Here is a 288,358-nt window from a genome sequence, read left to right on the forward strand (position 1 = left end):
AGATAATAAAGTGTTCATCCTTAGTAGCACCGTTGCCAAGACTTATCGTTTCGAAGCATCTCGTGATGATCGGGTGTGATAGAATCAACAAGTGCATACAACGGGTGCAAGCCGAGTTTTGCACATGCGGATACTAAGGTGGCCTTGACGAGCCTAGCATGTACGGACATGGTCTCGGAACACGTGATACCGAAAGGTAGAGCATGAATCATATGATTGATATGATGAACACTTTGAGTGTTCGCCATTGAAGTTACATCTCGTCTCGTGATGATCGGGCTTGATGTAGTGGATTTGGTTCGTGTGATCACTAAGACAATGCGAGGGATATTGTTTTGAGTGGGAGTTCACCTAGATTTTTAATTTTGTTAAATCAAAATTTGAACTCAATTTTCATAAACATTAGTCTAAACTATTGCAAATATATGTTGTAGATATGGCGTCCCCAATTAATTTTAACCAGTTCCTAGAGAAAGAAAAGCTTAAGAGCAACGGTAGCAACTTCACCGACTAGTTCCGTCATGTGAGGATCTTCCTCGCTGGCGGAAATCTGCAATATGTGCTTGATGCACCGCTAGGTGACCCTCCTGCAGAAACTGAAACCGATGAAGTAAAGAATATTTACGCGACTCGGAAAACTTGTTACTCTCAAGTTCAGTGCGCCATCCTATGCAGTCTGGAAGGCGATCTTCAAAAACGTTTTGAGCACCACGATCCTCATGAGTTGGTCAATGAGCTGAAAGCTATCTTTGAAACTCATGCGGCAGTGGAATGCTATGAAGCATCGAAACACTTCTTCAGTTGCATGATGGAAGAAGGCAACTCCGTTAGTGAGCACATGCTTGCCATGACCGGGCATGCGAAGAAACTCGGTGATGCGGGAATAGTGATTTCTAACAGTATCAGGGATTAATCGTGTCCTTCAATCATTGCCACCTAGTTACAAGAACTTTGTGATGAACTACAATATGCGAGAACATGAACAAAGAGTTACCTGAAATCTTCGCCATGCTTGAAATCTGCTGAGGTTGAGATAAAGAAAGAGCACCAAGTGTTGATGGTCAACAAGACCACCAGTTTCAAGAAACAGGGCAAGTCTAAAGGCAAATTCAAGAAGGGTGGCAAGAAAGCTGCCATGCCTCCTGTGAAACCTAAGACTGGCCTTAAGCCTGATGCTGAGTGCTATTACTGCAAGTAGAAGGGACACTGGAAGCGTAATTGCTCCAAGTATTTGGCGGATCTGAAGAGCGTCCTTGTCAAGAAGAAGAAAGAAGGTATATCTGATATACATGTTATAGATGTTTATCTTACTGGTTCTCGTACTAGTACACGGGTATTTGATACTTGGTTCGGTTGCTCATATTTGTAACTCGAAACAGGAACTAAAGAATAAACGAAGACTATTGAAGGATGAAGTGACGATGCGCGTTGGAAATGGATCCAAAGTCGATGTGATCGCTATCGGCACACTCCCTCTACATCTACCTTCGGGATTAGTTTTAAACCTCAATAATTGTTATTTTGTACCCGCGTTGAGCATGAACATTATATCTGGATCTTATTTAATGCAAGACGGTTATTCATTCAAGTCTGAGAATAATGGTTGTTCTATTTTTATGAATAATATCTTTTATGGTCGAGCACCTGAAAAGAATGGTTTATTTCGTTAGATCTCGATAGTAGTGATACACATATTCATAACATTGATGCTAAGCGAATTAAATTGAATGATAATCCTACTTATATGTGGCATCGTCGTCTTGGTCATATTGGAGTGAAACGCATGAAGAAACTCCATACCGATGGATTACTTGAATCACTTGACTTTGAGTCACTTGATAAATGCGAAGCATGTCTAATGGGAAAAATGACTAAGACTCCATTCTACGGTATTATGGAGCGAGCTACGGACTTATTGGAAATCATACATACCGATGTGTGCGGACCAATGAGTGTAGCATCGCGTGGTGGTTATCGTTATGTTCTAACCTTCACATATGATGCGAGTAGATATGGGTATATCTATTTCATGAAACATAAATCCGAAACTTTCGAGAAGTTTAAGGAATTCCAAAGTGAAGTAGAAAATCAACGTAACAAGAAGATTAAATTTCTACGATCTGATCGCGGAGGTGAATATCTGAGTTATGAGTTTGGCATGCATTTAAAGAAATGCGGAATACTTTTACAATTGACACCGCCGGGAACACCACAACAAAACGGTGTGTCCGAACGTCGTAATCGAACTCTCTTAGATATGGTTCGTTCTATGATGTCTCTTACTGATTTGCCATTATCATTTTGGAGTTATGCATTAGAGACAGACCGCATTCACTTTAAATAGAGCACCATCAAAATCCGTTGAAACGACACCGTATGAATTATGGTTTAATAAGAAACCTAAGCTGTCGTTCCTTAAAGTTTGGGGTTGCGAAGCCTATGTAAAAAAGTTACAACCGGACAAGCTAGAACCCAAAGCGAGAGAAATGCGTCTTCATAGGATACCCTAAGGAAACTATAGGGTACACTTTCTATCACAGATCCGAAGGCAAAATCTTTGTTGCTAAGAACGGAACCTTTCTTAAGAAAGAATTTCTCACTAAAGAAGTGACTGGAAGAAAAGTAGAACTCGATGAGATTGATGAATCTTCACTCGTTGATCAGAGTAGCGCAGTACCGGAAGTTGTTCCTGTACCGCCTACACCGGCAACGAGAGGAAGCTAATGATAATGATCATGAAACTTCGAACGAGATAGCTCGCGAACCTCGCGGACCGACAAGGGAACGTGCCTCTCCTGATTGGTATGATCCTTGTCTAAATGTCATGATTGTGGACAACAATGATGACGACCCTGCGACGTATGAAGAAGCGATGATGAGCCCGAGATTCCAACAAATGGCAAGAAGCCATGAAATCCGAAATGGGATCCATGTATGATAACAAAGTATGGACTTTGGTAGACTTACTCGATAGCCGCAAGGCTGTCGAGAATAAATGGATCTTCAAGAGAAAAACAGATGCTGATGGTAATATTATTGTCTATAAAGCTCGACTTGTCGCAAAGGGTTTCCGACAAATTCAAGGTGTTGACTACGATGAGACTTACTCACCTGTAGCGAAGCTAAAATCTGTGAGGATTTTGTTAATAATAGCTGCATTTTTCGATTATGAGATTTGGCAGATGGATGTCAAAACAGCGTTCCTTAATGGAGACATTGAGGAAGAGTTGTATATGGTACAACCCAAAGGTTTTGTCGATCCTAAAAATGCTGACAAAGTATGCAAACTTCAGCGTTCAATTTATGGACTGAAGCAAGCATCGAGAAGTTGGAACCGACGCTTTGATAAGGTAATCAAAGACTTCGGATTTATACAGTGTCATGGAGAGGCCTGTATTTACAAGAAAGTGAGTGGGATCTCTGTAGCATTCCTGATATTATATGTAGATGACATATTATTGATTGTGAATGATATAGAACTATTAAGCAGTGTAAAAGGTTATTTGAATAATAGTTTTTCAATGAAAGACCTTGGTAAAGCATTGTAACGGCCCCGGGTAGTACCCCTATTAGATTTGTCTGTTCTTTTCTATTTGTGCATCATCATATGCATCATGCATATCTTTGTTCGCAAAATTATTTTATTAAAACATTATTTTATTGTAAAAATTATTTCCTCTTTATCCCCAAACTAAAACTATATTTTTCTGGTATTATTGTGGTCCTAAAACTATTTTTAAAATGGTTTTAAAATAACCAGAAAATAAAAAAACAGAAACTGTTTAAAAAAAAACAAAGGGAAACAACCTCCCACCGGCCAGGCCCAGAAAGGCCCAGCCGGCACCCCACCTTCCAGCCCACCAAGCCGCAGCCCACCTCTCTCCAAACCCTAAATCCCACCGGCCACCACCTCCCTGGCCTTTTACATCCCCCCCCCCCCCCCCCCGCCGCCAGCCCACCTTTTTCCAAAAACCCCCTTCCCCCTTTTCTTTTCACCGCCTGGTCCTCCCACCAAATCGCTCCTCCTCGTCCTCGCTCGCAGACACGAGCACGAACCGCAACCTGCTCCTCTCCTTCCCCGACGGGCTCGCTCGACCCCGTTGCTCCGTCCGCCGCTTGCCCCCCATCTCCTGCCCGAGCGCCGCCTGCAGGAGCTTCCCCCGCCGCGCGCGGCACCTCCCTGGCTCCTCCTCTCCCCGCGGCCGCGACGCCCTCTTCCCCAACCTTCCCGCGCCGTTCCTCATCGACCGTCGCGCCCATCCCCGGCCTCGCCGGCAACCACCGCACGCTCTGCGGCCTCCTCCCTCCTCGCCGCATCCTGGCTCGGCCCCGCCGTGACCCGCCTCGCCCCGGGCGTCCTCCCTGCTTCCCCATCCGCATCGAGCTTTGGCCATCATGTTCGCCCCGCGCGCGACTGCGCCTCCTCCACAGTAGCCTGTGAGATGCTGCTCCCTGACCAATCCGTCGCCAAGGCCTCAAGGCCGCGTCCATCTCGAGCCTCCCGCGACCTCGATTCTCCTCTCGTGCTCATCCCCGAGCCACCTCGTCGGGTTCCCTGCGCTAGCGCTGCTGCCCCAATTTATTTCGTGCGTGCACGCATCCGCTCATCAGTCATCAGCAGCCATCGTTGTTTCTTTTCCCAACAGCAGCAAGGTGTTTCAATTGGGACGCCACCTTCTCGCTTTGAAATCTGTGTCCATGCAACAAGGACCAACAATTGCTCTACCTTCTTCCAGGCACGTTTTGGAGTTGAACCCGGAGATAAAATGGCGCAAATTCAAGTTCGACACCCGCGAACCGAAGCCGGAACCCCAAGTTCTTCTTCACGGATCCGAAGTCCAGACCCCGGCTTCATCTTCATCCTCTTCAATCCGGCGACCATCTTTGTTTTGGATACCGTGAGACCCCGACCCTAAGCCAATCCTATTTTATAAATGTCATCTAACTTGTTGCATTTATCATATCGCCATGTGTGCATCGCATATCATCTCGTGCATCTTGTGTTTCCGGGGTAAATAGCGATTCACCTAATAATTAAATATGGAATTGTGCGGGATTAATATTATGTCCCGGCTCCATTTAATTTTGCATAGCGCACCCATGCCATGTCTTGCCATGCTAATAATATTTAATATGCGGGGTAGATAAACAACTTGAATCTAATAATTTGTTTGTCCGGGTTCCGATCCCGCTTAATTTGGATAATTGCATTGCACCATCTTTGCCATGTCATGCATATCATCTTGATCATGCTTGGATCTTCTTTATCCGTAGTAGTAAGATTTGCACCCGTTGTGTGTACTAGCATTTGCTTCTTCCCGGATAGGATCACGAAGTGGTGATGTGAGATACGACGAGTTCTTCGACAAGTGCTTCTGCATCTTTTCACAGGCGAGCCCTCTCTCTTCACCTATTATACTCTCTCCCTTGCATTGCTATCCTTATGTTGCGCTTCTTTATCGAGTCACGTGTCCTATTCCATTTGTTTACCATAATAATCCTATATGTATCATTCCTCACCATAGCCGTTGCTTGATGTTTGAGCCTTGCGAGTCGTAGGCGTGTTTAGGATCTGTTGTTTATCTCGATCTGTTATCGGGATATGTTGGGTTTTTGGGAGGTTATCACATGCTATATCAGTTGTTGGAGATACACATGCTTTACTTATTTGTTAACAACTAAAATTGTAAGCAGAGGCATCTGTGAGCCCCTTTGCGAAAGCATCGGAACTTTGACTTGCTAATGTCCCCTAGGACCCGAGTTCTTGTTATCCGTTCCGAGATTGAGCGCTCTACCCATGCGTGGGGACGATTATTGGGACCCCCTCACCCGTTACCTTTTCTCAAGTCGGTTGAAAAGGGGGCCACAACCTTGGTTTTATTTGCCTATGCCATGTATGCCATGCTTTACTTCCTGTTGCCTTCGGGTGTTTACTTCTGTTGCCTTCGGGTGTTTATATTCTGTCTCGTACCCCGCGGAACGTTTAGCGAAGAGTGTGGTTTGCACGCCTAGCCGTTAACGCAAACCCTGAGTCCGCTTCGGAGTACGGCCGGACTTCGTTACGGGTAGCTTAGCCGGGTGGCCCCCCTAGACTTTCTTGTTGAACTGGGAACGGTCTTGTTGTGAGACATCCACCTGTCGTAAGTGGGTCGAGCATGCGTATGGTTACATTTGGGCAACCCCTGCGGGGTGTACATCTTATCGATAAGCCGTGTCCGCGGTTATGGACGACTTGGAATTGTATAGCTCGATCATAGAACAACTTACACCTTTATGTTGATGCTATTAATTTGCTAATAACTTGCGTAGTAATATAGCATTACTACAACCGATACCTAATAAAACTTGTCCACCGTTGAGTGCCTCTTACATTGCCTCTTCGCAATTGTTGAAGGGGATATGTGTATTTGGTCGGGTTATGTTTGTGTAGTATTTATCTGTTACCTTGTGCGCTCTCTTATCTTCTCTGATTAGACGGATGTTGTAGTGTGTCTCTATTGGTTATAGTTTTGCTACCGCTGAACCTACCATATAGCCCCAGGCGATATATATTTATACTCGCTCGGCGAGCATAGCCATTTCTAGTCTCGCTAAGTACGTGCCGGAGTTCGTTCCTTGGTACTTACTCTCGCCTTTTCCCTTTCTCTTTTGCCTCCTCCCTCTTGTCGGCAACCGATGGCCCGACTTTGACAGGTACGAGATGACGACGTTAGCAAGGTTACCCTTCCGGCTTGGCACAGGCGGGGTTATGGACGCCACTGGTTATCTTCAGGACTCTTAGTCCAATTTGTATCTTGTCCGTACTCGGACGTATTCGATCTTCTGTATGATTTGGATCATTGTATGTATCTATTTGTATCCTGGCTCGTTGGAGTCGTTGTTGTAATATATGTTTCTTGTGGACGCTATTGTAATCCTGTTGTAATGTTACCGCTCGTGTTAATTCCTCTGGCATCACGTGTGTGATTCGTCGCGCACGTCGTGTCGGAGGGCGTCTCTGAATCGTTATCGTGCGGATTTCGGCGGGATCGCTGGAATCCTCATGGTACCGGTTCCGGGGCGTCACAAGTTGGTATCAGAGCCTCAGGTTGACGGTACCCCACTAGTCCAGCCTTTGGGATAACCTTGCCAACGGACGTTGTGTCTAGTGTCAAAACCTATTTTCTAAAACTCGTTGGATAGATCTGATTAGTTCCGTTTTTCTCCTTATCTATATTCTTTCTCCTCTTACCTTTGCGAGTTTTGAGTCTTCTCTCTTATCTGTTTCTCCGAGTCTTAGGTTCCGACGTGGGTTGGACGATCTATGTCTTCACCTATTAGGACCAAACTCTGAAGATTTCTGACAGAAGAACATCACCACCGGCTAACTTTTGTCTTCTCCGTTTGCCATCGTATTTGTATCTGTGAATTTTCTCCAATTCTTTGTGCCTTGACCCCGTCGAATCTTCGTTGACTATGCTTGTCAAGGACGTCAATCTGATTCCTGGAGTTGGTTACACCTTTCTCCTATTCATGTGTAGAGTAATACTTCGAGTGCGGGATGGAGTCATGACCATACCGACTACTCTTACTATTCGCCCTTGTTACCTGAATTGGTGGATCAGTGTGACTGTTACTCCTTCCTTTGTTTCTCCGGAGTCATCATCGTCATCGGAACAACGACTTCTTGTTAGTGGTGTCGCCGATCTACGTGGAGCAAGAACTCTTGTTAGTGGTGTCGAGGAGATCGACACGTCGCCCGAAGATCCGATAGTTCCACCTCTTTCTCCCCCGTACCTGGACGTGGGATCTCGGGGCGCGATCCCTTGTTAGTGGTGTCGATTGTAACGGCCCCGGGTAGTACCCCTATTAGATTTGTCTGTTCTTTTCTATTTGTGCATCATCATATGCATCATGCATATCTTTGTTCGCAAAATTATTTTATTAAAACATTATTTTATTGTAAAAATTATTTCCTCTTTATCCCCAAACTAAAACTATATTTTTCTGGTATTATTGTGGTCCTAAAACTATTTTTAAAATGGTTTTAAAATAACCAGAAAATAAAAAAAACAGAAACTGTTAAAAAAAAAACAAAGGGAAACAACCTCCCACTGGCCAGGCCCAGGAAGGCCCAGCCGGCACCCCACCTTCCAGCCCACCAAGCCGCAGCCCACCTCCCTCCAAACCCTAAATCCCACCGGCCACCACCTCCCTGGCCTTTTACATCTCCACCCCCCCCCCCCCACCGCGAGCCCACCTTTTTCCAAAAACCCCCTTCCCCCTTTTCTTTTCACCGCCTGGTCCTCCCACCAAATCGCTCCTCCTCGTCCTCGCTCGCAGACACGAGCACGAACCGCAACCTGCTCCTCTCCTTCCCCGACGGGCTCGCTCGACCCTGTTGCTCCGTCCGCCGCTTGCCCCCCATCTCCTGCCCGAGCGCCGCCTGCAGGAGCTTCCCCTGCCGCGCGCGCCACCTCCCTGGCTCCTCCTCTCCCCGCGGCCGCGACACCCTCTTCCCCAACCTTCCCGCGCCGTTCCTCGTCGACCGTCGCGCCCATCCCCGGCCTCGCCGGCAACCAGCGCACGCTCTGCGGCCTCCTCCCTCCTCGCCGCATCCCGGCTCGGCCCCGCCGTGACCCGCCTCGCCCCGGGCGTCCTCCCTGCTTCCCCATCCGCATCGAGCTTTGGCCATCATGTTCGCCCCGCGCGCGACTGCGCCTCCTCCACAGTAGCCTGGGAGATGCTGCTCCCTGACCAATCCGTCGCCAAGGCCTCAAGGCCGCGTCCATCTCGAGCCTCCCGCGACCTCGGTTCTCCTCTCGTGCTCATCCCCGAGCCACCTCGTCGGGTTCCCTGCGCTAGCGCTGCTGCCCCAATTTATTTCGTGCATGTACGCATCCGCTCATCAGTCATCAGCAGCCATCGTTGTTTCTTTTTCCAACAGCAGCAAGGTGTTTCAATTGGGACGCCACCTTCTCGCTTTGAAATCTGTGTCCATGCAACAAGGACCAACAATTGCTCTACCTTCTTCCAGGCACGTTTTGGAGTTGAACCCGGAGATAAATGGCGCAAATTCAAGTTCGACACCCGCGAACCGAAGCCGGAACCCCAAGTTCTTCTTCACGGATCCGAAGTCCAGACCCCGGCTTCATCTTCATCCTCTTCAATCCGGCGACCATCTTTGTTTTGGATACCGTGAGACCCCGACCCTAAGCCAATCCTATTTTATAAATGTCATCTAACTTGTTGCATTTATCATATCGCCATGTGTGCATCGCATATCATCTCGTGCATCTTGTGTTTCCGGGGTAAATAGCGATTCACCTAATAATTAAATATGGAATTGTGCGGGATTAATATTTGTCCCGGCTCCATTTAATTTTGCATAGCGCACCCATGCCATGTCTTGCCATGCTAATAATATTTAATATGCGGGGTAGATAAACAACTTGAATCTAATAATTTGTTTGTCCGGGTTCCGATCCCGCTTAATTTGGATAATTGCATTGCACCATCTTTGCCATGTCATGCATATCATCTTGATCATGCTGGATCTTCTTTATCCGTAGTAGTAAGATTTGCACCCGTTGTGTGTACCAGCATTTGCTTCTTCCCGGATAGGATCACGAAGTGGTGATGTGAGATACGACGAGTTCTTCGACAAGTGCTTCTGCATCTTTTCACAGGCGAGCCCTCTCTCTTCACCTATTATACTCTCTCCCTCGCATTGCTATCCTTATGTTGCGCTTCTTTATCGAGTCACGTGTCCTATTCCATTTGTTTACCATAATAATCCTATATGTATCATTCCTCACCATAGCCGTTGCTTGATGTTTGAGCCTTGCGAGTCGTAGGCGTGTTTAGGATCTGTTGTTTATCTCGATCTGTTATCGGGATATGTTGGGTTGTTGGGAGGTTATCAGATGCTATATCAGTTGTTGGAGATACACATGCTTTACTTATTTGTTAACAACTAAAATTGTAAGCAGAGGCATCTGTGAGCCCCTTTGCGAAAGCATCGGAACTTTGACTTGCTAATGTCCCCTAGGACCCGAGTTCTTGTTATCTCGTTCCGAGATTGAGCGCTCTACCCATGCGTGGGGACGATTATTGGGACCCCCCTCACCCGTTACCTTTTCTCAAGTCAGTTGAAAAGGGGGCCACAACCTTGGTTTTATTTGCCTATGCCATGTATGCCATGCTTTACTTCCTGTTGCCTTCGGGTGTTTACTTCCTGTTGCCTTCGGGTGTTTATATTCCGTACTGTACCCCGCGGAACGTTTAGCGAAGCGTGTGGTTTGCATGCCTAGCCGTTAACGCAAACCCTGAGTCCGCTTCGGAGTACGGCCGGACTTCGTTACGGGTAGCTTAGCCGGGTGGCCCCCCTAGACTTTCTTGTTGAACTGGGAACGGTCTTGTTGTGAGACATCCACCTGTCGTAAGTGGGTCGAGCATGCGTATGGTTACATTTGGGCAACCCCTGCAGGGTGTACATCTTATCGATAAGCCGTGTCCGCGGTTATGGACGACTTGGAATTGTATAGCTCGATCATAGAACAACTTACACCTTTATGTTGATGCTATTAATTTGCTAATAACTTGCGTAGTAATATAGCATTACTACAACCGATACCTAATAAAACTTGTCCACCGTTGAGTGCCTCTTACATTGCCTCTTCGCAATTGTTGAAGGGGATATGTGTATTTGGCTGGGTTATGTTTGTGTAGTATTTATCTGTTACCTTGTGCGCTCTCTTATCTTCTCTGATTAGACGGATGTTGTAGTGTGTCTCTATTGGTTATAGTTTTGCTGCCGCTGAACCTACCATATAGCCCCAGGCGATATATATTTATACTCGCTCGGCGAGCATAGCCATTTCTAGTCTCGCTAAGTACGTGCCGGAGTTCGTTCCTTGGTACTTACTCTCGCCTTTTCCCTTTCTCTTTTGCCTCCTCCCTCTTGTCGGCAACCGATGGCCCGACTTTGGCAGGTACGAGATGACGACGTTAGCAAGGTTACCCTTCCGGCTTGGCCTGGGCAGGGTTATGGACGCCACTGGTTATCTTCAGGACTCTTAGTCCAATTTGTATCTTGTCCGTACTCGGACGTATTCGATCTTCTGTATGATTTGGATCATTGTATGTATCTATTTGTATCCTGGCTCGTTGGAGTCGTTGTTGTAATATATGTTTCTTGTGGGCGCTATTGTAATCCTGTTGTAATGTTACCGCTCGTGTTAATTCCTCTGGCATCACGTGTGTGATTCGTCGCGCACGTCGTGTCGGAGGGCGTCTCTGAATCGTTATCGTGCGGATTTCGGCGGGATCGCTGGAATCCTCATGGTACCGGTTCCGGGGCGTCACAAGCATCATATATATTAGGCATCAAGATTTATAGAGATAGATCAAGACGTCTAATAGGGATATCACAAAGTACATACCTGGACAAGATTCTAAAGAAGTTTAGAATGGACGAAAGTAAGAAAGGATTCTTACCTATGTTACCAGGCAAGGTCTTGAGTAAGACTCAAGGTCCGGCTACGGCGGAAGAAAGAGAAAGGATGAGTCAGATCCCCTATGCCTCGGCAGTAGGCTCTATCATGTATGCCATGCTATGTACTAGACCGGATATAGCACATGCTGTTAGTTTGACTAGCAGATATCAAAGTGATCCAGGAATGGAACACTGGACAGCGGTCAAGAATATCCTGAAGTACTTGAAAAGAACTAAGGATATGTTTCTTTGTTATGGAGGTGACCAAGAGCTCGTTGTAACCAGTTACACCGATGCAAGTTGGAACACTGATCCTGATGACTCTAAGTCACAATCTGGGTACGTGTTTATATTGAATGGTGCTGCAGTAAGCTGGGCAAGCTCGAAGAAGTGCACGGTGGCGAAGTCTTCAACAGAATCGGAGTACATAGCGGCTTCAGAGGCTTCATCAGAAGCGGTATGGATGAAGAGGTTCATTGTAGAGCTCGGTGTGGTTCCTAGTGCATTGGACCCACTAGTCATCTACTGTGATAACATGGGTGCCATCGCCAATGCACAAGAACCAAGGTCACACAAGAGGCTGAAGCATATCAAGTTGCGTTATCATTCGATTCGCGAGTACATCGAAGATGGAGAAGTAAAGATTTGCAAAGTACACACTGATCTGAATGTAGCGGATCGGTTGACTAAAGCTCTCCCTAGGGCAAAGCATGACCAACACCAGAATGCCATGGGTGTTAGGTACCTTACAATGTAATCTAGATTATTGACTCTAGTGCAAGTGGGAGAGCTGTTGGAGATATGCCCAAGAGGCAATAATAAAAGTGGTTATTATATATCTTTATGTTTATGATAAATGTTTATATACCATGCTATAATTGTATTAACCGAAACATTGATACATGTGTGTTATGTAAACAACAATGAGTCCCTAGTAAGCCTCTTAACTAACTTGTTGATTAATAGATGATTAGTTTCATAATCATGAACATTGGATGTTATTAATAACAAGGTTATATCATTATATGAATGATGTAATGGACACACCCAATTAAGCGTCGCATAAGATCACGTCATTAAGTTATTTGCTATAAGCTTTCGATACATAGTTACCTAGTCCTTTCGACCATGAGATCATGTAAATAACTTATACCGGAAAGGAACTTTGATTACATCAAACGCCACTGCGTAAATGGGTGGTTATAAAGGTGGGATTAAGTATCCGGAAAGTATGAGTTGAGGCATATGGATCAACAGTGGGATTTGTCCATCCCGATGACGGATAGATATACTCTGGGCCCTCTCGGTGGAATGTCGTCTAATGTCTTGCAAGCATATGAATGGTTCATAAGAGACCACATAACACGATACGAGTAAAGAGTACTTGTCAGGAGACGAGGTTGAACAAGGTATAGAGAGATACCGATGATCAAACCTCGGACAAGTAAAATATCGCGTGACAAAGGGAATTGGTATCGTATGTGAATGGTTCATTCGATCACTAAGTCATCGTTGAATATGTGGGAGCCATTATGGATCTCCAGATCCCGCTATTGGTTATTGGTCGGAGAGAGTTCTCAACCATGTCCACATAGTTCGTGAACCGTAGGGTGACACACTTAAGGTTTGATGTTGTAATAGTAGAACTTGAATATGGAATGGAGTTCGAAGTTTTGTTCGAAGTCTCGGATGGGATCCCGGACATCACGAGGAGTTCCGGAATGGTCCGGAGAATAAGATTCATATATAGGAAGTCATTTTATAAGTTTGAAAATGATCCGGTGCATTTATGGAAGGTTCTAGAAGGTTCTAGAAAAGTCCGGAAGAAATCACTTTGGAAGGCAGAGTCCCGGAGGGACTCCACCTCCCATGGCCGGCCAACCCTAGAGTGGTGGAGTCCCAGGTGGACTCCACCTAAGGTGGCCGGCCACCCCCCTCATGGAAGGGTGGGAGTCCCACTTGAGGTGGGAATCCCACCTTGGGTAGGTTTCCCTACACATGGAAGGTTTTGGGTTGGGGTCTTATTCGAAGACTTGTAGTCCAACACTTGGGGGTTCCACCTATATAATGAGGGGCAAGGGGAGGGGGCCGGCCACCACAAGCCCATAGCTTGGCCGCACCCCTAAGTGGCCGGCCACCCCCTCTCCCCAAACCCTAGCCGCCCCACTCCTCCACCTCTCCCACAATGCTTAGCGAAGCTCCGCCGGAGTTCTCCATCGCCACCGCCACCACGCCGTCGTGTTGCCGGATTCAAGGAGGAGCTACTACTTCTGCTGCCCGCTGGAACGGGGAGAAGGACGTCGTCTTCATCAACACCGAACGTGTGACCGAGTACGGAGGTGCTTCCCGATTGTGGCACCGTCAAGATCTTCTATGCGCTTTTGAAAGCGGCAAGTGATCGTCTACCGCAACAACAAGAGCCTCATCTTGTAGGCTTTGGAAATCTTCAAGGGTGAATCTCGTTCATCTCCTCGTTGCTCCCGTCTTCTAGATTGCATCTTGGCTTGGATTGCGTTCTCGCGGTAGGAATTTTTTTTGTTTCTATGCAACGAATCCCTACAAAAACATATGTGGATAACATTGTCAAATTGCATGGAGTACCTCTTACAATCACATCTGATCGTGATAAGATATTTACAAGCCATTTATGGAGGGACTTGATCAAGGCTTTGGGTACTCAGCTGAATTACAGCACAACATACCATCCTCAAACCGATGGGCAAAGTGAACGGGTGAATCAATGTTTGGAACAGTATCTGAGATATGTTGTTGACAATCCAAAGCACTGGAAGAAATGGTTGAGTCTAGCGGAGTTTTGGTATAACTCTAGTTTCCACTCTTCTTTGGGATGCTCTCCCTTCAAAGCATTGTACAAAACTGACCCAAACTTTGGGGGCATGCCGAATCTCACCGTCGCAGAGGATTCAGTGTCTACGGATACTACCCTGGAATATCAAGCTCAGACAGATTTGCTACGTGCTCAACTAGTTAGAGCACAACTCAGGATGAAGCATTATGCTGATCACAACCGGACAGAGCGCCAATTTCAGGTTGGGGAACAAGTGTTGTTGAAACTCCAGCCATACGCTCAACAGTCAGTGGTCAATCGTCCCTATCCTAAGTTGTCCTACAAGTATTTTGGGCCTTATACTGTGATGGAACGGATTGGTGAAGTGGCCTATCGCCTTGCTCTACCAGCGACAACTTAGGTACACCCCGTCTTCCATGTTTCCCAGCTTAAACCATTCACTGTCAACTACACTCCGGTTTTCAGCAATCTTCCATCGTTCCTGAACTGCACACGGCCACACCAACACCAGTTGAGATTGTCCAACGCCGTTTGGTGCGCAAAGGAAATGCTACGGCTCCACGGGTGTTGATCCGTTGGGCACATATGCCAGATAATTGCACAACTTGGGAGGATAACTATGTACTGAAGACCAGGTATCCTGATGCACAAATATGGGAAACAGAGACGACACCAGAGGCGTCTTCTTCAGGGGGGGATACTGTCACACCATCGTCAACGATGGTGGACATGGACAAGTCGCTAGGCTGAGCTGGCGAGCTCTTTGGGCCCAGTACCAGGAGTTAAGAGTTGTGTTTCTCGTGTATGTGTCTTAGCTGGTGTTGCGTGTGTGGTACCCCAGGTTATAAGGGGAGGTGGTTGTATCGAATCAAAGTAAGAAAATAAACGTGTGGAAAGCTAATCTCATCTTCCGTGTCTGGTCTTCTCATCCCCTCTCCTGCTTCGTCATCCCAGGTCCCCTTTCCTGTGTATCTCAACCCACAAATTCGTCTGATGTGTGTCCCGACTACCTCGAGGACATCACAGATTGTTGCGCACTCAACATCTTGTCAAGTGCGGATTTCCCTTCATGATGTCTTTCCAAGTATTTCTTCAAAGAAAGAACTTGCGCCTCGAGCTCTTTTATTTCCTCTACATGGTTAGTAGAAATACAAGTACTAGAGGAAGTAGAAGCTTCATTGTTAGAGCAACAAGGCAAAGCAAGTAATCCAACACAAGGTGTATCAACAGTTTGACTAGATGGATTACTAGGACTAGCACATGGCAATATAGCATTTTGAGTAGATGGATATTTGCCTTAGTAATACTTGTCTCATGAGCTAACTCAGTAATACTTGCCTCATGAGCTAACTTTAGCCCATCATAGGAAATTAGAAGATCATCATGAGAGCCCGAGAGCTTGTTATGACTTTCTTCTAATTTCCTATAATTGCTAGTTAGCAAATCAAGTTGAGCCCGTAGCTCACCATTCTCCTTTAAAATAGATGCTTCACAAGAAGTAGAGTTAGTAGAACAAGCATCATCAATAGATTTTTCTTTTTCAAGCACATAAGATTCCATTTCTTGCTTAAGACCATGAGTTATGCACCTTTCATTTTTCAGCTCTTGTCGTAGGAGATTGAATCTCCGTTTCTCATTTTCAATATGAGATTTCAACTCCTCAATGGACTCATCCCCTTTCAGTGAGGGAGTCCATCAAGAAATCGAATTTGACAAGGGCATCACCACGAAGGGTGCATCTAATATTATAAAGGCCTTTGAGTATAGCATCTTCTCATCTTGTTCATCATCACTCTCATCATTAGAAAATGTGTTGGGATTCTAGGTAGGAGTTACCTTTGGTCCCTTTGCCATAAGGCACATGTGCATCCAGAGGATGAAGATGAAGATGTTTTGGAATCTTCATTCATGATAGTCTCATACCTCATAGATTGTTCCATTTCCTTTACATTGTTAGACAACAAAAAACTAGAGGAAATAGAAGCATTTTGTTCATGGCAAGAAGACAAAGCAAGCATATCATCATGGGATTTATGTAAGGAGTTTATACATGATATGCAAGAACTATCAACACAAGCATGTAGATTATTTTCAGTGCTAGATGTGTTTAAGTCCAAAGATGAAATATTGCAATGAGATAGAGATGAAGAGTCATCACTATTGAGCACAATATCAACATTGCAATTCCATCACCACTCATCATATCATTACCTTGTGTCTTGCAACACGTTGGTGAAGTGGAAGAAGATGATAACTCATCATGGCCGGAGGTGGAAGCAACTTGGAGCTCTTCATGATGTGAAGGGGAAGATAGCTCCTCGGAGACACCACCGACCATATGAGAAGTGGATCCACCAAATATTTCCTTAAGCTTGATCCACATCTCATGAGATGACTTTCGCTTTATATATATCAAGAACCTACGAAAATCTGGTCTCACGGAGAATAAAAGCTCATTAGATACTTGAGCTTCAAGATGTAAGTTTTTCTCATCCTCTAAAGATATATTTTGAGGATCTATCGGAGGAGAAAAACCTCGCTCTATATTTGGACACAAGGTCCAAAGATTACAAAGCAAGCGATTTCTCCACAAAAGATAATCTGTGCCACCAAGGATAATTGTGTCATTGTGCACTATATTACTAGCCGACATCTTTACTCTCAAGGCGATGAAGCCTTAAAAAAGGAGAGACCTTGCTCTAATACCAATTGAAAGGACGAGATGTAGCTTAGAGGGGGGGGGGGTGTAAATAGGCGTTTTAAAACTCTTACGGATTTGGATTGTAAGAATGTAATTAAACTAACGTTTAATTCACAAGCAAAAATCCTAAATATGCTAGGCTCACCTAAATGCAACAACAACAACTAGAGATAAGAAAGATAGGCACAAGATATATGTAGCACAAGTGATAGCAAGATATATGTACTTCAAGCACGATGGCTATCACAAGGAAACTAAGCTCGGGTATATAAATAACCGAGGCACGAGACGAAGACGTATTCCCGTGTTCCCTTCCTTTGCAAGAAGGTACGTCACGTTTGGAGGGGTGGAGGTCCCACGAAGGATTCCCCAACGCCACGAAGGATCACCCTATTCTCCGATCCTATCCCACGAAGGAATAGCCCTTTCCTTATGGCTAGCTTTTCCTCCACTCCGGAGATGGCAAGCTCCACACACTTCACAAGATGCACGAAGGAGAAGCCCGGGCCCCTTCACAATCTTCCACGAAGAGGTCACCGGGACACCAACCAAGCCAACTAGGAGGTCACCCTCCAAGAGTAACAAGCTCACGATCTCTCACTCAAACTAATCGTGGTGGAGAGCTCAACACTATGCAATGATGCAAAGCAAGAACAATAGAGGTGTTCAAATTCTTCACACTCAAATCCCACCAAAGCAACAAATGCTAGGATGAGATTAGAGAGGAAGAACAATGGAGGAAATCAAAAAATGACTCCAAGATCTAGATCCCAAGAGTTCCCCTCACTTAGAGGAGGAATGTATTGGATGAGGTTGTAGATCTAGATCTCCTCTTTCAAATCCCCCTAGAATATGCAAGAATCATAGGAGGGAAGGGAGAGGAAGCAAGCTCAAGAGGTTCAACAATGGTGGTAAAAAATAAGCTCAAGAACCCTAGAAAACTATTGGGGAATAAGCCCCTTTTATAGCCAAACGAATACGACCGTTTGGGGCAGATCTGGGAGTTTTTCATCCATCCTAGTCAACCGGGCCGGAACCGGGCCAGAGACCGGGCCGCCTGGCGGGAGAGCCGGTCAGACCGGGCCAGGGACCGGGCAGCCTTGAGAGACCCCTGGAAACCGTCCGGTTGGCACCGGTGTGGGAGCCGTTCTGTGTCGGACAAGCCGGTGAGACAGCCGACGCCACCGGCCCAAACATGAAAACATGTTTTACAAAAACCATGATAACTTTTGCGTCCGGACTTCGATTTTGATGATCTTGGGCTTTTTGGAATCAGAACAACAAACCCTACAACTTTATGCGTAGAAACATCATTGTCCACCCACAGAGTAAAATCCACAAGATGAATGTTTTTACCTATCTATAAAAGAGACACCGGTAAAACCTCCAAGCTCAAAAACGCAATAGAAGATGCATACGAATTCCGTTTTCGATGAACTTGGGTTTGTTGTAAAGCTAGCAACAAGCTCAAGAACCTCACAGAGAGAAACACCAAGAAGAAAAAATATTTATGGAATGCAAAACATGCAAAGGGTTGAGCTCCCTAAGACGATGTGATCAAGTTACCCAACCGAAAACCCCTCTTGATAGTGCGTATATGTATCCTATAATCCTGTCTCCCAACAACCACTTCGAGACCGGTAAAAGGTAAACCTAACAAGGCCATACCTTTGCCTTGCGCATCCCGCTTGATCTTAATGATAACTCTCCAAGCTCCACTCAAGCCGGAATGTCTCACTTGATCATTGTTGCTTCGTGAAGACTCACAAATGCTCCCCCATACACCATGATGGGAAAGCTCCATTGATGCACATCTTCACATGTCCATTATCAAAAAAATGGACGGCAAGCTTCAAGCATATGATCCTCTTGAGATGCTCAACTTGAACTTGCCCAACTCAACTTTGATGATGATCACCACTTGACGTCATCCTCTTATGGGCTATATGAGATCTCACTTTTGATGCATGCCCATGGAAAGATAACTAACCCACATAGACAACACAAGGGAACATATATGATGGGTTAGTTCATAAAGCATAATTGACACAGCTTATCATACCACATGACTTCTCGTGGCACATTCTTCATGCTTCATGTGTTGACCAAACTTGAATCTATTCTTTACTCTTTGTATTGGTCAACCTTGTATCTTCTCATGCTCTATCATACTATCTTGAGGTGTATATAGAATTCTTCATTTGTTTACATGCTCTAAATATTAGTCAACCATAGCTCAACTTATGAGACTATCATGACACCGACTTAGAGCCAGAACTTGAATTCTTCACTTGGAATCAAGCACTCAAGATCTTGATCATTTATTGCTTATCACATAGGCTAGAGCATGGCTAATATTGAGTTCCACATAAGAACTCCATCTTCATTTCTTCTTCTTGATCATATCACATATATATCTTCAAATCGATGATCTTGATGCCAATACACAAGGTATATCTTTATATTCATGACATCCATACTTGAATCCAACATATGGACTACAAGTAGTACCTATGGAATATTCCTTCATATAAACTCAATGAAAACATTAGTCTATAGGGGTTGTCATTAATTACCAAAACCACACATAGGGACAATATACCCTTACAGCATTCCCCAAAGCGGTCCCAAAGGGATTTGGGGTGCGCTGGACGAAAAAACTTTCCTAGCCACATGCCCCAAAGCTTCTTTTTGTCCGACGTGGCCCGATACGGTGTCCGGCGCTCCGAGCCCGTCCCCGCTGCACAGGGGACGCTCCGGGCATGCTGGACACAACGAAAAGCGAGGCGCAAAGACGCGGCCACGATGCGTCAGCGGCTCGGAAGCCTAAAACCCAGTCGTCTACCTTTAGTCAAGCGATGTTAATGGCGTCCCAAATTTCCCAGGCGACGCGGGGACGCGTCTCATCGTGCATGGCCGTGTGGCAACCGAGGAGAACGTACTCGTCCTCCTCCAACTCTTCCTCATCAGGGCCGGCGCGATCTGTGCCGTCCTCGTCGCACCGCGTTGCGCCCTACACTGTCCCTAAGCGCGAGATGAAGAAGGAGGATCCGGAGTTCTCGAAGCCGCCAGCCAATCCGAGGCACGGCGGCATCGGTAGCCGGCTGCAGCAAAGGCGCGGCGGCGCCGTCCTCATCCCAAAGCCGGTGGTGAAGGAAGAGCAGGACGACGAGGCAGCCGGGAAGGCGGCTCTGCTGGCGGAGTACGAGCGTCAGCAACGTCTCATCGCGAGCAGGGACGACCCCGAGGACTGCCCAGGGCTGCACGCGGAACGCCGCGTCGCTGAACGACTAGGACGCCTGGAGGGGCGACCTCGACGCAGCGATCGCCATGTCCATCCGCGAGACCGGGAGGCCGATCGTGGACCTCACCGAAAACGAGGCTGGGCCAAGCGGCCTGGTGAAGGACGAGCCCAATGAGCGCATCAAGCAGGAGGTCGTCACCGACGATATGTACAACTTCCACCAGTACTACGATGCCTCTGGCCACCGCAAGTACTTATAGATTAGGGTTTAGTTTAAATTTATTTGAATTTCGTTCGAATCTGTGTAATTTATAGCAAGTTTAAATGAATTCGCTCGAGTTTAAATTTTTTTAAATTTTATTTGGGGGACGCGGCCGGGGAGTGACATCCCTCAAACACGACACGAACAAAACACGTCTACATCCCCCAAACACAATACAAATAAAACACGTCCCAGACGCCCAATCCGGCGCTGTTTAGGTGACGTTTTGGGAACGCTTCTAAAGATACTCATAGCTACCTCTGTCATGCTTTATAGGTTTCACGCGTGTCCTAGTACCCGTTTGTTTCTCAGTAGGTGGCAAGATATAGCAGAGTACAAAGAGTATTGGGCGTCTTATGGCAGCAGCTGCAACGGTGGCCGCTTTCTATACCTAGCACGGTTGCACCGCTTTCAGCGGTAGCGAAAGGAAAGGAGAAAATGATTTGGGAGTCACGTACATGGACAAAATGAGTGACGCTGAAGGCATAGCTACAGCAGGCGACGGCGTAACCCCACGCGTCACCCGGGTCGCATACAAGCCGGCCGCGTGCTCACGACGTGAGCCACGCATGCAGATGGCTTTTTTTTTTTTTTGACAGAATTCAGCACTTTATTGATTACTAGCAAAAGTGCCCGTTCGTTGCATCGGGTGAAAAATACTCAAACACTACACGGTATCATCTATGATGACAATTCTGCTTCCTTGTGTCATCATCGACGAAAGTGGTCACATGTTCTTTCAATTCATGACAAACATGATTAGAAAAAACAATGGACCAGGAGTTTAAAAATTAGCTTCTAGAATAACCTTGTCTCTACAATAATTTTGGCTCAAAATCGAATGACCCACCTAATTGAATTCTAGTGTGTTGCCACAATATTTTTTAGATCTTTTATTTAGTTTTTAACCCCAGACAATAGCTACACAGGAAGTCCCGCCTCAGGGGCTGTTCTTTTTTTTTCCCTTGAATAGTTGTTTTTTGTCACCTTGTGATCTGCGGAATTAAAACATATCACGCTTATTATACACTGAAAAGTAGCACAGTAATATGTTTCAAAAACCTAATGAAGCGATTTCTTGTACGAGATTGCTCGATGAAATCACGAAAAAAATCTGCAACAATACATGTCGATTGAACGGTGATGCGAGAGACTCCAAGAATAACAGTGAAGGAATCATGAGCTCCTACTATCCTATAACATACATGCACTCCAAGGAGCTCACACAGACGTGGAAAAGAGGGTTCAAGCTGAACTCAAATATGGAAAGCACTAACCTGGCAGCAGATTGGACTCACCAGGCAGAGCTTTGCGGGGGAGGAGAATCTAAAAATCATCAAGGATAACAGGTGCAGCGGGCATGTCTCATGGAAAATCATCAAGGATGACAGATGAAATATAGAGTACCAGGTCGGATCAGCCCAGCTGCTGGGGCAGTGCAGAGAGGGAGAGGCGAGCCATGGCTAGCATCAAGTTAGCGAATCCGATTACCGCATCCACGCAAAGGCCTCTGCACGGGAAACTTACGGAGAGCGTTGATGCGCGCCATCTGTGGGTCGGCCATGGAGGAAGGGTAAAGCGAGGTGGGTGAGGTTGGATCGGGTAAAGACGCCATGACCTGGAGCCTCGCCGTCGAGGCCGATTCGTACACCTTCCAGTTTGGGGATCGGGCCGCAGGGTTGATTATGTCTTCGGCAAGCTCGCTACGGTGGCAAGGGGCCTCGCTGGCGTTGAGATCCTGGCAGCGGCAACGTGCTCCAGCTCGATTCACGCCATTACGATTAACGAATCAGATGGCTAGGTTCGGTTACAGCTCTGCTAACCCGATTCAGTTCGCGGGGAGCCTCAATTCACAGGTGGTGTTCTCGCCGTTGAGCGAGAGAACTCCGCTTCGCGACGGTGCTCCCGCATCTGCGGCAGTGAGCTCCGATCCGCCATTGCCACTGGGAGCTCCGCGCCGCCAAGGTCCTCACGCCGCCGCGCTGTTCTGCCGTGGCCTCCCGGAAGCTTGAAGGTATTCTGGTCGCCTTCCCTTCCACCATCTCCTCCCTGCTCCATCTACCGAGTAGATCGAGGGGTGGCATCGGCGTCCATCGGGCTGCGGTCTGTTCGCCAGGCGCCAACAGAGACGGGAACAGGGACACGGACACGGATCTGCGCTCCTTCGATGGCCTCGCCTCCACCCTGCTTCTTCTCGTACCTCGTTGACTGGGAGACGGGAGGGCTGGCATCTCCTCGCATAAGCCAGGTTCTTCCGCGCGGTGAATCTTCGATCCCCAAATCCATCACCTAATTCCCGACAATTCCACCATAAATCGCCGACGCAGCCGCTGTCTCGCTCATTCTTTGTACCCCGCTTCTCTCCAGCCCACACCTCCTCCGTTTCAGGCGACGGCTAAACTTGCCGAGGAAAGGTGCGAGGCTATCGAGTCAGCGGTGGTGCAGGGTACCTAGGTTTCCTTGGTCTCCCGGTGAGGAAGGAAAAAAGCTGACGAACCGGTAGGGTGGTATATGTGCGTTATATGTAATTTGGTGGGAGGGCAAAACGGTCCAAAAAAGCGTTGACGAAACTTTTTGGCAGAAACCTTAGCTCCTTTATTATTAGGTATAGAAATAACATCAATACAAAGTTTATCCCTGATAAACTCCGGAACAGATGACCGATAGAAAACGCTACCAACAAGTTCTGCTCTACGAACTAAAGCATGTGCTGAATTATTACACAAACGATTAACATGGTGGAAAGAAACCCATGTTCTAGACGCGGCGAGGGTTTTGATATCCTCGACCACAACTCCCACCAGAGATCGATCCTTCATCTTGCAATTGATCCTCTGAATGATGGAAAGACAGTCCGAAACCAAGATGATCTTGTTCAGGCCTTCATCACGGGCGAGGGAGACTGCACATCTGATGGCTTGTGCTTCTGCAATTTCGGTCGACGTAACCTCATCGAGTACCTGGCTAGAAGCAGCCAGGAAATTACCAATGTGGTCTCTGATCACGACGCCGACCCCCATCCGAGTTGTGGACTTGAACAAAGCAGCATCGACATTAATCACCACCGAACCTTCCTATTGCGGAACCCAAGCGGAGGCTAAGGGAGTATCACGCGTGCGGACTGCCGATGGTTTGATCAAATGTTGCAAGATCATCTCAATATACGATCTTATCTGTAATGCTAGACTGTGAGGTGACTTCCGGGGTTCCCCATTGCGTACTGTGTTCCGATGGTTCCACAGATGTCATGCCGTCACAGCCAAAGTGATCGCCGCGCGGTCGTCCGCCCTGGACATGAAATCAAAAATCCAGACTTTGATGTTGGTGAATTCTTTCCTGCGAAGGTGAACTCTGAAAGTTGCTTTTACCTCACGCCAAACCTGATAGGCATATTGGCAAAACAACATTGCATGCGTTGCAGAACACGCATGCAGGTGGCTGGTGCATATATGAGAGCATCTCCAGCTGTTGGAGGCACCCATGGGATAATTCCGATGAAAATTTATTCAGAATGGACCTATTTTTGATATGGGGAGCAATGATTTTCAAGCCGTCCCGGGGAATTTGCGCGGATCAGAGCGCGGAATCTTCACTGACACGCGAGCCAGAGTGTGGAATTTGCTCCATCCGAAATCTTCGGCAGCAATCGGTAAACCGGGATGGTCTGGGGAGTTCGGACGGATTTAGGTCTAAATCCGAACGAAAACAAGAAGCTGGAGACTTGACTGGACCGTTTTCGTCCGGATGAAAAAAAGAGATCTTAGAGGTATTTCGGGTAGATGGCTGGAGATGCTCCGAGAGACTAGATCTCAGCTGCTATATAAGTAACCCGTCGTGCGGAGAGAAGTTTCAAGTAACCAACCACAGCACAGGCATAGCCATGGCTGCTCTTGACTGGTCTTGCCTAGTCGGGCCTGTAGCGTTCAAGGACTTGAACCGGAAGGACGATGATGAGATGGTGATCGCCCCGCCGGATGAGAGCGCGGAGATTGTTTCCTCCCTGCCGAGCAAAACAACGGGCCCCAACATTGAGCTGCGGCAGTACCAGGGGGTGTGGATGCTGGGCACGGTGGTTCCCGGGCTGATCTCCCTCCAGCGCCGCTTCAGGTCGCGGCCGGGCGATGTGCTCCTCGCGAGCCCTGTCAAGTCCGGCACGACCTGGATCAAGTCGCTCACCTTCGCGACCATGGCGCGGTCCTCCTACCCTCCCTCCGCCGCGGACCACCCGCTCCGTCGCCTCAACCCGCACGAGTGCGTCCCCTACATGGAGGAGGTCTTCCTGCACGGCCACGAAGCCAAGCTGGAGGCGCTGCCGTCGCCGAGACTCATGCACACGCACCTGCACTACTCCCTGCTGCCTCGCTCCCTCGCCAATTGCAAGACCGTATTTGTCTGCAGGTATGTCGTATTTTGTTTTGTCTTTTCTTTTGTCTCGATATTTCTTTACCAAACAGGGATGTCGATCGTGTAGGGAGCCCAAGGATATGGTGGTCTCCCTGTGGCACTTCCTCAACAGAGCTGGGGTGAACTTCTCCTTCTCGGAGCTGTTCGAGCTGATATGCGATGGCAAGAACCCCAACGGCCCATTCTGGGAGCACGTCCTGGGATACTGGAGCGCCAGCAAAGCCAGGCCGGATGGAGTCCTGTTTCTGAGGTACGAGAAGATGCTAGCCGATCCGGTCAGCGCCGTCCGAGAGCTCGCGCGGTTCCTCGGCGTGCCATTCTCGGCGGCCGAGGAGGCGGCGGAGTTGCCCATGGAAATCTGCGAGCTGTGCAGCATCGACACCATGAGAGGTCTCCAAGGAAACAAAACAGGAAGCATTGGGGAGTTCACCTTCGCGCACCAAAGCTATTTCAGGAAAGGGGTCGTGGGGGACTGGGTGAACCATATGACGCCTGAGATGGCCCGCCGCATGGATGCCATTGTCGAGGAAAAGCTCCGGGGATCGGGGCTCACCTTCTCCTCTTGAGGCGTGTAGTAGGCGTAAGTTACTTGTTTTTATGTCTATATTTCGGCCGGGTTTCCTTGTGCGGCCATGATCATATCGTCCCTCGACCTTCTACAAGTGCAGGGACACATCCACACCGGGAGCTGGCACATGACCCACCGTCATGTCCCCTCGATCTGAGCTCTCGGCTCTAGTGCGTGCGCTGCAAGCTCTTGTACGGGTACGAGCCCACAGTGTGTGTGTCCTTTGATGTTTCTATTCTTCATCCCGAGGAACGGAGAGAGTGTGTGTGTTAGCCATAGCACCATGATGTTTGCGGCTATGGCTGACCCATATAATCCGTGTTGTTTGGACTGTAACATGGAACATCCCAAGTTTAATCCCAATCGTAACAGACCCATAATTCTGTCCGGCAACAGCTTCGGACTATAGCTAGCCTAAACTAACATGGACACTAAGTTTACTAACGCAACTACTACTAGCGCGCATAGCTACCTAAGGCTGCTCATAGTGGGGAGTAACATAAGGTGGTGTCATGCATAAGTTACTAGTCTATGTTACTACCTTCATAGTGGAAAGTAACTTAGAGATGGTATCATGCAAAGTCTCATTTATTTGTTAGTAGACTCATTTTATCTTGGGGTGTGTGATGTTATGGTAACATAGCTAGTTACCACATCACTCTTTTTTTTCATTTATTGACATGCCATGTCACCAAAATGCCTTGAAATGTGTGATGTTACTAGTTATGTTACTCCCACTATGAGCAGTCAACTTCCGGCCGGCCCAAAAACAAATACTAAATTATGACTCGAACAAGAAATTTTTTTTTGAAACGAAGTCAAAATCATGTAATGATAATTTTTTTTTCTTGTGCACGTTATCTACCAATGCACAGCTACACATCGTGCATGGTTATATGTACATCATTGCAACCTTTTACGGAAGTGTTTAAACAGTCGAAGAACGCGGCGAGGGATATTTTATTCCAATATGGATGGCAACATAATCTTCAAATATGTCCTCTATCACCTTAGGAGTTTTACAATTTCTCATCATTGATATGTATTTTGCTTTTTAAGTTTGTACTTTAACTTAGTTTGATCGAGTATAATACTTAAAACTTTTTGAGTAATAAAATATAATTCATAAAAGATATTGCATACAAAAAAGAGATTCGATCGATAGAGAAACAAAGAGTCCCCGTCGGCATCGGTTCCTTTACGTGGAAAACCGGAAAGGTTTAGAAAAAAACAAAAAGAACCGGCCGGAAGTCTACGTGACCACGCCTCTGCCTTTATAGGACTGATTCGATCGATCAGGCTCACGGCGCCGCCAGGCAAACTCCAGACCCTAGCTTGCAAGCAGCGCATCCATGGATCCTCTCACCGCCGAGCTCTCGCCGAGCCTCGCCGGGTGGAAGAGAGTATGCGAGGACCAGCTCGCGAGGACTCTCCCGGTGAGTCACTCCAGACATTGTCGATCGATGTGTTCCTCTCTCTGCATGGTTCTCCAGATTCTCTACATGAAATCAGGATTCAGTTCCACTTATCCTTCCGTGATTGTATTGCGAACCACTACGTTTAACGTTTTACACTTGATTTGAAAACAATTTCTTTCTTCACAACTTGACTACGCATGTGCACGCAAGGAAGATGCTTGTAAAATTTTAATTTTATTGACACTTAGAAAACAGAGGTTCATAAAAGGGGTACATGTTGTAATGGCCTGGATAGACAGCTTATTTTAATCCTTTTATATCTCTTAGCTCGTTGTTTTCTACAGTAAATTTTTCTTTTGATCTTTTTGTAAAATTGTTGTGGGGCTTTTCCTCACAGTCTCAAGGTTCAAAAAAATAAAAGGGGTACATGCATGTGAAAGAACTAGTATCTAAGGGTGTGTTTGGTAGGCTGAGTCAACACAGAAAATCTGTCCTCATCCCACTTCTACCATATGAGATAGTGTTTGTTAGGCTGGGTCGTCTCGCCGAGCTAAGCTCATCTCATACAAACAAGGGCTCTCAGCCTGGCCAGGTTGTGAAGCTCAGATCGAGCTTCACAACCCAGCTTGGCTGAGTCCATCCCGCAACTCCTCTCGGGAGGCCCACACGGCACCCCCAGACCCGAGCCCGGCTCCTCATTCCCCCCACGAACTGCTCTCACCCGCGCTCCTCCCCCACGGAAAGCTCCCGCGCCCCTCCTCCCATGGCTGCCGGCCGTCCCCGCGCCTCTCCTTCCCCTGGCCGCCGGCCGCCGGTCGCCGCCGCGCCTCTCATCCCCTGCCCGCCGGCCGCTGCCGCGCATCCCCTCCCGTGGCCGCCGCCCGCCGCCGCCCCTGGATGCCGCCCATCCCCTGGCCGCCCGACGCCGCCCCTCCCCTGGCCTCCCGACGCGGCGACACAGCCCCTCCCTGGCCGCCTCCGACGCCGCCCCTCCGCTCCCTTGGCCGCCGGCCGCAGCCCACCCCTGGATGCCGCTCGCCCCCACCACTGGATGCCGCGCCTCCGCTGGCCGCCCGACGCCGTCCCTCCGCTGGCCTCCCGACGTCGTCCCTCCCCTGTCCGTCAGCCGCCACCGCCCCTGGCCGCCGCCCACCGCCGGTCTCGCCCACGGCCCACCACCTCCGGCGAGCTACGGCCTCAAACGTGCAAATCGAGCTGAAGGACCTGATGGCTTTTTGGTTACTCTCTTTGAGGGCATATTTGCAAAAAAAATGCATCACCTATCTCATCTCATACATGCCGTGCCAAACAACATCTCAGCTCGGCTCATCTCAGCTCATACATGTGTTACCAAACAACATCTCGTCTCATTTTAACTTAGCTGGGATCATCATGTATGAGAAGAGATAGTTATTCTCGATTGCCCCGGGCTACCAAACACACCCTAAGTCGTTGTGATGGCTATGCCACAGTTGGCTTTATTCTATTATTTGTCGCAGTTGATGACATATCCTGTTTTTTTGCTGTGTAACCTCGTTTTCAGTTACAAAACTTTGATGTTTTGTGCTTGTTTCAGATGCAGATCTTTGTTAAAACGCTCTATTGCAAAACCATCACTCTTGATGTTCGGAGTTCAGATACTATCGACAATGTCAAGGTTCAGATTCATGAAAAAGAGGGAATCGCTGTAGAAGAGCAACGCCTCATGTTTGATGGCACGCATCTGGAGGATGGACGCACCTTGGCCGACTACGACATCCAAAAGGAGTCTACCCTTTATCTTGCCCCCCATCTTGATGGAGGGATCGAGATTTCCGTGGAGACCCTCAATGGAAACATGATCAACCTCAAGGTGGATTCATCTGATACCATCCATGATGTCAAGGCAAAAATTCAGGATCAACACCGCCTACTCTTTGGGGGGAAGCAACTTGATGACGAGTGTACTTTGGGTGAGTGTGGCATCCAGTATGGTTCCACTCTAAATCTTGATCGGCGCTACCCAGAAAGGATGGAAATCTCCATCAAGACGCTTCAAAGGCCTTTCTATGTTAAGAGCACAGATACCATCAACAGCCTCAAGTCGACAATTAAAGATGAGTATAGCATTCACCCGGCCCAGCAGAGCCTCTTCTTTAACAGCTGGAAGGAGCTCGAGGGCGGCCGTACTCTGGCCTATTATGACATCCGGAATGGATCCAATCTCGACCTCGTCCTGTGCCTCCGACCTGGGCTGATGCAGATCTTCATCCAGCAACTTACAGGAAAGACTTTTGTGCTTAAGGTTGAGAGCTCCGATACCATTCACGATGTCAAGGAGAAGATTCACCAGGTGGAGGGCATACCTGTAAGACTCCAACGGCTCCTCTTTACTGCGAGGGACAAGCAGGGTAGGCCGACTACACATCAGAAGGACATGCAAGATAGGCTCACTCTTGCGGACTGCAAGATCAAGGATAACTCCACCCTTAAGCTTGTCCTCCGCCTCCTGTCGTGTGTTCAGTGTCCGGGCCACCATCATTAGACCGGTCATATTAATGTGTCTCAACTCTCACGGAATGTATTTGAAGCAACTTGCTGGAATCACTGTTTGTTGGTAGTACTCTACGTATTATAAGGTTTATTTTTCTTCATGCATCGCTCCATTGTTCCCAGTCGTTGATGGTTCGCTTGTTGCTATGAACCCGGAGAGACGAATCATGCAACGCGACATGGCTTTTTTCCTTACATAAGGAGTAGCTTCGGCTCTCTTTGCTCCTTTTTCCCCACTTTTTCTTTCTTTCAATAAAGTTGGAACCCAGATTTCTCGTTGTCTGATTTGTCTTGGCCACCGATGTGGTGGAGGGAGGAATTCTGCAGGGTTCTTGCTTGTTGTGACGGCCCAAATCTTGGTGAAGAAGTCGGTACTTATGCACGTACGGATAGCTGAATACAAATTTCCTGCTGGCATTGGTTCGTTTACATGGAAGCTGAAAAGGACAGATTGAACAAAAACGGAAGTAAATCTCAAGGTTCCGCCTTAGATCATCTCTAGCAGATTCCATAAAAAATGTCAAAATTTTAAAATAATCAAATTATAAGGTTTTGTTCGAAAAACTGGTTTATTACACATCCCGTAAAATTTTACTAACCCGTAATTTACTTAAAGAGCACCATGAACCCACGCCCGAGAACTTTGTATCCGCGGCCTCGAAGGCAATATTGCTAGTAAACCAGACGGGAGGGAAGTGTCAGCTCCCGCTGATGCCCTTCCATCGTGGGACTCGCCGAACTTTTGTGGAATTCCACCAAATATCTAACAATGCCCCAAATTTAAATCCAAGAATGATAGTTGTTTTGTCGATATGAATAATGTCTTTTATGTCCATGCTGATGGATTTTAATAAGCCCGCTGGCTCCGATTGCTAATTGATGCCTTGCCTAAATGCTTATCAATTCATCCTTGCGTATATGCAATACTGGATGCGAAATTGAATTCATAAACCTAACTGGATCTCGAGACTAGTGGCATTTGTTGTGTTTTGTAGCAACGATATTGAGACACCAAATCTTAGGGTTTAGGGTGTTCTGTAGTGTTTGGTTTCAAAGATCTCAATAAATCCCCACAGTGACGACGTAGGTGGAGGAGATGGAGAAATCTTATGGTTTAGGGTGATGTGTGTTACTGTTCTTCCACTAGCCGATGGTGCTAGTGCGACATGGCCTTTTTTTTTGGTTCATCGCGTGTGTGTGTGAAGCACTCCCTGATGGATTTTAATTAGCTCGCTGCCTTGGCCGCTTGCTAATCGATGCATCTAAATGCCTACTCAATTCATCCTTGCTTATATGCAATTCTGGATCCGAAATTGAATCGTTTCTCCCGCATGACGTATGTTTCCATCTATTCCTTCCTTCCTTCGTCCCATAAAATCCTTCCTTATCATCCCGTAACTGATGCGGAAAAGGAAACGTACGTATACTGCTCCTAAACTAGCGAGGACGGCCGTCCGTGTTCCAGTGGGATACGCTCACGAGTCACGATACGCCGCCCGTTTGTTTGTCTTTTAACCTCCCGACCTCCTGACCTGCTGGGCACCTCACGAGTCACGATACGCCGCCGATCCGAAGTCCGACGTCCGCCCACCGCCGCTTCTCCGGTTCCCCACCCTTAGCTAGCTACTGGAAATCGCTTTCGCTTGCTTGCTGTGCCCCACCCTTAGCTAGCTACTGGAAATCTTGCTCAATGGATAAAAGCATAGCTTACAGAACACCGGCCTCGATAGAATCTTGTTCAGTAAACATTAAGCAGGTCAAGAGAAGAAGTATAGAACACCTCATATTGAATTCATAAACCTCAACTGGATTTACTAGCTAATGACCTCATGTTGCTTCCTCCTTTTCGGAATTTTTTGTCAACTTTGCGGTAAGATTATCAAGTTATTATCTAGTACACCTCTTGTATTGGTTGTCAAGCTTTTCTGGCAACACAACCATGTCACCGTACTCCTATACACCTACATAGTAATTCTCATTATCTTAAAATAATCAGTAATTTATATTAGATATATTAATGTTTATTATACATATGCCAACATATTCCTGGATCCGTGTTTTTGGAGAATCACCGTATCGTGGTTATCCGTATCTGAGACGAGGTGGGATCATGTTTTTGTGGGCTGCAGGATATATAGACGAGGTGGGAGGAAGAAAGTACCGCTGGAGGAGAGGAGATGGGGCTGACGTTCACCAAACTGTTTAGCGGCCGGCTCGCCAATAAGGAGATGCAGATCCTGCTGCTGGGTCTCGACGCTGCCGGAAAGACCACAATCCTCTACAAGCTTACGCTTGGCGAGGTCGTCACCACAATCCCCACCCTAGGTGAGCATTTGGACCATGGCGCGATTGTGTGCCATATTGACTTAAATGATTATCATAACTTCTTGGAGAATGTGAAAAATTCATTTTAAGCTTTTTTGGCACTTCATGTATTTTGTTAACCGGTTTAAATTATACACTCTATACTCTTATAAATAGATAAAAAAGTGGCTTATATTTCTCCATTATGCATCTTTGCCGATTGGTTTTTGTTGGTGTATGTTAGAAAAAAATTGCGAATATTTAATATAAAATGTCTAATTTATTACTAGACCCCACCAAGTAAAAAGAATTCCTACTTATTAATATTCAAATTTGGAAAAAGTTGACGGGACGCGTACCGAGAAGTTTCCTGTCTATGGGCCAGATTTTTTATATATAAGTGTCTACCATCGTACCTTACTTTTTTTTTCCTCCGGCGTATGTTTATTGTAGTTATATAACAGATTGAATACTTCCTCTGCAATTTTCGTTTTCCCGGATGATTTATCCAATTTTTCTCAAACTTATTTTCCTCCTAATACAGGGTTCAATGTTGAAACAATGGGGTACAATAACATGAGCTTAACTATGTGGGACGTCAGCGGTCATGCCAAGGTACATAGATAGCACACTCTGAACCTCTTGACATATTTATTTTCAGAACTATATCTTCAATTTACTTCCATTGATATCCCGCAATGCATGATCTAAGTCTATCACACCTTATTTGCTCATTTAGAATCTAATTATATAGGATTGTACTTGTATGTATGTTCTTTCTTTGAATTTCCCAGCCATCTTGCTGTTAAAACTGGGTTCTTAAGTTGTTACGTATTTGGAAAAACAGGTCAGGCCTTTGTGGACACATTACTACGGGAACACGCAGGGTATCATCTTTGTGGTGGACAGCAGCAATAGGGACCGTGTTGCTGATGCTCGGTATGAGCTCCACAGGATGCTGAATGAGGTATATTCTTACAATGGACATATGAACGCAACTATAAATTTATCACTTGGCAGTTAGGGGAATACACCGTGAATGGTCTCATCTGTAATGCCTGTTGGACTTTCTCCTGTGATTTTTTTGCCTGATTTGTCCTAGTGATTTTGGAGTTCACTACTATTCATATGTCCACTGATTGCAGGATCAGTTACGTGATGTTGTGTTGCTTGTGCTCGCTAACAAGAAAGATCTTCCAAATGCTATGGATGCTGCTGACATTACTGATAAGCTTGGGCTACGCTCCCTTCGACACTGGTAGCTATGCGCCTCTTGCTTGCCTTTTCAATATACTGAGATGCGATTGTGATGTTTCCGCTGTCACTTAATTGGTTGATTTTCCCATATATTTCTTATATATTTCTTATTTTTACCGAAGAATGTATATCTGCACTTTGGCTTGGTAATTGGCATAGCTACATCTTGCTTTGTAACACAGCAGATGACGTTAAGCATCTTCCTTTTTCTTTTGCTTGCAGGCACATCCAGAGCACTTGTGCTACAACAGGTGAGGGATTGTATGAAGGTCTGGAATGGATGTCCAACACTATTGCTAGCAAGGTATGCATCAAATTTCCTTTTTGGTTCTCTGCGAGCCTTTTTCTTATGTATGTGTACATCCTCGTTCTGTGAAAACAAAAATTGAGTACCTTGTCGGTTCTCTCATCTTGTTCATTTTAATGTCCTCGCAGGCTATATTTTCACTGAGATTTTGGATGAATGAGCTAGGAGCGTTGGTTAGATCGTTCACCGGGAACCTAGGGGCTTCGTTTCAGGATTTATCCAGACACGGCCGCGACGATACCGCTTAAACTAATCCGCATGTCCAAGCACGGCGTCCGTATAAATTGGTTCACCGGAACATAATTAATGAGCAGACACTAGCTAGTTTGTACACTCTGCTATTTCCTCTTTGTAATACTTTGTTACATATACACATCTAGACATTAACAATTTTTAGGAAAACGCTGCCGAACCCCGGGGGGATCAGCGCTCCGTTCCTCCGCTTCCTCCGTACGACGCGTGTCCCGTGGGACCTATCCTTATCTTCTCCCGCAGCACGCTCTCTTCCCAATCCCCATTTCTCTCCCGTGTACCACGGCCGCCGCTCCCAGCGACCCGTCCGCCCCTTTGTCGTCTGCCAGTGCCGCCCCACCCCCTTCGACGGAGGGCTGCCTGCACAGCCGCTCCACCTCCCCATGGGGCTCCGCTTGAAGCTCCCGATCCACCTCCAGCCTCCCCGCAGTGTGCCATCCCAAGCTGCAGATCCGCCGCGCCACCATAGGCTTCCGCCGCCACGCGGTGAGGCCGAGTTCCGGCTATAGGCGGGGCGTAGCAGCAAGGGTCGCGGACCATGACCATCTGCTCCTCCTCCGCTGCCCCGCCGCTCCTCCTTTGCCGCTTCGTGCTGCCCCGCGCCTACAACGGCATGGCGACAAGCAGCGCCTCCGCGCGCACCACCACGCAGCCGGACATGCTTGGCAAGATACGCCGCCGCGCCCCAGCCATCTTCGGTGAGATCGCGACTCACCGCCACCACAAGCTTGCTCCACCGACGCCGCCACGAGCTCCCTCCATGCTGTTTGCTCCTCTTGGGCATCATCACCTCCACCGGCCACTCTCTATGGTCATCTGTGCGCCCTTTTTTCTTTCTTTTTCTTGTAGTGCTACTATCTACGGGTTGACGTAGGGCAAAAGGCGTTGCTACAAACTGTGGTCTCCGTTGCTACAAATGGGTTCTATGTTTGCTACCATGGGATAATGTGTTTTGGGGTTTTTTTGTGTCTGGTGGGCGATTTGCTACATAGCTATTTTTTTTTTTTGCTATAATCATTCTGTGGTTTTGCGATAATAATATAATTTTTTTGCTACAATAATCTTGTGCCTCCACTAAAATCTAATGCTACAGTTTGCTACAATAGCAAAAAAATGGTTGCTACAATATTTATATATTTTTGCTACTATAGCATATATTTTTTTGCTATCCATTCTCCGACGAGCTTTTCCGGCGAGGTCTCCGGCGACGTCCCAGCGATGTCTCCGATGAGGTCTCTTTTGCTACATTGGCATATTATTTTGCTACAATAGTGTACATTTTTGCTACGTGGTCTCCGGCGAGATCTCCGGTTAGTCTCCGGCGAGTTCTGTGTTTTTTTAGGGGTGAACCTTTTTTGCTACAATTGGGCCAGTTTTGCTATAATGGTGCTTTTATGGAAGCAAAAGTGGGAATTTAGGTGAAAATAGAGTTTGCTACAATTGAACCTTTTTTGCTACTTTGCTACATCATGGTAGCAAAAGCGGGGAAGTGAGGAGGTGCTTTGATCAGACGGCCCAAAACGCCTCAAATAGGCCGATCCAACAGCTGGGGACTCGGGGATTGTATTTCTGATCCCCAGGGGACGCTCAGGATGGCCCCAATTTTTAGGTACAAGTTAGTAGATCTTGGACACTTCAGGTCAGAGGAGAATCAGAGGCACCTCTTCCGCCCCTCCCCTGACCTAGCCGCTGCCGCCCCTCCACCCTCCACCCTCCCAGCGCCGCCTCTGCCCCTCCACCCTCCACCACCGTCCCCTCCCATCCCATCTCCTCCCTTCCCACCTTCGTCCCGGGTCGTATCGCGCGAGGAGGCTCCGGGTGACGACCTAACCCAAGAAGAGGCGGCCCATCTTCCTCCTCCTGGCCGCTGCCCCCGTCGGGGTCGGCGGTGGCAGCCGCGTCCGGCTACCAAAGGGGCGGTGGTGGCGCGTCCATGGACTCCTCTTCGCGCGGAGGCGGGGTCTTCCAGGGGCAGCGACGGTTGATGGCGGGTCTGGTGGCGGTGGCCTTCGGCTACTTCACCTAGATCATAGCGGGAGACGCGGTGGTGTGGCGGAACTCGGCGGGGAAAGGGCAGCCGCAGGATCGCTGCTGACCTCCACCGGCCAGGTTGGAGGAGGAAGATGGACCATGGTTCCCAGCCATGGCGGCGGCGTGGGGGCCGACCGTTCCGGCTTTCATGGTGGTGGTCCTAGGGTTCATCTTTCCCGAAGATGAAGACATTTCGGATGTCGATCTTTCTTCATCTAACCGGAGTGATGAGTTTTGGAAGGCTCCGACAGCGAATGGAACGGTGCATCTTTCGCCTGGAGTTCACATGATCGGGTGGTATTCGGTCGCGCGCCCCCATGCTTTTATTCCGACCGTTTGGTTTCGGATGGAGCGGCGTGAAGCTCTGTTCTCTGTTGACATCAAGAGACGTTTGGTCCATGATGAAATCAGAAGAAGAGAATTTCATGAAGACGGGATTGGGGGATTAGCTAAAGAAGGTTCAAGTCTTTGCGATGTTGAGGAACTTGCTTGGTGTTCCGGTATTCGCAGCAGTGGTATGAAAGTGGGGGCGGCAGCACAGGTGAAGTTCAGAGTCATACCTTTCGGGGTGAAAACCAAAGGTCTGACCTTAACTGGTTGTGCCTGACAATGACCTTGTTGGAGGCATTGTTTTGAGAGCAGGGACAATCTTCAGGGTGGAAGCCTAAGATCTTTGATCGGGCAACGACGACGCTGGTGCACTGTTTCCTTCCTGCATGCGTCGCTTTTGGAGAGTCTATATTTTAGGTGTTGTCTAGGGGGTGGTTGTATTACTGTTGCTAGGCCTGGGATACTCTAGCAGGATTTTTTTCTTAGTTTTCTTTTATCTTTTTTTGGTTGTGTGCATCCGTACTGCTATTAGGGTGTTGCGTTGTTGCAGTGGCTGGGTGTAATTGGTATCTTTTGATATTAATATATTCCCATTATCGAAAAAAAATTATTTTGAGAGAAAACTCTCATATAGTTTGTACTCCATATTTTTTTGATAAGGAGTATATATTAATATCAAGAAGATACCAATTACACCAAGCTTGTGCAACAACGCAATAATCTAATAACATTATGGGTGCACACAGCAAAAAAAGAAAAAAAAAAGAATTACATGGAAGAAAAGTCCCGCTACGATATTTCAGCCCTAGCAACAACGATACATCTACCACCAAGATAACACCTGAACTCCAGCCTCTCGAAAAACTTGCATATTGTCTGTACTCCATATGGCAACGGAAATAACAATAACCTTTAGAATCCTTTTTCTTTTCCATTTCTCTTCTCTTTAAAAATACAACCTTCGTATAGAATGCGGATTCAAGTCATGATATTTCAAACTCCGTATAAATTGCGGATCCAGCAACAAGAACTCATCACGATCAGAACCAGCATCAGCAACATTCGATGCTTGGCTACACAACACGCTGGCCAAGTTAATTTTGACCGAATCACGCAAAGGAGTGATGGTTTCCGCAGCTTCCATGTCAAACTCAAGCAGCAGGTTTCGCTAAGATCGGTTCTTGCAGACACCCAGAAAACAGAGGAAATTTGATTTGGCAAAGCTTCTACACAACCTCCAGCAGTCCGACAAGCCCGAGAGAGTTGAGAGGAGTTTTTCAAACCTACTTAACAGACCTCAGTGTCTTGGCAACCTCAGATTTATAACACTCGTTGAACAACAATTTGAAACATCCTCTGGTGGAATGTCCGCGGGCTAAATGACCCGGATCATTGCTCCACGGTTAATGAGATCATCGCCACTTCCACTTGCCACATAGTTTGCCTTCAGGAAACTAAGTTAGAGACGGTCACGTCGGCCGACGACTTCTTCCTAGGCGGTAACAGGCAGAAGATTTTTGCGGAAAGGCCGTCCGTGGGCACTAGGGGGGCATCTTGCTCCTTTGTGATGATACTGTGGTGCGCATCTCCAATGTGCACATCTCCAAGTTCTCGCTCTCGGCCACTGTTTGTGTCATCAACTCGGAGGAGGAGTTCTTGCTTACTACTGTTTACGGCCCATCCACTTCCACGAGGAAGGACGACTTCTTCGATGAGCTCCGTAGCCTCAAACCTGCGGCCGGGGTCAAATGGGTGGCCCTTGGTGACTTCAACCAAATCCATTGGGCTAGAGACAAGAACAAACCCAATGTCAACCGCAGTCGTATTAACCGCTTTCGGGCTGCCTTGCAAGATTGTGAGCTCAAAGAGATACACCTCCAGAACCGAAGATTCACCTGGAGCAACAAGAGGCTAAACCCCACCCTTTGCAAGCTCGATGCGTTCTTCTGCAAGTCAGAATGGGATCTTACCTTTGACACTCACGTCCTCTTCGCCCTCTCGTCCTCCCTTTCGGATCATTGCCCTTTGCTCCTTGCTGATGATAGGGGCCCTTTCCGACATAGATCATTCAAGTTCGAAAACTTTTGGTTAAGGGTGCCCGGGTTTAAGGATGAGGTCGCAAATGCTTGGGCCACTCCCTGCGCTCATGTCGAGCCTTGCCAAATTCTCTTTCACAAGCTTCACCACACCGGCAAGCATTTGGCCTCTTGGTGACGTGGCCTTTTCTCCTCCAACATAGTGTTGCACCATGCGGCCCTACTTATTATCTTGCAGTTGGACATTGCACAGGAGGGTAGAGCCCTCTCTCAGGAAGAAATGGCATTGAGAGCTCATCTCAAGAGGAAGGTTGTGAGCCTCGCGGTTGTTGAGCGAGCTCGCACTAGGAAACGCTCGAGGATCTCCAACTTGCGCGAGGGCGATGCAAATATAAAATTCTTCCATAGAAAGATTAATGGGCGTAAGAGGAAAAACCACATCCACCAGCTAAATCTAAACAATGGGTGGATTACCGACCATGACCACAAAGCTAAGGTCATTTTGACCACTTCAAGGAAGTCATGGGTAAAGGGAAACAACGCCTTACAGACTTCAATTGGGCCAGCCTAAACTTCGATGAACCGGACTTGGATTCGCTTGGGGATAGCTTCACGGAGGATGAGGTCTTGAACGCTATCAACCTCCTACCGGGTGATAAGGCTCCCGGTCCGGACGACTTCACCGGGGCTTTTTACAAGAGTTGTTGGGCCATAATTAGGGACGTTGTGTTGCGAGCCATTAACCTCTTTGGCGACCTTCATGCGTCCAACTTTCATTGGTTGAACTCCGCCAACATCGTGCTCTTGCCTAAGAAGGATGGGGCGGAGGAGGTCTCCGATTTTCGACCAATTAGCCTTATCCATGGGATCACCAAGATCATATCCAAGATGCTCTCCATTAGAGTAGCGTCGTGTATGGACGAGCTTGTCACCAAGGCTCAAAGTGCATTCATCAAGAAAAGGAGTATCCACGACAACTTTCTATATGTCAAGAACCTTGCGACGAGGCTCCATAAGAGGAAAACTCCGGCAATTGGATTGTGGCCTTACTTGTTACCGCTTCTTCGAGGTTCTTCTCAATGGTGTCGCGGGGGATCCAATCAAGCATGGACGTGGCTTGCACCAAGGGGACCCTCTTTCGCCTCTTCTCTTCGCACTCGCCATCGACCTCATCTTCCAAATCCTTGAGATGGCTGCCGAGCACGGGTTGCTACACAAGCTTGCTAGGAGGGGGGCCATTTTGAGGACTCCACTCTATGCGAACGACGCGGCTATTTTCTTGGCGCCTTTCAAGGACGACGTCCATAACTTTGCGACTATCCTTCATCGTTTCGGTGAGGCCACGGGCCTTTGCACAAACTTCCACAAGAGCTCTGTGGTTCCTATTCGGTGTGACGGCGTCAACCTTGAAGATATCCTCCATGGCCTCCCGGTTCTTAAGGCTTCTTTCCCGTTGAAGTACCTCGGCCTTCCGCTTTCGGTTGGAGCTCTCCGAAATGCGGAGTTCCAACTACTTGAGGACAGGACGGCCGGGAAGATCCCCGCTTGGAATGGGAAGTTCATCACTATGGCGGGTCGCAACGCTCTAGTCAAATCCGTCCTTTCTTCGCAATCCATCTATCACCTCACATCCCTCAATGTCCCCGCCGGCTCCATGCACAACATGAAGAAAGTGGAGAGAGCTTTTTTGTGGGCGGGCACATATAAGGTTTCCGGTGGCAAATGCAAAGTCTGGGATATTGTTTGTAGACCCAAACATCTTGGCGGGCTTGGCGTGCTCAATAGAGAGTTCTTTGCTAGAGCTCTCTGGTTGCGATGGCCTTGGCAAGAATGGAAAGAACCGCACAAGATTTGGGTGGGGCTTGGAAACCCTTGCGATGATACATATATGGATCTCTTCTACGCTTCCACAACTATCACTTTGGGTGATGGGGTGAAGACCCCCTTTTGGAAGGCGCCGTGGCTCAATGGCTCTAGGCATATTGACATTGCCCCGCTCATATACACTGGTAGAAAAACGCTCATCTATACCGGTTCCAGAGGGGCATTAGTACCGGTTGAGCAACCGGTATTAATTATCCGGCACTAAAGCCCCCCCCCCTTTCGTACCGGTTGCTTACGAACCGGTATAAAAGGGGCCTCCACGTAGGCCACCAGGAGAGCTCAGGGCCAAGGAGCTTTGGTACCGGTTGGTAATATGAACCGGTACCAAAGGTTCCCACCCGCGGCAGAGAATTTTCCCATATCTCTGCCGCGGCAGAGAATTGGATTTTTAGGGTTTTTGGAGGGGTTTAGGGATATCGGTTTGTTTCATATCGCGTCGATGCACCAGAAACGCGTTTGGGTTTAGGTAGTACATGAAGATCAAGATGATGCATAGCAAGTTGGTGCATATAATATAACACACATGTAATTGCATAAGATCGCAAATTAAGTAGCACTATGCATGAAGATCGATCTTCATGCATAGTGGTACTCTCCAAGGCGTACTCTATATATGTCTATTACATGTAGCATAGTGGTACTCTTCGAGTCAACTATATATGTAACATGTACATCTTCATTCATAGTGGTACTCTGCGAATGGTGGTATGACGTCCCGAAGGAAAAATCCCGCCAATTCCTCGCCTATTGCTATGAAGCGGTCATCGATTGAGAGCTTGTTCCGCTTTCTTGCCAACTATAAAAGAATAAGATACAAATGAATACATGAAACAACTATTACTGAAACTCAGCACAACTTATGATAAGAAAACAAATTTGTGAAGATTGTTTTTGTACCTCTTCATTTCTTTCATTATTCGTTCTCTCGTCGACAATTCTACGGATGTACTCGCAAACGAAGAATCCACAGAGATCGGTCCCTTGTGGTTGTTGTGGGCATTTCTTTACAAGAATATAATTCAATCAAACAATAGTCAAGTATGATAATTAAAAGGTGTGTGGACCTAGGTAGTACTACTTACTTTCGCACGCCATCGCAGCTTCGGTGTCCATTCACGGGACGTATCTTCCTTGATGAAAGTTTGCCATACGCTGCTCGACAAAAGAAAATGCATAAAAGAGTCATCAATTAGTTCAAAGCAGGAAATTAACGAAACAAACCGATAAGAATTAAAATTACCTTCCGAGCATTAAAAAACAAGACACGTATAGTTCCGATTTTTTGCTTAGTGAGTCAAAGACTTCAACTTCTCCAATTTCCATATTGATGACGAGAAGAATAAAGTGAAACCTACGCACGTTTCAATATGTAGTGTCATATATATAAGTCATTAGTTAAAATTTTGACATACGGTGAGCAAAATATAATGTGTTATAAGACAAGTAAGACTCACTCGAAGTTGTAAGGACAAATTATTAGCTTTTTGTCACGTTGTCGCTTCAAAAACCTTAGCAAAGTCTGCGGTGTATCCTTGTTATAGAGGGGATTCTCTATGGTTTTAACATGCATTGTGTGCGGGTCAATGAACCCAATGTCCGTGATTTCGTCCCTTTTGCATTCGAGCATCTTCGATCTGCATAATATAGCGCACAAAAGATTATAATCTGCAGACAATGAACGAGCTGAGCTAAAGACTTCTCAAATTAAATAATAAATCACTTACAGACAATAGCAACTGATGATTGATTTGTCGAGGGCCCGGAGATTGTATAACTGAAAGAGTTCGGCGAAGTCAACGTTCACACAGTACTCCTGGAAGTAGTGCTCTTCCCTAACTCGCACCATGATAGTCTCGATCCCTTCCTTTGAGGCATTAAGGTACCACGAATGCAAGTTACGCATACATGTTGGTACCTTCCTGAGATTCTCGACCAAATCTTTCCCTTGAACAAATTGATATGCTCGTTCGAGAAGGCGTAATCGGTTGCGTCTTGTCGAGAACTTTGAACGGTCTTCCCGTCAAACACCTTGAGAGGGGCGACCGATTGAACGGGTTGTTGTCCGAGCTGGTAGACTTGGTGTATCCCTTTTATCTCCCCGATACCCGATTTAACGGGTTTTGTCGCCTCGATCATCTTGTCATACGACCTTTCAATAGAACGCGCATAGTCAGATGGCGGCGATGGTACAGGGTCATATAGATTGTCAACGGTACGCACAACTTTCACCGGATCTAGTGTCTTCTCGAAAGGTATCTCTGGCACTTTCGGTGCAAAAAATTTCTTCAACTCGGCCTGAACGGCCTCCGCGTTTTTCTCTGGAGTTTTTTCCCAAGGTAACTTCTCAGTAGGCGGCAGTTGTTTCTCCTTTCTAGCTTTCTTCCTAGGCGGCGTACCGTTCCGCTTAACGGACGCTGTCTTACGCGGAGGATCTCGAGATGGTGGACTCACGCGGGGGTCCCTCTCAGGTAGGTGTGGACTTGGATGCTCACCAGGACTGCCACCAGGAGGAGTCGATGGCATTTGCTGCTCATGTGTAGGAGTCGGTGGCCTTTGCAAAAGGATGACGTACTTCTTCGGCCATAGGGCGAAACCGTGCTTGACATCGGCCAGTGTCCTCTCATCTTCACCTCTAGGAATATCAAGCTCCACTGTTTCAAAACCCGGAACAACTTCATCCACCCCGAAACGAACAAAGCCAGGTGGAATGGGCATATGATGGTGCATTGCTCCATCTTCACTTGGGTACACATAGCCGACCGCCACCTTAACGGACGCGGTCCTGAATAACATATGTAGCTCGCAATCTGTCTTCTCCGTGACATAATCCACGGGGTAGCTTCCTCCACACCCGTCAAGATGCGAGGAACCGACACTGCTTCTTCGCTGAGATGGGGCAGCATCGCCATGTGGATCCTGTAGAAACAACGGCTGATCAGGTGCCCTCTGATTTCTCTCAAGAGCCTCCACCCTAGTTAACAATTCCGTTACAATGTCGGTGTCCTTCTTCTTCTTTCGTGAACGGCTTCTATAAGTGTCAGCGCTGTCCGGCCACGCTTCCTTCATGGTGAGACCTGGGCGAGCTCGTACCCGTCCAACGTGTTCGGTGGTTCCCCGCAGCGAGTGTCAGCTCGTCATTCTCTCGATCGGGAATGTACTCTCCCTTCTCGACCTTATTAATTGCATCTACAAGCTTCGGTACAATTGACTCAATTTTTTTCCTTCCATTTTCCCTTCGCAACGATCAACCCTGTCTTTGGGTCCAACCCCGCCCCATGAGCGAACAACTGAACTTGGACCGTTCGGGCCGGTCCCATGTCTCGTGGAGTGATTCCATCATTCATCAGCTTTATTCTCAAATGTTGTCCACTTCGGAATGGCACTCTTGTAGCCACCTGACCCCAAATGATGCGGAAGTTTCTTCTTTGAAGCATTTTCGGTATTTTTCTTCGATCGGGACGTAAAAGTAGACGATTGCTTATACTCCTTAAATGTGGGCCAGTGAGCTTTTATCTTCACTAGATTATCATCGAATACTGGATCTTCATTCTTATATTTGTCCCATAGATTTTTCTTCCAGGTCTGGAATTGTATGGCCATCTTCTTCAATGTCCATTCCTTGACTTTTTTCTTCTGGCCTTCCGTCATGTCTTCCGGTAGGCTGAACTTTGTCAGTAGCGTGTCCCAAAGAAATGTTTTCATCGTCTCGTTGACATAACTAGCACCACTCTCCGCGTTCTTCGGCTTATGCCACTCTTGAATGCTGATCGGTACATGATCCCTAACAAGAACTCCGGATTGACTTGTAAATTTGCGGCAAAACTCTTTGGGATGCTCTGCTTCACCATTAGCCTTGAATGCCATGAGGGCTAACCTGCCCTCGCCCTTTAGCACCCGCGTCGGGCCTCGTTTTGATCTAACAGACTTGCTCGATGATCCAGAAGGCTAAAAGAAAAAATTATTTGTTAATAAGTGCAATACAAATAAATGAATGCATCTAGGGATGAACATATAGACTAATTGATACATAGATATACACCTCGCCGGAGTTTGTGATGGACACTTCGTTGCCTCTTCTAATTTGTTCAGACTCAAGTCCCTCGCCGAAATCATTCAGAAAGTCTTGGAACTCGTTGTCATCTCCATCGTCGGGTTCCGGACCATGGGCACTCTCATAGATCAATTTCTGCACCGCTTCTTCCCCCTCCTCATCTCGGACGAAGGTGTCGTCCTCCATACCTCAATGTCACTGCAAAATTAAGAAAGCAATTAGAAAACAATTCAAATGAAGAAAACAATAACCCTAACCCTAACACTCGGTGCTACTCGTCTCGCTCTTCTCTCTTTTTCTCGACCCTAACCCTAACACTCGGCGCGCTCTTCTCTCTATGTCGCGGTGGCACCGCCACGTACTCGACACCGCTACGGACCCTAACCCTAACACTCGGCGCTCCTCCTCACGCTCTTCTCTCTTTTTCTCGACCCTAACAGTGAGAAACACCTTTTTTCAGTGAAGCAAGAGGTAGTAGCAAACATTTTTAGTCTTCACATTATACGATGAAGAGAATTAGATATATCCAACATAAAAAAGCAGAGCTATATTGACACGAAACGCCTTGTTTTACCTACCATATCAACGTCTCTATCCAGGTTATAATTCAAATGAGAAGTAAGAGTAACTTGCCGGTGCATAACATCTAGGTATAGAAGAGTTGACAGTTATTAGGTGTGTAAAAAAGAAAAACCTGAATGGCGATGTGATTACTGAAGATTGAAGAAAACAAGAAATGACCTTCTGTCCACCAACACCACCGACCGGAGCTCACAATTGTTAAAGCTGTATACAACCAAGCCAAAGATAGCCACATGTTATTGCGATGATGAAATCAACCATGGTGTGAACATTTTAAGGTATGTACTGTTTATACTAGCCTATGGTTCCAAGTTTCGATGGTTACATATTGCAACTATTGTGCTCTCACAGCAACAGAAGTTTGCACTATATGGTGTGTGTTGCGCTCCCGCACGCGGCACGCCTGCTGCTGAGGCCTCGACCGTGACTTTCCACGTACGCACGCGGCGCCAAGACTGACCCGGACAGGTTATGCACCGGCGATGGCGTCGAAGCCTAAGCCCAAACATCGCGCACCCTAAGGGCGTGGGCATGCAGCAGCGTTGGCGCGAGCGTGGCGACGGCGTCTGCGGAGCAGCGTCGGCGGGGCGGCGTCGGCCTACGCATTTCATCGAACACCCTAAGGGCGTGGGCATGCAGCAGCGTTGGCGCGAGCGTGGCGATGGCGTCTGGGCGTCTGCGGAGCAGCGTCGGCGGGGCGGCGTCGGCGGGGCAGCGTCGGCGGGGCGGCGTCTGCGGGGCGGCGTCTGCGGGGCGGCGTCGGAGGGGCGGCGTCGGCAAGGACGTCAGAGAGGCGGCGTCGGTGAGGTCGCGGCGAGGCGCGCGCGTGAGCGGGGGACGGAAAGAAGGGCCGGGCCGGAGGACTTACCTGCGGCGCCGGGGAGCGGGCGGCGGCCGACGGCGAGGCTGCGACGGCGTGGTCTCTGCGAGGCTGCGACGGCGCGCGCGCGGAGAAGGATTTGGGGGAAATTGCCCCGCGCCTAAGTCATAACTAGGGTGAAGACCGGCCTTTCGTACCGGTTGGTGATACCAACCGGTACCAAATGTATTTTTTTTTTGTTTTCTTTTTCTTTTGCTGCTTTCTTTTCTTTTGCTGTTTTCTTTTCTGTTTCTTTTCTTTTTTTCTTTTCTGTTTCTTTTCTTTTTCTATTTTTTATTTTCTATTTCTTATTTACTGTTTCTTTTTCTTTTCTTTTCTTTTTTCCTTTATGTTCATTTTTCTATTTCTTTTTCTATTTCTTATTTACTGTTTCTTTTTCTTTTCTTTTTCTTTTTCTTTTCTGTTTCTGTTTCTTTTCTTTTCTTTTCTATTTCTTATTTTCTATTTCTTTTTCTATTTCTTATTTTCTATTTCTATTTCTTATTTTCTGTTTCTTTTTCTTTTTCTTTTCTGTTTCTTTTATTTTTTCCTTTATGTTCATTTTCGCGTGGGAAAATTTCCCGCCACGACGCCGCGCGTGGGAGAAAAAAGGCGGGAAAGAAAGGGCCGGAATAAATTTTTATTACGATTGAACTCGAATTAAAAGTACATAGCTTAACTGAAAATTAAAGATACAGCCAGATTCTACTGTTGGAGTCATTCAGTCATACTCGTGCCTAGCCCTGTAGTAGTCGCCACTGTAGTCGTCGTAGTCGCCGTCATCATCGTCGCCGGCATCGGGGTCGCGGTACTCGAACGTCGGCGGGTGAGCACGCGTGGGCTGGGACCGAGGGTAGCGCAGCGGGGGCCACGGTAGGCCATGACGCCCTGGAGAGTTCGGCCGCGCCACCACAGCCGACGGCCGGCCTCGTTGAAGTTCGAAGGAGGCGGGCCGCCTTCCTCGTGCCTGGCAAGCGCCCTCTCACGCCGATTGATGAAGAAGCTTTTCCATGTCGGGCTGTAGTCGGGATGCCACTGGGGATTCCTCCGCTGCTCTGGCGTGAGCGAAGTAGTAGTGGTTCGTGATGGCCATCTCGCGCGCCACACCTAGAGGGACTGGAGGGACCGGTACGCCTCCGACGCTTAGCAACCAGCCGGTCGGGACGCGGTAGCCCGGCGGGCAGGGGTAGTTCGAGGGGCAAAGCGCCTTCGCCTCCCGGGGGGTTAGAGATACGATGGAAGCCATGGGAGAGAATGATGAGGTTTGCAGATATGAGTCTAGATATGATATGTAAATGGAGGCCAAGCCTACATATATATAGTGAAAAAATGGCGGGAAGACAGAGGCGGGAACCGGTGGAAAGCGCGGGAAGAAAATAGGCGGGAAACCTTTAGTACCGGCTGGTGGGTGCAACCGGTACTAAAGGTGGTTTTTCTGTCATGTAACAAAGCCGTCGGTGGGATAAGGACGCGTGGGTAACCTTTAGTACCGGCCGGTGAGTGCAACCGGTACTAAAGGTGGTTTTTCCGTCATGTAACAAAGGCTGTCGGTGGGATAAGGACGCGTGGGTAACCTTTAGTACCGGCTGGTGGGTGCAACCGGTACTAAAGTCGTCGGTAGGATAAGGACGCCCTGCTCGATGAGATAAAGCATGTAGCACACGACGCCCTGTCGGAGGAAGAAGAGAATGTAGAAGCGGCGCCGTGCCTATAAAAGGAGCATCGATACGCCATGGCAAGCAGCTCAACAATGTTGGGGAAAGGGTTGGGAAATCTCCCGTGGCGGAACTTGTCGAAGATTCCCTTGGTGCACACGCCCTATGGCATCTTCGGAAGTTCCGCCTCGAAAAAATTTCCCTGCAAGCCCGTGAAAGACTCCATCTCCTCTAACAATGTTGGGGAAAGGGTTGGGAAATCTCCCGTGGCGGAACTTGTCGAAGATGCCCTTGGTGCATGATACGTCTCCGACGTATCGATAATTTCTTATGTTCCATGCCACATTATTGATGATATCTACATGTTTTATGCATACTTTATGTCATATTCGTGCATTTTCTAGAACTAACCTATTGACGAGATGCCGAAGGGCCAGTTCCTGTTTTCTGCTGTTTTTGGTTTCGAAATCCTAGTAACGAAATATTCTCGGAATTGGACGAAATCAACGCCCGGGTTCCTATTTTGCCCGAAGCATCCGGAACACCCAAGAGCCGCCGCAGGGGGGCCAAAGGGCCCCAGTATGATAGGGTGGCGCGGCCCACCCCCGGCCGCGCCCCCTATGGTGTCGTCGCCCCTTCGACCTTCCGACGCCGCCTCTTCGCCTATATAAAGGTCCCGGACCTAAAACCTCGAGACGAAAAAGCCACGGTACGAGAAACCTTCCGCAGCCGCCGCCATCGCGAAGCCAAGATCCGGGGGACAGGAGTCTCCGTTCCGCACGCCGCCGGGACGGGGAAGTGCCCCGGAAGGCGCCTCCATCGACACCACCGCCATCTTCATCAACGCTGCTGTCTCCCATGAGGAGGGAGTAGTTCTCCATCGAGGCTCGGGGCTGTACCGGTAGCTATGTGGTTAATCTCTCTCTTATGTGCTTCAATACAATAATCTCATGAGCTGCCTTACATGATTGAGATTCATATGATGATGCTTGTAATCTAGATGTCATTATGCTAGTCAAGTGGGTTTTACTTATGTGATCTCCGGAGACTCCTTGTCCCACGTGTGTAAAGGTGACAGTGTGTGCACCGTGTGGGTCTCTTAGGCTATATTTCACAGAATACTTATTCACTGTTATGTATAGAGTAGTGAAGTGCTTATTTATATCTCTTTATGATTGCAATGTGTTTTGTATCACAATTTATCTATGTGCTACTCTAGTGATGTTATTAAAGTAGTTTTATTCCTCCTGCACGGTGTAATGGTGACAGTGTGTGCATCCGTGTTAGTACTTGGCGTAGGCTATGATTGTGATCTCTTGTAGATTATGAAGTTAACTATTGCTATGATGGTATTGATGTGATCTATTCCTCCTACATAGTGTGAAGGTGACAAGTGTGCATGCTGTGTTAGTACTTGGTTTAGTCGTGTTGATCTTTCATGCACTCTAAGGTTATTTAAATATGAACATTGAATTGTGGAGCTTGTTAACTCCGGCATTGAGGGTTCGTGTAATCCTACGCAATGTGTTCATCATCCAACAAAGGAGTGTAGAGTATGCATCTATCTATTCTGCTATGTGATCAATGTTGAGAGTGTCCACTAGTGAAAGTGTAATCCCTAGGCCTTGTTCCTAAATATCGTTATCGCTGCTTGTTTACTCGTTTTATCTGCGTTACTACTCGCTACCATATTACCACCATCAACTACACGCCAGACAAGCTATTTTCCGAGCGCCGTTACTACTGCTCATATTCATTCATACCACCTGTATTTCACTATCTCTTCGCCGAACTAGTGCACCTATTAGGTGCGTTGGGGACACAAGAGACTTGTTGCTTTGTGGTTGCATGGTTGCTTGAGAGGGATATCTTTGACCTCTTCCTCCCTGAGATCGATAAACCTTGGGTGATCCACTTAAGGGAAACTTGCTGCTGTTCTACAAACCTCTGCTCTTGGAGGCCAACACTGTCTACAAGAATAGAAGCTCCCGTAGACATCAAGCTATTTTCTCGGCGCCGTTGTCGGGGAGGAAAGGTAAAAGGTACTTACACTCCGGATCTCGGCTACTAAGCTATTTTCGCCGTTGTAAGTACTCGAAGCTATTTCCTTTAGATCCTGCAATTGCATCTTTTTGTTTCTTGTTTACACTAGTTTGGCATAATGAACAACAATGAGCTTCTTATTCTATTTCCTGATTTAAGACATGGATGGTTTGATGCGAAAATTAAAAAACCTATGGAATCTTATTTGCATGCTGGTAGTAATATTAGTATGAACGCTTTGAACACCATTGTTGATAATGATATAGAAAGTTCTAAGCTTGGGGAAGCTGGTTTTCATGATCTTTTTAGTCCCCCAAGCAATGAGGAGAAAATTGTCTTTGATGATACTTTGCCTCCTATTTATGATGATTATAATGATAGTGGTCTTTTGGTGCCACCTACTATGGAGAGTAAATTTTGTTGTGATTATACTATGCCTCCTACACTTGATGAGAATAATAATGATAGCTACTTTGTTGAATTTGCTCCCACTACAACTAATAAAATTGATTATGCTTATGTGGAGAGTAATAATTTTATGCATGAGACTCATGATAAGAATGCTTTATGTGATAGTTATATTGTTGAGTTTGCTCATGATGCTACTGAAAGTTATTATGAGAGAGGAAAATATGGTTGTAGAAATTTTCATGTTACTAAAATGCCTCTCTATGTGCTGAAATTTTTGAAGCTACACTTGTTTTATCTTCCTATGCTTGTTACTTTGCTCTTCATGAACTTGTTTATTTACAAGACTCCTATGCATAGGAAGCATGTTAGACTTAAATTTGTTTTGAATTTGCCTCTTGATGCTCTCTTTTGCTTCAACTACTATTTCTTGCGAGTGCATCATTAAATCTGCTGAGCCCATCTTAATGGCTATAAAGAAAGAACTTCTTGGGAGATAACCCATGTGTTTATTTTTCTACAGTACCTCTATTTTATATTTGTGTCTTGGAAGTTGTTTACTACTGTAGCAATCTCTCCTTATCTTAGTTTTATGTTTGGTTGTGCCAAGTAAAGTCTTTGATAGTAAAGTAAATACTAGATTTGGATTACTGCGCAGAAACAGATTTCTTTGCTGTCACGAATCTGGGTTTAATTCTCTGTAGGTAACTCAGAAAATTAAGCCAATTTACGTGAGTGATCCTCAGATATGTACGCAACTTTCGTTCAATTTGGGCATTTTCATTTGAGCAAGTCTGGTGCCCTAATAAAATCCATCTTTACGGACTGTTCTGTTTTGACAGATTCTGCCTTTTATTTCGCATTGCCTCTTTTGCTATGTTGGATGAATTTCTTTGATCCATTAATGTCCAAGTAGCTTTATGCAATGTCCAGAAGTGTTAAGAATGATTGTGTCACCTCTGAACATGTTAATTTTTATTGTGCACTAACCCTCTAATGAGTTGTTTCGAGTTTGGTGTGGAGGAAGTTTTCAAGGGTCAAGAGAGGAGGATGATATACTATGATCAAGAAGAGTGAAAGCTCTAAGCTTGGGGATGCCCCGCCGGTTCACCCCTGCATATTTCAAGAAGACTCAAGCGTCTAAGCTTGGGGATGCCCAAGGCATCCCCTTCTTCATCGACAAATTATCAGGTTCCTTCTCTTGAAACTATATTTTTATTCGGTCACATCTTATGTACTTTACTTGGAGCGTCTGTGTGCTTTTATTTTTGTTTTGTTATTTTCATTCTCTGAATAAATACATGCTTGTATGGGAGAGAGACACGCTCCGCTGGTTCATATGAACACATGTGTTCTTCGCTTTATCTTTTAGTGTTCATGGCGAAGATTAAAACTGCTTCGTTAATTGTTATATGGTTGGAAACGGAAAATGCTACATGTAGTAATTGGTAGAATGTCTTGAATAATTTGATACTTGGAAATTGTTGTGCTCATGTTTAAGCTCTTGCATCATATACTTTGCACCCATTAATGAAGAAACACCTAGAGCTTGCTAAAATTTGGTTTGCATATTTGGTCTCTCTAAAGTCTAGATAATTTCTAGTATTGAGTTTTGAACAACAAGGAAGACGGTGTAGAGTCTTATAATGTTTACAATATGTCTTTTATGTGAGTTTTGCTGCACCGGTTCATCCTTGTGTTTGTTTCAAATAACCTTGCTAGCCTAAACCTTGTATCGAGAGGGAATACTTCTCATGCATCCAAAATCCTTGAGCCAACTACTATGCCATTTGTGTCCACCATACCTACCTACTACATGGTATTTCTCCGCCATTCCAAAGTAAATTGCTTGAGTGCTACCTTTAAACAATTCAAAATTTATCACCTCTTATTTGTGTCAATGTTTTATAGCTCATGAGGAAGTATGTGGTGTTTTATCTTTCGATCTTGTCATTTACTTCTGACATACTTTCACAATGGACTAGTGGCTTCATCCGCTTATCCAATAATTTTGCAAAAAGAGCTGGCAATGGGGTTCCCAACCCCGATTAATTAACTTGCATTAATAATTCTCTTCACATGTTTTGCTCTGATTCATCAGTAAGCAACTTAATTTTGCAAATAGACACTCCTTCATGGTATGTGATTGTTGGAAGGCACCCGAGGATTCAGTTAGCCATGGCTTGTGTAAGCAAAAGGTTGGGAGGAGTGTCATCCATAAATAAAGAAAAACTAAACTAAAGTACATGTGTAAACAAAAGAGAAGAGGGATGATCTACCTTGCTGGTAGAGATAACGTCCTTCATGGGAGCCGCTCTTGAAAGTCTGGTTGATGAGGCAGTTAGAGTGCCCACTACCATTCGTTGACAACAACAAACACCTCTCAAAATTTTACTTTTATGCTCTCTATATGTTTTCAAAACCAAAAGCTCTAGCACAAATATAGCAATTGATGCTTTCCTCTTTGAAGGACCTTTCTTTTACTTTTATGTTGAGTCAGTTCACCTATTTCTCTCCACCTCAAGAAGCAAACACTTGTGTGAACTGTGCATTGATTCCTACATACTTGCATATTGCACTTGTTATATTACTTTACATTGACAATATCCATGAGATATACATATTATAAGTTGAAAGCAACCGCTGAAACTTAATCTTCTTTTGTGTTGCTTCAATACCTTTTACTTTGAATTATTGCTTTATGAGTTAACTCTTATGCAAGACTTATTGATGCTTGTCTTGAAGTACTATTCATGAAAAGTCTTTGCTTTATGATTCATTTGTTTACTCATGTCATTACCATTGTTTTGATCGCTGCATTCATTACATATGTTTACAATATGATCAAGTTTATGATGGCATGTTACTCCAGAAATTATCTTTGTTATCGTTTACTCGCTTCGGGACGAGCAGGAACTAAGCTTGGGGATGCTGATACGTCTCCGACGTATCGATAATTTCTTATGTTCCATGCCACATTATTGATGATATCTACATGTTTTATGCATACTTTATGTCATATTCGTGCATTTTCTAGAACTAACCTATTGACGAGATGCCGAAGGGCCAGTTGCTGTTTTCTGCTGTTTTTGGTTTCAGAAATCCTAGTAACGAAATATTCTCGGAATTGGACGAAATCAACGCCCAGGTTCCTATTTTGCCCGGAAGCATCCAGAACACCCGAGAGCCGCCAGAGGGGGGCCACAGGGCCCCCAGATGATAGGGTGGCGCGGCCCACCCCCTGGCCGCGCCCCCCTATGGTGTTGTCGCCCCTTCGACCTTCTGACGCCGCCTCTTCGCCTATATAAAGGTCCTAGACCTAAAATCTCGAGACGAAAAAGCCACGGTACGAGAAACCTTCCAGAACCGCCGCCATCGCGAAGCCAAGATCTGGGGGACAGGAGTCTCTGTTCCGGCACGCCGCCGGGACGGGGAAGTGCCCCCGGAAGGCTCCTCCATCGTCACCACCGCCATCTTCATCAACGCTGCTGTCTCCCATGAGGAGGGAGTAGTTCTCCATCGAGGCTCGGGGCTGTACTGGTAGCTATGTGGTTAATCTCTCTCCTATGTGCTTCAATACAATAATCTCATGAGCTGCCTTACATGATTGAGATTCATATGATGATGCTTGTAATCTAGATGTCATTATGCTAGTCAAGTGGGTTTTACTTATGTGATCTCCGGAGACTCCTTGTCCCACGTGTGTAAAGGTGACGAGTGTGTGCACCGTGTGGGTCTCTTAGGCTATATTTCACGAATACTTATTCACCGTTATGAATGGCGTAGTGAAGTGCTTATTTATATCTCTTTATGATTGCAATGTGTTTTGTATCACAATTTATCTATGTGCTACTCTAGTGATGTTATTAAAGCAGTTTTATTCCTCCCGCACGGTGTAATGGTGACAAGTGTGTGCATCCGTGTTAGTACTTGGCGTAGGCTATGATTGTGATCTCTTGTAGATTATGAAGTTAACTATTGCTATGATGGTATTGATGTGATCTATTCCTCCTACATAGTGTGAAGGTGACAAGTGTGCATGCTGTGTTAGTACTTTGTTTAGTCGTGTTGATCTTTCATGCACTCTAAGGTTATTTAAATATGAACATTGAATTGTGGAGCTTGTTAACTCCGGCATTGAGGGTTCGTGTAATCCTACGCAATGTGTTCATCATCCAACAAAAGAGTGTAGAGTATGCATCTATCTATTCTGCTATGTGATCAATGTTGAGAGTGTCCACTAGTGAAAGTGTAATCCCTAGGCCTTGTTCCTAAATAATGTTATCGCTGCTTGTTTACTGTTTTACTGCGTTACTACCGCTACCATATTACCACCATCAACTACACGCCAGCAAGCTATTTTCTGGCGCCGTTACTACTGCTCATATTCATTCATACCACCTGTATTTCACTATCTCTTCGCCGAACTAGTGCACCTATTAGGTGTGTTGGGGACACAAGAGACTTCTTGCTTTGTGGTTGCAGTGGTTGCATGAGAGGGATATCTTTGACCTCTTCCTCCCTGAGATCGATAAACCTTGGGTGATCCACTTAAGGGAAACTTGCTGCTGTTCTACAAACCTCTGCTCTTGGAGGCCCAACACTGTCTACAAGAATAGAAGCTCCCGTAGACATCAGTGCACACGCCCTATGGAATCTTCGGAAGTTCCGCCTCGGAAAAATTTCCCTGCAAGCCCGTGAAAGACTCCATCTCTTCTAACAATGTTGGGGAAAGGGTTGGGAAATCTCCCGTGGCGGAACTTCTCGAATATGCCCTTGGTGCACATGCCCTATATATGGCATATTCGGAAGTTCCGCCTCGGAAAAATTTCCCTGCAAGCCCGTGAAAGCTACTTAACTAGTAAAACAAGCCAACCATCTCCATTGTTAATATCTTACATACAGTAACATCATTACGCAAAAGTGATTTCCATATTGAGATACACAAGTTATGATCCCTATATGTAGCTAGCTAGTCTTCTGAGTTTTCTTCGTCTGTTTCCCTTTCTTCTTACTGCGAGGCAACCATGGACAATCTTCATTGTTTAAGATGATGCTTGGGTCAATTTTTACCTTGAAGGGTGGAATATCGTCAAACTTATTATAATCTTCCGACATGTCCGTCTTGTCCTCTACTCCCACGATGTTTCTTTTCCTGAAAGAACTATGTGCCGCTTTGGCTCATCGTATGATGTGTCCTCTTGCCTTTCTTTTCTTTTTTTCGGTTTGCTAGACATATCCTTCACATAAAAACCCGAGCCACTTCACTGGCTAGGACGAATGGTTCGGTGTCGTACCCTAGATTCTTGAAATCCACTGTAGTCATTCCATACTGCGGGTCTACCTGTACCCCGTCTTTCAGGTTGAACCATTTGCACCGGAACAAAGGGACCTTGAAATTAGGTCCATAGTCAAGTTCCCATATCTCCTCTATGTACCCATAATATGTGACCTTGTTCCCATTGCCATCTTCTGCATCAAAGCGGACACCACTGTTTTGGTTGGTGCTCTTTTTGTCTTGGGCGAAAGTGTAAAATGTGTTCCCATTAATCTCGTACCCTTGAAAAGTCGATATAGTAGAAGATGGTTGCTTGGCCAACAAGTACATCTGCTCGTCATCGGTGACATTCATGAGACGTGTTTGCAACCAACCGCCGAAAGTCTTCATGTGTTCTCCATCAATCCAATCTTCACGTTGCTCCGGGTATTTAGAGCGTAAGATATCCTTGTGTTCCTCTTTGTACGGAGCCACCAAGATGGAATTATGTAGAACTGTGTAGTGTGCTTGAGTGAAAGAATGTCCGTCCATACACGTTGCTGATTTCTTTCCTAGCGTGCCTTTTCCACGCAGTCTCCCCTCATAGCGCGATTCAGGAACACCGATCGGCTTAAGGTCAGGAATAAAGTCAACACAAAACTCAATGACCTCCTCTGTTCCATAGCCCTTGGATATGCTTCCTTCTGGCCTAGCACGGTTATGAACGTACTTCTTTAAGACTCCCATGAATCTCTCAAAGGGGAACATGTTGTGTAGAAATACAGGACCGAGAACGCCAATCTCTTCGACCGGGTGAACTAGGAGATGTGTCATAATATTGAAGAAGGATGGTGGGAACACCAACTCGAAGCCGACTAGACATTGGACCACATCCTTCGTAAATTTTGTAGAGTAAGTGGATTGATCACATTTTGAGAAATTGCATTGAGGAACGCACATAGCTTCACAATGGGTACTCGAACATTTTCCGGCAGAAGCCCCCTCAATGCAACCGGAAGTAATTGTGTCATAATCACGTGGTAGTCATGAGACTTTAGGTTTTGAAACTTTTTCTCCGACATGTTTATTATTCCCTTTATATTCGACGAGAAGCCAGAAGGGACCTTGATGCTACTCAGGACTTCAAAAAGATCTCCTTCTCCTCTTTGGTAAGAGCGTAGCTGGCAGGACCTTGATACTTCTCCGGATTCAGGTTGTTTCCTTCGTGGATACTTTGCTGGTCTCGCCGTGCATCCGGTGTATCTTTTGTCTTCCCATACACGCCCAAGAAGTTTAGCAGGTTCACGCAAAGATTTTTCGTCACGTGCATCACGTTGATTGCAGAGTGAACCTCTAAGAATTTCCAGTAGGGTAGCTCCCAAAATATCGACTTCTTCTTCCACATGGGTACGTGTCCGTCAACATCATGCGGAACAGATTGTCCGCCGGGACCCTTTCCAAAGATCACTTTTAAATCCTTGACCATATCATATATAACTTCCCCGATAGGGGCGGGTAGGCTTCGTTCGGTTATCCGCCTCACCTCCGAAATGCTTTCCTCTCTTTCTTACGTGATGGTGTTTTGGAAGAAATCGAGGATGCCCCGGTACACATTCTTGTTTCCCAAATAATTACCGTCGAGTCTCACCTAAACAGGTGTGTGCATGCATTGTATCCCTTGTTTGACTGCCCTGAAATGTTACCAAGAGCAGGCCAATCATTGATGGTTACAAATAACAATGCTCATAGGTTAAATTCCTTTTGTTCGTGCTCATCCCACACAGGTACACCTTCGTCATGCCACAACTCTAAAAGTTCTTCAACCAATGGCCTCAGGTACACATCAATGTCGTTGCCGGGTTGCTTCGGGCCCTGGATGAGCACTGGCATCATAATGAACTTCCGCTTCATGCACAACCAAGGAGGAAGGTTATAGATACATAGAGTCACTGGCCGAGTGATATGACCGGAGCTCTGCTCCCGAAAGGATTAAAGCCATCCGTACTTAGACCAAATCTTAAGTTCCTTGCGTCATCCGAAAATGACTTGAACTCTCTGTCGATTTTTCTCCACCGCGACCCGTCGGCGGGGTGTCTCGACATCACATCTTTCTTACGGTCCTCTTTGTGCCATCGCAACAACTTGGCATGCTCTTTGTTCTGGAACAAACGTTTCAACCGTGGTATTATAGGAGCATACCACATCACCTTCGCAGGAACCCTCTTCCCGGGGGTGGACTCGCCCTCAACATCGCCGAGGGTCATCTCGCCTCGATCTTATACCTCAATGCACTACATACCGGGCATGCATTCAAATTCTCGTACTCCCCGCGGTAGAGGATGCGATCATTGATGCATGCATGTATCTTCTGCACCTCTAATCCTAGAGGGCAGACAACCTTCTTTGCTTCGTACGTGCTAGAGGGCAACACGTTCTCCCCGGAAGCATCTTCTTTATTATTTTCAGCAACTTTTCAAATCCCTTGTCGAAGTACCATTCTCTCGCCTTCCACTGCAGCAATTCCAGCGTGGTACCCAGCTTTTTCTCGACCATTTTCGCAATTTGGGTACAACAGTTTGTTGTGATCCTCTAACATTTTCTCCAACTTCAACCTCTCCTTTTCATTTCCGCGAGTTCATCTTCGCATCAAGAATGGCCCGACCCAAATCGTCATCCGGGTCATCAAAAATCGGCTCATCGAAAATGGGCTCTTCTTCAGCTTCGTCTTCCCCATTCTACTACCACCGTCTTCGGTGAATAAGGGATAGTTGTCACTATCCTCTTCTTCTTCGTTGTCTTCCAATATAACCCCTCTTTCTCCGTGCTTGGTCCAACAATTATAGCTGGGCATGAAACCGTTCTCCAGCAGGTGGACGTGAAGGGTCTTTGAGGTAGAGTAATCCTTCATATTCTTACAGGAACTACATGGACAATACATGAAACCATTCGACCACCTGTTTTCCTCAGTCACGTTGAGAAAATAATGCATGCCATTAATGAACTCGGGATGGCACCGGTCACCGTACATCCATTGTCGACTCATCTGCATTTTATATGTATATCAAAAATCATTAAATACACAACATCATGGATATATGAGTGACCAACTTAATTAATATTCAAGTTCATCACATAAAACTAATTGTTTTTTATAAAAAAGAAGAGGGGCTCACCGAGGTGGTACCGTGCCGGCTAGGGGACGAAGCCGGCGATCGGCAGCGGTAAGGACGGGGATGATACTAATTAAAACCTACAAAACATACCATAATTTCAGCTCAAATTGCATATAAAAAAATAAAATCACTAACTTAGGCATTTCATCAAACACCTTGCTTGCACTACAAAAATAGTACGAGTTAAAACTACCAAAGAACTGAGCTAAATTAGAAACGCCGGAAGGAAGGATGATATTGCTAACCCTGGATAGATGTATGCCGTTAATCTTGTTAAAATGGTGGAGAAAAATGAAAATTATTGGAGTGTGAGAGGTGCAAAAATTTTGGAAATGTGAGAGATGAGAAGGAAATGAGATATGCAGGGAGCTCGGGCGCTGCCGCGCGCTGATATAGGGCATGGACCCTTTAGTACCGGTTCCTTACACGAACCGGTACTAAAGGTGCAGCCTTGGCCCCACCACCGCCTGGAAACTGGGCAGAAACCCTTTAATACCGGTTCGTGCGAACCGGTATTAAAGGTCCATAACGAACCTGTATAAATGTCCCACCCCTGGAACCGGTATTAATAACGCCTTTCGTACCGGTTCGTAAGGGAACCGGTACTAAAGGCTTAGATGGATGAGAGGTTTTCTACTAGTGATACAACATCTCCACGAGGAAGAATTGGAATGTCAAGAAGGCTGGATGGATCTCTAAAATCAAGATGGACATGGTGTTTTCCTTTGATCATATCCGCCAATACATTTTACTTTGGAGCAAGCTTGCGGAGGCCACCGTTCGCGACGACATTGAGGATGAGATCACTTGGAACCTCACCAAAACCGGCATCTACTCCTCTAGCTCCGCCTACAAGGCGCAATTCTTTGGGGCTATCCTCGCCCCAATCGCTTCTTCGATTTGGAAGTTTTGGGCACCACCTAAGATCAAGTTCTTCATGTGGCTTGCACTACAAAATAGGCTTTGGACAAATGATCGCTTGGAGAAAATAGGGTGGCCAAATGGGCGACATTGTAAGCTTTGCAACCGGACCTTCGAGACCGTGGACCATCTCCTTGTCAATTACCGCTTCACCATCCTCCTTGGGGGCTTCTTAAGGATTGGCTTGGCTTGCAACAACTCAACCTCCTTCCATGGCCTTCTACTACTCTCCATTCTTGGTGGTCTTTGATGACGAAGCGAAGAGACTTAGCTTCTCTTGCATTCCTCGTCTCTTGGGAGATTTGGAACGAAAGAAACGGCCGGGTTTTCAACAACAAGCATGCTCCGCCTTCGGTGATCCTACAAAAGATCAAGGGAGAGGCGAAACTTTGGATCCTTGCGGGTGACAAATGTATGGAAAACTTAATGCCGCGAGAGTAGTCTTTGTTTTCTTGGGTCTTGGGTTGTAACCGGCTTTGTTGTAAAACTTCTCCTTCTTAATTAATGGAATAGGGCAAAGCTTTTGCCTTCTTATAAAAAAAGTCTGCTCTTGATTACCCGATTGGCGTACGGAGAAAACCTGTTTACTTACTATATGTATTAGTTCGAGCGCTTCCACATAGTATAGTCAAGCAAAAGAAACATACATTGGGGACCTACAGGAGACAGACAAAAGATCCTACTGCACTGAGTTCCGCAGACTAGTCTATGTTGTCAACAATGGCAAAAGATTGGTCGATGTTGTCGACGATGGCGAAAGATGGCAGAAGATGATAAAACCAGCCACCACATCAGATGTTTCGAGCACTTCAGCCCTCAATTCACCGAAGATGGCCTGAGATCGCGGATCTCAGACTGGCATTGCGCTTTCACTTCCTACATCCGGGTAATTTGTGATAGGTAATCAACATCCGGTTTCAAAGAAACATTATCAGGAGTATGCATTTTTTTTTTGAAATCTAGGTAACGCCCTCATGCGTGGTATTTGAAAGGTTTTCCTAGTTATATCACGAATGTTTTCTCACTATTGGAAATTCTAGCTTTCTTTTGTTTAACCGGCTCTGCATGTTGCTTTTTATTACTTTATTTAAGATGCAGTGTTATTTAAGATGCCGTTTTCTTCCAAACCATGAAGTAACAATGCCGATAAGACATATGCTACATGGGACCCGCAAATCCTGACTGACCAAGGTGGAGCACTGGAGCTTACGGTGGAGTGTGAACTATCCCCATTTTTCTAGTAGCTTAGACACTCAGCAGTCAGCAAACAACAAAAGGCGAGCGCGGGAATCACTACGGGAAAACACGGCAAAGCCCCTTCGGAACACGGGAAAGCTCTTGCCGTGGGGGAACACGGCAAAGTCCACACGGCGAAAAACAACACGGTAAAGGATCTTTGCCGTGTGCCTTTCTGCGCGGAACACGGCAAAGCCTTTGCCGTGTGCCTTCCACCCAGGAGCACGGCAAAAATATAGTTGACGAAATCTCGACTTAACAGACGGCGCCACGTCAGATGGTTATTTCCGTGTGCATCCAAACAGAGAACACGGCAAATATTCAAACATTCGCCGTGTACCTACTATCAAGGACCACGGCAAAAGCTTTTCTTTGTCGTGTGCCACAACGTGAGACGAGCACGGCGAAGAAACGGCACAACCCACCCCTTTCCCTTTCTTTGCCGTGTGCCACCGACGAGGGAACACGGCAAAGGCCCTCCCTCTTTGTCGTGTGCCACCAAACTAGGGAGCACGGCAAAGGTCGTTTGGCCTGACCAAATGGTTGCCCCGGATGCACAGGCTCCTACCACGTGTGCTGCACACGGTAAAGATCTTTGCCGTGTGCATGCACACGGCAAAGTGCACACCCAATTTTTTGTTTTTTGATTGTTTCCTTTTAATCCCTGCATAGAAAGCAATAAATATACATATAACAGTTTAAAACTCACAAATATCATCATATATCACCATATATCCCCATATCATCATAGCCGGTGTCACCATATCATCATAACCACATAAATAACAACAAAATAGATCATCAAATGTCCATAGAAGTCACATAGTTCATCAAATGTCCATACAAGTCACATAGAAGTCACATAGTTCATCAAATGTCCATACAAGTTACATAGTCCATCAAATCCATCAAATGTTCAAAGAAGTCATATAGTCCATAGTGGTTACATATCCATAGTGCAAAGTACATAAACACCATATAGATAAGGCAAAGCTAGCCACATGTCCACCGCAAACACATGAAAACCTTGATGATCAAGTGCTCTACATGTTGGCCACGCCGGTGATGATCAAGAGGCATCATGTTGCACATCCTACAAGTTTCAAATCAAGAGGGCATTGTGAGATTGGCACATCATATATTTTTTACAAGTTGCAATTTTGACAAGTTTGGACAATAAAGTGAGATTGACAAGTCATATATGTTTGAGAAGTTGCAATTTTGATGAGTTTGAAGACTAGAGCGAGTGAGGCTAAACTTAGAAGCGTGTGAGTCACCAATTTAGGAGAACTAACCTGGAACAACGCACGTTGGTTCCCAATGTTCGTGCTTTGCTGAGCTGACGTACGAGGCGTCGGCGTGATTTCCAATTCACCTTGGGCCGCATGGTTGGAGCCGCCAACCGAACTCTGTGACTACAACAACAAATGGTGAGCATTATTTAACAATAGACGCAAAGACAGCAAAATGACATAAAACTAGATTTAGATGTGCGCCTTGGCGCATGACCCCGTAAACTTTACGGCGATTTACATTTTGTATAGCAACAATAAAAAATAAGGTGAGAAATGATAATTTATTTCTTAGAGTTTAAATAACAAAATCAATAGTGCGATATTAGATAGAATACACAAACCATGAACAGAGTGGCAAATGCTTATATACAATTAGAGAAATAGGAAAGCATATTATGGCAACACATCTACATAAGGTGCTTAAGCCAATGACATGGTATAAAACGCGGCATCCGTCAGTGATAGACAAAGCTCGCTAATTGGTTCAAACTTATTGTAACCTGCAAATATACGTGGAATGAAATAGAGAAATCATTCAACAACTCAAGTCTTTCAAAATACCAATGTACATCTACAGAAAAAATTGTATTATTAAGAGAGAAATGAATACAGCTGCCTAAAACGTAAGAGACTCCCATACATGTAAAACAATTTAATTGTCCATGCTACAATACTTTAAATGTCCATGCAGTTGAATTTTGGTTAGGTCCCGAGAACTAAAGGATGTTGGCCAGATTGAACCATCTTTTCATCAAGAATTTAAACATAAACAAACAAAAAATGCATGGAGAATCTCTCCAAGCAGAGAAAAGGTTCACGGTTATACTGCTAACTTAATATATAACCAACGGCACATAAAAAGGAGAAAAGGAAGCAACACATATATCGACTTGTACTGCTAACTTAATATATTTTAATTCAAACTATTCTAGCAATTTGAAGAACTAATAATAATTTGTCTATCAATATAAAATTCACAATAACAAAATCTCAGGTATAGGAAAAGAAGAGATGCAATCTGCTGCTCAGGGAATGGGGAAAGCATGCAGATTATGACAAAAGAGTGAAGCATCTGTAAGTGGTGGAGGATCATTTGTGCTAGAAAAAACGCAGCAAATACAATAAAATCGTCTTGGTAGTAGGTCTGAATTCAGACTTTCAGAGGTCCCAAGCTTAAATATTATGTCCTTGGTTAATACATGCACCTACGACAATACTTTTCCTAGTAAGCAATGAATGAACTGTGAATACATCAAGGGAAAACATCAGAAATATATAGATAAATAGAGAGAGAAGAGAACATCCAGTACCTGTGTTTTATCAAAAAGCCAGTGGGCATTGAACTTGTCTCTCTAGCCTAGGTCGCATTTCATCGAATAAAGGAACTGAATTTTTCTGCGAGGGAAATTACCTTCAACATCCATAATAATATAATTTAGTTCTTTTAGGAATAAGCTCCTCGTAATTATTTCATCAAAATAGAATGCACAACTTAACAGAACAGAATCATCTCTCTTTCTAATGCCAGTCAGTAATCTCACCTTTGAATATTAAAGTGGTACATCTGTTCTACATGTACTCAAAACACAAACTGTACACTAAGATGGATTTTCACATGCATAACGGAATTGATTGCACGTATAAGCTTGTTTACCTACCACATATCACTGATACATCTTCGCTGACAAAATATACAACAATTCCTTTTTTTCCTAGCTGGGCGATCAAAATCTGGATCTATACAGTATTATTCATGATCTAAATTGTGTCACTGCTCAGATACACCAACCACACTTTATTCATCTCCTTCTTAAATTCTCACATGAACATGGCAATACCTACTGCCACAATGTGATGTCTGTAAAACTGGAATTTTCTGTTCATGTGCCTAAAATATTAGAAGAGCGGGAACATACGACCATGGACACCGAATAAAGCCAAACCAAGATGAAATTAGTTGGATTTTTAGAGAAAACAGAGAGGGGAGAATCTGGTATACCTAGAATTGCATCATTTGTGCATTTACCTACGTGGTTGCAGTAGAAAAGTTCAGTGCAAACTACCACCAATTATAAAGTTCACCAAGAAAACATTAATAAGAGAAATGGAACAACAGTTTGAGCAATCTTCTTTGCACAGATTAAAAAAAAAAACTTGAACGCATGTCACTCATTTAGACATAGGATTTACATACATGTGTATCCTCCACTATATGACATGCACAAACTATCACAAAGCCTATAGCTCTAAGCATGTAAGTACAAAGGCATATGCACTGTGGCACGGTAAATACACAATAGCATACATATATACCATTAGGAAGACATAGTCAAACCAGAAACATAGAAGTTCAGTCAAGGAAATGAAGACCCAAAAGTCAACCTGCAATTATTCAACTGCTTCGTGTCTCAGATAAAACAGGCAACACCCTCTGATACTCTGTTAAAATTTACATGACGTCTATCATACTTATTTTATAGTACTATTTCTTGTAGTCCTAGTTCTTCTTAAGTAGTGGCGCAAAAACTTAGTTGTACAGGACTAATTAAGTCCGAAACATACATATAGTTAATAACCTTAATTACGTGGGCTTGTTCGGCAATCAGAAGGACATGTATAGAAGAAGATTGATGCTATGATCAGACAAACCTCAGTTAGTGACACCGGCTGCAGATACAACCTGAAACTCGAGTTGAAAAAACTGAAATTGTATGCTTGTTTCCGTTGCAGCCTGTAAATATGGGAGTACAATAAGGTAAGCAAGAAGCACTAGAACAAAAACAAATACAAATAACTCAAACAGATACCGATGTATAAGTTATATATAACCTGATAGGTTATGGTAGTTGTTGCATGAATGGAAGGGCATCCCTGGAGTGGTAATTTTGACTCCGGAACAGGAGATCAACAAATGAAAGGTTAAAAAATTACATGGGTCATTGGACCGATGTGCACACTATCCCATCCAGTGCATTACCCTTTGACTCAACTTATTCTGTATATGCAAGATACCATCTTAAAAGGACGATAGAGTTTGATACATTGCTTATTTTAGTTACTCATCTGACTGGTATTTCTAACGCTGACTTGGAATTGTTTCAGTTCTCTTCAAAAGAGCTTAATCAATTTAGCAAAGTGCCCACACAAAATCTAACTATAGTTAGCTTCAAGTCTTTGGTATGTATCAAGTTGTGTAGGTCAAGGTTGCCACTGAAATCCTCTAAATCTTACATGTATAATTAAACCAAATGGAGCTTCCAGTTAGTTTATAAGATTAAACCAAATGAAGCTCCTCAGCTATGAAAAATGAAGTAATTCAGGGAACTGAAGTTGAACCACCAATATGTGTTGAAGGATCAGAGAAAAAATAAATTGTATACATTTTACAAATAGTACTTAACAATTTACGTGACTGGAACTGGAAGTGTGATATGAACTGTGTCGAGACTCGAGAGAGGTCAGATGACCAAACAATGTAGGTATAGAGAACAGCCAAACCAATGGATATACTCCCTCCATTCTGAAATACTCTACATTTTAGCCTCAAAATTTGTTCTAAAAACTATGCTAGCAGCTAGTATACTCGGATATATTTATCACAAGAATGAGCTTGCAAGGTTATTCATCCATTCGGCATAAAGCTGCACTAAATATATATTTGTACAGCTTGTGCATTGGATTTTCTAGTTGGCATAAATAAAAGTTCAGAATCTTACTTCATGTGTTCATGATTCAACTTATGTCATTGTATAGCCAAGCTTTTCTTCCCGTACTACTCATCTACCTATGAGCATATAACCTAGCATTTATTTTCTTTTAAAATCTCCTTCCTGAATAAGTACAGGGTGGCCAAAATCTGAGAAACTCGTGATTTTCTCTTAACTATAAATTTGAGATGCAAGACATCCATGACACCCAATAGGGCCAACTGAATCTTCCCTGTTTGTGATAAAACTGAACTGAATATTGTGTGTAAGCTGTATGGGCATAAAAAAATTAAAAACTGAGAAAATAGTGAAACAATCCTTGGATACCCAAGGAAAATAGAAAATGGGCAGATAATTTTCCTTCCCATTCAAAGTCTGCTCCCTTTTCTCTCACCCACACATTAGACATTACACAAACAAGCATGTTAACACTTCTATTCAAAGAACATTTACCTAGTTTGCTTCAGGGTTCCGAACTCCAGTTCTTGTGATGATGGTCTAAACTATGATGTGCGCCTGTGATGGTCGCCCTCTTGTATGCCTCTTGGTGTTCGCCTCCAACTCGCTTTCTTCTGCCTCCCACTGCCGATGGATGGCTGTGGAATCCTCCTTCCTCTCTGGAAATCACCACTAACCGATCTGTAAAACATTGTTCTAAATATCTATGGAAACGGATGATAAGCAAGCATACCGGATACATAGAAGAATTACCAGTTGATGAGGAGGGGCAAATGAACACATCACAGGCTGTACATCAAGTGCTCTTCAAATAAACAAAACATGTGCATTCTGTTTGTAACACGGCAATCAGTCGATACAAAGTAGTCATCTTAAAGAACATCCTATGGGCAAGTAGATCTGAAAACAGGAGAGTTGCTACCAAGGAGTTAACAGAGAGTTAACAAAGAGTAATCATAATTCATGGAGACCACAAGCTGTATAAAATCTCAAGAGCTAGTTTCTCTTGTCTGTCTTGGGAGCAAACACACATCCTTATAGCTTCATGTAAGCAAGCGGTAGTTATCGGTAGGTAAAAAAATGATTAGTCTACAGAAGTAGTAATTCTCTGCTTGTGTAGCTTTTACAGTAGGTGCTCAGTTCATGTAGCACTGTTTATAAATGTTGTATCTAAAAGAGCAGGAGAAGCCTATCCTCGCCAAAACTCAGTTTGAATGATTTAGACCAGATTTTGCCTATAGAGTGTAGCAGGAAATAGTAGTAGGCAATTATTGGTTGACAAGAGAAATTGTGAAACTAAAGTGATCTATACAATAAGAGGAAAGAAGCACCCAAAGATCAATCTAAAATATTATCAAATATCTAAATAGATTTAAATACCTCTGAACATACACTTGACCATATGAATCATCGTTCATATAACCTAAAGCGCCTTCAAGCTTTCCTCCGATTGCTCTCCGGATGGGAGGTCGGAAACAGTGTAATCATTTGATCTAAAAAATGCCGAACAATTCAAAAATCAGTAACCATGTAAGCATAATGAAAGTTAATGCCGACTAAACACAAACCAGCTCAAAAATTACAGGTCCCAATAAAATTAAACATCAAACAGTAAATTTATCATTTTCATTTTGCAGCTTTCAAACCGAAGAGACTAAAATATGCGGCAATACATGGAAATATAACCAAAGAGACACATTTTGTGCTTCAGTTTGAAAAATAAAACACATGTCTCACCTTTGTCCTTGAAAACTGAGAAGGCGGGAATTTCCATCTCTCCAGCAAAACTAAAATACTCATCTCATCTTACCTCATTCTTATTAGTACAGAACATTGAAACCAGAAGCAAAAAAAGAAATCAGATATAGCTAAAAATTCTTGAGCCTAAAATGAATGAGTATTTGCCAGTTTAAGATCTGAAAACAGGAGAGTTGCTACCAAGGAGTTAACAGAGAGTTAACAAAGAGTAATCATATTTCATGGAGACCACAAGCTGTATAAAATCTCAAGAGCTAGTTTCTCGTGTTTTTCTTGGGAGCAAACTAACATCGTTATAGCTTCATGTAAGCAAGCGGTAGTTATCGGTAGGTAAAAAAATGATTAGTCTACAGAAGTAGTAATTCTCTGCTTGTGTAGCTTTTAAAGTGCAACATTTATTTTTATATGTTATAGTATTTGCAGCAGAACATATCTAGTGGTATTTCTCAAATTTCAGATCATCTGTATATGCTTCAAGGTATTTGTGTTTCAGAGTTTGACACATTTTGAAATGAAGTGGACATCATCAGCCTATGTACACCCAGCTGGACATGATCTTTTGTGTTGTTTCTCCGTCAGTTTTTGAAAGATTCATATGAAAATTGGTTTCTAGTGTGTACAACCTACCACAAAATAATAAGCGGTGGGTGTGCTTTTGTTGGTATGACTTCTCCCCAACACCCAGCTTCTAATTAAGCTCCATATGGTGCAACAGCATGAGCTCGTGACTTCATGTACATTGCCTAGATTGATATCCTTGTGAACTCCTATGTGATCCCACACGTTGGCATGAAAAAATATGCATATAGCATGTAGCATTGTAAAGGTTAGACACCATACCAACAAATTTTAATTCACTTGGATCCAATTTCCTTGAAAGAAAATCATCTATGAAATTCTAACATTGCATTCTAGTCCATAAAGCATAAATGCTTGAGCTGAATCCTCCCATTCCGTCACTAGTGAATGTGTAGAATGTGTAAATGCTTGTGCTTGATAAGTAGCAGCACAATCAAAACATCCAACAGATTTAAGGAGATAGTGTCCGATTCCCCAATCTAACCAGCTACGGACACACACCATGCTGCACTCACACCCTCTCCTCCTCCGTCCACTACAGGCTGGAGAAACAAGAGTGAGAGCAGAGAGAGATAGAGAGGAAGAGAGAGAGAGAGGAGGGAGAGGCAAACCTGGATGAATCTCAACCCGTTGCTGTTGCTGCTGCCGCTTGACGGAGATGGGGCCTGCAGGAGAGTAGAGAAGGAGGCCACCATCGTCCGGTTCAGGGCTGCGCACCATGCCCCTGCTGCGTTAGGGTTAGGGTTAGAGGTTGGGGCAGAGGAGGAGGCCGCAAATGGCTACAGCAAGGCCACCCGCGCGCGCTCCTTCTCCATGGTTGCTCCTCTACCAGATCCTCTCGTCCTCCGTCGGATCCTCCCCTCCGCAGCTGGCTCCTTTCTTGCCCGCCGGCGCCTTCTCCGTTTCTCCATGCGCCGCCAGAAGGAGAGACTATATATAGGGTGGAGGGGCGGCGACCAGCGACGAGGTGGAGGCGGCGTCGCTGCGCTCGGGATCTTCCTGGCCGGCCCGCTCAGAGGAGGCCGCCGTTTTTTGGGGGAGGAGATGAACGAGAGAGAAGAGGATGCGGGAGTTGGTGGCTGCCTCTCTCTCCATGTCCATTTCTTTTGTGGCTGCCTCCGCCGCCGTCGCCGTCGCGGCCGCCATGGGGACGAGGGGGTCGGATGGCTGGTTTTGCTTTTGTGCTGCCCTGGAGCCTGCGGGCGCGGAGGGCGGGCGCGGAGCGGAGGCGGCGGCTGGGAGCGGAGGAGGAAGGGGAGAGGGAGCGACGGGATTGGAGCTCGCAGCCACGCGCGACGGGAGAGTCTGGGCCGAGCGGGCTTCACAGGACCCGTGGATAAAAAGTGGGTCTGCGGGAGGGCCTCGCTGCCCTGGACGAACGGCCGGCCGAGATCGCGCCACGTCAGCTCGATCGGACGGCCGAAAATCCAAACGCCTGACTAATTGCCCAAGGGAAGGTGAAAGGAGGAGGAGGAGGATGAGGACCAGTCCCGCCAGTGGGCATCAAGGATTGCATCTGGACTCTCATAACCTCCATCATCTGCTGCTGTTGGATCAAGGCCCGCTGCTGCTGGCTCACCAAAGTCTCCATGTCCTCACGTCGCCTCCTTTCTTCAGCCACCTCATTCTACGTTGTGCCATTTGTTTTGTCATGATTGTTGCAGCAGAAAATATGAAACAAAGTGTAGATTGGGGAGGATAAAGAACATACCCAAATCTGCTCCATAGCTATGGTCCCAAGCCGTGGGCGTTTCTCTATAGCGGGCTGGGAGCTCGTCTTGCCCCTTCGGAGCTGGGAGAGAGTAGGAATGGTCTCAGGGGGAATGTTGCCATCTCCAATCCATAAGCGCCCATTCCTCTGGCCTTCTCCCGCTAGCACAGCAACCTCAGGGTTAAAGTCGGAAGTGCGAGGGTCGGCGTCGTCCCGTGTACCTCCTTGAACTTCTGCATGAACTTGGTACTCCGCAACTGTGATCCTTTATTCACCCACATCGACTCCGTTGTAGGATGAGGCTCTTTCCTTGTATGCATTGTTTCCTAAAACTCGAAGAAGTTGGGAACCACGCCTGTCTTTTTAGCCTACAAAAGAGATAGGATTTTAATACATGTAGTAGCTAGTTCCATGGACCATCAGGTTAATTATTGCACTAACCTGCAGGCTAGCTCCATGGACCATGCATGCACGTAGCTAGTTGGTAATGCATGATTGATTGATTACTTGGACCATGCATGCACGTATATTTTTTTTGTTTCATTGTAGCTTTCTGTAACATTTTTTAGTACTACGATCTAAGTGTGTATATTGTATTGTTGCCTAAATGATTAGATAAAATTCCTTCTATGACACTGCCTTTTTAGAACACTTAATTTAGTTAAGTACATTAAAAAATAGACAGAACCTCCCCTGTTTATATGCCATTTCTTACACAGTTCATATATATGTCACATAATAGCACCTTATATATGCAGTACAACATATTCAGCTACAGAATAGCACAAAATAAGTAGTTCACATATGTTGGTAGTAGTTCACATAAGCAATGAGTAGTACACAAAAGCGGTTCACACATGCATGATGTCAAATATACATGCTCACCTCTCTTCTCCTCGCGACCTCGAGAGGGAGGCTGCCCCAGACGTGTGAAGCACCGTCCATCATCGCTCGGTAGATCTGTCCCTCTTCGTGCTTCTTCTTGTACTCGTCGCTTGTCCAGCGCTTCACCATGGCCACGTAGCATTTCTTGTTGGAACTCACATACTGAGGAACCACCTGCACAAAACACAAATATTAATGAAACGGGATGTGTTTAACAAGTCAAAAATTCACATTTGTATGGAAATACACAGATTGTTAGCTGCATGTAGGTGTGGGAATGTTGCGCAAGCCTACCTGCATGTACTGCCAAGCATCCAAATGCTTATTTCGAGCTTGCGACTTACTATTGCGAACGTTGCGCTTCTAGGCGTACCAATTGAGAACACAGCTCACACGCGCATCGTAGTGCATGTCCGTGACCATCTTGGTATAAATCTTGAATAACACGGCCATGCATTCTTCGTGCTTCCCCGGCTGCATGGCATAGTACATCTGCAAGCATGCACAAAGATAAAAACGGTGAAAGCTATTATAGTGCTGCTATTGTCAAAGGCATTACTAAATGAGAAGTGAATGGAACTTACCCAGAAAAGACATTGCACATGCTCCTGCATGTCTCTATACTCGGGGCTCGGGTTCTTTGCATACTTGTAGTCCTCCCAGTACCAAGCTACTGTTCTTTCACCTCTAGGGAGCTTCACAATCCCAGGAAAATTTCTTCTCATGATGCAACCAAGAATGCTCGAATAGGTGCGAGGCGGCGTGACATTATTCTTATATGCAAACGTCCTGCACAATAAAAATAAAATAAACATATTAGACTAAAAATGAGTAAAGCAAAACGATATTAGAATGCAAGCACAATTGATACGTCCTAGCTCCAACGGGTTGGGGCTCAAGATGGCTGTGAGCCTAAGGTAGGTCGGGGAGCCCGCTGACCCCACGCTGCCTACGAGTGATAGCCGGGGCATTCAACAACTCCTCTTCAGACTCAACGTACTCCTCTGGCTCTAGCCACTGCCTCCCATCATCATCATCATCATAGGTCATAGCCTCGTCCTCAGAGCTGCTCTCCACCTCCTCCTCCTGAGAGGCCCTAGTCTCCGCATGCCGCTCCTCATCTGAGTGACAAATAAAACTAGGGTGAACAAGCTCCTGCAATTCATCATCTCCACCATCCTCCACGTCTACCTCCACCTCCTCCTCGGCTAAGGGGCGACTAGCTGGACGCCTCGTCCTCCTCCTCCTCCTCCTACGTGGAGGGTCGGCTGGGGGAGAACTAGCTGGGGGAGGACTGTCTTGAGGAGGACTGTCTCGAGGAGGACTGTCTCGCTGTCTCGAAGTGGATCCTGAAGCACCCCCAACAACCTTCTTGACGGATGTCACAATATTCACCAATTTCTTGACTCTCTTCTTGGCGGTCTTTGCCGCCCCCTTTCCTTTTCCGCCTCCTCCTCGTGGCATCTTTCAATCACCCGCATTGACAAAAAAATTTAGTTTCATTAGTACACATGATACAAAAGTGATATAAATAGATGAATATTAATAAGGACATCAACGAGTAAATCAAGAATATTATAATGCAACAAATTGTGTACAAAAACCATCCACAAGTCGATAATGCAAAATTATAGGGTAGCCTTACAATCACACGGAGTTCTCACAAATAGGCTAGTTTTACAATAATTATTACATAGAGTTGCTACAAAATTTAGTACCCATTGTCCGGCTCATCGCGAACAATTGTGGGAGCAGTTGTGTCATCATCGCTATCATCGTTGCCCCACCAATCATCCACGTAACCTGGCGGTGGTCCCACGGGATCATCGGCGTCAAGGCCTGCACGAAAGCGCTCAAGCAATGTCAAGTCTTGTTGGTTCTCGACATCCACAACTTCATCTTGCGCCGTGTCTTCATACATGCCCGTAGCTTCGTGTTCTTCCTCCATGTCCTCATTTGAAGGCAAGTCGATAGTAAATTTCCCTGGTAGCCCTTCTTCCTGATAGAAGTCACCGTCGTATGTAGAGGGGTCTAGGCGACGGTAATCTTCACTGTTTGGCAAAGGAGGCCTTTTTTGCAACGGTACCGTGATCACAACATCCCAATTCAGTAGACCTTTTCTTGGGTTCTTGCACGCGTATGGGAGATAGAATACTTGGAAAGCCTGGGTAGCCAATATATATACTGTATACTGTATATTGTAGTTTCCCCATATGTTAGGGGGCTTTCTGCATATTTGCGCCTGTACATGTACTATATATTGTGGCCTTTGGCCCCCTGGTAATACAACAAGCATATTGTACTAACATGGTATCAGAGCCAAAATTGATCCTCTAGTCCCGGCCGACGTTGCTTGTTCTTCCAATCTCCCGTCCGTCGTCCGTCTTCCTCGTATTGGATTCCCGATCGCTCTCCGATTCCCTGTCTTTGATCTGTGCCGCCTGCTCCTCCTGATCCGCTCGTCTCCGTGCTGGCCCCGCTCTTGGCTGCTCTCCGCCCCGATCAGCCCGCGCGTGGCCGTGGCCGATTCCGCTCGGGAGGCCGATTCTCTCTGCTCCAGGATCGCCTCCGTCCGCACGCACACGCGTGGATCCGCCCGCTCCCTGGCTGGTTGATTCTCATGCGTGGATCCGCCCGCTCCCTGGCTGCTCCCTGGCTGGCTGATTCTCACGCGTGGATCCGCCCGCTCCTTGGCTGCTCCCTGGCTGGCTGATTCTGCTCTCTGGCTTGATCTATAAAAAAAAAGCAATAAAAAAAAATTACTGTCGTCGGCTGTTGTTACCCGATGTCTTCTTCCGCTGATCCCGCCTTATCTTTGGGCCTACCTTTGGTACTTGGTATTTGTCCGCTGCCTCCGTGCATGACTGCTAGCTATTCTTCGTCGCCGTTTGCGGCCTCTTCACGCGGCTCTGTCCGCGCTTCACCGACTCCGTCTACGTCGGCTCGCCGCTCTATACCGACTTTCGCGGCCTCTTCCCGCGGCTCTGGCCGTGCTTCGCCGATTTTGTCTCCCTCGGCCTGCCGCTCTACATCGACTTTTGTGGCCTCTTCACGCGGCTCTTCCCGCGCTTCGCCGACTTCGTCTATGTCGGCCTGCCGCTCTACATCGACTTTTGCGGCCTCTTCACGCGGCTCTTCCCGCGCTTCGCCGACTTCCTCTATGTCGGCCTGCCGCTCTACATCGACTTTCGCGGCCTCTTCACGCGGCTCTGCCCGCACTTCGCCGACTTCGTCTATGTCGGCCTGCCGCTCTACATCGACTTTCGCGGCCCCTTCACGTGGTTATGACCGCGCTTTGCCGACTCTTTCTTCATCAACGTGTTGCTCTCCGTCGCCCCCTTTGGTGGCCTCTGTGCGTGTGGGTGATAGCTCCTCGTCGGCACCTGATTGTACGTCGACCTCTCCAGTCGCGCCCCTCTCTGCGCATGAGATAGCGCAGCTTCACCGCCTGCTTGATGCTTGGGATTCCAGCTTACGTCAGCAGCCTCGCGGTCCGGGTCTCCGCCCTCGTCCTCATTGCACCTATCGTGGCAAGGTTGGCCACACTTCCTCCACCTCGCCGGACGCGGGATCCCGGCTTACGTCGGCAGTTCCAGGATCGTCGGCAGGGCTGGCTCTTCGGGATCTTCTGCAGTTGCACTCTCTGATCAGGACATTCTCAGGGGTCTTCGTGGTCTGCTCGCTACTACAGACTCTTCCTCGCCGGGCGCTGCTGGTTCTGTGACTGGCTCTTCTGGCACTGCGCGACCACCACTTTCTACATAGTCAGGTACGTCCCCATGGTATCTGGATTCTGGAGCTTCCTTTCATATGACCTCTGAGTCTTCTATTCTGTCTGCTCTTCGGTCTCTTATTTCTCCTGTCCGTGTTGTCACGGCTGATGGTACCTCTATTCCTGTTTCTAGTAGAGGCACCCTTTCTACTCCCTCTTTCTCTGTCCCCGATGTTTCTCATGTTCCTCGCCTTCGGATGAACCTTTTCTCCGCTAGCCAGCTCACCGATTCTGGTTGTCGTGTCATTCTTGACGCTGAGTCTTGTGCGGTTCAGGATCGTCGCACACAGGCCCTGGTTGGAGCTGGCCCTCGTAGCCGTAAGTCTCCGGGGCTTTGGGAGTTAGACTGGCTTCGTATTCCTTCCGCTGCCACTCCATCTGCTAATTTTCCTCCGGTTGTCGCCTCTGTCACCGGCTCTTTTCAGCAGTGGCATCATCGTCTTGGTCACCTTTGTGACTCTCGCCTATCGTCTTTGGTTCATCGTGGCCTTCTGGGGTCTGTCTCTGGAGATGGGTCGTTACACTGTCAGGGCTGTAGGTTAGGCAAACAGATTCAGCTTCCTTATCCTATTAGTGTGTCTGTCTCTCGCCGACCGTTCGATTTAGTCCATTCGGATGTTTGGGGTCCGGCTCCCTTCGCTTCGAAAGGGGGCCATCGATACTATATCTTATCCATTGATGATTTTTCACGGTACACCTGGGTGTTTTTCATGCACTCTCGCAGTGAGGTGCTCTCTATTTATCAGCGTTTTGCGGCCATGGTCCGCACTCAGTATTCCTCACCCATTCGCGTGTTGCGTGCTGATTCTGCTGGTGAGTATATCTCCCAGCACCTTCGTGGTGTCCTTGCTGAGGAGGGTACCCTCGCTCAGTTTTCTTGTCCCGGCGCGCATGCTCAAAATGGTGTCGCCGAGCGTAAGCATCGTCATCTTCTTGAGACCACCCGTGCTATGATGATTGCTTCTTCTCTTCCGCCACATTTCTGGGCTGAGGCTATTGCTACGTCGGCCGACCTCATTAACATTCAGCCTTCCGCTGCTCTACAGGGTGGCATTCCTCTTGAGCGTCTCTCTGGTACTTCTCCAGACTACTCGACTCTCCGTTCATTTGGTTGCGTCTGCTATGTCCTTCTGTCTCCTCGCGAACGCACCAAACTGACCGCTCAGTCTGTTGAGTGTGTTTTTCTCGGATACAGTGATGAGCATAAGGGCTATCGCTGTTGGGACCCCGTTGGTCGTCGGATGCGCATCTCTCGTGACGTCACGTTTGATGAGACGCGTCCCTTCTATCCTCGCCCCACCTCGGGTACTTACCCGGTGGATGATATTTCTTTTCTTCTTTTTCCGGATGCACCCCCTGTTGTCCCTCCTCCCCTCCCTCCTACTCCTGATGCGCCCCCATCGGCGCCATCCTCTCGTTCATCTAGTCTACCTAGTACTCCTCGTTCTCCGGCTTCGGCTCCTTCCGATGCTGTCCCTTCTTCCTCTTCTGATGACTTGTCTTCTGCAGATGAGCCTCCCCCTTCACGGCCTGTTCGTCAGCGTCGTGCTCCAGTTCGTTACTCTCCTAGTCAGTATGGTCTCTCTGTCGTTTCCGAGCCGACTTCTTATCGGGATGCCGAGCGTCATCCCGAATGGCAGCTTGCCATGGCGGAGGAGATCGCTGCGCTTGAGCGCACCGGCACTTGGGATCTTGTTTCTCCTCCTTCTGGTGTTCGTCCTATCACGTGTAAGTGGGTCTATAAAATTAAGACTCGCTCTGATGGATCTCTTGAGCGCTATAAAGCGCGTCTTGTGGCTCGTGGCTTTCAGCAAGAGCACGGTCGTGACTATGATGAGACTTTCGCCCCTGTGGCTCATATGACTATTGTGCGTACCCTTCTTGCTGTTGCTTCTGTTCGCCGCTGGTCTGTCTCCCAGCTTGATGTTCAGAATGCTTTTCTTAATGGCGAGTTGAGTGAGGAGGTTTACATGCATCCTCCTCCTGGGTATTCTGTTCCCGATGGGATGGTTTGTCGTCTTCGACGTTCTCTCTATGGTCTCAAACAGGCCCCTCATGCCTGGTTTGAGCGCTTTGCCTCTGTGGTGACTGCTGCTGGTTTCTCTCCTAGTCTTCATGATCCAGCACTTTTCGTTCACACTTCTCCTCGTGGACGCACCCTTCTCCTTCTCTATGTTGATGATATGATCATTACTCGGTGATGATCCCGAGTATATTGCCTTTGTAAAGGCTCGTCTTCGTGATCGGTTTCTCATGATCGATCTTGGTCCTCTTCGCTATTTTCTTGGGATTGAGGTTTCCTCCACTTCTGATGGCTTTTCTATCTCTCAGGAGAAGTACATTCAGGATCTTCTTGCTCGTGCTGCTCTTGGGGATGAGCGCACGGTTGATACTCCTATAAAGCTTAATGTTAAGATTCGTCCTACTGATGGTGATCCTCTTCCTGATCCCACACGTTATCGTCATCTTGTTGGGAGTCTTGTTTATCTTGCTGTCACTCGTCCTGATATTTCTTACCCTGTTCATATTCTGAGTCAGTTTGTCTCAGCTCCTACCACTGTTCACTACAGTCATCTCCTCCGTGTTCTTCGTTACCTTCGTGGCACGATCACTCGTCGCCTTTTCTTTCCTCGTTCTAGCTCTCTCCAGCTCCGAGTGCTACTCGGATGCTACGTGGGCGAGTGATCCTACGGATCGTCGTTCACTTTCTGCTTACTGTGTGTTTCTTGGTGGTTCGCTTGTTGCTTGGAAGACGAAGAAACAGGTAGCGGTTTCTCGTTCGAGTGTTGAGGCTGAGCAGCGGGCTATGGCTTTGTTGATTGCTGAGGTGACCTGGTTACGGTGGTTGCTTGCAGATTTTGGGGTCTCAGTTACGACACCCACTCCACTTTTGTCTGACAGTACAAGTGCTATCAGTATTGCACGTGATCCGGTCAAGCATGAGCTGACCAAGCATATTGGTGTTGATGCTTTTTATACACGTGCTCAGGTGCAGGATGAGGTTGTTGCGGTTCATTATGTGCCTTCAGATTTACAGTTGGCGGATTTCTTTACAAAGGCACAAACTCGAGCGCAGCATGACTTTTTACTCTCCAAACTCAGTGTTGTGGATCCACCATGAGTTTGAGGGGGGGTGTTAGAGTATATATCTGTATATTGTAGTTTCCCCATATGTTAGGGTGCTTTCTGCATATTTGCGCCTGTACATGTGATACGTCTCCAACGTATCGATAATTTCTTATGTTCCATGCCACATTATTGATGATATCTACATGTTTTATGCACACTTTATGTCCTATTCGTGCATTTTCTGGAACTAACCTATTAACAAGATGCCGAAGAGCCAGTTGCTATTTTCTGCTGTTTTTGGTTTCGTAAATCCTAGTAACGAAATATTCTCGGAATTGGACGAAATCAAGACCCAGTGGTCCTATTTTGCCACGAAGCTTCCGTAAGACCGAAGAGGAGTCGAAGTGGGGCCACGAGGGGCCGCCACTATAGGGCGGCGCGGCCCAGCCCTTGGCCGCGCCGACCCGTAGTGTGGGGCCCCCGTGTGGCCCCCCACGTTGCCCTTCCGCCTACTTAAAGCCTCCGTCGCGAAACCCCCGATGCGAAGAACCACGATACGGAAAACCTTCCGCAGACGCCGCCGCCGCCAATCCCATCTCGGGGGATTCTCGGAGATCTCCTCCGGCACCCCGCCGGAGAGGGGATTCATCTCCCGGAGGACTCTACACCGCCATGGTCGCCTCCGGAGTGATGAGTGAGTAGTTCCCCCCTGGACTATGGGTCCATAGCAGTAGCTAGATGGTTGTCTTCTCCTCATTGTGCTTCATTGTTGGATCTTGTGAGCTGCCTAACATGATCAAGATCATCTATCCGTAATACTCTATGTTGTGTTTGTCGGGATCCGATGGATAGAGAATACCATGTTATGTTAATTATCAAGTTATTACATATGTGTTGTTTATGATCTTGCATGCTCTCCGTTATTAGTAGAGGCTCTGGCCAAGTTTTTGCTCTTAACTCCAAGAGGGAGTATTTATGCTCGATAGTGGGTTCATGCCTCGCATTGACACCTGGGACAAAGGATGAAAGTTCTAAGGTTGTGTTGTGTTGTTGCCACTAGGGATAAAACATTGATGTTATGTCCGAGGATGTAGTTATTGATTACATTACGCACCATACTTAATGCAATTGTCTCGTTGCTTTGCAACTTAATACCGGAAGGGGTTCGGATGATAACCCGAAGGTGGACTTTTTAGGCATAGATGCAGTTGGATGGCGGTCTATGTACTTTGTCGTAATGCCCAATTAAATCTCACTATACTTATCATGACATGTATGTGCATTGTTATGCTCTCTCTATTTGTCAATTGCCCGACCGTAATTTGTTCACCCAACATGCTTTTATCTTATGGGAGAGACACCTCTAGTGAACTGTGGACCCCGGTCCATTCTTTAATACTGAAATACAAATCTGCTGCAATACTTGTTTCTACTGTTTTCTCTGCAAACAATCATCTTCCACACAATACGGTTAATCCTTTGTTACAGCAAGCCGGTGAGATTGACAACCTCACTGTTTCGTTGGGGCAAAGTACTTGGATTGTGTTGTGCAGGTTCCACGTTGGCGCCGGAATCCCTGGTGTTGCGCCGCACTACATCCCGCCGCCATCAACCTTCAACGTGCTTCTTGTCTCCTCCTGGTTCGATAAACCTTGGTTTCTTTCTGAGGGAAAACTTGCTGCTGTGCGCATCATACCTTCCTCTTGGGGTTCCCAACGAACGTGTGAGTTACACGCCATCAAGCTCTTTTTCTGGCGCCGTTGCCGGGGAGATCAAGACACGCTGGAAGGGGAGTCTCCACTTCCCAATCTCTTTACTTTGTTTTTGTCTTGCTTTATTTTATTTACTACTTTGTTTGCTGCATTATATCAAAACACAAAAAAATTAGTTGCTAGTTTTACTTTATTTACTGTCTTGTTTGCTATATCGAAAACACAAAAATATTAGTTTACTTGCATTTACTTTATCTAGTTTGCTTTATTTACTACTGCTAAAATGGCCACCCCTGAAAATACTAAGTTGTGTGACTTCACTAGCACAAATAATAATGATTTCCTATGCACACCTATTGCTCCACCCGCTACTACAGACGGAATTCTTTGAAATTAAACCTCGCTTTACTTAATCTTGTTATGCGAGAGCAATTTTCCGGTGTTAGTTCCGATGATGCTGCTGCCCATCTCAATAATTTTGTTGAATTGTGTGAAATGCAAAAGTATAAAGATGTAGATGGTGACATTATAAAATTAAAATTGTTTCCTTTCTCATTAAGAGGAAGAGCTAAAGATTGGTTGCTATCTCTCGCCTAAGAATAGTATTGATTCCTGGACTAAATGCAAGGATGCTTTTATTGGTAGATATTATCCCCCTGCTAAAATTATATCTTTGAGGAGTAGCATAATGAATTTTAAACAATTGGATAATGAACATGTTGCTCAAGCTTGGGAAAGAATGAAATCTTTGGTTAAAAATTGCCCAACCCATGGACTCGACTACTTGGATGATCATCCAAACCTTCTATGCAGGACTAAATTTTTCTTCGCGGAATTTATTGGATTCAGCTGCTGGAGGTACCTTTATGTCCATCACTCTTGGTGAAGCAACAAAGCTCCTTGATAATATGATGGTTAATTACTCTGAATGGCACACGGAAAGAGCTCCACAAGGTAAGAAGGTAAATTCCGTTGAAGAATCCTCTTCCTTGAATGATAAGGTTGATGCTATTATGTCTATGCTTGCGAATGATAGGACTAATGTTGATCCTAATAATATTCCATTAGCTTCATTGGTTGCCCAAGAAGAACATGTTGATGTGAACTTCATTAAAAATAATAATTTCAACAACAATGCTTATCTAACAATTCTAGTAATAACTATAGGCCATATCCTTATAATAATGGTAACGGTTATGCTAATTCTTATGGGAATTCTTACAACAATAATAGGAATACACCCCCTGGACTTGAAGCTATGCTTAAAGAATTTATTAGTACACAAACTGCCTTTAACAAATCTGTTGAGGAAAAGCTCAATAAAATTGATATTCTTGCTTCTAAGGTTGATAGTCTTGCCTCCGATGTTGATCTTTTGAAATCGAAAGTTATGCCTAATAGGGATATTGAAAATAAAATTGTTACTACAGCAAATGCCATCCAAGTTAGAATTAATGAGAATATAAGATTAATGGCTGAACTGCGTGCTAGGTGTCATAGAGAAGAAAATGAAAAACTAGCTAAAGAGAAAAATGTAGCTAAAGTTTGGACTATTACCACCACTAGCAATGCTAATGATTCACATGTTGCTGCACCTCCTACTATTAATGGTAAAATAATTGGTGTTGGCAATGTTTCTACTCCTAGTGCAAAGCGCGCAAAATTACCTCGAAACCGCTAAAACTGCCGAAACTCGTTCGTGATAAAACTGCTGAAATTTTTTCCAACCTTGGGGATGATAATCCCATTGCTTTAGATTGTAATGATTTAGATTTTGATGATTGCCACATCTCTGAAGTTATAAAGTTCTTACAAAAACTTGCTAAGAGTCCCAATGCTAGCACTGTAAACTTGGCTTTCACAAAACATATTACAAATGGTCTCATAAAGCTAGAGAAGAGAAACTAAAACTTGAAACTTCTATTCCTAGAAAGCTAGAGGATGGTTGGGAGCCCATCATTAAAATGAGGGTCAAAGATTTTGATTGTAATGCTTTATGTGATCTTGGTGCAAGTATTTCCGTTATGCCTAAGAAAGTCTATGATATGCTTGACTTGCCACCATTGAAAAACTCGTTATCCGGATGTTAATCTCGCTGATAATGCTAAAAAGAAACCTTTGGGGAGAGTTGATAATGTGCATATTATGGTTAACAATAACCTTGTCCCCGTTGATTTTGTTGTCTTGGATATTGAATGCAATGCATCTTGCCCCATTATATTGGGAAGACCTTTTCTTCGAACCGTTGGTGCTACTATTGATATGAAGGAAGGTAATATTAAATATCAATTTCCTCTCAAGAAAGGTATGGAACACTTCCCTAGAAAGAGAATGAAGTTACCTTATGATTCTATTATTAGAACAAATTATGATGTTGATGCTTCGTCTCTTGATGTTACTTGATTTACGCTGAAAGGCGTTAAAGAAAAGCGCTTATGGGAGACAACCCATGTTTTTACTACAGTATTTTTGTTTTATATTTGAGTCTTGGAAGTTGTTTACTACTGTAGCAACCTCTCCTTATCTTAGTTTTATGTTTTGTTGTGCCAAGTAAAGTCTTTTATAGTAAAGTAAGTACTAGATTTGGATTACTGCGCAGTTCCAGATTTCTTTGCTGTCACGAATCTGGGTCTACCTCCCTGTAGGTAGCTCAGAAAATTAAGCCAATTTACGTGCATGATCCTCAGATATGTACGCAACTTTCATTCAATTTGGGCATTTTCATTTGAGCAAGTCTGGTGCCCTAATAAAATCCATCTTTACGGACTGTTCTGTTTTGACAGATTCTGCCTTTTATTTCGCATTGCCTCTTTTGCTATGTTGGATGAATTTCTTTGATCCATTAATGTCCAGTAGCTTTATGCAATGTCCAGACGTGTTAAGAATGATTGTGTCACCTCTGAACATGTTAATTTTTATTGTGCACTAACCCTCTAATGAGTTGTTTCGAGTTTGGTGTGGAGTGAGTTTTCAAGGATCAAGAGAGGAGTATGATACAATATGATCAAGGAGAGTGAGAGCTCTAAGCCTGGCGATGCCCCGGTGGTTCACCCCTGCATATTGTAAGAAGACTCAAGCGTCTAAGCTTGGGGATGCCCAAGGCATCCCCTTCTTCATCGACAACATTATCAGGTTCCTCCCCTGAAACTATATTTTTATTCCGTCACATCTTATGCACTTTGCTTGGAGCGTCGGTTTGTTTTTGTTTTTGTTTTATTTGAATAAAATGGATCCTAGCATTCACTTTGTGGGAGAGAGACACGCTCCGCTGTAGCATATGGACAAGTATGTCCTTAGGCTCTACTCATAGTATTCATGGCGAAGTTTCTTCTTCGTTAATTTGTTATATGGTTGGAATTGGAAAATACTACATGTAGTAACTCTAAAATGTCTTGGATAATTTGATACTTGGCAATTGTTGTGCTCATTTTGAAGCTCTTGCATCATATACTTTGCACCCATTAATGAAGAAACACTTAGAGCTTGCTAATTTGGTTTGCATATTTGGTTTCTCTAGAGTCTAGATAATATCTAGTATTGAGTTTTGAACAACAAGGAAGACGGTGTAGAGTCTTATAATGTTTACAATATGTCTTTTATGTGAGTTTTGCTGCACCGTTCATCCTTGTGTTTGTTTCAAATAACCTTGCTAGCCTAAACCTTGTATCGAGAGGGAATACTTCTCATGCATCCAAAATCCTTGAGCCAACCACTATGCCATTTGTGTCCACCATACCTACCTACTACATGGTATTTCTCCGCCATTCCAAAGTAAATTGCTTGAGTGCTACCTTTAAAATTCCATCATTCACCTTTACAATATATAGCTCATGGGCCAAATAGCTTAAAAACTATTGTGGTATTGAATATGTACTTATGCACTTTATCTCTTATTAAGTTGCTTGTTGTGCGATAACCATGCTTCTGGGGACGCCATCAACTATTCTTTGTTGAATATCATGTGAGTTGCTATGCATGTCCGTCTTTTCTGAAGTTGTTATCACCAGAATTTGACCGAGTCAGAGGTGGGCCGCGATCAAGATGGACGTGAAGAAATATATATAGAAGGAATACGTGGATCGGCCTTTTATACCAAGTTGGGCTTAATTGCCCATGTATCTGTAACATATTAGATCGCATCTTAGTTTAGAGATAGAATCTTACTCGTGCACGGTTTAGTGCACGCCCACATTAGAAAGTCCGCTGGACTATAAATATGTACCTAGGGTTTATGGAATAGACAACAACCAACGTTCAACCACAAACAAATCTCGGTGCATCGCCAACCCCTTCGTCTCGAGGGTTTCTACCGGTAAGCATCATGCTGCCTAGATCGCATCTCGCGATCTAGGCAGACTAGCTTCGCCTACGTTGTTCATGCGTTGCTCGTACTGAAGCCTTTTTGATGGCGAGCAACGTAGTTATCTTAGACATGTTAGGGTTAGCATTGTTCTTCATGTTACATGCTTTCGTAGTGCAACCCTTGCATGTCTAGCCGCCCTTACGCCTATCTTAGGCGTAGAGGCGTTACACCGCTTGATCGTAGTTTAGTAGATCTGATCCGTTACGATTGCTCCTTGTTCTACAAGGATTAGTTTGATATCTGCAATAGTTAGGCCTTACGAAGGGGGAGGATCCAGCGGCACGTAGGGTGTCGTTCGTTGGCCCTAAGCAGGATGTTCCGAGGATCAACCTCGTGTTGGTTTTTAGGCCTTGCTTAGGATCGGCTTACGATCACCGTGCGTGGCCACGAGGCCCAACCTGGAGTAGGACGATCCGATTATGCGGTGAAAACCCCACATCGTCGTAGATCTCATTAGCTTTACCATGATCAAGCAGGACCACCATATATTCGGACACCTCGTCTGAATCATGGGTGGATCGGCTCTTTGAGCCGATTCACGGGATAACCTGAGAGCCGATCGAGGCTCGTATTTAACGTTTACGTGTGTGCCCTGCAGGAAACTAAGCGAGGCATCATCCACACCTTCCTGACCAGGTATAGGTCAGGTGGCACGCCCTGTGATAAACATCGGTGCGTGCGACCGGGGAGGCTTTGCGGGCCGTCGCTCGAGAGGACTAGGGCCAGCCGCAGCCCTTAGTTGTTCCCGGCTCTACGGTGTTGCCCGTCTCTGCCCGCCAGTGGGTTTCTGACGTCAACACATTCTGGCACGCCCGGTGGGACAGTCGACGACATCCACGACATCGCCATCTACATCCAAGATGGCGGAAGACACTCCGGTCACATACGCGGATTTGCCTGATGAGCTCAAGAAGAAGCATGACGAGATCAAGGCAACCCTCGAAGCCGAACTCATCGGCTCCTTCCACCGAACCCGCTCCCATGGCGTCAGGTGGAAGGGTTTCACACCTGAAGGCGCGCTCGATGGAGTGGACTTGTCCGCCCCGTCAGAAGAACGCACCAGGTCGCTGCGGCAGGAGATCAACTACATGGTGGCTCATTCGCTGCACCGCCACTCGAGAGCCCGGTGAACACCTTGGAGCGTGTCGCTCTGCGCGTCGTTCGAGGAAATCATGAGTCACCGGTACTCCCCGTCGGGACCGGCTCAGGGACTTTCAAAGGAGAGATGCCGCTCCAGCCCCAGCCGTTCGCATGGGTTGCACCGGAACTGCCGAACTCATCGGCATACGTCGTCTACAAGATTGGTGGTGATCCTAGTGACTACCAATTCCTTCCTGAGCCACCTAAGGAGGTCCCGCACGGATACGCGTGCGCATACGTGCCAGACAGCAACGCCTTGGCACTCTCTAACCAGGCTGCAATAACAGCGGCCTCTGGAACGGCAGGAGGAACGTCAGGAGCCGATCCTGAGAAGCAGTCGTGGCTGGCTAAGTACGCCGCCCCGACAAACCTCCAAAGCCCAGCTCCTGCAGTTGGCTTAGAACCAGAAAAACAAGCATGGCTGGTTAAGTATGCCACCCCGGCGAATCTTCAGGGTTCGACACCTTCAGCCATCTCGGCGGATCAGATTTGTACAATTCTGAAAGATCAGTTCGGCATGATGCCGAAAAGGAAGAGCGTTCGGCTACACCAAGCCGTACCCCAACAGCTACGAACTGATCCCGCTGCCACCTAAATATCGGCTCCCGGACTTCACAAAGTTCAGTGGATCAGACGGGTCCAGCTCCATCGAGCATGTGAGCCGATATTTGGCACAGCTGGGCACGATCTCAGCGTCAGATGAGTTGCGCGTGAGGTTCTTCTCGCAGTCCCTCACAGGATCGGCTTTCGGGTGGTACACATCGCTACCACCGAACTCCATCCGGACACGGAAGCGGTTGGAAGAGCAGTTCCATGAGCAGTACCATTCGAAGCTTCCGAGTCTAGCATTGCCGATCTAGCACAACTACGTCGAAGCGCGGAGAAGCTGTGACGGAATACATCCAGCGCTTCGGGAATCTTAGGAACCGATGCTTTTCGGTTCGTATAAATGAGAAGGAAGCGAGTCGAGTTGGCGATAGCCAGGCCTTGCAACACAGCTCAAGGACACGGCCTCCCAAGCGGATTATCCCTCGCTGGCGCACATGGTTCAGAAACTTTCAGCATATGAACAGCGCCACCCGGACCTGTACCAAGACAAGTTCAAGCGTGCAGTGGCCCTGGTCGATGCAGAGGAAGACGAAGTTCTTGCGGGAGACCAAGAAGTAGCAGTGGCTGAGTGGACTCGGGGAGGAACCCCGTGTCCCGCAAGTGGAGTAAAGCCACCAGGCCCGCCCAGGGGATTTGATTTTGACGTGACCAAGACTGAGCAAATCTTCGACCTCCTACTCAAGGAAAAGCAGTTGAAGATACCTGAAGGTCTCAAGTTCCCCACGGCGCAAGAGCTGAATGGAAAGCCATACTGCAAATGGCATAACTCGCTCTCCCATGCCACCAACGACTTGCGGGGTGTGGCGTCGGCACATCCAAGCGGCGATAGAGAACGGGCGTCTAATTTTCAACCAGTACGCCATGAAGGTCGACACACACCCCTTCCCCGCCGTAAACATGGTGGAGTATGCTTGCCATGCAGGGTGCCGGCCGGGTTTCCTGTGCAATATCAACATGGTAGACTTGGACACCACGCTGGCAAGGATGGAGATGAGGGCAGCTGCTCTCATAGCAAAGATACAGAGGAAGCCGCTCCATGCGATCGGCTCCGCCAAGACGGAAAGCGCTACGTCACAGAGGGAGAAGTGAAGAACATAAGATATCAGCGACCTCTCTCTGATCACCTCCTCAACAAGTATGTGGGTCAGTACGACCAACGCCGGCGGTCCAGCGATGATGATGAAAGAGTTCGTCTGGCCAGAGAAGCCAGAAGACATCGTCGGCAGAATCGCGATGAGGAGGAGCACGAGCGTTGTGCCAAGGGAAAGGCAAGGGAGCAAGGCGACGAGGACAGATTACTTGGAATTGTCCATTCTTCGAGCACTGCTTGGGATTCAGGAATGAGCCGATTGCCAACAATCGGCAATTGCCCAGAATGCAACCGGAAGAAGAAGGAGGCAGCCAACGTGTCCGTGTTCGAGCGCTTGGGACCTCTCCCGCCACAGAGCAAACGAGCTGAGTCCCCTCGGTTAGAAGATCTCGAAGATTCAGAAGACGAGGGAGAAGAAGAAGAAGACAGGTACCACCGGCCAAGGTGGTGCCCTGACGGACTCAGCCGTTCCCAGAAACGCAGGGTTCAACGATTGCGCGGCTGGAAGAAGCCGAGAGGTTATACTTGCATACATTGAGGAAGGCAAGGCCTGATCTGGCTGCAAAGGTTCGGCGAACCCTGGATGAAGAGGGTCGTCCACGGAAAATGGAGTGGCGCCCCAAGCAAGGAAAGCCGATGATGAAGCATCGGCTGGCACAAACATGGTGCTCGTTCTTCCGGCAGAGCTTAGCGCTCCACGATCACACGATGCATTCAAGGTGGGCGACGGCAAGCGTGCCAACATGATGAAGTCAGAGATTGGGCTGGTCTTATCTACCGGCCTGAGCGAGTAACAAGAACACGTCAATGAGCAAACATGGCGAGGCTGATCCTTGTGATCGGCCCCAAAAAATTTATGAAGGGACATCACAAAACCTTCGCCGAGCAAACAACGTGGAGGCCGATTCCAGCAATCGGCCAAAATTATCCTCACCCACCGTTCCGCTTGGGTTCAACATGTTATCCCACAGAGCCGATACCATCAATCCTCTTGATAGAATCGGCTCGGGGGGGCACCCAGGTGGATAAAATACGAGGATATGCAACTAGAAGCGTCTCATCCTTTGGTGATGAGTAGTGGAATATGGGGGCCGATGCACTAGTCGGCCGTAAAAAAAAATCTGAAAATTCAAAAGTTTTCGAGCACAGCCGATGCAGCAGACATCGACTTAAGGATATGGAAGCCGATGCGTGGCCATCGACTCAAGAGGAATAACTGTTACGATCAGAGGGTCAATGGAGCACTAATGGAAGAGCTCCTCAATAGAGTAGTCTAAAGGTTTGAATCCTCTCTTCAAGAACAATGTCAGGAGCAGCCTGGACGTGCGGATCAGGTCAAGGATGGATCGCATCAGATCCACCAAAGGAGAGGAGCCGATCTGGCCGGCAAGAACTGAAGAAACTCGGGGGGCAGCTCACCTTGAAGGTTCTCTGCTTGGGGCCACGTCATGAGTTAAGGCTAATGTCGGCACATGTGTCTGGTTCGCCTTCACTAAGGCTCGGGGGGCAGCTCGCCCTAAAGGTCATTGCTCTAGGGAGCCGATTTAGGTGGAATCGGCTAGCCCTGCGACACAACTGGTCTAGAGAGCGGTGTTCTGTTACAGAGTCATCAGTTTGAGCATCCAAGACGGCTCCAGGGCTCTTTTAAAGTCGCTTGCTCAAAGATCAAGTCGCTAGCTTGCCAGGATCGGCTGTGTCATCGTCATCGGCAGAAGCCAGCTAGCTTGGAGGGATGTCTGAATTGGCCCGTCTCGCAGATTATCATAGAACTGATGCGGTACCATCAGTCACTCAGCATGGATTAGGCCAACATTCGACAAACTCAACATGAAAGAAATCGGCGAAATCAAGCTAAAGGAATCCTTCATTAATATGCGGATTTCTTACAATGGGGAGCCGATTGCTCAAGGAGGGAAGAACAAAAGAAGGGTCTATTGACCAATCTACTACTGCTAGGCCTACACTATTAGATCCTAATCTACGGGCCATCACTGCCCTCATCGTCATCCTCAGAACTCTCATCGGCAGCTTGCTGCCGATGGGCTCCTCGTCGCTACTCCCGTAGCCCTCCACGGGGGCTTCATCCCCGTCTTCGTCGTCGCTGCTGTCGTCGTCCCACCACATGCGGAGGCGCTTCGCTGGCGGGTAGCCCTCGAGGGAGTCGTCGTCGTCGTCGTCTTCTTCTCCCTCTTCTTCAGAGGTGGGGCAGCCGTCCCAGGAGAACTGAGTCGTCCTCACTTTTGGGCTCCGGTTCCCCATCGGCGAGGAGGCGAAGATCTTCATCCCCGCTGGTCAAGGACTTGTCGTCCTCGGACCAAATGGAGGAGGCATGGCTCTCCTCGTCCCGGTCTTCCGGGGCACGAATTTCGGCGGCGTCTCGCGGGAGGAGTCGGACCCGTAGGAAAACTCGGAGGAAGAGGAAGAAGACATGGCGGCACGGAGGGTTTTTGGTGCTAATGCGAGGAGGACGAATGAGACGCAAGTTGTTTAGAACGGTTAAATAAAGGGGATATGGGAGAGATTCAATGCCACGGCGGTTTCCGAGGAGGTGTTGCCCAACGGGGAAATTTTACGGCCACGTGGAGAAGTGGAAGGGGCAAGGCATCGTGATGGGGATTCTGCGGCAGCTACGCTCTGCCACGACATGACCCGACGAGAGAAGCATAATGATTTTGGAAATGTCATTTCCAAAACCAGGGGGAGCATGTGTTATCACCGAGAATTTGACCGAGTCGGAGGTGGGCCGCGATCAAGATGGACGTGAAGAAATATATATAGAAGGAATACGTGGATCGGCCTTTTATACCAAGTTGGGCTTAATTGCCCGTGTATACGTAACATATTAGATCGCATCTTAGTTTAGAGATAGAATCTTACTCGTGCACGGTTTAGTGCACGCCCACATTAGAAAGTCCGATGGACTATAAATATGTACCTAGGGTTTATGGAATAGACAACAACCAACGTTCAACCACAAACAAATCTCGGTGCATCGCCAACCCCTTCGTCTCGAGGGTTTCTACCGGTAAGCATCATGCTGCCTAGATCGCATCTCGCGATCTAGGCAGCACAAGCCTGCCTACGTTGTTCATGCGTTGCTCGTACTGAAGCCTTTTTGATGGCGAGCAACGTAGTTATCTTAGACATGTTAGGGTTAGCATTGTTCTTCATGTTACATGCTTTCGTAGTGCAACCCTTGCATGTCTAGCCGCCCTTACGCCTATCTTAGGCGTAGGGGCGGCACCCGCTTGATCGTAGTTTAGTAGATCTGATCCGTTACGATTGCTCCTTGTTCTACAAGGATTAGTTTGATATCTGCAATAGTTAGGCCTTACGAAGGGGGGGAGGATCCAGCGGCACGTAGGGTGTCGTTCGTTGGCCCTAAGCGAGGATGTTCCGAGGATCAACCTCGTGTTGGTTTTTAGGCCTTGCTTAGGATCGGCTTACGATCACCGTGCGTGGCCGCGAGGCCTAACCTGGAGTAGGACGATCCGATTATGCGGTGAAAACCCCACATCGTCGTAGATCTCATTAGCTTTACCATGATCAAGCGGGACCACCATATATTCGGACACCTCGTCTGAATCATGGGTGGATCGGCTCTTTGAGCCGATTCACAGGATAACCTGAGAGCCGATCGAGGCTCGTATTTAACGTTTACGTGTGTGCCCTGCAGGAAACTAAGCGAGGCATCATCCGCACCTTCCTGACCAGGTATAGGTCAGGTGGCACGCCCTTGTGATAAACATCGGTGCGTGCGACCAGGAGGCTTTGCGGGCCGTCGCTCAGAGGGACTAGGGCCAGCCGCAGCCCTTAGTTGTTCCCGGCTCTACGGTGTTGCCCGTCTCTGCCCGCCAGTGGGTTTCTGACGTCAACAGAAGTAAGAGAGATCTACCACCTTAATGGTTGGAGCATGCATATTGTTAGAGAAGAACATTGGGCCGCTAACTAAAGCCATGATTCATGGTGGAAGTTTCAGTTTTGGACATATATCCTCAATCTCATATGAGAATAATAATTGTTGCCACATGCTTATGCATTAAAGAGGAGTCCATTATCTGTTGTCCATGTTGTCCCGGTATGGATGTCTAAGTTGAGAATAATCAAACGCGAGAAATCCAAAATGCGAGCTTTCTCCTTAGACCTTTGTACAGGCGGCATGGAGGTACCCCATTGTGACACTTGGTTAAAACATGTGTATTGCGATGATCCGGTAGTCCAAGCTAATTAGGACAAGGTGCGGGCACTATTAGTATACTATGCATGAGGCTTGCAACTTGTAAGATATAATTTACATAACTCATATGCTTTATTACTACCGTTGACAAAATTGTTTCATGTTTTCAAAATAAAAGCTCTAGCACAAATATAGCAATCGATGCTTTCCTCTTTGAAGGACCATTCTTTTTTACCTTTATGTTGAGTCAGTTCACCTATCTCTCTCCACCTCAAGAAGCAAACACTTGTGTGAACTGTGCATTGATTCCTACATACTTGCATATTGTACTTGTTATATTACTCTATGTTGACAATTATCCATGAGATATACATGTTACAAGTTGAAAGCAACCGCTGAAACTTAATCTTCCTTTGTGTTGCTTCAATACCTTTACTTTGATTTATTGCTTTATGAGTTAACTCTTATGCAAGACTTATTGATGCTTGTCTTGAAGTACTATTCATGAAAAGTCTTTGCTTTATGATTCACTTGTTTACTCATGTCATTACCATTGTTTTGATCGCTGCATTCATTACATATGTTTACAAATAGCATGATCAAGGTTATGATGGCATGTCACTTCAGAAATTATCTTTGTTATCGTTTTACACCGCTCGGGACGAGCAGAACTAATCTTGGGGATGCTGATACGTCTCCAACGTATCGATAATTTCTTATGTTCCATGCCACATTATTGATGATATCTACATGTTTTATGCACACTTTATGTCATATTCGTGCATTTTCTGGAACTAACCTATTAACAAGATGCCGAAGAGCCAATTCTTGTTTTCTAGCTGTTTTTGGTTTAAGAAATCCTAGTAACGAAATATTCTCGGAATTGGACGAAATCAAGACCCAGGGTCCTATTTTGCCACGAAGCTTCCAGAAGACCGAAGAGGAGTCGAAGTGGGGCCACGAGGGGCCGCCACTATAGGGCGGCGCGGCCCAGCCCTTGGCCGCGCCGACCTGTAGTGTGGGGCCCCGTGTGGCCCCCACGTTGCCCTTCCGCCTACTTAAAGCCTCCGTCGCGAAACCCCGATGCGAAGAACCACGATACGGAAAACCTTCCGGAGACGCTGCCGCCGCCAATCCCATCTCGGGGGATTCCGGAGATCTCCTCCGGCACCCTGCCGGAGAGGGGATTCATCTCCTGGGAGGACTCTACACCGCCATGGTCGCCTCCGGAGTGATGAGTGAGTAGTTCACCCCTGGACTATGGGTCCATAGCAGTAGCTAGATGGTTGTCTTCTCCTCATTGTGCTTCATTGTTGGATCTTGTGAGCTGCCTAACATGATCAAGATCATCTATCCGTAATACTCTATGTTGTGTTTGTCGGGATCCGATGGATAGAGAATACCATGTTATGTTAATTATCAAGTTATTACTTATGTGTTGTTTATGATCTTGCATGCTCTCCGTTATTAGTAGAGGCTCGGCCAAGTTTTTGCTCTTAACTCCAAGAGGGAGTATTTATGCTCGATAGTGGGTTCATGCTGCATTGACACTGGGACAAGTGATGGAAAGTTCTAAGGTTGTGTTGTGCTATTGCCACTAGGGATAAAACATTGATGCTATGTCCGAGGATGTAGTTATTGATTACATTACGCACCATACTTAATGCAATTGTCATGTTGCTTTGCAACTTAATACTCGGAAGGGGTTCGGATGATAACCTGAAGGTGGACTTTTTAGGCATAGATGCAGTTGGATGGCGGTCTATGTACTTTGTCGTAATGCCCAATTAAATCTCACTATACTTATCATGACATGTATGTGCATTGTTATGCTCTCTCTATTTGTCAATTGCCCGACTGTAATTTGTTCACCCAACATGATTTTATCTTATGGGAGAGACACCTCTAGTGAACTGTGGACCCCGGTCCATTCTTTAATACTGAAATACAAATCTGCTGCAATACTTGTTTTTACTGTTTTCTCTGCAAACAATCATCTTCCACACAATACGGTTAATCCTTTGTTACAGCAAGCCGGTGAGATTGACAACCTCACTGTTTCGTTGGGGCAAAGTACTTGGATTGTGTTGTGCAGGTTCCACGTTGGCGCCGGAATCCCTGGTGTTGCGCCGCACTACATCCCACCGCCATCAACCTTCAACGTGCTTCTTGGCTCCTCCTGGTTCGATAAACCTTGGTTTCTTTCTGAGGGAAAACTTGCTGCTGTGCGCATCATACCTTCCTCTTGGGGTTCCCAACGAACGTGTGAGTTACACGCCATCAACATGTACTATATATTGTGGCCTTTGGCCCCCTGGTAATACAACAAGCATATTGTACTAACATATACATCATCTCCAGCATATACCGAGCTTCAGTCAACTTCAACCAACCCAATCTCAGGTTTCCGTTTCACCCGACGTGGGTCAAACCAATGACATTTGAATACAACAGGATTTAGCCCTTTGCCAAAACCGTAACTCAGCTCGTATATACCCTCGACTCTTCCATAGTAATGGAGTCCATCCGAGCCTTCACATAAGACCCCGCTATTTATTGTCTTCCGGTTGGGACGGCTTTGTGTGTACTCGTGGGTATGGAAGCGATACCCATTCACGTCATAAACATTGTATGACGCCGTGGAATACTCAAAGCCATTGGCAATTTTTCGCAGCTCGGGATTCATCTCTCTATCCCTTTTTGCCTACAAGTTACAATGCCAAGTTTAGTACGAAAAGTGTTCGATGGGTGTCGATACTAGAATCAAAGTTAGATAGAATAGTACCAAAGACGAGAACCAGCTAATGAAACCGAATCCACCACCCTTTTTAAAGAGCTCGTCCTTTTCTTTGTAGTTAGGACCCCTGCTTCGTACCTTCCAGTATTTTTCATTGAATTGTCTATGGCAATGAAAAGGAGAAGAGTTAGCCACAAACTAATAACGAGTAAATGTTTGCAACCACTAAATATTTAACACTTACTCGATGTACAGCTTCACTTCGTCCATGCTTTTCAGAACATATGTGTGGATCTCTTCCCACTCTTGATTTTTGATACACTTTTTCTGTGTGCCACTTGATTTGCCACCCAGACCGATGAAGATGCTAAGTTGTGCAACATCTTTAGGGTCGGCAGCATTGTAACGAAGCACTGGATTGTGTCGAGTAGCAATGTTTTCATCATAGTACTTTGTCGTGAAGTTTGACACTTCCACCTTAAGAACAGCCTCGGCAATGGATGCCTCGATCTTGCATTTGTTGCCACACATTTCACGAAGCTTCTTCGTTTCTCTCTTAGGCCCATACTGCCAACGGGTTTGCACAGTGCCCCTGCAACGCCTCCCACGGGAGATGCAGGATCATATGCTGCATCGGATTAAAAAACCCTAGCGGAAGGAGCATATCTAGCTTGCAAAGCAACTCCGGTGCCTAGTCATGCAGCTTCTCAACCACTTTACGGTCTAGCTCCTTAGCACAGAGCTGGCGGAAGAAAAAGCTCAACTCTGACAACACTAGCCAAGTCTCCTCGTCGACAAAGCCTCGAATCATCACCTGCATTATCTGCTCTAGCCATACGTGATAGTCGTGACTCTTGAGCCCTCCTACTCGCAACGTGTCAATGTTTGCACCCCTCGCCCAGTTAGCTACGTGCCCATCAGGAAAACACAATCAGTTCACGATCCACCTGAATATGTCTCTCCGATCGGACCGTGAAGGGCAGAATCGGGCCTGTGGCTTAGACCACTTGGGGACTTTGACTCCAGGAGGCTTCATGTCGTATTCTGGCCTATCGCACCACTGTTGTTGATCGACTCGTGCCTTAATGTTATCTTTCGTCTTCTCAGTGTCCATGATGGTGCTCCAAAGGGCCTCAGTGATATTCTTTTCAGTGTGCATTACATCAATGTTATGCGGGAGCTCGAGCTGATGAAAATAAGGGAGTTTCCATAAGCATGGAATGTGAGTCCACTGGTGTGTCTCTCCATATCATTCGAAACCATTCCCATTGGCATTAGGGCGGAGAGCTTCTAACTCAGCCTTGATTTCGGCGTCGTTCCTCAACCGTGGTCGTGGAGTAGTGATAGCAACGCCTTTCTTGAACCTCTTTTTGTCATTCCGAAATCTATGATTCGGGTCAAGGAACTTTCGATGTTCATCAAAGCAGGAATACTTGCCTCCCTTTGTCAGCCAGAAGACATTCACTGCGTGCCTACACACAGGGCAAGGCCACATCCCATGTGTACACTAGCCGCAGAACAAAGCACGTGCTGGTAGGTCATGCAGAGATGTGTGGTACCAGACATACATATCAAAGTGCTTTTTTGTTACGGCGTCATATGTGCGCACCCCGCGCCCCTCCCATCCAACAAGCAAGTAATCCACCAACGGTTCAGGTACACGCTCATGTTCTTACCCGGGTATTTTGGCCCTGGGATTATGAGCGACACAAACATGTTCTGCGATCTCATGACAACGCTAGGGGGCAGGTTCAGGGGAATAACAAACACGGGCCAACAACTATATGTCGCAGCAGACATGCCATATGGATTGAGCCCATCCGTGGATATCGCAATTGCCACACTCCTTGGGTCGCCTGCTTTCTTCGGATGCAAAGCTGCGAACTTCTGCCATGCTGCACCATCCGATGGATGTATCATCTTCTCCTTACGATATCTATGCCCCAATGAGGGCCAGCGCATCTGTTGGGTAGATTCCTCCATCATGAGAAGCCGTTGGATCCTCGGGAGAAATGGAAGGTACCGGAGGATCTTTTGGGCAACCCCTGTCTGCCTCCTCTGACCATTACCGGAGTCCACCTCGAAATATCTAGAGGATTTGCATTTGATGCAATACTTTCCTTCATCATGTTCTTTCATGAATAGCATGCATCCCTTTACAACAATGTATCTGCTCATATGGCATCTTAAGTGCATTGAGGATTTTGTTAGACTCATACATGTTCTTCGTTAGGAGGTGCCCTTGCGGCTCAATGCTGCCAATGATAGTCAAAAAATCATCAAACCCATCTCTACTCAAGTTCCTGTCGCTCTTGAAGACCATTAGGCGAGCGATTGCATCCAGCTGGGTAACCTCCGTAAGTGAATGAAGAGGTTTTTGCGCGGCAAACAAAGTCTCGTAGAACTTCTTTGTGCTTGGCTCCGGCACCTCATTTGTGTCCGCCTCTGATGACCCACAAGTATAGGGGGTGTATCGTAGTACTTTCGATAAATAAGAGTGTCGAACCCAACGAGGAGCAGAAGGTGTTGACAAGCAGTTTCGATGAAGGATTCACTGTAAATGCTCACAGACAAGTATTCAGGGGGTTTTAATATAGCAGATGAATAAAGTACAAGTAAGTAAAATGGAGAGTAATAATTGCAGCGAGTGGCCCAATCCTTTTTAGCACAAAGGACAAGCCGGTTTGTTTACTTATAATGACCAAACGTTCTTGAGGACACACGCGAATTTAGTCTAGTGCTTTCGCTTCATATAGTTGATTAATCTTCATTGTTTTGATAAGTGTTGTGTGGGTGAACCTATGCTAATGCACCGCCCTTCCTAGGACTAATACATACTTGTGATTATACCCCTTGCAAGCATACGCAAATACAAGAAAGTAATTAAGATAAATCTAACCACAACCTTAAACTCTGAGATCCTGCTATCCCTCCTGCATCGATATACCAACGGGGATTCAGGTTGCTGTCACTCCGGCAACCCCACAATTAGCAAACGAATACAAGATGTATTACCCTAGGCCCATAAAGGTGAAGTATCATGTAGTCGACCTTCACATGACACCACTAGAAGAATAACACCACAACTTAAATATCAAACCATTGAATATTACTCAACATAGTTCACTACTAACATTTAGACTTCACCCATGTCCTCAAGAACTAAATGAACTACTCACGAGACATCATATGGAACATGATCAGAGGTGATATGATGATGAATAACAATATGAACATAAACCTTGGTTCAATGGTTTCACTCAATAGCGTCAATAACAAGGAGTAATAAATACCGGGAGAGTTTCCCCTACCAAACAATCAAGATTCAACCCTACATGTTACAGTGGTGAAGAGGTGCAGCGATGGAGATGACGGTGACAGTGGTGGAGATGATGGTGATGATGATCCCAGTGAAGTCCAGCTCGATGGCGGTGACGATGGCGTCGATTTCCCCCTCCGGGAGGGAATTTCCCCGGCGGATTTCAGCCTGCCGGAGAGCTCTTTTCTCTCTGGTGTTTTTCGCCCCGCAGAGGCGGCTGTGTCTCCTCGCGATTATTCCCCTGAGCTTAGGTTTTCGGGGAGAAGAAGTACGCGAAACCGAGGCGGCCGAAGGGGGCTGTGGGCCCCCTCCCCACAAGGCGGCGCGGCCAGGCCAGGGCCCGCGCCGGCCTATGGGGGGCCATGGCGGCCCTCCTCGGCTCCTCCTTTTGGCTAGCTCAATCTTCTGGAAAAATAAGATCTTCGGTGTAATTTCCGTCAATTGTTGATCTCCAGAAATATTGCATTCTGACGGTGCTTTTTCCAGCAGAATCCCGACTCCGGTGGATGATCCTCCAATAATCATGAAACATGCAAAATAGATGAAATAACATAAGTATCACCTCTAAATATGAAATATATCAATGAATAACAGTAAATTATGATATAAAATAGTGATGCAAAATGGACGTATCAACTCCCCCCAAGCTTAGACTTCGCTTGTCCCCAAGCGAAACTGAAATATATCAGTGAAGAGTCGATAATTAAAATACGGACAAGAAGCATCATATTAATTCACACAAGACATTCTAGTGAACAACTTCCTCATATAATTCAACTTGAAACAAGTAGAAGGAAATCACAAATAAAGGTGCATAGGAAATCATAATTGGTGATGGCAAACTTCGTTCTTGGTCAAAGAACATTTAACAGATTGTACTTATTTATCGAGCAGCACTCGTATATTAAAGCTTATAGCAAAACTTGCATACTCAATCATAATAATCTCCTCATAATCATTGATAACCTTCAAAGCTATATTCATTCGGATAAAACTTGTACTAAACAAGGAAGAATAAAAGGCATGATTAAGTAGATCACAGTATAAATGGTTTGATCACAACAACTCAATTGCTTGCTTAAGATAGAGGGAAATAGGTTTACTGACTCAACATAAAGTAAAAGATAGGCCCTTCGCCAGAGGGAAGCAGGGATTAAATCATGTGCTAGAGCTTTTTAAGTTTTGAAATCATATAGAGAGCATAAAAGTAAAGTTTGAGAGGTGTTTGTTGTTGTCAACGAATGGTAGTGGGTACTCTAACCCCCTTGCCAAACAGACTTCCAAAGAGCGGCTCCCATGAAGGATGTTATCTCTACCAGAAAGGTAGATCATCCCTCTTCTCTTTTGTTTACACATGTACTTTAGTTTATTTAAGGATGACACTCCTCCCAACCTTTGCTTTCTCAAGCCATGGCTAACCGAATCCTCGGGTGCCTTCCAACATTTCACATACCATGGAGGAGTGTCTATTGCAAAATTAAGTTGCTTACTGATGAATCAGGGCAAAACATGTGAAGAGAGTTATTATTGAAAGTTGATTAATTGGGGCTGGGAACCCCGATGCCAGCTCTTTTTGCAAAATTATTGGATAAGTGGATGAAGCCACTAGTCCATTAGTGAAAGTTTCCCAACAAGATTGAAAGATAAAACACCACATACTTCCTCATGAGCTATAAGACATTGACACAAATAAGGGATGATAACTTTTGAATTGTTTAAAGGTAGCACATGAAGTATTTACTTGAAATGGCAGGGGAATACCACATAGTAGGTAGTTATGGTGGACACTGATGGCATAGGTTTGGTTTAAGGGTTTGGATGCACGAGAAGCATTCCCTCTCAGTACAGGTCTTTAGCTAGCAAGGTTGATTAGGAAGCATAAGAGTTGAGGGAAACAAACAAATATACATGTGATAGAAACAATCATGCATCTTCCTTGTAAGCACAACCAATTTTAACTTCAGAATACTAAGCTAGGAGCTAACAAGAAAGAAAGATAATGAAATAACATATCTACATGTATTTCCTCTTTTCTACTTAAACTCAAAGTGTTGTTGCTATTGACCAATGCTAAGTTTGCCAAAACCAAATAGATTTACTCAATGCTCCCAAAGTGATACCAATACTAACAACAAGATCAATCATATAATAGAGATTGCAAACTAAAATAAGATGTGCAATATGTAAATGATAAAACTTCTCATTAATATTCCATAACGATAACTCACACCAAGGGATACATAGAAAACCAACTAAAGAGAGATACTTCCACACTGCAACCCACCTTATATGATAACTTCCCTATTCATGATATGACACTACTTGATAGTAAAAAGATAAAAGATAGTGATGATGTGATACCGCGGCACTCCCCCAAGCTTGGAACAAACCAAAGGGGTGCCAATACCAACGATGAATTACTCCTTCGGCGGTGGTGAATTCTTCCCATCATCAGACTTCCAAGGAAGGGGCTCTCCATCAACAAACAACATCTTGATCTCCGGAATCCTGAAACTAGCAGCATAACTTATGTGTTTAAACCTGTTTTCATACTCACAATTTTGATTCTGAACATCATAGAGTTGAGCTTGGAGTTTGTTGGTGGTGTCGTGAAGCGAGAGGATATCGTCCCACAGCTTTGCAGTCTCCTTCTTGTGTCCATCAATAATTTCAGACACGATCTTGTGGAAGATGTCCACTTCACGCTCAGCCATCTTCTTGTAGTTGAAGACCTCTTGTTCTAGTTTCTCCATCCTGTCTTCCAAGCTTCCTTCTTCTTTAGGACCCCGGACATCTTCAATCTGCAACTCTCCATCTACGACCAGAAATTCCTTGGGGTTCATCTTCAGCTCGTTCATGTACGGGTTGACGACGTCCTCAAAGAAGCTGTCCTTCGGAGTTCCCGACGAAGACATGGTGTCTCTAGATCAAACAGATCCTGGCAGAAAACAACTCGAAACAAAACACGACGAGAAAACGATATACGGACCTCCAGGGGTCCGGGGGATTATATAGCAGAAATTTTCACGACAGAAGGAAAGTACCAGGTCGAACCAGAGTCGGAGAGGGACACCGAGGGGCCTTCCTCATAGGGCAGCGCGGCCAGGCTGGGGCCCGCGCCGGCCTATGGGGGCACGCCCTCGTGTGTCTCCTCCACTCCGTTTCGATCTCGTAATTTTTCATAATTTCCAAAAGTAGCAAAAACATTGTTTGGAAAGTTAAACGCGGACTTTTTATTACCAGTATTGTTACCTATTCAAAGTCGAACTCTGCAGAACTGTCAATTTGACCTTTGATGAAAGCTTCCGGAGTTACCACTCGAATAACATCAACATCTTCTTTATAAGAATCACCAGAGATATAATGCTTGAGTCTTTGTCCATTCACCTCTTGTGTGGCATCACCTTGCAGAGAACTAATTTTAATTGCCCCTGAACGATACACCTCCACAATGACATATGGTCCTTCCCATTTTGAGAGCAATTTCCCTGCAAAAAATCTGAGACGAGACCGATACAATAGGACTTTATCTCCAACATTAAATTCTCTTTTGATAATTCTTCTATCATGCCATTTCTTAACTTTCTCTTTAAAGAGTTTAGCATTTTCATAAGCTTCACTTCTCCATTCATCTAGAGAACTCAATTGTAGCAATCTCTTCTTACCGGCAAGTTTAGGATCTTTATTTAGTTCTCTTACAACCCAATAAGCTTTGTTCTCTAGTTCTAAAGGTAAATGACAAGCTTTCCCATAAACCATTTTATAAGGTGACATACCCATAGGATTTTTATAAGCGAGTTCTATAAGCCCATAGTGCTTCCTTCAATTTACTAGCCCGAGTTCTTTCTAGATTTATTAACGGTCTTTTGCAAGATAGATTTAATCTCTCTATTTGATAATTCTACTTGCCCACTAGTTTGAGGATGATAAGCGGAAGCAATCCTATGATTAATACCATATTTAGCAAGAGTTTTTCTAAAACCACCATGAATAAAATGAGAACCTCCATCAGTCATAAGATATCTAGGAACTCCAAATCTAGGAAAAATAATATCTAAAAGCATTCTTAAAGAGGTCTCACCATCAGCACTTTTTGTGGGTATGGCTTCCACCCATTTAGTAACATAATCAACAACGACAAGTATATGAGTGTTACCTTCTGAAGAAGGGAAAGGACCCATGAAGTCAAATCCCCAACAATCGAATGGTTCAATAACAAGAGTATAATTCATAGGCATTTCATTGCATCTGGAGATATTACCAACCCTTTGACATTCATCACAAGATAAAATAAACTTTCTTGCATCTTTGAAGAGAGTTGGCCAATAGAAACCTGATTGTAGAACCTTTTGCGCGGTTCTATCTCCGCGTGATGTCCTCCATAAGCACTACCATGACACTTACTCAATATCTCTTGTTGTTCATATTCGGGAACACATCTTCGCAGAATACCATCCACTCCTTCTTTATATAAGTGTGGGTCATCCCAAAAATAATGCCTCAAGTCATAAAAGAATTTCCTCCTTTGCTGAGCTGAAAAGGTTGGAGGCAAGTACTTGGAAACAATAAAGTTAGCATAATCGGCGTACCAAGGACTATCTCGTGAGCTCACCTTTATTACAGCCAATTGTTCATTTGGAAAACTATCATTAACGAGGCACGGGATCATAAGCAATATTTTCCAATCTAGATAAATTATCGACAACAGGATTATCAGCACCTTTCCTATCTATAATATGTAAATCAAATTCTTGCAAAAGAAGCACCCATCTAATAAGCCTTGGCTTAGCATCTTTATTTTCCATAAGGTACCTAATTGCAGCATGATCAGTATGGATTGTAACTTTTGAATCAACAATATAGGATCTAAACTTGTCACAAGCAAAAACTACAGCTAATAAATCTTTTTCAGTTGTAGCATAATTTCTTTGAGCATCATCAAGAGTTTTGCTAGCATAATGAATAACATTCAATTTTTTATCTACTTGCTGTCCAAGAACAGCGCCTACAGCAAAATCACTAGCATCACACATAATTTCAAAAGGTAAATTCCAATCAGGAGGTTCAACTACAGGAGCAGTTGTTAAGGCTTTCTTTAGAGTTTCAAAAGCTTCCTTACAATCATCATCAAAAACAAAAGGTACATCTTTTTGGAGAAGATTAGTAAGAGGCTTTGAAATCTTGGAGAAATCTTTAATAAATCTCCTATAAAACCCGAGCATGACCAAGAACACTACGAATACCTTTAACATCCCTAGGATAGGGCATCTTCTCAATTGCTTCAACTTTAGCTCTATCAACTTCAATACCTCTCTCGGAAATTTTATGTCCCAATACAATTCCTTCATTAACCATAAAGTAGCATTTCTCCCAATTAAGAACAAGGTTAGTTTCTTCACATCTCTGCAAAACTTTATCAAGGTTTCGCAAGCAATTATCAAAAGAATTCCCATAGACAGAAAAATCATCCATGAATACCTCTAAAATATTCTCACAAAAGCCATGAAAATAGCAGACATGCATCTTTGAAAAGTAGCAGGAGCATTACATAAACCAAAAGGCATACGTCTATAAGCATAAGTTCCATAGGGACAAGTGAAAATGGTTTTCTCTTGATCTTTAGTTTTAACAGCAATTTGTGAAAACCTAGAATAACCATCAAGAAAGCAAAAATGAGTATTTTTAGACAACCTTTCTAACATTTGATCAATAAAAGCTAAAGGGTAATGATCTTTCTTAGTAACCTTATTAACTTTTCGATAATCAATGCACATTCTATACCCTACAACTACTCTTTGAGGGATGAGCTCATCATTATCATTAGGCAAAACAGTCATTCCTCCTTTCTTAGGAACACAATGCACATGACTAACCCATCTACTAGCAGCAATAGGATGTATAATACCAGCTTCAAGAAGTTTTAATACCGCATTCCTTACCACATCCTTCATCTTAGGAATTAGACGACGCTGATGTTCAACAACAGGCTTTGCATCATCTTCCATGTTGATAGAATGTTGGCAAATAGAGGGAGAAATCCCCTTCAAGTCATCAAGAGTGTAGCCAATAGCTCCTCGGTGTTTCTTCAATATTTCCAATAACCTTTCTTCCTCAAAATCTGAAAGCTTAGAACTAATAATAACAAGATATATTTTCTTATCATCAATATGAGCATACTTAAGATTATCAGGCAACGATTTTAAATCAAAAACATGATCTTCCTTTGGTGGTGGTGTTGTACCTAAATCTTCAACCGGCAAGTCATGTTTAAGAATAGGTTGATGAAGGAAAATTTCATCAAGCTCATTCCTTTCTTCCCTGAAGACTTCACTCTCACTATCCTCCAAATGTTGCTGCAAAGGATTCTTAGGAGCAAGAGCAATAGACGCACACTGTTCAACTCTAAAATCATTATTAGGCAAATCAGCTTTATAAGGAGTTTTGGCAAATTTAGAGAAATTAAACTCATAAGATTCACCAGCAAATTTAGTCACAATTTTTTCCTTCTTGCAATCTATAACGGCTCCACAAGTATTTAAGAAAGGTCTACCAAAAATAATAGGACAAGACTTACTAGCGAGCGAGAACCAAGTACCAAAAAGTCAGCGGGATATTTAATCTTACCACATAGAACTTCCACATCTCGAACAATACCAATAGGAGAGATAGTTTCTCTATTAGCTAGCCGAATAACCACATCAATATCTTCAAGTTCACAAGAACCAATTTCATGCATGATCTCCATATAAAGCTCATAAGGAATGGCACTAATACTTGCACCAATGTCGCATAAACCATAATAACAATGATCACCAATTCTAACGAGAGCATAGGAACACCGGCTTTCCTAGACTTATTAGGATGCGAAACAATATTAGAAGCATCTTCACGAGAAAATAATATGACCATCTTCTACATTTTCGGTCACAAGATCCTTAACTATTGCAATAGCGAGGTTCAACCTTTATTTGTTCTTCGGGTTCTATAGGTTTCTTTGCACTTTTATTAACCGCACTAGTTATAACGAGAATACTCCTTCATTTTAGCGAGGGAAAGGCGTTTTTTCAGTATAAGCTTCAGGAAGAATATGATCAACAGTTTCAATTACAGCACATTTATTTATAGATGAATCAGTTTTATCTTTGTACGGTTCATGATACTTATCAAAATTCTTCCTAGGCAATTCAAAATGAGGGGCAAATGCTTTATAAAAAATTGCAACAACTTGAGGGTCAAGACCATAAGTAGCACTCATATTACGAAATTTATCAGTATCCATAAAAATTTCAATGCATTTATAATCATAGTTTATACCTGACTCTCTATCTTTGTCGTTCTCCCATCCTGAATCCGATCAAGAAGGTCCCTTTTAAACTCTTCTTTGTTGAGTGTGAATGATCCAGAACAAGTAGTATCCAGCAAGGTTTTATCTTAAAAAGAAAGTCTTGCATAGAAATTATCAATGATGATATTACCAGGAAGCTCATGAATGGGGCATTTGAGCATTAAAGACATCAATCTCCCCCATGCTTGGGCAATACTCTCTCCATCATGAGGCCAGAAATTATATATGCGGTTCCGGTCTTTGTGAATTTCACTTGGAGGATAGAATTTAGAATAAAATAAAGGCACAATATCCTCCCAATCAAGAGAATCCCTATTCTTCAGCAATTTATACCAATGCGGCTGCTTTACCGGACAGCGATATAGAGAATAGTTTCTTCCTAACTTCATCCATAGCAATACCTGCACATTTGAATAACCCGCATAATTCATGTAAAAACAATAAATGATCTCCGGGATGGACAGTTCCATCCTCTTCATAGCGGTTATCCACAACACGTTCAATAATTTTCATAGGTATTTTGTATGGAACCTCTTTCTCACCTGGCGCCTCATCCACTACCTTTGCAGTAGTAGTAGATTTTCCAAATAGGAATTCAAGAGGAGATCTCTCCATAATGAATTATAGCAGCAGGCAGAAATAAAATCAGCACGTACAGAAAAGGTTTCCCTTACCAATTCCACTTACCAATAACGCTTCACTCCCCGGCAACGGCGCCAGAAAATAGTCTTGATGACCCACAAGTATAGGGGGTGTATCGTAGTACTTTCGATAAATAAGAGTGTCGAACCCAACGAGGAGCAGAAGGTGTTGACAAGCGGTTTCGATGAAGGAGTCACCGTAAATGCTCACGAGACAAGTATTCGGGGGTTTTAATATAGCAGATGAATAAAGTACAAGTAAGTAAAATGCGAGAGTAATAATTGCAGCGAGTGGCCCAATCCTTTTTAGCACAAAGGACAAGCCGGTGTATTTACTTATAATGACCAAACGTTCTTGAGGACACACGGGAATTTAGTCTAGTGCTTTCGCTTCATATAGTTGATTAATCTTCATTGTTTTGATAAGTGTTGTGTGGGTGAACCTATGCTAATGCACCGCCCTTCCTAGAACTAATACATACTTGTGATTATACCCCTTGCAAGCATCCGCAAATACAAGAAAGTAATTAAGACAAATCTAACCACAGCCTTAAACTCTGAGATCCTGCTATCCCTCCTGCATCGATATACCAACGGGGGTTCAGGTTGCTGTCACTCCGGCAACCTCACAATTAGCAAACGAATACAAGATGTATTCCCCTAGCCCCATAAAGGTGAAGTATCATGTAGTCGACGTTCACATGACACCACTAGAAGAATAACACCACAACTTAAATATCAAACCATTGAATATTACTCAACGTAGTTCACTACTAACATTTAGACTTCACCCATGTCCTCAAGAACTAAACGAACTACTCACGAGACATCATATGGAACATGATCAGAGGTGATATGATGATGAATAACAATATGAACATAAACCTTGGTTCAATGGTTTCACTCAATAGCGTCAATAACAAGGAGTAATAAATACCGGGAGAGTTTCCCCTACCAAACAATCAAGATTCAACCCTACATGTTACAGTGGTGACGAGGTGCAGCGATGGAGATGACGGTGACAGTGGTGGAGATGATGGTGATGATGATCCCAATGAAGTCCAGATCGATGGCGGTGACGATGGCGTCGATTTCCCCCTCCGGGAGGGAATTTCCCCGGCGGATTTCAGCCTGCCGGAGAGCTCTTTTCTCTCTGGTGTTTTTCGCCCCGCAGAGGCGGCTGTGTCTCCTCGCGATTATTCCCCCGAGCTTAGGTTTTCGGGGAGAAGAAGTACGCGAAAGAGAGGCGGCCGAAGGGGGTTGTGGGCCCCATCCCCACAAGGCGGCGCGGCCAGGCCAGGGCCCGCGCCGGCCTATGGGGGGCCCATGGCGGCCCTCCCCGGCTCCTCCTTTTGGCTAGCTCAATCTTCTGGGAAAATAAGATCTTCGGTGTAATTTCCGTCAATTGTTGATCTCTAGAAATATTGCATTCTGACGGTGCTTTTTCCAGCAGAATCCTGACTCCGGTGGATGATCCTCCAATAATCATGAAACATGCAAAATAGATGAAATAACATAAGTATCACCTCTAAATATGAAATATATCAATGAATAACAGTAAATTATGATATAAAATAGTGATGCAAAATGGACGTATCAGCCTCCTCAGGGGTCTCCGCCTCCTCATGTGTCTCCACCTCCTCGGGTGCGTTTGCATCAAGGAAGTCATCCAGGCAGTTATCAAATCCAGCACGAAAATGTCCCGCTGGCTGACTCTATTGTGAATGTTGTGACTGCGTTCTCGCACGTTTAGGCGGCTTTTCGCCATGGAATTTCCAAACATGGTAGAATGGTGTGAACCCTTCCTTGATCAGGTGTTTACTAACGTCATCCTTATTCTGTCGTTTCTCGTTACGGCATTTCTTGTAGGGGCAGAATATTTTTGCGGGCTTGCTGGGGTCTGCAAACGCATTTTCCACAAACTTCTTGGTCTTGTCTCTCCATTCAACTGTAAAGTCCGACTTTCTGTTTCTGCCCGTGTACATCCAATCGCGATTCTCCATCCTTCATTAGTGCCAAAACATTCATACAATCCTTTCAATCCACATTTCACAAATAATTGCAACCAGTATTAGTTCCATGGTTTGTCACAAGTTTTACGCCACTCATCCTATGGCTGTACTAGGATCCTAATCCCACCCGAGGATGTGCAGATTGGATACGTTCTCCATGCTCTAGCCGTACCAAGACAGAATTTCGGTAGCACCTCCCCGCTGTTCTCCAGATACACGTCTCGGCAAATAGCCGAGAGGTTGTGCATCCGGAGAACAACGGGAAGGCACCGCCGAAATCCTGTCTCGGAACAGACTAGAGCATGGAAAACGTACCCAATCTATACATCCTCCGGCTGTCCAAAAATGATGGACAATCCGGAAAAGTTACGGTAAAAAAAATGCAATTTTATGCATATTTATTCGCGTAGCCCTTCCGAAAGGGAGACACCTAGGTTTCGCGACCAACTTGGTTGTCTAGACATAAAAAAAACCCTAGGCACGAGAGGTGGAAAGGCATTACCCTCTAAGCGTGATCGATCACCGCCGAAGATGCCCTGCGAAGACGGCGCCCTACCCTCAAACTCGAGGCAGATCATGCAAAAATAAGAATTTTTACATGCTCGTTAAGACAACAATAGCAAATTAGATTGAAAGGTTTTATGACCCTCTAAATGGGACCCACATGAAATGATGAACCGCCAGAACCGCCGGCCGGGGTTCACCAGGTTGGGAATACGCGAAACCGAGGTTACCTTTACACATAAAATAACGTGTCCCGGTTCTAAAAATGATTTTTCCAAAAAAATTGGGACGACAGAAAGTGGACGCTTAGTTGAAATCCTGACCGTTTCCAGTGGAATTGGCAAGACACCGCACGGAGCAGCGGGTCTACCCAGAATGCTAACCCGCACGACACGCATGTGATCCGCGGTGTATATGGGTTCCTCTATCAACGTGCAGAGGTCCCGCTGAATTATTGAATGCGCCCACTGTAGCTGCTTCACAAAAATAGCCCGCTTCGGCACTCGGAAAATGGGAAACGGGTTTTTCTTGGCACCGAAAGGGAAACATTGCATGCGGATTTGCTTCCCGTCCCAAGGGACACGCACGTGCCCGATCTGGGCTCATTCCGACAAACTATGCGTGTCCGGAGGGCAATACCTAGCTCTTTTGCCCTAAAAGCCATATAACTCCGGACATGATAGCTCATTTCGTGAAGGGTTTTTAAGAAGAACATCCGTATCCCACATCCGTTTTTTGTTCTCGCTACTAGGTCACATAAAACGACGCCCTGCAACGTCTTGCATATTTTTGACTTTGTTTCGATACGTTTCTGCCCAAAATTGGACCGACACAAAATGACGAACCGCCAGAACCGCCGGTCGGGGTTCACCAGGTTGGGAAAACGCGTAACCGAGGTTACCTCTACACATAAAATAACGTGTCCCGGTCCTAAAAATGATTTTTCCAAAAAATTTGGGGCGACAGAAAGTGGACGCTTAGTTCAAATCCGGACCGTTTCCAGCGGAATCGGCAGGACACCGCACGAAGCCGCATGTCTACCCAGAAAGCTAACCCGCACGGCACGCATGTGATCTGTGGTGTATATGCGTTCCTATATCAACGTGCAGAGGTCCTTCTGGATTATTGAATGCGCCCTCTATAGCTGATTCACATAAATAGCCCGCTTCGGCACTCGGGAAATGGGAAACGGGTTTTTCGTTGCACCGAAAGGGAAACACTGCATACGGCGTTGCTTCCCGTCCCAAGGCACACGCACTTGCCCGATCTGGGCTGGTTCCGACAAACTATTCGTGTCCGGAGGGCAATACCTAGCTCTTTTGCCCTAAAAGCCATATAACTCTGGACATGGTAGCTCATTTCATGGAGGGTTTGGAGGAGAATTGGTTGCCAGTGCTAGAGAGGAGAAGTGCTGGTGGATGTGGAGGAGAAATGCCCGATACATGTGTATATATAGGGAGGGCGAGTGCTGAAATGGCGGGAAAGAAACGGCGGGAAAGAAGAGATAAATGGCGGGGAAGAAGAGGGAAATTGACCTTTGCCGTGTGCTTTTTACAATTACACACAACAAAGCCATCTTTGCCGTGTTCTTTTTGATCTGGCACATGGCAAAGACACCTTTGCCGTGTTCCTTGCTCTTTTGCACACGGTGAAGGGTTCGCGCTAAAATGCTGCCAACATACTACTTCGCCCGGAAAAGTTGTCGGGAGGGGAGGGGTGTGCGCGGGAGAAGGACCTTTGCCGTGTGTCCGTTTAGGACACACGGCAAAGACACGTCGTTATGACGGCGCCGTCTTGAGAACTCCCTCGGGACACGTGGCGCAGCCTTTCCCGTGCCGCAGACCTTTGCCGTGTGTCCTGGCCGAAGTTCTCCGTGTTCAACTCTTTGCTGTGTTCTTTTTCAGACCTTTGCCGTGGTTGTTTGTTTGCCGTGTTCTTTTTTTCAGATGTTGCCGTGTTTTAAATCTTTGCCGTGTTCTTTTTCCGTGGAACACGACAAAGCTAGTAATTGCCGTGTTCCGAGGCGCGGCACACGGCAAAGGTTGGGCAACACGGCAACTACAATTTTTCCCGTAGTGAATGGGAGAGTCGAATCCATGCTTCCACAGCCTTTACATCGACTGAGTATTGGTCAGATGAACGGCACGTATCAGCTTCAAACCTGCAAATCTACGTCTTGGATCGACTGAGTATTGGTCAGGTGAAGGTTCTGGAAGTGATGGTAAATCCAAATTAAAAAAATCGCGTACTATATAATGAGATATAGAAAAGACAGAATAGTCAAGTGAACCCATGTATCTCGGTTCACTTTTTATCATAAGAAACACTTTTATATTGCTTTTATCTTGTTTTCTATTTGCTGCACTATTTTAATCCGAAAATATAAAAATATTTACTTTTCTTATTTGCATCTAAAACAATAAAAATAATCAACATCTATACAGTTTTTACTTAGTTATTTTATCTAGTTTAGTTTTAGTTGTTTTATTTTTACTTGTGTTATTTACTTACGCTAACTTTGTGCTTGATAACCACACGGTGAACTATAGAAGAAGGAAGAAGAAAATACTCTTTGTCCAGTTCTCCGATAGTTCGATATAAACCCTCGAGTCACCTTTGTGGGGAAGATACTCTACTGATATAACACTCTGCACTTGAAGTCCGAATATATTAAAATTGTTTTGGCGTTGCTATTAGCCGTCATCAGTGTATGCCTCAACACATGTTTCCTGGGATGTAATGCGGCAGTTGGTAGGACTGAGAGACTTTGTTATGTGTGTGTTTGTAGAACTATGACTCTACCATTGGTAGCTTAATTAAATTGAAGATGGGCCTCTGCTTAAGCCTTTCGTCTAGAAAAGAAGATAGAAGTACATCAAAAGATAGACACAGTACGTAAGCGGAAGCAGCCATCGTCTCACAGATTTTCTAGTGCGTAGAGGTTAGAAATAAGCTTGTGTTCAAATTGTTCGCCACATTGTGGCACTAAAAAAATACGTATACATACTTAATTAAGTGCAGAAATTTCACTCACATATATACGACATATATACCTGCGATATGATTCCCGAATCAGAGGTATCATATAGTACATATGAAATCATGTATGATACCTTTGCAAAACTGTCGCCACTATGATGCAGCCACCTCTCTAGCACGACCTGCCGTATATGGAACTCAGTGTTGTGGCACACAAAAGAAGAAAAGAATAGGTTGCTATTATCACCAGATGGATAAGCGCCATTAGGGCTCGTTTGGTTCTAGGGATAACTATCCTTTTCCTAGATGTGAGTGCGAAGCCCACGGGGCTATTTGGCACTCCACACAAGGAGTTAGCCTGGGCCTTTCCAGCCTTTCCCCATGATATGTGTCCGCAGTCCCGTAGGTCGGGTAGAAAATCCCTTGATAGCCTCCTTTGATCGAAGGCAACATCGCTATGGGCGACGAGGAAGCGAGTGAGTCCTCCCAGGCTCTGCCATCCTTGAAACTAAACGAAGCACAACAGATGGGAGATCTCCTCTAGGAAAGATGGGATCCCTTATGCCCATCAAAAAATCCCATGGGGTATTTGCTACCCTGGTAAACCGTAGCCGCCCGAGATCCCATCCTCCTCCTGGACGGCCGCTGCCGCCGCTGGCGCCGGCCGTGGCGGCCAAGCCTGGATGTCGACGAAGAAGGGCAGGAAGGCGCGACTGTCGATCCTTCTTCGCGCGGGAGGGTTGATGCCATGGTTGCGCAGGTGGAGACCAGGGTGTGTGGCGGTGGCGCCGTCGAGTGCGGCACCGGCGGCGCACGGCAGCGAGGCGGTGCGGAGGCAGAGGCGGCGCGCGTGGTCCTACGGCGGCTCGATTTCCCATCTTGGGTTGGATGTCGTTCATCGCTGCGTGCATCGTTCGGGCTAATCTCTGGGCTCGCGCTTGCAGGTCGGCCTTCTCCTTCTGCTCGCCGGTAACTGGCCGGTGGTGACGGGACAGCTGGTTCATGTAACATCCCAAAAATTTCAAAACAAACAAAATGAATTTCCCTAGTTCCAAATTTTGGAACCAACAAAAACTTTTATTAAATTAAGTTGATCCATAGAGATCTTGTTTAATTATTGTGCTATTGCCATGAGTGCTTGTTTTAAATTAGTTTTTGAAATAATCTTAAACCCTAAACCTCACATTCCTTTTTACCATCCAAGTTAAAATAAAATAAAAAGAATTCAAATAAGAAAAAGGCATATGTGCCTATGGATATTTATATAAATCTTTACCCTAAGCTTTTCTACTTTGATTAGAGGTTTGGAAAGCCTTCATACACGTTACCTAGCACTTATCAAACCTGATCCAAGTGATTTTCCAAAAGAATTAAAAAGAAACTAAATATGCCATAGAGGCAAATGAGAGTAAAATACAAATTTGTGAATTTAAGAATCTTGACCCTAGGACTTGTTGTGAATGGTTGGATCACTTCCATATACCATTTCAACACTCAACAACATCAATTGGGTCAAGCCTAGTCAAATTTAAAATCAAATTAAACATATGCATAGAAGCATATGTGCCACCTAGCCATTTCCCCAAATCTTGACCTATGCACTTCTACCTTGACCAAATGGTGTGAGACCATCCCCAAACCTAATATAACACTAACTTGACCCTAACCCATGTCCAAGTGAAGCAAGGGGAACATTTTACAAAAAAATAATAAAATTTGAACCTCACCTCTTATGTGTTATGGCTAATTTTGCAAATCTTTGATCAAGACCTTGTAAAATGGATTCAATGGTTTGAAAATGTTTCAAAACTAATAAGAACCACATTAGAGTCAACAAAAGTCAACCCAAATGGAGAGAAATCAAATAGGGAGAAAATCCCATTTTTACTCACATACACATTTAGCCATTTTTGCAAATCTTCAAGCAAGGCCACCATGGCTTGATCTATTGTTTGTAAAACTCTTATATATGATAAACAAACACAATTGCATCAAAGAAACAAGAATCCAATCAAAGGAAATCTCAAATTCAATTCACATGTGATATGGTCATATGTGACATTTATAATCTGGTACTCACCTTGAGCCCCTGTATTTTCACTTTTCACTTCTACACTTGGTCAAATCTTTTCACCTCATCCAAGACAACATCAAGCACTTCAACTTTGCCCAAAACCACCACCCCAAATTTCATCACCAATTTCAAATGGGAAGCAAGCAAAGTTGGAACTTTCTCACATATGTAAGATTATTTGCAAAATGTGATTTTGCATCTCATCTCCATTTTGACCACCACCACCACCAAAATGCTCCCTTTATTATTTGATTACAACCCACCAAAAAGAAATTCAAATTTCAAAAATCTTTTTCTTGCGGGCATTCCGTCGAACACCTTGCCGGCGGGGTAAAAATTTGAGCCCATACCTCATTTCTACCTTGGACTTGGTCCAACCTTGCCCTCTCTGCACCACCGGAGCCTCCCTCTCACCTCACCACACCATCACCACCACTTGCACTGGTCAAGGAGAGATCAAATGAATTAAACATTGCCATGCCGTGGCATGGCATGGCCAATTCGTGCCATCTCCTCACCTGGTCACTTCTGGCCTGCACCGCCATGTCCCTTCTCTTCCTCTCACCTCCCTGGACACGCCCGTGCACCCCCTTGACCAAGACCGAGCCTGCACGCGCCAGAACAGCCACGCCCAGACACGCCCAGGAACGCCCATGCACGCGCCAGTGCGCGCACGGCGAGCGCCCTGGACGCGCCAGGACTGACGTCGCCCCGACGCACCTCGCCACCACTCACCTGCTCCGCTCGCCAGTAGACGCGCCAGGACACCAGGAGACCCGCAGACATCGTCGCTTGACCGCAGGAACGCCGTGGCCATCGTCATCGTCGACGCGACGCGCCACGGGCCTGCAAGCTCCCGTCAAGCTCACCGCCGCTGTAGACCCTCGTCTTCACCGCCATCACGCGCGTCAGCTTCACCAGGACGCCAGCCACCGTACGCACCCATCACTTGCCCCTTGGCGCCCTTGGAACGACGACGCCGTCGACGCTCCTCCTCAGCACCCCACGGCCACCTCCATTGCTATAAAAGGAGCACTCCGCGCCCCAAATTGAGCACGCCAACTTCTTCCCCACCTCCTCACAGCTCTCCCCGACCTCTCAATTCCACCAATTACTCGCCGGAGGCCTCCAATCGCAAGCTCGCCGCCGCCGCCAGTACACGGAGCCCGCCGGAGCAGGAGGCCACCCCGGGACACGACGCTGCTTCCATCGGCTTCACCATCATCGACAACGTACCTGCGCACCACTCCGACGACCGCCGGAGCTCCGACGAGCTCGCCGACCCCCTACCGCCGTCGCAGTGAGTTCCCGTCTCGCCGTCGACGACGACGCTCCCCAACCGTCCGATCCTCGCCTAATCCTACGGCGCAGGCCCGCGCGTACCGCTTCGGTCTTTATGACCCGCTGACGCGTGGGACCTACCGTCAGACGGCCCGCTGCGCTAGACGCAGTACTGGGCCGGCCCAATCTCTTTTTCTCTCTGCAGCCCAGTTATTTCCCGCGCGAAGCCCACGGTTTGAATTCAAAATTGGAAAATAGGAGAAATACCCTAATCTGTTGCAAACTTTGAAATTCAATAGGGACAAATCTACTCGGCCAAATTTTACAAACTTTATATATTTGGAAACCTTAGGATTTTATCTACACAATGCCACTGGATAGAACCCTAGATCTTTTGTAGAATTAAAATGACAAAATAAACAAGGCAGGGACTTTTCTGTCTTATAATAATTCTTAAAAATCAACCATAAATGCTTTTCAGTTAATTCCACCTCCAATAATTCACATTTCACTTATACTAATTGTTTCTACAAAAATATGCCATGCTTACTTTGAATGATCATGGTTTAGTTGATTTAAATGACTTTATGGCTATTTTCTAGTAAAAGATATTGTCCAAAACTATTAAGAAATATCATGAGAGAGTTTCTCTCATTTAAATCTTGTCACCACCAAGTCCAAATGAAGTGGAGACTCTGGTTAGTTAGGTCCCATAGGATTTGTTGGTGATATTAAATCTTTGATATGCTAGAATTAAATGGTATGAGGTGCTCACCTCATTTAAATCATTTTCTCCAAATGATAAGTGTGAAGAGGTTGACTTGGGTCAACCTAGGTCACATATTATGCATAAGAGAAATTAAATCTTAATAAGATAATGAGAGGAAATTACTTCTCTAAGTAATTCAAAGTAACATTAAGGTTAGTATGAGAGGAAATTATTTTTCTTAAATAATAAGAAAAACACATCCACCCACCTAATAGTAATGTGTGATGCTAGTTTAAGTGTGTGAACCATGTTTGTGCTTAGTTTAATTAGATAAGTTTGGTGTGATGATTGTGTACCCCGTATTCGTATTTTAGACGCTAGTACCGAGGAGTACCAGGAGGAGGAGGAGGTCTACTTCCAAGGAGAAGAAGACCACTTTGACCAGCTTTCCCAACCAAGGCAAGATAATACTCTTGCAAAGTGCAAAGCTCACCATGAGCAAGGCATTACCCCATTTACTTTATGCTTATGATCCTATTTCCCAGTTTTACTTTACAAGCTTTATTTACTTTTGTTTTATCAAAGTACTTTTTGATTCATGCTTCACTTGGTTAGTATTGGATTAGTACAAGAGTATCAAACTTAGCCTAGAAGCAAGGCAAATACTTAGCACCCCTCAGACATAGTGGCTAGTGCTAAATACTAAAAATGACTACTCTAGATGGGAACATGTGTTATGAAATGATGATGGTGAAAACCTTGGAATGATGAGTCATTTCCATTGAAAGATTTTGAAGGTGAATATGACATGAATTTGACTTGGTGATTTTGGCTAAAACTGATGATTGAGTTGGATGCGATACCATTCCAATTTTTGAGTACCCCCACAATACCCGATTATGGGTAAGGCTTAGCTGGAAATTTATGTATCTTAGTATGGGTTCCCTCTAAACAAGCGTCATCGGGGTTAGGCTGAAGGCTGCCTCTACAACAAAAGAAACGATGAGAAATGACGTGTAACGAGGTGAATGTCCGGCCCAAGCCCTGTGCAGTTCCCGGGTTAACAGTTGGTTTTCACCGGGAGGCCAAGCTCATGGGGAGAGGTGCCTATACTAGGATATGTAAGTGAAAGGTTATGGTTGATGATCCGCGTACTGAGTTACGATTATTCGGGGTTTTATCCCTGACGGATGTAATCAAATGTTGTGGCACAAGTGTGCAACCTCTGCAGAGTGTAAACCTATTCGAATAGCCGCGTCCGCGGTCATGGACAGTTGGAAAGGCCATACTGTTTCCGTCATCAGAATTTTACATCTTTTGAACTTGAACGGTGACTTGGGTTTTGAATCACAACTGAGTTGTGGGAATGACACTAATGTTCCCACTTGAGTTAGTTAGCACATGAGGAGTTGTTTACAAAAATGTTTATTAAATAAAATTGGCTTTATGCAAATAACCTTAGAGCTTAGAACACTTCAATAGCAAGTTTAGTACTTACATTAGTATTAGATTGCGAGTACTTAAAGTACTCACGGCTTTGTCCCTGGCTATTCAAATGGCCAGACTATGAAGCCGAGCAGCAGTACGAGGATGACGACCAGCAGGACGTCTACCACAACTAGGAGCTTCTAACGTCAAGCGTTGGCCTGTGGACTAGAGAGTCCTTGTATCTTACGCTTCCGCAATGAACTTGTGTTTGTTCGTTGATCAATAGATCAACTATTCGTGTAATATGGATCATGTGATTCCAAGTTGTAAGACATTATGGTTTGTAATGAATGATGACTGTGATACTTAACTATTATGCCTCGCAACAACAATATTCCTGGGATTGCGATGTATGACATAATAGGCATTCGGACTTAAAAATCCGGGTGTTTGACAGTTCAGATGTACAAAGGTTGCGGTCCTAGGATCCCTCTTGTGCGAAGATGAAAATCTTCCCGATGTCTGCAATTCTTGATCTGTCCGGAGCGGGGGGGGGGGGGTTCCGTAAGGCTCCGCCAGCGAATGTAACAACGCATATTTTGCCTGGAGTTTGCTGGATCAGGAGGTATTCGGTCGTACGCACCCATGCTTTTATTCCGGCCGTTTGGTTCTGGAGGGAGTGACGCGAAGCTCTGTTCTGGAGGGAGTGGTGTGCATGAGGGAAGTAGTTGTCGATGCTACAATTGTATAAAGGTTTTGCCACATATGGTCTACGATTTTTCTACTTTAGTATAAAGTGTTTCCTAAAAGATCTCCGATGCGTGTGAAGCCTTTGGCGATGTCCTATGCGGCTCTCCGGCGAGGTCTTTGGTGAATCTCCGGCGACCTTGATACGTCCAAAACGTATCTACTTTCCCGAACACTTTTGCTATTGTTTTGCCTCTAAATTGTGTATTTTGGATACAACTAACACGGACTAACGCTGTTTTCAGCAGAATTGCCCTGGTGTCTTATTTTTGTGCAGAAAATCAACTTTCAGGAAAATCCCCGGAAATAATTGCAATGGGCCTATTTTCACAGAAGACTTACGGAGCCAGAAGACGAGACGGAGGGGAGCCAAGAGGTGCGCACACCATATGGCGGCGCGGTGGGCCCCTCGGCCGCGCCGCCCTATGGTGACGCCGCCTCGGCCAGCCCCCGACGCTCCCCTCTGGACTACTTAAAGCCCTCAACCTAAAAACGCACGGGGGTTCGACCAATCTACCAGAAGACATCCAGAACTCCGTCGCCATCGCGAAACCCAATTTCGGGACCAGAAACTCCGTTCTGGCACCCTGCCCGGACGGGGAATTGGAGGAGATCATCGCCATCATCACCACCGACGCCTCTCCATCGACCATCCATGTTTCCCCCATCCATGTGTGAGTAAATCCCTCGCTGTAGGCTGAAGGGGATGGTAGGGATTGGATGAGATTGTTCATGTAATAGCCATAAGATTGTTAGGGCATGGTGCCTAGTATCCGTTGTTAGTACTTTTATGATATTGTTGCAACTTGTTATGCTTAATGCTTGTCACTAGGGCCCGAGTGCCATGATTTCAGATCTGAACATGTTATTGATTCATGATGATATTCATTGTTTTATGATCTTACCTGCAAGTTATATACACATATTGCTGTCCGGAACCCGAGGCCCCAAAGTGATAGAAATTGGGACAACCGAAGGGGAAGGCTGTGATATGAGGATCACATGTGTTCACGGAGTGTTAATGCTTTGCTCCGGTACTCTATTAAAAGGAGTACCTTAATTACCAGTAGTTTCCCTAGAGGCCCGGCTGCCACTGGCTGGTAGGACAAAAGATGTTGTGCAAGTTTCTCATTGCGAGCATGTACGACTATATACAGAACACATGCCTATGGTTGTTTAGTACTTGGATACTGTTTTATTATTATCTGCAAATGCCTTGTCTTGATTATTACATGAGTTATCTTGTCCATGCAGCGCCCGTTCATCCATCCCTATGCCTACAATATTTTAATCCTTTTGTTTACTATAATCACTACTACTGTCCTTATTACACTGCTGCTTATATTTCACTACTGCTACTGCTATAAAATTGTTGCTACTGATAAACTATTGCGAGCAAGTCTGTTTCCAGGTGCAGCTGAATTGACAACTCCGCTGTTAAGGCTTACAAATATTCTTTGGCGCCCCTTGTGTCGAATCAATAAATTGGGTTTTACTTCCCTCGAAGACTGTTGCGATCCCCTATACTTGTGGGTCATCAAGACTATTTTCTGGCGCCGTTGCCGGGGAGCATAGTTTTATTTGCAAGTTCACCTGGATTGATATTGTTCGCTGCAAATCCTCCATCATGGGTAAACCTCGCGATACTAAAGTCGCCATATTACCATCCACTACAAGAAAAGGTACAACTCTGAGTACCTCTGCTGCTCTTGATTCACCATCTGTGATAAGTCAACTTGTTTCACCACCACAAGCTTCACGTGTTAGTACTTCTGCTGAATCTAAAAATTCCTCTGATAATTTTGATGATGCTTCTACTATGCTTGATGATAATGGTTCATTAGGTCCTTTTCTAGATGCTACAATTGCTAGGTCTAGACAAATTGAAAATACTGAAATTCCTAATGAAAATATTGTTACACTCGTTAATTCACCCGAGTCCGTTGAACACTCTAGTGATGATCCTGATGAAGATTATGTGGAACTTGATGATGATTTTATTGATAAATGTAATGCTACTACTGATGCAAGTAACATTAAAAAGCTTCTTGCACAACGTGCTGTTAGATATAAACTATCTCCTGATCCTAAATTTGCTACATCTCCTATAAACATTAAGGATAAGGATTATGATTTTTCTCTTGATTTATCTCATATATCTATTGTTGAGAAAACACCTTTTTGTGGTACTGAAAAAGAAAATGCTGTAGAGCACATGATTGAGCTTTCTACTTTGAGTAGCTTGTTTTCTGATGATACCAAGAAGCGTACTTATTTTGTTGCTAAAAATTTTCCTTTCTCATTAAAGGATGATGCTAAAACTTGGTATAATAGTTTGCCTCCTGATTCTATTGATAGTCCAAATGGTTTTCTTGATGTTTTCTTTCGAAAATATTTTCCTGCTAGTGCTCAACATATTGCTTTGCAGCAAATTTATAGTTTTGACCAGGAAGATGGAGAGAAATTGCCTAAGGCTTGGGCAAGGTTTTGCTCTCTTCTTAGAGCTCGACCTGGACATGATTTGGAAAAGCATGACTTACTTGATATATTTTATAGTGGACTAACCATTGAGTCTAGGGCATACCTGGATAGTTGTGCTGGTTGTGTTTTCAGGAAAAGAACTCCAGACGAAGCTGAAAATTTATTGGCTAGAATAGGCCAAAATCATGATGATTGGACTACACCTGAACCAACCCCAACACCAATATTGAAGAAGAGGGGTATGATTGAATTAAATGATGAAGATATGAGGGAAGCCAAGAAATATCTTAAAGAGAAAGGTATTAAATCTGAAGATGTGAAGAATTTACCCCCATAGAAGATTTATGTAAGATAACTCCCCTTCATCCACGATTGAGGTACATTCTCTTCAACGCTTTGATAAAGAAGATATTCCTTACTCAAAACCTCCTGATCAATGTTTAGATGAGTTTGATAATTATGTTTTTAAGCAAGATAATTTTAATATGAGAGTAGAGAATCATTTAATGGAAAATTCTCAAGCTATTAGTAAATTGCATGATATCAATGATGTTAAGATGCTTGTTAAACATTTTCATATGGTTCAAACTCAAATTGATCAACTCACTAAAGTGCAAAATGACTTGTTAAAAAATACTTCTAAAGAAAAACATGCTTATGAAGTAACAACTAGAGGTGGTGTTTCCACTCAGGATCCTCTATATCCCGAGGGGCATCCCAAAAGAGTTGAACAAGATTCTCAACGAATTAAAGAAACTAGTGCTCCTTCTAAGAAAAAGAAGAAGAAACATAAAACTGTTGTAGAATCTTCTGAACCTGTTAATGATCCTAATAGTATTTCTATTTCTGATGCTGAAACTGAAAGTGGTAATGAACATGATAAAGATAATGATTAGAATGATGTTTCTGATAAAGAAGAGATTGAAGATGAACTTGAAAGCATGCTAAAAATAAAAAGTACACTAAAGAAGATTTTATTGCTAAGAAACATGGTAATGAAAGAGAACCTTGGGTTCAAAAGCAAATGCCTTTTCCTGTTAAGAAACTAAAATCAAAGGAGGAAGAACACTATAATAAATTTTGTGATTGGATGAAATCTTTGTTTTTGCAAATCCATTTGACTGATGCTATTAAATTGCCTCCTTATTCAAAGTATATGAAAGATATTGTCTCAAACAAAAGGAAAATTCCTAATGAGGAGATTTCCACTATGCTTGCTAATTACTCTTTCAATGGCAAGGTTCCAAAGAAGTTGGGAGACCCAGGTATACCGACTATCCCTTGTTCCATCAAGAATAATTATGTCAGAACTGCTCTATGTGATTTTGGAGCAGGAGTTAGTGTGATGCCTTTTTCTCTTTACAAGAGACTTTATTTAGATAAGTTGATACCAACTGATATATCCTTGCAAATGGCTGATAAATCTACTGCTGTTCCTGTTGGTATATGTGAGGATGTTCCTGTTCAAGTTGCTAATAATTGCTTAATATTAACTGATTTTGTTGTGTTGGAAATGCCTGAAGATGATAATATGTCTATTATTCTTGGAAGACCTTTTCTTAATACTGCAGGGGCTGTTATTGATTGCAATAAAGGAAAAGTCACTTTCAATGTTTATGACAAGGATCATACCGTTTATTTTCCTAAGAAGATTGATAAAGTATATGGAGTTAATACAATTTCTAATTTGAGATCTATCAAAGTGGGAATTATTGATTGTCCTATATATCAACCTAAAGAAGGATATCAAAATATTATGATTGGATCCATATCAATACAATATAAGGTAACATGATTGATTTGAGGTTTATTTCTTCTTATGACATGTAAAATTTATTTGGTGGCAAGACTTGGGAGTGGTGTTTTGGAACATGGGAGCATATGCTCCCTCTATTTTGAAATGCATCTTACACATATTTTGAATTTCAAAAAAATTAAAACCAAAAATTCACATGTAAATCTTCTCGTGCTACACGCTTAGAAAGTTGTTTCATAAAAAATCGACTTATTATGTGACGTGTGTAAAAAAGACAAAACTCAGTGCTAAAAATAATGCTTTTCACAAGATAATTTTTCTCTTTTTTATATAGACCACAAAAAATATTGGTTTTTCGTGAAACTTGACGAACGAACATATATTATGAAGCTGTACATGTAAAATTTTTTGTTAAAATTTTTCGACATTTCAAAATATGATTTTTTGGTAGAGGGTGCATACGCACCCGGGAGCCGAATTGAATTTCCGGCAAGACTTGATCAACCTTGTTAACATGTACATTTTATATGCATAGAAGAGCTAAACAACATTTCTTTCTTTCTCCACTTGTTTACTTTCTGTAGTACTACTTGTTTTGCAAGATGCTTTGGTTGTTTCGAAGTTTGAAAATCTTTTTCTGTCCTGAAATAGTTATTTTAACACCCAGAAATGTGCATTTTTCGAAGTTTTCAAAAATTTACAAAAATTATATCACTGGTCCTATTTTCAAAATGCAACCTGGGAGTGCCTGGGGCTGACCAGTGGGGCACCCCAGGGCTGCACCCCATGTGCCGGCGCGGCCAGCAAGGGGGGCGCGCCACCCTGTGGTGAGGGCCCCACCTGGCCCTCCACTCACTCATCCACCTACCATTCCACTCTCTTTCACGGGAAAACACACCACCATTGTTCAAACCCGAGTTTCTTGTTGTTTTTGCTCGAAATTTTTGATCTCCTTGCTCAGCCCATCTTGGCTGCTGAGATTTGGAGCATTTTGCTCTCCGGTATGTGACTCCTCCGATTATCCAAATAGAATTTTGTATAGTTGAGTATATCTTGAGTAATTTGCTGCTGTAGGTGACATGTTAAGTGAGTTTGCATGCTTGATTCAAGTTGTAAAAATTAGTTTTGATGCATGTTTAGTACTCTATCAAGTTCCTATAGTAGTCTCCCTCATTTACTTTATAATCATTGTTGAAAAATTTCAGAAAAGGAAAATGCATAACCACACCTTTGGAGAAGTGTTTGAGAGGGATGCGACAAGAGCGGCAAGGCCTTCAAGGGCAGCCACTCGAGTTAGGCGATCCTACGATGAGGATGTCATTGCACCTAGCTTTGAAGATGATGAGGACAACGGGATTCCTAATGCTTCATCCTTTCCATGCTTTGACTTTTTGCGTAATGCAGGGCTACTTGATGACTTCTTGTTTCTCATTAATAGTGTGGGCTTATCCACCTATAGGGAAGATGAGAGCGATCAATTTTATAGGCTAACTAAAATCTTTGTTGAAAGTTTTAAATTCAGCAACTCATCTTTCACACCATCAGTTAAATTCAAGGTTTAAAATAGCGTGCTAAATGAAATAGCGTCGGTGTCCTTCAAACGCTATGGACGCTATATCGTGCTAATTGCGAGCTATATTTCAAATAGCATTTTGAAAAAATATCAAATATAGTCTAAAAATAAAGGATTTCGCTAAAAAGTTTGGATATTTAGTCCAAAAAATGACTGAATCATACATACATAGCCACATACAACAAATAGATCTCGAATTTTTCAGAAAGCTAACATCAGTATTCCACAAGGCGACAACATAGTATAAATTATTTATTAAGAATCATCAGCATTAGCGATATTAAGTTCTAATCTAGAAGAGGAACCAACATATTGCAGTTCATCATCACGAAAAAGGGAAAGTAACTTTGCCTGAAAAAATAGCGCGCTAACGCTATGAAGTTTTAGCACGATATATCATGCTATTTCACAAATAGCGCCATAGCGAGTAAAATTACTAAAATTTAACGTAGACCCTTCAAATATGCTATTGCGTGGTATTAACGGAGAAATAGCGCGCTATTTTAAACCTTTAAATTTAAGATTTATGACATGCCTATTACTATGGAGTTGAAGGATTTTTGTGCTGCATTGGATATTACTCCTATAGGTACATCGAAGGAGATCGAGAACCGCCCCAAAGCCTTGACGGAACTCTATCGAGAAGTTACCAACGATGATAGCTGCACCATTCAGCGCGGCAAGATAAGGAACATTCAGCTCCCTGCCATTAGATATTTCACTTACTATCTTGCTACTAGTATTCTTGGTAGAGAGAACACTAGCAACATTTTTAGTTATCATCTTGCTTTTCTGGTTGCTGCACTTACTGGAAGTACACCTTACCATCTTGGTGCTCTTATTGCTCGTCGCCTAGCTAGTAAGGGAACTATTTATGGAGGGATTGTTGCTTCACGTATGGTTGTATATCTAGGTCTTTCTGTTGAGCCTAGTGATGAGAAATTAACTCATGTTAAGCTTGATATTGCTGCTATGAAGAGTCACCAATTTGTCACACAACTGACTCTAATTTAGAAAATATTGTATATAGAATGTTGTTTATTGACGGGGATGAGAGGGAAATCCCTTTGCCGCAGGCCGATTTGTTCAGTGTTCGCAGGAGACCGTGATCGCGTTCCAAGGAGGAGGTGGATAAGCAGCTGAGGATACTTGGTTTTCACCAGCAGCACGACTTCGAGGACGCCGAGCCCTCCGACGGGTACACTATCACATATCCTGGTGCGTCCTCCAGCTTGTACCAAGGACAGGATCCTTCTTCATCATATTACGGAGGTGCCACCTCATGGGCACCGTGGGGCTGATCTCCACTTAGGCCAAAAGCCTAAACTTGGGGGGATGTATGCCGGCATCACTCATTCATTGCATATTACAATTGCCGGTCATTTGTATATACTTGTTTCATTTCTTTTGGTTGTTTCTCTTTCGGTTATTTTTATTTCAGTAGGTTTCTTATTTTAGTTTTTGAAGGTTGTTACTACTTTAGTAACCTTTACCTTTACTTTTTATTTCATTTGTGTGCCGATGGTTGCCTCTAATATGAGGAAGATGATATTTGGGGAAGTGCTGTCTAAAAAACAGATTCTGGACTGATACTGGAAAAATTCCTAAAGCCAGAACGTTATTTCGAGCTGCCAATTTTTGTGCATGTTCCCCAGGTTATTATCTAACTTTAATTAGTTGAGCACTTTTCGAGTTGAACAGCAGAAGATTTTCGAAAAAAATAATTACTGTACTGCTCTCAAGTTTTGGCAGATTTCTGCCACTTTGCTTTTCTGTGATTCTTTTAGTTTTCATTCTCTTGTTTTGCTTTTTTTCTTTTCTAAAACACAAAAAGACCTAAAATATTTATGTTGTTTCTCTTCATCATTTGTTTATTTGGTTTCTTGTCCTTATTTTGCTTTATTTATTGTCGCTGGTTTGCTATGAGAAAATCCAAAAAGATTTTACTTTCGTTCTTGTTTCCAATTCGAAAACACCAAAAATATTTGTTGTTCTTTTTCGGTTTTGTAAAGTTTATTATGGAGTTCAGCGGTCTCCGGTGGTTGGAGCTTGGTTTTCATGTCATATTATTCAAGCTACACAAGTGAAAGGCAATAATGACGATCTACGACAACTCGACTGTGGTGAGAGGCTGGTATGAACTCTATTTGTTTTCATTTTTGTACATATACTCATTCATGTGAGCATGCTTAGTTGGTTCATGTGAGGTATATGTCATTTAATGAAAGTCTAGTAGTTCATGATCTCTCATGCTTAGCTCCAATTTACTAATATGAGTAGCATGTGTTAAATATTTGCTTGCATTGTTTTATTCATAGATAGGTATGACATTGTGGTATCCTCCTCTGAATAATTTATTTGGATTGACTTGGCACATGCTCACGCATGCATATGACTGAAAAACAAAAGTCAATTAAGCCTCGATGATTTACTTTGCTTTAGAGTTCTTGTATCACTTTTCTACCTCTATTAATTCTATTTTGTCGCAAGCATGATTATGCCGGTTATTGCTCTCTTGATTGTCGCTTCCCAGTCTATTGCTAGCCTTCACTTGTACTGAGCGGGAATGCTGCTCGTGCTTCCAAACCCCTGAAAACCAAGTTATTCCAAAGTGTCCACCATAAATACCTATGCATGGCATTTCAAACCATTCCAAGTAAATTTTCATGTGCTACCTTTAAACAACCTTCAAAGTACTTCTCAATTTGTGTCAATGTTTTATAGCTCATGAGGAAGTATGTGGTGTTTTATCTTTCAACCTTTTCATTTACTCCTGACAGACTTTCACCAATGGACTAATGGCACATCCGCTTATCCAATAATTTTGCAAAAAGAGCTGGCAACGGGGTGCCCAGCCCCAATTAATTAACTTTTATTTATAATCCTCTTCACATGTTTTGCCCTGATTTATCAGTAAGCAACTTAATTTGCAAATAGACACTCCTTCATGGTATGAGAATGTTGGGAGGCACCCGAGGATTCGGTTAGCCATGGCTTGTGTAAGCAAAGGTTGGGGGAGTGTCATCCATAATGAAACTAAAATACATGTGTAAACAAAAGAGAAGAGGGATGATCTACCTTGCTGGTAGAGATAACGTCCTTCATGAGAGCCGCTCTTGAAAGTCTGCTTGACAAGGTAGTTAGAGTGTCCACTACCATTCGTTGACAACAACAAACACCTCTCAAAACAATTTTACTTCTGTTTTAAAATGAAAAGCTCTAGCACATGTTAATCCCTGCTTTTCTCTGCGAAGGGTCAATCTTTTACTTTTATGTTGAGTCACCATCCTTTCTTGAGCACCTTCTTGAGAGCATAATTATCATTCTTAGTGTAATATGATTGTCCCAGAATATGGTTATCTTTGATACTTTTATCTTTGATAATCTTTACTTCTAGTCTTTCCATGAATTTCAGAGGTACCTGGGCATTTATGTTTTGCTGTACAAATACGGGCAAGCGAGATACCACTTTATCATATCTTTTTATGAACATTGCAATCCTGCTGATAGATATGATTCATGATGCTTATTATTAGTTTGTTGGTATCTTTTTCATGATTGACATAACTATTAGATGACTTTATGTGCATTTATCTTATTATGAATTTCCTAAGTACTCGTCCATATAATGAGAATATTTACATCATATGAGCAAATATGTTCGTGAAAGTTCTTTTATCGCACTCAGTTGTTAACTGAATTGCTTGAGGACAAGCAATAAGCTAAGCTTGGGGGAGTTGATACGTCCAAAACGTATCTACTTTCCCGAACACTTTTGCTATTGTTTTGCCTCTAATTTGTGTATTTTGGATACAACTAACACGGACTAACGCTGCTTTCAGCAGAATTGCCCTGGTGTCTTATTTTTGTGCAGAAAATCAACTTTCAGGAAAATCCCCGGAAATAATTGCAATGGGCCTATTTTCACAGAAGACTTACGGAGCCAGAAAATCGACGAGACGGAGGGGGGGCACGAGGTGCGCACACCATATGGCGGCGCGGTGGGCCCCTGGGCCGCGCCGCCCTATGGTGACGCCGCCTCGGCCAGCCTCCGACGCTCCCCTCTGGACTACTTAAAACCCTCGACCTAAAAACGCACGGGGATTCGACCAATCTGCCAGAAGACATCCAGAACTCCGCCGCCATCGCGAAACCCAATTTCGGGACCAGAAACTCCGTTCTGGCACCCTGCCGGGCCGGGAATTGGAGGAGATCATCGCCATCATCACCACCGACGCCTCTCCATCGACCATCCATGTTTCCCCCATCCATGTGTGAGTAAATCCCTCGCTGTAGGCTGAAGGGGGTGGTAGGGATTGGATGAGATTTTTGATGTAATAGCCATAAGATTGTTAGGGCATGGTGCCTAGTATCCGTTGTTGGTACTTTTATGATATTGTTGCAACTTGTTATGCTTAATGCTTGTCAGTAGGGCCCGAGTGCCATGATTTCAGATCTGAACATGTCATTGATTCATGATGATATTCATTGTTTTATGATCTTACCTGCAAGTTGTATACACATATTGCTGTCCGGAACCTCCATGTCCAACAGTGTTTTTTCGTTTTGTTTTTGCTCCAACCATTTTTTGCATCAAAGAAGCAACAACGCAACCTTTTTGTTGTGACGAAAGTGGACACATGTCAGCACGGAAATCCTTGAGAGGACCCTCATCACTGTCCATTAAGCAAATAGACACGAATTGTTGTAGCTCTCTAGGGCTCGCATGACTGTTTTTTTAGAACACGGTACAAACGCAGACGCTCACATACACGCGCACCCTACCTCTATGAGCACATCGGAAAGACTGAGCCGGCGGATCGAATCTTGAAATTGACGAAGTCATCACAGGCGCCTCGCTGTAGACGGGAACGTTGCCTTTTACTGAATGAATATTCCGCCTTTATGAGATGCACATATGTCAAACCTGGGGTTTAAACTCTGGTGGGCTAGAAGTACAACCATCCTCCTAATCACCCAATCTCAGGTTGGTTCTCACGGGTTACATGACCGTGTGCGTCGCACGATTGACACGAGACATCCAAGAAAAGCAAGAGAACATGTATATATACTAAGTACGTACGTACATACGTACAGATCGCTGAGTACAAATTTCTTGTTGGCATTGTTTGGTCTACATGGAAGCTGAAAAGGTCCGATTGAACAAAAACGGAAGTAAATCTCAGGCTTCCGCCCTTATAGGATCGAACGATCGGTCGATCAAACACACCCGCCGCGCCGCCAGGCGAACTCATCTATGGATCGTCAACCCGACGAGCTCCCGCCGCAGATCGTCGCCGCGTGGCAGAGCGACTGCAAGGACCGTCGCGCAAGGACTCGCCCCGTAAGTCGCCCCACGTTTTCTTTCTAAGTGCTTCCCTTCTTCTATCTGTACTACTAGCTAGCTAGTTACCTCCTCCGGTGACTGATGATCATATCGATCTGTTCGTATGCACAACTGACCGAAATTAGTCCATTAAACTGATGTTGTGTACAATTATTTTGTTGTATGCTGAGTAGCCGTTGTGGCGATCCTTCGTTTCCCCTGAGTACGTACAATACATTTACGTTCGTGATCTGGTATGTTCATACGGCCATTACATGTAAGAAAGATGAATGCTGAATTTTAATATGTAGTGTGCACAAGTTGCTAGTCATTCTGTTCTTGAAACCCATGCAGCAGCAAGAATTACCCCCTTATAACTTCTTAATTTGTCAAGACTGGTGTGTAAATCTACGATATTGGTTCTTGTATCTGCTGGAGTTGCTGATATATCCTTTTTTTTTCGTTTGCCATGCAAGCTCCTTTTTCATAACAAACTCTTATGTTCGTTGCTCGTTTCAGATGGAGATCTTTGTCAAGACACTCACGGGCAAGACCATCACCCTTGAAGTTGAGAGCTCCGATACCATCAAGACTGTCAAGGCTAAGATTCATGCCAAGAGGAGATTCCCTCTAGACCAGCAAGACCTCACATTTGCTGGCAAGCAGCTCGAGGATGGACGCACCCTGGCTGACTACGATATCCAAAAGGAGAGTACCCTTCATCTTGCACCCCGTTCCGGCATAGAGATGTCAATTTTTGTGGAGACGCTCGATGGCAAAGAGATGCACCTCAGGGTCAATCCATCAGATACCATCCATGCTGTCAAGGCACGGATTCAGGATCGCAATCGCCTTATACTGGACGGGGAGCAACTGGAGGACGACAGTACATTGGCTGATTATAGCATCCAGGAGCATTCCACTCTTAAGCTTCGTCCCGGCCTCCAAGAGAAGATGAAAATTTTCATCAAGGCACTGAATAGTCCTTTCTTTGTATATGGCTCGAATACTATCAACAACGTGAAGGCGATGATCAAAGATTTGTATGGCATTGATCCAGACAAGCAGCGCCTCATGTTTAATGACAAAGAGCTGGAGGGTGGTCGCACTTTTGCCTATTACGACATTCGGAATGGATCCACTCTTGACCTTGTCCTCTGCGAGCGATCTGGATTGATGGAAATCTACATCAAGAGTTGGAGTGGGCAGACCATTGTGCTTAAGGTTGCGAGCTCAGATACCGTCCGCAGTCTCAAGGAGAAGATTGAACAGGCAGAGGGCATTCCAATTGCAGTCCAGCGCGTCATCTTTGCTGGGAAGCAGCTCGATGATGGCAGACTGGCGGACTACAGCGTCAGGAAAGAGTCAACCCTTCATCTTGTTTTCCGCGTTCGGTCTTGAAATGTCCGACAAATCATCACTAGATTGAACATATCAGTATTCGGTACCTACTACTCTTCAGATTATTGAGTTATTTTTCAGTATGCGTAAGTAACTGCTTCTTGCTATGCATCCGCATGGCTCATTGGACGGAGTGGAGCGAGCGTTCTGGACAAAAAATCATTTGAAGAATACACATGTGTTTATTAACTTGTGAGTTTAATCAATATTTATTTTCCAACCATGGTGCGATGAAACTAGTATTCAAACCTGTGCATGATCATATTCATCTGTAGCATTTTCTATGTCCACCATTTCCGCTCCTGGATTGTTCGCTCTCCTTCCCCATGGTGCTCTGGAAGTCATATCAGTTCCAGCAATTGCCATGTCCATTCATGAAAAAAAAAATCATGTTTGTCACTTAACGCAATGGCCAAGTCTCACTAAACCCAAGAGCCCGAAACAAAATCAAATGCAGTGCATATGTGTATAGGTTAGGCATACTTAAATTCTCGCACACTATGCATCCGAATTTCTGCGGAACAAGCGTGATTGTCCAGTACAATATGGACAAAATTTCTGCATAAACAACTATTTGAGTACAAATATATTGCTGAACAATAAAATAAAATGTAACTCATCGATCTCATCATACATAAAGATTCACACACAAAACTACAATGATCCAGGAGCGAAACTGAACTCACACAACCGTTTCTGCTTGTTACAATTAAGTAACAACTAAGCATGCTCTAGAGCGATACAAACCTCCCCTAATGTGCGTAGAAATGAACATACTATTTTATTTTCCTAACATGTTAGAACCTCCAAAAGCTTACAACTTAAGTCTGAGCTCACTAGTAGAAAACATGCCTAATGTCGCGGGTCGTAAGATTATTTTGTCGCGGGCGGCCAGCCTGGACAACGGGGGCGCGACAAAAGGCTCGCCCTTTTGTCCCGGCCCGCTTACCACCCACGACATAAGGTCCACCACGTGGCAGCCGCGGGGCGCGCAGGGGACACCCCCTTTTGTCGCGGGTGGTAATACAGCCCGCGACAAAAGGCCCTCTACGTGGCGCGCGCAGGACGCTCCTCCTTTAGGGTTTGAGGGGTGCAACCACCCCTTCCCACCACCGCCCCCCTTTTATTTCATTTTTTCATTTCAAAATAAAAATTTCATATATTGAAACGCTACTACACAAGCATATATAGATCGAGCAAACAAATATTCGAAGCAAAAGTCTATTCATAGACTCCTTACATATACGTGGAGCTCACGACTACCGGGACTAGAGCCCGTCATCTATTCAAACTATTACACAGGGATCATGACCATTTCCTACATTGACTAAACAAGCCTTTGTCGTCTATAATTTCTCTCATCAGAAGTCCCGCCACTTCCTCCATAATTCCTAGTAGGTGTTCGTGTGGTTGGAGGTTCTCCCGCATGAACTCGACCTATATAGGAAAATGAGATGAATATGACTACATCAATCTTGATAACGAAATATTGATCATAATAAATTAAAGTTGTGAATGTTATTGCTTACGTTGAATCTATTATCGCTCTTCTCAGTGGTTAACATGCGAATGCACTCGCAAACGTAGTATCCAGATAGATTCGTCTCATGTGACTGCTGGGCGCACGGTACAGGAGTAAATGTTAGCTTCTCTGCGAAGTCACCCGTATTGTGCTTCTTGAAAACTCTCCAAACCCTTCCGGGTAAAATAATGATTGAATGAGTGTATAATTAATTGATATCTCACGAAAGATATTACGCGGCAATTAATGATTGAAATTACCTCTGGAGCAAGTTCTGCAAGTCAAGGAACCCTTCCAGTCCTCTACTCAATGAGTCCCTTACTTCAACTATTCCCTTATCAACTTGAATGTCTAGCAGAATTCAGTGAAAACTGCACATGTTTATATATATATATATATATATATATATATATATATATATATATATATATATATATATATATATATATATATATATATATATAGGAAGCTAAAATGGGGCACCATAGTGCCCATGCTCCATACTTGCCCACCATCAGATTTCGTTTAGATACGTGTTGTTCTAGCGGTACTAAAAGCTAATGGGTCTACCCGTTAGTATGTATTGATTAGGAAACATTGGATGGATTGCAAATTAATGAATATGGAAACTGATCGCCGGTTTGTCTATGCCAGATTTTTTTGCTTCCATTCCATGCATGTAGGGTGTAACGCCACGAATTTAAGGCACCATAGTTGTTGCCTCATAGAATGCTTTATTTTAAGGTATGTCATGTACGATGGGCCAACATGCTTTTGTAATTAATTTTGCTAGTTAGTGCCAATTATAAATAAGAGGGTTAATGTTGGGTATGTATCTACGTAGAATTGTTTTTGTATTGTACCTCGTATGTATATAACTAGAAATTCTTGGGCATGTACATACCTAGAAAATGCGTGGTATATACCTGGTATGTACATAACTAGAAAATTCATTGGTATGTATATACCTATACAATCTTGGGTATCGTACCTGGTATGTATATACCTAGAAATATCTGATTATCTACATACAAAGAAATTCTTGGTATCATACAGGTATGCATATACCTACAAATATCTGATGGTGTAGATACCCTATGTACCTGTAAATACCTCAGGTATATACCTAGATACCTGTAAATACCTCAGGTATATACCTGTAAATACCTCACGTACATACCTAAGAAAATCATTGGTACCGTACCTGGTATGTACATACCTAGAAAATACGTTGTATATACCTGGTATGTACATAACTAGAAATTCATGGGTATGTATATACCTATAAAATCTTGGGTATCGTACCTGGTATGTATATACCTAGAAATATCTGATTGTGTACATACCAAAGAAATTCTGGGTATCATACAGGTATGTATATACCTACAAATATCTGATGGTGTAGATACCCTATATACCTGTAAATACCTCAGGTATATACTTTCTTGAAAATGTAACAATATGTATTTAATTTGTTGAGTATGAACCATGTATCTTAATAGTGTACATACCCTGTATAACCTCTATACCTATAAATACCTTACGTATATACGTCCCCAATTTTTTTAATGAGGGCATCTCTAAACAACCCCTATCCCGTGCATCTCCTAATTTTACAGTATTGGGCCAAAACAGTGCCCGAACACACTCCCCATTTCGAGCCGCATTGACATTGCGATGAAGTTAATTTTACGCATCCATTTTTCCTTTCCGTCCCATGGCTGCCGCCGCACCTCAATGTCAATTCCCAGTGACTCCGACCGGAAAAATCAAATCGCCACTGCCACGAGCCTCCTCTCCGCCTCCTCTACCTCCTCCGCAGATGGTGCCGCCCAATTTTGCATGTCGAGTTTGCGCTCTTCCACCACGCGGTGACGGCTCCGCGTCAGCGAGGCAGGGCCCGGAGACGAAGGCCGACTGCACGACGCGCATCTCCGATCAAGTGTGCCGCTGCAGCGCACTCTCCTGCCGCAAACCGCGCTCCGGAGTAGTTCGGCCTCTTGTCGCATGACGACAAGGCAGGGTCGTCCATGGCGGCGATGCAGGCTGTTTCTCTTCCTCTGCACGGGCCTGCGACGCTCCTACCAATCGAGTAGGACTCCGACACCAACGAGGACACGTGGTACGGGAGGTGGGCCACCTCGCCATGGCCCGGTGAACTCCCTCACGACCTCTCTGAGTCCAACACCAACGATGAGGAGTGAAGCTCCACCGACGGTCGCCGCCCCAAATCCCGGTGATGCTAATATAACTCCAGGGCTAGCTTACCTAGTTTTAGGAACTTTAATTCCTATTTTGCAACATCTTGTAATATCAACTTCAGCGAACTGGTTTGAATTTGTAGCGCTAAAATCAACAAATGGTGTTTGCGGTTTTTTGGATGGAGCTCTCTTCAGGCGATTTTGTTTTTCATGCAAAACTAGGCAGTTGCAGTTAACCCCATCCGCGTGATGCGGTTCGGCCAGATGGGGTATCTGCTATAGATGCTCTGAATATGCATGTACGTTTGTAGAGTATGGACTGTGTATCTAGATTGTGTAGATACCATGTACCCGGATTAGGTACGTCTTGATTCCGTACATCTCATGTTTCCCCATAAATACTCGGGTATGTACATACCTACAAAATACGTGGTATATACCTGGTATGTATATACCTAAATATCTAATCACGTACATACCTAAGAAAATCATTGGTGTCATCCTGGGTATGTATATACCTAGAAATATCTTCAAACACAAACTAGAAATAATTTGTGGGTGTGATACCTGGTATGTATATACCTAGAAATATCTAATCATGTGCATACCTAAGAAAATCATGGGTATCGTCCTGGGTATGTATATACTTAGAAATATCTTCAAACGCAGACTAGAAATAATCTTCGGTGCAATGGTGTTTGCGTGAGCTTGGTGGAGATTGTATCAATTTTTGGTGGGTTTTCCGTTAGGTCAAGTATTTTCTTTTTAGTCAATGAAAAAGACAAGCTTTTGCCTTGTTTCAAAACAAAGTTGACGTCTAGTATATACCCATATACTAGAAATAATTTGTGGGTATATACCCTGAATATTTGTTTTCACTGTTTATACCTGCGCTGCTAACCAAGATGGATCACATGCATGTGGTTGGATCCACTGATTCTAGATCTCATGTAAATATGTGAGTAAGTTTGAAGAAAAAACAAGCAAAATTTCCCTGGTTAATTGTCGATCATCTCCTATTACATCACAATATACATGTGACTGATATTAGTATTTGGTACGACAGATTGCAAGTCTCCAACTAGAATCAGAGAGAAAAAGGGATTTAAAAAATAGATGTATCCATGCTCTTCACTCGCATGATGGCGCCCTGGAGCTATCAAAACCTTCGTTGTCAACCACCGCAGAAGTGACGTAGATAAGTGGTAAATATATACTTTATAGCTCCATCACTGCAAAAATCATTGACCTTGTAGAGATCTATCACAAAAGAACCACACAAAAATCAACTTGAGATGAATAAGAATTATGATAACAATCTTGATTAATAAGAATTTTCGTAAAAAGAAAACTTGATTAGAAAGAAGGATCAAACACAAAAGCAAATATGAGTAGACAAATTACCAACTGTGTTGAACTAATCTCACGATCTTATGCGCGCGTGTGAAAAACAGATGCCTTGTTGTAACCAATCAAACTAATCTGAACTGGCAAAAACATCTCTAGGATCTGTACGAGAAGTTTGGTCGATTACAACACAAATTGCAAGCTTCAGTTTCAAAAGAAAAGATGCACGGATCAATTCATGCATACCTCGTTCAGCTTGTAGGGAGAAAACCATCTAGGACGTTGGCCGGCCGGCCGGCCGCGACGTATTGCAATTCCGGCGTATGTCTTCATATGGACCTTATGCATGCATGGTAAATGGAGCCATGGAAGACTGAATAAGAGGAGGTCGGCCTGCTGGTTTGATAAGGAAACAACCATATTTTTGTTCGCGTTGCCATGTATGAAATGGCCTGTGTCCAAAATAATTAGGAAACAAATCAAGTATTGTTTGGTGTTGCCTCAAATGAAATATTATAACGGGTCTGACCCGAATTCTTTGGAAAAAATACCCGAGTTCTTGTGTGTGACTGCTAAGTGATCCAATGGCTACTGATCATGGTGCCCAGACTCCTAGGTGCCCCTATTATTTTATATATATATATATATATATATATATATATATATATATATATAATTGGGGCACCAAATAATTGGGGCACCATGGTGCCCAGGCTCCCAGCTCAACCACCGTTAGATTAATTCAGATGAGATAAAAGGTATCCGGGTACATTTTGTGATGAAACCCGTTAGTGCACCAGCAAACCCGTTTGTAGCTTGAACATACAATTTGCAAATATTTCCATCTTTGATTTGCATGGCAGCTCCACTTGAAAGTTCAAGAATATTTCCATTTCCTGGGTTGCATGCATGCAGCGTCATTGAAAGAATTAGGCACCGATTGATTGGAAAAATCTCTTACCAAAGAAACGCATGCTATTTAATGAATTTTCAATCAGCCCTGATTTCCGTATCCTTAGTTGCCTTTTTCTTGATCATTTTGAACTCATACCTTCCAGCAATTTATAAGGGCCCAATCAGGACAGAAAATCATGCCAAAATGTTGCGTCTCTGTCTAGCAGTGGGCGAGTAAAGGAGACTTAAACCGCCTTCACGTTTTTGGTTTCTATTTGGCTGAGGTATGTCTTGTTGCTGTGATTCTTGGTCCATAATTTTTCTCTATGCATTACTGTGAATTTTGACCGCGATTGTGGCTGTCGCCGTCGCTAGCGACATCAGCACTTCCGGATGCACGGGCGCCGGTTCAGCCATAGCTATCGTGCACATTGTGACATTTGCCGTGGCCATGTTTTCCGGTGCACGGACTCTGGAGTAGACGTGGCTGCCATGCACGGTGAGTTGTTCATCTTCACCGTAGACTACCCAACTATGATGATTTATACTCATACACTCTTACAAAAGGATTCTAATTTTTTTGGAAATACTGACGCCTATGGAAGCCACCACTGTCTAGAAGCTGATTTTTGGGTCAGTTATACCAGGAGCATGATGAAATTTTTATTCCAAGTGAGCAGATTTTTTGCTCATGTTCTTTGATTGCAGGTTCATGTAAATGCAGGTGACAGTTTATGGATTCCTAGGATGTTTCGGAACATGAGTAAATCTTCATCTTCAGGCCTTCGACCTCCGTGAGCATGTGATCCACATCTTAGATTCTAGTAAGTATGGGAAGACTGAGGAAGTTCAGCCTGACAGTAAACACCACTAGATTGTTCCCATGCTGTCTCGAGCTATGCAGGAATGCTTGGCATTGTTCTTCGCCGACTGGACCGAAGATGTGACCGATTGGGATTACGACGAATCTGTGGTACCTACACAATCTTTCGAGTATGACCATGTTCGATCAAATCACAAACTATTTTTCAAATGCTACTTCGAAATTGTATTCGTTTTGATATTCTATCCGGTACATATAAATTTGATGGGTTGAAAGTGGTGTCTACACTTTAGTGCCCATGAAGAATTGGAATGGGACTGCGTGCACACGGAAGCTCAACCCGGTTGGCCTGTCATACCATTATTATACTAGCTCAAATATCTGATTACTCTTATTCTCATATACTCATGTTGCTTAATTATTTATCATTCTCACGGGATTGCATGGATCAGGTTAGGACTGAGGTTCTGATGGACATCCTTACCCTCAAAGAGAATGTTACGTCACCTCCCTCATTTGTTCAAGAACTGATAAGGCAATACACATTTGCAAACACATGAGGCAATGAACGTCTGGAGAAAATTAGCCTGAAGATGATGTCAGCTATAAAATGTCAACAAACTTGTTTTCATTCATGAAAATAAAAAGTCGTTATAATAATTACATTTTTTGCTTCGAATAATGTGCTTGTTTATGATTTGTAAGAATTTCTTTTTGTAATAAGTACATTATGTTTACTTCTGGAATTTCTATTGTTTTTATTAAGGTTCATAAGATATGTAATACTGTATTTATCCATATAGTATCATACATGCATGTGTACTTATCATATGCGCACATATCCTTACTACCAATTTAGAACACTCACCCTTCTCGAAAAATATATTTCTGACACACACTAATACCTCAAGTTATCTACACGAACTCTTGAACTCCTCGGACAATACCGCGATGTCTCGACATGATATTATGTAGCGGATTTTTCTTACATGATAGCCCAAGGTATTATCAAGAAATATTGTACTAAGATAATACCTCAATACCTCGATAACATCACCTTAGGTATGATATGCCCTAAGATACTTATGATTACTGTACATCTAGAACATTACCTCGATATGATACGCCCCAGAGTTACTTAGGACTACCTCGATACCTTGTTAGAATTAATATTTCCAACATACCCTCATACCCAGATAGCTGGAGACATGTACTGGTATTTCTAACATACACTAATACCCGTTGTATCCTCATGATCTATCTCATACTCCTTGGAAACAAACATGATACCTCGATATGTAAAACTACTCTCATATTCCTCGGAGAATACGTCGACCCCTCCAGTTACCGAGAAACAAGTACCTCAAGTATCCTAATGAGCGTATTCCTTAGAATAAAAAAACACCGCACCTTCATACTTTTGCTATTTCCAACATACCCTCACACGTCGATACCTCGAGACATGTACTGGTATTTCCAAGATATGCTCGTACCCCGTTGTATCCTCATGAGCTATCATACTCCTTCGAGAAAACCTTGATACCTCGATACATACAAGTACAATCATATTTCGAACATACCCTCATATATCGATACCTCGTGACCGGTACGTTCATACCTTCATACAACAGGAGTTACAACTCACAATCCTTTAAATATAGAGAATACATCGATACCGACACGTACACTTATATTAATTGGAGAATATCTCGACACCTCCAGGTATCGTGGAACAAGTACCTCAATGTACTATATCTCAATACCTCATACCTTATGAAACTATCATACTCCTTGTAGAAAACCTCGATACCGGATACTTTGAGTTATTTACGGCATACCCTCATACCTAGATACCTCGAGATGGAAATATTCTTGAAGATACCTGATACCTTGAGTTATTCCGGTATACCCTCATACCTTGATACCTCGAGATGGAAATATTCTTGAAGATACCTGATACCTTGAGGTATTTCCAACATACCCTGAGGTACTTCCAAAATACCCTCATACCTGATACCTTATGAAACAAGTACCTCAATGTACTATATCTCAATATATGATACCTTATGAAACTATTATCCTTGTAGAAAAACCTCGATACTTTGATACCTGATACCTTGAGGTATGTCCGCCATACCCTCATACCTCGATACCTCCATATGGGAATCCTCTTGAAGATACCTGATACCCTGATGTATTTCTGGCATACACTCATACCTTGATACCTCGAGATGGAAATATTCTTGAAGATACCTGATACCTTGAGGTATTTCCAACATACCCTGAGGTACTTCCAAAATACCCTCATACCTGATACCTTATGAAACAAGTACCTCAATGTACTATATCTCAATATATGATACCTTATGAAACTATTATACTCCTTGTAGAGAAACCTCGATACTTTGATACCTGATACCTTGAGGTATGTCTGCCATACCCTCATACCTCGATACCTCCAGATGGGAATCCTCTTGAAGATACCTGATACCTTGAAGGAATTTCCGGCATACCCTCATACCTAGATACCTCGAGATGGAAATATTCTTGAAGATACCTGATACCTTGAGTTATTCTGGCATACCCTCATACCTTGATACCTCGATACCTGCACGTACTCTTATATTGAGAATATCTCGACACCTCCAGGAACCGTGACATAAGAGCATATTCACCGGCGGCCCCGATAGCGGCCCCGATAGAATTTTGGGGGTCGTCAGCGAAAATGGGCTCGAGCGGCCACTTCAACACCGTCGGCCGCCGTGCCTGGTGGTATGGCCGCGACGTCGACACAACCCTTCGCCAGTACGGCCTCCGCCAGCGTGTCCGTGGCGAAAGGCAACGGGGCCCGCTGTACTTCTCGTAGGCGGCGTGCATGGCACCGGCGGCGCCGAATCTACAGAGGGCAGCGGAAAGGACCGCGGCGTCCGGAAGCTCGCGCACCAGATCGTCGTCTGCCGTCGCATGCACGCGCTCAGCCGCGCCCGCGCCTCCTTCCGGAGGCGTCGTCATCCTCGATACCTGATACCTTGAGGTAGTATCGACATACCCTCATACCTAGATACCTCGAGACCAGTACCTTTATACCTTCATACAACCTGAGTTATGAGCTCAAAAAAATGTAGGTACTGGTATTTTATTTCCAACATACGATCATACCTGAGACACTCTTTGTAGAATACCTTGATACCTACATGTACTCGATCTCATATTTCTTGGAGAATACTTTTTTCTGCAAGTACTCTGATATACCTACTAATTTTATTTTGAGAATCACGTTTCATAAAAATACCTTTTCATTGCCCGTGACAAACATATTTTCATCAACTACTTAATTATACCTTATCCAAATATATAACTATTCTGCCATTTCTACACGTTGAATACCTGCCTGTCAAATATGCACTATCCTATTCCATACCCATAAGCCCAGAAATCATGGTCGAATGATACTTGCAAAATTATAAACGAAGGGCCACCAAATTCCCCTAATCCCGGCTATTATTTCCTAATTCCTCTTACTAAAAGCCCACTAATGAAGGACGGTGCAATCTTCCAAATGAAGAAACGGTGGCCCGCCATATACCTTAAATCTTGCCCAATAAAACTGCACATACCTTTTTCCGAGTAATAAAACCCCAGTCTTAGCCGGTGCATGCAAGGAAATACATGCATGAAATTATGTTGGAATGAACAAACATGGAAACAAAAAAATTCGTAATTAAAAAAATATTTCTATTATCATGCAGGGTCCAAGCAAATATTACCAAATATACCTACACTAACGGGTCAAACCCGATTTAACAAACCTGATAAAGTTGCAACATCAAGATACCCCATCGGATGGCTAGGATGCATGGTGCCCAGGCTCCTTGGTGCCCCAATTGAGCTTCCTATATATATATATATATATATGTGTGTGTGTGTCATGAATTACACTTAACATCCAGTAATAAAAATTGAATGTGTACAACAGATTAGTAAGACTCTCACCTGTAGTTGTAAGGAAACAATATTGAATCACAAAAATGTTGCTCCATTATAAAACCTAGTAGGTTTCCCTGTTTCTTGGGCTTTATCCCTTACCGTGTCATGATGTACTTTATCAGGGTCAACAAACCCAATATTGGTTATCTTATTTCTTCTGCATTCATCGATCTTCAGTCTGCATAAGAGAGTACATAAGATATAGTGAGTATATGCAATAAACATGAACAACTGAATGAACATGAACTTATATGTAGTTAACAACTTACAAGCAATAGCAGCTCATCAGAGATTTGTCGAGGGAGTCTAAATTGAATAACTGCCAGAGTTCGGAAATCTCAATATGGAGATCCTCCCTTCGGAAGTAATATTCTTCTGGGATATTCGCCACGATGAATTTTGTGTTCTCCTTGCACACATCAAGGTACCACTGATGCAAATTTCGCATATGCGTTGGCAGTTGATGCTGCCGCTCTTTGCTGACCAAGTCGGCCCCGTAGACAAATTTAGGGGCTATATCAGCAATGGGTAGTGCAACATCTTGGGAACCCAGCAATTGCTCCACAGTACAACCCATTTGAGCCGCTAGCGTCGCAGATTCTTCCATATCGATACCACCATGTCCCTGGTACACCGAGGGAACATCTAACACTTTGAGGGGTGGGATCGATTGTTTGGTCTGTTCTCCGAGCTGGGGAACTTTCTTTCTTTTCCTTCTTGTTGTCGCTTGCTTGGCCTGGAGAGGTGCACTTGATTGCTTCCCGGCTACACTTCTAGTTGATGATTTGCTCGTGCTAGCACTATCCTTCTCCTTTCTCTGCTCAATTACCTTCGCAAGTGTGCATGTATAGTCATCCTTCTTCTCGTGTAAGTCATATTGCGATGGTGTGTTCAGAAAATCAAGAGCATATGCTTTTTGCTTGTCTATATATGGTGTTGGGGGCTTGGGTTTCTCCTTATGAAAATGCTCATGCATTTGTTTCTTTACAATGACCTCATTTTACTCTTCAATAAGATCGTACACTACTAGGAAAAGGCCTAGCCGTAAGACTGCCATCAGTGGCGCACCACTGATGGCGTGCGCCACTACTACTTAGCAGTGGCGCACCACAAAACGGTGGGCCACTGTTACAAAAGTAGTAGTGGCGCACCTTGATTCTGGTGCGCCATAAGTAAGTGGTGACAGGAGGCCGGATCCTCCCCCAACCTAGTAGTGGCGCACGTCTCCGGGGTGCGCCACTCGCTACATTCCTTACCTATGGCGCACGTTGCGCAGGTGCGCCACCGCTAGGAGGTGTCCGGAGACCGTTTAGAGATGATAGGCTTAGCAATGGCGCACCGCCGTGGTGCGCCACTCGCTACATAGGTTACCTATGGCGCATGTCATTAGGTGCGCCACTCGCTAGGGGGTGGCCGCAGCCCCTTTTTAGAGATGAGAGGCGTGGCAGTGGCGCACCACTTAGTAGTGCGCCATTGCTATGTCTTAGCTTAATAGGTAAGTAATGGTGAAGCTTTCTTAGCTTAATACCCTACTCAATCTCAACTTTTTACATCATCCAACACTCTAGGTCTCGCCGTATCGGTAACTTTGTTGGTTTTATGCTTTGTGTGTGACCGGTTCCGATCGTCTTGCACACACACGTATGTGCGCATGCGCGAAAAGCGTCTCGATCACGTGCATGTGTGTTGTATGCGAAGCCTCCACATGTGTTGTATATGCAAAGCCTCCGATCCACACATGTGTTGCATGTGTTTGTTTGCAGGGATTTGAAATGCAAAGGTCACCGCGAAATATGAGCCATGGGTACTAGCTTCCCAAGTGGACCAATGCTGCTTCTTCATTACCGACCCGCAAAAGCCCAGCCGTGTTGTCGTGAGGAGAGGCAAAAGGAGCATCATCGGAATGGATGGAGCCGCCAACGAGCTAGACTTTGACCAGTACGGCGATCCGAAGATGGAAGATGACGACGACGATGATGAAGAACCATACACAACAAGAAGAAGCAGGACCACCCTACCTAAAGGCCGTCCATTCAAGAGAAGAAGTCTAGGAGTTCCGGGGCTAAATTATTCAACCGCGAGAAAGAAGGGCAAGAAGATTGTGAAAAGATAATATGTATCATTTTCTTGTATGAATAATGGATGTCATATTGTTAATCTACACATTGTACCGATCAAAATAGACATATAATTTATATTTTTGGATATTTTCTAGATTCTATAGTATTTTAAATATTCTACATAATTATAATTATTTATGCCTTTTATTTTGGTGTATTATGCTATTTATTACTGTCTGGGTTAAATCATTTTAAAAAAAAGTTAAAAAATTGGGGCCGCCGGGGTTCGAACCTGGCTGGCCGGGGAAACCAAACAGGGGACGGATAGCTAGCCATTGCGGTACGGTGCGGATCTTGTCAAGGTACCATCCATTTTGTTTTTGACCCTATCCTAAAGTCGTAGTGGCGCACCCCTAGTGGTGCGCCATTGCTAAGAGTCACTGTGGCGCACCCCGAGCAGTGCGCCATTGCTTAGGGGGGTCGGGGACTTAGCCAAATTAAAACCCCTATTCTCTTCTTCTCCCCATCCCCATTCCCCAATCCTCTCCGACGCCGGCGGCCGCCCTCCCTCGATCTGCCTCGCGACGCTACCCCGTCCGTCTCATCCGCCTCGCGACGCCTGTCCACCGGCGGCCGCCACCCTCGCCCGAGCAACGCCCCTCCTCGACCCCGGCGGCCGGATCCCCTCGACCTCGATCCCCCTCCTCCCACCGGTGGCCTCACCTCCTCGATTTACCGCCGGCGACCGCCTCTCCCACCTCGTCTCGCGACCTTGTCCTCGACCTCGCCGCGGAGGAGCAGCACCTCGTCTCCGCGCCCTCGTCCCCGACCTCGCCACGGAGGAGCAGCACGCCACGCAAGCGTCCTCGACCGCGACCTCGCCACGGAGGAGCAGCAGCGGGAGAAGCACGCCGTGCCGCCCTCGACCGCTGACGCCACCACCGCATCCTTCCAAGGTAGGTTTCTTACTGCTGCTTGCTCCCCCTCCTCTGCTGCTAGGATTTTTTACATGCACCTAGCACCTGCCTTGTGAATCTGTTCTCCTGTGTGTGCACTAGAGCCTCGTTTGGCATGAGCTTTACAATCCACGATAGTAGCACTCGTATGTCTGTATTGCTGTGTGTTATCAGAAGAAAAATCAAAGGTAATGGACATATTGATGCTTATCACCAAACATGATCTAAGCACAAAAAAGAAAAGAACTGCTGCTCCTTAGAGGAGAACCTGTGAAGTGGGTCAATATATTTCAACAGCGTGTTAGGCCTAGATGCTGAGAAGTGGGTTGGCGTGCATGCTAAAACTTAATTTGCGGATATAATTTTCCTTAGAGGAGCAATACTGCTAGCATTACATTAGGATAAGGTGAATATATGACTCTGTTTAAGGTATTTTACATTAATATATCAAGCAGTATTGAGTGATTATTGAACTTGTATTCTACTATAAAAATAGGAGGAAAAGGTGAAACCATTCTTGAATGTGGGCATGTTCATATCTAGTTTTGTGGTTCTGTTCATACAAATAGCACACTTGCTTCATTTGGCTGATCAAAGAAATTCATGGTAAATATGTAGTTGGTGTTGTGTCTGTATTTGGCTGCTATAGTATATATCTTGCAAGGTTTTGTTTTGGAATGAACACCGTAAACTGCAGCATGAGGATTTCATCTGTATTCTAGGTACTATGTGCTTGCTAGGTTGCTTGCTGCTGCTGCTATGTGCTTGCTAGGTTGCTGCTATGTGCTTGCTAGGTTGCTTGCTTGCTGCTGCTGCTATGTGCTTGCTAGGCTGCTGCTCGCTATATATGTGCTTGCTTGCTGCTGTCGCTTCTAGGTTGCTTGCTTGCTTGCTTGTTGCTGCTAGGTTGTTAGGTGTAGGAATACTCTCTGTAATTTTGATTTCACAAAAGGAGTTCATAGGAATGCAGCTAGTTCTTTGTAGTTTAGTTTTACCATTTATTTTGTTGCAGATGTAGCAAGCAAGGAAGGGGGAAAAGATGTTTTAGTTCATAAAAAGAACAAGTTCATTCTCCCGGTTTAGTTCATTCTCTCGTTGCTGCTTGTCATATTCTTGTGCAGGGATCGACGGAGTTGCCCATTATCGCCGAAATGTTGATTCATTTCCGTTTCGGCGAAAATGGGGCACTCATATGTCCATAAATTAGCATAGGTCATGCCCAATTTTTCCGTGAAATCTTGCGCTAACTTTATGCATTTTTTCCTACTTAGTTCGAACATGGCCAACAACGAAGAGGCCGGCGGCAGCGGTAGCAAGCCATTCTGGATGCTAACCGATGAAATGGAGGTGATGGAGTCACAACCTCGCCGCGACGACGGCGAGGATGATGGCACCGATCCGAGTACCGAGCGGACGATGCCGCCGATGCCGACACCACCGATTGTGCCGCCGAGGATGACACCACGGATGGTACCGGCGAGGATGACACCGGCGCACCGAAGAAGCTACGGAGGGAGCGTCGCCCGAATGTGCTCAGCACCGTGAAGCAGTGCATTCACCGAAGTGAACGCCACCGGGCTTCCAACGGCGCCCCCTGATTTAGTCAAAGGTTACGCTGCCCAACTCGGGTGCATCCTCCGGAGCACGGTCTCGATCAACACCGAGAACCTCGGGCATCCCGACCGAGCGAATTTGCGCACCCTCCTCTTCCGTAAGCCGCACGAACGATACGAGTTCCCGGTGGACTGCTCGTAAAAGCGTCTCATGCGGAACAAAGTGCACAATGCCGCCCTCACGAAGATGAGCACCGCCCTCGCTAGTTGGAGGAACCGAGTGAAGACAATGATTAATAATGGTGAGAGTTACGAGAAGATCAAGGAGTCAAATCCCTCGATCACCGAGCAAGACTACGCTGATTTCAAGATCAAGTGCGAGAGCGAGTCAACGTCGGATTCTAGTCGGTGGGGGAAGGACATGCGAAAACTGAACTTAGGCACCCACAAACTTGGTCCTCGGCGGTTTTAGGGTGGCGCAACCGAAATGGGACGCCGCGGATAAGGAGCGTGTGAAGAACGGCCTCGAGCCCCTCTTCCCGCAATACAAAAACAAGCAAACCAGGAACTTTCTCCGGCCCGGTACCGTCTTGACCCGAAAACAAAGGAGCTCACCACCACTCCGGATGTGAAGGAGTTTGAGGCTCTTCTCGGTAAGGAATGCACCCGCTTAATTAGCTCCTTTATGGTTGCATTCTTATTGATGAATCCAAATTTCTAAATGGTTCATGCATGTTCCTCCCGTAGGCTAAGGAGATCGCTGCGGAAAGTGAAAAGGAAGCTAGTAGCGGCGCGGGGTCCACGAGCTCCTCGCAAGTGTGCCCCTTGGGACAACCCTTTAAATAGGGCGTTGAATGCCCACAAGAAGAGGGATCCATTGAGTAAGCCGACGTCGGCTGGTCGTGTGGCCGGCGAAGGATGCTCTATGAAATGGTCAGAATACTATAAGTCGGGGAAAAAGGAGAGAAAGCCCCCCATCGATGAGAAGGAGGTCGCACAGCTCAAGGCACAAGTTGCGCAGATCCCGACATTGGTCGAGGAGCAAGTGCGGCAACAAGTGCAACAAATCGTGGAGACCCAACGAGAGGACGCAACGACGAGCAAGTGGAGGACCAAGTGGGCACGACGCTTAGCTCCCTCATCCCTACCTTGGTTGCCGGTCCGGACGCGTGGTATAAGGGAGGACAAAAGGGGGAACCCCGGTTCCCGGCTCGCGGGCAGCAACTCCCACAACGTGGAGCCATCGGTGAGTCCGCAGGCGGCAACAATGGTGTCTCCGGCGGCGCCAACCTTGGTGGCTCCCGCGGCGCCAACCGTGGTGGCTCCCGCGGCGCCAACCTTGGTGTCTCCCGCGGCGCCATTACTTCAGCTCAATGCACCCGTCGGCCGCGGATAATACGCCGCCCGGCACCGCGCCATCAAGCGGCCACTCCATCAGCTGCACGCCCGTCGCCGGCGGTGCCTCGACCTTAGCCGAGCTGGACGCCATCACGGTAACCAACCCTCGGCCAATGACTTCCATATCCCATCCTTTGACTAGCTAGCCATCCCTAACGCCCTACATGTTTTCCGCGAGCTCCGCCGTCGACGTCCCATGCACTCTCCCGCACTTTGTGAACGGCGAGTTGATCGATGTTGCCAAGGCCAAAATCGTTCAACCGAGCAACCGCCGCCACACGGTAGACCCATGCAACCCGACGTGTATAGGATTCAACCGATTCGGGTGCTTAGCGGCTACGACGACGTGGTACCTCCCTTTCAACCCGATGGTGCCGACGAAGATGATCGGGTCCTTGCCCTCCACCAATGCTTCAATTGGTCCATGGTTTGGCCAAAGAGCCGGATTCGTTTGGGGGCGAGCGACACCACCCCACGGACAGCACCCCAAGCCATGCCGGCGCCAAGCCATGGCAAGACCACCCCAACGGTGCCGCCATCGGCCGATGTGGACATGCAGATGGCACAGGATCCGAACGACGGTCCGGACGAGGACAAGTACGTTCGCCAACCCGGACTCGCAACTTCGATTTTGGGGTGATGGACTACGATCTCGGTAGCCAACCCTCTCAAGCTGCCGCCGAGGGGAAAACCTTTTGCAACAAGCGGCGCCTATTCTCGTTCTCGGGAGACGCCTCCGACCTGCCGACTTCACCGAGACTCAGCCGATAGCCGAGGTGAGAAGTGTTATCAGTCCTAACACACCGAAGAAGGCTTGCGAAGAGGAGAATGCAGTCCCGATAAAAATGAAGCCGAAGGGACGGAAAAGAAAGAAGAAGGATGACAAGTCCGCCAGCCAGCCGGCACCTATCCGTGCTCGGGACGGGCCACCAGTGCCCAAGAATATCGAGGCGAGGGTGCATGTGTCGGGTGAGCGGATGCTAATTCAAAGATTGTACGATGCTGCACCCGGTCCTATGCGATCTCCGGTTGACGGTATTCAGTTTATGGAGGAGCGGCGTCTCGGGGAGAAAGATAATGGATACCCGAGTGTATATTGCCAAGGTGCCCTCGGGCGTTGGCTTTGTCGATAGTGGCTTCGCGGAGAAGATCTTCCTGCGGTATGATGACATCTTTGCCATGCTGAACAGTTATCCGCTGCACTACACCTTCATTCGCCTATACTCGCTCAGGCAAGGCGATGCGGATCATTAGAAACAACATCCCGGACATCGCGATAGCCGACCCCTTCTACATGCGTGCCGTCCACTTGGCCACCGCCGGAGACCGGGCGATCGCGAGTGGATACCTCAAAGACTTCTTTCTAGCGAACCAGAAGAAGTCTAACATCCTCCTGCCTGTATTTCCCGAGTAAGTCACCCCCTCACCGTACCGGTCTTAACTCGTGATTTTTTTAGATTTCAATCGTCATGTTCTTAAACATTATGTGTTCTACGCAGAGACAAAACCTGCACACTCATCTCCATAACCCCGAAGCATTCCGTGGCCACATACCTCGATGCGGACGGTAAGTCAACCACGGACTACACGAATGTCAAGGCCGTACTTGATGATGCTCTCAATGCCTACGTCAAAGCGAAAGGCAACATGCGAGAGGCCAAATGTTAGGTACGGGAAGCATGTGTTCAAGCACCAAACAAAGTTTCCCCGCGTCAAGAAGCCGCCTTCTAGTAACAAGGATGCCTACTACGCCCTCTATCACATGGATAAGTTCATACGGGACCGAGCAGACAGCTTACGCTACCCGAGCATCTCGCAGACTCGGGCCAACAAATTGGCGCGGGTCCCTGACGACGGCATCAAGCAAGACTTCTTCCGCATCCAAGTAGAGTTTTGTGAAATCATCCATCAAGATGTCGTTAGAAGCGCGGGGGAGTTCTGCGCCGGCTATCAGCCGTCAAATAGTGACATAGACGCAATGCTCCAAATGCAGGGTGACGACTACCGCTCATGGATGTGCTTGAAGAAAGGCGGCGGTTTTATCCACGCTCCGCAAAAGTCTTGATGTGCGAGCCTAGTTATGTAGTTGTGAACTAAAGACGAGCTTGTGTTGTAATAAACTTTATCCAAGCACTTTACTTGCATGTCTGTTTAATTACTAGTTCGGCTATGTTTGTGAACTTATATATATGGCTCTGTCGTTTTTCGCACTTGATTTGGTCCTTAATTTTGTTTGCATATGCTGATGATTAGAATGGTTGGTCACTTGTACACTCGGGGGTGGAGCAAGCGAGCCTGGTGTGATGGCACAAATATCCATGTCTTGTGCATCCTACCTGGCCTCGCTTACTCCATCCCTGAATGTTATAATTTGTTTTGACCAACAATGTATGAGGCATATGCTCTTTCTTCGATTTTAGTGCCGATGATTAGAATGTTCGGTCAACTGTACACTCCGGGGTGTCGCTAGTGAGCCTGGTGTGATGGCACAAATATCAATCTCTTGTGCATCCTACCTGGCCTCACTAACGCCATCCCGGGATGTTCATATTTGTTTCGACCAACAATGTATGAGGCCCTTGTCATTCCATTTGCTTTGGTATCTCAAAATGCCGATGATTAGAATGTTTGGTCACCTATACACTTGGGGGAGGGGTCGATGAACCTGGTGCGATGACACAAGTATCAATCTCTTGTGCATCCTTCTTGGTTTCGCTGACCCCTTCCCTAAATGTTAATATTTGTTCCGACCAACAATGTATGAGGCATTCCATTTAATTCATACTAGCGACTTATCTCTTATTTGAGTTTGCTCTTATTCGTTGCAAACATCTATGAGCGTGCACTAATGTTTCTTTGGCTTGTGCATATGTACGCAGATATGACGTGGTATGTCGTGTACAAGGGCAAGGTTCCCGGAATCTACAACGACCGGGAGGAGTGTCGGAGACAGGTTCACCGTTTTAGCGGTAACGACTACAAAGGGTACACCACTAGAGCGGAGGCCGAAGATAGATACGCACGCTATTTGGCGGGAGAGAGGAGGGAGCGGAGGAGGAACCGGATGAAGACCACTATCATCGGGATGGTGCTAGTACCGACTCTAGCTCTCTTCTATGTGATTGTACTTTAGATGATCGATCTTGTGTAATCATTTGCGACTTTGTAACCCCGTAACTTGCATTGTAACCTCGTAACTTCTCTAATGTGAAATCTTGTGAATCATGTGGGGCTAATGTGAAGAACTATGTATGGATGAGCTGTGCTGTTGTGTATATGTGTTATATATCCTGTATTGTGCTATTGTACCATATACAACCTGTATAAATACCTGCCAAGATACAAAAAAATCAAAATTGTAGCAGTGGCGCACTGGTCTCCCATCAGTGGCGCACCGCCACTAAGTAGCGGTGGCGCACCGCCCGGCTCCAGGTGGCGCACCGCCACGTGATCCCCTACGATTCTAGCGGTGGCGCACTGGGCACTTCAGCGGTGGCGCACGTCCACACGCAGCGATGGCGCACGTCCACACGCAGCAGTGGCGCAGCACCTCGCCGAAGCGGTGGCGCACCCCAAAGTCTAGCAAGTGGCGCACCTTGACTAGACAAGTAGTGGCGTACTGCAGCCGACCAACGAGTGGCGCACCAATTTGGAGTAATAGTGGCGCACTGCTGGACATGTCAATGGCGCACCACGCAGTGCGCCACTGTTATCAAGGCTAGTAGTGGCGCACCACTAGTGCGCCACTACTAGGAGTTAGCAGTGGCGTGATAACAGTGGCGCACCACTAGTGCGCCACTGATGGCTATATGTGGTGCGCCACTGAATGCCTTTTTCCTAGTAGTGGTAAGGACGGGGGGGGGGGAGGAACCTTTGGTACTCTTGGGAGGGGTGACAGTCGGCGGACAGGACTCTTGAAACACTTCCGCTTGTTGGGTGCCTGCCGAATCTTAGTGGGCGCATGCGGCCGCGCGGGAGATGGAGATGGACTAGGCATGTGGTGGTCATACTCATGGGGTGATGGTGGCGACATGTGACCACTCGGAGGAGGTGATGGTGGCACGCGATCATTTGGAGGAGGTGATGGTGATCTGCGACGACTTGTAGGGGGTACCCAGCCTGAAAGCTTGATGTTTTTCTTTTCCCAAAGAATGATTTCACCCAGTACGCCTCCGAGTGTATCCCGACCATCACCTCCAGGGATTTCGAGCTGCAATGACTCAAACGACGGTACAATTGAATCCACCCCGACACGAGCATAGCCAGCTGGAATCTCATTGCCACGCCATAGAGCCGGCTCACCTTCAGGTCCTAATGTAGGTAAAACATAGCCGACCGCCACCTTAAGAGATATGTTCCTGAACACCTCATGGAGATCACAAGGTGTTTGCTCCTTGATTCCATCCACGGGGTAGCCAAGACCACCATCTATCATCCGTGTACATTCAGGCGGGGCCTCCGAGTCAGCCACGCTGCTGCTTCGCCGCTGAGATATGCCGGCGGTATTATCTGGCTCGCCCCGTCCTTTAAGTTCGCCAATCTCCCGTTGCTGCTGCTGAATCTCCCGCTGCTTCTGGTCAAGTCGGCGTTGGAACTCGGTCAACCGGTCATTCTGCACCTCCAGCTGGCGTTGTTTTGCTCTCGCTCGGCTTCTATAAGTCTCCGCGTCGCTTGGAAACCCAAGCGACCACAAATAACTAGGGCAGAGGGGTCTTGTTCGTCCTCCCTTTTCAGATAACTAGCGTCAGCAAGTCTTTCTCTCTATCGAGAATAAACTTCCATTTTTCTGATTTAATATCTGCCGTCATTTCAAGCCATTTTTCCCTGGGTATTCTTGACCTTACTGTCACTTTGAACAAGGTCCCCTATCCGCATGTCATACTCACAGCCATGCGCAAGGAACCAATTTCGAGCCCTCAAGTCCTAGTTTTCTCAGATGGGTTCTGGAATGATCCCATTCCGCTGCATCTCAGCCTCTTGTTCATCCCACTTAGGCATGGCTACTTTGTAGCCCCCTCGCCCCGTATGATGGTGATATACCTTTTTGCTTGCATTCTTCTTGTTTCTCTTTGACAATGCCACAACATCCTCTGAGGTCATGTACTTCACAAATGCATCTTAGTTATGCTCCTGCTTCGATAGATAGCCTTCGAATTTTGGAGGCTTGTTCTCCTCCTTATAAGTTCCCCATAACCGGTTCTTCCACGCCCAAAAAAGTTCCCCCATCTTCTGAAGATCCCACTTCTTCACTAGCTCCCTCTGCTTGTCCATCTCAATCTGCGATTCCAATTCTGGCAAGGTGAAATGTGCCATGAGGTTGTCAAAAAGCTTGCCTTTGTACCTATTGGCAACCTCACTTTCGGGCACCTTCTTGCTCTTGTTCCATTCTCTAACAGTGATCGGGATGCGATCCTGCTGTTGGCGTGTTGACACACGTCTGTTGGGAACCCCAAGAGGAAGGTGTGATGCGTACAGCAGCGAGTTTTCCCTCAGTATGAAACCAAGGTTATCGAACCAGTAGGAGTCAAGGAACACATGAAGGTTGTTGGTGATGGAGTGTAGTGCGGCGCAACACCAGGGATTCCGGCGCCAATGTGGAACCTGCACAACACAATCACAATACTTTGCCCCAACTTAACAGTGAGGTTGTCAATCTCAATCGGCTTGCTCGTAAACAAAGGATTAAACGTATGGTGTGGAAAATGATGTTTGTTTGCGAAGAACAAGTAAAGAACGAGTTTGCAGTAGATTGTTTTTCAGATGTAAAAGAATGGACCGGGGTCCACAGTTCACTAGTGGTGTCTCTCCCATAAGATAAATAGCATGTTGGGTGAACAAATTACAGTTGGGCAATTGACAAATAGAGAGGGCATAACAATGCACATACATATCACGATGACTACTATGAGATTTAATCAGGGCATTACGACAAAGTACATAGACCGCTATCCAGCATTCATCTATGCCTAAAAAGTCCACCTTCAGGTTACCATCCGCACCCCTTCCAGTATTAAGTTGCAAACAACAGACAATTGCATTAAGTATGGTGCGTAATGTAATCAACACAAATATCCTTAGACAAAGCATTGATGTTTTATCCCTAGTGGCAACAGCACATCCACAAACTTAGAACTTTCTGATCACTCGTCCCGGATTCAATGGAGGCATGAACCCACTATCGAGCATAAATACTCCCTCTTGGAGTTACAAGTATCAACTTGGCCGGAGCCTCTACTAGCAACGGAGAGCATGCAAGAACATAAACAACATATATATGATAGATTGATAATCAACTTGACATAGTATTCCATATTCATCGGATCCCAACAAACACAACATGTAGCATTACAAATAGATGATCTTGATCATGATAGGCAGCTCACAAGATCTAACATGATAGCACAATGAGGAGAAGACAACCATCTAGCTACTGCTATGGACCCATAGTCCGAGGGGTGAACTACTCACACATCAATCCGGAGGCGATCATGGTGATGAAGAGTCCTCCGGGAGATGATTCCCCTCTTCGGCAGGGTGCCGGAGGCGATCTCCTGAATCCCCCGAGATGGGATTGGCGGCGGCGGCGTCTCTGGAATGTTTTCCGTATCGTGGCTCTCGGTACAGGGGTTTTCGCGACGAAGGCTATAAGTAGGCGGAAGGGCAGCGTTGGAGGGATGACGAGGGGCCCACACCATAGGGTGGCGTGGGCCCCCCTCTGGCCGCGCGGCCCTATGGTGGCGGCGGCTCGTCGCCCCACTTCGTATCCCTTTCGGTCTTCTGGAAGCTTCGTGGAAAAATAAGACCCTGGGCGTTGATTTCGTCCAATTCCGAGAATATTTTCTTTATAGGATTTCTGAAACCAAAAACAGCAGAAAACAACAACCGGCTCTTCGGCATCTCGTCAATAGGTTAGTGCCGGAAAATGTATAATAATGACTAAAAGTGTGTATAAAACATGTGAGTATCATCATAAAAGTAGCATGGAACATAAGAAATTATAGATACATTTGAGACGTATCAGATCCCTAACCATAATTCCGCACTGATTTTTATAATATCATTGCAGCAATTGTGGATTCTAACGGTTGGCCTTTAGGTGATATACATGTAATTGTCAAGTGGTCATTTTTGCCCAACTTCTTTGCCGGGCCTCATTTTTCCAACATATTTTGGGAGGCCTAAGAGAATAAAAATTAATTTAATTTATATACATGTACATATAGAATTCCATTATTGGCTCTAGTGATCGTATACCTCGCCTTCACCGGAGCACTCGGCTTCTCCATCACCGGAGCCGTCGGCTTCTTCATCACCGGAGCCGTGGTCTTCTCCATCAAGGAATCCATCGGCATCTCGGTCGGCTTCTTCTTCACCGGAGCCGTCGGCTTCTCGGTCGCCTTCTAGATCGGCTGCGCGGATTATGTCCTCGACTATGTCTTCCTGTTCGAAGTCTCAATGGAATAATGGATACATTGTTTCTGCAAAATATTAAAACGATAAGTACATGTTCTAACCCTAACCAAACCCTAACCCTAACCAAACTCTAACCAAACCCTAACCCTAACCAAACCGGTTGCGTCGTTGTCGGTGTGTACTCGGTTGCATCCGTGCACGGATGGGGTAGGCTCAAGGAGAGGAAGGCGTGTGGAGCAGGGAGAAGAGGGCGCAGCGTGATCGAAGGAGAGAAGAGGGGAGTTGCGGTGCCGGGTGTTCGCGAGAGGGAGAGAAGAGGGGAGTTGCGACGAAGGTGTTCGCGAGAGAGAGCACGGGACGAGGGCGATTGCGGGTTTTGCGGGGGGGGGGGGTGAGGAGTTGCGGGTCGTGCCTCTAATGATTTTTACAAGATTTTCTATTTTTTTACATAGACCACAAAAAATTTAAACTAACTAAAACTAAATACTAAAACTTTTAACTAACTAAATACTAAAAAAATTAAACTAACTATACTAACTAAAATCCTAACTAAAATACTAAAATTTTAAACTAACTAAATCCTAACTAAAATACTAACTAAAAACCTAACTAAAATACTAACTAAAAACCAAAAACCTAACTAAAAAACCCAAAAACTTTGCTTTTTCATAAACTCACATTTGGTCAGGGTTGCCCCATTCCAAGGTTTTCGAAGAACTTCCTTTCTTGAAACCTTTTTCATGAAACATATTTTTTCAAAGGGCTCCCAACCTATAGTCCAACTTTTCTTGAAAAAGAGTCGACAAGAAGGATAGGGTGTTAAGCACCATACCACTAACCGGTATTTGTTTAGTAGGTATCAACGAGGGCTGCACTGTAAGGGTGGAATAATAAAACACCGAGTGGCAAGACCACTCACATAAATAAATAAACAATGCAATTTATAAAACTGCTACTAATGCAAGAGTAAGGTAATTAGGATGAGATATGCATCAAGAGGTGGCTTGCCTTTGTTGGCTATTTGTCCCTAGACTTCACACGAACCTCTTGCTCTTCCTTCCTCTTCGAAATCCTCACCAAGATCCTCTCCTTCTCTGATAGCGTTCGCATTCTAACGTCGCAAAAAAAGCAAACATTCAACAATAGCCATAGCATCAAACCATACAAGAACACACAATAGCCAACCACTAAATCAGAGACACTAAACACATCAAATAATAGCACCTAGGGCAAGAATGGTTATTTTATTTATAAAAAGCCTATCTCTAGTCACTAGAAAATACCTTAACAAAGCATCTATTTGCTAAAAAGGGTTATGCCTCTCATCAAAGCCTAATCTACACAAGCTCAGGAGTTTAATGACTTTCGGAAACCACCAGTAGGGGTCTGGTGCCAAAGTTCATTATAAAACATTTTAAACAAAACAACTCAATTTCCCTATGACTAAAATAAGCACTAGCATCTATTTAACAAGCCACTCCAGAATAATGCACACAATTTTTTTTGGTAAAATCACAGAGAGTAAGTCTTGAATTTATAAAACTATATACATTGGATTCACTCAATTTGGATTTTTAAAACAAAAAGATAAGATTTTTATAAAACCAGAAATGGCTTAGAGACTAAATAAATGACCTAAATATTTATGTGGCTCACAAAAATGCATGCAGCATATCTACTGGAAGCTATTAACATTTAGAACACACATGCACTGGAATCATACACAAACAAGTTTTCAAATATTTTTAAACATTTAAACAATGCAAAAAACTAGAGCAATCCATTTTTAAAACAAACAAACATCAAATCAAAGAAAACCAGTAAAAAAATATACCAAGAGATAGGTACTGAAATATGTAATCCACCAAAACTGGTTTGGCATTTTTATGAGCTATAAAATAATTATCACAAATTTTATACTGAAAAGGTACCCTGTTTTGGATATAATTTTCCCAGAAATAAACTATAGGTCACAAAAATAATTCCTTTGACCCTAGTGTACCCTATCATGATACCTACCATTTGCACTTGGGTTTGCTACAAAAAGCATTTTTGTTTGCAAATCAAAAATCACAGAACAACTCCCTGGACAAAATTTGTTTTGTCAATAAAACCATATCCAGGAAGCTACTGTACTGGGGACCTATTCCAAAATGGAGGTATTGACTTCTACTAACCAGAAAAATTGAGTTCGCTTAAAAAGGATTCACATGCTTCACACAAATATTTAAATACATAAACAACAACCTTCTAGGGTTTGATTTAATATCACAAATTCACAGTAGTAAAGCATATGCATGCAATTTTATGTGGTCAGGAATTCTATCACGAGCATCCAGGATTTTGAATCATAAATTTTGGACCCTCGAGGAATTTTCAAAATTTCAAAATCTAGAGCAGATCTAACAGGTCATTTATTTCCATGAAAAGAAGAAGAAGGGGACCGGGCCAAATCGGCCAGATCCACATGATTTGCTTGCAGGTCGCCCAGCTACGCGTCCCCACGGGCGGGAGACCGCGGAAATCAAACGGACTGGGCGGAGACGCGCTGCCATGCAACCATGCATGGGCCAGGCTGCATGTAGCCGTGGATCGCTAATCCCACGGCCCGCAGCGCACCCACCGGCGACGACCACAGAACAGCGGCGACGCCGCGATTTAGACGACGACGAGGAATGGGAGCTCACTGTGGGGCCGCGGGTCGACGTGACGAAGGTCACCTCAGTGGAGAGGGACGCGCCGACGCACGCCAGGTTGACGATGCAGGCGACGTTGAGGTCGGGCGCCACAGGCAGAACTGGACAGCGACGGGGATGGAGATGGTTAGATAGAGAGAGGTCGGTGGCTCACCGTGGGTATCGAGGGCGACGTGGAGTGTCGATGGAGCTAGGGCTGGCTTGGAGGGCGACATGCGCGGGGAGAGGCGTTTTCCCGAGTGTTATAAAAGCGACAAGCAAATAACGAAGAACGATAAAGGAAAACGCAGCGGAGACACAAGATTTAACGTGGAAAACCCCTTCCAACACAGCAGGGGAAAAAACCACGGGTGCCAGCCAGCAAAACTTCACTATATCGGGGAGTATTTACAAACGTTGTGGGTTATCTTATAATCTGATAAACCCTAGCCGGCGGCTTACAAGATGTATATATAGGCGGTGCCAACGATCCGTACCGTACCAAGCTCAAGCAGAGCTCAAACTTGGATCGGCCCAACCCTACCAGCGACGGGCCTCACTCCGTTCGTCAGAAGTTTTGCCTCCCTTTAGTATATGAATTTGGATCACAATATAACAAACTCCACCTTGAGACAAATTCCATCTTGTACCATGAACTTCAACAATCTCATGAATAACAAAGAAAAACAATTGCTGGCACCAACAGCCACTTGGGCTAAATAGTTAAACCAACCAAGCTCAAGCAAAGCTCAAACTTGGAAACAGGAACTGGCTTTGTCATCATATCAGCAGGATTATCATGAGTACTTATCTTGCATACCTTCAGTTTACCTTGAGCAACAATGTCGCGCACATAATGGTACTTGATATCAATGTGCTTTGTCCTCTCATGGAACATTTGATCTTTAGTAAGGTATATTGCACTTTGACTGTCAGAAAACAAGTTAATGCAAGAATTATCTCCACAAAGCTCAGCATACAAACCTTTCAACCAAACAGACTCTTTGCAAGCTTCATTAATTGCTATATATGCTGCTTCGGTCGTAGATTGGGTAACAACAGGTTGTAACGTTGCCTTCCAAATCACAGCACATCAACCAACAGTGAACACATAACCTATGAGGGATCTTCTCTTATCCAAATCGGCAGCAAAATCTGAATCCACATAACCTACGAGTCCCTCACCGGTCTTGCCAAACTTCAAGCACGCTTTGGATGTGCTACGAACGTACCTGAAAATCCACTGAACAGCTTTCCAATGTTCTTTACCGGGATTAGCCATGTATCTGATCAACCTTTGATTCAATCACATTTGGCCACCCTTTTTACAACATTATAATTCTTTTCATACCTCTTTATTCATCATTTAGTACCAATAGATGAGTAATTCACCATAAACCACTTTTACATTCCTTGTACATCTTCTTGCAGATTTGGTGCGCAAAGGCAACCAAATACCTTCTCAGAGAACATATTCAAATCTGCACACGATCCAAGAGTTGTTTGAATTCAAATCTCCAACGTGTCACCATCGTAGTAGCCAGGGACCTGCTTGCAGGAAAAGATAAGAAGCCAAGGAGCCGCTTGCAAGATAGAGAGGAGAGACAGCCATGCGACAACCAGGGACGGGCTAGACTATATATCTGCTCTGGATTCATCTCCGAAGGCATCAGAAAAACGTGAGCACGCGACACACCTACCACCTCCTTGGGCGGGAACGAGGACGAGAAGATCGGGATCAAGATCGGGATCGAGATCTGGAGTGGAGGCTCCAAGTTCATCAAGTTCTTCCGCCTCGACGTCCAAGCAGTTCGTCGGTGAATTCGATGTCATTACCTGCGAGTCATCTTCCACCACAACACTAAGGCTTGTGCAACCGTTGGCATCCTTCTTCTACTCCCCTTTGCTTTAATTACTGATCAGACCAAAGCCAGGAAACTTGAGTAGAATCTAGGCCCGTAACCTGTTCGACAGTGTGTTTCTATAAACCTGAGTGTTGTCTTCGCCACATGTTTTGTTCCCTGCTTGATTCCTACCTTATGCTTGTGTGATTGATCTTGTGTTTGCGCGTGTGTAGAGTCAGTGTGTTGCAGTCTTAAACCCTGAGACAACTAAAAAATAGTGTGGAGTTGTTCCCCTTCTATCTCTGAAACCCCCCCCTTGCTGAGTGTGTGTTTGTGTGTTTTGCAGCCGTTTTATATTCAGTTATTAATCATCCAACTTAGTTGTGGCTAGACTGTACAAGATTGATAGAGGTAATAGCTTGATCCCTGAGACGAAAACGACAACCCTATATTTACAGTGATCAGTATCGACTAACCAAACTCATAGCATATGACAAATCAGGGCGAGAACAGACCATGGCATACATCAAGGAACCAACAACACTAGAATATGGAACTTGTGACATGTACTCAATATCTCCATCAGTACTAGGACATTGCAATGCTGACAATTTAAAGTGAGGAGCAATAGGTGTACTAACAGACTTTGCATCATGCATATTAAAACGATGAAGAACTTTCTGAATGTAATTTTGCTGACTAAGAAATAACAACCTAGATTTTCTGTCTCTTGTAATTTCCAAACCTAGTATTTTCTTAGCAGCACCAAGATCCTTCATCTCAAACTCACTACTTAATTGTGACTTTGAAGTAGTGATCTCTTTCTTGCTCTTGGCAACAATCAACATATAACAACAAGTATATTGGTGATCCATTAACAAACTTGATATAAACACAACTATCATACTGAGATCTCTTAAACTTATGTGCAATCATAAACGAATCAAACCTTTTATACCACTGTCTTGGAGACTATTTCAAACCATAAAGGCACCTCTTTAGCTTGCAAACAAGATCCTCCTTACCAGGCACAACAAAACCTTCAGGTTGGTCCATGTATATCTCCTCCTCAAGCTCACCATGCAGAAAAGCAGTCTTTACATCTAGCTGCTCAAGCTCAAGATCATGCATAGCCACAATACCAAAGAATGCACGAATGGAACTATGCTTCACAACCGGAGAGAAAACATCATTGTAATCAATACCTGGAATTTGGCTGAAACCTTTTGCTACTAACCTTGCCTTAAACCTCGGAGGCTCATTAGGAGACAAACCTTCCTTTCTTTTAAATATCCAACTACAGCGGACGTCCTTCTTTTGTTTAGGCAAGGGCACAACATCCCATGTGCCATTCTTGTCAAGCGATTGCATCTCCTCTTGCACAGCAGAAATCCACTTCACGCGGTCAACGGATGCAACGGTCTCAGTATATGTAGCAGGTTCAGTATCATGCTCCACCTGTTCAGCACAACTCAAAACATGATGAACAAGATTACATTCTTCAATTAAACTAGGACGTGGACCTTTGTTAGAGCTCGGTCTATCAGCAATATCATTTTCAGCAACAGATGGTGAGTGCTAAACAACAGTGTTATCATTTTCAGCAATATCATTTTGTTTCTCCTCCACGTGCTCCACCTGCACGCTAATCCTCTGTTGTTCATCATCAAAATTATCAGAAAAATCAACAGCATCAGTAACATCTGTAGATGAACTCTTATAAAACATGACAGCCTCTTTAAAGACTACATTCCTGCTATGCAAAACTTTCTTAGTTTCAGGATTCCATAACTTGTATGCCTTAACTCCTGAACCATAACCAAGAAACACACAATTAACAGCCCTAGGCTCTAGCTTTCCATTATCAACATGAGCATAAGCAGTGCAACCGAAAACTCTCAACAGTGAAATCAGCAGATGAACCAGACCATACCGCCATAGGAGTTTTCTTATCAAGCGGAATGCAAGGTGACCTGTTTATCAAGTAATAAGCGGTGAAGGCTGCTTCAGCCCAAAAACGTCTATGCATACCAGCATTGGACAACATGCAACGAGCCTTGGAGATGATGGTTCCGTTCATCCTCTCCGCCACACCATTCTGCTGAGGAATATATGGGATGGTGTGGTGCCTGACAATACCTTCATCGCTGCAATAATCGTTGAAAACAGTAGAACAAAACTCCATGCCATTGTACGTATGAAGCAATTTAACTTTATTTTCTGTTTGCTTCTCTACCATAACTTCCACTTTCTAAAAGCATCGAACACATCAGATTTATGTTTCAGAAAGAAAGGCCACACTTTTCTAGAGTAATCATCTATGATAGTAAGCATGTAATTTGCACCACCAAGAGAAGTCTTGCGGGAAGGTCCCCACACATCAGCATGCACATAATATAGAATCCCTTTAGTGGTATGAACGGAAGCATTGAATTTAACTCTTTTAAGCTTACCAAAAATGCAGTGCTCACAGAACTCAAACTTACTCAAATTGCATCCATCTAGCAGGTCTCTCCTGTGCAATTCTGCCATGCCATGTTCACTCATATGTCCAAGACGCATATGCCAAAGATTAGTTTTGCCAGGTTCATCAGGAATAACAGCAGCAGCAATACCAGACAAAGTGCTACCTCTATGAACATATAATTTTTCAGAATTCATATCACCAATCATGTGAAGGAGAGAACCTTTTGATACCTTCAGAACTCTGCAAGAACCGGAGTGTTTGTACCCATCAACATCAAGGGTACTGAGAGAGAACATTTCTGGCCATGCCAGGTATGTGTCTCACATCTGTCAGAGTGCGTGTCATGCCATCATGCATCTTGATCTGAATGGAGCCAATGCCCACGATCTCACGTGGGTTGTTATCTCCCATACGCACAACATCTCCACTTTGCACAAACTCATAAGAACCGAACCAGTCTTTGTTACAGCAAATATGAAACGAACATGCAGAATCAAGGATCCACTCATCATTACCAGAAACACAACCAGCAAACACAACTAGGCAATCGCCATCAGAATTATCACTCGAAACAACAGAAGCCTTACCATCACCCTTAGATTTGTTTTTCGGTTGGTAAGTATCGTTTCTTTTCTCTTTGTTCTGCAACTTCCAGCAATCATGAATATTGTGGCTAGTTTTCTTACAATACTTGCATAATTTACCATCTCGCCCCTTGGACTTTGAGCGACCTCTGTCGGTCTTGCTCTTATCTCTGTTGTAGTTGTTGTAGTTGCTGTTTCCGTTCTCGGTCCTGCCTCGGACCTGCAGTGCTTCCGCCTTAGATGACGAACCCTCTGCCTGCACCATAGATTTCATCTTTTCCCTCTGTTGGAGGGCCTCATAAACTTCGGCAAGGGTTAGTTCATCACAGCTGTATAACAAGGTGTCTCGAAAATTTGCAAAATAATTAGGCAATGAGACTAACAGTATAAGAGCGAGATCCTCATCATCATATTTTAACTCCATGGATAGCAAATCAGAAACAATCTCTCTAAAGATCGATAGGTGATTCATCATTGACGCACCTTCTTGCAGCTTGTGCCAGAACAATTTCATCTTCATGTGCATCTTACTGGTTTGATCTTTGGACATGCAGATCGATTCCAGTTGCAACCACAACGCCAGTGCGGATTTCTCAGCCAGCACTTCCTGCAAGATATTGTTTGATAGATGAAGCTGAATTAATGAAAAAGCCTTACGGTCTTTCCTCTTTTTATCGTAGGTCCAGGTCTTGGCATTATTCTTGCCAAATCCATCAAGAGCTTCATCCAGATCAGAAGATTGGGTAAGGATCGCCCTCATCTTCACTTGCCACAGAGAAAATCTCGTGGTATAATCCAGCTACGGTAGATCGAACTTCAAGGAAGACATGTCGCAAAACCCTAGATTGAAACACGGGCTCTGATACCACTTGTTATAAAAGCGACAAGCAAATAACGAAGAACGATAAAGGTAAACGCAGCGGAGACACAAGATTTAACGTGGAAAACCCCTTCCAAAACTTCACTATATCGGGCGCCAAGCCTACCGGCGACAGGCCTCGCTCCGCTCGTCAGAAGTTAGCCTCCCTTTAGTATATGAATTTGGATCACAATATAACACCGAGCGTCGGTGAAATCGCGGGCGCGCGACATCAGAGACGGACGGCTTGGACATGCCAGCAACGAGTCAGAGAGGGCGTTGCAGCAGCGATGCTTGTGACGGAGGTGGGCGATGCAAGGAGGACAAGGAGGACCCGCTCGACCTCCTTTGATGCGCAGTTGGGTTTTCCGGTCGTCGGCGCGATCGGAGGTGAGGTCTGTGTTGATGACGAGACAACCGACACGGACCAACTTGATGATGGACTCCCTCGGTGGGCTCCTGGCGGAGAAAAGGGCGACGGTGAGGAATACAGAGGGAGAGGAAAACACGCAGAGAGATAGAGCGCAGAGAGAAAAGACGGAGGGCGAAGGCCGCGACGTGAACGACAACATGCAGCTCGGCCGGCACAGCTCGGCCTCGTTCTCGGCGGGGAAGAAGACATGGTAGGGGCTCTACTCGTGGTGTTTCTGCTTGGTACAGGGGAACTGGTGGTGTGGTTAGGGGAGAAGAGAGGCTCGGGGCGGCTTTTGATCAGGATGAGCCCTGTGCTATACCTCGACGTGGCGTCCATCGCTAGGCGGTCGAGGGCGGCGGGCGTGTCCGGGGAGAAATGGACAAGGAGAAGAGCGGGTTCTGCGCTGGGTATGCCAGTGAGCTGAGGCGGTATCACTGGCGAGAGGACAAGTGAAGGGGAGGCCAGAGCGCTCAGGTTCGCTCTCGCATGTGCAAGCGCGCAACATGCTCAAGGAAAGGTTCGCTGCAGAGCACGCTCGAGTGCGGTCAATACAGAAAGGGACAAGCGAGGGGAAGACAAAGGGAGGCCTTCGGTTCCCGAGGCAGAGATCATGGCACAACTTGGTGGGTTTTGATGGCCTGGCAAGGACATCGTCCGAGGGTGGCGCCCGCTAGCATGCCGTCGGCACCCTAGTGTTCTTCCAAGTGGAAGGGACAAGCAAACAAAAAGAGAGGGGTGATGGTTTGGGCGTGGCCTAACGTGTTCCTTCTCACCTGCATGGGATGGGTCTAAGGAGAGGAGCTGCAGCGGTCTAAGACGCATCGGTCTCCCTCCTTTTTCCTACAAAAGCTACCAGCCAAAGTGACACTGTAGCTAGGTTGAGAGGAAGGTGCTGCAGGTCGTAAAGGAGAGGGCATGGTGCAGGGAGAATCCATTGGCTTGGCTGGGGGTGATTCAAGGAGAATAGGGTGAGAGGGAGAGGGATATGACGGTGCATTGCTGCCTAGCATATCATGGCCGGCTCTCTCCCTAATTCCATGCATCAGATGGCAAGGCAAAGGTCCAAGTTGTAGTGTAGGTTGACCAAAGTGGATTCCAGGTGAAGGAGGGATCAATAAGATATTTAAATGATGTCAAGAAACAAGTTAAGAATTTGTGATGGAAAAGGAGATTAATTTCATGAATTCATCAAATGATCATTTGGTCCAAGCATGGTTTGGTGAATAAATGGATGATGATGAGCATATCAGAGAGGTGGTAACGATGAGGTGAGGTTGCAAACTATTAGGTGAAGTAGACATGATGACCATCATTTGAAAGTAGGGTCGATCCAACAATTTCTAGCAATGGCATGTGATGATAGATCATAGAGGTATATTTCTTGACCAAACATTGACATTTAAATTTGAATGAAATTTGAGTAGAGACTTTTGAAAATCTTCGAAAACAACAAGAGCAAGATAGGTCTACTTGCATATATAACCATGCATAGTAGGTTTTTCTCACATTTTGAGGACACCCAGAAATGCAAGAAGTGGTGTATGAACCATTACGTGCATCTTTAGGTGTAGAAAAGAGATTGAGCAAACATGACTAAAAATATATACATATATACAAGAGAGAAGAAAATGCTTGATAAAACAAATCAAAGGTATTTCCTAATTTTATTTGAGAAAGTATTTTGAAAAAGTTTAATAAAAACTAGGAACATTTTTGTAGTAAAAAATAGAGAAGAATTTAAATAGGGCTTGGGTCATTTGGAGGGAAACCAAATTTTGAAAATTTGGAGCATTACCAAAGGGCGAGTACTGATTTTCAAAGATGATATTTTGTTTTAGCTTCTTAAGGATAAGGCTCAAAGCGTTGGATCTAGGTACGATGGTAAAAAGAAGGTATGCAGGACATAAGATGGTTAGGTCAAGAATGTTTTCTAACATAGATTTGGATGACCTTGGAGAGGTTGAGTCACAATTGGAGATTAATCATTTGTTGGCCAAAGGATCATCTAACAAGATCATGGCTAGATGATGTGGGGATGTTAAATGATAGATCAATGAGACATAATAGTGGCAAGGGAAATGCCAAGGATATTTGATCACAGATCAAATAGTCCTCTAATTATTTTTGGGGTCTATGGCCCTTATTTGATTTAAAAATAGTAAAAAAAGTTTAATTAAAACCTTTGAAGAGAGGGTTTTGATAAGAGTAGTGTGATCCAAAGTCGAATTAGAATAAAACACGGATCACTCCATTTTACTTTTGGAAATCCAAACTGCATATAAAAGCTTTTATAAAATTTTAAAGTCACACAAAGTAGGGGTATGCCACTTGGCAATTACTTTGTGTCAACAACTATTTTACAAACTCCTAACGTGATACTATGATCTGAGGTGACCATGGCCACTTTAAAATAAAAAGTCTTTGGCAAGATCTTTTGAATTCAAAATTTGAGTCAAAAGACAAAACAAAAGAGGTTTTGTTATTTGACATAAGGTTCAAATATTCTTGAAGAGAGGAAATTAAGGTCATACAAGAGTGGCCATAGCATGAGTGTTTTCTCGAGATAAGAAGATGTGGGTTGAGGTACTTCACTTAACAATATTCAATAAACATCACTCCTAAAACAAAGTCACATACATTTCAACCAAACACATGAAAACACAAGCAAAACTTAAAAGTTTTTTTGTTCCCCATGATTTTTGCACTTTGGACAAATAAACAAGGTTGCAAAAGTTGGGGCATTACATGCCTTCCACCCTTAAAATAATCTCGTCCCGAGATTAGTAGATGTAGGACTAGAGAGGGTTTATAGGTTAACCTAAATTAGACTTCATCCTCCGGTGGACGTGCCGTTGTCGGAAGATCACAACTTTAGCTTCTGAGAGACACGGTAGATTTCCACCGAGGAAAGCTTCGAGAAGAGGTTGACCTCTCTATGCCGGTGTTAGATCTGTAGCTTCCTAACAATCTTCGAGGGGTCCATGACTCTTGGAGGGTTAGAGCATCCAGACGGTGCTTTAGAAAGGTTGAAAGTTTTCAAAGTTAGCTTAAAAATTTAGTGGAAGGAAAAGTCTTCCACCCTTAAGATTGTTCATCGGGGGTTCGGGAAAACTTAGAGATTATGCCATGTTGTCCTCTCGAGCGCTTTTGAAGAGTTCATCGATCTCTCGTCTTGAGTTGAAGAATCTTCAGGGGTGAAGTGCAGGCCATACCTTCAAGAGCTACAGACTGCGTTCACTACTCTATAAGACACGCGGTAAGTTAGCAAGTCGCTGGAACTCCTTGTCGGTATCCTCATAAAGCAACAAGAACGTTTGTCGAAACCTATCTTCAGCCTTCGGGTTGGTGTTAACTAAGGTACACAAAATCTTGAGTCTTGAATTGTCTTAAAAGCTTCACTTGAAGAGGACCAGATGGACCTTGTAGAGTAACTTGGCTTCGGTGCTACAGCTCACTTAGCTCCAAGGTGTAGTTTTAAAAAGATAATCTCAAGGTTAACGAGATTAGCTCTAGGGTTAGACCAAACAGTATGGCTTCATCTCCTCGCAGCGCTGCAGTCAATCTTCAGGGCATTGGCTTCTGCTTCTTTGGCGTCGCCGGGTGTCTTTGGCTGAGTGTCGTACTGAAGTTGGCATTTTGGGGTAACAGGGTTGCATCTACCTGTTACCCAAGTTAGAGTTAGAGTTTCCCGTGAACTCTGTAAACTAACAGTAAGAATTTCTACTAGAATTTTGACCGGATGCGAGGAAAACATCTTAGGGGGGGTTTCCTAGATAGGGCTACCACACAAAAAGTGTTCTTCAGGCCGAAAGGCCAAAACAAGCATCCACACAACAAGCAATCACAAGCACACAAACAAAAAAATTAGGAAACCACAAGCAATCACGAAAACCAAACAAGGTACTTTAAGTACCCAGGGATGCCTAATACGCGGAGGTAGCTCAATCAAAAACAATTGAGTTTTTCCTATCCATCTTATAGGCTTGGGTTGGTTAGAGATGCAGACGTCTTCATCTTGCTGATGTTAACCTCAACATGGATTCTTGTAGCAGTTGGTGGTGACGCAGGTCTGGTGTTGGTTCATCGATGTTGAGGCGAAGGCGAAAGCTGCGTAGATCTTCTGGTCTCAATATCCATGGGATGTGTGGTCTTCAAAGGGGTAACTATTGAGGACTTCCAAGGTCGAAAGTTTCTTGTGACTGGCCTAAAAATTACTAGTCAAGGATGGAGGACTTGATCCTTGACGACTACGAAAGTGCAAGTCCAAAGAGGAACAAGGTCAACTCCTTGACAGACTTTGGTGACAACCAAAGACATGCTCTTATTATCCCTATACGTTTACTACTAAGTCGGCATCCATTCTTCAGTAGCTGCAGTCGGAGATACCTGAGACTTCCTGAAGGGTTGATCCATCTTCGACTTCGAGTCTCCGAGTCTGAGTTGGGGACATCGTCCAACATCTATATTTGGAAGAGGATAAGATAATAGAGTAAGAAGTTTCCAAAGTCTTTAGAAATCAGAGAGCAAGGTAAGAATGTGAAGTTTTTGTAGAGGTAAGAAAGATAGAAGCTAAGCTTCTGGTTACTTAGGAAAATAAGTTTCGTAAATAGTTTTACCAGAGTAGTATTGTCCTATCTAACGTCCATGCTAACTAATGTCTCCTACAGTCAGGATGGCTCTGATACCAGCTCTGTAGGGCCCCATACTAGCTATTCGAAACACCCGTTATGCATCCACATTCACGATCCCATGATCAGTGTGTCGTGAAGGCATAACCGAACTGGTATCAAATACAACATCCATTACAGTACCGAATAAAAAGATTTCAACGGTCACATGACCAAATACTTACATAAGATCCTCAATGGCAGGAGATCAACAACCACACAGTGGAATACTTCAGACGAAAACGTTTGCAAGGCCCAAGTCATGCCATAACTCTACATGCAACTAACTGGGAAGACGTTCCTAGCTCGCATAGACGTCGTCGACTCCTTGTTCATATGTCGGATTCCACCAATTCTGGCCAAGTAAATAGCCAGGGACAAAGCCATGAGTACATTATGAATTGTACTCGCAAACCACCTTAGAGAGAAGTAAAGGATATGCATATTTGGCAGTAGCAAGGAACGGGCGCTATTCTAGGGTTACAAGGAGCGAGAGGTAGTTCCTCTCGAGAGTATGACATCTCTATATCTTTAATGAAAACCTTTTTGTAAACAAGTTTATTTTCAGACTAATAGGTAAGGGCGACCCATTTTCCTTTCCGGCCATCTCAGTATGACCAAAACAACTTTTCCAACTTTCCACCGTACCTCCCAGGTACATCTCCACCAGTCCCACTGGTATCCTTTTTTTCCAAACCCTTTGGAAATCATTTTTATATATCCAAAACTTTCTTTAGTGCCAAGCAGCTTCCATTCCCACGTCAATAACCGCGGACACGGCTATTCGAATAGTTTTACACTCTGTAGAGGTTTTACACTTTCCCCACAAGATCCAATAAATGCGCCGGGATCATCCCCGGTTCACCAAGCGTCGAAACGCGAGGTTCGGATAACCGATCGTAGTTTTTCGTTTTCTCGCCTTAGCCCAAGACATGCCGAATGAGTTGTACGTGCCAAAACCAGAGTCCGGGATGCCGTTTACCCAGGAGTTGCAAATTCCCCGGCACCCGACCCTCCGGAATGCCACCCAACCACTTAGGCATCTTTCATTAGGAGCTCATAAGTTGTACCCCGCGTACCTAAACAGGCAAATGGGTTGCGTCCCTTTTCATGGGAAGAACCCCGGTCGAAGCGTCCATGGTCGGAATGCCACTACGCTTGCAGGACCCAAACTAAGGCGAGACAAACTACTACGCTACGCCCCGTCCCACTTAAGGGTAATGCGGTTGTACTGGTTAGGTCCGGTTCAGGTACTCAGTCACCAAAGGTTTTCGAAAACATTTTACCTCCACTTTCCTCCTGTTATCACCAGATTTTGGCCAAATCAGGAGGTGGGCCGCGATCAGGACGGGCTTGGAAGATTACACGTGGAAGATCTCTGAAGCGGCCTTGCACGGAGAATTTGGGCTAGGTTGCCCGTGTATCTTTAATTATAGTAGATTGTATCTAGATTAAAAGTTAGAGTTTATCTCGTGCACGGTTTAGTGCACGCCCACATTAGAAAGTCCGCTGGACTATAAATATGTACCTAGGGTTTATGGAATAAACAACAACCAACGTTCAACCACAAACAAATCTCGGCGCATCGCCAACTCCTTCGTCTCGAGGGTTTCTACCGGTAAGCATCATGCTGCCTAGATCGCATCTTGCGATCTAGGCAGCACAAGCCTGCCTACGTTGTTCATGTGTTGCTCGTCATCGAAGCCTTTTTGATGGCGAGCAACGTAGTTATCTTAGACATGTTAGGGTTAGCATTGTTCTTCATATTACATGCTTTCGTAGTGCAACCCTTGCATGTCTAGCCGCCCTTACACCTATCTTAGGTGTAGGGGCGGCACCCGCTTGATCATAGTTTAGTAGATCTGATCCGTTACGGTTGCTCCTTGTTCTACAAGGATTAGTTTAATATCTGCAATAGTTAGGCCTTACGAAGGGGGGGAGGATCCAGCGGCGTGTAGGGTGACGTTTGCTAGCCCTAGAAAGGATGTTTCGGGGATCAACCTCGTGTTGGTTTTTAGGCCCTATCTAGGATCGGCTTACGATCACCGTGCGCGAGCGCGAGGCCCAACTCGGAGTAGGATGATCCGATTATGCGGTGAAAACCCTAAATCGTCGTAGATCTCATTAGCTTTACCTTGATCAAGCAGGACCACCATATATTCGGACACCTCGTCCGAATCATGGGTGGATCGGCTCTTTGAGCCGATTCACGGGATAACACTGAGAGCCGATCGAGGCTCGTATTTAATGTTTACGTGTGTGCCCTGCAGGAAACTAAGCGAGGCATCATCCACACCTTCCTGACCAGGTATAGGTCAGGTGGCACGCCCTTGTGATAAACATCGGCGCGTGCGACCAGGAGGCTTTGCGGGCCGTCGCTGCGAGGGACCGGGGCCAGCCGCAGCCCTAGTTGTTCCCGGCTCTACGGTGTTGCCCGTCTCGCCCGCCGGGGGTTTCGACGTCAACAAATTCCGGCACGCCGGTGGGACCGTCAACGACATCCACAACATCGCCATCTACATCCGAGATGGCGGAAGACACTCCGGTCACGTACGAGGATCCGCTCGATGAGCTCAAGAAGAAACATGACGAGATCAAGGCAACCCTTGAAGCCGAACTCATCGGCTCCTTCCACCGAACCCGCTCCCATGGCGTCGGGTGGAAGGGTTTCACACCTGAAGGCGCACTCGATGGAGTGGACCTTTCCGCCCCGTCGGAAGAACGCACCAGGTCGCTGCGGCGGGAAATCAACTACATGGTGGCTCATTCGCTGCACCGCCACTCGAGAGCACTGGTGAACACCTTGGAGCGTGTCGCTCTGCGCGTCGTCAAGGAAATCTTGAGTCACGGTACTCCCCGTCGGGACCGGCTGCGGGGACTTTCAAAGGAGAGATGCCGCTCCAGCCCCGGCCGTTCGCATGGGCAGCACCGGAACTGCCGAACTCATCGGCATACGTCGTCTACAAGATTGGTGGTGATCCTAGTGACTACCAATTCCTACCCGAGGCACCCAAGGAGATCCCGCACGGATACGCGTGCGCATACGTACCGGATTGCAACGCACGGGCACTCTCGAACCAGGCTGCAATAACGGCGGCCTCTGGAACGGCGGGAGGAACGTCGGGAGCCGATCTCGAGAAGCGATCGTGGCTGGCTAAGTACGTCACCCCGACAAACCTCCAAAGCCCAGCTCCTGCAGTTGGCTTAGAACCGGAGAAACAAGCATGGCTGGTTAAGTATGCCACCCCGGCGAATCTTCAGGGTTCGACACCTTCAGCCATCACAGCGGATCAGATTTGTGCAATTCTGAAAGATCAGTTCGGTATGATGCCGAAAAGGAAGGCGTTCGGCTACACCAAGCCGTACCCCAACAGCTACGAACTGATCCCGCTGCCACCCAAATATCGGCTCCCGGACTTCACAAAGTTTAGTGGATCGGATGGGTCCAGCTCCATCGAGCATGTGAGCCGATATTTGGCACAGGTGGGCACGATCTCAGCGTCGGATGAGTTGCGCGTGAGGTTCTTCTCACGGTCCCTCACGAGGATCGGCTTTCGGGTGGTACACGTCGCTACCACCAAACTCCATCCAAACTTGGAAGCGAGTTGGAAGAGCGGTTCCATGAGCAGTATCACTCGGAGGCTTCCGATGTTGGTTTTGCCGATCTAGCGCAAGTACGACGAAGCGCGGGGAGACGAGTGGCAGAATACGTCCGGCGCTTCGGGACCATTAGGAACCGATGCTTTTCGGCTCGTATAAGTGAAAAGAAGCGATCGAGTTGGCGGTGGTGGGTCTCTCATCATCAATCAAGGACGTGGCCTCCCAAGCGGACTACCCTTCGTTAGCGCACATGGTGCGAAGGCTGTCGACATATGAACAACGCCACCCGGATGTTTACCGGGACAAATTCAAGCGGGTGGTGACTGTGGTTGAGGCGGACGAAGATGAAGGTGCCATGGGAGATCGGGAGGTAGCGAGTGGCTGAATGGACTCGAGCGACGGGCCCCGTGACCTGCAAATGGGTGAAGCCACAAGGCCCTCCAAAAGGGTTCGACTTCGACGTGACTAAGACGGAGCAGATTTTTGACCTCTTACTCGCGGAGAAGCATATAAAGGTACCCGAAGGCCACAAGTTCCCCACGGTGCAAGAGTTGAACGGAAGGCCATATCGCAAATGGCATAACACGTTCTCCCACACAACCAACGACTGCAGGGTGTGGCGGCAGCAGATCCAAATGGCGATAGAAAACGGACGGTTGATTTTCAACCAATACGCCATGAAGGTCGACACACACCCCTTTCCCGCCGTGAACATAGTGGAGTATGCTTGCCATGGAGGGTGCCAGCCGGGTTTCCTGTGCAATATCAACATGGTAGATCTTGGACACCACGTTGGCAAGGATGGAGATGAGGGCAGCTGCTCTCATAGCAAAGAAACAGAGGAAGCCGCTCCACGCGATCGGCTCCGCCAAGACGGCAAGCGCTACGTAACGGAGGAGAAGTGAAGAACATAAGATATCGGCGACCTCTCTCCGATCACCTCCTCAACAAGTATGTGAGTCAGTACGACCAACGCCGCCGGTCCAGCGATGATGATGAAAGAGATCGTCTGGCTAGAGAAGCCAGAAGACATCGTCGGCATAATCGCGATGAGGAGGAGCACGAGCATTGTGCCAAAGGAAAGGCAAGGGAGCAAGACGACGAGGACAGGCACTGGGATTGTCCCTTCTTCAGGCACTGCTGGGATTCAGGAATGAGCCGATTGCCAACAATCGGCAATTGCCAAGAATGCAACCGGAAGAAGAAGGAGGCAGCCAATGTGTCCGTGTTCGAGCGCTTAGGACCTCTCCCGCCACGGAGCAAACGAGCTGAGTCCCCTCGGTTGAAAGATCTCGAAGATTCAGAAGACGAGGGGGAGGAAGAAGAAGACAGGTATCACCGGCCAAGGTGGTGCCTCGATGGACTCAGCCGTTCCCGGAAACGCGGGGTTCAACGATTGCGCGGCTCGGAAGAAGGCGAGAGGTTATACTTGCATACATTGAGGAAGGCAAGGCCTGATCCGGCTGCAAAGGTTCAGCGAACCCTGGATGAAGAGGGTCGTCCACGGAAAATGGAGTGGCGCCCCAAGCAAGGAAAGCCGATGATGAAACATCGGCTGGCACAAACATGGTGCTCGTTCTTCCGACGAAGATCAGTGCTCCACGGTTACACGATACATCCAAGGTGGACGACAGCAAGCGCACCAACATGATAAAGTCAGAGATTGGGGCTGGTTCTGTCGACCGGCCTGAACGAGTAGCAAGAGCACGTCAAGGAGCAAACATGGCGAGGCTGATCCTTGTGATCGGCCCCAAAAATTTATGAAGGGAACTTACAAGGCCTTCACCGAGCAAGCAACGTGGAGGCCGATTCCAGCAATCGGCCAAAATTATCCTCACCTTCCATTTTTGCCTGGGTTCGACATGTTATCCAACAGAGCCGATACCATCAATTCTCTTGACAGAATCGGCTCGGGGGGGCACCCAGGTGGATAAAACACGAGGATATGCAGTAGAATTATCTCATCTCATCTTTGGTAATGAGTATTGGAGTATGGGGGCCGATGCACAAGTCGGCCGTAAAAATTCTGAAAATTCGAAAAATTTCGAGCACAGCCGATGCAGCAGACATCGACTTAAGGATATGAAAGCCGATGCATGGCCATCGACTCAAGGGGAATAACTGTTACGATCAGAGGGTCAATGGAGCACGAAGAGCAGCCTGGACGTGCAGATCAGGCCAAGGATGGGTTACATTAAAGGAGCCGATCTATCCGGCAAGAACTGAAGAAGCTCGGGGGGCAGCTCACCTTGAAGACTCTCTGCTTTGAGAAGCCGATTTATGTTCAAATCGGCTGGCTCTGCATAAGAAGCTCCCTCAGACATGATCAAGCCCAGGTCCATACAGCTATTTTGCGTATCCTCGTCTCTGTTCTGCCTTGGCTGAGACTCGGGGGGCAACAGGCCTGGTAGGTGCCCTATTGTTGAGAGCAGATTGGAGTTACCTCGGCTGTCACTGCATCATGATCTTCTCAGGGAAGAACTGGGAAGGAAAAAGCCGTCGTCTGGTACGAGGTTTGGACCGTGTTCGGTGCTGCAAGAAAAGGAAGAGACTGGTTTCTCAAATTAGCCGATGAATAGTCATCGGCTGCGGGACTGCAAAACGCCACGGTCGAGAAAAACAATAATAGCCCGATTCGTCACTATCGGTCTTGGTGTGGCAAGCGGGAGGATGGAAATTGGATTAATGAAAGGAGAAATTGGAAGAACAATTCTCATTAATTCAAAGGAGCAGCTTTACAAGAAGAGCCGATGGCTCTCAAAAGAGGGATCTAGTGCCTAGTGCACTGCTACTGCTAGTCCTACTCTACTAGTCGTCGCTGTCCTCATCGTCGCCGTCGTCGAGGTCGTCGGCGCTGCTCCCGGGAAGCTCCTCGCCGCTGCTGCCCCAGCCGTCGGCTGGAGCCTCCTCCTCCTCCTCGTCATCATCATCGTCCTCGCTATCCGCCCAGCCGCGGAAGCGCTTCGTTGGAGGATACCCAATGGAGGCGGAGGAATCATCTTCCTCCTCCTCATCTTCTTCTTCCTCGTCATCATCGTCGTCCTCGCTGTCCGCCCACATGCGGGAGCGCTTCTTCGGCGGGAGCCTGGCGGAGGGGAGGCCTTGGTCCTCTCCGCTTCTCCTCCCTTCTTCTCCTTGTCGGAGGAGATGGGGTGCGCCCGGAGCGGAGATCGTCCTCTTCTTTGTTCTTCGGCAACGGTTGGAGAGAGGTGCCCGAAGCGGAGGAGGAAGAGGAAGACATGGCTGCGAGGAGAGAAGGTTTTTTGGTTTGGTGAACAGAGCAGAGCAAGGGGATGGAGTGGTGAGCCGTTTGGCACAGATAAATAAAGAGAGTGTGGTGGAGATTTAATGCCATGACGGTTCTCGAGGACGTGATGCCGAAATTGACAATTCATACAGAGAAGCCCAGGAGACGAGGCGTAATGATGGAAGATTCTGCGGCAGTTCTGCTCTGCCACGACATGACCCGACGAAAGAAGAGCATAATGATTTTGGAAATGTCATTTCCAAAACCAGGGGGGCATGTGTTATCACCAGATTTTGGCCAAATCAGGAGGTGGGCCGCGATCAGGACGGGCTTGGAAGATTACACGTGGAAGATCTCTGAAGCGGTCTTGCACGGAGAATTTGGGCTAGGTTGCCCGTGTATCTTTAATTATAGTAGATTGTATCTAGATTAAAAGTTAGAGTTTATCTCGTGCACGGTTTAGTGCACGCCCACATTAGAAAGTCCACTTGGACTATAAATATGTACCTAGGGTTTATGGAATAAACAACAACCAACGTTCAACCACAAACAAATCTCGGCGCATCGCCAACTCCTTCGTCTCGAGGGTTTCTACCGGTAAGCATCATGCTGCCTAGATCGCATCTTGCGATCTAGGCAGCCAAGCCTGCCTACGTTGTTCATGCGTTGCTCGTATCTGAAGCCTTTTTGATGGCGAGCAACGTAGTTATCTTAGACATGTTAGGGTTAGCATTGTTCTTCATATTACATGCTTTCGTAGTGCAACCCTTGCATGTCTAGCCGCCCTACACCTATCTTAGGTGTAGGGGCGGCACCCGCTTGATCATAGTTTAGTAGATCTGATCCGTTACGGTTGCTCCTTGTTCTACAAGGATTAGTTTAATATCTGCAATAGTTAGGCCTTACGAAGGGGGGAGGATCCAGCGGCGTGTAGGGTGACGTTTGCTAGCCCTAGAAAGGATGTTCCGGGGATCAACCTCGTGTTGGTTTTTAGGCCCTATCTAGGATCGGCTTACGATCACCGTGTGCGAGCGCGAGGCCCAACCTGGAGTAGGATGATCCGATTATGCGGTGAAAACCCTAAATCGTCGTAGATCTCATTAGCTTTACCTTGATCAAGCAGGACCACCATATATTCGGACACCTCGTCTGAATCATGGGTGGATCGGCTCTTTGAGCCGATTCACGGGATAACTCGAGAGCCGATCGAGGCTCGTATTTAATGTTTACGTGTGTGCCCCTGCAGAAACTAAGCGAGGCATCATCCACACCTTCCCGACCAGGTATAGGTCAGGTGGCACGCCCTTGTGATAAACATCGGCGCGTGCGACCGGGAGGCTTTGCGGGCCGTCGCTCTGAGGGACTGGGGCCAGCCGCAGCCCTAGTTGTTCCCGGCTCTACGGTGTTGCCCGTCTCTGCCCGCCTGGGGGTTTCTGACGTCAACACCTCCAGCAACCTTCTTCCCAAAAACTTTTCTTTTTCATAAACTCACACTTGGTCAGGGTTGCCCCATTCCAACGTTTTCGAAGAACTTCCTTTCTTGAAACCTTTTTCATAAAACATATTTTTAAAAGGGCTCCCAGCCTATAGTCCAGCTTTACTTGAAAAAGAGTCGACAAGAAGGATAGGGTGTTAAGCACCATACCACTAACAGGTATTTGTTTAGTAGGTATCAACGAGGGCTGCACCTGTAAGGGTGGAAAAATAAAACACCGAGTGGCAAGACCACTCACCTGGCGCCTGCAACACGCCTTCACGCCATAGAGGAGCCGAGGGGGCGAGAGAGATCCCTGCCACCGCCAGTGTCCACCATGCTTTGCCTGGCCGCGCCCTCGGATGACGGTGAGGGAGGATGGGTGAGGAGAGGTGGGACTGTGGGAGTCTGGTGGTGGCGGCGGCTAGGGTTCTCTCCCTGGCAGAGGGAGAGGAGAGCTACTGAAGATCTCCGACATGTATGGTGAGATGTTGATTTGCCATGCGATGCGGCAAGCACGACAAGATGCCAATGGTGGTGTGAAGCTACATCGTGTGGGTTAGGAAAGCTAATGAATAGTGTACACGGGAACTAGCCAAAAAAATCGGTGAAGTTTTAGTTGGCCAGTTAGTGCATGCATGCATTAGCTAGCTAGTTGCATGTGCACGTAGGAGTATTCGCCGGGTCATGAGGTAGTGGGCTGGATGGTTAGATCTTCGTCGAGTTTGTGGTGGGCGCTAGACTGCTAGTGCGTGAGTGTGGCCAATGCCCGTGTGTGCAAGTGAGTCTATTCACAAATATTGTGTCTCCATTGTTTGTTTCTTTATTTTTTGCGGGGAGTGTCTCCATTGTTTTTGTGTGAGTTGAGATGTTGAATAACAATTAATATCAGAGCGAGAAGATCTTAGATACCCATGGCGATGGCGGTGTGATGCCGCTAAATCCGACAATGGAGGTGGCAGTGAGCTCCATGCGTGGCGGAGGTCGACGGTACAAGGCGTAGGTTGCTGGCCGTGTGATGTCGCTAATGGCCGGCTGCGGTGTGATGCCGCAAGAGAAGACAACGATGTGATGCTGCCACGAGGAAACGCCGGTGCGATGCTAATACGAGGAGACACCGACTTTGAAGAAGGGCGGCCCCTTCTTTGAAGCTACATAAGGATCGGAGAATCAAAATTAGAGGACGATAGTTAGCCTCTAATATGGTTATTGTATATGCATTATCTTCTTTTGTATGTAGCCAGGATAATTTTTGCAGCCAACCAACAAGATGTATGTGTGATACATACAAAGGTTAGCCATGCCCAAATCCTTGCGGGAGGGGGTGGGGGTGGGCGGTCCGCCAGAGATGCCACGCCCAAATCCTTAGGGGAGGAGGTGCACGGTTCACTGGAGATGGCATCTCCCAAATCCAAATAGGTGGGGGTGAGGGTGAGCAGTTCACCGGACATGTCTGCGCCCAAATCCTTATGGGAGGGGGTGGGGTCATGTCACCGATGTTGGAGAAGGAGTGGGAGATTTAGAGGGTTGGTCGACCGGTGGGCGGTGCCGCAGTGGTCTAGCAGAGGGGGCGCTTAGGGTAGGCGCGCCGGCCGTAGGTAGCGGGAGCAGGAGGTGTTGAATATGTAAGCAGGTTATCATATGAATTAATCCGAACTAATACTTGACAAATCATGAATACATAAACAACAGATGAACAAATCATGCAGATCAAAAGAATAGATGAACATATAGCATCTAGACAAGATAAACCTATCGCATCTACTCCAAACAGCAGTACTAGAAACTGTAGCAAGATTTAAAACGAGAAGGACATATATATGTACCGTCCAGCGTTGGCCCATGTTGAGGTTGCCGAATAGGTTGTCGATATCTAGGAAGAAGATGTCGTTCGTGAACTCGTCGTTAGACGATGTCGTGTTGCCAGTAGTCGAGTGTAAGAGCTCCCCCAAAACCTGATTGCCCCTCACCCGTAGAGGTCTACGAGAGGCAGGGTTTCGGAGGCCTACTGTCCTGCTGCTCGGTGCACGCCGAAGGACAGGATGAGGAAGACAAAGACGGCGACACAATGTACTGGAAAGAGGCGGTTGCATATGGTGTCTCGTACAGGCTAGGGTTTGCGACCACGTTTACATAGTGCAGTTCGGGAAGGTCTTGGGGCGCAGCCCAGGTCCGTGTCAGCACAACCACGATCCAGAAAAACCGGAACGGAATGGCTGCGTTAACACGTCCATTAATGACTCAGAATTAATCACACGATTAATTTCCTGAACAACAAAAATAAGCTCGGCTCAGCGAGATTCCCGCGGCACGTCGTGACGTGTGTGCGTGACGAGGCGGGCGGCAGAGGAGGAGTGCGCGAGGACTCTCTCTCTCTTCTCACTCACTTACAAGGACTAGCAACTAGCAATGTGGGACTACACTTTACTCCCACCCCTTGCCACTCCCACATGGGTCAAGAGAATTTCAGAATTTGTATTGGGACATGGGCTAAGGCCCAAGGCCAAATTCCAGCAATCCCCCACAAAGTCTCGTTGGCACATTTAAATACCATTTTTCCAGAACATTGTTCTATATACCGGTGTGTGGTGGAAACTGTCAAGTTGAACTTACACTAAAAACTTTATATAATATTAGTTTGCAACTTGAATAGTGGACTATGCATTGAACTAAAAGTTTTCTACGCACTAGCTTCACACAAAGCCTAAACCGATACAGGGCTGCCGCGAGACTTCCTCGCGGTGTGGAGCTTGCACATCATACTCCAGGGCGTTTCATGAGTTTATTAGAGAGCACCCAACTCTCATAGATTGCAACGTTTAACAATCACACTCATATAGGTGTGTTCTTCAGAAAATGCTCTGCAGGAAAGCATCTTGGCTTGAATATGCCACTTAGAACATTTTAAGATAAATATCAACCCGCCATGCAGATTAGGAGAGTATTTCATCTTCACGGAGAGGTAATTAAGGGTAGGGATAGTCTCCTCCCAGCTGACCAACAGCTTGTCTCCCAGCTCTAATTCACGGGATCTCCGATCACATAGAGTGGGTTACCACTGGGGGCAACTGATAGTGTGGTTCTCAAGCCCATCTCCCTCGATGCATTCTCTATTACATTGCGTGATAGACCCTATGTGAAGTGATCGATCTGCTAAGTTTCTAGACGTTTGGATATAATCCAACACAATAACTCTGGAGTTTCTCAATTTTCTAACAGATTTCAATCTCCTCTTCACATTCCTTGATGACTTCATATTATCCTTAGAACTGTTTACTTTGATTATCACAGTTTGATTATCGCAGTTCATCGGGATAGCGGGTATTGGTTTCTCAACCACATATAAGTCCATCAAGAGCTCACGGACCACTCTGCTTCAAGAGCGGTAGTGTCTAGTGTTGTGAGTTCTACTTCTATTGTTGACATCGTTAAGATGGTCTGCTTGCAAGACTTCCAAGAAACAGCGCCGTCACCAAGTGTAAACAAATAACCACTCGTGGCCTTAGTCTCATCAGCATCAGAAATGCAGTTGGAAACACTATAACCCTCAAATACCCTCGGATATCCAGTATAGTGAATACCATAGCTCGCAGTGCCTTTCAAATAGCGCAAAACTATCTCAAGAGCATGCCAATGAACATCTCCATGTCTTGGTACAAATCGAGTCAATTTGCTTACAGCAAAAGAGATGTCAGGCATCCTTGCGCTGGCTAAATACATAAGCGAGCCAATGATTTGAGAATATCTCAGTTGATCTCTAGCAGCTCTTTTGTTCTTTTGAATTAGAACAATATGATCATAAGGCGTTGGATAAGACTGGCAATCGCTACACCGAAGCGACTTAATATTTTTTCCACATAGTGGGACTGAAGCAATGCAATCCCACCATTGTCATCCTTCAGAAGCTTGATGTTTAAGATTACATCATCTACTCCTAAGTCCTTCACCTCAAAGCAGTGAGATAGGAACTATTTGAACTGCTTAATAACAGTAAGGCTGGTTCCAAATATCAATATGTCATCAACATAGAGACAAAGGATAACTCCCTCGCCCCCACCATGGCGATATTGTACACACTTGTCAGCTTCGTTTACAACAAATCCTTAAGTGGTTAAGGTTCTTTGAACTTCGCATGTCACTTCTTAGGTGCTTTCTTAAGACCATACGAAGATTTCAACAACTTACACACCTTTCCTTCCTGACCATCTACTACAAATCCATCGGGCTGCTCCATATAAATTTTCATTGAGCTCTCCATTTAGGAAAGTTGTCTTACCGTCCATTTGATGAACGAGAAGACCATGTGAGGCAGCCAAGGAATGTAGTACTCGAATAGTGGTTAGTCGAGCTACAAGTGAGTATGTATCAAAGAAGTCTTCGCCTTCTTTCTGAGTATAACCCATGGCCACAAGTCGTGCATTGTACTTTTCAATAGTATCATTGAGCCTAAACTTTTCCTTGAACACCCACTTCATCCTAGGTTTTCACCCATAAGGACGATCAGTAACCTTCCAAGTTCCATTAGCAAAGATGGAATCCATCTCGCTACGGACAGCTTCTTTCCAGTAGTCAGCATCGTGAGATGCATAGGCTTCTGAAATAGAAGTAGGAATATCATCCACGAGGTACACAATAAAATCACGACCAAAGGATTTTGCAGTCCTCTATCTCTTGCTCCTTTTGGGAGCTTCATTGTCGTCCTCCACAGGATCATCATAGTGTTCTATCGCAGTGGTAGGTTCAGGAATGGTAACTAACTCCTGACTTTATGAACTAGGCATCTCCTTATTTGATGAGCTAGACGTGTCTTTCATGGGAAAGATGTCCTCAAAGAAAGTCACATCATTCGACTCCATAATTGTACCAACATGCATGTCGGATACCTTAGATTTCAATATCAAAAATATGTAGCCAATGCTATGAAATGCATATCCCAGAAAAACACAATCCACGGTTTTTGGTCCAAGCTTGCGCTTCTTGGGTATTGGCACATTCACTTTCATCAAACAACTCGAAGTAAGTAAGTAGGAGAGTTTCAGCCTTTTCCTTTCCCATTCCTCAAACGGAGTAATGCTTTTGTTCTTTGTGGGAACGTGGTTTACGACATGACACACGGTCATTGTCGCCTCCCGCCACCATACCTTGGATAGACCCGATTTATCTAGCATGGCGTTAACCAAATCAGTTAGAGTATGGTTCTTCCTTCTGGCCACCCCATTAGACTAAGGTGAGCAGGGAGGCATCCTCTCATGTATAATACCGTGCTCCGCACAAAACGAATCGAACTCATTGGAAAAATACTCTCCACCACGATCAGATCTAAGCCGTTTAATCTTTCTATCAAATTGGTTTTCTGCTTCAGCTTTATAGATTTTGAAGTTATTAAAAGCTTCATCTTTCGATTTCAGAAGATACACATAATGGTATCGAGTGGAGTCATCAATTAAAGTCATGAAGTATGTTTTTTCACCTTTTGTCAACTCGCCATTCATTTCACAAAGATCTGAATGTATGAGTTCCAGTGGTGACAAATCTCTTACCTCAGCAGTCTTGTGAGACTTGTGAGGTTGCTTAGCTTGCATACACACTTGACATTTGGAGCTCTTGACAGTAGTAAATTTTGGAATTAAATTCATATTGGTTAGGCGCGTCATGCACCCAAAATTAATATGACAAAGTCGTGAATGCCAAATATTGGACTCACTATCATTGCAAACATGATTAATAATTTGAGTACATAAGTCTGATAAACATAAGCGGAACAAGCCTCCACACTCACAACCTTTTCCAACAAATTGTCCATACTTAGAAATTACAACTTTATTGGACTAAAAAACCAACTTAAAACCATCTCGACATAAAAGTGATCCGCTGACATGAAGGAGGAAGCTTGGCAATAATGCCACCGACCACAAACTTGTCTGGAAAGGTACACTTAAACTTCTCAAGTGCTTTGGCAAGTAACTGTATCTCACGAGCTTGCTTAACAATGGAGCGCTCACCAGTCATCTTGTAGTCATAGTATTGCTCCATGACATAAAACTCAGTTCCAGCATCCGAGACCCCAAATTTGGCCTCGAGTGCATCCCATGCATCCTTAGCATGCTCAAAAGTTATGTACGGGTCAACAATGTTGTCCGCAAGAATACTGGAGAGGGCCGCCTTAAACATGGCATCGAATTTCTTGTAAGCTTCCTCCTGAGCAGGAGAAGATCACCCTCAGGTTTGCCAAGAAGGGCACTATCGCAGTTCAGGTTTTGAAACCAGAGAACTGCCCTCGTGCGCCACCTCTTATAGTGTGAACCATCAAAGAGAGGCGGCCTAGTAGCAGCGATAATGCCACTTGAATTCATTTGCCTATAATCAAGTTTATGAATTGTTGAATATATAAGGAAATTATCATATAAATTAATCCGAACTAATACTTGACAAATTATGACTACATAAATAGCAGATGGCTAATCATGTAGATCAACAGAATAGATGAGCAGATAACATCCAGAGAAGATAAACCTACCGCATCTACTCCAAACAGCAATACTAGAAACTTTAGCAAGATCTGAAACAAGAAGGACATATATATGTACCGTCCAGCGTTGGCAGCAGCAACGGCAGCATCGATGTTGGTGGCAGCAGCAGTATCCTAGTTGTTGTCGTCCATGTTGAAGTTGCCGAAGAGGTTGTCGATGTCCGGGAAGAAGTCGTCGTTCGGGAACTCGTCGTCGGACGACGTCGTATTGCTAGTAGTCGCGCGTAAGCGCTCCCCAAAAATCCGATTGCCCCTCACCCGAACAGGTCTACGAGAGGCAGGATTCCGTAGGCCTACTGTGTCCTGCCGCTCGGTGCACGCCGAAGGACGGGATGAGGAAGACGAAGGCAGCGGCGCAATATACTGGAAAGAGGCAGTCGCATACGGTGTCTCGTAAGGGCTATGGTTCGCGGCCGCGTTTATATAGTGCAATTTGGGAAGGTCGTGGTGCGCAGCCCACATCCGAGTTGGCATAGCCACTATCCAGAAAAAACGGAATGAAACGGCTGCGTTAACGCGTCCATTAATGACTTGTAATTAATCACACGATTAATTTCCCGAACAACAAAAATAAGCTCGTCTTGGCGAGATTCCGGCAACCTGCGTGACGAGGTGTGGCGAGGCGAGGTGAGTGACGGAGGAGGAGGAGGAGTGCGCGAGGGATCTCTCTCTTCTCACTCACTTACAAGAACTAGAACAACCCACCTTATATATACCACTTTAACTATTTCCTAACTAGCAATGTGGAACTAAACTTTCAGAATTTGTATTGGGACATGAGCTAGGACCCAAAGCCAAATTCCAACAGAAGGTTGGGCTGGTTGAAGAGGGCAGTTGAGAGCCGGACTCGCCGGAGTTGGGGAGGAAGAAGTGGAGATGTTGCTGTCGCGGTCGACCGCCAGCTAGTTACGCCCTATTGTTACCGGTTTAGATGGTTCTTGGAAACCGGAAACGTGTCGCTGAAAAACTGAAGGAACCGGCCGGAAGTGAAACTCTACGTGACCACGCCTCCGCCTTTATAGGATCATCAGGTACACGAGACGCCGCCAAGCAAACTCCACAAAGACCTTTAGCTTGCAACGCACGCACCCCGTCGTCCGTCGATCTCCCGCTAACTACCCGGCGCGCCTGGCGTCATCAGCAGAGGACCGGCGCGCAAGGACTTGCCCGGTGAGTCACCCCCAAAATTTCTACGTACCTGCTCAGTCTGATCTTAGGATTAGCCAACTGAAAAATACCAAAATCTTGCATGTTGTATTCCTATCTTGAAGGAGCAAAGACAACTGCTGTATTGGATTCTTGAATTAGACGTCTTAGTCTAGAACGGATTTGCTATTACTATCTCAACTCGTTTATCTTTGTTTCCCGTTCCCTGTAACGAACTTCGTTGTTTCGATCTGTTAAATTTTACTGAAACTGGGTTAGCCCGGTTGAAATCTGTGTAAAATCTACTTTTTTTTTTGAAACATGCGAGAGATGCACGGACATGGTATTTTGGCTCGTAAGTTCAAAAGCAACTATTATAAAAAAATATTTTAAATATATTTCAATATGCTAAAATGTCCGAAAAAATCATGGTGCCCAGACATACTATGCGGCCACTAGGGTAGATATACTACTCTTAAGTAATTAAGTGTTCGATGCTTTCTTCCTCATTCTGTGTATTCTTAAGGAATCGTGTCATAAAACACATTCTGGTTGCTCCTCTTGGTCACTCATGTAGTCCCGTGTAGTGTCAACCTCCCGGAACACCCACATGTTATTCCCGTGGAACTTGTTCATTGGTGGGACTAGCTGCTATGTACGGTGTAGTATATTGCAAAACATTGATTTTTGGTGCTCGTTTGAGATGGAGAATCTTGCTAAGAAACTCAGATCATTTTTCTACAAGCAGCCCGAGGATGGAAGCACCTTGGCTGACAGTACCCTTCGTCTCAGCGGAAGGATGGAGATTTCTGTGGAGGCCCTCAACGGAAACATCATCACCCTCCAGGTGGATCCATCTGATACCATCCATGCCGTCAAGGCAAAGATTCAGGATCATCATTGCCTTATCTTTGGCCGGAAACAACTTGAGGACAGCTCTACTTTGGCTGATTATGGCATCCAGGATGGCTCCACTCTTAAACTTCTTCCGCGCCCCCAAGAAAGGATGGGAATTCACATCAGCCCACTGGGAGATTATTTCTATGTTAAGAGCTCAGATACTATTGACACTCTCAAGGCAAAGATTCAATATGAGTATGCCATTCACCCGGACCAGCAGCACCTCACCTTTAACCAGAACATGCTGGAGGGAGGCCGTACGTTGGCCTACTATGATATTCGGAACGGATCCACTCTCGACTTTGCCCTCCGGCACCGATCGGGACTGATGCAGATCTTCATCAAGAATCTTACAGGAAAGACCTTGGCGCTCATGGTTGAGAGCTCAGATACTGTCTATAGTGTCAAGGAGAAGATTCAGCAGGTTGATGGCATTGACCCTGCAGTCCTGCGCATCATCTATGCCGGGACGCAACTCGAGGATCACCGGACTCTGGCGGACTACAACATCGAGAAAGAGTCCACTCTTCATCTTGCCCTCCGTCTCTTGTCTTGTAGTAAATGTCCAGGAAATTGACAATGCCAAGAGTGCGCGTTAATTTTTTTTTCTTCAAAATGAGGAATGCTCCACCTCTGCATCAATAGATGCACACAGCCATTTGTTAAAAATAGGGAGGGTCTAACCATCATCTAGCTGATTTTGCAATTGGGCATAAGTCAGATTTTGACTATAGTAGTACTCATTTTCTCATTCTTCCTCGCTACATTCCTCGTTCCGATCAGTTTTCACAGGGAAAAAAAACAACCTGTTTATTGTCTATGTCCGGTTTTTTCCCTGATTTTTCCTAGTCGTGACTAACCCCATCTCCCGATCAATTCAGCCTTCTTTCGAGTCTGTTAAAGGAAAACATGGACTAAAAGTAGCCAATATGGGCCACATCTAGTTATTTTTGTGCCTTAAACACGAATAGGGGAACTGGGCCTCCTATTTCTGGTCACGTTCTATCAACTGCCTTCACGTCAGCATTCTCTGTTCTTCCTCCTCACGCAAAGACGGCAGCATCTAGCAGCGAGAGCCACCACACAAGAAATACGAGACAAAGATCAATAGAGAGAGAGGGGCAACCAAGAAATAGATCCATACAAACCTTTGGATTCGTACACTCTCTACACATGAGTGTCACCCCACACCTCTTCTCCAGTTCTCCTTTTCATTACCTATCTCTACATATGTCCTGATCAAGCATGTAGCTTCTCCCATTTGTCTTGATCTGCACAAAAAAATGGTCTACGGTATTAGGTTAAAACTGAAATATATGAGAAACTAAAACTTCAGTACAGGTATTCATACACATGAGAGCAAAATACTAAGAAAATTAGGTTAAACTGACAAAATGATAAACTGAGTGCTTCCAATTAGTTGTATGCGGGTCGGGCTGCTGCCACGAAGCATGCCAATCGTAAGATGGTGGCACGACTTCCTTGGTCTCGGAATACCGCTATCGATCTGTCGTTGCAGCTTGATCCTTAGGTATGGTGGAAATCTGGGTGGCGTGGCATCATCTTCAGCCGCCTAGTCGAGGGATAGACAGAGAAGAGATTTTGCATAATTTGGAAATCATAATGAAGAAAAACAAAAGCAAGAGAGAATGAACAAGACTAAGGAACAATAAACAGAGATAAGGACAGAGAAAAACTGAGAGAATTAAGACACACTGAAGAAATTAAGAACAAATGCTGAGAACATTAGGCTATAACTACTGATAGGAGTGAGCCGAGGTCAAAATCAGCCAACCCATCAGAAAAAAAAACACCGGAAAACCTGGGTGGTGTGGCATCCTCATAATAGCCATGGTCGTCGCCATCTTCTTCGGTGTAGTCGAGGGAGCACATGATGAACATAAAAGTACAAAATGGTAGGACTAAGGATAGAGCAAATAAAACAAAAGCTGAGGAAAAGAAACCGAGAAAATGAGGACATAGAGTAACTAAGAGACAGGAGCTTCTCTGAAAATAGTGGAAATCGCATGGAATAGATCCAAAAGAAGCGTGAATAACTCCTCATTCTCTTAGCTCCATAGCATGTTTCTTCGAAAAGTGCAAAAATATAATTCATTGAACTATTCTCTTTTACGCAACCAAATTTGTTGCATATTGTCTAGGCTCACTCATGTAGTCATGCCAAGAACAACATCTAACACAAATAGTCATGTAAGAATCTGAATATTGAATAGCACTGATAGCCACATGAGTATTTGGAGTTCAGTAGGTTGCACCAAAAGAATTGCAAAGTAGCACAAGAACTATAGCATCAGACACCACCATCAGGGAATCATGCGTGATGCATCTAGCTACCGTGTGGAATTGATAGGCCCTGAATCGTGAACTACAGAGGGTATCTTTTGAGGCATGCCAGCACCCAGAAAGAAGTGAGCTCGGGCCTGCACCTAGCAGGATAGTACCAAGGGCGAGGGGGTCTCAAAAGCAATTCACACTGATATAAAACTGAACACTCACACTTATAATAATGAGAACATAAAAGTACGAAATGATAGGACCGAGGATATAGCAAATAAAACAAAAAAAACTCAGCATGAATAGATGAGGAAAGAGAGTAACTAAGAGTAAGAGAGAAACTGAGATACTAAGAAACATAGAGTAACTGAGAAAAATGCTGAAAAAAAGAGTGGGAGGGAGGGAGAAAATAAAAAAAAAGTCTAAACTGAAGAAATGACTGAGAGAAAAAAAAGAGACTTATCTAACAATGAACACTAACACTTAGCATAGAAGAAATAAGATAAAAAAATAATAATGAGATGACTGAACACTAAAGTTGAGAACAAACAATCATCTAAAACTGAACACTCACACTGACACTCACTCTCTCGTTTTCGGAGAAGGACTGAGCAAAGAGGACTAACAAATATGAGCAAGTTAAGAAAATCAATGAATAAAGAAAAATAATGAAGACCGAAGAAAAAGCTAAACACTAACGATGAACAATGAAGAAAATGAAAAGTGTAAATAAGAGAAAAAAGGACAAAGATAAAAGAAGGATCGAGCATAGATAAGGGCTAAAGATCAAGCAGACTGAGGTGTGAGAACTAAAGAATGAAGAATGATAACTGAGAGAAATTAAGATAAACCGAAGATAAGGAAAGATGAATGATGCGACTAAATAAAAGATAAATCGAATACATTAAGAACAAAGAGACATTAAGATAGAATGAATAAAAATAAAGAGAACACTGAAAAAAATACTGAGAGATAGAGAGGGCAGAACAATCAAGAAAAGAGAAATGAAATGATAATGATAGGACTACTGAAAAAATAAAAAATTATAAGAAACAAAGAGGACTGAACAAAAGATTGAGTAAGAGAAACTGAGAAAATATGAATGATATAAATGAGAGTCTGAACTAAAAATAGGATGAGATTAAATCAGACATGTAACTCTTTTCGACAGCGACTCAAGCATGTTACATTGGTAGTGACAAGGGCATTATGGCATAGACCACGACCAGACACATTATTTTCAGATAATAGGAGAATTAAACGCCCATTTTGTACAACCAAAAATGTAAACGAGCCAAATATTATGCGGAGTTAGAGCTATGTGATGTTGTAAAGGTTATGGTAAATCTGCCAGAGCAACCTCATTGCAGGGTTATGGTAAATCTGCCAGAGCAACCTCATTGCAGCACAGGATATAATGGACAGTCAAAAATAATATATAAAAATAATGCACATGCAAGAGTAAATGGAGACTGATATAATATAAGAGACTTTATGTTCAAACACTTTACCTGCTATGTGATTTTTTGCCGATTGAAAAGCAATATTGCACTGCAGATTGATTCGAGGATATACTCGCAAAGCTTTCCAACAACACTTGTTATCCAAGATGATTTCTTCACACAAGTATGCAGAAACCACAAACCACTGTCGGAAAAAAGGGAAATTTCACTTTTCAATTTGCATAAGAAAAATAAAAATATAACTGACATTGTTATAATATTCTTGCAATATGGTTTCACATACACTGGGTTGCTTCTTTGAGGTCTAACAGATCTTGTAACATATGAAAAACGATTATGATCAGGTAATTCCTCACTCATAAACCCTTACAACTAGAATAATCAGAGAACACTAAAAAAGGTTTGCTGACCAAAAATACTAATTGCTGAAAATGCAAGTTTCGGCTCTTGATTCCAATAAAAAAGAAGGATTAATGACTCTACATACTCTCTGATAATATCACAAATGAGAGTGTGCAAACAAAAGAAGTCCAATTAATCTTCAGGGTAAAATGGGTGAGGTTAAAAATTACAAAAGAATGCAGGTTTCGGCTCTTGATTCCAATACAACAAGAAGAATTGATGTCTCTCATTACTCTCGGATAATATCACAAGTGACAAATGAGTGGAAACAAAAAAAAGTTCAGTTAATCTTGAGGGTGCAATGGGTGAGATTAAAAATTGTATTCGCTGTGAAACAACCTCATGGGAATGAACAATGAAGAAAAAAGATAGGACTAAAGTAATTATAACACTGTTTTCCTATTTGCACATAGGCAGGACACCAATCAAGGACCATCTTCTACATCACTAGGAGAAGATGATGATAATCCATGTTAATGCTAGATAAATAACTACTTCGGATAAAGAATTACACTAAGGACACCATATGTACTAGCAAAACAAATATGCCCCGTTAGGATTTGTAACATTACCCTGGTGAATGAAGCTACAACGCATCATATTGTCTACTGCATATTAAATGTCGCAGTCTGTTGACAAACTTAATGCAGCCTGCTTAATTCCCACAGCTAACAATGGCAAGCTACGGCAAGTGCACTACATCATCTAGCTATGGTAGCCAAGACAGATACCATCCACCAGATCCTCACTAGGCAGTTACTGAATGGATGGATGGATACACAGAATCAGCTTTAGACCAATAAAACCTGCAGTTCTACAGTTACTACACGCTTCAGTAATTCAGTTTGATACGCTGCTGTTACCACTTGCACACAGCTCAGCCAGGACACCAAATCCTGGTCATCGGTTACAGAAGAAAAAGAGGTCACAGTAACATATGCTGGATTTGGAACCTCGCAAATTGGGGAAAAATAGGGGAACCCCACCAAAACGAATCCCTCCGAGAGTGCCCTTTCAGTGTAACATGGCTGCCATCTATGAATTCGAGATTCCTCAAGCTAAAGTGCTAAACAGCGCCAACCAGTATCCAAATCCGCGAGAGTAAGCAGATGATAATACGCCTCACTGAATGACAAGCGGCGCACGGTGAGCATACGAGAAAATAAATCTGACGCGCTTGATAACGAGCGGCGCGGTGACTTACAGATATTGAGGGAGCAGAACAGAAACGAATCAGCCGAGCCATCACGCCGGCGGCAACAACTCCTATCGGCTCCCCTGTCGGCGGCAGCTTCCCAATGGGACAACCTTCCCCTCGACCCTTGGCGTAGCTTGGCTATCGAATGAAGCGAAGACGGGGGAGGTGACACAAGCTATCTCTCCGCCGCGCCAGAAATTCCGGCGGCCACACTCACTCAGCTCCACCTCTGCCATGGGGAGAGCCCCACCACCTCCGCCTCTATCGACCACTTTGGGAAATCAAGAGACAAGGCAGAGAGAAATGAATTCCAAACAAAAATAACGAAAGAACCGCTCAGCTAAACCATATGACAAAAAACCATTTCCACAGAAAAAAACCTTAACAACCCATCGCTGAATACAGAGAGCTCCAAGATTCGCGCCATCCATTAAGAATGAACAGCCCACGATCTGACTTGTGGCCAATTGTGATTTCAGCTAGCTGATACCCAAACGCTAAAAAGTGCACGGTGGCCAGTTTGTTATCCCGAGCCTTCGATTTCTGGTCGTTGAATCTCGGATCGACAACCACAGATATGGCTGCTGTTCCGACCGGTCCCCACCTGAGTTCCCCACACGCCTCGCGCGCGTGCACGGCACGGTGCACACATCCCACGCCTTTCCCCCAGAAATGGCGAAGCCGCCGCCGGCAGAGGAGGAGACTGCGGCGCTGCGGAGGCACCTGAGGAAGCTCGTGGCCACCATCATCGCCGGGTGAGCCGGCGCGGAAGCCTTTGATGAGGCGGCCGCGGCGCTCGCGTCGCTAAGGCAGGCGGAGGCCGGCGGGAGCGGCAAGGGTGCCCGCGGAGAGGAGGCCCGGCCCGCGGAGGATGCGGAGGCGGTGTCGGCGCAGTTCCTCTGCCCGATTTCGTCCAAGATCATGGTGGATCCCCTCGTCGTCGAGTCTGGGCAGTTGAGGACCGGGCGCTTCTGGAGCGAGCGAGTGGCGACTCCCCCGTCCTCGCGCCCGCCGTACGCCCTCCGGCGGCGGCGCCCCCCTCTCCTTCCCTCCCTCCCGCCCGCTGGTCCGCGGTTCCGGGCGCCCTCGCCCCGCACCACTGGTTGCCTCCCCCCCGCGCCCCCGCCATGGCGTCTGACATGTCGCGCTCCCGTCGCTGGTCTGACATGGTGGAGGAGGAGGAGGAGCTGGAGCTGGCCTCGTCGTCGGAGGCTTCCTCCCGTCGGTTCTACTCGGACGTGGTCAAGGACGAGTCGCCCAGCCCCGCGCGCTCGGCTTCGCCGGAGGTCCAACAGCCAGTGGGTGGCTCGGCACCTTTTCGACGTATTGCCTCAGTGGTGTCCATGCCCAACGCGGTGCTGGGTGGTTCTTCACGTGGATATGGCGGACGGTGCGGCCCGCAGCCGAAGCGCCAGCGCCACCGTGGCCCGCTCCTCTCCCTTGTGGTGCCGGAAGGTATGCCTGCCGGATTCGCCGGGCTCTGCTTCAACTTCACAGAGCCTGGGCATGTCGCCGGTTTGTGCGTGGCTAAAAGGCGCTGCCTTCTCTTCAAGAGCGAGGAGCATGTGGCTAGGAACTGCCCGCAGGCATCTTCTCCGGTGGCTGGGTCGGTGGCGTTTGGGGCGCCGCCTCCACCTCCTAAGTTGCTTACCCCATTTACATGTACATCTCTATAATATATGTGTATTCGTCAAGTTTCACGAAAAAATTGATATTTTTTCGTGAAACTTGACGAATACACATATATTATAGAGATGTACATGTAAATTTTTTTTTCAAATTTTTTTACACTTGGAAATATGTTTTTATGGTAGAGGGATCATACGCACCCGGAAGCCGAATTGAGTTTCTGGTAATTAATTAAGTTTATTTTACGTAGATTTAAGTTACTTGCAGAACATAGATAAGTTGTTTCTACGAACATAATTAAGTTGCTTTTCCACGCTATTAACTTTGAGTTCATTTGCTTAGATTGAAAAAGTTGCTTTTGCAAAATAGATAAGTTATTTGTGGCAATGTAGTCAAATTGCTTTCCATGCTATTAACTTTGAGTTCATTTCCGTAGACTGAAGTTGCTTTTGCAGCACAGATAAGTTATTTTTGGGCAACATAGTTAAGTTGCTTGAAATATTCAATTAAGTTTATTACGTAGACTGGTCTATTTTTTGAACATCGATTGGGTAGCTGGGGAGTTGTTTTACTTTTGTAATTTTATTTTTCTTCATTTGAAGTTAATTTATCGGTTTGTAAGTTGTTTTTGTCACCATCGATAAGTTGCTTTTTCAACATTTTAATTAAGTTGAATAGGCAGATTAGTGTAACTTGCACTTTAATTTCGAGGTACACCTCGCGTGGTTGGCCGATACAAAGACAACAAATTGTTTCTTCTGAGATCTTCTAAATTGTATTTGTATCGGTGGTATTATTGGTCCCGCATGTGAGCTAAGTTGTAATTTTGCACAATAAATTAGAGACTCATGCGTTTGCTAAGTTGTATACTCATTATTACTAGTTGAATGCCCGTGCGTTGCTACGGCCCTCTAATTTTTTATTTCTTGTCACACATCTAAAGATAATACATCCCAAAATGTTATTTAGTATACTGAAATATTTTTTCAGTAGGCTCGGGTGACCTCACTTATCATATATTGTAGAAACAAACACTATACATAAAAGTGTCACATTAGATTTACATGAAAATAATTGTAGATACAAGAAAGGTATTAATTGCTTCAATTTTTGTATACTGAGGCATATCACCTCCACTATAATTGTATATGCATCTTGATCTCACTACATGTACATAAAAAATGCTTGTTTCGGTTAACAACAATAGCACCATGAGTGTTGTTCATCTTCTGTGCTATGTCACGGTGGCTGAAGATCGAGGATCAAACTGAATGCTGATTGGTTTTCCCCAGCGCTCGCTCTTCTTGGCATGCATGCATTTCCTGGCGCATAGACAGATCCAACTCAAGACATACATGAGGAAAACCGAAATTCAAATGGATGGTTCAGAGTTGGCTGTTTTATCGATGATGCACCTACAAAACATGGCATAAACGATCAGAAATTAACCCCATGAACCAGCGAGGAACAAGGGATGGAGCATTGAAAACCAAACATGATTCACGAGTGAGCAAAGCCATGTGATTCGAATCTAGAGCTCCTTAGCTTCCCTCCACTGATCTGACCATTAACCGGTGACCAAACCGTCACATGTACCAACGCCAACCATTGTAAAATCACTACTTGTCAACTTAGAGCAAAGTAGCACAATCTCTCAGATACATACCATGTTAACCATGGTGTGTACTTACCAAGTGTCCTTTTCACCTAAGGACGGGAAAAGGATGAAATAAGTGAACCATAAAGAAGAATGCTCGCAACATCAATATCTAGAATAAAAACTGCCACTTTTACAAAGGCAGAACAACATAGTACTTCAAATAGAAAATAAGATAGGTATAGCACATAGCCACCACAATATAACCCGCGCAGACTGTATGTGCCTCCATGTGCAAAAGGAAATATTCGAAAAGAAAGGATCTACAAGACATGAGCATCAAGCTGAAACGTGTAACATAATATACTTGTACTGGATGTTACTAACAGTAAGCTATATTTTAGGCTAGTAGTCCAATAAAAATATCAGTTATGCCAATGGAAAGTATGAATGTGTGCACATAGTACTTATTTCTTATACAGGTTCTATCCATCTTAATTAACTTGAGTTTATGCAAACTTGAAACTAACAGTTGTTGCATTGGTCAATATCAAAACTATATTTAAGGATTATTTGGTATAGTTGCAGATAATTTGTTATAAAAGGTGTAAACTCTTGCACATGAAAATTTTGAGCTTGTACTTAAAATAGTCCAGAACAACCAAGGAATTAACTTTAGTGGACAGACCACAGAAGGAATTGCTTTATTCCATAGTAGATTTTATAGCCTCCGGCACCACGCTCTGCGTACCGCCACACCGTGCGCCTGCTGGCCTGAGCGACCACACACGCCTTGAGCAGCGACAAGAAGGTGCATGTGATCGACACAATGCCCATCAGACACATGGCAAGTTAACAACACAAGAAATGTGAAAATTCAGAGAAATCAGATTTCCTCCATCAGGCACATCTTTGTCGTCACTCAGCCTGGACCTCCGTAATGGCAGCAACATTAGCCGTTGTTTCTTTTCTTAGGACACCCCAGGTTTCTTGCGGAGTAAGTACCAATCAGTCATCAACATAAACAAAGAGCGACATAGTTTAAGTACTCGAGTGTAAATGGGTTTTTACATTTAATGCATCAATCATGCGGAACTTGAACTTTCAGGCTCACCTTCCTCAGATGAATTATGGGCGTGCATCAAATATTTGCTGCAGGTTTCTCCGTACCGGGGATTTCTCTGTTTAGTGGTTTCGTTTGAGTAAGACCAAGAATGGAGAAATTACACCTCAACATCATCCATTCAGATTACGATGTATAATATGAATACAAAATACCACTTGTGTCAATGAATTATCATATTTATTACTATCGGGTAAAAAGAGACTCACAGAGAGATGTTACAAACAAATAAAGCGGATGGAATGAGGAAATATCACCATCGCCTTGGGCAAAAAAAAATCAGACAACATAACATGACAATCAGCCATGTTGAAATCTGATAATAGCAATCATTTACATAAGCAGAATTATTTTCATATATAGGAACTTTAAATCAAAATAAGACAATAGCTTTTCACCCAAAAAAAGTCAGAAATTTCCACACCAACATGCAAGTTCTAAGCGAATTTCTAGTTGCGCAAAATATGGACTGACCTCTTCGGAATTTTTGTTGCCTACTCACACTTAAAGACCATCAAGATTTAACAAATCTTCACGTGTCCCCATCTCAACAAGTTGGCCTCCTTCATTACTGACATAATGAATCCACCACGTGCATAGCTACAAACGTTGCCTGTTCACAAACATAAGTTTGGGGATTGTGCAAATTCGTATATTTTCACTGATGTCATATCCTTTGTTGGTTGTCATTATTACCGCACCCTTCTTTTTTCTTCCCGTGGAGTTTTCATATCAACATGAACAAAAGTCGACAAAAATTTCTGAGTAATCTACCGCTGACTGAAGAAGAAAAAAAGTAGATATAACACCGTAGATATGGTGTTTCTAGTGTCTTTTCATATGCATAAGAGATTTTGAAACGAAAAGACCCAGAGAAGAAAGAGATTCAGTCAGTTAATCACCAGAGACAGATATCCACGCGGTCATAGAACGTAGAACTTGCTGTAGTCGTAGCGGAGCCCGATCTCAATGTCGATCGCCGCATCCTCTGGCGTCCACCTGTAGGCTCCGGCGTGGGAGGTGTTGATGGTGTATTAGTCGTTCCGGTCGTCGTCGAGGCTAGTCTTGAGCACGTGCTTCACCATGGCCCCGGCGCGACGAACGTGTCGAGGCCCACGCCGCCGCCGGCTGCCGGATCGGCGGACACCGGGTAGAAGTCCACGCACTCCCTCATCCCGGTGGTAGACACGACGTGCAGCAGCGTGGGGAGCATGTCGTAGCGCACGAAGTCCTTCGTCCGGTACACTTGTGCGCCAGCCCGTCGTGTTTCCGGTCGTTGGACCCAATGCCGACCTGCCAGGCTGCCACCCCTGTCCGCCGGGTTGATCCACACCGTCGTCGGGCCGCGGAGCCGATGAGCGCAATGCCCGGTGGCGGCACCGGCACGGGGTTCGACTCCGACTTGGCCCGACGGGTCCACACGCCGGCTCGTCCGGGAGCTGCACCGCACGCCGTCCTCCGTGGAGCCGGTGGCATCACGAATCACGATCCTACCGTCGGGAAGCTGCGTCGCCGAGTCGGTCCACACGCCATTATTGATCTCGTACCACCATGGCCAGCGGCAGGTGGAGCAGTGGACGTGGTGGCCGTCGAGAAAGGGAACGAGGAAGATGGAGTTGTGATTTGTTGGAGGCTCTCACCGACAGGAAGGAAGCTATTTTTGTTAAGTATAGATTTGATTGATAGCCTGATTAAGGCTAACTATGGAAGGGAGATGTCAGCCGTAGGATTAGGAGAAAGAAATTGATTACATCCCTAATTTTTGTTTGTCTGGCGATTTATTTGCAACTTACCTTTTATTTGTGGTGGAACATGTGTGACATCGGATATAGATCGACGGTCTGGATGTTTTTAATGACGACCATCAAACGCGTTGAGTGTCAAACGACCAACTCCAATTTAATAGTAAAGACTAATTTGTATACCCCTACTGCAAAGTTGCCTGTCCTACCTGTGAAGTTCCATACCTTTATACCTAAATGTGAGCAATTACTTAGTTTTAAGGAGTGTAGCAATTGTGTCTTCTTTAGTTGCAATCTAGTAGGGGATGACGCCAAATGCAACCCCATTTGGGATGGATGGTAAAGTTGTGCATCATCATTGAAACTTGTCTATCATCGTGTCTAAAGTTGTGTAGCAATTGGTATCTTTTTTTCTTGGCTTAAACGCACACACAAAAACATCATTCCCTTTGTACTTCAGTGTGATATTAGAGATTAGCGGTTCAACCATTTTGAGGTGTGTGAAGTAATCGAGTTGGTGTCCTCACTCCCCAAGACAAATCTCCTAAGTTGCTACCGAGTGTAGGACTATGTTGCTTCACGTATGGGCCAAGTAGCTTACACAATGTCGATTCATAGTATTCTATTGCTAAATTGCTTTTTCATATAGTAATTTTTTGCTTCAAAGGTATACTAAGATGATTTCATGCTACATATAATTGTACTGATATCCTATTTTCCCAATTGAAGTCTTGATATGCAAAGTTTCTGTGTGAGGAGTGGGGTACTGTTTTGGGTGGGTAAAGAATGATGAGACAAAGAATAGTAGTACATGCTACTGGTATATGTTAAGTTTCTTTCCACTTATCTCAATACTGATTAGTTGCTTCCAAGTTTAAAGAAAATTGCTTTCTCTGCACCATACAGTACTTGGTGCTTTCTCTATGTTGCAGCTTATATTACTTTGTTGCTTCATACATACACTAAGTTGCTTTCACATATTGCTTGAACCATGCTTGAAGTTTCTCGATCACATTCGATAGATAGAGATCCATAGTTGCAGTAGGGACAATGTATATTTGAATGGCGATTTCTGATTAGTTGTTTGTTAAAAAAAAATCCATGCAACCGAGTTTGGGTACATATTTTCCACCTAGTTGTATTTACTTGTACCCCTTAGTTCCAACAGGGATGATGTAAGGTTTGTATGGTGATTTCTAGGTTTTTATTTTTCCTCAAATCCATGCATCCAAGTTTGGGTACATGATTTTCCATCTAGTTGTGTTTTATTCTAGCCTAAGTTGCAATAGCGATGATGTAGAATTGTATGGTGATTTGTAATTAGTTATTTTTTATGAAATCCTCACAACCAAGTTTGGGTACATGATTTTCATCTAGTTGTATTTACTGTACCCCTTAATTGTTGCAGGAATGATATTAAGTTGTATGGTGATTTTTGGGTTCTTTTTCCTTAAATCCATGCATTCAAGTTTGGGTACATGATTTTCATCTAGTTGTATTTACTGTACCCCTTAGTTGTTGTAGGAATAATGTTAAGTTGTATGGTGATTTCTAGGTTTTTATTTTTCCTCAAATCCATGCATCTAACTTTGGGTACATGATTTTCCATCTAGTTGTTTTTTTACTCTAGCCTAATTTGCAATAGCGATGATGTAGAATTGTATGGTGATTTATAATTAGTTGTTTTTTATGAAATACCCACAACCAAGTTTGGATACATGATTTTCATCTAGTTGTATTTACTATACCCATTAGAGCATCTCTAACAGAACCCGTCAACCCCGTCGGAACTGAACTTTTCCAGCGGATTTACGGGTTTGGGCCGAAAGCGTAGACCAGAGCCCGAAATGGTGGCCCGGCCCATAAAAGTTTCTCGGGTGCGAGGCTCGCCTCGTATTAAAACAGACCGCGGAGGGGAGTTCGGTTTCCAAACCCTACTCCCCTTCGTCGCTGCCGCTCGCTCCGCCGCCTCGCTCCACCTCCTTCGACAAGCAATCGTCACCTCGTCAGCGCTGCTTCGCCGTTGCTCCACCTCCCCATGGCTAACCACGGTAGCTCCGCTAGGGGAGGCGGTGGTTTGGGTGGCGGGGAATCGCCGCCGCGGCCCCTCGTTTTCCGCACAGAGGTGGAGCGGCGCAAAATCAACCGGTCGGAGCTACACCTCGCGGGGTTGGCTGCCACAAAGACAACAAATTCTTTCTTCGGACATCTTCTAAGTTGTATTTTTATCGGCGGTATTATTGGTTTCGCATGTGAGCTAAGTTGTAATTTTGCACAATAAATTATAGTCTCGCGCGTTTGCTAAGTTGTATACTCATTATTACTAATTTGTATACCCCTACTGCAAAGTTGCATGTCCTACCTGTGAAGTTCCTACCTCTATACCTAAGCGTGAGCAATTACTTAGTTTTAAGGAGTGTAGCAATTGTGTCTTCTCTAGTTGCAACCTAGTAGGGGATGACGTCAAATGCAACCCCATTCGGGAATGGATGGTAAATTTGTGCATCATCATTGAAACTTATCTATCATCGTGTCTAAGTTATCTACCGGTAGTATTAAATTAGTTAGCATCATTGTTATCAAGTTGTGTACCATTATCGTGAAGTTGCCTACCGATTTTCCAGTGACACTAGAGTTGCTGCAATGGCGCTTCGACAAAGACAATAAATTGTTGGTTCAAACATATGCTAAGTTGTATTTTCATGAAATATTTATTGTTGTCGCACATGAGCTAAGTTGATTTTGCAGAAGTAAATTTTCCCTATAAATTTGCTAAGTTGCATACTATGGACAGTAGACAGTAAGTCGTTGCTTCACATGTGTTCTAAGTTGAGTTTTGCTGGCAGATGTACTAAGTTGTATTTTTTTCAAAGTAAGTTGTTGCTTCACACATGGAATTTGGTTATCCGGATCAGTTTTGGAGAGCAAGCACACAATGACATACCGCCGTCGCGAGAATGCCGCCGTTAAGGTCGATCGTGTCCCACTTCCTTGATGTCATCAAGCTGAGCCGATCTTGATTAGATTTATATACGATATGTTGCATCCCTAATAGTGAACCCTCGCGAGGACGCTGCCGAGGTTGGTCGTGTCCCACTTTCTTAATGCTATCAAGCTGAGCCGATCTTATACAATAAGTTGCATCCCTTAGAATATGCCATAGTATGACTAGCGGCTAGTAGAGCAAAGTTGATGTCTCGATACAAGCGTTGATGATGGTTGTTGCTAACTGAGTATCTTAGAAATTAAATTGGTACAAAATATACAAAAAAAACTAGTGTAACCAACTCTTTGTACGAAATTGCTTCACCATAATACTAGAGTTGCTTTTCCGCAACAACTGAATTGGTTTTCGGAAAAAAAGTTTGTCAAAATATATACAATGGGATCTAGTTTCGAAGATCATGTCGCGAGAGGCCCAGCGGTGAAAACGGATCGCAATTTCGACAAATGGTTTGAAAGTTATAACTTTTTTTAAAAAAATCGCTTGACATTAAATGCACGTATAGTCACTATATGCTAAACTTACTTTTTTTTAGTGCGTGTGCTTTGGCCGTGGGTTCCTTTCTCAGATTGGTGGGTTTGAGTACTTACCATATTAGGAGTGATGGCTGGTTAGGGATCATCATGAAGTCTTTCTATTTTCTATTAAATCGAATAAAACTCGAATTTGGGTCTGAAATAACTTTACAAGAAATCTGGACACTACCAATCCTTAAACATTTCTGGAAACCACACAGGATCAGTATCGCAGTGGTCGTCAATCACGTTTGCTGGCTAGATACGTCCAATAGAAAAGGTGTAAAAATCCTATATAACTAAGAAGTTCATCCCCACTAACATATTTCTCTCAACATGCAGCTATGACAACTCAGCAATCATGCCACGTCACCCCACTCATGTAGTCATCTATTTAATTTTAGTTCTCTCAAACCCCGTTGTGCAGCGTTATGTTCAGCGTCGTTTGTCCGCAGCCTTTTCCTCTTCGTCTCCTGACTTCCTGAGTCCCCTCAGCATCAACGAACCGATCCGAGAATTAATCAAACCGAGGTAGACGATCAGCCTGCAGCCTCTTTAATTCGCTCCCTCCGCCTCCCAAGTCCTCCTATAAATAATGGCTGAACCAGGCCCGTTCAGATATCAGTTCAAACAATAATCACTCGATTCCATTCCCTCAAGCTCATTGTGCAACACCATCCATGGCCATGAATCTCCCAAAAAATGCGGCTCTATGATCAGACGTGGCCGCCGGCGATGCGTGTCAGGTGCTTAGCGCTATGCTTCCATGTTTCTTTCCTCTCAATAAGAAGCAATTCCCGCTCGCCAAACTAAGCGCTAACAAGCGCACAGACGAGCTCATCATCATCAGTGATGCGCCCACATCCAACGTGTCATCTTCCTGCCATCGACATCCCCGTCCATTTTTGGGGTGGCTAGCATTGTCGGCGTCGAGTGGCGGCGTTGGCCGGAGGTGGCTGTCGTTGTCTGCCCAGCACATCGCCAGGTTTCCTCTCGCCCAACAAACCCTTGTGCTCGACTAGGCATCGTTCATGTACAGTTGACTTCGTACTGCCTCTGTTGGTTGGAATCAAATCGATTCATGTCATTTGTTTTGCTCTAGGTGGTCTTGATCAGATGCGACACATGTTCCATTTTTTTATTTTTGTAGATTGCACAAGGTGTAGCCCTTATCCATTACTCCACGTTGTACCTACAGCCTCGGTATACACTTTCGTCTTGAGAAGACTAGAACCTCATTTCTCGTCTCCTGATCCCCAACGATGCAGCAGTCCACAACAGGTACCTGAAGGAAGGCGAGGTCCTTACCACTAAACTTGATTTTTCTCACCATTTTGTATATCTTGCAGTGCCTTCCCTTTTATCTCCCTAATTCTTAATTCAAAGGAAGGACAGGTTTTATAGTTTTTTGCGGAATCAGTTGGACAATCATGATTAAGAAATTCACACATCTTTTATGTCTTTATGTTTTCCTTTAACTTCGCAAATAGCTAGCTACCAGAGTCTCTTTTTGTCGCATGGAAAGAAGAAAATCATGATTACATTCATTTCACTGTGATTGGATTATGGTTTGAAGAGTACCCAAAACAAAGATGAACCCGATGAGTTGCCCTTGCTCTGGTTTGTATGGTCGGTGGTAGCTTCATAAGATGAGATTCTGCAATATCAGTAACGTTCAGACATGATTTATGTCACCTCCACAAGTAATCGTTTCAGCACCCATTGGCAAAGTGTTTCTGGATCTTCGCTGACATCTGATATATATTGTACTGCTCACAATATATATCAGGTGAGGTATATTGTTGCCTCCAAAAGGTTGTTCATGCATCCTTAAGTTGGAAGATCTGCTGGAAATATTAGCAATAAATTGATCTTACCGAATGCGCACATTATTTCTAGCTGCCTAAGGAGGACCTAAAGCAATTCATCTACAGATATATGGATGCCGAAATATTCCGCAGCAACGTGCGGGGTATCATCTAGTATTATAGATTGTCCCATTGGGCGATATAGGCGCTCCCTTCTAGAAGCTAGTTTTCTTGTTCTCAAAAAGAAGCTATAGTTTCAAAAAAAAGAACTAGTTTCCGTGCACACACGGCTGCACGAGGACTCGTCAAGTTGTGGTCTCCCACATCTGCGGACTAGCACGGAAATAGGCCAGCAGCACCTGCATGCAATGCAAGGAGTCTCTGAACCAGTCGCGCTGCCCTCCTGGCCGTGTGTATCAAAGAAGTCATCAGCTTGATCCGATCGTTGAGGAATCGAACATTCCATGGTGCATCAGTTGACGGTTATGCGTGCGAATAAAGAACCAAATGGCAAGAAGAAGCAAAGCACTTTCCTGACACCGCTGGATATTTCATGACCTGCTTCCTAGCAACTGGGATCTGAGGCATGGATCTAATTGCAGGATACACATAGCTAGGCTGTGGGTAATTTGGGGGCCTTTGAATTTGGAGCTGATCGAACATGCCCATCGATCGACGAGGCTGCATGGCGAGGTGCTCAGACCATCTCCACCAGCGTCCCCCCAAATAGTCGCCGGCAGGGACGTCGGTACTGTCGTATGGAGGATACCGGCACAATATTCTTTATTTGGGGGAGTTGCTCCCACACTGGCGCGTCCCATACGACAAATCTAATAGATGATTTGAATTTGAAAACTCAAATAAAAGCATAGAAATTTAAATAAGTTTACGAATTTAAAGTTTGAGCCAACACACGGTCACCAAATTCGAATATGTTATCGAATATGAAGTTTGGACCAACATACGGCCACCAAATCGCCGTCTCGGCGCAAAAAAAAAAAACAGCTTCCAAGCCAGCTGATTAGATGAACAAGGTCACGGGCGGCTCAACCTCGATGACTTCCTCATCGGCGGCGAGCTCCGGCGGCAGCTCCGTCGCTGCAACAGGATCCACGGTCGCCTGGGGAGGCATAAACGTCAACGGTGCCGGCGGAGAGATGAACGTGGAGGGTGTCGGCGGAGACATGAACGTGGAGGGTGTCGGCGGAGACGTGAACGTGGAGGGTGCCGGGGGAGACGCTGACACAGCTCGCGTCGCCATCACCTCTTGGCCGATACGCTCGCGGTACATCTCGTGCCACGTCCGCGCCAACGCGTCCATCTTCTCCATGTCGGCCATCAAGATCTTAGATTCTTGAGACATCTTGGCCAACGATAGCTGTGTCGCTTCGTTGTTGGCCTTCATGGCAGCGGCGTGAGCTTCCATCTTTGCCGCCTCCACCTTCTCCCTATCCAACTCGATCTTCATGTCTTGCTTGTCGAGGATTGCCTTCCACACGACGGTGGCCCTATCCGCCGCTTCCTTATTCTCCACCGAGAATGAGGTGATCATCTTCTCGAGGGAGGCGTCCATGGCTGCCAATACCGGCGCCGCATTCCTCTCGGCCTTGGCCTTCTTGTTGCCAATGGGGCGCCCGGTGGATCGACCGGCCCATCTTCCCCGACCTTCATTAGAGTGTGGAGGAGGTCGTCCCATTTCTTGCAACCTTGTAGCTTGTTGTAGCAATGCATTAAGGGGAAGTCTTTGCCCTCGTGCTGGTGCTTGTACATGTCGAGGGCTTGGAGCATCTAACAATACATGATGCAAAACAAGATATGGAACAAGTTGGATTATATACATGATACAAAACAAGATATGGAGTAAGATGAATCATCAAATAGATACACTATAATGCATTACGAACAAGATGACCGTAGATCATACCCAATCCACCATCGTCTTGCCGCTCTCCTTCCGGATCTTAATCTTCTCATAGTAGCCATGGAACTTGCTACACGTCGCCTTGATCATGTTCCAACGGTAGGAGAGGGCGCCCTCATTCCGGTTCATGTTGATGATGGCATAGTCACCATAGTTCTTCTTCTCGTTGAAGGAATTGAGGATGCGCTTGTAGTACTTGCCTCCGGTTTGGTTGGCGCCGGTGAAGGGGCAAAAGCTCACTTGCTTCCACGCCCTCGATGAGACATTCATCCTCCAAGGACTTCCACCTTGGACCACGAGTGCCGCCTGAATGCCTGCGCGTCGTCGTCGTGGTCACGCCGGTGTCGGGGTCGATCAGCTCCTCCTGGACCTCCTACTCACCTTCGTCCTCCTCTTCATACTCATCGACGGGGGGTTCGTAGGCATGGTCGCGTATGAAGCCGTTGAGAATCTCCTCCCCGGCGGCAATCTATGCAACAAGTTACCTACTTTCAGTCACCGCCGGTGTCTATGATGCACATAACACATAAAACTAAGGAAACGCACCTCGTCCTCGCCCATGGACACGCCGGACGTGCTACCGAATACCTGGTGGGTGCTCCTACCGTCGTCGGGGAAGAGGTGGCGGGGAAGGCCGGTGCCGTCTGTCACGTGGCCCTCGATGCGGCGCAGTTCAGGCGACGAGTTCAGGTCGGGGAAGCGAAAGGCGCCGCTGCCCCTCGCCGTTGAATCCGGCGAGAACGGCGCATTGTGGCCGACAGTCATGTCGATGTCCCCGTATTCGGGGGAGTAGCGGGCGCGGCCGTCCATCTGCGACAGCCGCATCTGCGAGATCGACGGCCCGTCCACGTTGTATCCCGCGTAGTAACCCGGCGACGACGGTGAGCTCAAGATGTTGCTGAGGCCGCCGCCCAAGCTGAGGCACGCTTCCGCAGTGGCCGCCGCTTTCGCTGCGTCGATAGCGGCGATGCGACGCCTTCTGCGGTCGGCCGTTATGAAGGAGCGGCGTTCCATCTCCTTGTCCCACTCTCCTGCCACATGGTCGCCGGCTTCTCCTTTGGCGCGACGGTGCGCGGCTTCGGCGGCGCCTTCGTCGGAGCCTTCGCTGGAGCCTTTCTATTCGGTGGCATGGCCCGGCGGCGAGGGTTTTTCGGGTTGGAGGCTGGATGGGAGATGGAGCGGCGGACTGGAAAAATGAGTGGCGGAGGGGACGGGGTTTGGGGGGAGAAGATGTATATTTTGGGGATGTGTGGCTGACAGGCGGCTCCCACACCCAAAATTACAGCCTCGCGAGGCGCCGGCACGCCCGATTCGTGTCCTTGGCCGAGGGGCCGGCACGGGATTGCCGACGCTTCTACTGGGCTCGAAAAAATGCCGGCGCTATTTGAGGGGCGCCGGTGTGAGCCCATTTTCGCTCCTAATCCCCAAATCGCTATCGAGGTCGCTATTGGAGTCGCCGGTGGAGATGCTCTGATGGTGGCAGAGCTTTGGCGAGGTGCTGTCTCGCAGCGGCTGTCCCTAGATCTCCATTATGTAGATATAGATGGACTAGGATTTAGGGGACCTTCTTATGCAAATTTTCCATTGGCCCCTTCACAAATGTTCTAGGAGTTACACCGCGGACCCGCTGACGTATGGGTGTTTAGCCCATACCACTTGTCGTTAGAGCTTCTCTTTGTTATCTCCAGCGTCCAATTAACTTGTGGCTCTTCCATCAGGTGATTCTTCCCATACATGCTCACTTTTCATCATTAATTCGTTTACTTTTGTAAGGAAACAAATAACCAAACAGATTTATACATACTCGTTTCGTCCACAAATAAATATACATGCGGGTTTTTCACAACAAATTATGAAGTGAAGTACAAAACACATTAGGAACATGCTCTTTAATTATTTCACCTCCAATAAGCTAAGTGCATATAGAAAACAAGAAGAATATATGTTTAATATTATTGGGTTTGATTTTCGTTCGTGCGATGAGAGAAGCAATTAAAGTGCATTGGAAAGATATAAGTACACTCTTTTATGGACAAAGTTTGGAGCTAGATGTCCACTTATTTGAGAACGGAGAGAGTATGTATAATTACTAGTGATTATTGGGAGATAGAATAAAAAATCTAATCAAAATATTCATAATTGAGGATAAAAATGAGTGCAATGCATGTCGATTACCACAATTCCAATAAGTTCGGGACAAATGACGTCGGACATGAGGACACATCAGAGGAGCAACTCATCAGACATAGGTTGAACTAATCACCCATCCCAACATGGCAACATCAAATGTTACTGATATCTTTTGTAGGATAAAACCATTTACCAGAAAAGGTTGGGAACTCCGGATACCAAACGGTAATCACAATATATCACTCGGTAACCAAATGCTTGACAAGCCTCCACTGATCCAGCATGATATTATGGGTCGTGCCAGACTGCCAGTGCTGGCCCAGCACGAAGATAGCCCGAACAAAGACGCTGCTCTAGAAGCTAGGTTCCTTGTGAATTAAGTATGAACCAGTCGCGCTCTCTCCGCGTGGCCGTGTGTATCGAAGAAGTCATCAGTTTGATCCGATCTGTGCGGAATCGAGCATTCCATGGTGGACTGTAATGCGTGCCAACTCCGGGTATACGTAGTACGCGAAGCAAATCGATCAATCTTGGAGGAATCCAACTGTATAGGTTGACTTGTATGCGTGCGAATAGAGGAGCAAATGGCGAAGCAAAGCTAGTACCCCAACTAATATGGCGAATTCCTTCGAAAACTGGCTGCATGGGTTAATAATAAACAAGATAAAGCGTAAACTCTGGTGGTAGTTTGTGCTTTATTACGGGCTCTATGAAACATACGCAATAATATCATATCTCTCCGTTCCTTGATATAAGATGTATAGTCTTTTAAGAAAAAGCTTCAAAATATAAGCTTTATGGCATTGCACCACTTCATGGATAAGGGTTTTGATTACATTTTCGTATATCATGCAAACTCCTCAATTTTCTCATGTCAATTATTCATGGTAATCCCGTTCAAAACTCTTGTAATGTTTCCTTTACGTGCCTTCATTAATTTGCGTGCCAAAAACTATACAATTTATATTTAGAAACGGAGGGAAAGTATTTAACAGATCCAAACGATCGTTATTTTTACAGGCTATCCAGTTGGCTTCGCAGTGGATCCGTATGTGATCATGTCTCCGGCCAAAGAAGCTGCATTAGGCCATAATTTCTAGATGCAACCGATTAGAAACAGCTACTGGATTTACACAACCGGTGCAGATGGCCGCTTTGCCATTTCCAAGTGGTTGATTCATGTTTCAAGCCTTTGTGATTCATAAATTGTAAATGCTGAAACTTTTAATAATGAAATAAGAGGCCGTACGCATCAGTCGATGCAGAGGCCGAGGCAAGTTCCAGCTTCAGGGGAAACAATGCAAACCTAGGTGCATGCACTCTCCTGGCACTGATGTCTGATGGATGACCGGCTTCCTAGTTCCTGGCAACTGGGCTTTGTCCGTCAGTGACCTGAGGCATGCATCTAATTGCAGGATGCTTCCTCTGTCAGCGTTCCGTTACTACTACTTGCAGTGAGTATGCGTGTTAGCGAGGGCAAGGAACAATTTTAAACGGAGAAAATAGTTATTACATGTGGAAGATTCCGAGAAAACATCGCATGCAGCCTGCAAGTCTGACTTGCCTAATTGGCTAACAGTAAGGTGAAGCACGGGGCGGGCTTGACTAGTCGATCGGAGTAACGGACCTCCACGGCCAGAGGGACGACCGTTGACGAGCCTGAGTTTATTCAGGCCATCTAGAAGATCAGTGGAAGCAGAGTATAAAGCAAAGCCAGGAGATCCATCGTTTTAACATGCACAACCATATCTAACGTTTGCACATGCAACAACAATCCCAGCTGACATCAATCCCAGCTGCTTCTCTTGAACACCTAGCTCGCTAGCACTAGAGGAAAGGTAGACATGGCAAGCGTCGGGTTAGGGGGCTTGCCGGGGGCACTGTCCGGCAGCCGCCGCAGCAACACGAGCTGGAGCTCATCCATCGCACGCTCGCTCCGGCAGCCAGACACGGATGACCCCTTCCAGCGCGCCGCATCCCGGCATGACCAGGACGACGAGGAGAACCTCCGCTGGGCGGCGCTCGAGAAGCTGCCCACCTACGACCGCATGCGCCGGGCTGTCCTCCGCGACGACCACGACCATGAGCTCCACACCCACAACGAGGAAGGCACGGGCCTGGTGGACATCCAGCATCTCGCCAGCGGGGAAGCCGGCCGCGCCCTGCTGGAGCGCGTCTTTCAGGATGACAGCGAGCAGTTCCTCAGGACGCTCAGGGAGCGGGTGGATGCGGTTGGCATCGAGCTCCCAGCCATCGAGGTCAGGTACCAGGATCTCTCCATCGAGGTCGATGCTGTCGTCGCCAGCCGGGCGCTGCCCACACTGTTGAACAGTGTCACCAACTTCCTACAGGTATATATCTGCTCCTCTTCATCTTTTATTTTCCTCTTTAATCTTCTTCTTTCCGCATCCCATCATTTGAAGACTTCCTGGATTTCAATTACTTCAGCAATTAGTGGCCAAACACATGCATGGATCCATGTTATGTTCAGTCCAAATATTATTTAATGATGAATAACTGTGATTTGAACTCGAATAATTAACGACTTTGTTGACGAATACTAAAAAGTATCATAAAAAGTGACTTTAGATTTGCACCATATATGTTTACAGACCACTGTACAACGGCGCTACCTAGCTGGGTCCGCTTATTATATTGTTTTTGTTTACCCGCAAATAAAAAGAAGCCACTGCCCCCTCTTGGACTTGCTCACTCCATCCCTCCCACAGCTTCTTCCTCCTCCCCTCTTCTCTCTCCACCCTACAAACAAGCTACAGCTAGCCTTATCTTCCGGTGAAACCAACACACACCAGACCATGGATAAAGTCCTTTGCACCTGCCGTCGCAGATTCGCGGTGCCAGTCGGTGGAGGAATAATTAAGCTGCGAACAACCAAATTTTTGCCGGGGGTCCTCCGCACATGGTAGTAACCTAGGACAGGAGCAGGAGAGCAAACCAAAAATAGGCACATGTTCAGCAGGTTGAAAACTAATTATGACATCAATCCATCGGTCGCCTAGAGAGGAACCTGCGTGTAGATCCCCACATCTGAAGACTCCAGCTGATGGCAGCAACCGAAGGAAACCTAGAGTCACTTCTCACTTCCAAAATCAGCTAGTACTACCGTGCTGCCTTGCTTGTTTCTAACATTGGTATCCATTACTTCTGATTATGTCATCGTCATGGATTAATTGAATGCCATATGATTCGCTTACACAACACCATGACCACTACAGGGCCTTATTGGACGACTTGGCTCCTCCAACAAGAGGACCGTTCACATACTCCAACACGTCAACGGCATCCTCAAACCATCAAGGTAACAAAAAAGAAATAGTCACCTTCTTCTTCCTGCCGCTGATAATACTATTGTTGATTTATTATTACTAGTAGTACTACTATAGTTATGCCGCCAATATCAGAAGCCGTATAACAAGCCTATTATCTCACCATCATGTCTCTAATGCATCATGGGGCGACATCAATTTGCTATAGGTGCAATTAGATAGGCCAGTGATTTACCCAAAATCAGTATTGTAATTACGAATCAACTTTACCTTCTTGCATGAAACTTGACCCGTTGCTTTCATCTAAATGCATATTAATCTGACATGCGTGTTGTTTTAGGATGACTCTTCTTCTTGGGCCCCCTTCTTCCGGAAAGAGTACACTTATGCGAGCCCTTACTGGCAAGCTTGACAAAAGCCTCAAGGTTTAACTCATCTTCTTAATTATTTTGCCTATGCTTCACGGCTACACACATAGGAATAAAACTAATCATTATCTTGTTGATACTGTAACACACCAGGTATCTGGCAGCATAACATATTGTGGTCATACATTTTCGGAGTTCTATCCTGAGAGGACAAGTGCATATATTAGTCAATACGATCTCCACAATGCAGAGATGACTGTAAGAGAGACATTGGATTTCTCGAGACGGTGCTTAGGCATTGGTTCCAGATATGACATGCTTGCGGAGCTCGCCGTGAGGGAACGCAATGCTGGCATAAAGCCAGATCCCGAGATCGACGCTTTCATGAAAGCTACTGCAGTGCAAGGACAGGAGAGTAACATTATTACAGATCTTACTCTGAAGGTGTGGCTCTAACTATTATGTTCATTAAGGAACTCTCTAAGAAAATTCTTCTCATTCATTCTAAGAGAAATCTCGTTCGCAGGTGCTTGGGCTTGACGTTTGTGCTGATACCATGGTCGGTGATGACATGATTAGAGGAATTTCCGGTGGACAAAAGAAGCGTGTCACAACAGGTATGCATGGACACAACATGTAAATATTAAAATGCCTAATCACTATTGATTGTGGAAAAGGACTTTCTGTTTTAATTTATGTTATGCTTAGCTGATTTGTACTTCCATTGATGGCAGGGGAAATGTTAACAGGACCCGCAAGGGCTTTGTTCATGGATGAAATTTCCACTGGTTTGGATAGCTCTAGCACATTTCAGATTGTAAAGTATATAAGGCAATTGGTTCATGTGATGAATGACACTGTGATGATCTCGCTCCTACAACCACCGCCTGAGACCTACAACTTGTTTGATGACATAATTCTTCTATCAGAGGGATACATAGTATACCATGGGCCACGCGAGAACATCTTGGAATTCTTTGAATCTTTTGGATTCCGATGTCCTGAGAGGAAAGGAGTTGCTGATTTCCTTCAAGAGGTCACTTCCAAGAAAGACCAGCAACAATATTGGTGCCTTGCCGAGGAGCAGTATCGTTATGTGTCAGTCCCAGAGTTTGCTGAAAGTTTCAAGTCATTCCATGTAGGCCAACAAATGCTCAAGGAGATGCAAATTCCTTTTGAAAAATCCAAAACCCATCAAGCTGCATTGACCATCGAAAAGTATGGGCAACCTAGCTTGGAGTCACTCAAGGCAGTGATGTCGAGAGAGATGCTATTGATGAAACGTAACTCCTTCATCTACATATTCAAGGTCACCCAATTGGTCATCCTCGGGCTCATGGCTATGACTGTGTTCTTAAGAACAAAGATGCCCCATAGACAAATCTCAGACGGTGTCAAATTCTCCGGAGCTCTGTCTTTCAGTTTAATCTCTATCTTGTTCAACGGGTTTGCTGAGATACAACTAACTATAAAGACACTTCCAACGTTATACAAACAAAGGGACCTATTGTTCTTCCCCCCTTGGAGCTATGGACTGGCCAACATCATTTTAAAACTTCCTGTTTCGCTTGTGGAGGCCGGGGTATATGTCATCCTCACGTACTATGTGATGGGCTTTGCACCTGCTGCAGGAAGGTATCCCACCGTATATATTATGTGTGTTCTCTTCATCATTTGAATTTTAAGTTTTTAAATTTAACTACATTGTTCATCTTTCATCTCATTTTAGGTTCTTTCGTCAGCTTTTAGCTTTCTTCGCTACTCACCAAATGGCAATGGCATTGTTCCGGTTGTTGGGAGCTGTTTTGAAATCAATGGTTGTGGCCAACACTTTTGGGATGTTTGTGCTCCTTATTATTTTCATATTTGGAGGATTTCTCATCCCTAGAGGTACGCATGTTGTCATGACAAAATCATTTATTCAACCCTAGATACGCATGATTAACATCTATATGCACCTCATTTGTATTGATAGAAGTAACCTTCTATGTCCCTTATTTTGATGTGCATAGGTGATATTAGACCATATTGGATCTGGGCTTATTGGTCATCTCCTATGATGTACAGTCAGAATGCGATATCAGTCAATGAGTTCCTTTCCAGTAGGTGGGCCATTGTAAGTTTTCTCAGAACACTATGATGTGTATATTGTTTTTATAAACTCCAAAGGGAAGCATTATATCCAAGTATTATAAAGGTGACAACATCTCAGCTGATGTGAATCTTTTTTCTTTACTACAGCCAAACAACGACACTTCTATTGATGCACCAACAATAGGCAAGGCTATTCTTAAATCAGGTGGCTTGTTTACTGAAGATTGGGGATTTTGGCTCTGTGTAGGAGCCCTTGTAGGCTTCACTATTTTGTTCAACATCTTCTATCTTTTGGCCCTTACATACTTGAGCCGTGAGTACCATTATTTTTCTATTGGCCGAGATTATTGTTTGATGCCTTGAAAAGCAAGGTGCTTACACGATCATATGATGTTCTTCTCTTCCAGCCAGCGGTAGCTCAAAAACACTAGTTCCAGACGAAGAGAATGAGAATGAGACAAAAAAAGAGCAAATATTAGAAGCAAATGGAACATCTACTACGACATCTGCAATGCCTATCGGTGTGTTCATCTTTAAGTTTCCTTGTTAGAATATAGCAGCGCCTATTATATAACTATAAGCTCATACAATATTTATCAATTCAATTGACACCTTAATAGTAATACTAACTAACCACTCTTTTCATTTGCATTTTCTGCGGGTACTAATGAAGACACAAATAGGGCAACCCAGTCACGAGTTGTCTTGCCTTTCCAGCCTCTTTCTCTTTGTTTCAACCATGTAAACTATTATGTGGACATGCCTTCAGTAAGCATACCTACCTTCTTCCTATCACATATTTTATTATGACATAACCGTGTGGCTTGTATAGTAGGATTAGGCACATATGTGGATAAAAATAGGTCTAACATTAAAATGTGACACCTTGTGTTTCAGGAAATGAGGGAGCAAGGATTCGGAGAAAATCGTCTCCAGTTGCTCTCTGATATCAGTGGTACTTTCAGGCCAGGATCTTTAACAGCATTAGTTGGTGTGAGTGGAGCTGGGAAAACCACTCTAATGGACGTGCTGGCGGGAAGGAAAACTAGTGGATCTATTGAAGGAAGTATCACCCTCTCTGGTTACCCTAAAAAACAAGAAACTTTTGCCCGCATTAGTGGGTACTGTGAACAGACTGATATCCATTCCCCAAATGTTACTGTATATGAATCCATTCTCTACTCAGCTTGGCTACGTCTTTCATCAGACGTTGATGAGAAGACAAGAAAGGTATATATTCAAAATATGTTGCAGACTAAAAAATGCAACGTTCTACATATTTGAAACTTCAAATTTATTCTATTGTTGGTGTTCTAAAAAATAATCTTCAACCACACAGATGTTTGTGGAGGAAGTCATGACCCTTGTAGAGTTTGATGAGTTACGAAATGCTATGGTCGGTCTCCCTGGGGTTGATGGCTTATCAACTGAACAAAGAAAGAGACTGACAATTGCCGTCGAGCTGGTAGCAAATCCTTCAATAATATTCATGGATGAGCCAACTTCCGGTCTTGATGCTAGAGCCGCAGCAATTGTCATGCGAGCAGTGAGAAATACAGTCAACACTGGGCGTACTGTGGTTTGCACAATCCATCAACCTAGCATCGATATATTTGAGTCTTTTGATGAGGTACTATCTCTATGTATCTTTCTGTTTATCTATCTCCATATTATGATGTGATAACTACTTTCGCTGAAGAAACATGAGTAACTGACAACTTTGTTCCTTTTGTAGCTTCTACTTTTGAAAAGAGGAGGACATGTTATTTATGCTGGTGAACTTGGTCCTAGCTCTCATAAACTAGTTGAATATTTTGAGGTGAGCTCCTTTGATAACATGTTCGGTTAGGGGTAGCCAAGGTTTTACTAATTTTTAATTGGGAAAATAACTTGATTACAAATATGATCCGTGGGATAAAAAAAATACTAAACAAAAACGGGACCTAGAACTTCTTAGAGGTGCAAAAAAAGTAAAATAAAAAATAACCCAGGAGTCTATGATTGCATTGCAGGCAATTCCAGGTGTTCCAAAAATCACAGAAGGATATAATCCAGCAACATGGATGCTGGAAGTTAGCTCCCCTTTAGCCGAGGCTCGCTTGGACATGAATTTTGCTGAAATATATGCCAATTCATCTCTTTATAGGTATGTAACTCAGTCGTTGAATGTAACACTTTGCCATTTTAACTAGTGGTTGTCATTTGCATTAAAAAATACACTCTCGAAACGATGTGCAAAAAATGCAGTTTTTTTCATTGATACTATCCACACTGGGTTCACATTTGTTAATCTGACCAGGGCAAACCAAGAACTTATCAAGGAATTGAGCATTCCCCCACCAGGTTCTCAGGATCTTTCTTTTCCTACAAAGTATTCTCAGAATTTCTACAACCAGTGTATTGCAAACTTCTGGAAGCAATACAAATCTTACTGGAAGAATCCACCCCACAATTCAATGCGCTTTCTTATGACGTTGCTCAATGCTCTTGTATTTGGCACGGTGTTTTGGCAGAAAGGAACAAAATTGTATGATCCCATTCCTTGCTATTGTTGAGACTTGGGACTGCCGCTATTGAAAGATGGCACATTAGATCTTATGAATGCACTAATACTTTTTGTGTGTTTTTTTTGGCAGAGAATCACAACAAGATTTTAAGAATCTACTTGGAGCCACTTATGCCGCTGTCTTCTTCCTTGGTGCTTCTAATTCCATGACAGTTCAACCTGTTGTGTCAATCGAGCGAACCGTTTTCTACCGTGAAAAGGCAGCAGGGATGTACTCTCCACTAGCCTATGCATTTGCCCAGGTAATATATTGATCGCCTTAACCTAATAATCATTTTGGTTGAAATAGGAGTGTTTGGATGCATTGGGTTTGTTTTTTGTGAAAGGAATGATCCCTCCTATTCAAAATATAATGAGCATAAATTTCCAAATATTTATGATTCGCAATAAGTCAGGTGAATAAACATTATTATAGTTTCTAAAGTGGAATGAGTTCGAGAAACTAAAGGTAGTGAAAGGTTGAAGTTTGTTTGTGTGGTTTGAATTGAGATATTTGTTGAATATTTTGGATATGAGCAAATCTAAACCCATCCATTCTCACCGTGCAAATATTTATTTGTGCAGACAAGTGTGGAGATCATCTATAACACCCTGCAGGGGATTTTGTACACAGTCCTCCTCTATTCGATGATTGGATATGATTGGAAAGCAGACAAGTTCTTCTACTTCTTGTTTTTCATTATTGCAAGCTTCAACTACTTCACATTGTTCGGCATGATGTTGGTGGCATTGACCCCATCTTCAATGCTCGCGAACATAATCGGAGCATTTGTAATGCCTCTTTGGAACTTATTTGCTGGGTTCCTCATTATCAGGACGGTAAGCAACCTTAGATTAACCTTGTTGCATGTTGATGAACCAAATTTATTGATGAATAATCAAAGTGATGGATGTTTGGATGGTTGTTGTTGTTGCAGGCAATACCAATTTGGTGGAGGTGGTACTACTGGGCTAACCCAGTGTCCTGGACAATCTATGGTGTTGTTGCATCACAGTTTGGCGAGAACAATGCTAGGCTTTCAGTCCCTGGTGGGAACCCCGTGGTATTGAAGCAATTTTTGGAAGATACTATGGGAATGCGGCATGATTTCCTTGGCTATGTTGTGCTAGCTCACTTTGCCTACATCATTCTCTTCTTCTTCGTCTTTGGCTACTCCATCAAAGTCCTAAACTTCCAAAAACGTTAGGCAGTGAGCATTTTTCTTATTGTTGCTATGCAGAAATCTAGTGTGTGTCATGCTTCTTTGTATGTGTGTACGTCTTGGGATGCGTGTGTGCATGCCTGGTATTCAGAGAGATTCTATAATCTCTGCTGGAATTCAATATTGATACACTTGTATTACTACTACTGTTATATGGGAAGTATAGTGTCTATTTTGTCTCTTAAAGGGTAACAGATGCAACCAGTACTGATAACTAATTCAATCAGCAGAAAAGAATTCTACGCTGCCAGATTATAGCTGTCGCTATCTGACGAAATCAATCCCCTATAGGCAGCTCAGGAGCACCAATTAACATGCAAATGGGACAGCCGATTTGCTTTGCTCCATGCATGCAAAGCTAACCCTCTAAGTAGCAAACAGCAGGTGTAGCCATCAAAGTTAAATGCTTATCAATTTTTTTTTTGCGGGTTCTTTTTTTTTTGCGGGTAAAATGCTTATCAATTTAACTAACCAACTACAACAAATCCAAATCTGCAAATGAATGGACATTGAGAACAAATGGATGACTCCCTAGTAAAGTTCCATCGGTGATGTATTATGCATACGCCACAATGTGCCACGTCCATATATATAATGAGAGCCCCAGCTGGATGAGACACAAACTTGCAGCACCAGCACACTAGAACTACAAGCATAACTTCGAAATGAACACTAACAAGCTAGATCATCGATTCCCAGAACCCTAAACCAGATCCACTCCACACAAGGGCCGGAGAAGAGGCTAAGTAGTAATTAACAATAGGAGCGCAGCAATGGGCATAACTGATCACTTCCTAATCGAGCACGCCAGGCTCTAAAAAAAAGCTCGATACCAATAGGGCGGCTATTAATTAGACATAGCACAAACAGATCAAGCGTTGCCTCACCTTTGTTAAGCTTGACGGCCTTCCCGGAATGCTGCCGCAGTACTGCCTCACCGGAGGTCCAACACCACCACCAACGCCGCGGCGCCGCCTGCCGTCGCGGCGGCGGCCGCGGCCCGCCATTCATGCTGCTCGTACTGCTGCAGCGCGGAGGCAGCTCCCGAATCCACCAACCTGCAGAGAATGGGGAACGAATTCGAGAGCCCCCAAAGCCCCGTCCGTACCTAGGGTTTCCTCCGCGGATCGAGCGCCCCCAAAGCCCCGTCCGCGAGATTTGGTGACCGTTGATGTCAAACTTGATCCAATTGGTGCCATATCGCATATGTCTATGCATTCCCGTATTTCCAATTTTTCCATATATGCATGTATATAGGGTGGTTTATCTCCCTACGAAAGATGAAAGGAACTAAGATTTTGTGGTATTACCCAGCCCTATATGCTCGTCCCATGGAACGCATGATTCCACGTTAATTTATATATATTTCCTCCAGTCCATATTAGTTTTTTTAGATAAGGGAGCAATAAGTTTCAACCTCTGCATCAATTGATGTACACGGCCATTTACTATTAAAAATCACGAAGTATCGAGTACGAGTAAGATAAAAAAGGGAGATATTGATATATCTAACTTAGTTGTACAAACAACCACTTTTAGCATCATCTAGATCGGAAGGAGTACATAATTATGTGCATGAAATACTCATGGAATTCGGCTGCTCAAACAAAAGGTCACCTAACAACGAATTGGTCGACGATCATGTGGTAGATGTGGTGAGCAACTAAACAATCGTTATACAAACGAATTGGTCGACGCGGTCAACGTGCAGAAGGACGGATCTGTAATTTTATGTTTGTTGGGATCTTTTCTGCTTTGTTTTCGATGTAATGCTTATCCTTCTCCCGCAAAAAAAAAACAACAACGAATTGGAGACTTCTTGTCCTCCAAACCTTGTACCTTGTATAGATCGTCTGAGACACATAATAAGAAAACCAAATTACGCCTTGCAGAGTTAGTTGTCGACAATGTACGCCATTCATAAGTTTGATGTGACAGTAGATTTCGACAAGAACTCACGCTGGCCTTTTAGTACAGTACTTCTTTTTGTTTTGGGGAAAAAAGGTTCCGTATTTTTTTATTGAGTGTGAAAAGCTCCCGTAGTTAACATTGTTTTGAGTTAAATTGGACCGCCTTTACTTTCAGGATGCTCAAGGCCTTCTTCTCCAATTCGGCCCAGCAACCCCAGAGCAGCACAAGGGCACGAGCTAGTATTTCTCAGGAAAAAGAAAAAAAAACACTCTTGATCTGAGAACATCTCTTCCCTGAGTCCCCTGTCGGCCGCGCCGGCGCCGCCGTGAGGCGACAGGAGAGAGCACCGCCGTCTACACCCCCTACCCCGCCGAGTTCCGCACTCCCGTACGCTGGACTTCCTCCCTCGGCGTCCCTCGGTGGCGCCGCCTTGAGCCTTTGACCATCTCCCGCCTCTCTGGACGAGGCTGCTGCCTCCTCCCCGCCGTGAGGTCCGTCCCAAATACTCCTCTCTGCCTCACCCTGCGGACTGTCTAGAATTAATATATGGGTGTTTTGGTGTTTACTCAGTGGCAGTGGCGCTATTAGTAGCAGAAGTGCCAAACCCCAAACCCAAATCCGCGTATCCAGAGCACCCAACGCTGATTTGGGGTCGAAAAACACGAGCCTAGTTCAGATACGGCATATAGAACTGCAAATTTTTTAAAAACAAAACGCGCGTAAGATGGAAGATCAATTCGTTCAGAAAGTTCATACGTATATTGACCCTAGATTCGACTACATTGCAGCAAAAAACTCGAATTAGCTAAATTCGTGTTGAAATCCGTCGCCACGACAACCTAAAACAGCAAAATCGGCTCCGGGATACTCACCGGAGCCCTGTGCCATGGCGGCGGCGCGGTGGAGCGTGCTCGTCACTCCGTGTAGCTGCCGAGATCGACGAAGACGCGGCCCTGCTCCTCGGCGATGCGCTGCCATTCGGCGGCCTTGTCCGCGTCGCGCTCGATGAGGCCGACCACGGTGTTGAGATCGCGCTCGTCGACGAAGTTGCTGGGGGCGAACCCCACGTGCTCGAGCTGCAGGAGGCGGCGCTCCAGCTCGGCGTCGTCGAGGAAGTCGCCGGGGGCGAACTGCGGGAGGTGCGGCGGCTTCGGCTGGTCGTCGACCTCCATCTTCACCACGAACACCGTCGAGGGGCGCTGGCAGGAGCTCGGCGATGACGACGCCGCGGAAGAGGATGAGGCGCAGCGGCGGTAGCGGTCCGACTCCCGCTTCGCGAAAGCGGGCGGCGCCGCGACGCCGTAGTTGCGGTAGCGGTAGCTACCGCGGATGCGCGCCGCGTCGGAGCGGAGCTTCTCCGCCTCCGTCTTCTCCTTCTCGCCGGCGGGAGGAGGGGCGGACCTTCCGCCGGGCTCGGTCGAGCTCCCGCCGCGGCCAATCTAGCCGCCCCCGCGCCCGTTGGAGCGGTGCCCCGCCACCATGGTCGCCGGCGGGAGCTCGGGGTGCTCGATCTACGCGCGGCCTCGTCGATTGCTCGCCGGCGGGGCGTCGATTTGACGTCGGCGGGAGGCGGAGAGTCGGAGGAGCGGATGGGGTTTGGCCCCCATCCGCCTCGCCGACCACCATATATGGGGGCATTTCGCGGTTTTGGGCTGCGGCCTAGATCCGTTTCCAGGCCAGACCACCGATGCGGGGTCTGGTCTGGCCCAAAAAACGGCCGAAGCCCCCATATCGGCCCGAAGTGGCATTTGCATGCCAATATATGGGGGATCTGCTAGAGATGCTCTTACTCGCAGGCATCATCCATTCCTGTTCATTTACCACCAAATGGCCACATCCTGAAACTAGGAACTCACTTTTGTGCTATCTGTCAATCAAGATACCGGCATGCTAATGCACATCCATGCTTTGGTATTATCTACTTTGATGCGTTGTTAAGCACCAGGTCCAAAAAGTCCATCCTGAATGTGCAATGCCTAGGTGTGATTCCTTCTCCATTTTGGCGTCAGTAGTTATACCTGGGCAGTTTTCAGCTCTAGGAACGGAGAAATCCTGGCCCAAACGCAACCTAGCCTGCTCGTCACGGTTCGTTGTTATTCTGTGTATCACAATCTTAACCCCGCATCCTAACTCACTAGAACTGAAAATAGTACCGAGCACAAGTTAACAGTTCCATGTACCTTTTCAAATAAATCTTTTCCATTTCCCGACCATATCTTAAACACTTGTGTTGTTGTTGTGTTCTCAGCTTATTCAACATGTCGGGTCCGAGATGGAAGAAGGGCAAAGATGGCAAGGACTTCTCAGCTCTAGCAGCAGCTAGCCCCATGTCAAGCATTGTTACCGACCTCCAGTCTTCGCTGAAACGCTGTAGATCCGTGGCAACTATATCTAGCCACGGTGAGGACGCGATTCTTGGAGTGAGCCCACATCAAGCTATCCTTCTGAACCAAGCTGCCTTTGGCCGGTTTGTGGAAAATGCCGGAGCAGAGAAACAGTGGTTCCAGCTGGGCGCCGAGGAGGTCTTGTACCTTTGCCATGCTTTGAAGTGCGTTGTGGTTGAGTCGGAGAGGGGGGAGCAGATGAGTGAAGGGGAGCTGTGGGATCTCTTGTGCTCCGCATCGGACTCGTTTCCTGAGATGTACAAGGCATACTCACATCTCAGATCGAAGAACTGGGTAGTGCGGTCAGGTTTGCAGTATGGTGCAGATTTTGTAGCTTACCGTCATCACCCAGCGCTAGTCCACTCAGAGTTTGCCGTGGTTGTGGTTCCGGAAGGAGCGCAGTTTGGCGGTAGGTGTCGCCGCCTGAAGGTGTGGTCCGATCTACTGTGTGCACTCCGAGCTTCTGGCAGTGTGGCCAAGACACTGCTGGTTCTGACCATCTCCTGCAGTATCTGTGAACTGGGGTCGCCATATTGTTTGGAGCAGCTGGTTGTTCATGAGAGGACGATTACAAGGTGGATAGCGCAGCAGTGCCGAGAGCAGAGATGTGAACCGTGCAGAGTACAACCAAATAAGGAAGAACAAGGTCACACAAGAGAAACTGTAGTCTCAAACTATTGGGGTGTAATACTAGGCTTCACGGTTCTTTCTACCCTACTTGTATACAAGCTGAGATTCTCCCAATAAAGCTTAATATTTCTCAGTACTTCTGTTGGTTCTGGTACTCTTGTGAGTCTTGTTAGATTTCTAACAATAGTCCATACAAGTATTTGACATTCATATTATGATATGGGGTTAAATCTTCTATAGATCTTAAAGACAGCTCCGACGAGGCATTTATGTACTTCAAGTAATACAGCACTGGAAACTTCAGCCTCCTAATGGCCACCATACTCTAGCCTATTGAAGAAAAGAGGTACAATGGACACATTTTCTTCAAATATTGTTTTCCCTATATACTTCCAGTGTTCAGTACTTCAATACATTCAGGTCTTCAGTCTACATCTTGTAGCATCAGTCATACAAAAGGACTGAACAGACTATTTCCATAGTAAAGCAAGTATGATCATAGACAATGGGGGCACCATGAAGTCTGTAAATAGACATATTATATCATGTATATATTCAATAATTTGACCTGAATTGTCTCTGAAGTAATAAATCTGCGTGTGGTAAATAATTCAATCAGCATAAGTAGATGATCATCTTGAAGGCAACTGTGGGAATAACAGCAAGCACAATGGTAGCTATTGATTCTTTCTTCCTATTTGAGACTCCCATCTTTACATGCACATTGCCTACTCTATCTGGTAATGCACTGTGTGATCCTTGCATACACCACATTCGAGGTACTTCTTGTATATGCTAGCCTCGCTGTCATAGCTTACTGAAAGGACTGCTTAGCTCCTTGTTCTGTAGAGCCCCTTTGCAAAAATAGGAACATGTAAAAAATGTAAATAAATGCTGCATTGCAGTATTAATATATGCTTCTGTGTTAGAGCATCAATGTTTTATTTCAGTTCTTACAGGTGTAATTTTTCAGACAAATGAATTCTGAATGTACTTGTAAACTGAAATTAGGTAAGAGATTTTAGGATCACATCGTCAGTTTGCACCTCCAGAAGATGGAGATCAGACCATGCTCCCAGTCGGGATCACAACCGGTGTTTGGCAGCATATCTTACCTTGTGGTGTCAGTCATTGGCTCTCAACTATATCCTTCTCTGCAACTTCATTATTACCATGCTTCCTAAGAAGTACCCTGAAGTTTTTACTGAGGCGAATCGCCTACAAGAAATGCTCGGGGATATGAAAAATTATCTGCATTGCATTCCATGAGTAACTTCTTAGTATATTGAATGGTCCCTAGAACAGAGTAACTTGCAGTCATGTATTCTATACTCCTGCTTGCTTCTTATACATGCGGTGCTATTAATTGAGTAAATGCATTGTTGTCTATACTTAGTGAAGGGAGGTACTTGACATGGCTTGCATGTTGCTTTCTCACCACACCTTTTCCAGCTCAAGAATCCCTATGATCCTTAGCTTTGGTGCAGTAAAAATAAAATTCAGTAAAAGTCACCCCGGTGGACATCCAATTTTTTTGGTCGATACCAATGTTCTTCAAGGATTTATCAAACAACAGCATCCTGTGCATTTTTATTTCTGGGGCACGCTGAGAGTTCTATCATCTAGGGTGTCAATTGGGCATGGAGTAGTTATTTGCCAAGGGCTGTCTAGCCTTGCGTTGGACAACACATGGAGCCATAGTGAGACGAGTTCTCAGGCTGCCCCTTTGGCCGGTTTGACACATGGACCATGACATTCCTGGTTAGATCAGCTAGTGTAAGGGTGAAGCCATTGTACTCATCAGTTTATTTTGCCACTTGAGTTGCAACTTTCAGTGGTCCCTTGTAGCCCTGCACAATACGCATTATGTGGATCATGCTTAATTGTGGAGGGGCAATGCTATGTTTTCAGGCTCTACAGGTCCCAGCGACCATTCCAAACTTTCAGGGCAAACCGGAGGATTTGTGGCTGGTTGTCTGGCTGCCATTGCTGAAGCAGGAGAGGAAAGGTTTCGATTCGATCATTATGCTCGTCAGCAAGAATATCTGAAAACAAGATTCTTTGGTATCTTGAATAACACACGTACGACGCACAGGCCGGCGGCATTTATTTTGGATGAAATTGAGGAGAGGTGGGTGTTGTGAGTAGCTCGGTTGAGTTATATGGAGGGGTATTCTCTTCTCTGAAATTCAGCAGCAGAAAGATTTGTGAGTAGCTTGGTTGGTTTACTCGTTCGACAACGAGTCTATTTCCAAGTCAAATCTTAGACGTACGAGAGCACGCCTCGTCCCCGTGTTTACCTGACCAGTCTCGCCTCCAAGGAAAAGCCAAAATTCCAGGCCCTAGCTTAACCACCGCGACGTGTGCTCAGTAAGGCAATCTCCATGGATGGTCTCCCCGAGGAGCTGTTCGCCGACATCCTTGGCCGCCTCCCGTCTCGGAACCTTGCTGCGTGCCGGAGCATCTGCCATGACTGGCGCGCCCAGATCGACGCCCGAGGGATGCTGCTCGCAGCCGCGGACCTCGTGCCCCGCCGTATGCGCGGCATCTACATCCATCCGGCATCTACATCCATCAGGTCAGCCAGCAGCGGTCATACGCGCACACATGCTTCTTGTCCTGAGAGCCAGCAGCAAGCCCTGGCATGATCAACGCCGCGCTCTGTTTCATGCCGCGGGACGGGCCGCTAGGTTCCGGATGCGTCCTTGATCACCGCAATGGGCTCCTTCTGTACATCAACGTGAGTAGTAGCTTGCGGTACGTGTGCAACCCGGCGACGCGGCGCTGGATAGAGCTTCCCGCAATGCCCTTCGATGGCCTGCGTCTGCGTGGCTCCGAGTATCTCGTGTTCGACCCAATCGTGTCGCTGCACTACGACGTGCTCTTCTTCCCTGAGCCACCTCGTGAACACGGACGCGGCATCACAAAACACGCCTTCGAGAGGCTCTTCCAAGAGTGCCCTTCTCTGGGAGAAGACTGGGGGGGAGCACGGCCGGGTAAGCAACTATGCCTTGGCGTCCATGGCATGGCCACCGGTCTCATACCCGGTGCAAGTGTTCTCGTCGAGAACCGGCCAGTGGGAGGAGAAGCGCTTTGTCCGGGAAGACGATACAACGGTTACCGTGTCCGCCGTTTGGTCAGATCCCTTGGGATGGATTGGCAATATGGTAAACTATAGGGTTGGACGGTACCATGCCGTGTATTGGAGGGAGGCGTTGTATCTCCATTGCTTTGGTGGCTTCATCCTAAGGTATGTGCTCTAGTACTACAATGCTATGGAGATTATAACTACTGTATTTTCCTCTTGTTCATATTAGGTAGGCATCAGTGGCCGGTTCCTATATGTTCTTTGGAATGCTTGGAAGGAACGAAACAGACGCATTTTCACTGGGCGCCGCCTTACCTATCTTGAGGTTGCCGATATCGCAAAGGAAGACGTCCTCCAGAGGGACCGTGCCATCAACGGCTTCGGGCCGGCCATACCGGCCGAACCTGACTGACCTTTTTCCCTCTTCTTTTTATTTTTCTTTGCGTGGTTTTCTGGGGCATATTCCCACCTTAATCTAAATATGCCCTCTCCTGTACAGTTTTGGTCGGTTTTTCCCCCTTGCTTAATGAAAAGGTAGTGCTCCTGCCGGTTGCTCCAAAAAAAAAAATATTAGGTAGGCAATTAATTTAGCTACATGTTATTAATCAATTAACAATATTTGGCTTCATATACAGATTCTCATTGCAAAAGGAGACGTATTTAGTTATCAAAACACCAAAGTTAGTTTGCCGTCCAAGGTCATTAGATTCTGATGAGAGCAAGAAGGTTACTATATGGCGTGTGTACCTTGGAAAATCACAGCAAGGAATCTACTACACCGCGCTATCCAGGAATCAACTCCGAATGTGGGTACTTCGTGAAGCAGCAGATTCACGTACAGTGCCGGAGTGGGAGCTTTTTCACAGCACTATGCACGGCAACGTATAGAAGAGAAAATTGACGAGTCATGGAACTTAGACCGTGTTGATCAGAAAGGGTGCACAGAGGATAGAGGAGGCAATGAATGGGACTCCGACAATGATAGTGCCGTCGATATAGGAGGTGGGGAGGATGGAGAAGGAGTAAGATTAATATCAGATTATTGGGATCAGTGTGCGAAAGTGAGGACAGACTTGTTGGGATTCCATCCTCACAAGGAGATTGCTTTCTTCGGAAAACGTTTTGACGGATTTTCTTACTACTTGAGTAGCTCCAAGTTGCAGTACTTGGGATCATTTCGACCAGACGGATGTTACCACAAAGGGGCGGGGACATATAGGTCATTCATCTATATTCCTTGCATGTATGATATGCTTCCTTTACGGGGAGAAGAAAATCAAGATGAGGATGATGATGATGATGACGACGATGATGAGGATGATGATGATGAAAAGAACTATGACAATGAGGATGATGATGGTGAGGAGGAGGATGACGAGGACATACATTGGATCTGACCACGTGTCACATGCGGTAAGCTACCTTAAAAAGTACAAAATAATATTATCGGATGTGTTACTTTTTTTTCAGACAAAGGCCAACAATATATTGCATTGTCACTTGTTTTCATATTCATTTGGCCTCTACGTAACATTCTGCATTTAACGGTCATTCTGTTAGGAGACCGTGGGCTTATTATCAACTTAAACCATAGTGCTACAATCATTCATAAAATATATGCAGACACGAGTGTGCGGATTGCTTGGTGTAGGTGGTGGAATGACAATGGCGTGTTACCTTGCAAATTTGCAAATGCACACGCTTGTCCCGTTAGCCGGAGCCCTGATTAAAATATCCCATTAGCCGGAAACCTCAATGGATTAAGTCATGGCAGCAGCCGGCTTAAGTCTAGTACAGTTTGTTGATCAGGATGATTTCTGTTCTCGGCTGCTGATCAGGATGCTCAACAAAAAAGCAGTGATCGAGCAGGCCACCGACAAAAGGCAAAGTCACATAAAAAATAAATCCATGCCAACAGCTGCCCATTCTTTTCGTGGACAGCAACTTCTAGGTCCCCAAACTAATGCAATGACAAGACAGATAAACATGGGGATGCTGATTTTGATTTGTATCGATTTTCTCTGGGAGTAGTTACAACAACGAGATGTCACTGCTGCTAGAAAGGTGCTTCTCTTTGATACTTTGCGCTGCAAGTACGTCCAAGGATTTTCCACGGGAAGGTGAGGTTTTGTTCCAGGATCAGCGGGAAAGTGATTGACCGGGTTAAGTCAAGGAAATTGGCTGTGTGAAGCTAAAAGGGGAGCTTTGCCAAACTGAATTAAATCTGGCCTGGTCATGCATGCCAAACTGAAATCTGGCCGTGAATTAGTGCGAGTCATGTATTCAGCTGCCGAGTGCTGAGTTTGGTGACGTCAAGCTCCACGAATATTCATTTCGCCTGGCCCGTCTTGAGAAATAGTGGTACCGAAATGCAACTATACGTTATCAAGTCGAACGATCGCCTTCTCTCCAATGATGTAGGACTTCCAGATTTTGTACCTCCGTCTAGCTCGGTTGGCTCTATTCTTTTGATCCCTAGACTCGATGACCAAGCGTTTTGTTCGTGATTATTATTATTGTTAACACAAGAATATTGCAATGAAAATAAAGTGTAACTTTAGCAACATTGAGTAATCATTCAAAGATAGTTGCTCATCACTGAAGATAAACGAAATGAATATAGCACAAATTAATCTAGATGAATTGGTCGCATGCATAGCACAAATTCCAATTTCTTACGTGTGGATCAATTAATTTGAGGCGTAAAAAACACTGAGCGGCTCTAGGGTCTCGACGTAGCTGAACGTCCGGTAACAATCAGCATCAAAGTAGTTATTATCTCAAAAAAAAAAGCATCAAAGTAGTTATAGCGGCCTATCATCTTGGCGACCAGTGTCCCATGGTCTCCATGCTCGACCCGTACCACGCCTTCCCGTTCTATCTTCCAGCTCGACGGCGGTGTGCTCTTCGGTCTATGTGCAAAGAATCCCAACCCGTTGCGCCTTGTAAGGACACAATCTCCAAAGACAAAATGCGGCCGTGGGACACCTACATGGAGCTTGTACCGAAGGCTCCACTGCTGCAGCCCCCGCTCCAAAACCCACACGTCGGGCAGGATGACAAAACCCAGCCTCCCGTGCACCTCCGTCAGGTGGTAGTTCCCGTGGTTGTCGGGCAGCCGGGGCAGCGGTGTGGCGGCGGAGGCGAAACACTCGGCGTCGAGATCAAACGACACAATCCTAGTGTCGCCGCCGACGTTGACCCAGTGCGTTACCCCGTCGACGCTAACGACGCCGGCGGCGAGATCGCACCTCGCGGCACCGGCGGGGGGCGGCACCTCCCGCCACGCCGTCTCCCCCAGCGTGAGCACCTGCACGGTCCCGAAGTCGCAGAGCCGGTCATAGCTGCAGGGGACGCGCGTGCACCACCTTGTACCTCCCCGTTGTCGGGTGGTACGCGAAGCTGTACGCCGCGTCCCACCGCGCGCTCGTAGCCGCGGCGCCCGGCGAACACGCCGGCGCACGGCAGCGGCGCGCGGGAGACGCGTCGTGTCGCCGGTGGCCGGGTTGGCCACGGTGAGGGCGCCGCCGGCCCGCGCCTCGTTGTCGCAGATGCAGAGCAGGCCGTTGCAGGTGCCAACCGGGTAGGAGCGGTGGCTGCCGGCGGGTAGCTTCGTCCTCCAGAGCGACTCTGATGAGAGGTCGCGGATGACGTAGGCCACCCCGGAGTCCCAGATCAGGGGCATGGGTCGGCTCTCCATCTCCGCCGTGCGCTCGTTGACGGCGTCACGCCAGCGCCGGCAGACGAGGCGTGCACGGCGGCGGCTGCTTGGCGGCAGCTTCCGTAGGATCTCCGCCAGCACGTCCGTGGAGAAGCTCTGCTCCGTCGCCATGGCTTGGTCGTGTCTCTTGTTAGTTTCTTTGATTTGACGATTCCCGTGGTTAATTCTCCTTTCCTTTTTAGGTACAGTACAACTGTAGAAGATGCCAAGATGGGATCAGAGTCCCGATCGACTTGGTTGCCATGTTGTTTGGTATTTTTGTTGGAACTGGCCTAACGGTCGTAGCTGTCAAGTTTGCAGTGGTTTCTTCGCCGCCGCGCGAAGCAGGGAAATGTCACGTACCGGTGAAGGTGAACCAAGTGCAGGGCGCGCGGTGGACTCTCCGTACGCGGGCCAACCAAACTCTCCTGCTCCGCTCCGAGACAGTCAACGAAGATGCCGCGCCGAGTACTGTAGCTGATCGGTCAACGAAGCTCCGCTCTTCACCCATCAGCGCCGAGACCGGAGACGCCCTTCCCTTCCCTTCCATCGGACCAATTAATTGGTGCCAGGCTGGATCCACCAATTACGATCCAACTAATTCCTTTCTTCCTTCCTTTTCAAGCGCACGCCCACACCTTCCATTTATTTATTTACCCAGCTCACTTTTTTTTTTTGACAAATAAAAATGAGTCGATCGATTTTCTCCGCCCCTCGCGCGCCCGCGCATATTATTACTCCTTTGCACGGTCCCCAAGTAAAGAACGTATATAAATATATTTTTTTTCCCTATTTTGGTCTATTTTTTTTCCCTTTGTTTCAATCTATTTTTTTTCTTTGAAATTTCAAAGCCATATATTCCGTGCCTTGAAGCCATTTTTAGCCAAGACCAACACGTATTCCCCGAGAGGCCGGGGCAAGCTAGATAGGTCGGCATGCACTTGCACAAGCACAACACCTAGTCCCCGAGAGGGCCAAGCTAGCTAGTACGTGAAATAAGTATACAGCAAAGTATGCATCGGCAATCACGTTGCCATTACCGTCTCTCAAATTAAAGTCCATCGATCACTCACCTCACCTGCGGACCGAAACCAGGGAGCACGACCTCCTCCCTTCCGGAAACCCGCCTTTGCTCCGCGAGACCCTCTGCGCTGCCGCTCGCCATTCCCGGCCACTCGAGCCTTTGCAGCCCTCCGCCGCAGACCCCATGCTTCCTGCTGCAGGATTTTCGCAAGCACTAGATGGAACCCTTTTGGCCGGCGTCGAGGACGATTCGCCTTCAGCCGGTCTGCACACTCGATTCAAAAGCGGCATCCAAGGTGACCATGGAAAGAAAAGAAAAAGAAAGCAATTCATCAACTTGCTCACATATTTGCAAGCTACAACACTCGACCCACATTTACTTTTGCCCATGTAGATTTAGGAAATTTTCGCAACAAAGTTATGCCAATTAATTATCATTTTTATTTTGCAATTCAAATTTTAAGCAAGACACATCTTATTTCTCGCGAAGAGGACGTTCCAATAGCTCCAACACGAGAATACAAAACACAAATCGAGCCAATTACTTAACACACCATCTCTTACAACCAAGCAAGCTGGAGGAGCCATTACATACAGCAAAATGAACACATATGCTTCGATTTCAGCATCCAACTGCAAACTCTTACATCATTTAGCGGAGGAGATACATCCAGGATTAATTACCAGTCAAAACACATCAAGGAGGATTCAAGCATCCTAGGCAGCAACATAACCATGCAATTTATCTTCCATTACAGCCACCAAACAAACAAGATAAACAGATAGAGGAATCAAATTTTGATGTTGGACACCTCCAAAAGGAGGCGCCTCCTCACCCTGCTACCACCACAAGAATCTGCAAATTTTATATGATCAACCTAATAGATGCCAGCTGCTACCTTGGCTGCCATCTACTCCTCCTTTTCAATATCCTTGCACAAGAACAAAATATGGTCAGCTCTGGAGCAAGGCTACTAGATGATCAACTATGTACCAGGGGTGATGGAGAAAGTGAGAGATTACCTGATCTAGCTATAAGGCAGGGGGCAGGCGAACTGGAGGGACAACTCTTATGCCTCATCGCCATGGATGGGTAACTCTTCCTTTGAGCAAAGAATCCTCGCTGCACTGAAAACATGAGTGAGATGATAGCAGGTAGAAGAACAATTACAACTGGACACAAACAGACCGTAGAGTTCCAGAATACCACTAGTAAATACTGACTAGCCAAAATAGCACTCAACTGTAGAATTTCATCCTAGAACAGCACTAGTTACAAGTTTGCAACGTCAACTATGCATATATCAAAGAGAAGAAAGAATTTTCAGCAAATCAGAATGGCATACTGTTGAATCAAATAGTGACAAAATTAACACTTCGAGCCTACAATTCCAGCAAACAACATTCATCTAGTGAAACAGATATATTTGACTCTTGAGCTAGACATAAGCACTTAAATATTGCAAGGTTCAAGAAGTGCAATCAGCCAGAAACAGAACAAGGTATTGCCTCACACAACAACAATAGAGATCAATGCATATGTTTCAATCGCTGCTGCATCGTACTTATTTAAACTTCGAAACAGAAAAAAAGCATAAAGTTGACCTTCTATGGCTTGCCGATGGGGGACGCGGTGATGTAGTAGTCGTTCCAGTCGAAGGAGGCAGCCACACATTCGATTTGGCTAGGCAAAGAACATCCCCATGTATCATGCAGTGAATCGTCAAATGCACCAACGTGGAGGGAGGCGTAACTAAATCATCTCCCTGCAACAGGAGAGGCGCCGGCAACTGCTTTAGCTAAGCAGATCTGCGGGTGTTGTATACGTGCGGTTGCACCAGCACCAGGTTGACGAAGATGAACTGGAACATGAGATAAACAGCATTATTGTCCTGCATAGTCAAACACTAGGAACATAGCAGCCAAAAGACTGTTGGTTGCAGATTTGTAAATGATTTATCAGAAGCTTATAATTAGTTTGTTCAGATAACCCTGTCTCGTTCAATTTAGCTTTATGTAATTACTGTGAGCAGGTTCATTTCTCAAGTAGGCAGTGACTTGCTTATGCAGCTCACTTATAAGAAACTATAGCTCTTTTCTTCCTCGTATGTTTCCATCCACATCTACGTGTAAGCAATAGTGAAGATACAAGTGCAGCTTTCGTGTGCAATCAAGATGCTATTTAACAGAAACAAAACATGAATTTCTGATCGGATCTTGTGGTCCAGATGTAAAATGAAGAGGGAGAGGTGGTACTGATAACCTCAACGGCCTTCTCTGGCAGCAGCTTGCGGACGTGGTCGTTGGAGACGACGATGGCAGCAGAAGCCCAGGCGAGTCACCACGAGCTCGTCCCCCGGGCCTCGCCGGCGAGCTCCTTGAACCAGGGCCAGGTTAAGGAAGATGATCTGGAACATAAGATAAACATCACTATTGTCCTGACTAGTGAAATACTAGGAACGTAGCAGCCAAAAGTGTGTTGGTTGCAGATTAGAATTTCAGTGTAAATGATTTTTCAGAAGCTTACTAGTTTGTTGAGTTAACACCCTGTCTAGTTGATTTTACCTTTATGTAACTATTACTGTCAGCAGGTTCGTTTCTCAAATAGGCACTACCTTGCTCAGGCAGCTCACTTGTAAGCAACTATAGCTCTTTCCTTCCTCGTATGTTTCTGTCTACATCTACTCGTGCAGCTTTCCTCTCAGGAACAAGATATGAACTTTCTGATCGGATCTTGTGGTCTAGATGTAAAATGAAGATGGAGAGGTGGTACTGATACCTCAACGGCCTTCTCCGGCAGCAGCTCGCGGACGTGGTCGGTGAAGACGACGGTGGCAGCAGAAGCCCGGGCGAGTCACCACGAGATCGTCCTCCGCACCTCGCCGGCGAGCTCCTTCTACCGGAGTCCCTACCGCCGGACGCAGCCGTCGCGCCACCTTGCTCGTCCACGCAGGCCACCAAGACCACGCGTGGACTTCCGCCGCCTCAGATAAGGAGGGAGCGGAACCATGGAAGCAGGCGCGCGCGGATCCTGTCGTCTGTGAGGTGCTCCGGTCAACGGGAGGAGGGGCGTCGTGCTTGGCAGCGGCGGACTGGTCTGTGTGGCCGGCGACGAAGGAGGTGGATGGTGGGGTGTTGGGTGAGCGGCGGAGGGGCAGGTGCGGCCGGCGTTGAGGAGGCGGCGGCGGCGCCGGCGCCGGGAAGTTGGGAGGCGAAGATGCGATGAGGTTCAGGCTAATGATGCGTTTCGTTTGGCCCAAAATATAATGCTGATGGCCCAAATCACAGATTTTGATGGAATTCTGCGACGGTTCGTGGTCTTATTTTTTAATTTGAATTTTGGGATTTCAGATAGCGCCGGATTTTTCTCTCACAAATGATATCGCGAGATTCCATCAAATTAAACATGCGCCTCCTTTTCCTTTCACGAATTTGCAAACGGTCACGTACCATAAGACCGATCAAATGTTTTGGAGGCCAAAAAAAGAAAGTGTACGTGTAGTTACCCAGCTACCTCAAGAGAGAATGCAACGAATCAAATTACCATCGATCAATAATAAACATGTGTATTGCATCACGTGGAGACACATACGTACCTAGCTGGAGAACCAACCAATCTTTCTTTTATAATTTATCGAATCCGATAATCAACCGATCAAGCGCGCGCGCACAAACACCTGCTTCTTTTCCAAACACCACGCATGCATAAGTGTTCGCCCCTCCAGCACAAAAAGATGAAAACTCTTACATCCAACGCAAATGCTTTTTGAGTAGAAAATAGAACGGCGGTCGTCTCCGAGTCTCATCTTCCTCATCAGCTTGCCGCCCTTACACGACGCGATATTGAAGGGGCGTCCGAAGATGCGTTCTCTTCTGGCTTCGCCACCGGTGATGAAGTTGTATGGCCACGATTGTCGGCTTCTTTGATGGGTGGGGCCGGTCGCCGCCTTGCCGGTGCATGCATGGCCTGGTTGGGTTGTACATCCTATCGATGCCGGCCTCAATTCATTGCCTTCGCCTCGTTGGCATCTCCGTCAAGGATTGATTTTGTTTCGTTGGAAAAACTACGCGTTTCTGGAGTGGCTTCGCCTTGTTGGTTGCAAGCTAGGGGCCGAAGAAGGCTCGATTGTCATCGGACGCAACGGCATGGCTCGATGACGGTGGTACATAAGCGATCCAGGTTCAACTAACTAGGGTTGCATTTAAATCAAAATATCAACTAACTAGGGTTGCATTTAAATCAAAATATTCCTCCTCGAATCTTCATCGAGCTCGCGTACACGGCTTGCTGACATCTAGGGTCCAAAATGCTTTTTTAGACAGTCATTAGAATATCAATCTTCACCGCCACCTCACGAGCTACATCGATGGAATGTGATACAGAATAAAAACTAGGAATACTCTTCAGGAGCTGTGTGTCCCACGTCTAGACGTTGACTCAGAACCAAAACCAAATGGAGTCACGTTACATTGACCAGGTCGCTCGCGGGCGCATACAAAGTACCAGTAGCATCACTGCCACTTTCATCATGTAGATTTAGCTAGCTCGTTGCTAGCTTTGCTTGTATACGTCGCGCGGAGAGTGCCTAAGCGAAAACTAGCTAGCAAATAATCTATCTAGTAGCTACTACTTGGGGGCTACCTTATCTTACGGGTGACCATGCCCCCGGGTGAATTAGTTGTTGGGGCGGAGAAGGAGAAAGAAGCTGGGGAGAAGAGAAGGGAAAGAAAAACAGAAGAGAGGAGCAACAACACCCACCGGAAAGGAGGAAGAAGGGAAGCACCGTCGCACTCGATAACCGAGCCATCCCTACAGCCACCGTGGCCCGCGGCCACCTCGCCTCCCCACCCTCCTCGAAGCTCCTCCTCCACCGCCCCCGGCCTTCCTATAAGCTTTGTTGTCATCTCGTTCAATTCGTCTTCGGTGACGACACACCCCGGCCGCACACCCTCCCCTAAGTACTGGGCCACCACATCTCCATGAACTTGAACATCACTTACATCTCCCTAGCCACCACCATAAGTGGTCGGCGTCGCTTCCGCGCGGCCTTGCCACCCCGCCTTGCTCGAAGCACCACCTCATCCATAAGTGTTCGCCCCTTCGGCACAAAGAAATGAAAACTCGTACATCCAACGCAAGGCTCTTCGAGTAAAAAATAGAACGGTGGTCATCTCCGAGTCTCGTCTTCCTCATCCGCTTGCCACCCGTACACAACGCGACATTGAAGGGGCATCCGGAGATGCGTCCTCTTCTAATTTCGCCATCGATGTCCGGCGATGAAGGTGTATGGCCTTGATTGTCGGCTTGTTAGATGGGTCGAACGGCCGTCGCCTCGTCGATGGATGCATGGCTTGGTGGCGTTTTACGTCCTATCGATGGGACTCGATGCACTACGTTCGCCTCGTCAACACCCCCGGAAAAAGACGTGTTTGTGGTGTGGCTTTGGCTTGTTGGTTACTAGCTAGGGCGATGTTAATTAAAGGGGAAGAGCCAATACAGGAAAACACATCTTTGATGTGTATTTGTCTTTGTCGGGTGTCTTTCATCCGGTACATAGCAAAGCAGTTCTTCGCCGGGTGCCAAAAATCAGTACACGGTGAAGAATTATGTACCAAGTGTTAGCACCCGGCGAAGAATTAGAACACGGCACAATAGGTACAATACACCCGGTTAAGAAATAAACACGGTGGAGACGCTCTTTGGCGAGTGCCACAAAGAGACACCTGTCGAAGAAACCTACCATATGGTGTATAACGTGCGCGGCCGACAGGAGAATACTGACACCTTACTTTGACGTGTGTCTCCCGTTAGTCGCCCGACAAAGAGCTTCTTCGCAGGGTGTTTTTTGGCGGTACACCACAAAGAAAAATTTCCATAGAGGGGCGAGTTTTCCTGCCAAAATATGCCTTTCTTTGTCGTATGTATTCTGGAAAGCACACGTCGTGTCATGTGTATTCTGGAAGGTACGCCACAAAGACCCTATTTACCCTATATTACATCAAGATACTAGGAAAAGATGTCCCATTTCGCCGCGTCGAGGGCGGTGGTGCTCCTGTTGGAAGACGGGCCAAACTGAAAAAGATGGGCACACAAAATGACATGTTTCGGAGCTAATGTTTTTTTTTCTTCAGAAAATCAAAGTTAGGGAAAAGTGGACGCGTAGTTCCAATCCGCCCGATTCCAACGACATCGGCGGGAGACAGCAGGGGATCCTACGGCTTCCCGAAGAGCTAGCGCGTGGGGCAGGTGTGTGGAACGAGTTGAGTAGGTGTTCATGTATAGTTGTGCACGGCTTTCCTTCAACCCTAGTTCGTGCCCCTGTACATGCTTCACAAAAGAAAGCCATTTTGGCACTCGGAAAAAGGAAAACTGGTTTTTCATGGCCGCGATGGAAAAACCACGCACACATCGCTGATTCCTATCCCATGGCACACGCATGTGCGCGGTATGGCCTCGTTTTGGTAAACTATGCATGCATGTTGGCCATAACCTAGCCCGTTTGACCTAAAAGCCATATAACTTTGTAAGTGATAGCTCATTTCACGAATGTTTTTCAGGAATAGTTGCCGTATTCGACGCACGAAACCGAAAAAGATGGGAACACAAAATGACACGTTCGGAGCTAATGATTTTTTCATAAAATCAAAGGTAGGGAAAACTGGACGCGTATTTCAAATCCGCCCGATTCCAACGGCATCGACGGGAGACGGCGGGGGATCCTACGGATTCCCGAAGAGCTAGCGCGTGGGGCAGGTGTGTGGAACGCGTTGCGTAGGCGTTCTTGTATAGTTGTGCAAGTCTTTCCTTCAACCCTAGTTCGCGCCCCTATACATGCTTCACAAAAGAAATCCGTTTCGGCACTCGGAAAATGGAAAACTGATTTTTCATGACCCCGATGGAAAAACCAGGCACACATCGTTGATTCCTGTCCCAGGGCACACGCATGTGCGCGGTATGGCCTCGTTCCGGCAAACTATGCATGCATGTTTGCCATAACTGGCCCATTTGACCTAAAAGCCATATAACTTCGTAGGTGATAGCTCATTTCACGAATGTTTTTCAGGAATAAAATGTCGTATTCCAAGTTTGATTTTTTCTCTTGCAACTAGGTCACATAACACGCCCGTGAAGGTCACATATTTTTATGATTATTTTGAATTAGTTGTGATCAAAATGGGACACATCGAACGTACCGCGTCGAGCGTGGCGGTGCTCCTATTGGAAGACGCGCGCAACCGAAAAGGATGGGCACATAAATGACACGTTCCGGACCTAAAAATGATTTTTCCATAAAATCAGGGGCAGGGAAAAGTCGACGCGTAGTTCAAATCCGACCCGATTCCAACGGCATCGACGGGAGATGACGGGGGATCATACGGCTTCTCGGAGAGATAGCGCATGGGGCGGGTGTGCGAAACGCGTTGTATAGGTGTTCTTCTATCATTGTGCATAGATTTCCCTCAACCCTAGTTCGTGCCCCGACCGTCCTTCGTAAAAAACCCGTTTCGGCCCCCGGCAAATGGAAAGGGGTTTTCCGTGGCCACGATGGAAAAAGCATGCACACTGCATTGATTGCAGTCCCACGACACACACATGTGTGTGGTATGTCCTCGTGCCGGAAAATATGCATGCCCATCGGCCATAATTAACCTAGCCTGTTTGACCTAAAAGCCATATAACTCAGTAGGTGATAGCTTATTTCGTGAATGTTTTTCCCTCGCAACTGGGTCACATAAAATGATGCCTTGGGAAGGTCTCACATATTTCTGATTTTTTTGAATTAGTTGTGCTCAAAATGGGACGCGCCGCGTCGAGCGCGACGGTACTCTTGTTGAAAGACGCGTGGAACCGAAATAGATGGGAACACAAAATGACACGTTCCGGAGCTGAAAATGATTTTTTCATAAAATCTGGGGCGGGGAAAAGTGGACGCGTAGTTCAAATCTACCCGATTCCAACGACATCGGCGGGAGACGACGGGGGATCCTACGGCTTCCTAGAGAGATAGCGTGCGAGGTGGGTGTGTGAAACGCATTGTGTAGGTGTTCTTCTATCATTATGCACAGGTTTCCTCAATCGTAGTTCGCGCCCCTGACCCGACCCTGCTTCGCAAAAAAACTTATTTCGGCCCTATGAAAACGGAAAAGGGGTTTTACGTGGCCACGATGGCAAAATCCTACACACTGCGTTGATTTCAGTCCTAGGGCACACGAATGTGCGCGGTGTGGCCACATTCCGAAAAATATGCATGCCCATCGGCCATAACCTAGCCCGTTTGACCTAAAAGCCATATATAACTTCGTAGGTGATAGCTTATTTCTTGAATGTTTTACCCTCACAACTCGGTCAAATAAAATGACGCCTTGTGAAGGTCTCACATATTTTTGAATTTTTTGAATTAGTCGTGCTCAAAATGGGACACATTGACTTCTCGTTCACGACAGTACTCCTGTTGGGAGACGCGCGAAACTTAAAAAAGATGGGCACATAAAATGACCCGTTCTGGAGCTGATGATTTTTTTCAAAAAATCAAAGGCAGGGAAACGTGGACGCGTAGTTCAAATTCGTCTGATTCCGACGACATTGTTGGGAGACGGCGGGGGACCTACGGCTTCATGGAGAGCTAGCGCGTGGGGTACGTAAAACATGTTGCGTAGGTGTTCTTGTATAGTTGTGCACGGCTTTTCCTCCACCCTAGTTCGCGCCCATGTACATGCTTCACAAAAGAAACCCGTTTCAGCACTTGGAAAATGGAAAATTGGTTTTTCATGGCCGTGATGGCAAAACCCCGCGCACATCGTTAATTCTTGTCCCAGGGCACCTGACATGTGAGTGATATTGCCTCGTCTCGGCAAACTGTGCATGCCTATTGGCCATAACCTAGCCCGTTTGACCTAAAAGCAATATAACTTCGTAAGTGATAGCTCATTTTACAAATGTTTTTCAGGAATACCTGCCTTATTCCAAGTTTGAATATTCCCTCGCAACTAGGTCACATAAAATGATGCCCCGCGAAGGTCACACATTTTTATGATTTTTTTGAATTAGTTGTGCTCAAAATGGGAGACATCGAGGCGTATCGTTACACCGCGTCGAATGCAACGGTGCTTCTGTTCGAAGACACGCGGAGCCAAAAATGATGGGCACAGAAAATTACACGTTTTGTAGCTAAAAATGATTTTTCCATAAAATCAGGGGCGGGGAAAGTGGACCCGTAGTTTAAATCCGACCCGATTCCAACGGCATTGTCTGTAGACGATGGGGATCCTACGACTTCCTGGAGAGCTGCCGCGCAGCGGATGTGTGAAACGCGTTGTGTAGGTATTCTTCTATCATTGTGCACATGTTTACCTCTACCCTAGTGCGCGCCCCTGACCCTGCTTCGGAAAAAAAACACGTTTCGGCCCTCGGAAAAGGGAAAAAGGGGTTTTCCGTGGCCACGATGGAAAAAAAAGCCTGCACACTGCGTTGATTCCAGTCCCAGGGCACACACATGTGCGCGGTATGGCCTCATTCCAGAAACTATGCATGCTCGTTGGTCATTATCTAGCCCGTTTGACCTAAAATCCATATAACTTAGTAGGTGATAGCTTATTTCCTGAATATTTTTCCCTCGCAACTGGGTTAGATAAAATGATGTCTTGCGAAGGTCTCACATTTCTCTTTCGAATTAGTTGTGCCAAAAATGGGATGCATCGACATCCCATTTCGCTGCGTCGAGCGCGGTAGTGCTCCTATTGGGAGAAGCGCTAAACCGAAAAAGATGGGCACATAAAATGATTTTTCTAGAAAAACGATTTTTCTAGAAAATCAGGGGCGGGGAAAATTGGACGTGTAGTTCAAATTCCGCCCGATTCCAACGACATTGACGGGGATCCTACGACTTTTCGGGGAGATAGCGCGTGGGATGGGTGCGTGGAACACATTGCGTAGGTCTTCTTCTTTCATTGTGCAAGGGTTTCCTCAACCTAGTTCGCGACCTCTTTACCTACTTCAAAAAAACCATTTTGGCACTCGGAAAATGGAAAACAAGTTTTCTGTGGCCACGATGGCAAAACCCCACACACAACATTGATTCCCATCCCACGGCTCGCGCATGTGCACAGTATTGCCTCGTTCCGGCAAAATATGCATACCCGTTGGTCATAACCTATCCCGTCTGACCTAAAATCCATATAACTCCATCGGTGATATCTCATTTCACAAATGTTTTTCTAGAATAACTGTCGTGTTCCAATTTTGAAATTATTCCTTGCAACTGGATCACGAAAAATAACGCCTAGCTAAGGTCTCACATTTTTTCTATTTTTTAATTAGCTGGGCTCAAAATGGGACGCAACGGACGTCCCATTTCGCTGCGTCGAGCGTGGAGGTGCTCCTGTTGGGAGACGCACGAAATTGAAAAAGATGGGCACATAAAATGACACCTCGCGAAGGTCTCACATTTTTCGGAATTGTTGAATTAGTTGTGCTCAAAATGGGATGCACGAGATGTCCCATTTCACCACGGAGATAGCGGCGGTGCTCCTGTTGGTAGACGCGCAAAACCGAAAAAGATGGGCACACTAGATGACGCATTCCGGAGCCAAAAATGATTTTTCAAGAAAATCAGGGGCGGGAAAAATAGGACGTGTAGTTCAAATCCGGCTCAATTCCAACTTTATCGGTGGGAGACGGTGGGGAATCCTATGGCTTCCCAAAGAGCTAGCGCACATGGCGGGTGTGTGGAACCTGTTGCGTAGGTGTTCTCATATCATTGTGGATGGGTTTCCCTCAACCCTAGCTAGTTCGCGCCCCCTGGGTTTGAATTTTTTCTTCGCAATTGGGTCACATAAAATGACGCCTCATGAAGGTCTCACGTTTTTATGATTTTTTCTGAATTAGTTGTGCTCAAAATGGGATGCAGCGGACGTCCAGTTTCGCCACGTCGAGCGTGGAAGTGCTCCCGTTGGGAGACGAGCAAAACCGAAAAAGATGGGCACATAAAATGATGCGTTCCGGAGCTTTTTTTTTCTAGTAAATCAGTGGCGATGAAAAGTAGACACGTAGTTCAAATCCGGCGCGATTCCAACGACATCGGCGGGAGACGACGGGGGATCCCAAGGCTTCCTGGGGAGATAGCGTGCGGGATGGTTATGTGGATTACCCTGCATAGGTGTTCTTCTGCTATTGGTGTGCACGGGCTTCCCTCAACCCTAGTTCTTTCTATTTGGGGAAGGGACATGACGAGATGTGAGCTAGTCTTTCAAGATGGAAAGTCCACAATATGCTGATCTTGTGGGAGCCTGGATTGTAGTCAAAAGAAGTTGAAAATACACTTAGAAATTTTATTCAAATGTTACACTCACAGTCATGGTCTCTTACCCATGGAGTTCCTCCCCTTGCAGTAGCAGCCACGAGACCCTCCCTTGTCGCACTAGTAGGGGTCAAAATATATAGTACGGTGAGTTAGAAGGTTATATTATACATGGAGACTACATTACAAAATAACAATATATGTACATAGTACACGGCAATAAGTACGGGTTGGCGGCTTGTCATGTGTTAATTAGGAAAACTATATACAAAGTTCTCGTGTTTATATATGTTGATGACCTATGGCCGGAACGAGTAATGGAATCGCTATGTTCAGTGTCAAAATAAAAGTTGCATGTGTATGTTTAATAGCAGGAGTGTACCAGAAAAACAAACAACAACACACCCCCTGTGTCGCACCCAGGCGGCAACCTCTCCACCACCACCTAGCCCTCTTCCCGCCCTCCTCCACCGCTACCGCTACCGCTGGCCCTTGCCGCGGTGGCGTCGGGCCTGGCTTCCAAAGGGGCTTGGGGGGCTCGAAATCTATGGAGGTGGCGCCGGTGGTCTGGTTGGAGCGACTAAGACGACGACGACCAGCTCTTCGGCGCGGGGAAGCCGGGGCGGCCGCCCCGGGAAGCTTCGGTGCTCTCCCTCGGCTGGGTGGATGCGCCAGTGGTCGAGCGTGGCCGGATTGTGCGGGGCTCGACAGATCGGACACGACCAGATCTTGTCCTTAGCCTACGCCCCAGCAGTGGTCTGTGGCGTGGGCTGAGCTGCGCTTCGACAGTCGGGGTAGGACTCTGGGGGCTGCGCGGGGTGTGGGTGCGGGTTGTGCCAGATCTTGTGGCCAGCGGGAGGTTCCACGGATGGTGGGTTCGATGGACGACGGTGATGGCGCGCATGATGGCATGCTCCGGCTGCCCTACAGGTGAAGGAAGCCTCGGTGGGAGGGTGCAAGCTCCGGATGAAAGTTGAGCCTGACTCCGGTCGGTGCCAAGATGGCACGGGGCATCGTTCCCCTTCTTGGAGTCATCGTCGAGGGGCTCTTGCCTCTCCTGCGTTCACGGTGTCATGTTCTCCGGGTGAAAATCCAAGTTCTGACCTCGGCCGGAGCAGGCGATGGCGGTGGTCTCGTCGCTTCCCTTCTCGGAGGCATCGTCTTGGAGGGCATGACCTTCACTTGGTGTTGCTGCTTTGCTTGCCATGCTGCGTTGACATGCTAGCGGGGATGGAGGATGTCGAAGCGGCGGCCTCAGGTAGGTTACAGAGAGCCGGGGCGGCGGCCCCGGAAGGCGGTGCGGCAACATCTCTATGGTGCGGAGATGTAGCTTGTCATGGCTTGGGTGGCGACCTTGGCCATGTGGGCGGCAGGGTAGTCGGCTCGGTCCTGTCTGAGTTTATGTCGGGGCGGCGGCCCCGGATGAGGTGGTGTGATGCCCGTGGTCTGCTGCCGATTGCCCTGCGCATCTTGGGTTGCAACTGGCCAGTTTGTGTGGCATTGCAGCTCGAGAGCGGGCGGTGATATGTCGGGGCGGCAGCCCCGGAAGGTGGTGGTCTTGGTTGACGTGTAGGGCGCAACGGGGCATCGGAATGTCAGAGCGGCGGCTTCAACTGTTCTTCAACTTCGAGGGTGCTTGGCCTTGTGTCGCATGGGCGATGAGGTGACTCTGGACGTTGGTCGTTGACGAGGTGTTGAGCAGGCTTGCGAGGCAATGACAATGGTGGTGACCATGGTTTGGTAGCGGCAAAACCGTCTTAGTCGGCTCTGATTCCGGCGTCCCCGAATGCCTTCGTGTTGGCCTCTTCTTGCTGTGAAGTCGAACCCGCTTTTGGGAAGTGTACGATGACGTTCGAGGGATGGTCCGGCAGTGAAGGTCGTTTTCGGTGCATGTCTTGCGTATCTCCTCTCTGGGCTCGTCTTCAGAATCAGACTTGCCGGCCTCCTCTCGGGGAGCCATTTGTTTGTCATAGGCCAACTTAACCTTCACGTTCATGAAACTTTTGTGCGTAGCCAGGGTGGCTCGCTGTGCCCCTCGTAGCAGGGGCGGAGCTAGACTAATTCAAGGGTATGCAATGCATACCCAATAAATTTTGCAAAAGATTTGTCATATTTAACCTCCTATATACATGCATGTACATATGGTAGGCTCTTTCCTACGTGTAGTACTAGACAAAATTTCATCTTAGCAGATAGGAAAACACGCGATTAGAGGAAGTGAATTAAAGCATATAAATTCGACCGATGCAAATTAGGTAAGATATAGTACAACCGTATCCGTGGATGCAGGAGCCTCCCTAATTGCTCCTACCGAAACCCAGCAGCAGCAAGTTTTGTGCCGATTGCCGATCCCATCCGATGGCTGCAGCTTCACCCGTTGCTCGTCCCACGGATCGTGCTCACATCCATCGTCTCCCCGTGTTCCTTGCCCCTCCTCCCTTCTCGCTGGTGCCCGCGCTCGCTCTCTATAAAGTCCTACGATTTCTCTGTTCTTCATCATCCAATGAAACCCCATCCTTCCTCCACAAACCCGCCTACCTCCACCATAGATTCTGTCATATTCAACCCATGAATCACATGTAGTACGTACTGGTGACTGCAGTTCGTAAAAGGCCGGACACAGTCATACACGCCATGGTGAGGAAAGGCTATTTATATATGCATGCCAACGGAGAAGACGCACAATGCATAAGTACTCTATGTTCCTTCTCTTGATCTAACTTGTTTTGTTCTGGGTACTGATTAGCGCCTCGTGGTGCAGCGGTGTGAGATATGGTCCTAGCTGATGTGCCCGCCGCCAGTGGCGGAGCCAGGACATCAACCATGTGTTGTCAGCGTAATGATGTGTAGTCAAATACATGTATTTATATAATTTTTTAATATTTTTTACACACTTTTTACTTGTTTTATCAAAAAACTGTGTAGTCATTTGACTACACAGCCTAGTCGTGGCTCCGCCACTGCCCGCCGCCGACCTTTTGCCAAGCAGCGTATGTGGTTTTTTGCAATATGTTCTCTGATCAGTTGTTGTATGCCGTCCCTTTCTGCATCGTACCCCTTACTATTTTCTCAGTTGAGTTAGTCGGATCTTGAGATTCAGCTACACACGCATGAGATAGCAGAGATATCCCAAAAAGAGGTTCACGATGCATCACTTTATTATAAACAAATAGAAAAAAGAGGAAAACTGCAAGTATGCGATTATGTCACACGGTTCTCTAGTCCATTCTATTGGCCGTATGGTTTATGATTCAGCTACACTATAACCTGGGCGAGATGTACAACTAACGCCAAACTGACCTCTGATGTTTGATCTCTGAACTTTTGTAAGTTTGATCTCTGAACTTTGTAAGTTTGATCTCTGAACTTTGTAACTCTGTAACGTGGTTATCTCAGCACTACTGCCTATGTAAAGAAAATGGGAATGTCTGTACTGTGCGGTTGCTGGGCCACGGTCCAGTCGAGAGAGGTAGAGGTCCACCAGCCCACCCAACCCTAGCCTCCCCTCGCCAGGAACATCCTCCCATCCGCCCCATTTCGATCACATAGGCGATTCCTACCCCATTTGCATCCGCTTCATATCGACTGACGCAAGGGATGTCGTCCGCGCCTCGTCGCGAGGATGAAGTTTTCCGGAGGCCTCACTGCCAATGGAGTTTCTACTAGTGCAGCATACTCGGCCATGGAGAACGTAGTTCTGCTGTAGATGCATTTTGCAGTTGACAGCCAGCAGCTGCTCTAAACCTGACCAAGTCTGCTATTGTCTGCACTACTAGTTTAATACAGTACTAGCTGCTTGGTTCAGGTCAGTGAGCTACATACTCAGCGCGTAGGAGATTGGTCTTAGTTATCTAGGGGTAATACACGGTTGATGTTCCGATTTCTGAATAATGCTTAGATTCCAACGAACTTGTGTCTGTAAACACTGCTATGTCCTACCTAACTGGCTCACATACATGATTATCTATTTCGAAATTGTATGTGCCTTAATCATGTGCCGCTCAAGCCTACTTGTATGGCTGGAATGAGCACCTTTTTGTGATAACCTACTAAACGATGATGTGTAGGGACTATGGCTCAGCCATTGGCTTGCTTTGTAGCCGTTACACTAACATCCTTATAATCGACTGCGAAAAGGTTACAGTGGTGGTTGTTGTTTGCTTTCATAACCTGGTAAGCAAACACAAGTAAAATGCAAGATGTGTTGGAACCTTATTTTATTTTTCTGGTATATAGCTCTCATGTTAGTAACCTTGTAAGCATGCTGGTAACTTATAGTTCATTTTGAATTTGGATGTAAAGCATATTTTCTCATATGTACATGTGACGAGATCTTGCTGACAGGCTGACAGGCCCATTTCATTTTCATCGGGATCCATAGATTTTTTTATTTGCTATTGTATTATCCATATTTTTAAGAGCCTAGATGTATTACAACACCCTTTGTGCCCTAGGTGGGAGTTTGCATCATCTCCCTGTCACCGCATCTCATAAATGCATTCATTGTCCATGTTTTGAACCTAGGACCGTGATACTAATTGTTGTTTGTATTGATGGCATTACAGGCAAATTCATCATTCGGTTTACCATGACTCTGATGGGCCCGAAGAACACATCTACTCCTATTATGAATCAGAGGGTGTATAATTTTTCTCTATTTGTTGAAAACCACACATGACATGTTGTACTGACCTATTGTTGACAATTCTTTGTTTGTATGAGTAACTTATGAGTTATGTTTATACTGGACGTGTTTCAGTGAAATTACTCGGTGGGATGTAGCCTGGACAATTCAGGGGACTAAGCTCCATCTAAGACAGGTGAAACCATTTTCATATTTATCATCTTTGGAGATGAAGCTCCATCTGATTGATGTGCCTCATTTTCGGAACTAATCTGTGTATTTTCTATTTTTTTAATTATATGTTCAGGACTGTATGGTGTTGATTGTAACACCTAAATGTTCAACAACCTGGAAGCCACTCGTAGCAGAATTGACTTGGTTGCGTTGAATTTTTGCCATGAGACCACACTAATGTATCTGTATAATATAAAATGGACAATGGGTTGGCTGTTTTGGCAACCAATTGCTCACATTAGCGGTCAAAAAGGTACACTTTAGTCTGTATATCAGTATATCTATAGTACTCCCTCAGCATGGATATATATGGTGTATCTCCATTGGTCCAATATTTGAACAAAAATGGCTCTATTAGTATGTAATTTATGTGTTGAAAATGATTATCATCAGATTTATGCTGCACTAAATACTTGCAGTTGTGATTTTGCCATGATTTGGGAATTTGGTCTGCCAGTACTCAAAATCTAGCTAAAGTTTTTTCATTTGATTGATTAGTTGGAGTTTGCTTGATCTCTCTACTACATCTAAGTACCTGACGCATGGTAGGTACTTCCATGGAGCCATGATTTATTTCCCAGAGAGCTTATCTTTCTTTGTGCGTTATTCTGCTCTGGTTTGCTCAATTATACCCGCTACTGCTACCACATGATTATAACAAGACAACCGAAGCTTTCACCATGTTAACTTCATAGTCTATATTGAATGATTTTTTTTAAACTATATTGAAAGAATTTTACTGTGCCATGAAACTTTTCTTTAGAAAAGAACTATGTCTTTCGTGTGTAAATTCTTGATTCTGTCAAATATTCTTTCTTTATATTTTAGGTACAAGTGGTAGTCGTAGTGATTGAATCTGCTTCAGAAAACTATCAACTCTAAACCTCTCAGCAGTATGTGTTTTGCAGGCATGTGTTCTCACGCACTGTTGTAGGCCCATGGCCATGATTACTCCCACTACAGATTTGCCCTTGGTCCCATGCAGTGAAGGTACTATCTTGGCTTCAGCTATAATTATCTCAAGTGATTCCCCATTTTTCTGAAGGAACTGTTGTGTTGGGGACTAAACTCGGTTAATGTGCATTCATGAAGTGAAGTCCAAAAATGAACTGTTGTGCTGCATTCCAGCCATGCATTGCACATACATGGTCTTTGAATTTACAGGGTGTGGAAGTGTGAAGTACATTTTTGAAAGTAAGCATAAGCATATGCACTGACATTTTGCCCCTGATGTCATTTTTTCCCTTTTTTCTTGTGAATTTTTGGCATCGTTGGAAAATGGTATAGTGATGAAGGAGAAATTGTTATCATTGCAAAAGAATATTTTATTGATAATTCTCATGCTTTAATTCTCTCTCAGTTTTTATCATTGCTTTGTAGATTTTGATGTGTTCGGGTTCTGTAGCTCTGTCTGATAGAAAATGTGCGTGCCTGACATTTGTTTTTTTTGCCTATTCTTGATATGTTTCGCTAGCCATCATGTGTGTCTTCGATCCTTTTGTGATGAACATTATGATCTTTTCTGTTTGTGGAGTCTTTGTGTTGGTTTTTCCCCTGACGTAGGTTGCTTCTTATTTTGCATGCCTATTTCCACGGTGGAGTATTCTGCTTTGTAAATATTGTTATAAGCTACTCATACATGAGTAGTGCTCTTATTTCACTATGTACATGTGTCACTGGATTCTAGATTTAATTTTCGAACTATAAACAAATTGTATGTATATTTAATTATAAAGATGTCATATGGTGCTGCCATGAGGACAAACAAGCTCCCTCTTCTAGAAGCATTGGGGACAAACCGAACCAAATAACTGGTTGCCAGCACTGAGAAACTATGGATCCTCTTACCATCTGGCTTAATGTTCTTTTGCCTTCTCTTGCTATTCACCTTTTTATATTTTTCGCATCAAAATAGAATGTTTACCCGTCTGTGCATCTGTGAACAAAATAATCTTAGGTTATATTTAGATAGTCTTTTTATCCTATGAATGAGAATTCATTTAGTTTCCAATGATAATAAACATGACTACATCGTTATCACTGTATGCATGTGTTGATGTCGCAAATTTTTCTTGTTTTATGCTATCTATTGGTTTACGATTCTTCCTGTCATTTGATTGATGGTCATTTTTACACCATGGAGTTATATAAAGCTAAGTTGAGTCCATGATGAATAGCTACATGTTGGAATTACCATCTGATTGATAAGTGACAACATTTTATCTAGCTTTATGAGCTTAATACGAGACACCCGTTTTACCCAATTTGCTTCCATTTCTTAAATTTATTCTTGTTTATTAGCCATAAACAACATTTGTTTTTGTCACGTGCAAATGTTCTGCCTTTGACCATATCCTTGTGGTTTTGTCTGGGTTGCAATACCATTTTATTTGTTTAATTTGTTGTGGAACTTCACGTCTTTCTTCGAGGCACTCTTTGTGACTTAATTTGCTCTTGTTGATATTTTGTAGTAGCTATATATTATCCTAACTTTGCTCGGATATTCCTTCTCTGGTTGCTAGAAGCTATGCAATAGGATCTATGATTGGGACTAAAATTAGTTTTCACATAGTGATAGGGACCTTGATTATTGTGAAATTGATTTGCTACGGAGAAAAGATGGCGAGGATGATAAATTTTAATGCTTGTTTATCAAAACATTCGCATGTGCAGCATAAGAGCTTTCGTCTAGACATGCTTGAGAGCTAATCTTGCTAATTCCTTCGTTGGTCGTCTGAGCTCATATTGTCTGTTCTCAATCAAATTTAGTAATCTTGATAGTAATTTAAATCGGCTCTTGCATTTCAAATTATGATAAAATCAAGGCTCATTTCTCAAAGCATTCGCATTTGCCATTTTAAAGGTTTTTCCCTGCCTGGCTTTAGAGGTAATGTTGCTGATCCTTCCTTAATGTCTGATGGAGTTCTAGACATAGGTATTTTTTTCTTTTTCCATTTTGTTTTATGTACTCCATTGGATGATAGTGTATTCCCAGTTATAATATAATATCATGTTTCTCAACATTCGTAGTTGCAACCTAAGAGCTTTTGCCCAGCCAGGCTTGAGAGCTAATCCTGTTAAATCCTTCATTGGATGTGTGACATCATATTTCAGCTCACTGATCAATTTGTTCCATATTATTCCGCGAACTAGTTTTCTCCTCTGCAATTCTTTTTGGTCTTGACCTTGTTTTGTGTTTCTCATCTGTTTATTGTGGATAGTAACTTTGTTGGACAATTAAGAAAACACTAACATGGCATACCATTTTTCGTGACTGATTGGTGCACTCAATGTACCGTGGTGCTGCTGCTCCTGGCCTTGTGGAGGCCTCCCGCGCTCCACATGTGGCTGTAGGCTTCGGTGGCCCTGGGCTTGACCTCCTCGTCGTGGCAGCCGTGTGTCTCAGCCTTGGTTACAAGATCTCTGGAGTCCGGTGAGCTCTCTAGTGAGCTATTGGTTCACCCTTCAGTTCTTTTGCTCCAATGTGCTATGTGATATCTGATTTGTCCTTATGCTCCGGCTTTATAGGTGGTGACCCAAGTTTGAATTATGGTGTTGATATTCACCTGATCACATGTCATGCATGTAGGTGAATAATGGCCGAGGCGCCAAGCCTTGTTTGACTTGTGGTAGTCGCTTATGGCGCTGGAGTGGTACATGGAGGGGGAGAGGTGGACGCCATGCTGCCCTGATGCAACAACAACGGCAAGGGGAGAACTGGAGCTGGTGGCTGGCCTGGAGGGAGGAGACTTGGATCCGACATGGTTTTCTTACATTAGTTGATGTACCTCTTGTGATCTGGGCAGTTTAGATATATATCGGTAAGCAAGTGTAGTAGTAGCACTTGAGGTGGTGTGCAAGTATGTCTAGTTGCTAGCTTGTGTGTTCTTCTCGAATGGCAGCTAGAGCTTTGCTATATCTATATGATGTAGTATTAGTTAGTGTGAACACATACATCCATCGGTCAGAGGATCTTATGAAGATTGCTACTGTCCGATTTTTGTTTTTGTTCCAACTTGAAGCTGAAATAATATTGCTAGAGCACTTGATGGTAGTACTAGTATCTACTTTCCTGTGGCCGGCAATTGTATGATTGATCAATCAACTGAGAGACAAGGAAAAATCATCTACCATTGGTACGTACGTGGTGCATGGATTTTGTGGCTAGGATGCACATTCAGCTCAGCATGATGTAACCGTGATGACAGCCACGCTCTATTTTATTTTGTTTAGTCTTACAAGGTAAGATCGATCTTGACAAGAGATGAGCTCGCAGGTAGCGATATGGACGAATCTGCATGCATAACGGATCTTCTTTCTTTTATCTCGTCTATATGAAACACAAAGGGAATCCCGATCTCGTTGTGAATAGGGAAACTAGTATCTGAATTTTAGGAAATAAACAGAGCATCTGAATTTTAGGAAGTAAACAGAGTAATTGTTATTATGGTGGGGAAAAAATCGTGAACATTAAAAGCATTCCCTCTGATCCCTCCGTGCGGCATGCGAAACGGTGGATCTTAGCTCACATACAATCGGTTCCGGAAAACAAGCCGCCCCTGATAAGTTAATTGGGCTGATTGATTGAACGTATTAATTATGTTAATTATGATACGACCCTTGGTTTACTTTTTTGTGTCTGGGGAGAAGGAATGCACGCCATGTCAGCAATCCATGTGCTATACCCATCCCTGCCGTCCATCTATCCATCCTCGCCGTGAAGGAATGAAACTGATGTAGAGTAACCAAGGGAAATCTCATCATACCTTTTTTCCCGCTTTTAGTTTCGCGGCAAATATTTCAAACCAAGCTACCTCCTCTATAAGTACAAGGCCATCACGGCAGACCGCGTGCGGGGAGCGTGTGTGACTTAGACTTTGACTTTGACTTGTCGAGGAGAGGAGAGGACTCATCATCCTGGATGCTTGGCGAGGCGACGGAGTGGTGAGCGGGGAAGCTGCATCTCCGCTTCTGTCCGTGGATGGGTCGCATGCCGTCCTGGCTCAGCTCTTGAATCTTCCGGCGATGGATCCAGGTAATGACAAAACGATATGTTTTTCCTGGGTTTTTTTTTTGCTTCTTCCAGCAAATCTCTGTGTTCGCATCTGAGTTTGGTTTTATTCTTTACCGGCCGGACCCTGGATCGACTCTCGGTTCATCTTCTTCTTTGTTAATTTGGATCTAGTAATATGAACTTGGTCCATCGTATTCGATCGATCCGTCGATTTGGGCACGCACGCGTGCGGATTGCTAGCTAGCGTAATTAAGTCCAACTCCAGGTGTTCGCTCGCGTGGAGTGGACGATGTCCGTCGGTTCCTCCATCGTATAGCTGTTCGCTCGCGTGAGATTAGAGGTTGCGCGACGGCTATCTACAATACCTGCTTGGCGTATCCTGCCGTGAATTGCTCAATCTATCTCAGCTCTGGCAAAAAGTTGAGTGGTTTTGTTCCAGGATCGGCGGGAGAGTGATTAACCGGGTTAAGTCAAGGAAGTTGGCTGTGTGAAGCTAAAAGGGGAGCTTTGCCAAACTGAATTAAATCTGGCCTGGTCATGCATGCCGAACTGAATTTAGTGCGAGTCATGTATTCAGCTGCTGAGTGCTGACTTTGGTGACGTCAAGCTCCACGAATATTCATTTCGCCTACCCGTCTTGAGAAATAGTGGTACCGAAATGCAACTATACGTTATCAACTCGAACGATCGCCTTCTCTCCAATGATGTAGGACTTCCAGATTTTGTACCTCCGTCTAGCTCGGCTGGCTCTTTTTGTTTTGATCCCTAGAATCGATGACCAAGCGCGCGTTGTTCGTGATTATTGTACACAAGAATACTACAATGAAAATAAAGTGTAACGTTAGCAACATTGTGTACTAATTCAAAGATAGTTGCTCATCACTGAAGATAAACTGGTAAATAATTCAATCAGCATAAGTAGATGATCATTAGATCATCTTGAAGGCAACCGTGGGAATAACAGCAAGCACAATGGTAGCATGGAAGACTTCCTGGATTTCAATTCCTGATAACAGAGCAACTTCAGCAATTAGTGGCCAAACACATGCATGGATCCATGTTATGTTCAGTCCAAATATTATTTAATGATGAATAACTGTGATTTGAACTCGAATAATTAACAACTTTGTTGACGAATACTAAAAAGTATCATAAAAAGTGACTTTAGATTTGCACCATATATGTTTCCAGACCACTGTACGGCGCGCTACCTAGCTGGGTCCGCTTATTGTATTGTTTTTGTTTACCCGCAAATAAAAAGAAGCCACTGCCCCCTCTTGGCCGTAGAGTAGAGTGAACGAAAAGATGATAGGTGGAGCCCATCAGAGAGTGGATGCAACGGGTTGGTACAGGAATGAACTGACAGAAGTAAATCACTATCGTAGTTTTCTTCTGCTTTTATCTTATCAATTTTCAGATATTAGTTTTGCACTTTCTTCACCTTTTTGTTATGTTTTTGTTGGTCCGGTCATAATAGGGAAATATTTATTAGCTCATGATGACGGTGGATTACTTTGTCATTGACTCCATTCGACCTGTGAAAGTTACTCTCTGGGCCTTGGTTGTGTTTTAGCACAATATTTTATTGTTAATATATGCCAATTGGAGGTACAACTAACAGTCTGTTGCACATTTAACCAATTATAATGTGTCTGCTCGGTTTGGCACAAAGTAAGAGCGTGGCATACACCATCTATCAGTTTGGTTGGTAGAAGAAGTATTGCAGTATTCAGAATAAGGCAGGCATATGAATTCTATATAGTTCTTTGCATAATGACATGTTATGGCCGTTGACTATTATAAAATATTTTAGATATTTCAATTTGAACTAGAAACACGACTAAATACATGTATCTTGACAAAGACAAAAACATTTCATAATAGTGAATGGAGGAGTCGTATGCGATCTATCTAAAATCATAGGCTATGTTAACAACCACGATGATTTGCGAGAGTCGGAGAAATCGCAGGCTTGCAGCGGTGATTCAGTTGATTACGAAGTACAGTGATGTGCTGTTAGAATGGGGAGGGTACTAAGCACAATGGTGGCTCAACCGTGAAATAGATGAATTTGAGACACTTATAGAGAAAAGGTCAAACAATGTTTGTTGTTCGAATATTTGTACGTAGATAGCATGAATTAAGTGAGATTTCGTGCAACCCACGGGGTATTCAACTAGTCATTCATAAAATATATTCAGATACGAGTGTGCGGATTGCTTGATGTAGGCGGTGGAATGACAATGGCGTGTTACCTTGCAAGAGCCCTGATTGAAATATCCCATTAGCCGGAAACCTCAATGGATTAATTCATGCCAGCAGCCAACTTAAGTTAAGTCTAGTACAGTTTATCGATCAGGATGATTTCTGTTCTCGGCTGCTGATCAGGATACTCAACAAAAAAGCAGAAATCGAGCAATACGCATTATGTGGATCATGCTTAATTGTGGAGGGGCAATGCTATGTTTTCAGGCTCTTCAGGTCCCAGCGACTATTCCAAAATTTCAGGGCAAACCGGAGGATTTGTGGCTGGCCGTCTGGCTGCCATTGCTGAAGCAGGAGAGGAAAGGTTTCGATTCGATCATTATGCTCGTCAGCAAGAATATCTGAAAACAAGATTCTTTGGTATCTTGAATCAGACACGGTCGGCGCACAGGCCAGTGGACCTTATTTTGGATGAAATCGAGCGGTGAGTAGCTCGGTTGAGTTATATGGAGGGGTTTGTGAGTAGCTTGGTTTACTCGTTCGACAACGGCTGGCATGGAAAAGCCTGTTCGGCGGGAAAGTGATTGACCGGCCGGGTTAAGTCAAGGAAGTTGGCCGTGTGAAGCTAAAAGGGGAGCTTTGCCAAACTGAAGTTAAATCTGGCCTGGTCATGCATGCCGAACTGAAATCTGGGCGTGAATTAGTGCGAGTCATGCATTCTGCTGCTGAGTGCTGACTTTGGTGACGTCAGGCTCCACGAATATTGAAAAAAATGAATTAGTGCTAGGAGGAACTAGACACTAAATGATATAGTAGAAGCGGGACCTCGGCTGAGAATTCCAGAAATTCGTTCCTGACAGGATTCGAACTCTGGTCGTTGGGGTGCGCCACTGTGACTCCAACCATTGGGCTATGCCCTCGTCCTCGGCTCCACGAATATTCATTTCGCCTAGCCCGTCTTGAGAAATAGTGGTACCGAAATGCAACTATACGTTATGAACTCGAACGATCGCCTTCTCTCCAATGATGTAGGACTTCCAGATTTTGTACCTCCGTCTAGTTCGGCTGGCTCTATTCTTTTGATCCCTAGAATTGATGATGACCAACACAAGAATATGGAGTATGAGAAGATTATGTACAAGAGAATACTACAAGAGAATACTACAAGTCAAATCTTAGACGTACGAGAGCACGCCTCGTCCCCGTGTTTACCTGACCAGTCTCGCCTCCAAGGAAAAGCCAAAATTCCAGGCCCTAGCTTAACCACCGCGACGTGCGCTCAGTAAGGCAATCTCCATGGATGGTCTCCCCGAGGAGCTGTTCGCCGACATCCTTGGCCGCCCCTCCCGTCTCGGAACCTTGCTGCGTGCCGGAGCATCTGCCATGACTGGCGCGCCCGGATCGACGCCCGAGGGATGCTGCTCGCAGCCGCGGACCTTGTGCCCCGCCGTATGTGCGGCATCTACATCCATCAGGTCAGCCAGCAGCGGTCATACGCGCACACATGCTTCTTCTCCCGAGAGCCAGCAGCAAGCCCTGGCATGATCAACGCCGCGCTCTGTTTCATGCCGCGGGACGGGCCGCTAGGTTCCGGATGCGTCCTTGATCACCGCAATGGGCTCCTTCTGTACATCAACGTGAGTAGTAGCTTGCGGTACGTGTGCAACCCGGCGACGCGGCGCTGGATAGAGCTTCCCGCAATGCCCTTCGATGGCCTGCGTCTGCGTGGCTCCGAGCATCTCGTGTTCGACCCAATCGTGTCGCTGCACTACGACATGCTCTTCTTCCCCGAGCCACCTCGTGAACACGGACGCGGCATCACAAAACACGCCTTCGAGAGGCTCTTCCAAGAGTGCCCTTCTTTGGGAGAAGACTGGGGGGGAGCACGGCCGGGTAAGCAACTATGCCTTGGCGTCCATGGCATGGCCACCGGTCTCATACCCGGTGCAAGTGTTCTCGTCGAGAACCGGCCAGTGGGAGGAGAAGCGCTTTGTCCGGGAAGACGATACAACGGTTACCGTGTCCGACGTTTGGTCAGATCCCTTGGGATGGATTGGCAATATGGTAAGCTATAGGGTTGGACGGTACCATGCCGTGTATTGGAGGGAGGCGTTATATCTACATTGCTTTGGTGGCTTCATCCTAAGGTATGTGCTCTAGTACTACAATGCTATGGAGATTATAACTACTGTATTTTCCTCTTGTTCATATTAGGTAGACAATTAATTTAGCTACATGTTATTAATCAATTAACAATATTTGGCTTCATATACAGATTCTCATTGCAAAAGGAGACGTATTTAGTTATCAAAACACCAAAGTTAGTTTGCCGTCCAAGGTCATTAGATTCTGATGAGAGCAAGAAGGTTACTATATGGCGTGTGTACCTTGGAAAATCACAGCAAGGAATCTACTACACCGCGCTATCCAGGAATCAACTCCGAATGTGGGTACTTCGTGAAGCAGCAGATTCACGTACAGTGCCGGAGTGGGAGCTTTTTCACAGCACTATGCACGGCGACGTATAGAAGAGAAAATTGACGAGTCATGGAACTTAGACCGTGTTGATCAGAAAGGGTGCACAGAGGATAGAGGAGGCAATGAATGGGACTCCGACAATGATAGTGCCGTCGATATAGGAGGTGGGGAGGATGGAGAAGGAGTAAGATTAATATCAGATTATTGGGATCAGTGTGCGAAAGTGAGGACAGACTTGTTGGGATTCCATCCTCACAAGGAGATTGCTTTCTTCGGAAAACGTTTTGACGGATTTTCTTACTACTTGAGTAGCTCCAAGTTGCAGTACTTGGGATCATTTCGACCAGACGGATGTTACCACAAAGGGGCGGGGACATATAGGTCATTCATCTATACTCCTTGCATGTATGATATGCTTCCTTTACGGGGAGAAGAAGAAAATCAAGATGAGGATGATGATGATGATGACGACGACGATGAGGATGATGATGATGAAAAGAACTATGACAATGAGGATGATGATGGTGAGGAGGAGGATGACGAGGACATACATTGGATCTGACCACATGTCACATGCGGTAAGCTACCTTAAAAAGTACAAAATAATATTATCGGATGTGTTACTTTTTTTCAGACAAAGGCCAACAATATATTGCATTGTCAATTGTTTTCATATTCATTTGGCCTCTACATAACATTCTGCATTTAACGGTCATTCTGTTAGGAGACCGTGGCTTATTATCAACTTAAACCATAGTGCTACAATCATTCATAAAATATATGCAGACACGAGTGTGCGGATTGCTTGATGTAGGTGGTGGAATGACAATGGCGTGTTACCTTGCAATTTTGCAAATGCACACGCTTGTCCCGTTAGCCGGAGCCCTGATTAAAATATCCCATTAGCCGGAAACCTCAATGGATTAAGTCATGGCAGCAGCCGGCTTAAGTCTAGTACAGTTTGTTGATCAGGATGATTTCTGTTCTCGGCTGCTGATCAGGATGCTCAACAAAAAAGCAGTGATCGAGCCGGCCACCGACAAAAGGCAAAGTCACACAAAAATAAATCCATGCCAACAGCTGCCCATTCTTTTCGTGGACAGCAACTTCTAGGTCCCCAAACTAATGCAATGACAAGACAGATAAACATGGGGATGCTGATTTTGATTTGTATCGATTTTCTCTGGGAGTAGTTACAACAACGAGATGTCACTGCTGCTAGAAAGGTGCTTCTCTTTGATACTTTGCGCTGCAAGTACGTCCAAGGATTTTCCACGGGAAGGTGAGGTTTTGTTCCAGGATCAGCGGGAAAGTGATTGACCGGGTTAAGTCAAGGAAGTTGGCCGTGTGAAGCTAAAAGGGGAGCTTTGCCAAACTGAATTAAATCTGGCCTGGTCATGCATGCCAAACTGAAATCTGGCCGTGAATTAGTGCGAGTCATGTATTCAGCTGCCGAGTGCTGAGTTTGGTGACGTCAAGCTCCACGAATATTCATTTCGCCTGGCCCGTCTTGAGAAATAGTGGTACCGAAATGCAACTATACGTTATCAAGTCGTCGAACGATCGCCTTCTCTCCAATGATGTAGGACTTCCAGATTTTGTACCTCCGTCTAGCTCGGCTGGCTCTATTCTTTTGATCCCTAGACTCGATGACCAAGCGTGTTGTTCGTGATTATTATTATTATTGTTAACACAAGAATATTGCAATGAAAATAAAGTGTAACTTTAGCAACATTGAGTAATCATTCAAAGATAGTTGCTCATCACTGAAGATAAACGTATGCATCAATTAATCTAGATGAATTGGTCGCATGCATAGCACAAATTCCAATTTCTTACGTGTGGATCAATTAATTTGAGGCGTAAAAAACACTGAGCGGCTCTAGGGTCTCGACGTAGCTGAACGTCCGGTAACAATCAGCATCAAAGTAGTTATAGCGGCCTATCATCTTGGCGACCAGTGTCCCATGGTCTCCATGCTCGACCCGTACCACGCCTTCACGTTCTATCTTCCAGCTTGACGGCGACGTGCTCTTGGGCCAGTGTCCAAAGAACCCTAACTCATTGCGCCTTGTAAGGACGCAATCTCCAAAGACGAAATGCGGCCGTGGGACACCTACATGAAGCTTGTACCGAAGGCTCCACTGCTGCAGCCCCCGCTCCAAAACCCACACGTCGGGCAGGATGACAAAACCCAGCCTCCCGTGCACCTCCGTCAGGTGGTAGTTCCCGTGGTTGTCGGGCAGCCGGGGCAGCGGTGTGGCGGCGGAGGCGAAACACTCGGCGTCGAGATCAAACGACACAATCCTAGTGTCGCCGCCGACGTTTACCCAGTGCGTTACGCCGTCGACGCTAACGACGCCGGCGGCGAGATCGCACCTCGCGCCACCGGCTGGGGGCGGCACCTCCCGCCACGCCGTCTCCCCCAGCGTGAGCACCTGCACTGTCGTGAAGTCGCAGAGCCGGTCATAGCTGCAGGGGACGTGCACCACCTTGTACCTCCCCGTGGTCGGGTGGTACGCGAAGCTGTACGCGGCGTCCCACCGCTCGTAGCCGCGGCGCCCGGCGAATACGCCGGCGCACGGCAGCGGCGGGAGACGCATGGTGTCGCCGGTGGCCGGGTTGGCCACGGTGAGGGCGCCGCCGGCCCGCGCCTCGTTGTCGCAGATGCAGAGCAGGCCGTTGCAGGTGCCAACCGGGTAGGAGCGGTGGCTGACGGCGGGTAGCTTCGTCCTCCAGAGCGACTCTGACGAGAGGTCGCGGATGACGTAGGCCACCCCGGTGTCCCAGATCAAGGGTATGGGTCGGCTCTCCATCTCCGTGGTGCGCTCGTTGACGGCGTCACGCCAGCGCCGGCAGACGAGGCGTGCACGGCGGCGGCTGCTTGGCGGCAGCTTCCGTAGGATCTCCACCAGCACGTCCGTGGAGAAGCTCTGCTCCGTCGCCATGGCTTGGTCGTGTCTTGTTATTTTCTTTGATTTGACGATTCCGGTGGTTAATTCTCGTGTCCTTTTTTTAGGTACAGTAGAACTGTAGAAGATGCCAAGATCGGATCAGAGTCCGATCGACTTGGTTGCCATGTTGTTTGGTATTTTTTGTTGGAAATAACCTAACGTAGCTGTTAAGTTTTCCATGAGGTTGGGGTGTAAGTCGAGACCGTGATGGATACGACCGTGATGTAAGTCTTGTTATTTTTTTTCCTGTGAGGCTTTTTTTTGGTGTGTTTTCAAAACTTATATGAACATTCACTCACATAACCTCTATGAGGACCAACAAGAAAGTGAGTTGGCTGATCTTGGGATACATGAAGTCATTGCAGATATCTCGCTATCAACAAAAATATCACCTACCATTGAAAGAATATTCCATATTTATAAGACACCAAAGTTCCAAACATAAAGTCATAAACCGAAAGATACAATGGTACACAAGATCGTGCCAAATCCATTATGGGCTCAAATCTTGCACCGGGCACGCCTGCCAGCCACCTGTGGGAGCGACGTCATATAAATCTCAGTGGCACTATGGTCTCTACATACGATGCACGACAACATTCCAGAGGAGGGCCTTGGGCCTGACAAAGAGGCCAGCGCATGGCGTGGATAGTAGTGGGACATGCAGGGCAGCGTCTCGCCGATGGTTGGGTTCACCATTATGATGGTGTGGCGCCGCTAGGTACCTACTCGGTGTTGCTTGCACAAGCAGCGTAACCCATTACTCGTCATCGCTGGATTAGTATTATTATTTTTTTAACTAGGGAGGTCCCGAAAAATCTAGACCTGATTTATATTACAAGGTGTGGTTTAGATTTTACATTGAGGCCCCTAATAAAGTAAAAGAAGCAGAAACCAGGACCTGGAGTTTTACATAAAGGACCTAGCAATACAAATTTAAAAAATAATCAGGGATGAACGAGTTGTGCACCGCGGAGACAAAGTGCACACGACGTCTAAGCCTGTCCCGCCGCTACTAGGGACAAACCACTTGGAGCACTGTTACGCGCTAGGAAGGAATGGACGAAGATCCTCCGCATCGGCCTTTCGCCTGGATGAAGTGCATCCAACATCCCGTGGCTAAGGACAGTGGCTAGGCGATAACGGCCATCACAAGTCCCATGTTGATCTTCTCCAAGGAACAGTAACAACTCAAAGACCTCGACATCTTCTAGCACCGGCGCATAGCGAGACTCTTGATTCTTCCCCTTCTCTTATTGCAACTCATAGAGTATCAAACCATGATTGCATACCCTCTCTTAGACTAGCTTTAGCTCTCCTCATTGTTAAAGAAAATAAATACTTAAATCTAGCCACGCGCCTATTAACATCTTGATCATTCTTATTAAAAAATATCATCATTTTTTTGGGTCCCACAAGCTCCAACATCCTGTGATGAGTATCTCCATAAAGAAACCCATGGAGGTATCTTCTTTGGCTTCTTGTATTTTATCATGAATATTCATATCTGAGTTCCATTCAAATTCAATGGCCCACCTGAAACTTTTCCTGAAGCTGCATTCAAAGAATAAGTGCATAATGGTTTCTTCATGGTAGTTGTCACAGAGGATGCAATCATAAAATTCGACGAAAAAATTCTTCTGTTTCATAAGTTCATTGGTATTGAGTATTTATTTTAACAAAAGTTGTGCAAAAAGTTTAAGTCTTGGCAGGTTGCATGATTTCCATATGTTCAGAATTTCTTCAGGAGTCTCATGTTGTCCAATTAATTTCTTGCATAATTTCTTCGTCGAGAAATAACTACCCCAACTTAATGTCATGACTTTCATTAATATTGAGGTCTTGAAGTTCTTCTTGAAGGCCATGCATTTCATCCGAGAAATGTTCTCGCTATTATTAGAGCATGCTTTTCAACTGTATTATTCTGGTATTTGGCAAAGGAATATAGATGTGGGTATTGATCTTCTTGTTGGATATGGTGCCCTAGAGCCAAATAATAAAGAGTATTTATTATTATATATCAATAGTTCATAATATTTTTTATGCCATGCTATAACTGTATCAGCTGGAAACATTGGTACACATGTGATATGTAAACAAACTAGTGTTCCTAGCAAGCTTTATACGAACTAGCTCATTGTCGCCAAACATGATTGAGGTTTCACGGTCATGGATATTTATGTTAATTGGTAATGAGATCATATCATTGGATGAATGATATGATAAACATTCCCAATATAAGTATTGCAACACGATCAAGTAGCAAAGTTCATCGTTGCGATATTTATGAAATCATAGTAACCTAATCCTTAGACCGTGAGATCATATTTAATCACTATCATCGATGCTGCTTTGACTACATTAACCATCATACCGTAATAGGGTGATCATAAAGGTGTTCATTGGGTATTCTGAAGGCATATGTTGAGGCGTATGTATCAAGAGAGGGATTTGTTCATCCACATGACGGAAGATACTCTAGACCCACTCGGCGAGATTACATCTATAATGTTGCAACATATGACAAGGTCATGAGGGTGGAATTAGACGGGAATATGAGTTGAATAGTATTGTTTGTAACAAGATCGACCTAGGTATAGTCATACCGATACCGATGATCACATGTCGGACAAGTCTGGTATCGAAGTAACAAAGGGAATATGACTCAACGATTGCGGTTCAATGACTTTATACATTCGTAGAATACATGTGGATCATTATGTTTCTCCAGAATCCCCTAGTTATCATTGCTCAGAGAAGCGTCTCGATCATGTTGGTGTCAGGTAAACACACTTAAGGATTCAACGAACTTAAGATTGTTTTGGATTCATTGGAAACACCGGAGAATAGAGAAGAGAGAACCGGAAATGGTTCCAGGAGAATCCGAAGGGTATTCGGAGTGGTTCGAGATATGTCTCGGATCAGCGGGAAGTAAATAATATTTAATTATATATATATATTAATTAAAAGGAGCATGCAACCTTAATGGTCCCCTCCTAGAGGGGAGCCCATTAAGTGGACAGCCACTCCCATGGGCTGATGGGTGGGGCCGGCTAGGATTGGAGTGTGCGTGGGGGCATGGGCCTTTCTCGCCCACTCGTCCACCCCTCTTGGCCCAGCCATCCAACCCCTCATTTCCCTTTAGTCCCACATTGCCTAGCCATGAGCATCTACCCTCCCCTTCCCCTATATAGTGGGGCTCTTGAAGGAAGGAGGACACACCAAAAAAAGGGCAATTTCCTAGAGGAAAAGGAGACCTCCTTGGGAGCTTCTCCTCCCCCTCTCTCTAGTTCTTTCACACACACGGTTCCTCGAAGAGCAGCGAAGGAGTGATTCTACCCCACCCAATACGTGGGAGCGCTATTGGGATCCGAATCTAGAAGATCTAATTTCGCATCTCTGCTAGAACGGAGAATGGGGAGCGTCGTTGAGCACCGCATGTGTGCAAAACTATGAGGTGTTGACTTGCGGTATTTACGTCGTACTAGGAGTACTGCACTCGACCCTAAGGTCAGCGACGAGTATGACCATATCGTCCACGTTCTAATGGAACGTTAACCGCTTTCGGTCTACGAGTGTACATCACCGAAACCATCTCCGTTACAGTATTAGTCCTAGGTAGATCTTGGCAACCGGAGTGCGCTAGTTAGAATTTTTTGTTTTATGCTATGAACCGCTACTCTTCTCTGACCTCATTGTTCCATATATCTTTCCATAGGAGAATTAATTTTTCATTCTGGATGTCCACATTAGTCATGCTTTTATATTTATCAGAGAGTGATAGACAGTCTTTCCAACAAAGCTTGATTCTGCGGTATGCGTTTCACTATTCCAGAACCTCATTGGCGTTTACATTTCCAGATCATATCCCATTTTGCAAGACACTTACCTTGATTTTTTTTTCTCAACCAAAGAAATTTTCTACCACCTTATTCAAAGTGAATGATGATAGTGACATGCACTTTGAAAGAACACATGGCATACATTGGCAGAGATTGAATCGCCGACTTCAAAAGTGTTAGTTTACCCGTATATGATATCAGAAATGAAATACAAATCAGTTTTTTGTCAATTCTTGAGACCATAGGCGCATAAAGTCTCTAGTAGTACCCAATGGCAAACCAAGATATGTAAATGGCAAACTTTCAACCTTTCAACCAAATAAACTGGCTCGAGCATTTGCCCTGTCATTGTCAATATTAATTAGGACCAATCTTCTTTGATGAAAGTTGACATGCAATCCAGTTGAAGCACTAGACATATTAAGGATTTTCTCTAGTTGAAGTAACTGGTTATTATCAGCTAGCATAATCATCAAGGTGTCATCAGCATATTGCACAAACTGGCTATTTTTGTTCTAAATCATCCAAGATAGGTGAACTAAGAAGTCCATTTTACCATGCATCTTTAATTACCTCCTACAGTAAATCTGCTGAATTGACAAATAATATTGGTGAAAGTGGATCACTTTGCCTTACTCTTCTCCTGCCGTAAATTTTTTCCCTGGAACTCCATTAAGGAGCACTGATGTAGAGGCAGAGTGCAGAATATTGGAGATAAGTTGTATCCATTTTGGCCCAAATCCTTTTGCCTTAATCATGGCAATAATAGCATTATGATCAACTTTATCAAATGCATTCTCAAAGTCTATTTCAGAATAATAATTGGCCTTCTTGACTGGTGAACATGTAGATATTCAAATGCCCATCCAAGGTAGTCGTGGATATTTCTCCCTTCTATGGATCCAGGTTATGATGTACAATTGGTATAATTTCTTTCTACATTCTATGAACTATTTATTTTGTAATAAATTTTAGTGGTAAGCTCACAAAAGGCCGCGTCAAGGATATTGTCGGTGATTTCGTCTTCCTCCAACTCCTCGTCGGAGCTCTCGACCGGGGGAGGTAGAGTCGGAGGTGGAGGCGCGATAGCCTGGCCACGTCCGGCGCTGCTCATGGCAAAGGTGAAGGTTGTGCAGCGGCGCTACAATGAAGGTTGTGCGGCGGCGCCATTACGGTGGAGGTTGTGCAGCGGCTAGGGTTTTGCGTGGGAGGAGATGAGATGCGCGCGCCCCTCTTTATACAGGCCGGAGGCAGGCGACGGGCGCGGCACGCGTGACACCGCCATTTCTTCGTGCAGAGGTGGGCGACGACCGCTCGGCACACGAGACATCGCCATTAACGTGGCCGAAACTATTGAAGCGACGCCTCAGCGCTAGTACTGGCGTGCCTGAGAAGACGCATCGAGCCTGGGTCGCTGTCAGGAGGGCCCGACGAAACGCGGACACTCGACGCGTCCGTGCAGCATCCGTAGAGACGCATCCGAGACGCATATTTGGGCTAGGTTTGCATCTGCACAGACAGCCTCGACACTATGCATCAAGCCACTAGCCTGGTCTTAAACGTATTTTTCGTCCGTGCATACGCAAAGCTTTGGTTTGCCTCGTCCTATTAGAGATGCCCTCGGGATGGAGACGGACATGCCCACGGCGCGTCCGCCAGCACCACAACCACATCCGGTGCCGGAAAACCACAGCTGGTATGAAGCCGCCGTGCTCGCAGCAACAAAAAGCAGTGATCCAGAGCCACCGACACAAAAGGCAGTCACCAAGGACTCGTACATACCAGCCGCTGCCCATCCTTTTCGTGGACAGGAACTTGTAACTCTCGAAATTAAGAGGATGCATGAATTATGATTACAGCATGATCATAGTACAGAAGGGTTGTACGTTATGTTCCATTCTTATTCAAAGGACAAGACAGGGGGCATGGACATGCCGGCAATTTGGTCCCATTTTCTGCACTACCAAGAAGTCGGGCTTTTATAGGAAAGAAAGAAAGAATTTTATTTATCCTACCTTTTACATCACGATGATTCCTACCGTCGTAACTTATTACATGTTGAATATACAAGTTAACAGGATGGGCGAAATCATGATTTCAGAGTATTACAACAACCATTTCTCCCTCAGTCCCGAATATGTTACATATATATAACTTTAAGCTAAAATTAAACCTTATAGAATTATACTAAGTTGACATCCAAAAATGATTGTAATAGCAGTGCATTGGTATTGTAAGTTGATATATTTTGCTCTATACTTGATCAAACTTTACAAAGTTTGACTTTGATGAAAAATTATATGCAACATGCATTTGGACGAAGGGAGTATTAGGTCTCAGTTTTCAGTGGCACAGTCAGCGCTAGGTGGTCCAGTAACCGATATATATATTTGTAATTTGCATGTATCTATACTTGTTTTAATGTGTACATACATGGAAATCTAGATAAATCTGAGTCTCTTGTTTTCGGACAGAGAAAATACTAGTACTATTATTAATTATTAATATTAATAGATAAATGGAGTATTTGAAAAAAAAACCCTTCAAGGAGAGTACAACGTACTAACACGAGTTAACATTATTAGAAGCAACTCCATTTAAAAATTCGAAATGTATTTTGTTATTTTGTTCCATTGACACGAAACCTTTGTTCCAAAATTATTCTGTTAGCATGTGATTTCGTGATACAATGTTGCCATTATAAACAAATAAGTTTGAAGGGTGTGCTCGCTCTGAATGAGATTTCTCACGAGCTTCGCATCAAGAAGCTTAGAGGCTTGCTTCTCAAGCTTGACTTTGAAAAGTCATATGAACATGCCAACTTAGACTTTCTTCGGGAAGTTCTTCCAAGAAAGGGTTTCTCAGCCATGATGGTCCAGCGCCTGATGCCGCTGGTCTTGGGAGGTCAAGCTGCAATCAATGTTAACGGGAAAATAAGTCCTTTCTTCTGTAATGAGCGTAGAGTGTGTCAGGGTGACCCACCTCTCCCCCATATTGTTCCATTTTATGCTTGGTGCGCTGGCAGCTATGCTCTCTAAGGCTAACGCAGCGGGCCATATCCGAGGTGTGGTTTCCCATCTCATATGGGCTGTGACTCATCTTTAGTACACAGATGATACGATGATTTTGACTGAACCATCCGACGTGGGAATTTAGAACCTAAAATTTATCCTACTGTATTTCGAGAACATGTCAGGTTTGAAGATCAACTTTAATAAGAATGAGATGGTAGTGATATGGGCCGCTGCCCGGGAGAAACGCGGGATAGCTAATATGCTAAACTGCAGGCTGGGTCAGCTACCCATGAAGTAACTTGGTTTACTTGTGAGCGATAAAACGTTTAGAGTTGCGGATTGGGACTTCCTACCAGAGAAAGTTGGTCACATGGTTGACACGTGGCAAGGCCTTTCCCTTGCCTTGGCTGGCAGGCTCGAGCTCACCAAATCTTATCTCTCGAGCCTACCGATGTTTTCCATGGGCATCTATTTGTTGCATGATGCAACTCATAGGGCTATGGATAGACCAAGGTCTCACTTCTTTTGGGAGGTACTGGGAGACAAGAGGAAATACTATATGGTGGATTGGGCTATAGTAGGTAAGCCTAATGAATTTGGGGGCATGGGCATCCTCAATACTAGGTTCACGAACGTCACATTGATCCTCAAATGGATTTGGAAACTGTACCAGGGTGGTGACGGCCTCTGGGTTGAGTTGATCTGGGAAAAATATTTAGGAGGAAGGGACCTCTTCTCTAGGGCCGTGCCCGCTAGAGGCTCCCAATTTTGGAATACCATACAAAAGATTAAATGGTCCAGTTCGACATTAGAAGATTAAAACAAGGGTCCAACCACAGGGTGTACAATTGCAGCGGACATTCTTTTGGTTTGATTGGTGGAATGGGAATGGTTCAGTTCGAGCTAGATTTCCTCGTCTCTTCAGTTGTTGAGACGAGCCTTTCACATGCTACCCGGGTAGGGGGGCCGCTCCGAGTGAATGGCGCATCCACTTCCGAAGGAAATTCAGGGTTACTGAGATAGTGGTGTGGGATAACATGTGTACATAGATACATGCTCACTTCAGGGATATACTCCTGTAGGTCTATCTATCTTAGTTTGTCGCATGGGGCGGTGGTCACTCACTTCAGGGAGTTGTGGCGGACTAGGGTACCACCCAAGATCCAAGTCTTCCTTTTGCACCTCATCCGAGCAAGACTTCCGTCCAGCGATCAGGTGGAAAATTGGCATGGCCCATCCAATGGGTTGTGTACTCTCTGCTGGGAGTCGGAGGACTGTAACCATATTTTCTTCTTATGCATTATGGTAAGATTTATGTGGGCGGAAGTTAGGGAACTCCTTCACTAAAATTGGAACCCAGCTGGAGCTGGGGAATTCATTGCTTTGGCCCAAGAAATGACGGGCCCTCTTCATAGGTTAGCATGGTTTACCTTTGCGGCTCATTGCTGGGCCCTCTGGAACATTCATAATAAGCTCATTATTGAAGGGAAAATGATTGGTAACCTTGCTGTATTTTGCGCATCTCATCACATATGCAGTGTTGAAGGATGTTGGTCAGACTGAGAAATCAGACCTTACTGCATAAGGTGGTGCGGAAGGTTCGGAGGCTGCACACGAGGACTAGAGCCTAAGTTTCCTTTTCATCTATATTCTTCCCGCTTCAGGGTTATTTGTACTTTGCTATGATCCCTGTGCTAGCTAGACGTTATCCTCTTTGAACCGATCCGGGGGTGATCTGACTTTGAGTTGATGTGTGTGTGTTAGTGTTGAGTTGTATCAGACTTTGTGGTTTGCTGATGTTTCCTGGTTTTATTAATTTAATTTTTATATTTAAAAAAAATAAGTTTGAAAACAGAAGTACCAGCATAAATCGGTGTTAAACAAAAACCACATACTAATAAAATTGTTCTTGGTCAATACTTGGAAATAGTGGAAGTACTTGCAAGAACAACGTGTGGGGTGGGGTGGGGGGGGGGGGGGGGGGTACTATGGTACTATTACAACAACGATATTACTGCTGCTTGAAAGTTGTTCCTCTTTGCCACTTTGCGTTGCAGTACATCCAAGGATTTTCCACCGGAAAGGGAGAGATGCCTGCCTAAGCCTAACGATACTTGTTCCAGGATTGGTGGGAAAGTGACCGACCGGCTTAAGTCAAGAAAGTTGGTTGCGTTTTGCTTGTCCTATCCTGACCATGAATTGACAAACTGAAACCCGGCCGTGAATTAGTGTGCGTCATGTCTCCGGTTGCACAGTGCCGAATTTGGTGACGCAAAGCTCCACGAAAATTCGGTTCGCCTGGACTATGTTGAGAAAAGGTGGTAGAGTACCGAAATGCAGTTACGTACACATATAAGCATAACCTTTCTATATGTTGCACAGTGCCAAATTTGGTAAAATAAACGAAAGGTATGTTATCAGTCTTACAATGCAGCAACAATAGTGACATCCAGTATGTGAAAAAACACAGTTAAGAGTAAATATATAGAGAACTAACATATGGTTGAATGGTAAGGAGGGCAATGACAACCCAACACACAAAGTTGAAACCACATGTTGACACATCGGTGCCTCATAAAAGCGGAATATATTTTAGTGCGAGGCGGAGTTCTGTGGTGAGTTCATCAATCTAAGACCCGCGGGATCAATATTTTGGACTCAGTCTCTCGGAGGCTCTCATAGAGGTAGGTTATGCGTGCATTCATATGAATTGTATGTATGTATTTGTGAGCATCTACATCTATACTGTGTTTCGCCAAAAATATATAGATTTAGTCGTCTAGATCATCTCCCGCTATCATCAAAAGTGAGATACAACATGTTCTTCTTCTCCATTCCTTGAGGCTTGAGCACCAAGAGCTTCCATATGTAAAACGTTCACTATTGTACAACAACAAACTTGGAACACAGAAGTAGGGATCTGGACAATCTCATAGAGGTGAAGGAATCACAACATCAAGGAAACAAGATGGTAGATATGAACTTGATAACCTTGATGACAAGTTTCTTCCTAGGTTTCTTTCTCTTCCATTCTCACATGTAGGCTATAAAATTTCAATAAATTCTTTCTGGCAGATGGATGTAAGGCTTAACATTCCCCTTCCTTATACGCGGACTATAAAGTGTAGGTACTCATACACATGTTTGGGCATAATTCGAATGAGTGGTGTACTCATACACATGTTTGGGCTGCCCAAAATATTTCAGCCTGCTTACCTCCTCATGACCCACATGAAAAAATGCTACAGCAATTGATTGTCACACGAAACCGCCAGCCACGCCGTTGTGATCTCCGGTATATTTTTCTCGGTTGGGGAAAAAATAACGTACGGAACCGGTATTATAAGTTTTTGGAACTACCAAAAATATCGGTCATAATACCATGTGAGATATCTCAAAGAAATTTATAAATTCATTCAAAATTTATTAAAATATTTAAATTTAAATAAATTATATAATACCGGCATAAAGCTTTCTTGGTGGTAATCGGAATAACCGGTTTTTGTCATACAGGCCAAGAAAATAAATCCTTCGTAATCGTCCCCCCTAACTGCACCCTATGCCTGCAAAGCCTAACCTCTCGCTGATGTGTTGGCTTATTGTTATGCTCTTGATTATTCCATTACTCCCTCCATCTGATTTAATCTATGTTTTAGATAAATTCTTATACTACATTTTTTGTTTGAGAGTAGCTTATCACGTGTACCACACGATCTAATACTACATTTATTAGTACTCCCCTTCTTGTCATAATATAACACACATTGGTTTACGCGAAAGTCAATCTCCACAAACTTTGACCAAGATTATTGAGAAAAAAAATACATTACCCTATGTATATCATATTGAAGTATACTCCATGTTTAAATTTAACCATATTGATTTGATATTCTAGATGTTGATATATTTTTTGTATAAACTTGGTCAAAGTTTGCATAATTTGACTTCGGAAAAAAGCTTATAGGCACTACATATTGGCATAGAGGGAGTATTAAGATTGGTAAATAACCAATCTAAGCTAGAATTTAGATTAATATTGAATAAAAAAATTAGCCTAGAATGTAGATGGAAACAGAAGGAAGGGGTACGTGTCAACGGCGTCATCTCGTAAACCTTGCCCAGACACCCACATGGTTCTGAGCTGAAATGTATATTTGCCAAGAAAAAACGAAAAGCACACGCTGCTTCTGGCTGAAAAAACAACATAAAAGGAGCAAGTTGCTTGCAGTTGCAAAGCATCCAGTGTGGGTAGCTAGCTTGTTTTGGTCGTGGCGTGTTGGACCTAAGCCCTCGCTGGAGAGACGCGTGGTGACAAACATGTCACGCGACGCCACGAGCGGTCGTGCACAAGAACCAACCTGTGATTCAAGCGAGGCGGATAATTTCTCAAACTAACTAAAATTGAGGCGTATAGTGAATAATTACATTACAATTTTATGAAGCAAATACTAAAATATTTATGGAGACCTAAGACTATATGCAAAACAGGTTTCGTATGAAACTATCTTAAGTTAGTTTTTATAATTTAAATGGATTGCCGCAAATTTATTTATTAGAATCAGTTGAATTCTAAATCTGCATGCATGTGTTAAATAAGGCCTTAAAATTACAAGAGAATTCATTGGAAATATATATTTGTATGAAATTATATTGTAAGCAATTGTGCAAGTTTAGTATTCTTTGTTTGAACGAAATTATGCAAGTTTAGTAGAAAATAAATGAAATACTTTTTTACTTTAGGTTCATGATTTTTTATTTCCTCGGTTGAGACGACACTTGTACATACACATCAATGCTACCGTTGCTACTGGCAGTATGTTAGCTAAAGTTGCCATCATAGGAGGTGGCCAACTAGGGTTTGTTGTGCCTTTTCGTTTAGGCCGACAAGTAATAGACTTCCACTAGTGTTAGGGTACGTCTGAAGTGGCAAGTCTGGAGTTTAACCAGCGTCGTTAATAAAATTCGATCAAAAGAGGAGTCTTTTCTAGTAGTGGTTGTGTCCAGGGGCGGAGCCAGGATTTGACCATAGGGGGGGCGAGGAAGACAACTATCACCGAATGGTATAGAAGAATTTTTTTAACAAAAACAAACGACACATAAAATAATACAATATAAGATATCTCAAATATAGCACCGCTGTTAAAATGTGACAATCTGACAAATCATTTATCTTTTTCCTCATCATGAAGATTTTTTTGAAAAAATAAATTGTACATTCAATTCTTCTCATGCTATTTTCTGCTCGACCTAATAAAAAACTAACTAACCAGTGGTATGCATGGATTGAATTGTAATTCTAACACACGGCATTCTAGTCAGGCGAGATTGAACTGTAAATACACAGCATAAAATGCAGTCAGGTGAGATTGAATTGTAATTCTAAAACAGGGCATACCTTTCAGGTGAGGTATAGTGCAGACCAGTTGTGTAGGCGCCAGAGCACGGCATACCTTAATATATGTGCTGCGCGAGCGACAGAGCAAGTTAGCACCTTGCTGCCAGATCGACCGCATCCCTGTCTGATCAAAGGTTGTATGTAGGCGGCGAGGCGCGGGGCGGCGGCGGTGTGGCGCCCTAGCAGGAGTACCAGCGAGAGGCCGAAGGGGATGTATCACGTACGGTCTTAGATGATCGATCATCATCTGCTAAATCCAATGGACTGGATCCTAAGAGCAATTCCAATAGTATAGCCAACTCTTGGCTATAACAAGATATCATTTCATTTGTAGTTATCATATAGCTAACATGTACAATAGTGGGCTATAAGAATGTAGTACTTTACTAATATATGGCCCACCTTTCACTCTCACAAGGTGCCTAGGAGCACGTGCAAGAGCTGGCTATTGCATAGTAGCCCACCTCGCTTCTCTCTCCTCTTCTCTCTCCTCCAACTCATCTAAAATATATTATTTAATGTCTTATAGCCAGCTGACTGGACTCTATTGTACTTGCTCTAATGGACAGGTACTGAGCTACTTCATCCGGTAAAACAAGGCATTTACGGGGAGATGGGCTAATGGGCTTTACTTCGCTGCAGAACGATCAACTAAGTATGGGACTGTGGGCTAATCAATTACGTATCTTCTCCAGCCATTAGCGTATAAATACCTGTATACTATTACGAGAAGCTACGGTGAAACGTTGAGGGGGGCGATCCATTGGGGGGGGGTCTAGCCCCTGCTCGCCCCTGCCTCCGCCCCTGGTTGTGTCGATTAGATGAACCAAAAAATGGGAGGCCTTGTGGTCTCGAGTCTTGACTCCATGTCGTGTCGGGTCCTCGCCGTCACGCCCCCCTCTAGATCGATACACTGCACTCGTTGATTATCAAGTGTTTTAACGGTTTTTGTTTCTGTGTCGTTATGGCCCGGCCCTATTGTTCCTCTTCCACGGTATCAATGTATTGGTGTGCATCGACATATGGCGTTACTGTTTTAGTCGTCTCGTTGTTCGACGTCAGTGGCGTCGAGGGTGAAGTAACGAATGGCGTGATCCAAGCACGGATCTCATAGCAAATCACATGGCTAAAAACACTGGTCAAGATCCCACACGTGTATAGCCAATCCCTGTAATCACTGCCCAAAGCTTGGTAAGACGCTTGTTTCGTGTGACCACCATGTGCTAAAACTTTGTGACAAACCAAAACGGACCCAGCGCATGTAGCGCAGTGGTTGTGCGCGGCAGTGGCCGGCCAGCCCGTCCCAGGTTCGAGTCCCATTGTGGCCGAATTTCTTGGGATGTCTCACCGGGGCTCTGGGTCCCAAATAAAATCCCCTCCACACATATGTGCCACAACTACTAGCTCCTAGGGACACTCAAATTATGTGTGCTGTGTGTATAGTTCTAGGGTCTAACTTGTGCACTAGTGGTGTGCGTGTGCGTGTGTGTGGTGTGAGTGTGGTGTTGAGTTAGTGCATAAGTTCAGATACTACAGCTGTAACACAGATCGAGGGGTCTCAAAAAAAAAAAAAAAAAAAAAAACCAAAACGGACCCGAAAGGCCGGGACAGGTAAATAAAATAAAAAAAGGTGGCCGAACTGGCGGTCGAGTGCTTGACCAAATAAAACGGAATGATGAGCCGGGTCTGAGGATGGCCAGAAAACAAAATAAAAACTGCCCAGTTGCTTCCAGCGGCGTGTTGGACCTAGCTCGCTCTTTCCCGGGAAAACGAACATCATCACGCGGCAGCACGAGCCGGGTCGCGGCGCGCGCACGAACCCAACCAACACGAATCGAGGCCGCGCCGCGCCGCTGGCTTTTATTTGCGCCATCGCCCGCCCTCCTCCTCTGTCTCTCGTCTCGCCTCGCCTCGCCACCGACGACGCGCGCCCCTAATAATAGGCGCCGGATCGGCGGGCGAGGGCGACGGAGCGAGCCAGCCAGCCATGGGCGTCCAGCCGACGCCCGCGATACAGGAGCAGGGCGCCTGCCCCTTCCACGCTGCCGGCCAAGACGCCGCCTTTTTCCTCGGCGTCGGCGCCGCGGCCATGATGGAGGCGGAGGTGGAGCAGTCGGCGTCGCCGCCGCCCATGTCCTCCTGCGGCCGCTACATCCTCCACCGCGTCTGCAGGTTCGACACGCTCGCCGGCGTCGCCATCAAGTACGGCGTCGAGGTATGCAACGAACCACCCACCCAGCCGCCCGCCTCCGTCTCCCCACCCCATCCATTTTCTTGGTTCCTAATCGGATGGACGCATTCGTCCGCTGGTTGATCCCAGGTGGCTGACGTGAAGCGGGTGAACGGCCTCACCGCCGACCTGCAGATGTTCGCGCACAAGACGCTGCGGATCCCGCTGCCCGGCCGCCACCCGCCCGCCGCACCCCATTCCCCTCCGTCCTCCTCCCCAATCGCCGCCAGGTACCCACCCTGGCCCATCACCCCCTTCGCATCTCTTTCCTTTTTTTTTTCTTTCCTTGATTAGATTGCAAGTTTGTTAAGAAGGATTACGTCTCTCTGGTTTCCTTGTGACGCGTGCTCTCAACCTCACCTAATTCCATCCACTTCCCGTTCGTCCCGTGTGAACGCGCGGTCCGGTCAATCAATCTGAAGTCTGAACAATTCGTTGCTCGATTGAAAATTCAGCTTGGAATTGCCACCGACTTCTCCTAACTAAATGTCTAGTGGTCATTTGGCGTTGTCCCACCATGGGAAGCAGGTCAAAATCCGGCGAGGTAGGCAGCCCGAAATCCAGCGAGTGTGGTGGGAAGGTTCGGCTGAAATCCACACACCCTCCACTCGCCATTGACCACTGACGGCGAGAGACTCCATTGACACCTAGTGGCAAGTGGAGAGAGAGCAGAGCTTTTTCTGAACCTTCGAAAGGTGTCTTCTTCGCCCCACAAGTGCTGGACTGCACACATAGTGGTGGTGGGAACATCCAGCGAGAAACAACGCGCGCGGAAAGAAAGTTGAGATCTTTCCTGTGGACGCAGATAGGTGTCGGCCTCCACAGTCGACTTGCTTGCTGGCCTCCACATGGTTCAACTCACCGCCCGATGCCCCCACACGGGCTTGCTATGTTCTTCACGGACACATGTCCTGATCCTGCGCTTGGCATAGGTACAAAGAATCATAAGTGAACAAAATCATGGCACCGACAAGCAAATACTGATACACTCACATGCATGTACAGTTGATACTGTAGTGTATGCATTCTTGGTACTTGCTTACTTCCCCGGCTGGCATTTCTAGTTTAATTATGGCGCCGTGTGACGCCATTCCACACGGCGCTGACTACTGTGCCGAGTCTGAATATTGGTGGAATTCTTTGCTGGTGCACTTGGTTCTGAATACCAGTGGACTTTCTTTGCTGGTACACTTGATTCTGAATATCAGTGGACTTTCTTCTGGTACACTTGAATCTGACGATCAAATTCCACCGAGGTAGGCAGGTTAGGCACGCACACAAAAACACTACATCGCTATTTACTGTTGACATTGACACCCAGATTGACACTTTGTGACAAGTGACATCTTGGTGGAGCTTTTATCCCCCACCCGGTTTACAAGTGCATACATGATGGTGGAAACATTCAGAGAAAGGCAACGTAGAAAGAAAATGAGAGATCTTGCCTGTCGACACAGTCAACATGCTTGCTGTTCTCCACATGCTTGCACTCACCGCCCAATGCCCACACACACACATGTTATATTCTTCACGGACACATGTCCTGCGCTTGGCATAGCTACAAAAATCACAAGTGAACAAATCATGGCACCGACAAGCACATACAGATATACACATGCATCATCCTCGATACTATACAGTATACGCATTCTTAGTACATACTCCAGTTGGCATTTATAGTTTAATGATGACGCCATGTGATGCCCTTAACGCTGACTACTATAGTGGGTTTAAATATCAGTGGACTTCCTTGCTGGTGGAGACAAGTGCATTTCATTGCTGGTACATTCTTCATGCTTTTCCATGTTTTATTTCAGGGAATGGACAACGCGTCGCCCTCCGAAAAATGCTGCATTGGATCCATTTCCGAAACCGCCGAGGAGCACGGTTTCGCCGTCCATGAGCCTATTGCAGGGATACTATGGCCTTGCTCCGGCTCCTGAGCGGGATGCAGCAGATGAAGTCACCGAACTGGTGACAGCTAATAAAGGTAAAAATCATCACTAGCTGCTTGGATGATGAAACCTGGCTAGCTCTGAGTTCTGCTAATTTCTAAATCTGAATCATCCTTCAGGTCATCACAGGAAAGCTAGAAGCATATCGACTAGCTTCCCTGTTGTAAATGGGGATGAAAGTTGGGAGACTGATGATGCTGAAAAACAAATAAGGCGGCGCCAGAAAGCCGATATTGAGCTCACAGCATGGGAGGACAACAGCGGTGGCCTGTCGGCGAGGGCCGCCGGGCAAGGCTTGGCGCTGAGGCCAAAGTCTGGCACTCGGCCAGATATGAACAGTAGCCAGCAAGATCTCTTAGCTGCCGGGCTGGTGCCTTCGTACGGTGATGGCCTGCAGGCTGTCAGGAAGTCATCGAGCACCCCGGAGTTCCAAGATTCAGACAATAGCATTGCTTCGGTGTGGCTGAGGAGCAAGTGGAACCTGAAGCCAGACGCCTTCACTCTGCCTCTCCAAATCATGCTCTTGGACAGCCTCCCAAAGCCTCTCTTCGACAACCTCCCGAAGCCCATCGCTGCTTGGAGAAACAAGGCTGCCAGGGATTAACAAGGGCCTCAGCTCATCTGTATGCCATGTAATTTATCCGTGGCCGCTGGTGATCTTGGTCCAGGTGCAGAAAGTGCCTATGGTCGCGGTTTGGACAGTGACCACTACAGACGAGATGCACTTCTTTCATAAACTGCAATGCAAAGATGATGCCGAAAAGACAGTGTTGGATACGTTAGCTCTACATACATAGTGTACCGAACCTGTTGCGCCAGAGCGGCAGTTCCTTTTTTATGGATTCTGTAGTTTGGTACGAGGCCTGGTTTTCAGGGTATTGTTTTTCTTTGTACGAGATGCAGAACTGCAGATAGACAGCATATATAGTACCAAAGGTGAAACGAGAAGCAGAGTGTGTACACTAATGAAGGAAATGGCTTTGTTAGTGCCTGTGTATTACGTCTAGATGTGAATTTGTGATCTCAACTCTGTTCTTCATAAGCTATAAACTATTGCGGAATTCAGGTGTTTATCCACACAGAAATGCAGGAGTGGTAAAACTCTCCTTGTTGTTGGCAAATGGAGCTACAAAATGGAGAATTCTGTCATTCGAACAACCAGAAACAAGAGCACATATGAGCTACCGAATGAAGCAGTGTCAAAGCCAACGTAGGTTGTAACATCGATGAACTGCAAACCATAAGCATGAGCATGTACAATCAACCAAATGAAAAAATTGCTGGATAATGCTGATGAACACACCAGATTGTTGGTAGTATAGTAGGTTTCAGAGATCAGTACTTGATATACTTGAGAGCATCTCCCTCTTATCCCACCATGTATTCAACATTAGTTTTATTTATGCGTTTTCACCATCGCCACACTAAACAACAAACCAGATTACGTTTACCCACATTAGGCAATAACACTTGTTTCTACAAGTAAACAACAATCCACGACAGTACCAAGGGAATTCCCTGACTCTTGAGCTTGAATAGATATCAACATACCAGCTACTACAAAGGATTGACTGCACACAAATGCATTCAACAAGTGCCTTTTAGTTGGCACACAGAGAGCTATTACATAAGTTCAGCTGATCGAATATAAGAATCTTCACCATAGAGAATTCCTCAATACTATGCAGAGTATCGAACCAAGGGATCTCCATCTAACGAATTTGAATAATTTACTATTTATTGTGACTTTTTACATTTTTATAACTCTATTTGTAGTGATATTTTCATATCACACTTATATATTCAAACAAATTTAATACATCATAGACCATATTACCGTGGGGAATTAGAAGGGATCCCACCAAAAAAAACGAGATCTTTCCTGTGGACGCAGATAGGTGTCGGCCTCCACAGTCGACTTGCTTGCTGGCCTCCACATGGTTCAACTCACCGTCCGATGCCCACACGCGCTTGTTAAGTTCTTCAGGGACACATGTCCTGATCCTGCACTTGGCATAGATACAAAGAATCACAAGTGAACAAAATCATGGCACCGACAAGAAAATACAGATACGCTCACATGCATCTACAGTAGATACTGTACTGTATGAATTCTTAGTACTGCTTACTTCCCCAGTTGGCATTTCTGGTTTAATTATGACACCCTGTGATGCCATTCCACACGGCGCTGACTACTGTACCGAGTCTGAATATCGGTGGAATTCTGAATAGCAGTGGACTTTCTTTGCTGGTACACTTGATTCTGAATACCAGTGGACTTTTTTTGCTGGTACACTTGATTCTGAATATCAGTGGACTTTTTTGCTGGTACACTTGAATCTGACGATCAAATTCCACCGAGGTAGGCAGGTTCGGCTGGAATCCACGCACACGAAAACACTCCATCACTACGTACTAGTGGTGACAGTGATACGATCCATTGACACTCGGTGCCAAGTCCCAACTTGGTGCTGCTTTTTTACTGAACCTTCCAAGGGGGTCTTCGCCCACCAGGTTTACGAGTGCATACATGATGGTGGGAACATTCAGAGAAAGGCAACGCGGTAAGAAAATGAGATCTTGCCTGTGCACACAAACTACATGCTTGCTGTCCTCCACGTGCTTGCACTCACCGCCCAGTGCCCACAAAGAGTCACACACAGACACACACGCACTTATATTCTTCACGGACACATGTCCTGCGCTACCTTGGCATAGCTACAAGAATCACAGGTGAACAAATCATGGCACCGACAAGCAGATGCAGATACTATACATTATACTTAGTTCAGTTGGTATTTCTAGTTTAATGATGATGCCATGTGCTGCCCTTAACGCTGACTACTGTAGTGAGTTTAAATATCAGTGGACTTCCTCGCTGGTGCACTTGGATCCGGAGACAAGTGCGTTTCCTTGCTGGTGCACTTCTTCACGCGCGCTTTGCCATGTTTTATTTCAGGGAATGGACAACGCGCCGCCTTCCGAAAAATGCTGCATTGGATCCATTTCCGAAACCGCCGAGGAGCACGGTGTCGCCTTCCATGAGCCTTTTGCAGGGGTACTATGGCCTTGCTCCGGCTCCTGAGCGGGATGCAGCCACAGGTAGAAAAAAGGGTTTTAGTCCTGATTCGTAACTGTCATTAGTCGCGGTTGCGCAACCGGAACTAATGAAGCGCGATTAAAGGCCCCCCTTTAGTCGCGATTGCTTACGAACCGCGACTAAAGGCACGTCCATGTGGCCGCCAGCAGTCCGTCGGGGCGGAGGACCTTTAGTCGCGGTTCTCCTGGCCAACCGTGACTAAAGACCTCCGCAGGTTTAGGGTTTTAGGCCCCCCCCCCCCCCTCCTAAATCTTGTTTTTCTTTTTAGTTTGTAATTGTTTTATTTATTTTATATTTTATTTTGTGTTTTATTTTAATTCTGAACAAGTTTCAGTACACATATTCTATGGTACTATATACATGCATATGAATGTACAATTTTAAACAAATTTGAAATTAGAACCAAGAAAATTCAAGAGGAATATACAATATATATTCAATATCGGATGACCATATACAATTTTGAACAAGTTTCCATACATAATTTACTTCATCCACAGTTCTACGTCCTCGTAATAGTGTTCTCCTTTAGGATAGAGGACTTCCCTCATGAACCATCCTGCTAGTTCCTCTTGAAGTGATCAGAAGCGAGCTTCTGGACTAAGCGTCTTCCGGAGGTTATTCCTCTTGACGTTGTTATCAGACGGCTGCCGCTCAGTGGTGTATCTCCGGATCATCTCACAAACATAGTATCCACATAGATTGGTCCTCGGTGGCTGAATATCCCCATTAAACTAGTACCAAACAAGATCTAACAGGCAAGATAGTTTAGAGTGGAGCCCGTCAGCTGAGATCATAAATTCATGACTGTAATATTTAAACAGGTGGCAATGCAATATATATTGGCTTTTCTCCGGAAAAAAGTACCACGTTCAATGTTTTTTGTGGAGATCGGTAGAGCGGTGGGAGGGCAGTGGCCTGCGGGCTGTGCTACTGCCGTGCCCATGTGGTGGGTTCATATGTCCATCTCTGAAACCGAAACCGACCTAAAAATTGACGCCGCCGACCGACCCTCTAGTCAACCAGCAGCCAATCCCTAAATTGCTTGCAGTAGGGCCCGCGATAGAGACTTGCGGACCGCCTACAAGCGCTGGCAACCCTCGGAGCTTAGAGCTCTTTAGGATGTCATGTGGTCACATTTAGCACGGTCATCCACCCTATGCTTATGTCTAGTGGGTTAGGCCCAAAATAACAATAAATATCCTTTAAAATCACAATGAAATCACCCAAATTTGTTACACAAAAGCCTCGATACATGTGCTATACCCTGCTATGGAACCTAGCTACTTCTACATCTGCTGCTGGTCACAACTAATTTATGTCACTGTCGTCATCCTCCTCCTCATCGTGATCCTAATCGTCATCATAAAAGTCATCTTCATCATCGTTATTCTTTTTGTTTTCTGGCAAAGGAAGCATGTCATACATGGATGGAGTGTAGATGAATGACCCATATGACTCTTCCACTTGAGAATTATGACATCCGGCCGGAAAAATTGACCCCAAGTACTGCAACTTGCAACTACTCAAGTAGTAAGCGAATCCGTCGAAACGTTTTCCAAAGAAAATAATCTCCTTGTGAGGATGGAATCCCAACAAGTTTGACCTCTCATTTGCACATTGAGCCAAACAATCTGTTATTAATCCCACTTCTTCCCCATCGTCTCCATCTGTTGCCGCATTGACAACACTATTATTATTATCAGAGTCCCATTCATGGTCTCTTGTATACTTTGTGTGCCCTCTCCTGCCACCACGGTCTATGCTCCATGAAGCTTGTATACGACGTCGTGCGTAGTGTCGCAAAAAAGCAGATTCGAGGATAGCCTGATGTTTTAGCTCCCACTCAGGCACTCCATAATCTGACGCTTCATGAAGTACCCAGACTCGGAGTTGATTTTCGTAGAGAGCAGCATAGTAGATTCCTTGCTTCGATTTTCCAAGGTACACATCAGGTATAATTTCTTTCTTGCGGCCATCAGAATCTGCTAATGTTTGATGACTAAAAGTATTATCTAATTTTGGGGTTTCGATAACCAGATACTTTTCCTTTTGCAACGAAAACCTGCATATATAATGCCATATATTGTAAATTAACAGGTAGCTTGATTATGGTTCAACCCACACGCCACGGATATTTTATGACATAATTTTTTTTTTGAATTTCCATAGCTTGTATGAGTACGCACCTTATGATGAAACCACCGAGGCAATGGAGGTAGAATGCTTCCCGCCAATACACGGCATGGTACCGTTTAACACTATGCTTTGGCCAATAGCTTCTTCTTCCACATGGATCTGACCAAACGTCAGACACGGTAACCGGTGTATGCTCTTCCCGCACAAAGCTCCTCTCCTCCCACTGGCCTGTTCTGGACGAGAACACCTGGACAGAGTATTCGACCGGTGGCCACGCCATGGAGCCGAGGCCACGGTTGGGTAGCCGGCGGTGTTTCCAGTCTGCTCCGAAAGAAGGGCGCTTGGGGAAGAGCCTTTCTAACTCGCCTTTCATGGCATTATGTTCAAGAGGTGGCTCGGGGAAGAAGAGCAGGTCGTAGTGCAGCGACACGGTGGGATCGAACATGAGGTACTCGGAGCCACGCCGGTCACCGAAGGGCCTCGTGGGAAGCTCCGCCCAGCGCCGCGTCGCGGGGTTGCACACGTACAAGGTAGCCGAGTCGTTTGTGTAGAGAAGCAGGCCGTTGCGGTGGTCCAGGACGCGTCCGCCGCCCCGCCATGGATGCAGCCACATGAAATTGAGCGAGGCGTCGACGCAGAGGTTAGTCGGCTGCTCCGGGCAGAAGAAGTAGGGCTGGTACTGGCCGGCGAAGTTGATGTAGATGCCGTGCAGGCCATGGGGCACGAGGTGCGCGACGTCGAGCAGCATCCCGCGGCCGTCGATCGCGGCGCACCAGTCATGGCAGACGCTCCGGCACGCGGCGAGGCTCCGCGGTGGGAGGCCGTCGAGGATGCCGGCGAGCACCTCCTCGGGGAGACTATCCATGGCGATTGCTTTACCGAGCGCGCGCGTACGATGGCTTATGTGTAGGGTTTGACTTGGAAACAGACTCGGAAACCTTTTCCGTTTGTCAATGCCAGCCGTCGCCGAGAGACTAAACCAATCATAATTTGGTCAGGTGAAACAAAATGTAAAATATGTGTACCAAAGCTTGACGAGTGTCTCTTTTCCATCGTTGATTCTTTGATTGGAACCAAGAAACAAAGAGTTGACAGATGACAACAATTCAGTTCAATTTCTTAGCAAACTACAACAGCAGCAAATCGATCAAATCCCATCAAGTTTTCCCGCGCGCTTTTCAAATCATGTACTCCCTCCGTCCATTAATAGATGTCCAATGATTCGTTTAAATTCGGATATATAAAATGTGTCTAGATAGATTTAAATTTAGACAAACTTTTGACATCAAAAGATGAACAGAGATAGTATATCAAAACGCTAACTAGGAGAAAAGCTTGCAGTTGCGTGGGTGCTTAACTTCTCCAGATGCAGGAAGCAACCCTGTAGTAGCCAAAACCCAAGCTCATCCGTCAGTTAGGTCATCTCCAACGGGGTGATCCATCTCACGCTTACACGTTTGGATGGTTTGAACCGGATAAAATTGTGGCCTAGCGCGCGGACACATCACAAAACGGATGGCCGCGGGGTCTGAAATGACCCAAAGCCGGCCTAAATCTGGGTCAGCATCGAGTGGCCGTGGACGCGAAGCGCTGGCCTTTCGCGTCCACCCCTTGTCCTCCCCTCGCCCGCGTGTCATAGGCTCATATTTCATTTTCATTAAAATTAAATAAATTACATTATTTTCTTAGTACTACTACCTAGGCTAGCTATCCAGGTGTCGAGGGTACTCCTCGGCAATGCCCACCTTGAGGGGTTTAGGGTTGACGGAATCCTGCAGGCTAACACGAGACATCGGATACCAAACAAACGGGGAGAGAGATTTACCCAGGTTCGGGGCCTCGACGAGGTAAAACTCTTACTTTCTGCTTGTCTCATCTTGATTATTGAAAATATCGTGTTACAATGGGGTAGCCGAAGGCTTTGACTAAGAACTCGACGAGAATCTAGATTTGTGTATGACCTAACTCTCGACTTATGGTGGTTATGGCTAGATTGATTGTCTGTCCCTCGGCGGCCCCTCTCGTGGCCCTTATATTGTGAGGCAGGTCTCGAGAGGTCTGTCCGGGTACGACTAGGTTACAAAGAGTTCTACATCTAAACTTTCCTTGTTTCTTCGTCTTCTTGCCTTGTTCTTCAAGAATCCTTCACGGGAACCGACATGGCGGCCCACCTTGGTTGGTGGATGATCTTCATGGGCCTCTGGTTGGACCATAGGAGGTAGCGCAATATTAGATACCCGAAGGGTAATGCCCACATCAGTAGCCCCGAGTGACTGACCAAAGCATAGCTTCGAGAAGGGACTAAAGTTGTCTTCTATCGAACGTCCATTGAACTTGAAAGCTTCATTTTTATTGGGTGCATGACAAGCGCTCCCGATGGGAGTAGCCCCGAGTCTAGGCACGGGTGCTTGCAACCGCGCGTAGACTCAAGTTGTACTACTCAAATGTTTTACGTCTGTCGATATTTTCTGCGAACTGTCATGGTCATCCGATAACTTCTGTATATCGGGTCTTCAATATCCTCGAGTCAAACATGCTTGTAGATAGTACGCAAAGGATGTGAAGTAACGTGCCTAGCTTCAATCGATGCTGGTTAACTGCCGAATGGAAAAACAACGCTACTATACTCAGAATCAAGTCCCCGTGCATGATCCTGGTTCTCGTAATTCCTTCGAGTCCATAATTTCTATCGGGTGCGCGACAAGCGCTCCCGATGGGAGTATCCCCCGAGTCTAAGCACGGGTGCTTGCAACCGCGCGCAGACTCAAGTTACACTACTCGAATGTTGTAGACTTCTTCGGATGCTTCCTTCAAATGTTTTGTTCGGATACTGATATACCTTATGACATCACCAGTGATGTCACTGCTACGACGATTTGACTGATAAGACATGACCTTGACAGGCCCACCCTAATTCTGCACGGTCAGTTAGGAAATGACCAGTCCTTGCGATTTGACCAAGACGCCTCCCGTAGTGGAGCAAATGTTCCTTGGTAGGATAAATATAATGACACGTGGTGACCTAATTACAGATCCCATTTGTTTAACTTTTACTTTATAATTGTGGGGGACGAGATCCATCCTTTTCATCCTCCCTTTCTCACAGCCCTTCATCCTCGTTCGCCGTTCTTCCTCAAAGCCGCTGCTCCGCCGCCACTATTCTTATATTCTTCTCTCATTAATCTTCTCCGACGATGGTGAAGAAGAGGAACCTCACGCTTGCCGCCGACCCGCGACCAGCGGTGCTACTGCCAAAGCCGCATCGGGCGCGTGGAGAAAGGGCGCATCTGAAGTTTCTTCTTCAGCTCCTGCGCCGCCCGCGCCGTCCGTTCCGGAGGCTTCCACCGCGGGGCCTATGCCCGGTGATTGGCCTTCTTCCACAATAACCAGGCGTGACGAGAAAAAAGCTCGTAGCCTCGGTCTGATTTCAGCCGGCGATGGGAATGTCATCCTTCTAGGTTCGGCTTCGCGCCCTAACCCTCTTGCCGGTTTTACTGTGATGTTCATGTCCTTCCTATACCGTGGGCTTTCTCTCCCTGCTCACGAGTTTCTCCGGCGTCTCCTTCGTGTGTACGAGATTCAACTTTGGCAATTGACTCCTAATTCAATCCTTCACCTTGCTATTTTCATCACTCTATGTGAGGCCTTTCTGGGCATCAAGCCTCACTTGGTTTATGAAAGAAAATCTTCTTCGTGAAACGCTATAACTGTAGTAGTGGTTCCTTCATCATTGGTGGAGTTGGGTTTGTTGTCCGCAAAGAAGTGAACTACTTCAACTTCCCAATGAGAGAGTCTGTTCAAGGATGGAGGTTGAAGTGGTTCTACATCAAAGATTCATCAGTAGCTGAAATGCGTCTGCCGAGATTTATTGATGTTTCTAAAGCCGTGCCCAAAAGATCTTGGAAGAATATCTTGTCACCCGAAGAAAAGCCGGCAGTCGACAAGTTGTTCGATAGAATTCTTCGAATCAAAGAGACTGATGGCCAAACTATGATGGGTACTCAAATAGCAGCCGTTTTCTTGAAACGTCGAATCCAACCAGTCATGTCTAGAGCTCGCCCGATGTGGTTATATTCGGGCCCCATGGACGAAACCAGAGTGAATGTTGCTGAATAGTCAGAGAAAAAATTATTAGATGAAGTTAGACGCCTGACTCATTTCAGTCAGGAGGATTCAATCCCTCTTCTGTCTCCCCAAACGCCCTTCGATTCCAATCATCCGCCGAGCGAGGTAACTTTTATTACAATATCTGTTGAATTTGAGATGCACCCCTTTTTTTTCCTTTTCTTTTTTATCAATACCTTTATTTCCTTCGACATCTCCTATTAGCTCCCGAATATCTCCCAAGTATATCGAATGACAACCTCAAAGATAGATATTCTTCCATTCCTATAGAGTCCCGTACTAAAGAAAAAACAGACCATAGATCTTTTGTTGATGACATAAGTGATACGGCGGAGTCAAATCACGACGATGATGCTGATCATGCTGCCTTTGTTGATGCAGCTTCGGAGAAGGCCAACGTGCAACCTTTAAAAAGACCGTCTGGCGGCTTTGCAAACGAGGATGATTTATTTGATCTGGAAGATTCTTTCATTGTTCCAAGAACTTCATTGTGTTCTAGTACTTGTTTTGATTGGTTTATATGCTTTTCGTGACAAGGTCCTAATTGAGCCTCCTTCGAAGAAGGCTAAAACATCCTCCAACAAGCCAGCCCCGGCAGCTTCGGAAGCTTCAACTCCAGCAACAACCCCGGCAGCTCAACTTTCAACGGCTTCTTCCCTTTCTAAAGGGAAGGAGATTCCTTCGACAACCGTCATTACAACTTCTCCTCCTCCTTCCGGAAGACCTATAAGTTTTCTCCGTTTGCCTTGATGAAGTCCTGCCTCTTAGCAGCCCCCGAGTCTATGCTTGACTGACCACAACTGATCGTAAACTTTTAACAAGAACACTATTCTTGTTTAATAGATGTTTTTTTCCTCTTCTTCTTTTATAGGATCTCCAAACGATTATCGCTACTTTGGAGGCTTTTGCTTCTCAATTCACCTCGCTTGAGGCCGACAAGATTCGACTTCAAAACGAAGTTGAGTCTACGTCTTCAAAGCTTGATAATGTAGTAAAGATAGTTGCCGACGCTAGCCAGAACGCAGATTCTTTGAAGGAAGAGCTTAAGCAGATGAAGAGTAAACTGAAGGATGAGGAAGCTCTGAGGGCCACAACCGAAGGTGAGAAGGACAACCTTCTTCGTCAATCCACTTTGGCTCTGCTCAGTAGTCCTCATTGACTTATCTCTTAAATTTCCCTTTCTTATTTTCTCTATTACCTTATATGTTTCTGTTTATTCTTTGCAAAAGCTGCCGATATTCCTTCTAATTCTTTGGATAAGCTTCCAGACAATTCTCCTGCTGACGCCCTATTCATGACTATCGAGTCCAGCAAGGTTGTTGAAGCTCTTCTTCGGAAGAACAAGGAAGTCTTGTCAAGGATGCATGCTATGATCTTCCCTAAGGCTAGCCAAGAGAAGACCCTGGAACAGCTGATGGATGCCTTCGCGGTCGACACCAAGGACAATATTGAGGTACTCAAACGCACCTCGCGTACCTATGGTGCTCTTCTCGCTTTCCAACTTATGATGGGATACGGCTTCAAAGCTAATATGGAATGGATGACAAAAGAATTGCCAAAGGACCAAGATGGGAAATTTATTGACTTGAGCCTTCATAAATTATCAGCTCGCAAATGTGCACTGCAACTCCTTGCACTTGTTTCAGCAAACAAGTCTCCTGCTGGTCCTAGCTTATCAACCCAAACTCGGGCTCCTTAGGTTCTTTGTCTGTTGAATTGTAATCTTCTTCGTTTTCTTTCAAACAATACCTTTAAAAGGTTTCTTATTATAATGAATCATGTACTGACAATGTTGTCAGTACCTCTTTATCTCGATCGCAATGTTTTTGAAGTTTTTGAATGTACGCTCCCGATGGGAGTAAAATCAACTTGGAGCTACATGTATTTCCTCATATACTTAATGATGCATTTTGCAGGTGACTCATGTACCTTCTTTAGCCGAAAGTTCTTCTGCTGGTGATGCTCTTCGGCAGATGCGGACGCGCATTCATCAGTTGAAACAGGATATGCGAGTCCTTCATGGCATGGCTGCCATTATAAAGAGGAAGGGTGAACTAGCCATTGAAGCAGAACGCTATGCAATGACTGAATTACATAAAGAAACGGAAAGTTTGAACTGTAAGTTCTTGCAATTCCCTCCTTTTCTCTCTTTTTTTTAGTTTCCTTAATGCCATCGAAAAATCCTCTGATGATGTATCAACCATCTCCTTCGACAGTCATAGCTCTAAATTTATCAGAAGAAAACGACCATGTGCATGAACGCGTGGATGCTTTGATCAACCTGGCCCGTTTCAACGAAGTCTTATGGAAGAATCAATCAAAAGTTGCCACAGTCGCTAAATTTCAAGATCGGGTGCATCAAGTACACCGGTTTTTTGACAAATGCTATACTGGACTGAGGATGATCTGGAAGACGATGTTTCCTTTGAATGAAGTTCCACCAACATTGTTGACATTAATGTCTAAGTTCATCAATGTTAAGAAAATCCAAAGTCATGTTTGTGCCCAACTTATTGCTGGAGCCAAAATTGCCTTTGCCCTTGTGCTTTCAAGGCATCCTTCTGCAAATTTGACGGCTATTGCAACTGCCGATGGAAATATAGGACATCTTTTCGCTAAGGCGAAAATTCCTGCTGTTATTGCAATTGAAAGGCTGGAAGATAGTTCAAACATGGACATCGAAGTAGAAAACCTAGAAGAATGTTCCTGAGAACTTTCGAAGTCTTGTTAGAGTAATGATACTTATGCACTCGACATTTGCTGCACCCGATTGTTCGGGTGTAGTATGTGTATGATGTAAATACCGTATTGTGTTGTGCTTAGCAAAACACGATTTCTTCTTCAGGTGTCGTTGACACATTGTTGTTTGTTTCAAGGGGCATTTCTTAATGCTCCTTGAGCATCGTTGATGCCATTGTTTGTAAGTTTATCGGAGGCGAATCTTTGAGTGATCAGCTCTTGTTGCAGTTTTGCTGAACCCGTAGTAATGTGCAACTTCGCTTTAACCGATGACGTATGTTTAGGCGGCAGCCCCCGAATTAAATTGAAGGGATTGTGCCTACCGTTGACTCCGTCGCTCTTTAGTACTTCTGTAGTTTAAAGTACCCACATGGGCCTTGTTTGTAAGTATGTAATTTTTTATCCTTGCTATTCGCAGCACTCTCGTAATCTTGAGGCTTTAGCAAAAGGATATTTGTATGTTATAGGTCCCTCTTGTTTTGCCTTCTATTGCAACACTCATGTTTCAGAGGCTTTTTAGATGGTAATAGCGGGTATAGTCTTGGACAACGACCCTCGATCATATTAATCGAGCTTTGTGGGTCGGAATCTGTGTTCATTGTAATATGCGAGAAAGTGTTGATGAGCTTCTGTTCTGGTGTCCGAAATTATCTTTATAGAAACGAAACTTGAGTCTTTATTAGTAAGATAAACTAAAGATGATACGGCTAAAAAGCCTTATTGAATAAATGAGAAAAATTCTAAGACAAAAAAAGTAAAGGCGCATAGCGCTACTAGTCTTGTTTTAAACAAGAGGAGGATTCTTCTTATCTTGAGTCTTGTCTAAGGGGCCGGTGACTTTGGAGATGCCGATGGTTTCATCAGAAGTGCTGACAGTAAGCGCCAAATTAAAGCATTAATATCTTCGGCTGAGGCTTTGTCATCATCCTTTGAGGGCCCAACCACTGATACCCCCAATGTAGTGTCATATGGTTTGTTTTTCAACTTCTTGGCCTTGTCATCTTCCTGAGAGGTCAATTTCTTAGATGGGAAGTCGATAACTTCCTGTTTCATTCCAATTTTGCAGCAATCCTCTGAAACTCGCGATCACAGTTGTCCGAACAAGAGAAACTTCCATGTACTGTGATGTTTGTTCCATTGTTGCCTGGCATCTTGAGCTTGAGATACGCATAATGTGGCACAACTATAAATTTAGCGTACGCTAGTCTACCAAGTATAGCATGGTACTGTGATTCCCAATTAACTACTTCGAATTCGATCCTTTCTTTCCTGAAATTATCGGGTTTCCCAAAGACATAATTTAGAGAGGTCTTGCCGAGAGAATATGCCGGTAAAGTAGGAAGGATGCCATGAAAACATGTATCAGATTCTTCTAACATCTTCATTGTAATCCCCATGTTCTTGGCTGTGTTTGCGAATAACAAGTTCAATCCGCTTCCACCATCCATAAACACTTTGCTCATACTGAATCCTCCTATTTGAGCCTCGACTACTAGGGCAGCATGACCTGGCTTTGGGATGGTCATCGGGTGATCCGCTCTGCTGAACAGGATGCTATGTGATGACCAGTCGACATATTCTGGGATATTTGCCATGGTACTTTCTGCGAGGTTGATTTCCTGTGTAAGTTTCTTCATCTCTCTTCTCGAAACACCAGTTCTGTGAATCATACTCATCTGTCCTCTTGGTGGAGGAAAGGACTCATTGGGGTTATGAGGTTGCACTTTCTGGACTTGGTGCTGAGGTGGTGGTGGCGGTGGCGGTGGATTCGACTACTTCGGCCCCTGAATGAATTTCTGCATCTCAATGAACTGTCGGCAATCTCTGAGCAGATGACTCGACTTCTTCTTGTCATCCTTGCAGTCGATATATGAATGTAGATAACAGGGAGCGTTTAGCTGTTCGACAAAAGGTAGTTCTGGGACCCTTGAAGGTCGTCCTTTGTAGTTGCCACGGCTTCCTGAATTATTACGATTATCCTGCCGATCGTCACGTCTGTAGTCATACCAATCATCTCGTCGATCAGATTATCCAGCAGCTACCATGTTGGTGTCGTTGTACCCACGATCTTTCCTCCTCTTGCGCCGATCTTTTCGACCGCCCGAGTCATGCCTTGGGTGATCATCATCGCTACGCGGACGAGGTTTTCTCACATTATCTTCTCCATCAACCCAACTGTTGGGGATTTCCATCAACTTGGTGATTGTCTTTGGTTTCTTTCGACCAAGCTCTTCAATGTACGCTTCCCGACGAATGCCATCACTGAAGGCGTCGATTGCTCTGTCGATAGAAACGTCTTCGGCATCGTTTAATAACTTGGTAAACCTTCCGATGTACGCCCGCATCGACTCCATTTGCTTCTGATGGCAGTGACGTAATTCCTCGATTCCGAGAGGCCTCTTGTAAGTCGCTTGAAAGTTTTTGACGAAAGCATCGACCAAGTCCTCCCATGATTTGATGGAGCCCTTTGGTAAACCCCTCAACCAAGCTCGTGCCGAATCCTTCAGGTAAAGCTGCAAGCATTCCATTGCCGCTATCTGATTCCCCTTGTGTAAAATCACGGTTTGTAGATAATCATCTATCCAGGATCTCGGCTCCTGCTGTCCGTCGTATTTGTCAGTGTCAGTGGGAGTAGGTTTGAACCTTTTGGGTGGAATTGTCTCTCGAATCTTATAATCAGCTCCTCGTATCTCGCTGTCGTACTCCTGAGTTTCTTCGGAATCGCTGCAATCATACCCTCCTCTTGCGGCTCATCGTCGCTGAGCTTTATCGATCCTACTTTGAGTAATGTCATCTCGGGCGTCTCTCGAACGATGCTCGAAGCCGCTACCCTGATGTGTGGACTTTTCTTTTCGAGGAACGAGTTTATCTCCAAGGATTGCGAGGCTCTCAAGAGCACCCCGATGAGATTGCGTCATGAGCCCTTCGGGTGGTGGTTGCTAGTTGATTAAGTATGCCGCGAGGTTGGCCGTAGCTCCCTCAATAGTTTTTGGTCTCAACATGCTCGCGGTGTCCGTAGTCATAAAAGATTTGGACAAGTTCGAAGTTATTTCCCTTGCATCCACTTCCGAAAGCCGAGGCATCCTTGCTCGATATCTTCCTGAACCTTGGTTGCTCCGAGACATGCCTGCCTGTGAGGCCCTTCGGCGTTCGCTAGATTGATCGGCCACAACCCAACGTCGGTCGAGAGTTGCCTGCTCATTTGACAGCCGCACTCGATTTCTCTCTAATATGGAACGATACGCATTAAGGGTCCCTACTGAGGTCCCAGAGGGGAGCCCAGTGTTGTTAAGTATAGCAGCTCGAGCCGCCGCCCATTCTTCTTCGGCGATAGTGTAATCGCTGTCGTCATTGCTGGCGCTATTTTCGGGGTTACGACGCCACGTGTGGCGTACGTTCTCATTCTTCTCCTCCGTTCGCTGCACTGAGGATGGCATAGATCTGATGATGCACCGCCCTCCAAGTAGTCGTCCTGGCAACGCTGTCGATACTTTCCTCACCCAAAGAATAATTGGCACTGCAGACGAACGGTGTGTCGTCCAAGCCCAACCCATGCCTGGTATCGCAGCTTAAACAGTAATATGAAGTCATATCGGATGACATAGAATCATCAGATCCAACTGACATGGAGGACATTGATCGAGGGGTCGTTGGTGGTGAAAAATTCGTTGATGCGGAAAACTCAGTCGACAAAGCGACCGAGTCCGGATTGGTCGCGGTTGACCCTGTCGCCATCGAGGATGGTGTCCTTGCTGAGTTGGAGATGATCGGTTCGGGCAGTCGAAGGATGCCCTCAGCATCGAAGGATAAAGCATTGATGTTGTAGTGGACGCTCCCAAACGACATGCCCAATCCTCCTTGTAGATCCAAAAAGGTCGGGCGAGACGAGTTGTCATGCGGCGTGAATTCGAAGGACCCGAATCGAATCGAGTTCCCCGAATTTGGTGACGAAGGGGCCAACGACACCGCTGGTGATGATGATGAAGCTGCTGATAGCATGGCCGAAGGAGCCGATGCCGAGTCCTGTGCCGACAGGATTCCCATAGACGGCGCCAATTATCGAGGGTACTCCCTGGAAATGCCCACCTTGAGGGGCTTAGGGTTGACGGAATCCTGCAGGCTAACACGAGACATTGGATACCAAACAAACGGGGAGAGAGATTTACCCAGGTTCGGGGCCCTCGACGAGATAAAACCCTTATTTTCTGCTTGTCTGATCTTGATTATTGAGAATATCGGGTTACAATGGGGTAGCCGAAGGCTTTGACTAAGAACTCGACGAGAAGCTAGATTTGTGTGTGACCTAACTCTCGACTTATGGTGGTTATGGCTAGATTGATTGTCTGTCCCTCGGCAGCGCCTATCCTGGCCCTTATATTGTGAGCCAGGTCTCGAGAGGTCTGTCCAGGTACGACTAGGTTACAAAGAGTGCTACATCTAAACTTCCCTTGTTTCTTCGTCTTCTTGCCTTGTTCTTCAAGAATCCTTCACGGGAACCGACATGGCGGCCTATCTTGGTTGGTGGATGATCTTCATGGGCCCCTGGTTGGGCCATAGGAGGTAGTTCAATATTAGTTACCCGAAGGGTAATGCCCACATCACCAGGACTCGTCGCTGCGGCCGTGGATTTCACTCGACGTCGACGTCCTTGCTATGCATGAGGATTCGACTCCAGCTTCTAGCTAGCTCCTGGATGGCCCATAGCCGCCGCCGGCCTTCCACCTTTCCGTGGCGGCCCTCCTCCTACCCATGTTCGCTGCAAGGGCGAGGGTGTGCTCGGCCTCCTCTGGGGTGATGGTGCGCTTGCCGCTCATCTCGCACTCGTGCACACGGTGGCGCGTTTTCGGAGGTCCACAGCTTGTCATGCCTCAAGGCGGGCGAGGTCAGCGTCCTGGGCCCTCCCCTTCCGGCGATGATGACGCTTCTGCCGGCCTAGCTCCGTCTCGAGGCGGAGCTCCTCCTTACCTGCCTCGTGGGCATGCCGCTCGGGTGAGGGCATCTGGACGAGGCGGCAGGCAGCCCACCTGGGCGATGAGCTCGTTTTTTCCGCCCGGATAAGGTCGCCTAAATGGTGGCGATCGGCCAGGACGGAGCCCTCGTGCTCCATGCTCTCGCGAGTCATTTCAGCGAGATGGTCCTCGATGGTGGTGTTGAGCTCCGCCATCTCGCGTTGGGGGACGACGTCCACCTCCTCCTCGGCGGCGTGGTGGAACGCGAGCCGTGCCGCGTTCCTC

The 288,358-nt window shown here is 45.5% G+C and overlaps 6 protein-coding genes, 2 long non-coding RNA genes and 2 pseudogenes across 11 annotated transcripts; 7 read left to right on the forward strand and 3 right to left on the reverse strand.

Moving 5' to 3' along the window:
* Nucleotides 1–24,372: 24,372 nt before the first annotated feature.
* Nucleotides 24,373–25,462, forward strand: LOC124696171 (cytosolic sulfotransferase 8-like). The gene is made up of 2 exons (XM_047228935.1): nucleotides 24,373–24,890; nucleotides 24,964–25,462. Exons 1-2 carry the CDS (start codon nucleotides 24,373–24,375, stop codon nucleotides 25,460–25,462), a joined length of 1,017 nt encoding a protein of 338 aa, XP_047084891.1.
* Nucleotides 25,463–28,458: 2,996 nt separating this feature from the next.
* On the forward strand, nucleotides 28,459–183,276 carry LOC124694241 (polyubiquitin-like). Its single transcript, XM_047227252.1, has 4 exons — nucleotides 28,459–28,767; nucleotides 28,966–29,379; nucleotides 127,257–128,131; nucleotides 182,592–183,276. The coding sequence occupies exons 1-4, from the start codon at nucleotides 28,459–28,461 to the stop codon at nucleotides 183,274–183,276; spliced, it is 2,283 nt and encodes a 760-aa protein (XP_047083208.1).
* LOC124698787 (ADP-ribosylation factor-like) lies at nucleotides 31,583–33,530 on the forward strand. The gene is made up of 6 exons (XM_047231212.1): nucleotides 31,583–31,739; nucleotides 32,263–32,333; nucleotides 32,566–32,685; nucleotides 32,864–32,976; nucleotides 33,198–33,279; nucleotides 33,411–33,530. Exons 1-6 carry the CDS (start codon nucleotides 31,592–31,594, stop codon nucleotides 33,528–33,530), a joined length of 654 nt encoding a protein of 217 aa, XP_047087168.1. The 5' UTR covers nucleotides 31,583–31,591.
* Nucleotides 183,277–205,229: 21,953 nt separating the features above from the next.
* On the reverse strand, nucleotides 205,230–213,982 carry LOC124701123. Its single transcript, XR_007001919.1, has 2 exons — nucleotides 213,931–213,982; nucleotides 205,230–205,954 (listed from the first exon to the last, which is right to left on the reverse strand). It is a non-coding gene; the product is annotated as an uncharacterized LOC124701123 (long non-coding RNA).
* Nucleotides 205,275–213,229, forward strand: LOC124701122 (ABC transporter G family member 48-like). Its single transcript, XM_047233169.1, has 19 exons — nucleotides 205,275–205,877; nucleotides 206,763–206,845; nucleotides 207,154–207,238; nucleotides 207,335–207,625; nucleotides 207,708–207,798; nucleotides 207,916–208,816; nucleotides 208,911–209,071; nucleotides 209,194–209,297; nucleotides 209,423–209,588; nucleotides 209,683–209,794; nucleotides 209,935–210,043; nucleotides 210,173–210,505; nucleotides 210,615–210,905; nucleotides 211,011–211,094; nucleotides 211,288–211,421; nucleotides 211,575–211,802; nucleotides 211,912–212,083; nucleotides 212,406–212,660; nucleotides 212,759–213,229. Exons 1-19 carry the CDS (start codon nucleotides 205,371–205,373, stop codon nucleotides 213,026–213,028), a joined length of 4,377 nt encoding a protein of 1,458 aa, XP_047089125.1. The 5' UTR covers nucleotides 205,275–205,370; the 3' UTR covers nucleotides 213,029–213,229.
* A 1,414-nt stretch (nucleotides 213,983–215,396) lies between the features above and the next one.
* On the forward strand, nucleotides 215,397–219,970 carry LOC124694242 (probable tRNA-splicing endonuclease subunit Sen2). Of its 3 annotated transcripts, none has more exons than XR_007000444.1 (3): nucleotides 215,397–215,445; nucleotides 217,203–218,314; nucleotides 219,880–219,970. XR_007000444.1 is itself a non-coding variant. In XM_047227254.1 (3 exons), the coding sequence occupies exon 2, from the start codon at nucleotides 217,213–217,215 to the stop codon at nucleotides 218,083–218,085; it is 873 nt and encodes a 290-aa protein (XP_047083210.1). In that variant the 5' UTR covers nucleotides 215,397–215,445; nucleotides 217,203–217,212; the 3' UTR covers nucleotides 218,086–218,127; nucleotides 218,209–218,472. The 3 variants fall into 3 exon arrangements, 2 of the variants coding, with proteins under 2 accessions (XP_047083210.1, XP_047083209.1); XM_047227254.1 differs by lacking the exon at nucleotides 219,880–219,970 and having other exon boundaries at nucleotides 217,203–218,127; nucleotides 218,209–218,472; XM_047227253.1 differs by lacking the exon at nucleotides 219,880–219,970 and having other exon boundaries at nucleotides 217,203–218,472.
* LOC124694244 lies at nucleotides 218,697–219,833 on the reverse strand (annotated as a pseudogene).
* A 6,367-nt stretch (nucleotides 219,971–226,337) lies between the features above and the next one.
* Nucleotides 226,338–228,676, reverse strand: LOC124694246. Of its 2 annotated transcripts, XR_007000445.1 has the most exons (4): nucleotides 228,559–228,676; nucleotides 228,043–228,187; nucleotides 226,803–227,641; nucleotides 226,338–226,711 (listed from the first exon to the last, which is right to left on the reverse strand). It is a non-coding gene; the product is annotated as an uncharacterized LOC124694246 (long non-coding RNA). The 2 variants fall into 2 exon arrangements; XR_007000446.1 differs by lacking the exon at nucleotides 228,043–228,187 and having other exon boundaries at nucleotides 228,559–228,672.
* A 16,252-nt stretch (nucleotides 228,677–244,928) lies between these two features.
* Nucleotides 244,929–245,039, forward strand: LOC124704776 (annotated as a pseudogene).
* A 23,784-nt stretch (nucleotides 245,040–268,823) lies between these two features.
* On the forward strand, nucleotides 268,824–272,082 carry LOC124694245. Its single transcript, XM_047227255.1, has 4 exons — nucleotides 268,824–269,051; nucleotides 269,157–269,296; nucleotides 270,884–271,056; nucleotides 271,141–272,082. The coding sequence occupies exons 1-4, from the start codon at nucleotides 268,824–268,826 to the stop codon at nucleotides 271,623–271,625; spliced, it is 1,026 nt and encodes a 341-aa protein (XP_047083211.1). The 3' UTR covers nucleotides 271,626–272,082.
* The last annotated feature ends 16,276 nt before the right edge of the window (nucleotides 272,083–288,358 follow it).

Source organism: Lolium rigidum, chromosome 3, assembly GCF_022539505.1.
Source record: "Lolium rigidum isolate FL_2022 chromosome 3, APGP_CSIRO_Lrig_0.1, whole genome shotgun sequence".
NCBI classification, from domain to species: domain Eukaryota; kingdom Viridiplantae; phylum Streptophyta; class Magnoliopsida; order Poales; family Poaceae; genus Lolium; species Lolium rigidum.

Bases quoted from the DNA above. Each gene is read 5' to 3' on its own strand.
- LOC124696171 (XM_047228935.1), top strand. From the start codon at position 24,373: ATGGCTGCTCTTGACTGGTCTTGCCTAGTCGGGCCTGTAGCGTTCAAG. The intron at 24,891-24,963 runs GTATGTCGTATT...TCGATCGTGTAG, and splicing joins AAGACCGTATTTGTCTGCAG to GGAGCCCAAGGATATGGTGG.
- LOC124694241 (XM_047227252.1), top strand. From the start codon at position 28,459: ATGCAGATCTTTGTTAAAACGCTCTATTGCAAAACCATCACTCTTGAT. The intron at 28,768-28,965 runs GCAAAAATTCAG...AACAGCCTCAAG, and splicing joins ATACCATCCATGATGTCAAG to TCGACAATTAAAGATGAGTA. The intron at 29,380-127,256 runs GTTCAGTGTCCG...TGCTCGTTTCAG, and splicing joins TCCTCCGCCTCCTGTCGTGT to ATGGAGATCTTTGTCAAGAC.
- LOC124698787 (XM_047231212.1), top strand. From the start codon at position 31,592: ATGGGGCTGACGTTCACCAAACTGTTTAGCGGCCGGCTCGCCAATAAG. The intron at 31,740-32,262 runs GTGAGCATTTGG...CTCCTAATACAG, and splicing joins CACCACAATCCCCACCCTAG to GGTTCAATGTTGAAACAATG. The intron at 32,334-32,565 runs GTACATAGATAG...TTGGAAAAACAG, and splicing joins ACGTCAGCGGTCATGCCAAG to GTCAGGCCTTTGTGGACACA.
- LOC124701122 (XM_047233169.1), top strand. From the start codon at position 205,371: ATGGCAAGCGTCGGGTTAGGGGGCTTGCCGGGGGCACTGTCCGGCAGC. The intron at 208,817-208,910 runs GTATCCCACCGT...ATCTCATTTTAG, and splicing joins TTTGCACCTGCTGCAGGAAG to GTTCTTTCGTCAGCTTTTAG. The intron at 210,906-211,010 runs GTACTATCTCTA...TTCCTTTTGTAG, and splicing joins TATTTGAGTCTTTTGATGAG to CTTCTACTTTTGAAAAGAGG.
- LOC124694242 (XM_047227253.1), top strand. From the start codon at position 217,213: ATGTCGGGTCCGAGATGGAAGAAGGGCAAAGATGGCAAGGACTTCTCA.
- LOC124694245 (XM_047227255.1), top strand. From the start codon at position 268,824: ATGGGCGTCCAGCCGACGCCCGCGATACAGGAGCAGGGCGCCTGCCCC. The intron at 269,297-270,883 runs GTACCCACCCTG...GTTTTATTTCAG, and splicing joins TCCTCCCCAATCGCCGCCAG to GGAATGGACAACGCGTCGCC. The intron at 271,057-271,140 runs GTAAAAATCATC...ATCATCCTTCAG, and splicing joins ACTGGTGACAGCTAATAAAG to GTCATCACAGGAAAGCTAGA.